We start from the raw sequence: 254,549 nt of genomic DNA, 5'->3' as shown, positions 1-254,549 counted from the left end.
AAATAGATGGCAATCCCACGATTAGTTGTTTTGCTTGTTTTTTTATGTCCTTTTCCCTTGGAATTCCCTAAGATTATCAATTGCCTTTAATTGCTATATTCAGGAGGGACAAATGTATGATTCCCTTTAGAACAGACAATTGTAAGTTCCTATGCGTCTTAACTTTCCCACGACAATCTCACAGTCAGATGTTTATCTCACAATAATTATTTCTTGTAATTCAGAAGCACCTGTCTTACCAAACCTGAATGGAAATCCCTTGATAGCAGAGCATTGACGTAAATATCATGTCCCCCAGCAGAGTATTAAGGAAAACTTGCATCAGGACTCTCCTGTATGTCAGCCTGTATCTCCTGGAAATAAGTTATTAGCAAGAACTATAAGTAATAAAAACAAACCAGCCGTCTCAAACCAAAACAAGTTCTATATTTTTCTATGCAGGTACTTCTACATGAAATGGGGAGGTTTTGCTTCCAATCCGTATCTGAGCAATCTGGGAATCTTCCGGAAGTATAATAATATACAGCACGATGTACATGGCAGCTTGATAGGTGGGAAACTGGCAAAATGTAAAATTAGCTGTGTAAAAAAAGGTACATTGATAAGTATATAATTTAAAGGTCAACAGATTTTTTTTTCCCATTGTGTAACATTTCATGCAATACAACTCAGGATTTGGTGGGTTTAGAGACAAGTTAAAAAGGAAACAACAGTGGACAATAAAATACAAATGGGGGAGCACAGGACAAGATAAGAGGGATCATTAACATCTACTGTATGTGCTTGAGGTCGCATGCAGTTTGTATATCTAACATTTCCTGAAATTTCTTGTGGAGTATTTTATAAAGGTATAATAATGGTATAATTCTATAATGGGGATTTTAAATGCTGTGATCATGACAGGCTGCAGCGCAATCACTGGTGCCTGTCATTATTGGTGAGGGACCGGCTGCTGATAGCAGCATTTCCTCAACGGCTATGAAGCAAGCTTAGCTCCTGAGCACTCTTCATACTGTATGTAGAACTCATGTTTAAAACTATAAACTTTACTGTATTCTTTAACTCCTAGATGACCTATGCTGTAGGGTATGGCATGGGCACCTGTAAACAGATGACCCATGTCGTACCTGTATGCCATGCTTTTGCTAAGGAACTACAGTACATGAGTAGATTAGTTTAATAATGTTTGTGATTCTATTAGTTGTATGTTGTGAATTATTCTGGGGGAGCACATCATAGAAACAAAGGTACAGGGAAGCAAAGCATAGGAAGAAATGAGAACCACAACACAAGGTTTGAGGGAGCACGTGAAAGAGGAGATGAGGAATAGAGTACAAGAAAAGAGGCTTAGGGAAGGGGAAGCAAAGTAGTTGAGGGGAGAGCAAAGTATAGTACCCTTCTACTAAGAGTAGTAGGGAGGCAACACAGTACATGAGAGGGATAAGGGGGAAAAAGCACATGAAAGAAAAGATAGAGGCGCACTGCACCTGAAGACTAAGTGCACATGAAGGAGGAGAAAGGGAAGCAGCAACCAGAAGGGGGAGTCATGCTACATTATAGACTTTACTATGAAGGCGAATGCACCACTAAGGATATTAAAAAAGAAAAATTATATCACCTTGTCAGCGCTGACAAAGAGAGATCCTGGTGGCACGGTCTATTTTTCAAATCGCCCGTTCGCCCCAGGTCCTCGACATGTACACTGGTTTCTTTATATGCAAATCAGGCCGCTCTATACACTGGACCCCCAGTATACGGATATTCCCTCCCCTCAGTGATGCAGCCAGACTTGATTCTAAAGGAAGCGCCTCACCGAAGGCACGGGATGACACATCTAGTACTAATTGATTTTGATACAATAATTATGAATCATAACGCCTTTAAAAAGTCATTTATCACCCACTAAGATTCTCACAAACATCTCCAGCAGAGCAAAAACCTGCAGAACACAACAGGATCAGAAAAGCAATGAAGAGTAGTAGGGCAGATGCATGTAGTAGGGTAAGCATGCATCATGAAGCATCATTACAGTAAGACAGTTTAAATGTAGGGTAATGATTAATAGTAACAATATAAATAACAAAACCTTACTTCAGAACATGTACAGCAAGCAGTCCTTTCAACAAACTGTGTATAAATAAAATGTATCTTTCTCTACTAGTCCTGCTCTTTCCTAGTCCACTTCTAAATTCATCATTCACTCTCGAAGTCAGCCTCAGTCTGTCCTGTCTTTATAAGACTCTATAAGACTAGCAGCCAACTGAGGGATCAAGTTACATGCTGTATATAGAAGTCTATGTACTGTAGTGGGGATAGAAGAAGAGACAGAACCAGACTGTGAGTATCAGATCTTTTTCTAATGTTTGATTCAAAGCTCAGACCACGCTGCAACCACTTAATAGGGTATGTATACAGACACAGAAGAGTATGATCCTCTTCTGTGTGTAATATATGAAGAAGAAGTAAGAGAGTACTCACCAACATATGGCAAACTTGCAATCTTTATTCCATCAGGCGATAAAATCCATAGGACAACAGGCTAAGATGCCAGGCACATGCTTCAAACAAAGTGATAGCTGTTTCAGGTAATCAAACCCTACACAGTGTTTGGGAGACAACATAGACATTAGGCTCTAATTAATAGCTCAGGAACAACTGAAAACTTGCAGAAATAGAAAATTATATAACATTATACAAGTTATATGATGTACATAAATAGTACTATTCCTGTACTACTGTAGCATAGCAGTTTAAAAAATACATGCAATTTCAGGTTTTTAAAATAATGTCCTCATCAGAAACTCCTGTACCCTGATTTAAAATCTGTAACAGGCACTCTACATGTGCAAGTTGCACATTTTTGTGCAAAATGGAGGCTAGTAAAAAAAAAAAAAAGTGTGACTTTTTGATTTCAGAAACTGGTGTAGATGTTGGCTAAATTCCCTCCACAGTGTCCAAATAAATAGCACCCAGAATGAATTCACTTATATCCATCAATGTCTTCAAAGAAGCATGCAGCATTTTCCTATCTCTATTCCTTAGGAAGTCTATTAACATATCTTAAAGCAATATAGAGTGCCCAGAAAATGCCCAAAGAAAATCACCGGATTTCAGTAGTGCAACTCCCCTTGGATGTCAACTCCTCTTGGACCTAAATAAACCTCAAGTTTGGAAGAAGGAAAAGACCGGGCACAGGTTCCAATAAATTAATTTAGGTGATCTTTCATTGTGAAGATAACTCTGTCTGATGAAGAAGGTGATCCACGTATGAAACGTGTCACAACATTAAGGTTTGCTTAAGATCATTTATTGGATCCTGTGCCCGTCATTTCCGCCTTCCAAACTTGAGGTCTATTAACAAGGTGTGCTCCAACGAGAGTTGCACCTCTGAAATTCGCTGATTTTCTTTTTTGCTGCCCTACTATATCTATTCAGGCCAATAATTAAACTTTATTTTGCATTAAAGGATGGCAAACCACAGTGCATGAGATGTAGGGTTTATGTAAATGATATTACTTCAGTATATTTAATATTCTGTTGCTAAATAGAGCATAGTCTCAACAACAGAATATTACATAAAAAGCAATCCACTGTGGAAGATAAATTTACAGAAAGAAAAGTAAATTGTGAAAATGAATAAGGTCCATCCCATCTTTCAGGTATGATAATTTTGCCTATGCACATAAAGATAGGTCACGTTGCCCAGCAGGAATTAGATGACAAGCAATACGACATCATTGAAGGTCAATGAAGCAGCAGTCAACGGTTAATCAATTTCCAGAGTTTAAGTATGAAGTTAAAGTTGCCAGCATTGTGTTTTCTTAGGGTAATCAACTCTCTACTGGTGTAGTGTAATAAAATTGACTTGTATTTATGTCTTGACTTGACTGATGTATAGTTATTGCATAGACCTTAGATGTCACAGGCTAAATACTTTCTTGAATGCCACCAAGAGGCAGGAATCTAATTAGTCTTTCTCTCAATGTAGCTTAATACAATAGAGTGCCATTTGACCATAACATTTTTTTCTCACAGCGGGATGTAGAAGCTGCATATTAGCCTGATTGGTTTGTGGAATTAGGAACATTGGCAGATTACATTTTCTCAAGCACTTATGTAAAACACTAAGCAGTTAAAGGGAAGTAACACTAAATACGGTAAATACAGAGCTACTTTGTATAAAACTACTATACTAGTGCATTTTGTGCATGCAGGTTAGCACAAGGTAAAAACACTCAAATTCTATACTGATGATCCTGGTGGCATGCAAGACTATAGGCGGCGGTAGTAAACCACCAAATCCATTGGTAGGCCTGGGTTCTATTGTATTAATTAGAAATAAGAACCCAAATGAGGACAAGGCCATGTCAAGCTAATTTAGAATCAATCATTTTACTACTGGAACAAAAATGAGTATATTCACAAAAAGCAATGACATGTGCAATAACAGAACACATTAGGATATAGTAAAAATGGAACCATTGTTATTAGAATTATTTGTCCTAGTGGTGCCAAGGTAGCTCAGTTCAACACTAGCAACACTGCTTGCCAATAAGCCGTCATCATGCCCACTAACTGAACTTTACATACCGTACTTTATTTACCTATTCAGGTGAAATGCTCTGTCTGATACAACTGATTTAAAAGGGACTGCCATCAGCTTAAAGTAGTTGTCTTAACTTGCAAATCACAGCAGTCAGGACCCGTGTCTTCCGTCTGAATGGATTGGGAGGGCTAGCATAACCACTCAAATTTGTTCTTTATAGGAGTTGCAGAGATAGCTGAATGCTGTATCTCCAGCAGCTCATATAAAGAATGAATGAAGGAGTGGTGCACATTCTTGTCCCACTGCTCTATTTTGATAGAAGGGTCAGGTCCCTTGTTTTAAGATTGTGTGGTGTCTCAGCAGTTGGACTCCCACCCACCCCTCCAGGTTAGCACACTGTGTGATTAGATCCTGTAATAAAACAAGATCTCTGAACAGCTTCAATTGTTTTCAACTGGAAGATAAATGGATAACAAACTGGGCAAGTGACATATAAACTACATAACTTTTCAGAGTTTACGTGATCACAAATGACAGTCCAATATATACGTATCGATCTCCGTTTAAATCACATCTTGAGGAGACTTGTCGACAAGCCATATCTGCAGCCTATTTTATCAGTACAGTCCACTGAACTCACGTGAAAAATATAAATGGTAGGGGAAAATGAATAATTTACCACCTACGTCTAGAAAGCTCTTTAGAAATTAAAGTTCTATGTAATTTGCACACAGGGTGTTCTTGGATGGAGAAAAGATGTCACTGCTTGAAATTCTGTTTAAAGAATTTTTTTTATCTTTTATCTAATATTCTAATTGACATCAGCTTCACAATGAATCTTAATTATCCAGATCTACTCAAGATGTTTCACTCCTGTGTACACATAGAACAAGAAGGCATGAAATTAACTTGGGAGAGGGATAAGGTACCCATGTGTACACGAGATGTTAAGTCATTAACACCAATGCTGAGTTGTAAATTTAAAATGCTTTGCTTTAAAAAAAATCTTAATTGGTCGTCATAAAAATTGGCAAACTTCACAGAGGAAAAGTAAGGAGACATGATTCTACCTGTACTGAGATTCTTGGAAGAAAAGATAGGGTTGTGTTAAAGGAAATGTATAATCAGTTGGCTTCCAGGAAAGAAACTGCAGTCAGTGGTAAGGGCTGGCTTTTCTCAGAACCACTCTTGTCATGTCAATGAGACTGGGCTGTAAAGACTGCAATACCAGACAAATCCCATGGATAACAGTGGCACTATTTAAGAAAGAGCCCTGGTCTTGGACAACCTAACCTAGCATGTGAATTCTACCTCTATAGACATTTTATTTAGATTATCTAGATTTGTATCTCTTTTATTTATTTAGATTTATCTAGATTACAATTGTAATGTATTGACATGTCTGGACTACCACGGCACATGTGGCCCCTGCCGCTAGCCACTCTGATCCCAATATCTCCATGGTCACCAGCCTCATTATTAGGAGAACTGGTTAGACAATCAATGCACTAGGACACCAATGCAATCAGATCTTTGGGTCGGCATTGAATGCATGTGAAAGGCAGTCTATTTAAATCAAGCTCTTGGCTTTGGCTTGTGCCTGTGAAACTGTTTATCCTGGCTTATAATCAGGGCTGGCGTCGGCATGCGGCCTACTCGGGCACCCGCTGCTCGCCAATGCCAGCATCTCTGACTGCCGGGGGTGTGTGCTGCCGACTATCAGTCCAGGGGGGGGGCAAAGGTACGCCACTCTCCATCGCTATGGCGTCCTGGGCTGGGCCTCCAGCCACAGCGCTGCGTGGATGTGGTCTCCCTAGCAGGCGCAGAGCGATGACATCATCACGCCTGCTAGAGGATCCCTCCCCGCGGCGCACATAAGGGAGAAGACAGGAGGGAGAGGAGGACCCGTCCCCTAGCCGGATTAGGTATGATTTTATTTTATTTTTTTGTATTGACGCAGAGCAGGGGGCATCTACTATGGGACAGGGCAGGGGGAATTACTATGGGACAGAGCAGGGGACATTAAAATGGGGGCAGGTGACATTACTATGGGGACAGAGCAGGGGACATTACTATGGGGACAGAGGGCATTTTTGCTATATGAAGGGCACAGCATGGGGTAATTATTACTATATGTGAGGCACAGCATGGGATCTTACATACGGGACCCATATACCTCCTTACTTTACTTTACTTACACTGTGATCAGCAGTGTATTATATACTTATTATCCCCCTCCTGTATCAGTGTGTGTATATATGTGCCCGAGAGATAGATATATACACACTTATACAGGAGGGGGTATAATAAGTATATAATACACTGCTGTTCCCCTACACAGAATCAAGAGCTAGAGACCCTCTAACAATGATGCCACATAATTTGCTATACAAAGGGGCCCACTGAGGCTCTCTCGACCAAGGGCCTACAAAAACCTGGAGCCGGCCCTGCTTATAATACTGTCTTCTACTTTGCATTTCAATCTTCTGGTTTTGAACCTTGTTGAAATGTGTACCAAGTCCCATTATTATGTGACCTCCGGGCTTAGACTTCTGGACTGTTAACCCAGTAACCCCTTGGTCATTGATTTCAACTAATTGACTAGCCCAGATTATTCTACAGCTTTCTTTTTCTGTTCTGACTAGCCCTCTTGGAACCAACCGAGCTAGAAGATCGCACTATATCCTCCTGGAGCTTCTATGACATTTTGTAGCTTGCTGTTCTGTGTCAATACTCCATCTCTTTGCTCTGGAGATGCAAGCTTGCGCCCTGGCAGCAAGTCTGTTCAACCCTGCAGGTTTTGTTGAAGTCATCCATAGTCAGGTGGAGTACTGGCTGTTGTTTCAAATAAGTTTGCTGTCATTTAGCATCATACCCCACCTGTCAGTGCAGTACCAGAGTTCCCTTTGCATCTGCCAGTGTTCCAGTATCTATGATTCTCCAAACTTACAGCATGCAGAACATCTTCAGGTTATTCTGAACTTTTCCAATGAACTTGGAGGATATCCTATGTGATCTACGTCACAGTCTAATGCAAAAAAAATTCTTTAGCTGTCTGAGTGTTGGTTTTATTTGTGTAGTTTCTTGGCTGATTGGTGATCTATGACTACAATTATATCATTGATCACTAACAATCAGTTTTCATTACCAAATTGTGACAGGTGCTGTAAACATCACTATGACAGCACTGATGAAGACTAATGCAAACCATAAACTATACAATAAAATGTTTTGTTTGTTAATCACAAGAACCAATGACCAACTTTCAGAGGAACTGCTATAGGTAAATTAGCAAGTTTCAGTCCAATGTTACTTATGTATGAATAAGGGCCTTACGGACAGAAATGTCTTAAATAGATGTTCACATTATGGACTTTTAGAATTTTTAAAATTTTTATAATGGAAGTTCTGGCCTTATTCCTCATTTTATTTCATGTTAATAGAATATTCATGTAGAATGTAGGACTTTTCAGTTGTCTTACCTGTTCAAAGTAACAACATCAAAAGTGATTCTTAGATCATTTTCATTGCAGTAATAATGGATAACAACAAGGAGAACCATAGGAACCTAAACGTAACATATGGACACTAACAATAATAATAATAGGCCCTTTAACCCTTTGGGGACCAGGCCCAAAATGACCCAGTGGACCACGCAAATTTTGATCTTTGCGCTTTCGTTTTTCCCTCCTCCCCTTCTAAGAGCTCTAGCACTTTCAGTTTTCTATCTACAAGGCCATGTAATGGCTTGTTTGTTACAGGAATAGTTGTTCTTTGTAACAGCGTCTTTCATTTTACCATTACACGTATGATGGAATTCCAAATATATTATTTATGAAGATATAAATAGGTGAAATCGTAAAAAAGAATGCAATATAGTAAAGTTTTGGGGGTACCTGTGTCTACGTAATGCACTATATGGTAAAAGCGACATGATACTATTACTCTATAGGTCAGTCCGAACACAACCATATGCAGGTTACACAGATTCTCTAATGTTATATATATTTTTTAATTAAATCATTTTTTTGGCAATTAAATATTAATAAAATGGGCCTATTGTGATGCTTATAACGGTTTAATTTTTTCACCTACGGGGCTGTATGGGGTGTCATTTTTTCCGCCATGATCTCTAGTTTTTAATAATACCATATTTGTAAAGATCGGACGTTTTGATCACTTTTTATTATTTTTCTATATATATATATAATGTAACATAAAATCGGTAATCCGTGCACTTTTTTCCCTCTTTTCGTATACGCCGTTCGCCGTTCGCAATGACGCTTGTTATAGTTTAATAGATTGGACAATTACGCACGCTACGGTATATTATATGTTTATTTATTTATTTATTTTTATATGTTTTATTTGTATAATGGGAAATGGGGGTGATTTACACTTTTATTGGGGGAGGGGTTTTGGGGTAGTGTGTTGGTGTTTTTAACTTTTTTTTTATACATTTTAAGTCCCTTTGGGGGACTTCTACATACAATACTTTTATTTTAGACACTGATGATTGCTATCCACAGGCATAGCTATCCACAGGCATAGCATTGATCAGTGTAATCGGCGATCTGCTCATTGAGCCTGCCTGTGCAGGCTTAGTGCAGCAGATCGCCGATCGGACCGCACGGAGGAAGGTGAGAGACCTCTGGCGGTCCGTTTTACCGATCGGCACCCCCGCAGTCACACTGCGGGGGTCCCGATCGGTAAGTGACAGGGGACTCCCCCTGTCACTCACACTTAAACGCCGTGGCATTTAAGGGGTTAATGACACGCGGCAGCGCGATCGCTGCAGCGTGTCATTACCGGTGAGGTCCCGGCTGCTGATTGCAGCCGGCCCCCACCGCTCCGGAGCACGCTTCATAGCTCAGGACGTACCGGTACGTCCAGGGTCGTCTGGGGACAGACTTCCAGGACGTACCGGTACGTCCTAGGTCGCCTAGGGGTTAAAAGGGTCATTTTGGCCTTTGTTTGGGTGATTTGTCTTTTTCTCCTGGATGGGATAGCTCAGACATCTATTCCATCTAATTGGACTACAGAACAAAAATATACACCAAGCAGTGTGTGTACTGTATATGTGTATCAATTACCAGGTCACAGTCTCAGGAAAACTAACCAACAGGAACTGGATACTCAAAAAGTCAGGAATGTAGCCAGGGATGTCACGTTAACAGACAGGATTCTGGATGAAGCTCCAAGATGAAACAAAATCATAACCAAGACATGTCAAGAGAGGAACCAAAAGAACCTAAAATAAATCTAAAGGATGAGACGTAATTCAAGAACTAAGATTGCTGAGATCGTGGTCACAATCAGAGTAATCAATCAATATAGAACGGGAACAATACCCAGACATAGTTTAATTTTCAGGATGTACACACGACCAAGGTTTCCTGAGTGAGGAAAGAGCAGAGAACTTGTGGCTGTGACAACCAAACATTCTAGCTGGGGCAAGAAGGAGGGCAACAGCCAGAGCCATGGCTAAAAGGATAAAAAGGCTACAATGATCAGAGAAAGGGCATATTGTTGCTAGTAACTAGATACAGGTGCCTGTTCTTGTTAGCAGTGGTGACCTGGCGAAAGAACAAGAAAACAGCATAGAACTGAAGTTCAGAAGCAAAGTAATTCTGAACACCAGCCTAATGACAGTCTCGGTACTAATTTTACATCTTCCTGAATAATGCAATGAATACTGTATTTGATTGGTGTCACTTAAAAAAAGTATATGAGGACAAATAAAGGTCCTTTAATGGCTAAAGCAATGTGGCTAATTGACAGCCAGCTGTGTCACAGTCAGATGTTAAAAAGATGTTATCGTACATCTACTGTCCGAAAGGGAAAATATGACTTATTGTACCCTGTGGACTATCTTTATTAAACTTTAAAGAACAACATCAAGGCTATCATGCATTTTGCTCGAGCTCTAATTTGATTTCCTTCCCTGGAATCACTGACTAGCAAGGTACATGCATCTGTCCTGTGTAAATTATTTATCAAGTGTTTCCCATTGAATTAACTGGGGCAATCACTTAGCATTAAAGTCTTGTTGTCATATCACATTCTATCTACATTCTGTCTATTAACTCTGACTGTTCTATGTGAACTTGACACACTTTACTAGTGAACAAAATCTTTCTTTCTTTAAAGAACTAATATAGCCATCAAGCAAAGCTACAACCTGCAGCCAACTCAAAAAAAAATAATAATAATTCACTGCCATTAGATAGCTTAGGGTGTCCTGATTACACAGTTTCTTCATATACTCTCTAATTTTCTAAATAAGTGGGTTTATAATCTTTCTGACAATTCAGTTAATAGAAGGGTGTGCACATAATTTTTTAATACAGTAATGGGAATAAATATTAGTTGATGGGTGTAAGATGCAAAAACATGTACAGTCAGGAAAAAACTAGAGATGAGTGAACTTTGTACAGGTTTGTGCAAACCTGAACGTTCAGCATTTGAATCCCAGTAGCCGGAAAAGTTGGATGCAGCCCTAGGGCTGCCTGGAAAATATGGATACAGCCATAGGCCTGTTGTACTTAAAATGAGTTATGCAACTACCTGACAATTATGCCTTAGATGGTGGCTGGTACAGTGGCTCTGGAACACTATATCACAACTACAATTTGTGTGCTTGCAGATCATCCCTTCAATTTCAATTTATCCCGTATGTGATAAAGACGGAAATGACCTATTGTTTAAAGTGAATCTTTGACCCCCTGACCGAGTAACAAGCTGTTAGCACTGCTGGATAGATATCAGTAAGGTCATTTAGAACATCTCCGTTGCCCATGTCCATGTTTTATTTTCATTAAAAAAAAAATTATGTAAATAGTGTCAGAGATGGAGCCTATTGTTCCTTGGACCCGATTACCACTATGCCCCAGTGTGATGCATGTACTGTGTATGTCCCTGAATATGCAAGGTATATGTCACAGTAAGGGTCAGTTCACATGGAGTAAAACTGGCGGAATTCTGTCAGCCTCCGTGTCATACAGGCAGTCTATGGGAGGGCTCATGCACCTCCTCTCTCTATGCCTCTCCACTCAGAAGAATTGACGTGTCAACTCTCCACCACGGAATTCCACCAGTTTTACTCTGTGTGAACTGGCCCTAAGGCATAGCAGTGTAAGGGCTCAGGGAATATTAGGCTCCACCTCTTTTACACAATTCACAGCCCATATAAAGGTATGTTCTGAATGCTTTCATTGATATCTATCCAGTGGTGCCACCAGGTGGGTAGGCAGTCAGGGGGTCACAGATTCACTTTAAAGACTATGTACAAACTACAACTTCATTGTTCTATAACAATTAATATTTTTTTTTCTAAAACTGCATACAGCAGTGCCATCTAAACATTTGTTTTATATTTCATGTTACCTTATAAGTTTAAATAAGCAAAAACAGCAGGTATCTTCAAGAAGAGAGAAGAAAGACATGTTGGTCAATCTTAAATAAGGGCCAATTAAAACTAATAAGCTTCAGACTTGATCACCCAATAACCAGAACATAAATGTTTATAATTGTTATAGAAAACATTAATCAATATCAATCTGTTCATTGACTTTGATGTTTTCTATAAAATTCTCACTGAGCTTGACAAAATAATGAAGCTTATGGGGTCACAAAAGGATGCAACATGTTATGTAAAATATAAAAATATGATTAAAGAGGACCTGTAGCCAACCCCAGAAGATGAGATGTTACTACATTAAATAGTATAGGGTGCCTTGATTACCCACTTATTTATAGTTTCTTAATATACTTTCTTGTTCCCAAGATATGTGGGTTTATAGCTTGTCTGACAATTCAGTTAGTGGTCAGATGGATGTAAACTTAAAGGGAACCAATCACCACTCTGATGGAGAGTGAGCCAGCCTCAGTCCCTTATACAGTAGCTGCCCAGCAGTCTCGCTTCGGGCGGCAATTTAAAAAAATCTATCTTTAATGCTCAGTCCCAGCTCCTAGTAACTAGCCATGAGGGTGGAGCTGCAGCTTATCTCACTGGTCAGTACCTTATAGCTGCCAGACACAGCTCTGTGATACTATGCTTGGCATTTTAAATATGACAATTAAAAAAAAATCCATCTTTGGTGCTCGGTCCAGGCTCCCGGTAACTAGGCAATGAGGTGGAGCCAAAGCAGCATGTAGTCGCACTGCCTCCACCCTCTTCACAGCAACTCAAGCTAAACTGGCAGTCTGAGCGCTGGGAAATTAATGCAAAGGCCTGGGCTCAGGTTGCCAATCAAGTGTGAACAGCTGGAAAAAGGACAGAGGTACCATGGCTACATACTGCTACAGTTCCACCCCATTGCGGAGCTACCGAAAGGCCTGAACCAAGCATTAACCCAAGACTACCAAGGACATAAGCTTACGTCCTGGTGCCGTAAGGGGTGTTAGGAGAGGGGTCATGCTGTGCCTGACTAATTAACAATTTAGCTGACAGCTGCATTGAAATCCTATTAAAATCCCATCCATGTTGGTCTAGTGGCCAGATCAACACCCGCCCATGAAATACAATTGTGGAGGGGCGACCTGTCCTTCTGGCCAGGTTGGCAGTAACCGCTGCAATGACTTTGATTCTGGCTCGGCAATTGATTACTATGGGCTTTAGCAGCTCCTTTTCTCATTTTATAAATAAGAATAAATAAAACAATTAACATACTTGCTATGGCTGCTTGCGGAATTGCCTAACTTATTAGATTATCAAATTTCTGATCTTGCATGGTAAACGGCATAAGTGTAAAAGTGCTGATTTTTTTTTTTTTTGCTACATCAAATCCAGATTGTAATAAAAACTGATCAAAAAGTTGCATATATGCAAGCTAACGACTGATAGAAAATACAGATAATCGGACAAAAAAAACAGCTCACACAGCCCCATAGACCAAAAAGCAAAAACGTAAAACAGCAATTTTAAACACATTAAGTTTTTTTTAGAAAAGGTTTTCATTTTTTAGAAGCAGCCAAATAAAATAAAAGTTATATAATTTGCCTATTGTAATCGTACTGAGGAATATAGATAACATAGACCTACCATAGGGTGAACGATGTGAACACGAACACAAACACTTTTTTTAAATTTCACCTTGCAAATAATCTTTTTCTGGTCTTGCAGTATATTTTATGGAAAATGAGGTCTGTCCTTTCAAAGTACAATTGGTGTTGCAAAAAATATGCAATTGTGTGGGTCTGCAGGTGAAAAAAATGCAAGCACATTAAAAAAAATACAAAAATGAAAATTGGCCTGGTTATCAGAGGGTTCAAAATTTTGTTTTTTAAATTGACTGAGACTGGCAAGTGCAGCGTGAGAGCTACAGATGTAGCCAGGCTTAAAGGGGTATTCCCCCCAAAATTATTTTTGCATTAATATGTTGCCCACCCGTAGCTTTACATCTTTCCAATATCAATTTATTATGGATTCTGCACAGTTTTGCTGTTATCTAGATGCATCCACCCCCACGGATTGCATAGAACCATCATATCTCAGTCTAACCCCCACACGCTCCCTGCTCCTGGCCCTCCGAGACGGCATCACGTGTCCTCCTCCTCTTCAATGGGCCGGGTTAACCCAGCCCACTGAAGAGAAGGATGATTGCTACAGTCTCTCTCAGCTTCGCTGTGACATCTCCCCCACACACACACATCCAACCATGCGCTCGCCCCTGTGCTGTGACATCTCCCCCCCACACATCCAACCATGCCCGCTCCTATAAAGCCCTGGCCTGCTCCCCCTCCCAAATCCAACCATGCCCACTCATGTGTTTCCCCAGCCCGCTCCCCCCCTCCCAGATCCAAAGATGCCCGCTCCTATGAAGCCCCGGCCCGCTACCCCCTCCCACATCCAACCATGCCTGCTCCTGTGCTGCGCCGTGACGCTTCTCCCTCCACACACACAGCCGGTATGACAGCACAGGTGCGGGCTGGGCGGCTGACAGGAGCGGGCAGCGTCGGCTGTGTGTGTGCAGGGAGAAGTGTCACGGCACACCCACGGCACACACACCAGCCGGGTGCGCTCAACTCTGCAATTCTGCTCACTCAACTCTGCTATGCCGCACACTCAACTCTGCTGTGCCGCACACTCAACTCTGCTATGCCGCACACTAAACTCTGCTATGCCGCACACTCAACTCTGCTATGAGCACACTCAACTCTGCATTGCCGCACACTCAACTCTGTTATGCCGCACACTCAACTCTGCTATGCCGCTCACTCAACTCTGCTATGCCGCACACTCAACTCTGCATTGTGGCACACTTAACTTTGTTATGCCGCACACTCAACTCTGCTATGCCGCTCACTCAACTCTGCTATGTCGCACACTCAACTCTGCATTGCCGCACACTCAACTCTGTTATGCCGCACACTCAACTCTGCTATGCCGCTCACTCAACTCTGCTATGCCGCACACTCAACTCTGCATTGTGGCACACTTAACTTTGTTATGCCGCACACTCAACTCTGCTATGCCGCTCACTCAACTCTGCTATGTCGCACCCTCAACTCTGCTATGCCGCACACTCAATTTTGCTATGCAGCTCACTCAATTCTGCTATATCTTGTGGATATCAGCTCTGCTACATCATTTACCAATTAAGCATAAGCATTGCATGATGGGAGATGTAGTTTTCTGGCTGGCGCCATGTTGGTTATAAACAGGCTTTTTTAAAAAAAAAAAACTTGTAACTATGGAATGGAAGCAGCTAGAAAGACGGGAGATGGCTCAAAATTCTCAGGGGGACTTGGTAAGACCAGCTACATTTGGTAGCATTTAAATTTTTTAGCTCTTGGGGGGAATACCCCTTTAACATACGTAGTAGCCAGGGTTAACCTGATCCCTGATGCATCAATTGTGTCAGGGAGCTATGTTAAGTCAATTAGAAAGTTGAGTTAAACGCGTTACTGTGATCAAGTTAACCCTGGCTACTACTCATTTTAAGCCTGGCTACATCTTGTATGCCTGGCAGATATAAGGCACTGGGGTCAGTGATATAACCCATGTGGACTAGTAAAGTTACAGGTGATGGCAGAAGAGTAAGGAAGATAAGCTTACTGTATGATATGATAACTTCTGCAAAAACTGCAAAACTATGTCTCATGAATACAAGGGTTGCACTTCACGACGGATATCTTACCACTATTAGAGAAGCATTATTCTAGATTACAAAATATTGACCTGTCATACCTATAAAATATGATATCTACCCGCACTCAATACATGTGGAATGAAATTTAATTGATCACTATTTTCAGTTTGCAAAAAAAAAAATTACCTTCAGATGTAACTTATATTAACTAGAATTCTGCTTGGCTGTCGCCATTCCACCTATAATAATTACCTGAAATGTCAAGGAGAACATAAAATATGCCCGTTCAAAAGCATGAAGCTATATATCAAATAGAATGACATGTTAGCAGCAGGTAGAGTCCTGTTAATGGTAAAGCAAACTGCTGTACATTAGATGTTAGAAATAAACATCGGTCAAATATTATTTTTATTTTAATATAGGGATATACTAAGCTGAAAGTAGTATCTATAGGCTGACAGTGATGGATGGTATTGACACTGAAGAGAAATGATGGATCAGTCCTATGCTTGAAAGACAAATAACTTTTCACATTTCAGGTTAATCATATACAGTACTGAGCCGAAATTCCAAAATACACGAGCTGTTGTGGACACAGCAGTTATACAGAAGCTGTCAACTTATTAAAGATTTCCCAAGGGTCTTCGTCCTCAAAAAAGCAAAATTCAACATGCCAGAATATCATGATAATCCAGCTGACATGCACCTGACTTCATCTATCATTGGCATTTTGTAGTCTTCAGTCTGAGATATGTCCAGTTGTAATATGGCCCTAAGAGTGGATTATAATAAGGCAATTTAGATGGCTGCCTGGGATGTCATGTAGCCCAAAATGCCCATCTACCACTCAGGCTAAACAAGGAGAACAGGGCCAAGGGCCTACCTTTGGAGACTCAAGTCATGTCACCTATCCCTAGGAACAAGTGGATGGAAGAATAGAATATAACTACAATCTATCACTTCTGCAACTACAGGCTTATCTGCCGTACTGTTATAATGCCGGGCAGACATTTATGGGCTGCCTGATGGTAACCACAGGTCTCTATAAAGGTTGTCTTCTCTCTTAGAGGAAAGGAAGTTCTTGTTATCTGAGTAACTAATGAGTAACTAATGTTATAGTTAGAACAAGTTCACCAACACTACCTAGTTAGTAGGCTTCCAGTACGGGTGCAGGACAGGACTATGTGGATCTGTGCAACGTGGAGGTGCTCCTCATATGAGACCACTTGGCAGTACATATGCATAGGAAAAAAAAAAGTTTACGGGCACTCACCACTTACCTTGCACAGTCTTTTATTCCACGTGTAGTTAACAACAAAATCGGCAAGTAAAATTCATGTCGAGTGCGGACAACAAACACTCATTAGTACTTGCAGTCACAGCTGTATCGCGCGCATGCACGCTTCAGGCGGCGTACCCCCTGCAGGTCATCAGTAAAATATCTTGTGTGAGGTACAAGAGGTAGGCGTAGAATTAGGGCCCATCTTAGGGGAGTGCGACCCGTGCGATCGCACAGGACGCATCACCCGTCTGTCAAAGGGGGCCCCAGGACCTGGTAAACCCGATCAAATGCTGGGGCTGCCGGGTGCTGCGCCACCCCCTTTTACTAGAAGCATGTCTATGATGACATGCTTGTAGTTAAATAGGAAGCCTGGATAGACAGCGCAAGAAGCGATTGGCTTCTCGCACTGTCAATCACCCTTGTGGCCGCAGGCGGCAATATGCCTGCGATCACAAGAGGCTGCTGTGTTTTCAGGGACGGCCTGGGTAAACTTTGAGTGCGGTGCGGTGCGTGCACACTCACTGAAGAAAACCGGGGTCCTGAAAGCTGCCAGTGCAGAGAGCCTCTGTGTATCAGGCGGCCTGCACCGGAAGATGTCATGCCTGGAACTCGCAGGAGAAGGGAAAAGGGCTACAGGGAGGGGGTAATAGGTGAGTATTTATTTATTTTACTCTAAACATGAGGGTACTATGATACAATACATTTGGGCAGCACACAGGGGGGATAATGTATTGGGGAAGCACATGGGGGGATAATGTATTGGGGCAGCACATAGGGGGCATAATGTATTGGGGCAGCACATAGGGGGGATAATATATTGGGGCAACACACAGGGGACTATAATCTATTGAGGCAGCCCACAGGGGACTATAATGTATTGGGGCAGCACACAGGGAACTATAATGTATTGGGGCAGCACACAGGGGGGATAATGTATTGGGGCAGCACACAGGGTGGATAATGTATTGGGGTAGCACACAGGGGAGATAATGCATTGGGGGAGCACACGGGGGAATAATGTATTGGGGCAGCACATAGAGGGGATAATGTATTGGGGCATCACACAGGGGACTATAATGTATTAGGGCAGCACACAGGGGGATAATGTATTGGGTTAGCACAAAGGGGGGATAATGTATTGGGGCAGCACACAAGGGACTATATGGTATTGGGGCAGCACACAGGGTGGATAATGTATTGGGGCAGCACACAGGGGGGATAATGTATTAGGGCAGCACACTTATACTATATGGGGACTGCACAGAGGGGCACATGACATAACTAACTATTATGTGAGGGCACAGTGGGCATTAAAACTATATGGGGGTACAGAGGCGGCCTAACTACCGTATGTGCTGGAACAAGGAGACTAAAATGTTTCTCTGGCAGATTCTGGAGAGAAGATACATGGCCAGGAGAAGATGGTCCAGGCAGAATGGAGAGAGAAAGAAAGACTGAATGGCCCAGATCAGAGAAGATGCCCCACGTGAGTCACTAGCTCTAACTGCATTCTCTTACAGGGTCTGTAGTGGTATTGATAGTGGTCACGGTGTTATTATTAGTAATAACTTTCTGTTTTGGTTTGTGTTGTTCAGTAGCAGTATTGCTTTAATATGTAATCACCGTATGGTAGTAATATTTATCGCCAGCAATAAATTTGATACTTAGTGGGGGCACTTTGAGTGCATAATACTGTGTGGGGAGACTAAGAGTGTGCCCTTCTGATCTCATATTCTGCTGATTATGCGCTGTGTCCAGGAAGGAAGGGGGGGGGAGAAGCTGAAAGGAAATTTTGCACAGGCTGCCCCTGCATAGCATATCCGTGTTTAAACAAACTACATACAGTAGATTAAAAACAAAAACAAGTTTAAAATTTTTTTGTACTGTTCATAAATGCATTTATAGGGACATATTTAGTTACATTTTATTGTTAAGGCCACTATTCCCTTGAGCTCCTGTTGTTAGAATTAGACGAGCTTCATATTGTACCAGTTTTTTTTTTTATTTGTCGTGTCCTGTTCAATTTCAAATATTTAGTGTCCCCATTATGTTGTGCTAACATGTGTTCTATCAACTTGTTGCACCTTTTTTATAGAGTCAACATGTTCATAAAACCTGCGGTTTAGTGGTCTTATAGTTTTTCCGATGTAAAACACCCCGCATGAATATGTAATGGCATATACTGTACTACGCCTTTTGTTTTGCAACAAATTTATTTATTTATATCACATCTTAATCCACCTACAGTTACTGTTTTTGTATTTTTTGCCTGTTCACACCATGCGCAATTGCAGCATTTGTGCATGCCTTTTGGATTTAACATGTTTAGGCATTGTGGACTATTTGTTTACTCTTTTTAAGGCTGAGTTCACACTACGTATATTTCAGTCAGTATTGCAACCAAAACCAGGAGTGGATTAAAAACACAGAAAGGATCTGTTCACACAATGTTGAAATTGAGTGGATGGCTGCCATTTAATGGCAAATACAGTATTTGCTGATATTTTAGAACAACGGCTGTTATATTCAATTTCTCAATTTCTATATTTCTATATACTCAATTTCAACATTGTGTGAACAGATCCTTTCTGTGTTTTTAATCCACTCCTGGTTTTGGTTGCAATACTGACTGAAATATAAGTAGTGTGAACCCAGCCTAAAGGTAACCTGTCACTGGGGACGCGGGCACAGAGCCCGCCCGACCCCTGGGTGCAGCACTTGAATACTTACCCTTTCCGACGAGTCCCGTTCCTGGAGGACGAAGATATCAGCGGCCGAAGCCGTGTGAACGCGCCGCTGAGATGAGTCCGATGCCTATAGAGAATGATGGCTCCAGTCATTCTCTAAGGGCGTCGGACTCATCTCAGCTTCGGGCGCTGATATCTTCGTCCCGGGACCAGCTCCAGGAACGGGACTCGTCGGAAAGGGTAAGTATCCGAGTGCTGCACCCGGGGGTCGGGCGGGCTCTGTGCCCGCGTCCCTGGTGACAGGTTCCCTTTAAATTCGCTATGCACTAGAACATCTTTTAAATTTTTTGCTACGTTTAAATGCTACTAAAGGTTTTTCTGCTACATATTTAGATAGTATAGGGTCTTTTAGTATTAGATACCAATTTTCTTTATTATTTCTTTTATGGTATCTGCCAGTGGACCACATTTAAATTGACTCTGTATCCACAATCTGACCTTCCCCCCCCCCCCAAACCACTTATACCTTTGGATAGCTACTTTTAATCCAAGATCTGTCCTTTGGTCCGTTCGGCAGGTAATGTAGTTATTATCCTAAAAAAATACTTTTAAACTTGAAGCCTGTGCCAAACGGGAGTATCTGTGCCCTAACTTTGCACCACCCCTCCGTCCCTCCTCCCCACCCTCTTCATTTTTAGGAATGCTCCAGGCAGATTGCCTCCTATTCCCCACCTGTGGCAGCCCGGCACATGAGCTGGATCGTTTAGAACCTGTGCCATGTTCAGCATGGAGAAAATGTTTCAGTGGCATTCCTAATGATGAAGAGGGTGGGGAGGAGGGACGGAGGGGTGGTGCAAAGTTAGGGCACAGATACTCCCGTTTGGCACGGGCTTCAAGTTTAAAAGTATTTTTTTAGGACAATAACTGCATCACCTGCCGAACCCACCACAGGACAGATCTTGGATTAAAAGCAGCTATCCGAAGGTACAAGTGGTTGGGGGGGGGTCAGATTGTGGGTACAGAGTCTCTTTAAATGCGATAGTGAATTTTTGTTTATCATCTGGCGCAGGGAACCTTTTTGATTTTTTTTATAGAGTAAATCCTTTCTTTTTTTCTTAAACGCTTTTTCTTCCGCTTTTTTCAGATCTTTTATTGTATAACCTCGTTGGATCAGTTAATTAGTAAGTTCTCTAGATTTTTCTGTATTGTTTATCCTTCTCAAATTTAAATATTGCCCATAAGGCACTGCTAATGTCAGTGTGATTGTCGCTTAATTAGCGATTAGCTTCTTAATAATATTTCTTGCTCATCAGTACCACGTTGCCCCCCTTGTCTGCTTTCTATATTTTTTTATTTTTTTAACCAATGAAGTGCCTTCACTTCGTTACTGTTTAGATTGTTAGATGGTTCAGGATAAAGCAAAGCTTTTATCTCTTCCATTACTTTAAAACAAAACAGATCTAAATTACTTCCAGGTGTGACCAGGGGGGCAAATGTGAGCTTTACATCTCCTTCAAAAACAGAAAAACATTTTTTCATTTTATCATTCACATTTGGAGACTCTGCTAGTTCTAAGAGAGTCTCTAAACAAATTCTCAGCGTCTGTAGTAACCCCTGCTAGACAAAAGCCTATATCTCCTAACTCTACTGGTATTTCCCCTTCTAGGCTCTGTTTAACAGTCCTAGGAGCTTGTGCAAATAATTTTTTCAAATTTAATTTGCGTACACCCATGTGCAAATCTATCTCAAAATCTACAATGTCAAAAGATTCTGGTAAACAATTGTTAAGTCCTTGTTTCAGCAGGCTGATGACACTGTCTTCTAACGGTATATCTGTAAAGTTCACAACTGTTGGAGAATCCTGTAAAGAATGGTCATCAGTTAGTGGATTTTCCACGTGACATTCTTCCTCCTTGTTCCTTCTTTTAATATTCCTATTTTTTCTTCTTCCTCTCCCTCTTCGCGTTTTTTTTCTAAAGGGAGAGGTTCCTCTGTTGTTCCATTTTTATACGTGGTTCATTTTCAAGAATTGTGTCTATTATCCAATTCAGCTGCGTTTTCTCTTTTTGTTGATATGTTTTTACTTTCTTCTCCCAATTGTTCATGTTTAATTTGTTTTGTTGGTCCATGTTGTCCTTCTTCTGTTGATGAAGTATCAGATTCTGTAGTCCAGAAATCTGAGGTCTTCTTGCGTTTGTATATGTCTTTTCCTTTTTTTGGTTTTATTTTTAGTTTTTGTGTTTTTTTATTTCTTTCATAAGATCCCTTACGTGTGAAAGCTTTTTCTGTGCACGGAAAGTGGTAAGTGCCCGTAATCTTTTTCTCTTCTCATTTAATTTTTGCATAATGTTATATTTACACAGAGAGATTTTTAAGCCAAGGCCAGGAATGGGTTTGAAAATAGGTGAAATCTCAGTCTTTACTTTATGACCTGTTCTCTGTTTATAGTCTGTTCCTGGCTTTGGCTTCAAAGATCTGTCAGATAACGTTTGTGTGTCAGTGATTTAGTAACTTTGTAAGGTGAGCTCTGGCTGTAGGATTATTGCAACGACACCTGAGGTTAATAGTAAAAGTCCAAACTACCTTCGATCGGGTAGGACAGTCCTGGATTTAAGGCTTTGTCCCATTAGGTCTGCCAAACGTTCCACTGCCATCCTCACACCTCTTATCAGCTTATTGATGTACTGGCAATGTGAGCATGTCACTCCACAAAGTATGCATAAACCTGCCACAGCATTGATTATATATGCAGAAATTGCTCATAGAAATAATGGCAATTGGTATGTGACATAGGTGCTTCTGACATGAAGACAAATAACCATGTTCTTTACCGTGGTAGAACATTGGTGAATATTATGGAAAATTTACACAGATTGATGGTCACATCATATAACACAACATTATTTGTAAGCTTTAGGCCTAATGGCTGCATAGCAGAGTTGAACATTCATGAGTTCTCTAGCCACACTGCTTATCTAAATGCTTTCTGTTTCCTACAGATGCAAAAATCTTACCAGTGTGCTCAGGGCCATAATAACAGCTGCTGCCGCTCTAGGCGCTAGTCCTAGAGACACCCCATCTTCACTTGAATCCCGTTATTCATGGTTTTTAACTGCTTAAAAGATAAACAAATTGCCACATTGAATCAATGATTAGAGCAGTCTGCATATTGTCTGAAGGAATTTTCACCACAGGATTGATAGATTGGTAGGTAATAGCTTCAGGCGTCACATTTAACACTGCAACACCAGACCTGACCAACACCGCCATACCAGACCTAACCAACACCACCCCCCCACACACACACACACCTTCGAAAAGACACCAGATTTACTGGCAAGTCTGGAAAGGAGGGTGGGAGAGAGAAAAAATAAAAACAGGAAAAAAATAAGTTGTTCCCCTGCTCCCTGGTGCTGTCCCCCTACAAAGTGCTACTCTAGGCATCGGACCACGGGTGCATAGTGGTAAATACGGCCCTGGGTGTGCTATATCTTTGTGGCACAAGGATTACATGTGCCTTCATCATTTCATAAAATCTTGTGTCATTTCTCTTTGGGCCAGTCAATGTGTTTCTTAACAAATTTATTTATAGAAAAAATATTATTTTGTTTAGGACGTCTTTTTTTTCAACAATGGAAATTGCAGGGATTTCTTGCTGGTAGCTTTGCTTAATTGTCTTCTTATTGTAGCAGTACTCACTGGTAACAGATCTTTCTGGTGGTGATCATTGGTTCAGCTTTTGCCATTTTGGCTATTCTTTGATCCATTCCCTGCTTTCTTCTGGTTTTTGTTGCCACTTTGAGATCTTTTGGGTTAAGCAGCATATAATTTGCTGCACATTTGCGTGTCGTATACTAGAAATTTTCATATGACCAATAAACTGCTAAAAGACACAAGAAATCTTGTACAGTACATTACTCGATAGAACATTCACACTTCAGTATTTTTCATCCATTTTTTCCCCCACAAAGATCGTAACTGAATTTAGGAGTGAGAAGTGGAAAAGTGTTTAATATATTTTTTCTGTGCTTAGGATCCACTTCTAGATTTGGATTAAAAATGGACGAAAAATTATAGTGCGGATGAGTTTGTGATAGCCTACTTGTTAGTTCGTGTATACCTTTGTCAATTTTATTGCATTGGACAAGAAGCTAAATGTATTCATATGTTAATGTAGGAAACACATTTAAATTATTCCTTTCATTTCACAGGATAATGATTGAATTACAAGAAAGAGATACAACTTCTTATTATTTAAAGTGATGTGAAAATGCTGGAAATCTGCATGATTCTGTATTACAGTCGATGTTAATAAAGAAAATATATTAAGACTGAGTACAATCACATTAAGAAAGCAATAAAGAAGGTTGAAATTCATTTATGTGTCATAACATTTAGTACAGAACAATACACTCAGCTCCCATAGAAACAGCACATTTATATCAGCCTTTATTACAATATGTATCCAACATGCTAGATCAATGATTTCTAAGGTGCAAACTGTACACTAAACTACATGAAATGTACTGAAAGACCAGGTATTTATCAGACTGCTATTGACTCCTTTAAAGGATTTTTTTTAATCTAAATGAGGGCTCTAATTTTCCGGTGCAAGCTGGGTGTAAGGGGGGCGGGGGAGGGCACAATTAAGAAGTAATAATTACCTATTCCACTATCCACACACACCCCCGCCCACCCAGTGCAGCGTCACAGCTTTCTGCATTGCCACATACCAGCAAGAAGTGCCTGCTCAGCCAAATAGTGACTGCTGCAGCGTCCCGCCCCAGTCACTTATTGGCTAAATGGGCATTTCTCAGCCAGGACATGAAGTGGCAAGAGCTGCAGGAGACTGACAGCTGTCAGAATGCTGGTAACGCTGCACTGTGGGGTGTGGGGACGGGTAAGACTTCTTTATTGTGTTCCCCCACACCCTGCCTGCACCAGATTTTGGCCAGAGTTCCCCTTTATGTTTATATTATTGTACCAATCCTTACACAGCTTGCACTGTGCCAAGTTGATCATTTACACAGTTTTTGTCAGATGCTTTGTGAGCAGATATGAAAGAAACAGCAGGGCAACAAGTAAACTGTTGCCCTAAGCACTGAACAGACAGGCACTGTGATGGGGAAAAGTTAGACCAGCAGTTTCCAACCGGGGTGGCATGGGATCCTGGTGGTAATTGTGACACTTTCACTTTACGCATCCCTAGAAGCTGTGGCCGCACAACTTCTAGGGATGCACCATTCACTTTGATGTTCTGCCTGCTCACTGTAATGCAGGGTAAGCGGGCTAAACATTAAAGTGAAGAGAATGTAGGAGCAGGAACTGTCAGCATTCTGCACCTACATTCAATCCTACATTCAGGCACTTCATGCCCACAGCTTATGGGATGCCGGGTTGTGATCTCTCCAGCAATATAGTCAAAGAAAGAAAGTGGTTGGCACAGCAGATAGTAATAATACAGAGGTCCAAACAGCTAGCCAACTATGACACTCTAAATAAACAGCAAGAAAAAGCGACCAAGCTATATAGAAGGCTGCACACTCAAAAATAAAGGCAAATCATAATCTTTATTAATGAAAACACATGAAAGCAAAGTTAAAAACATTTAAAATAAGGGCACTAGACAGCCACATTGCAAAGACATGTACTGCTATGATAATCAGAGTGACATGAAAAACACCAGGAGGGGCAACTCGTGTGCCCTGAAAAGTCTTGCTATAAAGATAACATAACGTAATTAAATAAATCTGGCACAAAAATGAGTGATGTAGAAAAATACATGAAAAAATAAATACTAGACATAAAACACAACCATGTGCAAATATGCTAAGTACCCTACACTGTAAACAATGAACTAAAATAGCAAGAGCAATCCTAGTGTAACATCACCTACACCCCACAGGTTCCGTTATGTCCCCATAACTTAATCAGGAGTTAGTATAAGTAGGCTATGATATATTACATATTTATATCCAAACATAATTACAAAATGATGTATATCTGTTGTGTATCCCAGGGACAATTGAAACCCACATCCAGATGGAACGCATTGAAACTGGAAGTGAGGTCACTCTGGTCACATGCCCACTGATTCTACGGAGGGTCAAAGGAGACATAAAAGTATACACATGCGCTACGAACCTACTGATAGACCTACCTACCTACCTACTTAAAGAGCCTATATAAAAGTCAAAAAGTCCAGAACGCCAAGCTAAGGGAGAACAAAAAGAGACAGACACAGGAGCATCCAAAGTCCATTGTGGCACATCTTTTGGGCAAAGACACCTATTTAGGGTGAAATCATTGGCATTGTCCGTTAAAGAGCCAACGTGGCAGGTGATGGACATCAAGACATCATAAGGTAGATTCATCATAGATTTCAGGTATTCCATGAATCACATAACGGAATAACAATGAGAGGCTCCAAACTCTAAAAATAAATAAATGTATATTGTATAAGGTGATTGGATTTGAGAGTATCAGTGAAAAAACTTAAACATAACAGGCATGTGAATGTGAATAGATCTGAAATGTGATAAGGTCACAAGGACTGTGAAAAAAAATATATATGTGACAAATAACCCAGTCTAAACAAGGTAATAAAAGTAAAGGACAATAAATAAGTAAATGAGAATAAGTAAAAGAAAATAAGAATGTGAAAAAAAAGAAATAATCCCGATCACTATAAATACAAAGCCTTAAATTCAAAACCATCACCATAAATACAAAACAAAATACAGTACACAAATGCGAAGACATTTGAACCCTACCAGACCTCAAAAGCCAACAAATCCAGAGAAGATTTGTTTAATCCATCAGGCGCTTCAGAACACAGTTGGTAAGTCCACCAGGATTCTTTCCTAAGGAGTAAACATTTGACATTACCATCCCTGATATGCATTTTAACACATTCTAGGGCCACCACTTGAAGGCCCAACACCTTACCCCCCATGATAAGCCAAAAAATGTGCTGCAACTGATGTGAGCTTCTTCCCTCGCAACTGATCCCGCCGGGCAAGGGAAATTGTTAAAACATGCTTCTGTATTCTCTTTCTGAGTTCCTGTGAGAGTTGTCCCACATAGACTTTGCAACAGGGGCATACCAGGGCGTAAATGACATTGCGTGTCTTACAATTAATATTTTCTTTGATACAATAATCAAGGCCATCCCAAGGGTTGGTAAACGTCCATGTGGGATGTATGTATGCCACATGAAAATGAGCCCGCAAAAGAGCTTTGGGTTATGCGGCTAGCACTCCTCATAAAATGACTTTGTCAGTTTATCACGTAGTTTTGGTGCCCTTCTCTTTATTTTAACATTTAACATAATGCGTTGTCACAGACATCTTGGGGAATGTCGCTGCTTAAGGGTATATTCACACGGGCAGGTCCTGTCAGTTCCCATAAACTACATACTTGCTGCGTTCTAAACGACCGCAGCGAGTATGTAATTATACCGCGCTTAACCCCTTCTACTCCCGCCCGCTGTAAGCAGCATACATTACCTGTCCTTGCTGCACGGGTCCGGCGTCCTGCTCTCCCGTCCGGCCAATTAGTGTGTTGCCCAGCCGCAGCCACTGATTGGCCGGACGGGAGAGCAGGACGCCGGACCCGTGCAGCAAGGACAGGTAATGTATGCTGCTTACAGCGGGGGAGCCGGCGGGAGTAGAAGGGGTTAAGCGCGGTATAATTACATACTCGCTGCGGTCGTTTAGACCGCAGCAAGTATGTAGTTTATGGGAACTGACAGGACCTGCCGGGCTCGCAGCGAGAATCTCGCTGCGAGCCCGCCCGTGTGAATATACCCTAAATCCTCAAATCAAAGTGAATGGGACCCAAGCATATATATGTAGCATAAAAATAAGTCTAAGAATGGTGGAATTCCACTATAAGGCCTTAACTGGGGTTCAATTACACTTACAAGGACTTTGTAGCACCGTCCTCGTATATTTTAATACCTTTTTCTCCTATAGAATAACCTTTGATCAGTTCTTTGTAAAGACTTTATGGCAATAATTTAGGATTACATTCTGTATATAGTGAGGTTTAACTTCATGTACTGTGAAATTCTGTCATTATTGTGTGTGACATCCTGGGTTACTGTTATTGCTGCTAAGGATGAGATGATCTTACATGGGTTTTGGCTTCTTTGCACTTTAAATAAATGATGACATTTTTAACAAATGTGTTATAGATTAAGTGTTATACTCAGTTTACATTAGCATCATGACTGCTGTTAATGGACCAATGACAACTAGGACAAATCAACAGATTTCAACATATCCTGATCCCTATTATAAATCAATACATCTATTGGGACCTGTTTGATTTTATTTTATTTTTTGAGAGCCTGATGTTTTTAAGCAAAGAGAGTGCTCCTTACTGCCCTTGCTTGATCTCAAATCCCCAAGGGAATTCTACAAATGGCAATGTGAAGAGAGCGATATGCTGCACACTACACCTAGGTTATTTTTTCTTTACTTTTTCCTTACTCACTCAGAGTATAGAATAGTCATTAGTGATAGGTGACTGCCGGGGTCTATGAAAGATATGCAATAGGTTATCTCATAGGAGCAAAGATACAAAAAAATAAAAAATACACAAGACAGCCAGAAGCCAGAAGGTGCATAAAAGGTAAGCAAGACAGTAAATCAAAGATATCAGTAGTTAATAAAATTCCTCTATGAATTTTGTCTGGTGTCTCAAATGTGTAGACGTGCTTTAAAGATGATCAAAGCCTCACCCATCACAGGGTTATATATGTTACATTGGTAGGTACAGTACATAAAATAACATGACATTTCTTCCACATGATGGTCTTGGAGAACAATAAATAAATGATAAGTTCACGCTAGAAGGAGAAGCCAACAATTTATTTATTGATTGAAATATGTAAGTGGTTTAAGATCATATGGATTAAGAGCCTTAGGGCAAATAATGAAGCTATGATAAGAATGTTAAAAATTCATTTTATACAGACTCACAATAATAGTTTAGTGAACAAAAGGCAGAGAACATAAAAACAAGTCAAGAAGAACATCATTAGAACATTGCTTGAGTACCGTAAACTCACATAATGTGAAACATAAATTTATCCTATTTATGTAGATACTGTAGAAATACAGAAAATAGAATTTAAACTTAGAGATGCACTCCCTTAAAAAAATTATTTTATCCCCCCCACCCCCGGCTGGTATGAACACGTTCCCATGGCACACTGTTATTCCGGAGCTCTGACACTGTTAAAATCACCCTGGTACCCATATGACTTCTTCTCTTTTAGAAGAGCTGTGATGTCAGGGTCAATGCCGTAGCACTGGAATAACAGCAGTCTTATACTTACTGGGATCATCTCAAATTTTAAAGAAATTGGGTAAGAGCCTAAACCGGCCTTTTCTAACAGTTGCTTCTCCACTGTTCCCTACCAGGCCAGCAGTGATGATATCATGTACATACAGCCCCAGCAGTGTTTCCAGGCATATAAGTAAACGCTGTGAGCATTACTTACTGTATAAATTCGGAACATGTAGTTTGTTATACTTACCTATGTAGGCATGTGAGCGGTACTCCACTCGTAATTAGTCACCGCTGACAGGAAATAACTTCAGCAATCATGCCTCCCTGACACCATTGGACTATTTATCATGGATTGAACACAGCAGTTCTAAGCTGAATCAGCTCGGCATCACTGTGTCTCCCGCTGAGCTCACTCAAGTCTCCAGGGCCAATCCAAGCCCTGAAGACGAGTGCATCACAACCCAACCACTGCAGAGAGTGGTAAGGAATCCTAAATATAAAACTTAATAATCTTAAGAATTTAATAATCTGCAAACTGTTTCACTTTTCAGAGCAACATTTTGTGTGTCCACTACAAATGGGGGCATTAAGATAGGCATAGGCATAGCATTGATCAGTGTTATCGGCACTCTGCTCATTGAGCCTGCCTGTGCAGGCTCAGTGACCAGATCTCCGATCGGACCGCACGGAGGCAGGTGAGAGACCTCCGGTGGTCCGTTTTAACGATCGGGACCCCCGCAGTCACACTGCGGGGGTCTCGATCGGTAAGTGACAGGGGCCTTCCTCTGTCACTTACACTTAAACACCACAGGCGTGCCACGATCGCGGCGTTTAAGGAGTTAATGTCACACTGCAGCGCGATCGCTGCAGTGTGTCATTAACGGTGAGGTGCCGGCTGCTGATTGCAGCCGGCCCACACCTGCTATGAAGCGCACTCCGCTCCGGAGCGCGCTTCATAGCTCAGGACGTTCCCCAAACTATGGTGCCTCTGTAGATCACCCCGCTGCTGCTGTCCGCCTCACCTACTGGCCTCCTGTAGCGCCCGGACGTGCTCCTCCTATCCAATCAGTGGAGACCGGGAGCATGGTGCGCTGCGGTGGGCCGTGATGCACGCATCCAATCAACGTGTGCGCTATGGCCCGCCGCAGCGCACCACGCTCCCGGTCTCCACTGATTGGAGGAGCACGTCCGGGCCCTACGGGCAGCCAGTAGGTGAGGTGGACAGCAGCGGCGACCATCTCGGAGGAGGTGAGGAGGAAGGGGGGGAGAGAAACCTGGGGATGGGGGAGAGAAACAGGAGAAAACAATGGGGGAGAGAAACCTGGGGATGGGGGAGAGAAGCATGGGGGAGAAACAAGGGGGGAGAGACAGGGAGAGAAGCATGGGGGAGAGAAACCTGGGGATGGGGGAGAGAAACATGGGGATGGGGGAGAAACAGGAGAGAGAAGCAGGGGGGAGAGAAAGATAGGGATGGGGGAGAGAAACAGCGGAGAAAAGCAGGGGGGAGAGAATTTTGGTGGAGAGAAGCAGGGGGGAGAGAAGTATGGTGGAGAGAAGCACAGGAGAGAAGCATGGGGGAGAGAAGCACAGGAGAGTAGCATGGGGAGAGAAGCACAGGAGAGAAGCAGGGGGAGAAGTATGGTGGAGAGAAGCACAGGAGAGAAGTAGGGGGGAGAAGTATGGTGGAGAGGAGCACAGGAGAGAAGCAGGGGGGAGAAATATGGTGGAGAGAAGCACAGGAGAGAAGTAGGGGGGAGAAGTATGGTGGAGAGAAGCACAGGGGGGAGAAGAAAACAGGCCCAGGTTTTACATTGAGTGAGTATAAATACATTTAGAATCTATATTATTAACTATATGTATAATATGTACTGTTTTAGTATAATTTTGTGCCATTTTGGTTGGTGGTGTGCCCCGGGATTTTTAAGTATAAAAAGTGTGCCGCGGCTCAAAAAAGGTTGAAAATCACTGGTCTAGGGGTTAAGCTCATTGATAATAATGCACTTAAATGAGCACTAGTGTCCACAGACAGCATCTGCAACTTATAGGGATTGTCTGGTCATAAAAGTTAATTAAACATGCTGCAGGGGATGCTGGAAAAATAAAAATCATGTAGCCCTAGCCCCATGTTTAAAGAGGTTGTCCAGGCAAAGCTATCCACACAATAGAGGACATGTAAGAAATTGAGAAGGGTCCGTACCCCCTGCCAATCTCCGCATCGGCCCCTGGCTCCTTTCTTATGAGTACAGCCGTGGCTCTCCTGTGGATAGGGGACAAGTTAGTTCTGCCTGGACAACTTCATTAATTAGCAGTTATGACCGTACAACCCCTTTAAGGTGGCCATACATTTTTAATAACTGTCAGGCAAACAGTTATCTCTCACACATATAAACATTCAGCATATCGAGCATTCATGTTTATTCTATGGGTAGAGTAAGAGTAAACTGCCACCAGACAGCTCTGGTGATGGCTTATCTCTCCCAGAACAAAGTCAGGTGTTAAAAATACAACATGCACACAGGTCTCTCCACCGACATCATCTGTCAGTGGAGAGTCAGGAAGCCACCATATACTTAATTTGTCCAAACCTGCCAATGTCACTGAGTTTTGCTGACTTTAGTCTATGTTGTATGGGTATCTTCACCTCTAATTGTGGGAAGCACCTGAGCAACTGGACGTGGTGTGTTTCAAGGTGCAAGCCCAGTTGAAGAGTACCAGGTGATAAATTGCAAGCACTCCCTGTGACCACTAATGTCCTATATTAGACACCCCTCAAATGCATAATTCTAGTTTTCTTTGGTTTGTTTTTTTTCTATTTGTTTCTTCATTAACACTGGCCAATTTTTGTTATTATTGCTCAAAAACAAATTATTTGCCACACAATTCAGCCAAAGGAAACAAACCATTGCTCTCAATTGGCACTGAGCCAAGAATATTTACACGAGAGTTCTCCTAGCTATTTTATTGGAAAAAGCAATAAGGCAGAAAACAGCTATAAAGATATGGTAAGACAAGCAATTTTTTAAAAAACATAAATAAACAATATAGCAGTCTTATAATACTCCAGAAACCTTATCTACAAGAAACTGTGAATAAACAACAAGGAATATAAATACTGGTGGGGTTAATACTTTTATAGCTAATTTAATGAGTCGATTGCAAAGCCAAAAATCATCAGCCTTATCTTTCTCCAGCAACACTAATTGTGAAATAGTTGGTATGTTAATCTAGCACTTACCCTTTTCCCCTTGCCTTTGTTCCACTTGTGAGAATGGTCAACTAAAGGAGCAAGTGCTGCTCATAACCTGTCAGCGTGTTTATGTGGAATTATAGTTTATATGAATTATCTGTCAATTAGCTGCAAGTATTTTCTGCACATCAAAAGATCCATTGTCCCCTAAGAATATCATCATTTCACTGATAAAGGGGCATTGATAGGGTCCTGCCGGAAACAACATGGTTGCTATGCAAATGGTAGTCACTTGGACATAGATTGTATGGCCATTCAAACTAAGAGGCCGAGGCATGAACTTCTGAATGACGGCAGACAGACACAAGACAATAGGTATCATCCTAGCAGAAAGGAACGCGTTTTTTACAATCTGTCAGGTTGAAAGGAGAAGAGAAACACATTGCATGCATTTCAATTGGCATGAAAAAAGGGTCCCCAGATAAATATAGAAAGGCCTGACCAGCCCTGGGTGGCCTGTTAAATAAATAGAGATTTATTGCCAGAGATCATACAAAACCATGGAGAAAACATGGATTTAACTCCTTCCTAATACTTCCAATTTTGGCAGCCATGCTTTCATTTTGTCATTTACCACATAGCTGTATGATGGCTTGTTTTTTGTAGGAAAATATGTATTCTTTAATTACATTTATTTTACAATGTAATGTGATGAGTAGAAATGAGCTAGTAGTGAAATATTTGACTTTCGAGTATTCAAATCAAATAGTCAACGAGATGCGACTATTCAAACGAATGTTCTATCCCAGTATAGTCTACGGTAAAAAAAATTCTCGGCACTTGGAAATCCAAATTAAACCACTTGGAGGTCCCCAAGTCCCCCATTAAACCACCCTAAACGATGCCAACACCTCCAGAGTGACACTGGGACATTAGGGGGAGCATGCCTGGGTGCACCCAACACAATCGCAGTATAATGCCACTCTCCGCAGTTGCAAAATATTTGCGAACGCCTTACGAACGTTTACGGCAATGTTCACACATTTCGTTCGTATTTCTTGCGCAGCATTACATACATAATTCCAATCTATGTCCGTAGAGGTTCATGTTATTCGCTCGTATCACGCATTTTGCTGTACGAACGCTAGATCAAAACTGAGCAGAGATTAGGAGAGGTAGAAAAATGTCCAGACGATCGTCCTCCTTTTGGCCATAAAGAGCTGAAGCTCATGGTGAACAATGTGTATCACATGCCTTTTACTGGGCTACTGGAACAGTATATATCAGGTGCCCTTAGTGGGCTACTGAAACAGTATATATCAGTTGCCCTTAGTGGGCTACTGGAACAGTATATATCAGGTGCCCTTACTGGGCTACTGGAACAGTATATATCAGGTGCCCTTAGTGGGCTACTAGAAAAGTATTTATGACACAGAGGTGTAGCTAGGCTCTCCTGCACCCGGGCAAAGATTCGATTTGGGCCCCCCCCCCCCCTTGTGTGCGCAGTAAGCACACGGGCCCCTTCACTGCTGGTATATATATTATACAAATTATTATATAAAAAATATATATTTATTTATTTTTTTATTTTTAAATAAAGTTTAGATAAGCGATTGTTCAGATGAGCGATTCACTCATCTCTACTGGCAGCACTAGTGTGGTGTTCACAATATGGGATACATAATGTCATATTTACTGCGTACCTGGAATTTTTTATGAAGAATGATTATCAGGCAGCTCTGGGCTAAATCAGAATTTTTTAAAGTACTTCCATTTTTTCCATTTTAAATTTGGTCCATAAGTACCTTAACGGAGACGCCGTTGTCTCCGCTCCCTGCTGTCTGTACCTGTGAATTAGGAGGCGAGGCTTCCTGATCTATCTCCAGTGTGACACCGAGTGTAATGTGATTCTATGGTGCAATCTCCTAATGCACAGGTACGCTCAGCAGTAGAGTTGATCGAACCTCGGGAAATCCTAGGTTCGATTGAACTCGAACATTCACAAACCTGCCGCATTTGATTGCTGATGCCTTACCGGTCCGTGGGGAAGGAGGAGACATCCTATTACCTATTATCTGGGCTGAATTCCAGAATTCCAGGTGGTACTCGGGCACTCTCCTCCTTCACCACGGACCAGGCAGGCATCAGCAATCTAATGCGGAAGGTTTGTGAATGTTCGAGTTCAATCGAACCTAGGATTTCCTGAGGTTCGATCAACTCCACTAAGCAGGGGAGACAACAGCAGCAGTACCTCCAGTAAGGTATTCCATCACCAAATTCTGGTTAAATCTTATTTATTGAACCAGGTATCAAAGACAAAATATTCAATACAAATGGCATTTACATAAAGGCACTTTCGGATGACAAGGAGCCAATAAAGTAACAGGAATACTTAGATCAGCATATAGAAATGTAGAATATAACAGTAGGCCATGGATCAGTATAAGGCTGACAGAATGATAAACATAAAAATGTCCAACAACAAAGTTACTGCAGTTCCAGGAAACATAAGGGAGTCCCAGGATAAGATAGCCTGAACTATCGGTGTCCTTGTCGCCACGACTTGGTGGGAAAACAATTAAAATTTGCCATAAACAACGAGTACATCTGGTTTAAATAACATAGATGTCCAAAAGAGAAAATATAAAGGTCAATGAACATAAAGAAAGAAGAAGGAAAAGCGAGAGAAAGAAAAAGAAAAAGAAAGAAAAAAGACTGGGAAGGAGAGAATGGAGGGTAAGGATAGGAAGGGAGGGCAAGGGGGAGAAGAGGAGAAGGGGTCGGGTGTAGGGGAAAAATGACCGCCTACGGAAGAGAACAGAAAGAGAGATTAGGTAATAATATCGAAACTACTGTTGAAGCCATGCCCTAAATGCCACTGTGTCCCTGTACATATCCCATTGCAGCCAGGTACGCTTGAATGGAACCTGTTTATTCCATCACCAAATTCAAAATAGAAATAAATTAGAAAAATTACTCTTGTATCATGGTCACTGTATATACAAATACAGGTGCTTTATAGATTGGCGTAGGGAACCTTGGCTCCCCAGCTGTTGCAAAACTACAACTCCCCATCATACATGTACAGTAAAAGCTAAAACTTTGGCTGTCCAGACATGATGGGAGTTGTAGTTCTGCAACAACTGGGGAGCCAAGGTTCCCTACCTCTGCAGATAGTAGGTGAGGTTTATATAAATGTGATACATATTTCTTCCTCCTCCATAGGCAGTGTACATACAGGACCTGCGGTGACATCATAGTCACATGTCAAGGTCCTTCACCATCTACACAGTAACTTTTCTGTACTATCTCCTGGCTGCTGTTTAGCCCTGATTTGCACAGAATCTCGGTAAAAACGCAGCGATTTTGCGCAAATTATAGCTAAACAGCAGCCAGGAGACAGTATGATCAAGTTTTGATCAAGTTAAAATTGTCTCCTGTCTCCCCACACTGACAGAGGGTAGGACGCTTCCAGGCTGCCTGATCCACTGTCATCCTTCTCTCTTTGCTCCTTGTGATGGGCTACTGGAACAGTATATATTAGGTGCCCTTAGTGGGCTACAGGAACAGTATATATTGAAAAAACAAAAAATACATCGCTACAACCAAAATATATGCCGTATATATGACTCAATGCATACCTGTCCTGGTAGTGTCCAAAACGGTATGTAGGGAGGTGCACCCGATGCCTAGGAGCTTGCTAGGCTGTACTCAGTCGATGGCCAAAAAAGTTGAACCGAGGCACTCAATCCCATGAAATATCATACCTTTATTGATACATACACAAGAATAAAAGTCCACGTAAAATTGTGTGTATGGCAACGCGTTTCGACGTAACCGTCTTTATGACAGCAAATACACTTATCAGAATAAAAACTAGCAATATATATGCAAAAAGGAAAATACCAAAGGAGCTTGCACTTACCCCCACCTCTGCCGGCGTCTATGAGAGTCTACTGAGCATGCGTCAATCAGGCATGCTAATTCGATACCTGCAGTAGTCACACCGTACAGAGGGAGTGGGTAAAACGCAAAGCTCCCAGTGGACATAATGTGAACAAAAGCAAACAAATGACATCCACAACATATAATCAATAAATATATAATAGGTCAGTCCTATAGTTTAACCGTTTTGGGAAGCGAGTGTCCATGTTAAGTATCCAGTAAGCTTCACGGTTGAACAGTTTCTGTGACCAGCTGCTCCCTCTTATATTTTTCTGAACTCTCTCTAGAGCGAAGAAGGAAAAATAGCGCAAATCACTGTCATGCACAAGAATAAAATGCTTAGCTGCCCCTGACACATTCTCCCCTTTCCGGTTAATATCATAGATATGTTCATTGTATAAGTGATCATGTGATATATGGCATATCTTGTTCCTTGTGTAATAAAACATACATCGGTTGCACAGCTAGAAAACTAAAAACTAGGATAGCTGAACATATCTATGATATTAACCGGAAAGGGGAGAATGTGTCAGGGGCAGCTAAGCATTTTATTCATGTGCATGACAGTGATTCGCGCTATTTTTCCTTCTTCGCTCTAGAGAGAGTTCAGAAAAATATAAGAGGGGGCAGCTGGTCAAAGAAACTGTTCAACCGTGAAGCTTACTGGATACTTAACATGGACACTCGCTTCCCAAAAGGGTTAAACTATAGGACTGACCTATTATATATTTATTGATTATATGTTGTGGATGTCATTTGTTTGCTTTTGTTTACATTATGTCCACTGGGAGCTTTGCGTTTTACCCACTCCCTCTGTACGGTGTGACTACTACAGGTATCGAATTATCATGCCTAATTGACGCATGCGCAGTAGACTCTCATGGACGCCAGCAGAGGTGGGGGTAAGTGCGAGCTCCTTTGGTATTTTCCTTTTTGCATATATATTGCTGGTTTTTATTCTGATTAGTGTATTTGCTGTCATAAAGACGGTTACGTCGAAACGCGTTGCCATACACACAATTTTACGTGGACTTTTATTCTTGTGTATGTATCAATAAAGGTATGATATTTTATGGGATTGAGTGCCTTGGTTCAACTTTTTTGGCCATAGAACAGTATATATATTAGGTGCCCTTAGTGGGCTACTGGAACAGTATATATCAGGTGCCCCTAGTGGCCTACTGGAAAAGTATGTATCATGTGCCTTTTACTGGGCTACTGGAACAATATGTATCACGTGCCTTTTACTGGTCTATTGGAACAGTATTATGATGTGCCTTTTTCTGCGCTACTGGAACAATATGTATCACGTGCCATTTACTGGGCTACTGGAACATTATTATGACGTGCCTTTTTCTGGGCTACTGGAAAAATATCTATCACGTGCCTTTTACTGGGCTTCTGGAACAGTATTATGATGTGCCTTTTTCTGGGCTACTGGAACAGTATGTATCACATGCCATTTACTGGGCTACTGGAACAGTATTATGACGTGCCTTTTTCTGGGCTACTGGAATAATATGTATCATGTGCCTTTTTCTGGGCTACTGTAACAATATGTTTCACGTGCCTTTTACTGGGCTACTAGAACAATAGGTATCACGTGCTTTTATTGGGCTACTGGAACAGTATATATTAGGTGCCCTTAGTGGGCTACTGGAACAGTATGTATAACATGCCCTTAGTGGGCTAAACTAGGGACACCATTAGTCACTTGTACACACAGGGAACTAGAATTAATACAATCGTATTCGATTATCTCTAGTGATTAATAGAATGGGTGAAATGGGGAAAAAATATATTTTGCCATTGTTTTTGGGTGTTTTGTTTTAAAGCCTTTCACTGTGCAGAAAATTTTTTATAACTTTATTGCGTCAGTATGAATACAAAAATGACAAATTTATATAGTTTCTGGGGGGGTTTTAATTACTTTTACCAAATAAAAACACTTTTAATTTTTTTTTTTATATGTGTGGCCATATTTGGAACAATATGGAGCATTGTTAGGCCCGTTCTTTTTAACTGTTTTGGTACCATTAAGGGATAGGCTTTTTTACAATATTTTATCCCAGGGACAGAAACAGCAATTCTCACATGATTAGTGATGCAATGCAAGTTTATGGGATGAATGAGAAGGTAGGGGAGTTGGAACTTTAACCCCTTAGTGACCGCCGATACGGCTTTTTACGGCGGTCACTAAGGGTCCTTATTCTGCTGCCATCAGCTTTTTACGGCGATGGCAGAGAATAAGATAGCGGGGCCGGGACGGCCCCCACCCCATCCCCCAGCGGAGGTAGCTGAGGGGTTAGGGCAGTGTGTGGGGTCTGTCCAGGCCCCCCCCCCCCCCCCCCGTAGCGACGATCGCCGCTCTTAACGTTATAGCGGCAGCCGTCGGTAACGGGGATTACCGATGCCGCCGCCAGACCTCAGATCAGCCCCCCCTAGTAGGGCGATCACTAACCCCCCGACGGCCATCCTTTTCAAGATGGCCGTCGCCATCGCTGTGAACAGACTAATGTCTGTTCACAGCGATGGAAAAGTTAAAATGAATGAAAGCCCCATGCTCTCCGCCACCGGAGGTAGCGGAGAGCATGGGACAGTGATCGGGGACCCCCCTGTGGGGTCCCGGTACAAGCGATCAGCGGTATATACTATATACCGCTGATCGCTTGTGCCACGTGCATCCCGACACTTTTTATCCCCTGTCACCATAAATGATTGGTGACAGGGGATAAAAAGTGATGTGTCCTGTCCCCCAAGTCGCCCCCCACCCCCCGTCCCCCAGTCGACCCCCGTCCCCATATACGTTGCCTGATCCTGGAGCTCCTTCCTCCTTGGCGTCCTGGCTGGTTATGAAGTGCGCATGCACTCCACAACCAGCCAACTCTGAAAATTTAAAGTGACAGAGACCAATTTGGTCTCTGTCACTTAACTATGATTACTGTGATAGAAAGTATGACAGTAATCATAGTAATACAGTGAAAATGAATGTATAAAGTACAAAAAGTGACAAACATACAAAAAAATAAAACACACACTTTTTATTATAGTAATAATTGCAGTTTACTCCCAAATTACCCCTAACCCCCCCAGATTACCCGTAACAACCGCACATTGCCCAAAACAACCGCACGTTGCCCGTAACCACCGCGCGTTGCCCGTAACCACCGCACATTGCCCGTAACCACCGCACATTGCCCGTAACCACCCCAAATTACATGTACCCACTGCAGATTACCTATAAGCACTTCATTTTATCAGTAACAATCCCAGATTTTCTGTAACCCTTCCAGGTTGCACATAACCCCCCTAGGTTGCCCGTAATCACACCAGATTACATGTAACCCCCCAAATTGCACGTAACCACCGCATGTTGCCTCTGACCACGCCACGATGCCTCTGACCACCCCAAATTGCCAATGACCCCCTCTAGATTGCGGTAACCATGCCAGATTACAGGTACCCACCCCCGATTGCCTATAAGGACTTCAGTTTATCCGTAACCACCCCACGTTGCCCGTAACCACCCCAGATTGTCTTTAAGCACTGCAGGTTGCCCGTAACCACCCCACGTTGCCCATATACACCCCAGATAGTCTGTAAGCCCTGCAGGTTGCCCGTAACCACCCCACGTTGCCCGTAACCACCCCACATTGTCTGTAAGCACAGCAGTTTGCCGGTAACCACCCCACGTTGCCTGTAACCACCCCAGGTTGCCGTAACCACAGCAGGTTGCCCGTGACCACTGCACGTTGCCTCTGACCACCGCATGTCGTCTCTGACCACGCCACGTCGCCTCTGGCCACGCCACGTCGCCTCTAACCACCGCAGGTTTCCTCTGACCACCGCAGGTTGCCTTTGACCACTGCACGTTGCCTCTGACCCCCTCCAGATTGAGGTAACCATGCCAGATTACAGGTACCCACCCGAGATTACCTATAAGCACTTCAGTTTATCCGTAACCACCCCACATTGCCCGTAACCACCCCACGTTGCCCGTAACCACCCCAGATTGTCTGTAAGCACTGCAGGTTGCCCATAACCACCACACGTTGCCCGTAACCACCCCACGTTGCCTGTAACCACCCCAGGTTGCCGTAACCACAGCAGGTTGCCCGTGACCACCCCATGTTGTCCGTAACCACCTCAGGTTGCCCATAACCACCCCAGACTGTCCGTAACCACCCCACATTACCTGTAACCTCATTTTTTTTATTTTATTTTAGTAACTGCGCTATTCTAATAACCATTACTAAATGCGGTTTTGCTCCAGTAAATTGGCACTCCTTCCCTTCTGAGCCCTGCTGTGTGCCCATACAGTGGTTTATGCCCACATATGAGGTACTGTTTTACTCAGAAGAACCTGCGTTACAGATTTAGGGGTACATTTTCTCTCCTGTTCCTCGTCAAATTTAGAAATTTCAAACTAAACCAACATATTATTGGAAAAATTCGAGTTTTTCATTTTTACTGGCCAATTTTGAATACTTTCCTCTAATACCTGTGGGGTGAAAATGGTCACCACACCCCAAGATGAATTCTTTGAGGGGTGCACTTTCCAAAATGGGGTGACTTTTGGGGGGAATCTATTCTGCTGACACTACAGGGGCACTGCAAACGCACCTGGCGCTCAGAAACTTCTTCAGAAAAATCTGCACTGAAAATGCTAATTGGCGCTCCTTCCCTTCTGAGCCCTGCTGTGTGCCCATACAGTGGTTTATGCCCACATATGGGGTACCGTTCTACTCAGGAGAACCTGTGTTACATATATTGGGGTGACATTTCTCTCCTGTTCCTCGTGAAATTGAGAAATTTCAAACTAAAGGAACATATTATTGGAAAAATTCGAGTTTTTCATTTTTACTGTCTACTTTTGAATACTTTCCTCTAATACTTGTGGGGTCAAAATGCTCACCACACCCCAAAATGAATTCTTTGAGGGGTGTACTTTCCAAAATGGAGTGACTTATTGGGAGATTTTACTCTGCTGGCACTACAGGGGCACTGCAAACGCACCTGGCACTCAGAAACTTCTTCAGCAAAATCTGCATTGAAAAAGCTAATTGGCGCTCCTTTCCTTCTGAGCCCTCCTGTGTGCCCATGCAGTGGTTTATGCCCACATATGAGGTTCCTTTTCACTCAGGAGAACCTGCTTTACAAATTTTGGGGTACTTTTGTTCTCTTGTTCTTCATTAAATTGAGAAATTTCAAACTAAAAGAACATAATATTGGAAAAATTTGAGTTTTTCATTTTTATTGTCTAATTTTGAATACTTTCCTCTAATACCTGTGGGGTCAAAATGCTTACCACACCACAAAATAAATTCTTTGAGGGGTGCACTTTCCAAAATGGGGTGACTTATGGCGAGATTTTACTCTGATGGCACTACAGGGGCACTGCAAACGCACCTGACGCTCGGAAACTTCTGCAGCAAAATCTGCATTGAAAAAGCTAATTGGCGCTCCTTTCCTTCTGAGCCCTCCTGTGTGCCCATACAGTGGTTTACGCCCACATATGGGGTACCGTTGTACTCAAGAGAACCTGCTTTTTCTCTCATATTCCTTTTGAAAATGAGAAACTTTAATCTAAACGTATATATTATTGAAAAATTTTAATTTTCCATTTTTTTACTGCCTAATTGTGAATACTTTCCTCCAGCCCCTGTAGGGTCAAAATGCTCATAATACCCCTAGATTAATTCTTTAAGGTGTGTAGTTTCCAAAATAAGGTCACTTATGGGGGTTTAAAGGATACCAGACTTCTAAATCCATTTAAAAAAAGAACTGGTCCCTAAAAAAAAAAAAAAGTTTTGGAAACTTTCACGAAAATGTGATAATTTGCTGATAAATTTCTAAGCCCCATAACACTCTAAAAAAGTAAAATATGTTTACCAAATTATGCCAGAATAAAGAAGACATATTGGTAATGTGAATTAGTAACTAATTTATGTGCTACAATGTTCTTTTTTTAGAACCAGAGAATTTCAAAGTTCATAAAATGCAAATTCTTTTAATTTTTCATGATATTTTGATGTTTTTCACAAAAAACACACAAAGTAGTGACCAAATTTTGCCTCTAACATAAAGTGCCATATGTGACGAAAAAACAATCTCAGAATCGCTAGCATACGTTAAAGCATCACTGAGCTAAAAGAGCATAAAGTGAGACAGGTCAGATTTTGAAAAATTAGCCTGGTCATTAAGGCCCAAACTAGCTGCAGCACGAAGGGGGTTAAGATTAGTTCTTTTGCAATGATAAGCATTTTGTTAAACTTTTTTTATATCTAATAGAAGTACTAAGATGGCAGATCTGAAGTCCTCATCAAACTCTGGTTGTCATAAATTCAAGGCACCTACTAATCCTATCTTGGCATGGGAACCGATGGAGTTGTCTCCTATACTAGCTATTTAAATGTCCATCCTCTTAGGCAGACTGTTCTACAGTGAGTAGGATGCCACTTTGCCATCAACCTGATCATAAATTCTACAATGGAAACATTTTGACACCTGCGTCCTACAGGTACCATCACATCTATCTACTATGATTCACTTTTAAACACTGCAGATTTTAAGAGAAATCATAGTTTAAGCATGATCTAGGAACCAAATATGCGACTGTGAGACTGCAAAAATCTACACCTTCTGTGAAGGTATACATTTTTGTGGAATTTTTGCGACAGGCGCAGGTCACACCAGAATTACTAAGCGGCATGCACCTCTTAGTAACTTTGTCAAGAAAAATGGGGGCGGGGCTTTATCTAAGACTGGCAGACGAGTATGCCAGTTTTGATAAATGTCTCCCTTTGTGTATACACGTAAAGACTTCTCAGTTGAACTTAGAAAGGCAGGGAGCAGCAGTGAAAAACAACCAACTCCACTACGCACCAAGTTCCTGGCCTCTTGCCCAAACTATTATTTTTCTAAATTGTTGCCACTTTTAAGAGTAAGGGTCCTATTACACAGAGCGATTTTTAACGATTAACGACTAGCGATAAGCAATCGCAAACAAGAATGTTTATTGTTAACCTAAAACCATATTACACAGAACGATGGTCGTTGGTTACAATCGTTACTACAATCGTTTACTCCTTCTGATCCCAGCAAAACAATGAAAAATGTGCAATTACACTGAACGATTAGTGAACAAATGCGAACTTGAGGGAACGAATATGGAATTACAGCGAACGATTAACAATAATTTTAGGTTCAGATCTATAATTCTGAGCAATAAAAAGGGGGCCTTCTATTTAAGATCCTCTTATCTTGTCTAGATTGAAAAAAGTGTGTTCTGCCTTGCATTAAACAGACAGCCCAGCGTTTTGAATGGGCGTTGTGTGTAGCAGCGCTGTAGGGAAATTCATTTATTGACGGTCTCTCTACAGAATATAGTGGATTATTGGGGGTCACAACAGGGTAAACCATTTTGATTTGCTTATTTTCATTAGGCAGAGAACCCCTTTGAAGTAGAAGATGCTGCAGAGGAAATAACACTCACTGTGAACGTTGGCTAAACCCTTCTTAAAGGGAATCTGTCATCACTTTCATGCTGCCTGAACGACAAGTCATCAATGAGGTCTCTGGCGGTTTTTCCTGCCCCACCTGCCTTGATTGACATATATCTCTGTGTTTGGGTATAGTGACAGATCTATCAATCAAGGAGCCACCAGGGAAAGCCCCAACCTATGGTTTAGGCAGCACGAAGGTGATGACAGGCGCCTTTTAAGTGCAAATGCATACAAATTTAACTATATTCATGGACAATTTTCTCATAACATGCAATACAAAATGAAATTAAATAAAATGATTGCACTCAGGACATCTCTTAAATTACAATAAAATCAATTCAGAAAGGTCTCTCTTTTAACCTAATCACAGCATTTTCTTTTAATCATCCTTCTATGTATGATAAAATATTCCTCTTGTTGGAGTCATAGATCAGATGTCTTCTAACAAGTGAGGACATTTTGAAGGTTACAATGTATTCTGCTCTCCAAATACTGACTCCTTTATAGATAATCCCCAAGGAAATAAATACAATGGTTGGAATAAGGTGCCGAGTCTCCGACATAATATTACTTATTGGATGTACTTTATAAGCCGTTCAATTACTTTAAAAGATTGCTTGCTGGCCTGGTGTTCTTTAAAGCAGAGAGGTTTTTCTTCTTAAGTTATTAGAATTTTGGATGTGAGCAAACAAAGATGACTGGTGCAATGGATTAGAATAAGATAGATTTAACCTAATTAAAGCATTAGAGAGGACAGGGAGAAGTCAGTGAGTGAGGATCCTACAACACTATTTATACAGCATGCCAATGGAAACAGGGAACTTCATAATGAGAAGATAATAAGCATCCTGTGTTAGGATTAACTATCTGAAACAAATAATTCTTGTTGTGAATAGGGACTGTAAGCGCAAAGCCTAGAACAAGAATGTACCCCCATATATTACTGAGTATCAATCAGTGGTGAATCACTGTAGATTTTGTAAGATAATAGGATAGAGCCAGATCAACACAAAGATACAAAGATACAGCTGAAATTGCTGCAGACATGCCTCTACTTAACACCAATGTGAAGGCAGTGAATATTTGTTTAAAATTTAATTACTTTGGGTTTAATTATTGAAATGGACAGAGATCCTCATAGACTTACTAATATAGTGACATTAAAAAGGTTATACAGTATAAGGAAAAACATTTCTTACAACTCACATATACACACATAAAAAATTTTTAAAAAAAGTCTTGCACATTAAGCAACTATTCTTTGGTCCTGTTCTTCCTGACAAGTGACATCATCAAAGGTCATGCAGGTGACTAGGACCTTTAACTCATACGCTGGTAATCTATGGTTTGGGGGCCTTTTCTTGTAGAACATGGCGACCATCTTCCTTGGAGGGAGAGTACTGTAAAACAATGAATTGCTGTTCTCTAAGAGACAGAGCAAACAGCACCACTCTTGTCCCCATTTTGTGTGTGGTATTGCAGTTCAGTTCCACTTAAGTGAATGAAGTCGAGTTGCAATACCACAGACAACCTGTTTAAGGGTAAAGTCTTACATATCAAAAGCCACATAGCCACATATCGGCTGCATTTTTATTGGAAACCATACAAACATAATGTTTGGTGCAATTTTCTAATTGACCTGTAATAGCCACACAGTGTTAAAAGTTTACTTGCAAAATGATTAGGTAATTAACCCCTTGCCACAATATGACGTTCCAGAACCGCCATGTAATGCAGGTAGTTCCTGCTAAATGATGTTCCCAATATTCTATCCCTGCCTCCACCGCTGTCCTTAGCAGTGATCAGGCAGCAGGAGGAGGCTCTGTCACACAGCCTCCTCCAGCTACCTCTCCCCAGAGGGGAGCCGCACTCCCCCTGGGCAGTTAACCCAATAGATGCTGCGTCTATGGAGAATCTGGAGTGAGATCCGCTCCCTCTGACCCCCCCTTCCACCCCCCGGAGCCGTGCGAGCGAGGGGGTAACCATAGCAATTCAGATGCTGCCCACTGCATCTGGGCTGCTATGGTATAACGTATAACAATATGGCCCCTGCACTGAGGCAGCGGTCTGATGGTTCGAATGAGCTTTCAGCTGTAATGCATTATATAAATGAAAAAGTAAAAAATGAGAAGTAAAAAAAAAAAAATACCACACACACATAAAATAAATAAAAAAGTAAAATAAATAAAATAATTAATTAAACAATTAAATAAATATATATAAATATACACATTCCCCATCCCCCTTTATAAATGATCACCTATAAATAAAATACACATATTTGGTATTGCTGCGTCCGTAATGACCCCGTCTATTAACCCATTACAGTAATTATCCCGCCCGATTAAAGGTGCAAAAAATAAATAAATGGAAAACTAACCAAAATATATATATCTTGTTAGCTCAGTGGGTAAACAAGTACATTACAAATGCACTCGACCTCTAGCTGCAACGTTATTTTACATTTTGAGAAGAAAGAGTAGCTGCCCTCTCATAAACCTTTCTCTGAGGTCTGAATGATGCCATTAAACTGACACTAAAAGATGGCCTCATTATGCTGAAATAGTCTAAAATCATTGAAAAAACTAAAAGTGGAGATAGTGCCTCTTATATAAGTGATTTGACTCACATGCCCGGTTTCTCATTTAGACATTTGATTCTGTATGACACTATTGAGCAATAGTGACCAAGGTTAAAAAAAAAAATTATGCATTCCTTGGGTTATTTTTGTCTAACAACTACTTACAAATATGCCCTTTTTTCCCCAAATTTTAATAGCTCATTTTAGACCATGATATACCTGAAATCTGACTCATTGCCAGTCTCAAAATTGCTTCAGCTTCCACCACTATTATGGAATTATATTTGACTTTAGAAGAGTTGTTATGCTGCATGAGTCATATTCTGTTAAGCATCAGCTCATGCATAGATATGGTGGTGACATTTATTCTGACATTCATCTATAGATTTCACTTGTACAAGCTAAAATCCAATATTTCCCGTGCTTGACACATAGTGGTTTGTTTTCACTAAATGTAACAGTTCTGAAAAGAGTTTATGGCTGTTCTATAGAAGAGAATACTGTGCCTCATGGAGTTACCATAGCATAGGATGTTATGGGTAGACTGTATTGGAATCTATAAACTACCATGTGCCTTATAATTCTGAAATTAAAGTAATATTATAGTGAGTGATATATGTAAAAAGCTAAAAACTAAATGACAATAAAGAAGATCTAAAGGACAATGGTTTATTATGAAATGGTGAATGTGACATATTGTACTATAGTATAATACCCTTCTAAATCCCCAGCAGATGTGATACGCTATGTTCACACAACGCCTTTCAGTAAAGAATGGACGCTAATTGCATGAAATCAGCGTCCGTTCTTTACTGCAGGGGCTGCATTGAAGTCAATGCAATGCCGCCCGTTGTGTTCACACAACATTATGTCTAAAGCGTTAACAGGCGTTAAAATAATGTACCTGGATATTATTTCCAGACACTGTTCAGTAAACAACGTCCGGAAATAATAGCTGTTCACACAATGTAAAGTGCGGCGGCCGCACATTACATTGAAGTAAAGGGTAGAGATGGACTTTTGGTCCGAAAGCAATTCGCTTTCTCATCATGCCTTTGATCCCAGCCGCATACTTGCGCTCACGGGAATATGCGGCCAGGATATTCCAGGGAATCCCTGTTGAATTCCCTGGAATATCCTGGCCGCATATTCGCGGGAGCGCAAGTATGCGGCCGGGATCAAAGGCATGATGAGAGAGCACCGATGCGCTCAACTTTTAGTAAAGGGCTAATTGATTTGAGGGCACACAAGTCTATTGTAAAAAAAATAAAAAATAAAAATCCTGCAGCTGATACAGAGGTATCGGCTGCAGGAACATCCTGAATGCAGCCCAGCCGGCAGTTTAAACAGTATGTACCACCCGGTACATCCTCTTTAACCTGAACCCACGGATCGATCGGCATCGGCATTGACAAATATCTTCTATGTTTAGTCTGAGAAGTATATACAAGTATATAAAAGTGAGTGTTTATAATACCAAGTGTAAGTGTACAAAAGGTATGGCATAGAAATAATTTTAAACTTGCGTGAGAATGAAAATGCTCCCGACCCTCACTGCGGGCTACACTATCACAGCATGCTGACACAGGTATATAAAACAAGTCAGAAAGACGGGCTCCTTTCTATTATCAGTATGTTATCTGCTCTTATAATATTACTGACAGGTAAAGCAGGAAGTTCTCCTAATCTATCAAAGTCTCCAGTTTATATTAAAGTTCATTTTGCCTCCTATCTCCACTCACCAGTAATAAGATGGCATTCAGCTGACATTTTAGTGAAAAGATTTCATATATCGATTTACTCCTGTGATTCGTTATTTGGGTGTTGGATTGTCAATTACATCTCAGTTTAGGTCAGTATAAGTTTTCTGTGGTCAATTTCAATATTGAATTTGGGAGAAAACAACGTTAACAATCATTTTAATGTTCAGTTAAAGAGTAGGAAAACACCCGAGGATTGTGCTATTGGCAGCCAGATTTATATATCTGCAACTATATCTGTACATTAATAACACAAAATTAATTAAATATGACAGATCTTCTTTGTAGCAAATAAAGAGGGCCAATATGACTTAAAAGCATGTTGAAGAATATACCGCAAAAAAAAACAAAAACATCACATGCCAGTTGTAGGTAAATTTCCACTGCCATTCCCCTTGGCATTAAATTAAAGTGAATGTACCACTTTACAGAATATATGAAGTGTTACATACCACCAGATCCGCTCCGCCGTGCTGAATTAGCTGCCGCGGTCCATTGTCAAATCAGTCATCCCATTTGCGTTATGTTTGTCTGTATTGTATTGTATTGTGCAAATCCAGCCAGTGGTGCACAGGAGATAAGCCCTGGAAAAGCAGTTCAAAGATATCACCTCCCCAACCCTGATGATGCACGCCTCCTCTTCTCCTCAGTCTCGCCTCCAGTATCCTCCCCGCCTGGCCTGTTACTGCAGTCGCATCTCAGAGAGTCACCATAGCCGTCACTAGAGTGGAGCCCTACTGCGCAGCCTTATACCTTGCTCTCTGCTCTGGTGTTGAAGAATATAGCCTATTACAGAAAAACTGCCTACCGCCCATATCGCCCCTGCCACTGGATTATAGGTAACACTCACACCACCAATGTACAGTATAACTATAAATAAACCTTGTTTAACCCCTTGTATCCTCAGCCTGTTTTGGCCTTAATGCCCAGGGCGTTTTTTTCAAATCTGAGATTTAAAGATTTCAAGTCTGAGATTGTTTTTTTCGTGACATATTCCTCTTTATGTTTGTGGTATACTTTGTAAAAAAAAAACACACATTTCTGCAAAAATTAGAAAAATTTACATTTCTTTATATTCAAAATTCTCTTTTTCTAAGAAAGATAGTCATGTCACATAAACTAATTATTACTGCAACATATACAACATGTCTACTTTATGGTGACGTCATTTGGTGAACGTCCTTTTACTTTTTAAGATGTTAGAGGGCTTTGAAATTTTGCAGCGACTTTCAAATTTCAGGAAAAATTCTGATTTTATTAGGGTCCAGTTAAGTTCTTAAGTGGATTTGTGGGGCCTGTATGTTAGTTACCCCCATAAATCTCTCCCCTGTAAAAACGGCACCTCTCAAAGTATTCAAATAACATTTCATAAGTTTATTAACCCTTTAGGTATTTCGCTGAAATTTAAGCAAGTTGAAGGAGAAATTTCAAATGTAAATTTTTTTGGCAGATATTCCATTTTAATAATTTTATTCCTTTAACACAGCAAATACTAACTGAGAAATGCAACTCACTATTTATTCCCCGTATTCCAATGTTTCTAGAAATCCCCCATATGTGGCCGCAGTGCGTCACCTGAGTCAACCACAGTCAATTTTGGGGCCTTTTTTTATTTGTTTTTTTTGCCATTATACCCTGTCACAGAGGCCTTGCGGTGGCAAAATATTTTAGCAAGTCAAGTTGACGTTTTCATCTGTACCATTAAGGGGGACATGTGACACCCTGATGTTTTTTTATTTAATTTTTTTATGAGGTGTATGAATAAAAAACACAATTTAGCAGCTGTTTTTTTAATCATTTTTTTGTACGCCGCTTAAAATACGTTACATATGACATGTTATCGTTATTTGTCCAGTCCGTGGGATTAAAGCGATATCCATTTTATATAGCTTTTATTATATTTTATGGCATTTATACAATAAAAACTGTGTCTTGCATATTGTAAGAGCAGTAATATTTTTATTTTTTCATAATGGAGTAATGAGAGGGCTTTTTTTTTGTGGCATAAGCTGTCGTTTTAGTGGTACACCTTTTGGGTACATGTGATGTTATGAAAGCTTTTTTCTATATTTTTAGGGAGCGTGATTCACAAAAAAATTGTCATTTTGGTTAGTTTTTTTTTTTTTTTTACGGCATTAATCAGGTGGGATATTTAATGTAATGGGTTAATAGATGGGGTCATTACGGACATGGCCATATCAAATATATGTATCTCATTTATAGGGGATCATTTATAAAGGGGGGATGGGAAATGTGTATATTTATTTATATTTATTTAACTTATTTATGTATTTGTGTGTATGTTTTTTAACTTTTGCAAGTACATCTATAGTACATTACTGCACTTGAGCTGTGCTGTAATGTATTATAGAGTGAATGAGCTGTCAGTACACTGACAGCTCATTCACACGATCAGACCCCTGCCTTAGTGCTATGGTTACTCCCCGAAGCCAGCCTGCTTATGATGCCCAATTGCCACTAGGGACAGCGGGGGGAGGCAGGCAAAGCATGACGTTCCAGGAACATTGTGTTGCAGGAACTACCTGCTTTACATGACGTTTCTGGAACGTCATTTTGGGGCAAGGGGTTAAAAAATAGAGAGAGTTTATTATTTTGTAGGGAAAGTGTATGAAATATATGCTAGGAAAGTACATGCATGGGTCACATGATATGTCTGCATGGGTGCATGAGCGAGCTGGGTGATTGAGGTGCTTGAGCAAGCTGAGTGATTGAGGTGCTTGAGAGAGCTGAGCAAGATGGGAACATGCGATCTTTGGCAAGATGACATGACGATAAGCATGGTTTATGGAATATATGTTGGATGAGAGTATGGGGGGATGGTTGTTTGTTCTGTGTGTATTAATTGATATGTGGATTAAGAGCTACATATCTCTGTTGAATTTGTATATTTTTTGTAGTTTAGTGTTGAACTTTTTTTTATGCTGACAATACACTTTTTCCAATAATAAAAAAGGAGTTGTGCTACACCAGTGTTATCCATTCAGAGATTTTCTTCTTCGTGTGAACCATTTAACTGCATGCGTAAGTAATATAAAAAGTTGTACAATAAGTGAAACAAATAAATGACTGACGGGTGAAAGGGTCTATTGATTGAACAATTTATTGTTGTTGATGGGTGCTTTCATTTTTATGTGATTCATGGTGGTATTAATTGGTGGATATATTCAGCCTCGGACTGGGCCACCGGGGAGCCGGGGAACCCCCCGGTGGGCCCCTTCCTCCCTATTGGTGGGCCCCTGAAGAAGAGGCTTCCGTTTACTTGCTCAAGTACAAGTGCCGTACATTTCTCCCTAATGGCTGATTAACATAAGCTGCAGAGTCCTGTCATCTGGTCACTGCCTCTCTGTATAGTGAGTTGTATGGACCGGGCAGTGAACATGGTGACAGGCAGCAGGGTGTAATGTGGAGCGCGGTGTCTCTCTCCTCTCCCGGCCCCTCCCCCACCACCTCCTCTCAGGCTGCTCTGTCGGGACACAGCTGGAGGGGAGAGGGGCTGCTGCAACTATGACAGGCGGCCTGTAACAGAAGGCCTCCTGTTGTGTAATGTATCTGCATATCAGATATCATCCCCCTCCCTTAGAGCAAAGAGGCCTCCAGTTCTAGCTTCCATCTCCCTGGTCGGGACAGAGAGGGAGGGCGGCAGGGAATGTCTGCAGACACTGTGCAGCTCTCTGATCTCTGCCACATACATCTCCTGCACACCTGCCCCTGCTCTTCATGAAGGGTGAGTGTGGTTGTGTGTGTAAGTGTGCAAATATGTGTGTTATGTGAACATAATGTAGGATGATATGTATATGTGTAAGGGTATATGTGTAGCTCCACTATCGCTATTACTATCCCCAATATACTATATTGCTATGTGTCAGCACTAGTATAGTATATTGGGGATAGTAGTTGTATGACTGATACATACCACTAGTATAGTATATTGGGGATAGTAGTTGTATGACTGGTATAGCACTAGTATAGTATATTGGGGATAGTAGTTATATGACTGATACATAGCACTAGTATAGTATATTGGGGATAGTAGTTGTATGACTGACATAACACTAGTATAGTATATTGGGGATAGTAGTTGTATAGCTATGTGTAAGCCATACTGCTACTATGCCCAATATACTATACTAGTGCTATGTGTCAGCCATACTACTACTATCCCCAATATACTATACTAGTGCTATGTATCAGTCATACTACTACTCTCCCCAATATACTATACTAGTGCTGTCAGCCATACTACTACTATCCCCAATATACTATACTAGTGCTATGTGTCAGCCATACTACTACTATCCCCAATATACTATACTAGTGCTATGTATCAGTCATACTACTACTCTCCCCAATATACTATACTAGTGCTGTCAGCCATACTACTACTATCCCCAATATACTATACTAGTGCTATGTGTCAGCCATACTACTACTATCCCCAATATACTATACTAGTGCTATGTGTCTGCCATACTACTACTATCCCCAATATACTATACTAGTGCTATGTATCAGTCATACTACTACTCTCCCCAATATACTATACTAGTGCTGTCAGCCATACTACTACTATCCCCAATATACTATACTAGTGCTATGTGTCAGCCATACTACTACTATCCCCAATATACTATACTAGTGCTATGTATCAGCCATACTACTACTATCCCTAATATACTATACTAGTGCTATGTATCAGCCATACTACTATCCCCAATATACTATACTAGTGCTATGTATCAGCCATACTACTACTATCCCCAATATACTATACTAGTGCTATGTATCAGCCATACAGCTACTATCCCCAATATTCTATGTTAGTGCTATGTCAGTCATACAACTACTATCCTCAATATACTTTGTTAGTGCTATGTGTCAGCCATACAACTACTACCCCCATCATACTATACTGTGTGTCAGCCATACTACAGCTACCCCCAACATACTATTCTGTCTGTCAGCCATACTACTACTACTACTACCCCAACATACTATACCGTGTGTCAGCCATACTACTACTATTACTACCCCCAACATACTATAGTGTGTGTCAGCCATAATACTACTACCCCCAACATACGATACTGTAAGTCAGCCCTACTACTACTATTACCCCAACATGCCATACTGTGTGTCAGCCATACTACTATTACCCCCAACATACTATACTGTAAGTCAGTCATAATACTACTACCCCCAATATACTATACTGTGTGTCAGCCATACTACTACTACCCCCAACATACTATACTGTAAGTCAGCCATAATACTACTACCCCCAACCTACTATACTGTGTGTCAGCCATACTTCTACTACCCCAGCATACTATAGTGTGTCAGCCATACTACTACTACTCCCAACATACTATGCTGTGTGCAGCCATACTACTACTGCCCCCAACATACTATCCTGTGTGTCTGCCATACTACTACATAGCTGGTATGCAAAGTCAATGTGAAAGGTTTGGCACTGATTATGTCTTTGTATCTAGGGTGGGCCCCTAGAATCATTTTCCCTGGTGGGCCCAAGGTACCCCAGTCCGACACTGGATATATTTGTTGACTATGGTGTACATAAATTCATTGTTATATGTGAAAAATGAGTAATTTTACCTAATTTTATTTACAATTGTATTTTTCTGAAAATGAAAAAAGGAAGAAATTTAACATCTCTGTTGTATACAGTGAAACCTCCATTGGTCCACTTCTTAGAAAAGACCAAGCCACTTCTAGACCGATTTTTTTGTGACCGATTTTTTTTTTTTACCATTGTTCCCTACGAACAATGCCTCTCTTTGAGAAGACCACCCCCTGATGCGACCAAAGACCACATTTTTGTGCAAATTTTGTGGCTGAAGAATCCCATGAAAAGACAGTAAGCAGGACAGTGCTGACAGGGTCATGATGAAGAAGGAGGGAGCACACGAGCTGGACAAGAAAGGATGGAGGGCAGAAGGAGAAGGCGTGGCTGAGTTGGGAGGAGGAAGAAGGAGCTATGGTGTCCAGGAAAAGCAACCACAGTGGCCTTGTTGTGCTGTGTGGGGAGCATCTCCAGAAACCACTGGGACCCCCAGAATGACCCTCCTCCCTCCCTGGGAATTAGGGTCCTCTGTATGACGCAGGTACACAGAAGCTGTGCCTGTGTCCTCCGTAATGGGTCTTAGCTTTCAGTGATAGATGGGGCCCATCGTAACTGTCAGCACTGGAGCCACACTCCAGTGCTGACAGTTAACTCTATAAATCACAGCATCTCTAGGGCTGCAGAGAATTCTCCTCGAACAGAGGGAGATTCTTCCTCTGTTCACCAATGGGGGAGTTCCGATGGTAGCCATGGACATCGGAGGCCTCTGGTGTCCTGGCTCCCTATGGAGGCCAGCGGGGAAAAGGAGAGAGGGAAGTCCGACAGGGAGTGATGTCCTGGTTGCTTACAGAAGCCACAGGAAGAGAGGGGAGGGGTGACTTGGCTGCTTATGAAAGCCACAGGGAGAGAGGGAAGGGTAGGGAGAGAGAGAAGGGTTTCCTGGCTGTTTATAGAGGCCAGGGAAAGAGAGGGAAGATGTGTCCTGGCTGCTTACAGAGGCCATGAGGAGAGAGGGGTGTCCTGGCCATTTACAAAGGCTGACAGGGAGAGAGGGGGGGCTAGTAGAGTGCACTGCCATGATTTTTGCCCCCTCCACCCTCTTTCCTGCCACTGGTAGCTGAGACCAGTGATGTACTGTAATAGAATGGTGTATAGATCTTGATATCAGTGATGTAATAGAATGGTGTATAAAGCTGATAGCAGTAATGTAATAGAATGGTGTAAAGATCCCAACACCAGTGATGTAATAGAATGGTGTATAGAGCTTTCTTCAGGGAGGAACAGAAAACTATGGCAGTTGAAATTTGCTAGACTTGTCTCGAATTAGCCATGATGTTTAACCAAGTAAAGCACCTGTCAAGTCAATAGGCATTGAAGAATCTTTGGTAACCAGAGAATATGGTCATAGTAGTTATGAACCTCAAGATGCCACTATAGAAGATACCAATTTTAGCACCAGTTTGTCTTCACTACAATGTCTTAAAATTGACGATCCACCTAAAGGATCAACGCTATCTAATGAGGATATTGTAAAGCATGGTCTCCAAACTGCGGCCCTCAAGCTGTTTCAATACTACATTTCCCATAATGCCTGGACAGCCAAATTCAAAGCTTTAGCTGTCCGAGCATGATGGGAATTGCTGTTTTGCAACAGTTGTAAAGGATAGAAATGCTGGACTGTTCAGTCTACTTGGCATGGTTATACTGTAATTTCAAAGATTTCTTACTACCGATACCAATCACAGCTTTTGTGCTCTGCGATTGGCCTGCCATGGCAACAAGAAAAAGAGAATGTAAAGTCATTACTGCTGCTGAAACCTTTTTGCATTGCTGGAGATGGCCAATGTAACAGCCATGGCCACAGTGCAAAATACTGCACGTATACTGTTATGGACACTGTGACTGACAAAATCATTGATTCTGAAGTTGTTCAACATTCTTAATTCTCTTCTTTCACTGCCATGGAGCAATTTGGATTTGGAGTTGTTATGGACAGACTTTTAGAGACAGGCTATAAAATTTTTTTTTTTTGCATCTAGAAAAAATTAGGATAGAATACTGCCCAATGAGTAATAAAAAAAAGTTAAAAAGCGAGCCATTTGAAATGAAGCCATGAAATAACTTCCTGGACTGAAAAACTAGTACTTCATTTTTGGTGGAGTATCCAAACGTGTGAATGTAGACATGAAAGGTGTCTCTCCCTTTTGGAACATATTTCAGGCAAACCCTAGTGGGAAGGAGAGCTTTACAGTGAGTGTAATCACGGTCCTTTGGATCACTGTGACATCTTGTGGTTAAGGGAATGTTCACACTTACCGGATCCACAGCGTATTTTCTGCTGCGGATCCGCAGCAGATTTCATTTAAATAACTGAACACAGCATCAAATCTGCACCATCAAATCTGCTGCGGATCTGCTGCGGATCCTGTAGGTGTGAACGCACCCTCAAAAGGTAAACACCACTTTTTCAACATCCTGAGAGAATCAATTTCAGTAAACAAACGTTGAATCAACTGCCTAATCTTGTCCATATCTGTTGTACTGGAGAGCTCGAAAACTTCCACAGTCTGGTTTTGAAATATCATACAAAACGAATTCATTTTGTTATTGATTCCATGGAAGCAAGAACAATATTAGCATCACTTACACACAACAGGGATGTTGGTAGACAACAAGCAGTAGTAAACGTTGAGAGAAAAAATTCTGTTCCTATCGGAACAAAACGCACAGTAATGGTGGCCCCAAAGGGAAGATAAAGATGGATTATTAGTAATGTATACGAGAATATCCTCCGCAAGTGGTGACTTTGGTATTGGTTTGGTATTGGTATTTTGGGAGTCACAAATACTATCGCAGCTACTTTTTCGGTACCCTTATTGTTGGGGGGCACACTGGATTGCATTAGATACTGTAAGAAGGCACTAACTGTACATAATTATTTTTGGCACACTATCTGTGACAGTTATTACGGTTGGTAATAGTAATTACTATTTATGCAGTGAACACAGTTTTTATGACAGCTTTTTTAGAACACTGGACAACAGATTGAAGATAAAAGATTGCGGCCTTCACCAGCTCCATTAAAGCATGGGACAAAAAAGGCTCTGAGGAGCCCAGTTCAGCAACAGCCTTTTCACTATTGATTCTATTTGCTCACACCTTCAACCAATGCAGACCTCAGGGTGTTAAGTATCTGCCCATTGCTGATGTCACACCAAAGAATAACTTCTTAAAGAAACAGACAAGACGAAAAGAAAATGCATATATGCAGATATATAGAATAAGTTACAGAAATGCATTGAGTTCATTGAGGTCATTTAGGACTAACTGTCCTGTAGCATTTAGCTTAGAAATCCATATGGCTTCCCTTGTAAGTAGTTTTCTTCTGTCAAAACCCAGATATACCCTCTCGATGCACTCAAGTCTAAAGAAAAACAGAGTCTGCATGTCCATCATAACCTGAATTGACAGAAGAGCCTTCACCTCTCCTGTTAGAGGCCACTTTGCCTGTCAATCATTCCTGCAGAGCACTCTGACAGGCAGAAAGCTGTGATTAGTCATGGCCCAGACACCACCCAGACAACTAGTCCTGGCTTTCCCCCTGTACCCCACAACGTATTAAACAATGTTTTACCAGGATATAAAGCTACTAAGGAAGGAACACCAGATATGGAAGGAGACCTGCTTACAACATCTATGCAGCGTTATTGGGAGCTTAAAGGGGAACTCCGGATAAGAAAAACTTGTTTTCTATTAAAAGTACATTAAAAGACACGATTACTTACGGGTAATCTTGTTTTCAGTAGCCCATGACAGCACCCCTGGAGAGCACCTCCCACCGCAGGACAGGAAACCTGAGGATATAAAAGTTTGACACCTCTCCACAGACCTCAGTTCGTTAACAAGTACTCCAGGGGAGATAAACATATAACACAACATAACACAAAAAATTTTTACGGCCACCTCTAGCTACATTTTAAGGGGCAGGGTATATTTGAGGGGTGCTGTCATGGGCTACTGAAAACAAGATTACCCGTAAGTAATCGTGTCTTTACCCTACCGCCCATGACAGCACCCTTGGAGATTTGTAATAGAAATTTATTAGGGGGGGGACTATGGCCGAAAGGACTTTTCGGCCAAAGGCAAGGTCAGAAACTGGTCTAAGCTGAACACGATAGTGTTTAAAAAATGTATGAACAGAACTCCAGGTGGCAGCTTTGCAAATTTGATCTAATGAAGCGTCTGCTCTCTCTGCCCAAGAAGTTGCTATTGACCTGGTTGAGTGGGCAGTGAAGAATGCAGGAGGCTCTTTCTTTTTACTAGTGTAGGCTAGAGAGATACACTGCTTAATACACCTACTAACCGAAGCCTTAGAGGCCGCTTTCCCCTTACTTGGGCCTGAAAACTGCAGTAATAGGTTTTCTGAGGACCTGAACTCACTAGTGACCTCTAGATATTTAAGCAGACACCTTCTAACGTCTAGCGTCTAGCGTCTTCAAAGATCTGAGTGTAAGGAGGATGAGCAGATAATGCTTGTAGTTCGCCTACCCTTCTTGCTGTAGTTATGGCGAGGAGAAAGGACATCTTAATGGTTAACATTTTTATCGAAAGATGCTGCAAAGGTTCAAAGGGGGGTGCCGTTAGAGCATCCAGAACTAAGTTTAAGTCCCACTGAGGTACTGTAACTCTCCCTGGAGGATTTAGCCGGGAGGCAGAAGTAATAAACCTTTTAACCAGGGAGTTGTCAGCCAACTTATAGTTTACAAATGAGCTTAATGCAGAGATTTGGACCTTCAAGGTACTTGTACTTAAGTTCATGTCCAGTCCCGCTTGGAGGAAACTAAGAACTAAGGGGATGTTAGGCTGATCTAACGGATCCTGGTTACCCTTCGAGAATCTAAGGAAGGCCCTCCAGACACGAAAGTAAATGTTTGAGGTGACGTCCTTCCTACTAGCAAGCGTCCGAGAAGCCTCTTCTTCTTAGGATGCCCCGCTCAGCATCCAAGCAGTCAAGTGGAGACTCCGGGATTGTGGGTGCACTACTAGGCCCTGCAACAGGAGATCTTCTATTTCCGGAAGAACCTATGGCTGACTTGTTGACATTTTTCTTAGGCAGGTGAACCACGGCCTTCTTGGCCAGAACGGAGCTACTAGCAAAATGATCGCTTTGTCCTCTCTGATTTTTTTGATGACTCTTGGGATCAGTTTGAAGGGGGGGAATGCATACCCTTTTTCTCTCCCCCAATTTAGGGAGAATGCGTCTACTGCCGTCGGATGTTCCAGAGGATTTAGAGAGCAGAACTTTTGGTTCTGTCTCGTGGCAAAGAGATCTATGGACGGGTTGCCGAACCTTTTTGCTATGAGAAGGAAGATCTCGTTGTTTAGGGACCATTCTGTTTGATTTAGCTGTACCCTGCTTAGGAAGTCCGCCACCCTGTTTTGTTTTCCTTTTAGATGCACTGCTGCCAGCAACATTAAAAATTAAAAAATTTGCGATGATAGATTCAAAAGAGTCTGTGATCTTGTGCCCCCCTGCCAGTTCACGTATGCAACTGCTGTTGTGTTGTACGTGTAGATCAGTATGTGATTGTGGCGAATCTGGGTTTTGAATGCTTGCAGGGCCATCTGGATAGCCAACAGTTCCTTGTAATTTGAGGATGAGTGCTTGACTTGAGGGGGCCACTGACCTTGTTTCATCTGGTAGTCCATATGAGCCCCCCAACCCCAAGGACTTGCGCCCTTTGTGATTCTCAGTAATGGATGTGGTGAACAATGAATGCCCACTGATAGGTTGATTGGATCTAACCACTACCGAAGTGACATTCTTGCTTCGGATGAGAGGGGGAAAGGCAGGTCTAGTGTCTCCTGTGCTCCATTCCAATTGGCCAGGATGTTCCGTTGTAAGGGTCTTGTTCTGAATTGGGCCCATCTTACTGTTGGGAATGTTGAGGTCAAAAGACCTAAGACAGACATTGCCTCTCGCAAGGATGGTCTGAAGGTTAAGAAAAGGTTGTGAACTTTCTCTCTGATTATTTGTCTCTTGATCTCCGGCAGGTATGACATTTGGACTGTAGAGTCCAGTAGGACTCCTAGGAAGATGCATTTGAGTGATGGAATCAAATTTGACTTTTTTGTGTTGATGTTCCAACCCAAAGACTTTATGATTTGTGAAGCTTGGTCCAGATGCCCCTGTATGGTCTTCAGCTGGTACTGGACTAGAGGTCCTGTAGGCTCTTTTGTCACTCCTTTCACTGCGTTCATGGCGTCCTCGTTCCCCTCCTGCAGGTTCCGACATGTCTCAGGAGGTGTACCAGCAAGATCCAGAAAAAGGCCGGCTGGCGAGGGTCTCGGTGCTCCGGACGCTGGAGACATCATACCCCGGACGGAGGCCCCAAGAGATTGATAAAGCCGCTGACGCCGGAAGTGACGCACCCGCCGACAACGTCATCACGCTGCCGGGCGTACTTCCCATACTGCCTCGCGCGCGCTCTGACGTCAGACGCCGGGCAATCCCGGAAGTACGCATACTTGGATGCCTCATTCCCTGGAAGCCGCAACCCCCAGCCGGGGATCACTGCCTCCAGTCGGAGCCCCGCCAGAGTCCGGAGAGACCCATCGCCGACTTCCAGGCTGCTCACCAGAAGAGCCTTACGCCTGCAGGGAGCCCCACTCTGCCCGACGCAAACGGAGGACCTGCGGCCCCGGAGGTATCAACTTCTGTTCTTCAATTCCGATGGAGCGTCCTCAGACCTCCCATCCGCAAGGACAGGAAACCTGAACTGAGGTCTGTGGAGAGGTGTCAAACTTTTATATCCTCAGGTTTCCTGTCCTGTGGTGGGAGGTGCTCTCCAGGGGTGCTGTCATGGGCGGTAGGGTAAAGTTAAATATATCTGTCTATACAATGTATTACCGTATCTGTATTGTTCTGTCACACTGGTAGCTGATAGAAATCCAGGAAGTGAAGAAAAATGGCATCTGTGCAAATCCACATTGTCTCCTGCTCCTTCTGCTCTCCCACCTTAGGAGACAAATCTTCCATGCCTCTGTCTCACATTGTGTGTGTTTGCTGAGATGAGGCTGATGATGCAGACAGGGGGCAGGGCGTGATGTCCCAGGAGGCTTGGCTGGATCCCCCAATCCCTGAGGGATTCACCATCTCTGACCGGCCAGAAGCAGGTGTTGCACTGATTTCTCTGATTGTTCAGAAGTGTGCAGTAAAATTGGGGCTGTGTTCCCACATGTTGGAGTGTCATTGCAGTACTGCAGCGTATTCACAAAAATGAGTAGTAACACAAGTAAATGATGCTAAACGGCAGAGAGGATCAGAGCCTTATTGTGGTGCTCAACTTCAAAGATAACAGATGCTTGATCATAATATGTGCGTGGAAATGAAAAGAAATTTTTTTTAAAAAAAGTTCTTTACCTTATTCCAATATCAGCGTTACAGGTAGAGAATACAGCGTGCTGTGTGGTGTTACAGGTAGAGAATACAGCATGCTGTGTGGTGTTACAGGTAGAGAATATAGCATGCTGTGTGGTGTTACAGGTAGAGAATACAGCTTGCTGTGTGGTGTTACAGGTAGAGAATACAGCATGCTGTGTGGTGTTACAGGTAGAGAATACAGCATGCTGTGTGGTGTTACAGATAGAGAATACAGCTTGCTGTGTGGTGTTACAGGTAGAGAATACAGTGTGGTGTTACAGGTAGAGAATACAGTGTGCTGTTACAGGTAGAGAATACAGTGTGCTAAGTGGTGTTACAGGTAGAGAATACAGTGTGCTGTGTGGTGTTACAGGTGGAGAATACAGTGTGCTATGTGGTGTTACAGGTAGAGAATACAGCGTGCTATGTGGTGTTAGAGGTAGAGAATACAGCGTGCTGTGTGGTGTTACAGGTAGAGAATACAGTGTGCTGAGCGGTGTTACAGGTAGAGAATACAGTGCGCTGTGTGGTGTTACAGGTAGAGAATACAGCGTGCTGTGTGGTGTTACAGATAGAGAATACAGCGTGCTGTGTGGTGTTACAGGTAGAGAATACAGTGTGCTGTGTGGGTGGGTGGGACCACAATGAAATCAAATTACTGCTGAGGAAAAGCATTGCATTCTGGAACCTGTAGTACTGTGTACAACTGATAAACCAGGAAGTGCAGAAACACAAAACAGAACAACCCCCCCCCCCAAAACAAATGGATTTTTGGTAGTTTCAAAACTGGAATAGATAGGTAAGTAATGCTTTATGCTTCTGCAGAAGTTACATTTTTTTTAACCTCTACCTGGAGTTCCCCTTTAATCGGCACAATTGTGCTTACTGGTTCCCTTTAAATAGGGTTCATGAACTCTAATGGCACATACTTCCCTACGATCTATTCTCATGAACCAAATCATGTAAATGGCTTATGGTAATATTATATAGACGTTATCGTATAGGAAAGAAGAAAGTTTTACTTGCAAATGTGTATTTTAAACTTCATATTTCAATTATTTAGCACCAGATGTTTTTGATATTAGATGTATGACAAAGAGTAATAAAGTCACAGAGAATTTGAAAGACACAAAACATCGAAAGGGCCAGCCAAGTGAATGTAAGATAAATATTAAATGAACCCAAAACTGAACAAAAGCATAAAAATATTTCTAGACTAATAAAAACACACCCTGGGGAGGGGTAAAAAAAAATGACTGTCATTTAAACAATAACCCTACACCATCTGTAAGGAGATAATAAGTGTAACCAATAATGATACAGATTGAGGTTTTTTTACAATCACTAATAGCAGTTCTCTGAACTGAAGCTAATTAAACCAACATCAAACTCTTAGTCAGCAACATAAGTTGAAATAAAAGAATATACTAAAACATAATGCAGGGGAACATATAGTCAACACATAACAATCCATAAACAAAATAGCTCTAACAAAACAGCAAGATTTCTCAGTCTGAGCACCTGCCGTGACAGAGAACAATTAAACTGTAGGGACACAGTACAATGGGAACATAAATTCATATCAATTGTCTGCGCTTATCCCATTATCCAGGTTTTGTTGATTACTTTTTTGGCAGGAGAAAACATCAGTCTCAACCACATTTTAATACTAAGTAGTTAGCTGCAAACATTTCCTGGGAAGATTGGGCTGCATTAATGTACACGGAAGAAAATTGGACAGTGGCTGATTTAATTTACAGCTTGAGATTACAATACATGTAACATAATATCTACAACAAAACAGTTAAGAAAATTCCCATTATGCATTCTAATGATTAAACACTGTCAGAGCCCTAAGGAACTTGACAGAATGCGAGACTGAGTGATCCAATCTCAGGACAAACCTGCAACTTGCCCAATTTACCTTCATGGACAAAGGACTACAACTAGAGATGAGCGAACCTGGAGCATGCTCGAGTCCATCCGAACCCGAACTTTCGGCATTTGATTAGCGGTGGCTGCTGAAGTTGGATAAAGCCCTAAGGCTATGTGGAAAACATGGATATAGTCATTGGCTGTATCCATGTTTTCCAGACAACCTTAGAGCTTTATCCAACTTCAGCAGCCACCGCTAATCAAATACCGAACGTTCGGGTTCGGATGGACTCGAACCCAAACCCGGTTCGCTGATCTCTAACTACAACCCATATAATTCCTATTACTATATGTACATCCAGGTCACACTTCTGAAACCAAGACTCGCATCTAATCCAAGGAAAGAAATGGGCCCCAGTGGTTCTTGGAAAGCAAAGAAACATAAAGGCCCAGATTTATTAATATGTGTGAAACAAAAACTGATGTTAGTTGTCATTCGCAGCCAATCACAGCTTTTATTTTACAAGCTCATATTAAAATATAAGAGTTGGACTGTAATTGGTTGCTTTGGGCAAATTATACCAGTTTTTGTTTCACACAGATTGATATTTCTGAGCCAAATGCTGCATGCTCTGGCTTAAAGTGACTCTGTACCCACAATTTGCTCACCCCAAACCGCTTGTACCTTTGAACAGCTGCTTTTAATTCAAGATCTGTTCTGGGGTCCGTTTGGCAGGTGATGCAGTTATTGTCTTGAAAAAAAACTTTTAAACTTGCAGCCCTGTGTCAAACTAGCGTGGCCTAGAGTGTCTATGCCTTAGGCTGGCACAACCTCTCTGTCCCTCCTCCCCGCCCTCTTCATCATTAGGAATGCCCCAGGCAGTTATTCTCCTATTAATCACCTGTGTGAGCACGGCACATGGGCTGGTTCATTAAGGCACCTGTGCACTGTTCAGACAAGTGAGGAATAGGAGAATACTTGGCTGGAGCATTCCTAATGATGAGTGCTGGTTGAAAAAAAACAGACTAAACACATGAAGTCCCGGCCAGTACAGAGTCACGGATCAATGTGTCCATCAATCACATGACTGCCTTCTCTGTGAGCGCCCAGATGACTGGAACTTTCTGTGTTCAGTCTCTTTTTTAATCAGCAAAAGACCAAAAAGTTGTCTTTAGGAGACTGGACCTGCATTTCAAGTATAGCTTTATTTTAAAGAATAACTAAAAAAAATAATGTGATTTTAAAATAATGACAGGTACAATTTAAATGCTTCTGTCAATTTTGATTTGTGCCATTAAAACAGTACAGGAGCGCATCATTGGTGGTGCAGCGGATGGATTGGTGGCTCAAGACATCTGCTAGGCCTCAGTCACTGCTGTGACTCGGCAATTGATATTACCTATCTATAGTAGGCTGTAGCAATCTACAATGTCAATTTAAAACATCATTGCAGTAAATATATACTGCATTCATCTCTATGAGCAATCGATTGCTCACCCAAGTTCCCCTAATTTAGATTAAAAAAAAAAAAAAAGTAAAAATATTACAGATTTCGAAAATAAGATAGAAAAAAAATCTAAATCCCTCCCTGAACAAAAATCACCTTGTTACACATATCGTCCCTTGTGGAATTTTCCCAACTAATAAATTACAGTATCTAATTCCAGATCCAGCATGGTTAATGGCATAAGTTAAAAAAAATACTAAAGTCCAAAATTGCAGCATTTTTTGCCACATAAAATCCAAGAAAAAAATGGTAGAAAAAGTTATCAAAAATTCACATGTAGACAAATAGTTATGGAATCAGCTACCAAAATAATCTCAATCAGTACTTTGTTCTACCTCCTTGGCTTTACTGGCAGCTTGGGTTCTTTAAGGGCACAGACTTCACTAATAATAAATAATATTCTACATCAAGACTGTTCCAACCTTCCTAAAGTTTCCTATATACCATATATAAATGTTATTTTATTCAGATGATTTCTTACAAACTGACTCCACTGTTAACTTATTTGCTATGTTGTCTTGCTGCTTTTAGTTTTTAGTTACCCTCCTACTGTCACTGGGACTGTGATGATGTCAGATGTATGGAGCATTGAGAGTTATTATGTACTGGTGAATTGTTTATCTCCATTTATACCCTGTTGTGAAACAGCCCAGCATGTGTTTATAAAAATCAATTTAGGCTTTACAGAGCTCCAAGGGCATGTACAGGCACACACAAAAGCCACACATTTGTGCACGTTAGAGTGTCATTTTTTGGCAAACAATGACCAAATCAAACCCCCCACCACTACCACCAAAAAAAACAACAACAAAAAAAAAAAAACATCACTGTTTCAGGCCACAAAGAAAACTTACAAAAATGTGTTGGACCTGTTTTTTTAGGCAAATTTTATATTGCCATTCACTATACACAGTATAATGCATGAAATGATATATAACATTTGGTGCCTTAGGAGATTCGAATTCAGGCTACTATTAGAGTTGTGGAGGCAGGGCTGAATATAACCACTCAGCACCTGAGATTTAGAAAGGTGACCCCCCCCCCCATTTGAGTGTGGCCTTAAAGTAACAGAAAAGTTTTAGTAGAGAAGTGAGGGTATGCATTACACATCACAACTGCACTGCACACTGTAAACACTCATCGAGTCCGACAGTGTATGGCTGTACCTATGTTTTTCAGGACTACCTAGGGCTCATCGAACTTCTCCAGCTACCTGCATTCAAAAATTTGACTTTCTCAGTTTCGCTCATTTCTAATCAGTAATTTAGTGAACATATATTCTAGAACAACTGAATTCTTCAGGTACATTGTTCTAAGATTTTGACATCAATAGATCGGCGCGGGGATGCTGGTGTCGTGGTCCTTTTTTTTTTTTAACTGTGGCCCGTTCCAGCACACAGCGCCAATGTGTCCCCTGGAACTGGCCCGGCCTAAAGCACTGGAGGCGGGCCCGCCCACCCCCAGTTTAACGTTCTGCCCTCTTGATACTCATGTGACCCACTGCAACCCCAAGATACAGCTAGGGAGAAGAGCACAGAGTGCATGGAGTCTATGGAGCCAACAAGTCAGATCTAGTGAGAAAGTGAGAAACAGCGTGATCAGTAACTTTGGACATGTCTGAGAATAATCTTCAAGCTTTATTGCATATCCAAGATTACATGCAATAAAGATTAAAGATGATTTTATCTATTGGATGCTGTTGGACTCTTTCCACTTTGATGTACTATTGTGTGAGCTGTTGGGATAGCTGACTACCTAGAATGCATCCATCTCTACTCTAACTAACTGGAATCTTATTCCACGGAGCTGTTGAACCCAGTTACTTTTGGTATGTCTGAGGACATGTTGAAAGTTACTTAAAATGACAGTACTACTTTAAAAGGGGTTGTCCCAAGATAGCCACCAATTATACAGAGGATGGAAGACAAGTAGCTGACCACTGGAGGTCCACTGCTGATACCCCCCCTGATCCTACAACCCTCAGGAATTAAGCAGTGGTCTATAGGGATGGATAGGGAATAACAAGCTCAGATGGAAATACAGCTTTTAACATTTCTACTGAACTGCGACATAACTAAGGTAACTAAATTTTATTTTAAAAATGTAATTTTTTTTTTCCTTGATATACAATAAAACAATTCCATCAAAAAATTGCCAGGAATTCATAAGTTCACAGCATTAGAACCAGTCCCAGGTGACCACTAAAGGTAATCTCTGATGAGCTTGAAAACCAGAGGAAATTTAGCTGGTCATATTTTATGCTGCGAAATAGAAAGTGATTAAATTTTAACATTGTTAACTAGTAGCTCCATCTTCTTGAGCTTGCGTTTATTCTTTGGCATAGGTTTCTTATACTGGCCATTTTTTAGCAGATGTTCCTTGCTGTGATGAATCTGAGCACCATGTTGTAGCTGGAAAGTGCAGAGTGCCTGCAGAGGGCGGAGGATGGTCTGCCAAAAAAATTAGAGGAGAAAGATATAAATCAATATGAAAATCACAGCCATGGTAAACCATAAAATTTACATACTGTCTACACACAGTCCATAAAGTATTTTTATGAATAGAAGAGTTAGATTTTTAGCTGATAAAACTTAAAAGTGTTTATCAAATCGGCTCCCATATTATAAATAGAAAAAAAAGTCTGGTGCTTATTTTAAGAGATGGACAGATTTGGTGCTAAACCATTAAGGGATATAGGCGAGATTTAAAAATTCTATCCAGACCTCTTTTTCACTCATTTAATCCATGTGCCATGCTACAATCCCTCCTAGAACATAGAAACATGCTTTTATTCTCCTGTGCAAAGTGTCAAAGAGGCTTTCCCAAGCCCCTGAATTACTGCAGACTGGAACACTACCAGCTCCCATCCCTGATCCTACTTAGGGCTCACATTCCTGTTGACTGTCAATCAAGCAGGGATAGGGAAGGGAAGGAGAGTGAGGAGGGATTTCAGCTTGCAGCAATCCACAGGCTCGGGAAAGCTTCTTTGATAAGATAGGGATCACAGGGGGTCCAACATCTGTGCCTCCCAGGGATTTCTCTATCAGCAACCCATGTATGAGGACAAGGCACTGGAACAAAGGCATTTCACCCTCTAAAGTTATATACAATATTAAATGCAGAAGAGAATTTAGAAGATCAACATAACTGGAATACACAGCGTTTAGATAGTATGCCTACCTGCTGAATTTCTGGATTCTTCTCCATTATAGAAAGTGCAATTGCAGCACATTCCAGGGTAGAAAGACACGTGTTAGTTGGCTGTGTTCGAATGACATATTGGCTTGAAATTGTGGTTTTTAACTGCACCTGCAAGAATTTAAACATTTAGCACAGGATATAATTTTGATCTTTCCTAAGTTTCCTTTCATTGTATTTGTCCCACATTGAATACAGTCACCTGTATGCCTGTCTCAGGAACTCTGTTTTTAAACTTTTATAAGAATAAGTCTTTAAACCCTAGACGACCTAGGACGTACCTGTACGCCCTGGCCGCCTGTCACCAGACGACTCTAGGTGTACAGGAGCGCACTTCATAGCAGGTGGGGGGCGGCTGCAATCAGTAGCCGGGCCCTCACCGTTAACAGGCTGCACCGATCACGCTGCAGCCTGTCACTAACCCCTTAAACGCCAGTGTAAGTGACAGGAGCAGCTCCTGTCACTTACCGATCGAGTTACACTGCGGTGGTTCCGATCACTGTGTCGGACCGCCAGAGGTCTCTTACCTTTCTCCATGCGGTCCGAACGGCGCTCTGCTCATTGCGTCTGCCGCAGGCAGGCTCAATCAGCAGAGCGCCTATTACACTGATCAAAGCTGATCAGTGTATGAAATCTATTGATTGCATGTAAAAGTCCCCCAAGGGGACTTAAAATGTGTGTATAAAAAAAAAAGTTAAAAAGTTTTACAAAATACCCCAAAGCCCCTCCCCCAATAAAGATTAAAATCACCCCCTCATCCCATAGTATCAATAAAATATATAAATAGAAATAAACATCTTATATACCGTAGTGTGCATAATTGTCCGATATATTAAAATCAATGGCCATCCCGCACGGCGTAAATGAAAAGAGGGGAAAAAACGCCAGGATTACAGATTTTTTGTTACATTATATATACAAAAAAATTAATAAAAAGGGATCAAACCGTCAGATGTACATAAATATGGTTATAAAAGAAAACTAGAGATCATGGCGCAAAAAATGATAACCCCAAACAACCCCATAGGTGAAAAACTAAAACCGTTAAGTCAAAACACGGCCATTTTATTAATAATTGTAAAAAAAAAAAAAAAAGATTTAATAAAAAAAAAAATAGCAAATCCGTGTAAACCTGCATATGGTTGTGTTTGGACTGACAGTATAATGTTACCGTATAACGCATTACATAAATACAGGACCCCCCCTCCCCCCAAAAAAAGAAAGTTATAATATTTCATTCTTTTTCCCAATTTCACCAATTTATATTTTTATAAATAGTATTTTTGGGGCTCTTAGAAGGGGAGGAGGAAAAAATGAAAATTGGCCCGATCCACTGGGTCATTTTGAGCTTGGTCCTCAAAAGGTTAAAATATTGGATGAAAATGTAACAAGTCAAAGTTATCAGTTCATCATACTGTTTAATGGCCAATTAAAAAACTGAAAAAGCTTTCTAAACTACCAAGGTCTCTTCATCAGGCATGGCTATGTTATGCCATGACTCACAAAGAAACCTAAAACGCCTGAAAGCTTACTATTTGTCATCAGTTTTTCAATTAGCCATTACCAGTTATTAACAATTGGGGACTAACATTTTTATCCTTTCTATATACTAGCTCACATGGCCTATTTTTTTTATTGGTAGAAAACGGAAACGGTTTCTGAAAAAGACAAAAGCTGACTATTGCCATAACTACTACTATAGCTCTAGGATGGTGACATACTTCTCTACAGTAATCTCATTTACCACAGGCTTTCATTCCAAAATTGCTTTATTATGCACAATGTCAACAAAGAGCTGATACATTTTTGTTTCTATGCTAATTTTTGTTCTCCCTTTAGTAAATTAAAAGCAGTGTAATGTAATATTTAATCTTAATCCCTGCTGAACTTGCTTCGAAGAGAATCCAAATTTCACTAACACTATAATACCATTAGACCATGGATTAACCTTAAATGATCTGTTCTTTAAAGATATCACAGAGCAGGAAAAAAAATTATATAAGCTTTAAAAGAGCAAAGAAACCTCATTTCGTACACATCTGCTTAATTATATTCCCAACATGGCAATAGCTCTCTTTGGAAACGTGCAATCATCCTATCTGTTTTTCGCACTTTAGAGAACAACATTTTGTTTCCCTAAAGAAACTAAAAACATGCAAAGACTACATCTATATAATAAATTCAATATAACGCTACTTTAATCCATTCAGGATTCAAATGCCGAACATTCGGTTTTGTGCAAACCTGAACTAACTGTAAATTTGCCCATCTGTACTTCTTATCTTTTCCCCAAACTAACCTCAGATTGTGTCCTATTGCTCTTGTGTTCTGTCTTCCCATCTGAACTTATTTAAAGTGAATGTACCACCGGTACATCGCTTTTCTGATTTCTGAGTTATAAGGATAGACTAATGCCGGTGTGGGGATGCCAGTCTATTCATGGGCACCAGCCGGGAGTGAAGCACTGGAGGTGGGCTGGCCCTCCCCCAGTGGGAGGAAACCTCCGCCCCTCTATGAAGCGGCTCCAGGAATAGACTGGCGCCGTATGTGGAAATTTGGCCACGGTTCGAAAAAGGACCGCAGCACAGAGGACCCGGCCTGCACAGAGCTCGCAAAAGTAATCTCACTGCTTAGGGAGAACGGAGGGCTCAGTCTCTGTAGTTCACTTGTGGTCAATGTAGAGTCTGGGATGAGGGTGAGTTAGCTGGTCTCTAGCTGCCCAGGGCTCCTTATCAGTGACATATATTTAGTGTAGTAAAAAAAGTCAGTAGATTTAACCCTTACAATGCCCTCCTGCTTATAATGGAGCAGTAAACTCTGAAGGAGGGCAGTGTCAGGTTTAACTCTACTGACGTTTTTACCACACAAAATATATGTCACTGATAAGGAGGCCTGGGCAGCTAGAGAAGGAAGAGCGTAGGGAAGGTACACTTTATGCAATGGCATCAGCCTTTATCAGTTTAATCACTTAAACATACCTCTTCTAGTATCTATAAACACTTCTGTGTTGCCCAAATGAGTTATACCAGTCCCCCCTCTAATGTATTCAACCTGTCCCCCCCCCCAGTTGCAAAAATTACAACTCCCATCTAGAACAGTCAGCACAACATGGGGGTTATAGCTCCTCCAGCTATATGACATGATGGGGGTTGTACTTCTGCTTGCTAAAACCCCTGTTGCAAAATTTTACCCACCATCATGAACTGTCAGCATGACATGATGGAAGCTGTAGTTCTGCAACCCAAAGAGCCACAGATTGCCCCTCTCCCTTCAGTATTTACATTCTTTACAGTGTGTAGTGTATCCAATGTATGCAAGCAGCTGCAATAAACAAGCCAGGGAGTTTAGAGCCATGCGGTTGTGTCTTTACAGAGCCGCAGAGATTCAGACTGTTTCACCGCTTCCGGCATGATATTGTTTCATCGTGCCACGCGGAGAAACAGTCCAGGACTTGCACGATTCACAGAGCGAACACAGTATGTGTAAATGCAGCCTAAAGGATCTAGGCCATGTATGTGAGTATTTCCGTCGGTCTTTTGGTCAGTATTTTTTCAACCAAAACCAGGAATAGGTTGAAAACAGAAACTGAAGATCTTACCAGTATAATTTTGTCCTCTCAGTTCCACTCCTGGTTTTGGCTACAAATACTAACCAAAATACAATGTGTAAAGATAGCCCTAGAGTGGGGCTTGGATCCACTATGTGGCTGTATTCACACAATGACTTTTCTTTGACATACAGTATTTTGTCTGACTTTTTGGACAACAGTCATTGAAGCAAAAAGTCAGGCGCAAAAAGGCCAGAAAATAGACATTGTGTGAACATAGCCTAAAACAGTGCTTGGGACACTGTCAGTGCAGTCGGCACAAGAAAAAATTGCTAGTTTTTGGTCAAATCATGTTAAGAAAAAAAGATTATTGTATATGCATCATATTAATAAAATTACATCTGTGCTAGTGTTAAATAGTGGCCTTCAGTCCAGCGTGCAGTTACAGCTGTCAACACCATGGAGTGTACAGTATGTATGGGGGTGCCATGTAAGGTAGTTTTTTTTTTGTTTGGGGGAGGGGGGGGGGGGCGCCAAACTAAGTCTTTGCCCCGGGTGCAGGAGAAGCTAGCTACACCTTTGCCTATGGGGTTAATAAATAGACAAAATAAATGTTTACGAACATCCCCAGCATGTCATCTACTGTAATATAGTGAAAACTATAGTTGTAAAATGTACTGCAAAACATTCAATAGCAAACAAATAAAAAGAATCTCTGCGTGTAGTTAGCTAGAAGTGAAGGAAGACCTTCTGACCATCTGATTGTGCTTTGAACTTAACATGATTCATCCAATTATGTATATTTTATTCTGTTTTTAAACCATTTCCTGAAATATTTCTTAATCCTTTCTTATTTCTGTGGGCAGCTCTATGACTTCCCTGTGGAGATACTGAGTACTTGGATTGTAGTGAGTCAGTGGGAAGCATAAAGGCAGTAGATTACGTTTCTGCCTATATTCATAGTTTGAATATGTATGAATAGGCTTAGTTTGATAGGTCTAGCAGTGTTACTGAAGTTGAATTACACATGCCAGAAGTTCAGACATATAATACAGAAAATACAGAAAACAGAAAATTTGGAATACAGTACTGTGACAGAGATACAGGAAAATATGGGTAAAAATACTAATACGTTGCAGAATATTCAGCACTGTATAAATGCAGCTATCATATTTTCACATTTAAATTTGGGCTCAGGCTGCCAACAACATTCAGTTGTGAATGTAGAAGTGAATAGTGTCACAGAAGTTACAAGCGAAACAAGAGTCAACAAAATTTTCTTTTACAGATTATTTTTGTAGAAAAAAAAAACTAAACAAAACAAAAAAAAATCATATTTACAACTGGATTTCATATTACATAAGGGCACTATATTAGCTGCAGCAATAAAAAATAAAATCAAGTGGTATGTATCAATATATGGCTCTCGAGAAGGACTACCGAATACTGTTGTGTTCAACAGACGTAATGACCTACCCCAATTCTGGCTAAATTATATTACTGCAGACATCCTTACAGGGGTATTCTGGCTATCTCTAAAAAAGAGCACAAAAAGCAAAATCCTGCACTTACCCACCCCCCCAACATGCTTTCCTTACTGCTCCAGCCTCCCGCCAGCTTCTCCCTGAGACGCTGGTCTTCATTAATGGCGCGCTGCTGGAAAACTACATCTCCCAGCATGCACTGCATCTGACGTCTGAGCGCTGTGTACTCACCCCCTCATTGATTACTCTATTCACTTCTGCCGTCAGCTGTGGGCCTGGTTTGCAAGTACACAGTAAAGCAAACCATGCCCACAGAGGAAATGGAGATCACATATTCTCCATCTCCGAGGAGAAGCACAAAGGACCGGGATGAAAAGGACCAGAAGCAGTTGCATTAACACAGCTTCAGAGGGTGAGTGCACTCCAGCAGTATGCAAACTACGCCATATTCCTAATAAAAGTACATTACAAAGTAGGATGCATTTTCAATGTGATCACGTTTAAGGGGTTAATGACAGGCTGCAGTGCAATGGTTGTTGTCTGTGATTAACGGTGAAGACCCTCACTGTCCTCACCTGCTATGAAGCGAGCTTAGCTCCTGAGCTGGCTTCATAGAGATGTAGTAAATAATGGCAAGCGGGTACGGCACAGATGATTTGGTCACAGACGCCCATGCCATACCCATATGGCATTGGTGGTCTAGGGGTTAAAGAGGTTATTCAGGATTAGAAAAACATAGCTTTTTTAATTCAATAACAGCACCACATGTGGACAAAGGTTGTATGTGGCACTGCAGATCACCACAAATGGGCAGGTGTGGCATTGTTTTATATATATCAACAGGGTCTATAATTAGAATCACGGTCGTACAACCCAAGGTCAGTTTTTAAAGTCATATTTAAAGGTTTTTTTTTACAGGATTAGAGAAAGCACAGACATTTATTTTTTTTTTTTTGCAAAAACAGAACCACATCTGTCCTTAGGTTGTATGTGGAGTTGTATTACAATTTAGGTCCATTCACTTAACCTGTCACTTGACCTGGGTCAATTTTTGTTTTTTTTTGTGTTTTCTAATTTTCCTTCTCGTGTTTGAAAGGCCAAAGCCCTTGTATTTTTTCACCTACAGACCCACACGAGCCCTTATTGTTTGCGCCACTAATTGTGCTTTGCAATGACAGACATAATTTATGCATAAACTATGCTGCAAAACCAGAAAAATAATTATATGCGCTGTAAAATTGAAAATAAAATGCTTTTTTTTATTTGGTGTGGTTCTTGTGTTTACACCATTCACCCAAAGATATGTTATCTATGTTGCATAAAATATTTTTAACATGGATTTAAAAAAATTAAAACCTTTTAAATAACTAAATGTTCCTTAAAATTGCTGTATTCCCATCCTTATAAGGCTTTTATCCTTTGGTCTATGGGGCCCTGTGAGGTGTCATTTTTGGTGCCATGATCTGTACTTTCCATTGGTACCTTACTTGCATAAGCGACTTTTTTAACACATTTTAACAATTTTTTCTGGATTTGAGGCAACCAAAAATGCAGACCATAGCAATTGATCACCGATGTGATGGATCGGTGCTGTGTTATACAGCTACACTGATCTCTATGAGAGAGATGTATAAGTAAAAAAAAAAAAGTGTCTACATTAATAAAAAAAAAAAACTCCCCTAATAAAAGTCTGAATCTCCCCCCCTTTCCCATTTTATAAATAAAAATAAATAAACATGTTTGGTATCGCCACGTGCATAATCGCGCTAACTATTAAATTATCACATTCCTGATCTCGCATGGTAAACGGCGTAAGCGCAAAGACCTGCCAAAGTGCAAAAATTGCACATTTTTGGTGGCATTAAATCCAGAAACATTCTAATGAAAAGCAATCAAAAATTCGCATATATGCAAGTAGAGATAAAAAAAAGTCTAGCCATGACGCTGTACAGTTGAATACAAAGCTATCAAAAACTGAAGTATCTAATTGCACAGGCAGTATGCTGAGCTGGTTTTATAGTATAAGCTATATGCATAGTATGCGCTATATGCAAAAAAACAAAACTGCTTGGTTTTAACGTTGATTCGTTAAATTGACATCTATCCAGTAAGATTTATTGCTCATTAGCTCCTCACAAATTTGTGGTAATGAAGAGGAAACACAAGGCCTCTAAATAACTCTGAGTTAAGGCGATCATATGGAGAATGATATCTATTTTTTTATAGAATTATTTTACCAAGAAGGACAATATTCTGAGAATTACCTAGTATTTATGTTAATAATGACAGAACACCTGTAACATAACAAGTTGCATTGGACTCTGCCTACTGACAAATGTGCCGTAATGAATGCAGAAATACCTAATCTAAACTGACTCCAATGAGAATGTCAGGTTGTGAGATATTGTGCTGGCATTTTATTATAAATGCAATGGTTATATTGACAAGTTTAAATTTCATTGAAAAGAGAAACCATCACCAGCTTGAATAACCTTGATTAGATGTCTAACTCAAATCACATTGGACTAATTATAAAGTCTCTGAACATTAAAGGAAGTACACTTTGTTTACATACGGCAAAATGCACGCAATGAATTAAAGATGGCTGATTTATTATTAAAATGTACACTTCAGAAACAAAATGTGTGTGACGTTAAATCTCACAGTGTAAAGCATGCTACTGAAATTTACATTATGATTATAAATAAATCATGGCCTTCCTGCAGCCTGCCTGTAATGTATAGTGACAGTTTAAGAGCTTGCGTGTTTTATAATGTGAGCATGGTGCTGTGAAATTCACACAATGCTATATATATATATATATATATATATAAAATTTTATGAATGAGGGGCATATCTTTTAGGCTATGTCCAGAACATGACCACCATGTTTAAAGCTGCCATACTGGATCAAAAACAAGTTTTCCAGAAAAGTTTTATAAATTGTTAGCCACAAACAGATCTTGAGGTTCAAAAGCTATCAGCACAGATTGCTTTGTGTTAAAGAGGATGTACCACCTGGTACATCCTCTTTAATCTGAATGCACAAATCAAATGGCTCCAGCACGGGGAAGCCAGTGCCGCGGTCCATTTTTCGGACCAAGGCCCGGTGCCCATGCACGGCGCTGTTCTATGCACCGGAAGCGGCCAGTGCTGAAGCACTGGAGGCCAGCCCTAATGGGAGAGAATTCCCTCCCCTGTATGACGCGGCTCCCTTAGAATGAATGGAGCCGCGTCATACAGGGGAGGGAATTCCCTCCCACTGGGAGCGGCCCGGCCAGCCTCCAGTGCTTCAGCACCAGCCAGTTCCGGTGCATAGAATGGCTCCGTGCACGGGAACCGGGCCTCGGTCCGAAAAATGGACCGCGGCACCGGCTTCCCCGTGCCGGCGCCGTTCGATTCGTGCATTCAGATTAAAGAGGATGTACCCGGTGGTACATCCTCTTTAAGCCCCATGGACAACACATTGAACAGTTCAAATAGGTGTGCATCACAGGGAATGTTCCCATCGTTGTTGTAAGTTTCTGTGATGATATTGTGTGTGTGTGTGTGTATTTTAAAGGATTTAAAGATTATTTTTAAGATATATTAAATAAATATTTTCTTTAACCAACAGCAATCTTTTTTTCTTTTTTTTTTAATTATTCTTTATTTCTTTTTTCCACACAATTAGAAAAACATACAACCACAGACGATGCTAGACACATTGCACAGTCACATGAATTACATATCCAGTTCTTTGGACCTTTGTCGGCCATGGTTACCAACAATACAATAAACATACAAATCGCCCTAATTAGGACTCCAAATAGGTGGTTCGACATACTGTAAGTCAAAACCAATAAAAAGAAAAAAAAAAAAAAAGAAAACAAAGGTTGTCTTCTTCTCTGCTGTTCCCTTATTCCTCTCTTTCGTTCTTGTCTATTTTTCAAAAACTGGCTACTCTATGCTTGTCTTTTCCCAGTTCTGCCATTTTCTTTTAAATTTGGTTAGCTGGTCAGCAATCTTATTACACTGTTCATCTTGCTTATGTTGGTACAGCCTACCTACATATTGAATATAACTAGCAGATCATGCAGTATCTCTTTGTGTGTCAGATTGTAAATGATACCATACCAAATTTTTTTTTAACTTCATCTGCATCTGATAGCATGATAATAACAGTTCTCAATTAAGTTTTAAAGTGTACTTGTGGCACCAATGAATCAAATGGAGCCGTGTCACAGAGGGGCGGGGGTTTCCTCCCAATGGTGGCGGGTCGTCTCTTTAGCCTGTGCCGGTGCCCAGCAATAGACCGGTGCAGCGCACAGGAACCGGGGGAGTTCAAAGAACTGCAGCACTGGCTTCCCTGTACCGACACAGTTCTATTGATATGTTTGATATTGATACATTTGCTTTAAGCATCTCAAAAAACTGTTAACAAGCTATGAAAAGATGGCTGCCCCCATAATCATGAAAATAAAACAGATAGAAAAAAAGAAAACATGAATAAGTGATTAAAAAACAAACAAAAAAACATGTATACATATATACTGTAAATCTGATTCTCTAAAAGGAAAAGAAAATGTTCCTCTAACTGAAATAACATATTGTTCCTCTCATTTCTCAGAATACCTATGTATATCAGCAATGCCAAAGACAATTTCTATAACAGCAATGGTTTCAAGGATCCTCATTTTATTTTGTACCTACCAGTATTCATTTGTTAATGGAACATGAAAAGCTCTGGCCTTATTCTGTATGTTTATTTTCTCTTATTTTATTTTATTTTCTTCTTCATAGACTCTATTCACTTATTGTTCTAGCAAATCCTTTGCCTTTGTTTTAGTAAAGAAGATTACTAGGGATTCATGTTCAAAGAAAGTCTGTACATTAGTAAATTAAACGCTCCCATTATTAAAAATCAACCACACTCCACAACAATTAAATTAGTCCTTATGTTTCCAATTTACTAGTTGAGCATTTTACTGTAGTCATATAGACTACAATGGAGATGAAGTCCAACTGTATATATTTCCCACTCACTTATTATATTTGTTGTGGGTTGCATGAAAAGACAAAGAGTAAAAAATTTATTCGTAAACTGGGGGGTTGGGGGGGGGGGACTTGCATATACACTTTCAGCTTTTTTGAAGCCAAAATAATGAATTTTCCTAATATATTTAATGGCAATAAACTGTTTCATTTGTCATCAACATAGAGCTAACCAAATGATTACATGTCTGCAACAAATTTCTAGATGCCCAGCATGCTTGTACAGCAGGGGTGGGGAACCACTGCTCTACAGGTTGTGATCCTTTGCTCTAGTATCTGCCAGCAACAGCAGATGTGACTGAAGCAGACGAGCTCCCTAGAGCCCGCATCCACACAGCACACAGGAGCACACATGTAACGTACATAGCACTCCACCATCCTGTGCAGATGCTGGTGCCAGGGTGTCCGTCTGCCAGTCCAAGCCTGTGTACCATGTCAGCATTACCCAGCTAGCCCATCCTTGTGCAGCACCACCTGTCAAAAAGTGAGCCAATGTCCAAACAATATATTAACCCCTTCCCTCCTGAGCCTCTTTTCATTTCTGCACGTTTGTTTTGTCCTCCTCATGTTTAAAAGGCCATAGCGCTTGCATTTTTTCACCTAAAGACCCATACGAGCCCTTATTTTTTGCAACAACAATGTACTTTGCAATAACAGACTTAATCTTTCCATAAAATGCAATAAAAAGCAATTTTTTTCTTCTTAGGGGCGTATCAAGTTTATACCGTTGCCCTATAGTAAAATTGACATGTAATCTATGTTCCTCAAGTCAGTAGGATTACAAAGATAGCTCAACGAAACACAACGAAACCTTTATTTTAAAAGTTCAGTTGATTCCACATGCAGCAATACCAAATATACACTGTTTTTTTTTTAATTGGTAAAGGGGGCTGTGATTTAAACTTTTAATAACGGATTATTTTTAATTATTATTATTAAAAAGAACTTTACAGGAAAAAAAAACTTATTAACTTATAGCCCCACTAGGGGGCACCAATATGCACTTTACTGATCTTTCATTGAGATCAATGCTGTACACATATACAGCATTGATCAATGAGCCCAGACCAATCTATCATGGAGCCGGATTCAGTGCCTTTGCGCCGCTGAAGCCCGGCCAGGTAAGAAGCAGAGGCGGGGGGGGGGGGGGTAGATGCTGGTAGGGGGAGTTGGGGGGTTTGGTAGGGGGAGTTGGGGGGATGCGATATAACCTCCACCATGCTGCATTTAATTTTATTGTATATTAAAGACTGTAATACATGTGAGGGCATCCAAAAGCTACATATGCAATAGGTGCCTGCTGTATATTACAGCCGACACACTCTGTCAATTATTGGGAACTTCATTCTTCCTGTTATGGGAGTGCAAAACATGGTCACTTTTAATGACATTTCTACACTGTAGACAAGAATATGTTCTGTCTCTCTGAATACCCAAATATCTTTGGGGTTCCTTATGCCCCTATTCCACGGGTCGTCAGAGGAGCAAACAAGCGCCCTCAGCGCTCGTTTGCTCCTCGTTTCCCGCTTGCTGCCGCCGCTATTCAACGCGACTGCAGCGAGCGGGTGAGTGTGGGAGGGGTGGCGGGGAGCTGCGGGGGGAGGGGGGCTGCTCGGAGGATCGCTGATTGTCCGGGCAGCCCATAGGATATAGCAGCGTCTGCTGCCGATGCTCCCAAGCAACGGAGCGGCGGCAGCAGATCGCTGCTATATCAGTCGCTTGTTTTTCAACATGTTGAAAAACAAGCGACTGCAACGATCAGCCGACATGAACGATGTCGGCTGGTCATTGCACTCTATTCTATGGGACGATTATCGTTCGTAGCGGGCGATATCGGCCGAATACGGACGATAATCGTTCCGTGCAATAGGGCCTTTACTCTCTGATCTTGTGTCATCCCATAGAGGTGGCTGAAGAAGTTGGATGCAGTCCTAGGGACTCCTGGAAAACATGGATAAAGCCTATGGCTGTATCCCTGTTTCCCAGGTAGGTCCAACTTCTTCAGTCACCGCTAATAAATGCCATAAGCTTGGATTCAGACAGAAACCGAGCATGCTCAAGTTGTGCTTATCTTAACACATTACACCTATGATCGAAAAAATGTCATCTATTCCATTAAGTGGCTATGTGGACTGCTATATTTAGGAGAGTCACAGCAGAGAAAAAAAAATTCATAAGCAAACACGAGTCCACTATTTGCTGGGAAAATTTATTTTAAACCTAACTCATCATTTTAATCACAAACAACATTCTGTTTCAGAAGCACAATTTCAGATTTTAGAACAAGTTAATGGGGTAGTTCAGCAAAAAAAAAAAAAAAAAATCTTTTAAATCCACTGGTGCCAGAAATTTGTAATTTACTTCCAGCACTTATCAGCTGTTGTATGTCCTGCAGCAAGTAGTGTATTCTTTCCAGTCTGGAGAGCAGGAGAGGTTTTCTATGGGGAATTCCTACTGCTCTAAACAGTTTCTGTCATGGTACACAGAGGTGACAGCAGAGAGCAATGTGTCAGACTGGAAAGAATACACAACTTCCTGCAGGACATACAGCAGCTGATAAGTACTGGAAGACTTGAGATTTTTTTTTAAATAGAAATAAATAGAACAATTTCTGGCACCAGTTTATTTAAAAGAAACATTTTGCTGAACTAATGCCTTTAAAATACCACAACAAGGTAATAAAAAATTATTGATGAGGAGAAAAGACTATTGGATAACTAATCTAACTACACTGGTATTAACCGTCATGCGGCTGTTAAGGGGGCTCAGAGAGGGCTCCCAGAGTGAGCCATCTCTGCAGCCCGCGGTCCCCGGTTGCTATGTGCAGCAAGGGACCGCAGGTCTTAGCCGCCGCGGCCAATCGTCGCGGCTGGCTAATTAACTATTCAAATGCAGATGTCAAAGCTGCATTTAAATGGTGACTGTCTCTGGTGTCTAGAGGGGGATCTTCCTCCCCCCCCCCCCCCGATGCGATTGCAGAGGGGAGATCCGTTGTAATGAGCTGTCCTGGGCAAATCCCGGCTCGGCAATCCATGTATGTGGTCTGCAGCAGACCATTATAATAGAGCACCGATCTGATGGATCATTGCTTTGTTATATACACAGCATTGATCTCAATGGGAGATCAGTGCTGTGTATATATATAGGGGGCTTCTAATTACTGTTAGTGAAAACAAAATAAAGTGTTTTTATTAATAAATAACCCCCTCCCCTAATAAAAGTCCAAATCACCCCCCTTTTCCCATTTTATAAATAAAATAAATAAACAAACATGTTTGGTATCGCCGTGTGCATAATTGACCGAAATATTAATTTATTTAGTTCATGATCCTTCACGGTAAACGGCGTAAGCGCCCAAAAATTTCAAAGTGCAAAATTGCGCACTTTTGGTCACATCAAATCCAGAAAAAAATGTAATAAAAAGCGATCAAAAAGTCGCATATGCGCAATCAAGGTACCGATAGAAAGTACAGATCATCGCGCAAAAAATTACACCTCACACAGCTCCATAGACCAAAGGATAAAAGCGCTATAAGCCTGGGAATAGAAAGTTTATTTTCTGTAAAAGGTAGGGCTGGGCGATAATGGCCTAAATCAATATCGCGGTTTATCATACATGTAGCCGCGGTAACGATAAATTGAACGATAATTATGACACGCCCCTTTTAAAAGCCACACCCGTTTTGAAAACCCTATTTTCCGATGGTAATACAAATGTGAATTTATTCCATATAACAATGCAGCAAACTTCACAAGTAATATACAACATTTTGGCGTCTCCTACACCATTTTCAAATGCCACTTGAAAATGGTGTAGGAGACGACGAAACATCGTATATTACTTGTGAAGTTTGCTGCATATTGTTATATGGAATAAATTCACATTTGTATTACCATCAGAGTGCTGCAGAGTATTTTTTACTAGCTGACTTGGTATTCGACTGCTGGCCTCCACAGTTTGTTTAGTGTGCTGCCTATATTGTTTGCTTTATCTATCTATGTATCTATCTATATATACAGTGTATATGTGTATTTATATATTAATATATATATATATATATATATATATATATATATATATATATATATATTAGTGTGTGTGTGTGTATGTATAGACAGATAGGAGACAGATAGTATAGGAAAATCCACAGCACTCCTAATGCAATTCAAGGTGCGATTTATTGAAAAAGCAAGTGCAGCATACAGACGCAACGTTTCAGCAGCTATTCGCCGCCATTTTCAAGCTTGAAAATGGCGGCGAATAGCTGCTTAAACGTTGCGTCTGTATGCTGCACTTGCTTTTTCAATCAATCGCACCTTGAATTGCATTAGGAGTGCTGTGGATTTTCCTATACTATTTAAATACGGTCTCAGGTCTTGACTTCTACCTCTCTTGAAGTGCTGCTACTATTTTCCCATGATTTAGATAGATAGATAGATAGATAGATAGATAGGAGAGAGATAGATAGGAGATAGATAGATAGATAGATAGATAGATAGATAGATAGATAGATAGATAGATAGATAGATAGATAGGAGATAGATGATAGATAGATAGGAGATAGATAGGAGATAGATAGATAGATAGATAGAGAGATAGATAGATAGATAGAAAGATAGATAGGAGATAGAGAGATAGATAGGAGATAGATAAGAGATAGATAGATAGGAGAGAGATAGATAGGAGATAGATAGATAGAAGATAGATAGATAGGAGATAGATGATCTTCTATCTCTCTCTCTCTCTCTATCTCTCTATCTCCTATCTATCCCCAGTCACTCAGTGGCTGCAGGGGTCAGGTATGGGGTGGACACCTCCTTCCTCCCCCGGGCACCGCTCTCTCTCCCGCACAGGAATCCTCGGCCCCTGTCACTCAGTGCTGTAGCACATATATCTGTGTCCCGGACTGAGCGTCACACATGGCTGCTTCCAGCACTGACAAAACATAACGGGGCTCCGAGGATTCCAGTGCGGGGACAGAGTGCGGTGGCCAGTGAAGCATGGAGGTGCCGACCCATACCTGACCCCAACTGTATGTGCGGGAGAGGGGGGCAGGGCTCACCGTGCAGCTTCCAGAGAAGCTAGGAGAAGTGAGACGCCTGGCAGCAGCAGCGCTGAGCTCACACTGGAGGGGACGCTGCCGCCTGTGCGCAGCCTGTCACATCTCCAGCCTTCCTCTCCAGCCCACACAGCAGGATCTTCCATCCCCTGCCCTGCAGCAGTATATGTGCGTCCTGGCTCGGGAGGTAAACCAGAGCATCAGCTGTCTCGCCTCCACCTCTCCACCCGGGACCCCTCTCTCTCCCTGCACCAGAGCATGCGGCCGCCGGGTGGGTGGGGGGAATACCGCAGATACCGTCCTGGCAGAGTTGAGGTCGGTTAACCGACGCCAGTGACGGTATCGGTATTTTTGCGGTATACCGCCCAGCCCTAGTAAAAGGTTTTATTTTTTTTACGAGCCATCAATTAATATAAAAGTTATACATGTTACATATCGTTTTAATCGTACCAACTTGAGGAATATATAAACATGTCAGTTTTTCCACAGGACACACGGCGTAAAAACGAAGCCCCCCCCCCCCCCAAAGAAAAAGAATTGCAGGGGGGGGTTTCAATTTCACTGCGCATAATGTTTTTTCTGGTTTCGCAGCATATTTAATGCTAAAATTCAGCCTGTCATTGCAAAGTACAATTAGTGACGCAAAGAAAAAAGGGCTCATGTGAGTCTGTAGGTGTAAAAATGCAAGTGCTATGGCCTTATATACACAAGGAGGAAAAAACGAAAAACGCAAAAATGAAAATTAGCCCCGTCCTTAAGGGGTTAAACTAAGCAAACTTGTAATAAAACCTATTTGATTTGTAAAGTGATAGAGAGAAGAGATTCTATAAGTATCCTTTATCATATTTACGTCTTTCATGTAAGTACACCCATGTTTTAGTTTGCCCAAATGATTTTGTGACGTCTCCAGTGTGCGACTGGAATGAATTTAAATTGTGTTGCTCTGTCATATATATCTATGACATGAGTTGGATGATGTTCGGGATAAACCCCCCTGCAATCGCCGAGTGCCTAGCTACCATTTACAAACTTTATGATATATCAAACATTTTTTCTATGACAGCGCCTAAATTATCCAAAATGAGGTAAAGCTGATGAAAGGGATGAATGCTGGCCTTGAGCAACTTTATAGCTGATGCTTACAGACCCTTTTTCTCTGCATGTAGTTAAAGACAAAAATACATGGCAGGACATGAGCCTCAACACCTTTTAAAAGCATCAAGTCAGCAATGTATAAATGTGTTAAAACAAGTAGATTTCTTTATGACTCAGTCATGCAACCCAGCAGCTTGTGGCGTCCAGTAAGAGACACTAGGTTTTGCAAGGGTATCTTTAAATGTTATACTCAGTTCAGTCTTGAAATGTAATTTTCCTTTTCGAATTGCCGACCAAAGAATTTTTTGATGAATGCCACCAATATAAAGGTAAATACAACCTACTGAACACTTACTCTTAGGCATTAATCACCCACATACAATCTCTTTAATCTAAACTCCTATTATAAAATGTAACGGTGCTGTGGCAAATGCTAGAGATATATCATATACAGCCACCGCACTCCTGTTACACCTTATCAAAGTGAGAGGTGACGCTTTCTCCAAACAATATGAACAGTGATAAAGACAAACACAGGTGCAATGCAGTTATTTTAATATATGAAGAAAATCAATTCTGTTAAGCAATGATTCAGGCATTGAAATGTGTGCAGCGAGAGCCAAATGATCATTTCTGCACCTGGTAGAGAGAGAAACATGCTAATTGTTCCCTTGCAGAATATTATGAGTCATAACAATTATGTTAATTATTGATAGTGTACGCTGTGGGTCTGATGGGCTGTGCGCTTTGTATCAATCCTTGCTGCTGAATACATCTCATTGGTATATAATAGAACACAGTCATGTAATTCTCGCTTCTTGTGCACTATATCCCCACACTGTCTCACACTATGAAAAAATATGACATATTCTAATTTTAAAACTGATTTAGAGAAAAATGCTGCTCCCTACTGACTGTGCGCTCCTAAGGATTGTCATCTAAAACTCAATGAATACAATGCTAAGCAGACCATTTACCAGACATTTTACTTGCTGCTGAATAGGAAATGACACTCAACTTTAAAGGGAATATGTTTTTCCCATTTCCCCTATGCAATATGGTAATGATCTGTTGTACCACTAGGCTATTTGTACAGAAAATACTGAGAGATAGATAACCGCAGAAACCAGAACAGAAAATGTTATTAAGGGGTAAGTAAATGAACCCAAGTCATTTTTAAAAAGAGAAAACAGTATCAAAGGTTGCTGTTTATTAACCCCTTCATGACCCAGCTCCCAAAATGGCCTAAATGACCAGGCCAATTTTCAGTTTTGTGTTTTCGTTTTTTCCTCCTCGCTATAGCACTTTTATTTCTCCGTCTTTTTTTTCAGGTACCAGTGTACTTTGTAATTGCGCCTTTTAATCTACCATAAAATGTATGCTGGAACCCCAAAAATATTACTTATTGGGTGAAACTAGAAAAAATGCAATTTCTTAACTTTTGGGGGCTCCTGTGTCTACATAATACACATTATAGTGTATACATTAGTCCAAATATGATAACCATGTCTACATAGCTTTTCTATTGTCTTACTTTTTTCTTTTTACAGTAAAACTTTTTTATAACCTATTCTGTGCCCTTTCCCTGTTTTTTTTTTTTTTCATACTTACCGGCTCTGTACTTCTTCTGGACTTCTGGAAATCATCTTCTCTGTGTCCTGTCTAACAACATGCTGCTCCCTCTTCCCACCTCCCCCTTCGTAGATGCAGTACACCTGATCTCCTTTCTGGGGTCCAGGTTAGCTGTCTATTGAGTGCGCACAGACCCCCACCCCAGTAAACAGATGGCTCCTTCCAGTGCTGTGGCTGCTGCCGTTCTGAAGATTTTCCGCACATGCACTCAGTGGGGAGAGATATGGCTGCAGTAATCCCTACAGATGGTGATGAAAAGTGCCCGGGAGCTGATCATTTCCTCCGCTCAGGTACGACTCACCAAGCCAGTCCCCGACAATGCTGCCTTGAAGGGGCCTTGAGAGAACCGGAAGACGCGATCATGCAGCTCCCGGTTATCAAAGGCTGAGCTCTCCAGAAAGACGCCTGTCTGTGGCAAGAAACCCACCATCCCCAGTCTCAAGGGAGCGCATTTTCGCCCTGGTAGAGGTGTTAAAGCAGTTGCTCCTCAGAGCTATCCCGCTGCCTTCCAGCGATGTAGAGCTGTGAGGACTGAGAACATAAGTGGAGTCCACACCAGACCCCCAAAGGATTTCTGACAGTCCAGAGCAGCACTGCCCAACTAGGTACCAAATCACACTGTTACCCAGGAGATGTCAGGGCTTCATAGGGGCATCGGCTGGAGATGCCACTGGTTCTCTTAAAATGACTGTATTGTGAGTCTTAATGGGGTTTTTCCCCACCTATGGGGCTGTATGGGATGTATTATTTTGCCCTGTGATCCCTCCTTGGGCCTGTGTAAAAGTGTCAGCGATCAGCAGTGGAACAGAAAAACGCTCCCCACTTAGCTGATGGCAGTAAGATTTATTGCTATCGGCCGCAAATTTCTCTGTGTAAACAATGGATGTGTGGCTGAAAGCAATACATTTAAATGGCTGCATGAACGATACAGTGATTTTTAGTGTGGTCCGGCTGTGCAATTAATTAGTCGATCTTGCATTGACCAATATTGGGATGTGTAAAAGAACCATTATTAAAGACAATCTGAACCTTTTGGATAGACAGACTATGGAATGGTTGTTAGGCTCACATTTAGTTCTCATCCATTTTAGTGTAAGGGAAAAGCATTTAGTGTGTGACAGATTCTGTTTATCTTGTTGTAATGTTATTGTACTTCTCTTGCTAGCCACTATCTATGTGTTTCTACCATACAGTACCAGTAAATTTGATACTTCTTTTGCTTGTGGCTGAGCCGGGCATACCCTATTTTGGGTAACTTCAATATGTGTTTCTATTCTGCTTGAATTTTTTTCATGCTAATACGTTTTGAGATTATGGCAAGTGTTACTCTGCATCACATACCTACCTATGCCGCATAGACCTAGCAATTGGGAATGGTATAATGTTACCAATAATAACCTATTGGACCCATTTGTTTCCGATCATACCCTCTTTGTGCAGATGTATAATTGTCTAATATTAGGCATTCCCGTGGACATATGGAAACCATATTACCTAGCCTCAGCAGGGTTTGGTTTCTCGGATGGCTTTTTCAATTCTTTTTTTTTCATGAGTTCTACAAAACTGTTCTCTTTACTAAATCAACAAAACACGGGGGACATTAATGTCTATCTGCAGTGGTGTTACAGAAGCTTATGGCAGATCCAAGGTTCTCTTGATAAACTTTTGACAGCAGAGGAGATGTAGAGGAAGCTCTGTCTACCTTTCAGATTAACCCCTTCAGGACGCAGCCAATTTTCATTTTTGCACTTTCCTTTTTATCTCATGTTTCATTTCATTTTTTTTCATCTACAGACCCATATCAGTTCTTGTTTTTTGTTTGACACCAATTGTACTTTGTAATGACATGCTTTATTTTCTATAAAATATGGTACTGAACCGGAAAAAAAATATTTTAGAGGTAAAAAAAAATTTTCAAATTTTGGGTAGGTTTCATAAACCGTTCTTTGTGTGGTAAATCTTATCTATATTCCTCAAGTCAGTATGATTACAACGATACCCAATTTATATAACTTATTTAATATTTCTATAACTCTTTTTTATGTTTCAGTCTGTAGGGCTATCAGAGGACTAATTTTCTCCACCACAATTTGTAGTTTTTATCGATACCATATATGCTTATACTTGCATATATGTGACTTTTTGATCACTTTTTATTCTACAGTATTTCTTTAGACAATAGGAAATTGCTGATGAAACTATCAATACAATAGTGAAACACTTTTTATGAAAGAAGTGGGGATTTAACTTCAAACGCCTTTCTCCTGGAAATCCACAAATATAAACATGGTATTATCAAACACTATATAGGCAATAACCACACAGCCGTGTAATAATTTTCTTATTTTTCAGCTGAAAGATCCAATATTTTGAATCCCAAGCTGCCTCAATACCTTGCTAATGGTTTATAGGAATCTATTTACTTTGGAAGCAAGTTAATTTGTGAGACATAGGCATCATATAAAAATGTGTATAATTTTTGCATATCCAGATGAATTCCCTTCTTAATCATTTTTGACATTTACATTTTTTGACTTGTGCTAGACTGAAAATGTTCACAAAATCATGTAATCACTAAAGCCTGATCTGTGACTACTTTACTTCTGAAAAGTCCATAACAAGCTGAAAACTCTATGAGGGATGTTTACTAACCATGCGACTGTGGCATACGTCAGGGAGAAGGTATAGATTCGCCCCTTCTCCCTGACATACGGCTGGTAGATCCCCTGCTCATCTGATGGGCAGGTGCAGCAAGGCGGAAAGGAGGTGTGGCCCCCTCCCACGCCAAATTTACCAAGATTTATGCCTGCTTGTAGGCAGAAATCATGTTCATGCAGATTTCTGCACCTGCCATATGGCAGGCACAGGCCAGGCTGGATTCACTAAGAGGCATGCACCTCTTAATGAATCTGGCAGTGCAAATGGGGAAGGGGACTAATTTAAGACACACATTCGAGCACTCTGGTCTTCATAAATGTCCCCCTATGTGTTAAAGGACATGTCTACTTTTTACACATTTTTACAAGTGCTTTATAAATAAAGGGAGGAAATACTTCAATTATCAGATACATTATAGTGTCTGTGTAAATATTTGGGTCTACTTATAATGTGATGATCCTCAGGACCTGTGCTGAAAGCCAGAGCTGCATTAACCTGAGGTAAGCCACATCTGTAGCTGAGATTATACAATGATGGCTCTCTCAGGAGGTAAGAGCCAACTATTCACCTGGACCATTGACAGTGCGACCATATCTGCAAGAAAATGCTAACTGCTGCTGCAAAACAACAACAAAACAGCTGTCACCATTGTGGTTAAGGTTATACCTCCAGTACAGATTTTGTTACAGAAATAATCATGAATTTACAAGTTTCCTACCAAACTGCACTACTTACAACCACTGAGAGGTAGCTTCACATCACTGACCTACTGTAGAGCTAACAACTGTTCTGTCACATTGAGCATCCCACCATAACTTATTTCTACTGCTGTATACCAAACCTAGGTGAGCCACCAATTATTGAACTGTTACATTCAATCAATACCTACAATACTCCCTTAGGAGTGCCTCTGGTATCTATCTCTTTTGTTCTATGTATCTTCACTAACAGTTTATGTATACTGAAAAATGATCAAATCATGAATGTAAACATAAAATTACACTAAACTACAGTCACAGTTCCATTAATTAATTTCATGTATGTGCTCCCTGCAGCTACTTGTATTCTGGAAAACATGCTTGACAACATGGCTACCTTCACAGCTTCAATGGAAATTGTCAATCAATGAATTATAAAGAACACTGAATAATCTGCTACATTTTCCTTTTGCAATCGTCTCTTTAAGTGTAACATTCACATGTTTACATTGAAAAAGACTCTTAATTTACTTAAAGTGACACTGTCACCCCCTTTGTGCATTCTGACATCTCTACACAGGTGTAAAGGGTAAATTTTGCGTTTTTCATACCTTATTTCATATCATACGTCATAGTGTTTGTTCAAGTAAAAAGTGTCCTTTTATCAACTGCAGATTGTATTAAGTGGGCGTGGCCTCGCGGCATTAGCACCGTTGGCCCCGCCCCTTGATGCCCATTGGTTGTCCAACGAAAAGGGGGTGGGGTCTAGACCTTTCGATCAGCCTATTCCAATGGCCGACGAGGGGGCGGGGCCAACTGTGGTGTTGTGGGTGGGGCTAAGTGGCGCTAAGTGGCCTAATGCAAGGCCCCGCCCACTTAACACAATCTGCAGTTAATAAAAGATGACTTTTTACTTGAACAAGCACCATGACGTATGATATAAAATAAGGTATGAAAACCGCTAAATTTACCCTTTACACCTGTGTAGAGATGTCAGAATGCAAAAAGGAGGTGACTGTCACTTTAACTAACCTATTTACAATCATTCTATTAGAAAACTGCAGCTAAAAATCCCCCATCCTAAAAATTTTCACACAGTAGCCCACCTGCGCTGTCCCTCCCCGCTTCCGATGCTGTGTATCCCCAAATAGTGATACAAGAGTCCCTAACCAATGAGATATATAGACAGCATTGGGTACGGCATCCAGTAAAGCCATTCAGGGATACACTGCAGAAGGAACAGTCATTTGCACAGTGCAGGCGTGGTGCTGCTACTGCCCATACTGCTGAATAAATAAAAAAATTTAAAATATATATTAGTATAAGCTGCCATTCCATTGTAGATGTATAGTAATTAATTTTTATGTATTCTTAGAGAATGATTGTAGATTGGTTTTAAAGGGGTTATCCAGCTTTACAAAAACATGGCCACTTTCCCCCCTCTCTTGTCTCCAGATTGGGTGTGGTATCAAACTCCACTCCAAGTTCCATTGAAGTAAATGGAGCTTAATTGCAAACCACACCTGAACTGGAGACAAGAGAGGGGGAAAAGTGGCCATTTTTTTGTAGCGCTGGATAACCCCTTTAAACTACATCATTGTACTGGAAAATATGACATGGAAAGAAAGGAGCGGCTGCACATCCCACCTATTGCTGACACTAATGCCACTAGGCCTATTTTAAAAACCAACGCCAGGATGTTAGTATATAATTTTATCAAACCATATTGCCCCGTTTACCACGTGCAAGTCCCCTGGTTCACATGGGTGCCTACGCTAACCCCACACTGTGTCAGTCAGTGGCCGCCAACTACGCAAAGCATGCAAATGCAGGGAAGGGAGGCCATGGAATGGCCCTGCAACCCATATGTCACAGGACCAAACCCAAAATACCCCATCAAAACCCAGCTGGCACCACCGGGGGGGGGGGGGGGGAAGGCTGCCCCCAAACAACACAACGAATATGGTATTGCACTCACCACTGCTGCTGCAGACAGAATGGGAAAGACATAAGGTACTGACATGTGAGCACAGGTATAACCTGCCAATTTGGGTCATGTGGGTCTTGAAGGGGAGTGCCAGCTGCTCAGAAAAGGGAGAACTATAAAATACGACATGGAGAGAAAGGAGCAGCTGCACATCCCACCTATGGATGACACTAATGCCGCTAGGCCTATTTTAAAAACAAACGCCAGGATGTTGGTATATATAATTGTACTGGATACTCCAGGAACATAAAACATTCCTGGGTTAATATGCTCAGAAGTAAAATCAAGATTTTGAAAACAGGTACTAAAATGCAATAAGTATTTGTAGTAGAAAGAAAGTGAAGATCTAAAAAACATCCCATAAAAGTACACTGCTCACACACAGAGTACATGGAAAATTTTCTGTTATTGCAAAAATTCACTATAATCAGTAAAAGAAAAGAAAAAGTTTTAGTTAAAGTTTAGAAGGTCAAATGTTTCTGACCATCTGTTCCTAATCCACCATGAATATCACTTCCCAAATACAGGCTGTGTTATCATAATTCCACACAATACTTACAATATATTATGCAGCAGTATTGGTACTTGGAGACTACTGATAAAATTCATCACTTTATGAACACGCAGTGACCACTAGGTCAATAGAGTATTGTTTCCCCAGAACTGCTTGTGCCAACAATGACAGCTGTTAAACAAAGTTTGGTAACCAAAGACCAGCGCTTGATGCCAAGGTTAATGAAGACATCTGTCATAGAGCCAGCAAACATACAATAGTATAAAAATAAAAGTCAGCTTTACCAAACTGCTCATTTATCCAAGCAGTAAATTAATTACTCACATAAATGTTGTCATATCAGGACCTGCCCAGCATAATCGTGCAGATGGGCCAAAGAAGGACTGAAAGCAAGGTAATTTACTAAAGTGCAAGCAAGGAATGTCTGAGAGAAACAGGTATAAGGAATTGACCAGACAACACCATCATCATGCATAGAAAAGTAAAGAACGCTCAGCACAAAAATGAGGGTCAAAAGAGCTCACAGTCCAAAAAGTAATTTAAACAGGTATTCCCAACATGATGGTAAATTGTTAGGATATGCCATCACCCGTATGACTGATAGGGGTCGGATCTCTGGCAGAATGAGGGAGGTGCAGAGCTGGTCTATTGCTACTTCCCCTTCATTGTTTTTCTATGCACAACAGTGTCCTGACATCACTCTATAAAATGGAAATGACCTTTTTAAGAGTCAAAATGAATAGTTCAAAAATTGCTATGCATATTTTTTTCTGCAAAGCACGGAAGAATTCCTCTGGAAAGGAATGTATTGCTAACTCAAATCATGGCTGGGACATAATGGATGTATTTGGCATTCTTTTCCCTTGAGCACTCAAAGACTTAATGTACAACCATGAAGCAGACATAAAGCTTGGAGTGGAAATGGCATGGATAAAAACATCAGTCTGATTTGTAAATTGCATCCTTGAAATTCTTTCAAAGTCACAACAGGACACTTCATTATAGTGCAACCTATAAGTTGTGGCACTTAGTAAGCAAATGTGTTTGTATACAAAGAAATGTCACAAATAATAACTTCTATAAGACAGGTGTATATTGAAATACAATGACACATTACATGTACTGCATTTACTTGCATTGCCCCACCTGTTGTTTTCGCATTCACGGCTGTTTTCTTTGAACTTTCCTTTTTACCAGTTAGCAATACCAAAGTTGACCTATGTTCGCAATTTATATGTTATTGCAGCATAAATTTTGATATTTTATGACAAATTGCACAATTCACAGCAAAATCGTGCTAATTAATGCTAACTTAACGTGCATTAAATGCTAAGTGTGAACATAGCCTCTGGCCACATACCCACATTTTGGTCATCGCATGCGGCTGATCAATGACAGCATCGCACAGCCACAGCATGTGGGAGTAAAGCCTTTGATTGTGTTCACAATGTAGTTTGTTTGTTTTCATATATATATATATATATATATATATATCAGGGCTCCAGATGGCGACCAAAATGGTCGCCAATGCGACTGACTTTTTGCAAATGGCGCCCAGATTTATTAATCTGGGCGCCATTTGCGACTGGCCCCGGCGGCGGCGCGCTGTCTCTTTAAGATGCGCGGCTGATGCGCAGCTGCCGGGGGTGTCCCGTCCTATCCCCGGCAGCGCGGCCCATCAGTGAGCTGCCTGGGGCCCTGACTTCCGGCACAGGAAGCGCACGTCAGAGACGCTTCCTGTGTCAGAAGTCACAGCCCCGGCGTACAGGAGCTCACTGACGCGCCGCGCTGCCGGGGATAGGATGGGACACCCCCGGCAGCTGCGCATTAGCCGGGGACAGCGCCTGAAGACCAAGAGGATCGCCGGGGGAGCGGGTTGTCAGGTGAGTTTGTGTGTTTGTTTTTTTTTAAATATTGCTTAGCATGGGGGGAAGAGAAGGGGGGGCATCTATAATGGGGGGAGAAGAGGGGCCATCTTCAAGGGGGGGAGAGGGGGCCATCTATAAGGGGGGGAGAAGAGGGGGCATCTATAATGGGGGGGGGGGGAGAGGGGCATCTATAAGGTGAGGGGGTATCTATAAGGGGGGGAGAAGAGGGGGCATCTATAATGGGGGGGAGAAGAGGGGGTATCTATAATGGGGGGAGAAGAGGGGGCATCTATAATGGGGGGAGAAGAGGGGGTATCTATAATGGGGGGAGAAGAGGGGGTATCTATAATGGGGGGGAGAAGAGAGGGTATCTATAATGGGGGGGAGAAGAGGGGGTATCTATAATGGGGGGAGAAGAGGGGGTATCTATAATGGGGGGGAGAAGAGGGGGTATCTATAATGGGGGGGAGGAGGGGGGCATCTATAATGGGGGGGAGGAGGGGGCATCTATAATGGGGGGGGGAGAGGGGGCAGCTATAATGGGGGGGGGAGAGAGGGCATCTATAAGGTGAGGGGGAATCTATAAGGGGGGGAGAAGAGGGGGCATCTATAATGGGGGGGGGGAAGAGGGGGTATCTATAATGGGGGGAGAAGAGGGGGCATCTATAAGGGGGGGAGAAGAGGGGGTATCTATAATGGGGGGGAGAAGAGGGGGTATCTATAATGGGGGGGAGAAGAGGGGGTATCTATAATGGGGGGGAGGAGGGGGCATCTATAATGGGGGGGAAGAGGGGGCATCTATAAGGGGGGTAGAGGGGGTCATCTATAAGGGGAGGGGGCCATCTATAAGGGGAGGGGGCCATCTATAAGGGGAGGGGGCCATCTATAAGTGTAGGGCAAACTGGCTGCAGACACTGGGAGATAGATATATGCACAATTATTATTATCAGGGCCCCTCAGGTGTCTGTATTGTAGGGGGTCACTTGCATTAGTCACTAGGTGAGAGATATATCTATCTATATACACATCTTGTGGGGGGTCACTATGGCTGCAGTCATAAGTCTAGCTCAGTATGTATAGACTGTTGCAAGCTTTTAAAGGGAACCTGTCACCCCCCGTGACGGGGTGACAGGCTCCCAACCCCCCGTTAGAGCCCCCTATACTCACCTCATCGCGCCGGGTCCCGCTTCTGAAGATGGTCGGGTCACGGAGATCTCAGCCGCTGCAGCCCGACGCGCACACTGAGAGATGAGTCCAACACCCATAGAGAATGACGGAGCGCTGGACTCTCCCGTCATTCTCTATGAGCGTTGGACTCATCTCTCAGTGTGCGCGCCGGGCTGCAGCGGCTGAGATCTCCGTGACCCGACCATCTTCAGAAGCGGGACCCGGCGCCATGAGGTGAATATAGGGGGCTCTAACGGGGGGTTGGGAGCCTGTCACCCCGGCACGGGGGTCGACAGGTTCCCTTTAAGTTCAAGTTCAGAAGAGTAAGCCTCATTAAAAGGCTAGCCAAGTGAGGCTGAAGTACTGAGTCAGACTGTATATGGTTGTCAAGTTGCAAGTTTCCATGTTGAACGTTTTCAAACTAAGAAAAGAAAGAATCTAAAGGAGGAGGAGGAGGATGCTGCTGCGGCCTCTGCACACAGTAAGTCCCATTTAACATAACATTAATTTTACATGGTTTAAAATGTTGGCGACCAAATATTCTATTTGGCGCCTAAATTTTTCAGGTTAGGAGCCAATGGCTCCTAGGTAAATTTTTTAGTCTGGAGCCCTGTATATATATATATATATATATATATATATATATATTTATATTGGGCAATAGTACATAGTTATTCAGGAAGGTTTTTATATACAGTACTTTTATAAGTATATGGAAAACAGTAAATAGGCTATGCTTAGCTCCCCCCGCTGTCCCTCTATGGGTCTCTGGTCCAGCGCTGAATGATCCTACCTCCCTGGCTTCAGTGCTGTCCCATCTCACTTAGTAATTGGCAGGGCAGATTATCACCGCTGAGACAGATATTTCTCAGAAAACATAGACTATGTTCCCACTATGTAAAAAAAAAAAAAAATAATAATAATACAAATAATACAAAGGTATTGCGAATATCAACAAAGGAGAAACTTTTGAAAGTAGCGCCAGAAACATTAGATTACCTATACTTTTGGACGCTTTAGAGGACCAAGGGAGCCAGCTAGATCTCCTTTACAGTACCACTTTTTCTGCTATGGAGTGCTGATCAAAATGTGTTATAATAAAGGTCTTCCATTTCTGGAAAAACTTTTTAGTAGATATGTCTTTGTGGCGTTCTTTTTTTAAAGCTTTCCCTAAAGTTCTGCACATATATACCAATGTACTGTATAAAGCCATATACTGAAGAAATAAACATTCAGCTATTTAAACCAGAAATATAAAAATGCATTAATTTTTCTCTCCATATTTATATATACTACACAGATATATGAAATATTTCCCTCAGCATGTGTCAGGAAACCATTTGGTTCTCTGAAGATAAAAGTTCTTTGACTGTTTGCAATTTCACACTGTCAACCTTGTAACTGCATTTGTTGATATTTTTACTTCAATCTAAAATGTTCCTTAGATGTTTTCAAATTGCTTAGTTGCTGAGATGAATCTTACTCTCTCCTGCCAGAGGTGGTTAATTTCCCAGCTACCGTCAACACTGCCTCTCTTTGACCAAGGGAAAGATGTCCCATATTTCAAAGCCGTAAAGCTACAATAATATAATAGCTTTTTCTTTCCCCAGCAGAAAGGATTTTTCATGTTCTTTTATGCCTGTGTCTGCTGTTGCCAAAACTTTTAACTTGTAGAATTCAGCATTTTCTGTACCTATGAACTTTAATTTGACTTCAAAGGTTCAGCATGTAACATTAAGTAGTTTTTGCCTGACAGACCACTGTATATTAGACTGGTAAGTCTCTAAAAAGTGAACGACTCTTTAATTCCATGCCATTTATGCTACACTAAACGTTAAAGAGTATAGTTTTAGGAATTAATATATACATCTTTCTACATTAAAAATGGCTTATCTGCCCAAAAATAAGGAGTTGGTGGAATGAGACAAGTAAATTAAAATTTTTTTTATATATAATAGACTGCTACCACAATATTCAATATTCAGCATACTATTCTTTACTTGAGCATGGTTTCATTATATACTTAGCATAAAAGATACACGTAAACTGGTAGACCCCAGTTATGGACAATCTTTAAAGGAGAAGTCTGGTAAAAATTTTATTAAAGTATTGTATTGCCCCTTAAAAGTTATACAAATATACACTTATTACGGGAAATGCTTATAAAGTGCTTTTTTCCCTGCATCAAGGCTTCACTTCCTGGATAAAATGGTGATGTCACGACCCGACCCCCAGAGATGCTGGAGAGGATGATGGCAGAGGGATGCTCAGTGTCCTTCCAGTGCCCTGTTTCCCTCAGTGCCATCATCCTCTCCAGCAGCCACAGACGAAGGTTACAAAACGCACATCGGGATGGTAGCGTACCGGAGAAACTTCACCCAGTATCTATTGTAAGTAACAGTGGGACTTTTTCCTAAACCTTAGTAAGCTAGAATAATGAAGTAGGACTACATTAGGTCCAACAGGGATTGGTATTATTACTGATTGTACTTTACATTTATATTCCCCATTTGGACCGGTTTGATAAGAAGCTAATAACTGTACATGCACTTTTTTACAATGTCCTAATACACAATATGGTGGGAATCTAGTCATGTAATACAATCATTGTTATATACATTCACCGGCCATTTTATTAGGTACACCTGTCCAACTGCACGTTACCACTTAATTTCTAATCAGCCAATCACATGGCGGCAACTCAGTGGATTTAGGCATGTAGACATGGTCAAGACAATCTCCTGCAGTTCAAACCGAGCATCAGTATGGGGAAGAAAGGTGATATGAGTGCCTTTGAATGTGGCATGGTTGTTGGTGCCAAAAGGGCTGGTCTGAGTATTTCAGAAACTGCTGATCTACTGGGAGATGACAACCATCTCTAGGGTTTACAGAGAATGGTCCGAAAAAACATCCAGTGAGCGGCAGTTCTGTGGGCGGAAATGCCTTGTTGATGCCAGAGGTCAGAGGAGAATGGGCAGACTGGTTCGAGCTGATAGAAAGGCAACAGTGACTCAAATAGCAAACCGTTACAACCAAGGCAGGCAGAAGAGCATCTCTGAACGCACAGTACGTCAAACTTTGAGACAGATGGGCTACAGCAGCAGAAGACCACACCGGGTGCCACTCCTTTCAGCTAAGAACAGGAAAATGAGGCTACAATTTGCACAAGCTCATCGAAATTGGACAGCAGAAGATTGGAAAAACGTTGCCTGGTCTGATGAGTCTCGATTTCTGCTGCGACATTCGGATGGTAGGGTCAGAATTTGGCGTCAACAACATGAAAGCATGGATCCATCCTGCCTTGTATCAACGGTTCAGGCTGGTGGTGGTGGTGTCATGGTGTGGGGAATATTATTCTATATTGTGCTATATTAAAGGAGAAGTCCGGCCAAAATTAATTTTTGATATGTTGTTACTTATGAAAAGTTATACAAATTTCTAATGTACATTAATTATGGGAAATGCACATATAGAGCTATTTCCCTTAATTTAGTAGATCAGGAAGTGTTAGAAATATCTCTGAAGAAGTGACGTCACGACCCAGGGTGTAATTCCTATGGAGTGTCCAGCAGGGGGCGCTCTCTATATAGAAGTCTATGGGACTTTATTGTTTCTATGGGTTTCTATGTAATGTAATGTAATGTAATGTAGTGTACAGTGCTTTATTGAATGAATACATCTATGGAATACTTTGGGGAGCAAGTGTCCTTGCTCCCCAAAGTATTGCATAAATGTATTCATTCAATACATTCAATACACAGTAAGCCCGCTGATCCGCCGCATTTCCGCCGAATTTCCGCCGCATTCCCGCCGATCCGCCACACGCTGATCCGCCGCATTCCCGCCGATCCGGACCATATACATTGAACTACAGCTCCCATCATCTGCTTCTAGTATGAACAGGTGATGGGAGCTGTAGTTGGGTAAGGGATATGACATGCCGCCGGGCGCAGGGGGGAGCCGCTCAGTACACAGGAGCGCTCCCCCCTCCTCCTTCCGTGATAACTTCCGCCTATACCAATGCTGACTCCCTGCCTGGCCGCCGCTCTCCGCTCTCCCCCCCATACATACCGGCTCCCGATGCATCCTGGTGTCCGCGCTGATGCCGGGAGCCGGTATATGTGAGCGGAGAGCGGCGGCCAGGCAGGGAGTCAGCATTGGTATAGGCGGAAGTTATCACGGAAGGAGGAGGGGGGAGCGCTCCTGTGTACTGAGCGGCTCCCCCCTGCGCCCGGCGGCATGTCATATCCCTTACCCAACTACAGCTCCCATCACCTGTTCATACTAGAAGCAGATGATGGGAGCTGTAGTTCAATGTATATGGTCCGGATCGGCGGGAATGCGGCGGATCAGCGTGTGGCGGATCGGCGGGAATGCGGCGGAAATTCAGCGGAAATGCGGCGGATCGGCGGGCTTACTGTGTATTGAATGTATTGAATGAATACATTTATGCAATACTTTGGGGAGCAAGGACACTTGCTCCCCAAAGTATTCCATAGATGTATTCATTCAATAAAGCACTGTACACTACATTACATTACATTACATTACATAGAAACCCATAGAAACAATAAAGTCCCATAGACTTCTATATAGAGAGCGCCCCCTGCTGGACACTCCATAGGAATTACACCCTGGGTCGTGACGTCACTTCTTCAGAGATATCTCTAACACTTCCTGATCTACTAAATTAAGGGAAATAGCTCTATATGTGCATTTCCCATAATTAATGTACATTAGAAATTTGTATAACTTTTCATAAGTAACAACATATCAAAAATTAATTTTGGCCGGACTTCTCCTTTAAATATATTTTTCACTATATTAAATGCATTTATTTAAGCTTTCGGCCACTTCTCTATGTAGACAGCGCTGACCGTGAGTACCTCAATTCCTTTTTATTTTATTCACTTATTCTCTCCACGGGCACCTTTATTTTGGGAGTATCCTGTGTTTTTGGTACAGTCAGCTTAGCAGTCCCTAGAGGTAGTAGGCCCCTATACAGTGGACTGTCACCAAACAAGACCCTGGATTTGAAGTTATACCCTGTTGAGGGGTGATATGCACAAAGCCCAAGTGGCATCCAGGTGAGCACCTTCTCACATAATCCTTATCCTTGGTGTATTGAGGTATCACACGAGGCGCCGGTGCCCGCTTTTTTCTTTTTCTCTCCACAGCCTACCTGAGTATTGTTGCTGACCATGTCCATCCCTTTATGACCACAATGTACCCAACATCTGATGGCTACTTTCAGCAGGATAATGTGCCATGTCATAAAGCTAGAATCATCTCAGACTGGTTTCTTGAACATGACAATGAGTTCACTGTACTCAAATGGCCTCCACAGTCACCAGATCTCAATCCAATAGAGCATCTTTGGGATGTGGTGGAACTGGAGATTCGCATCATGGATGTGCAGCCGACAAATTTGCGGCAACTGTGTGATGCCATCATGTCAATATGGACCAAAATCTCTGAGGAATGCTTCCAGCACCTTGTTGAATCTATGCCACAAAGAATTGAGGCAGTTCTGAAGGCAAAAGGGGGTCCAACCCGTTACTAGTATGGTGTACCTAATAAAGTGGCCCGTGAGTGTACATCCTCTGGGACTGCCACTGTCTTTTTAATGTATGGTTCTAATTCTTTATTGTTCTTTTTACAAATCATGTGCTTAATAAAGATGTTCTTTGCTATGTAAACTTAGCTTGTTGTTTCTTGTGTAGCAATACAAATTGAGCAGGGCCATGTGATCTATGACTTATACCACCAGTAAAATAGATGTTTCCTATGTACATAGGAAGTAACCTCGTGAACTACAGGATTAAGGCATCAATAATCAAATCTCTTGTGAAAGCTCCCAAAAAGCTGAATTCTTGCCATGATTTGCCCTATTTGCTTCTGTGTATGTGTTTCATGTATAGTGTGGTGCTGAAGACAAACTTTCTGCTTTAGCTAGAGCTATTGAATTGCCCCACAAATGTTTAGCCAGGTTGAGATCTTGAGAATTTGAAAGCCAAGTAAACACCTTAAAATCTTTGTCATTTCTAAAAATGGTTAGATACTGTAGGTGGTATGTGTCATCCACATTAATGCCAAAGCTCAAGGTTTTCCAACATAACATTGCTCACAGCATCCCACTGCTTGCACTTGCTTGCCTTCTTCCCATTCTGTGCTCTACTGCAATTGCTTCCTCAGGTAAGCTATGCATCTGGCATCCACGTGGTGTAAAAGAAAACATGATCACACCACACCACCTCATTCTATTTGTTTTGCAGTCTAATTGTAGTTGTAGTTCTAACACATGTACACTGTAGGTACTGTAGGTAGCCTTGGTGGCCATGACCATGGTGCTAGATCATTGGTTGTCCTTCCTTGTACCACTTTTAGAAGGTAACACCCACAAGACCTGACATATTTGTCTAACCATTAAAATTTGGCCACTGTCAAAGTGTTTCAGAAAGCCATTTACACCATTTTTCCTTCTAATGCATCATCTTCAGGAAATGACTATTCATTTGTTGTTCATATCTTTAATATATTTAATATTGGACTACATATTAAAAACATTCAGCTATACTCTGAGCATGTAGAGTACAGCAACAAGTCATAATGTTTGCTCCAACTGCTTTAGCAATGAGGTTCAATCATTTCATAGCATGTATTCTAGATGGATACATCTAACCATAATCCTTAGATTTTAATCAGCTATCATACAATTTTCATTATGTAGATTATTTTTAACAAATAAGAAATTGCTATGGTAAAATGTGCACATATGCAAATATCAAAACAGATGCAAACTAATATAGAAGAGCCATGTTCTATGTTAACTATGAAATATTATAAACATTTACTAAATATAGATGTTTGAAGATAATTGCAGTATTCACATATGAAAGACTTACTCATATTTCCAAATTTGGAATTTACATTTGCAAGTGAAGAAGATAAAACAAAAAACAATTAATCTCCTTTTTTGAATATTTTACTATCAACTACTGCATGTAAAACACTTTATGTAAATAAATATGCAAATAAAATCAAGAAGTAGAATGACATATACATATTCAACATAGGTAAAGAACTGAAGTGAAAATGACGTGCATATGTACTGCTGATCTCATGATTTTAAAGAATGTAGTCACGATCTGTATAATTTTTAGCCATTAGAAATTTCATCATTAGAGCATAATGATAAGAGTTTTCTGTAACTGGTTTTATATTACAATCTATGTATAGTGCCCCTTTTTTTTATAAAGGGGGCAAACAATGCAGCACTATGGACATACAGCAGTAAATTGACAGCTATTTACACATGGGACAGCTGCCCTGAGCTTTACTGGTGGTCAGAAATGGGAAGAAAGCCTTGATTTACCTTGGAGGAACAAAGTGGATTATCTTAAACTGGAAGAATGTCTCACAGATTTCAGCTACAACCCCCAGGTCAAAGGTTGCTCTATGGCAATGCCAGGGAGGAGGTCATAAGATGGCACCACTGGGCCTTCAATTTGGGAATTTATGGGAAGAAAGCCTTGATTTACCTTGGAGGAACAAGGTGGATTATCTTAAACTGGAAGAATGTCTCAAAGATTTCACCTACAACCCCCAGGTCAAAGGTAGCCCTATGGCAATGCCAGGGATGGATGTTATAAGATGGCACCACTGGGCTTTAAATTTGCCTCCAGAACAATCTATACAGTATAAAAGTCTGCAAGAGGATGTCTTGGGACAGTCTGGTTTGACTAGACAGTATTTGATGTTTTACAACTAATAAATGCAAGAAGCTGTAAGAATACAGATCAATACCAGGCTCCTAAATTCAAGCTAATGTTACTGTGCTGTATCGAATGTAAGTCTCTAATAACACAGCACAGTGGAAGCGAATACATAAAAAGTGCGACTTATTTAGATGCAGCTGGTTTCATCTTAATGAATGCTATGCAGAGATGGAAAGAGATAAACTAGCTGTGTATTCTGAAAGCTTAAATTCAACAAGGAGATATTACCTAAAAAGCAGAATATAGGATGAAGGCAGTGATCAGTTCACAGAACATCTTTAGAACCCATAATCTTCTGTGAGATTAACTGTAAGAAATGCTTTTTGCGAAAATGGCACATTGGAATTGCCTTCATTGCTGAAACATAGCATTAACATGAATGCAGTTTACACTTCAGAGACAAAGATTTACCAGAGATCAAACAGAGGCTGTTATTTATATTGCCGCCGCACTTCCAACAGCTTCAAAAAGTGTTGGTAAAATAAAAATGTTACATAGTAAAACATTTTTTTCTCTGCATTAATAGCACAATCGGACATTTTACACAATAGGATTAGCTACTTCTGCAAAAGATAGAGGCTTTGTGAGCACCTTGATGCAGGGGGAGAGCCAACAAAAGTTGTAGTAAATAGCAGGCATGTGTCCAGTATGAAACATCATAGGGTTGTCAATTTTAACAAGACTTGTCAGGGCTCCACTTTCCCCATGGTCACAATCACTACTTTTAAACTCTAAGGGAATTTTGTATCCCAGGGGAACACACTGCCTATCATCTAAAAGTATGATATCTCTGTGCTGGAGGAGTAAACTACCAAAAGAAAGGTAAGCATTATTTAGGGACAGACACCCTATAAAGCCATGGCCATATTTTATACAAAAAAGACGGGTCAGCTTTAAAAGTGTATCTGAGCAAAGTATTATCATATGTTGACCAGGCAGATCAGAGATAAAAAAAAAAAAAAATACTACTAATAATAATAAAAATAATAAATAAACAACAAAACAAAATATTTATCTACCTCACTGGGTTCACAAAGGTTCAGCCCCTGTTGCAGCAGGTTTCCAGGTTTGTTGTTAAGGGGGCATATGATGGGATGTGCCATCCCTAAACCCAAAACCCAGAAGCCTGCTTCAGCAGAGACCTGCATAAACCCAATTGCAGGCAGCCGCGCTTGGGAACTGTCTATTTTGTTTGGTATTTTAATTTCCCACCTCCATGGGCACCATATAATGAATACCTTTACCCAGATGTATAAAAAAGCTGCTTACCGCTGCTGTCTCCACACCCGTGCACAGGACCGCTGCAGGCAACACAGCCAGACCAAATGTGAAGAAAGCGAATGTTCAGCACCAAAGCAGGAGTTACCATGCAAATCGTCCTTTATTGTATAAAACATTTACACTCCACAGTCCACGACCAACATGTTTCGGGCTGCAGGCCCTTGGACATGGGTCTGCGACCCGAAACATGTTGGTCATGGACTATGTTCGTGTTTTAAACAATAAAGGATGATTTGCATAGGAACTCCTGTTCTGGTGCTAGACATTCATTTTCTTTACCTTTACCCAGACAACCCTTTAAGTTATTGTAGAGAACTTTATTCTAAACTGTGTAATATGGTTTCAGTTTCATGATGTCAGTCCAAAAGTGCTGATCTGACATGGTTAATACATAATCTTACAGTCTATTTAACTATTGATTACCAAATTCAGTAGATGTACCATAACCATTATAAGAAACTGGAAAACATAATGAAGATATGTAGCCACTAATAACTGAAATAAGAATATTAAAAGGGAAATGTAAAGATAAAAGAAAAGAGATTAGAAACACCCCTGGGAACTATACAAAAAAACATCTTCCTCTATCAAAAACAGAAGGGATATGGAACCTGCTTTAACTATTCATCAGCAGTCATGTTCTGCAAATTACACAGCCCAGGAAAGCAATGAAAACGCTTAAAGAAGAACAGTGTAAGGCATATACAATACCTTATTGTTTAGAATGGTTTTAACTATGCCTTTCCTTTTTGAAAATTACATATATTAATATACATTCTTCCCTATCAAAAAGCTTTTTGCACAATAACTGGATATAAATCTACATTAGGGAGTTAGAGGAAAAAGTAAATATCTGACTCTTATCTGTGCATGTACTCGGAAGGAAAGCAATTTCATTAACGATTCAGTGTCAGAAGCTGAGATATTGTACCTTTAGGAAGCAACATTAGACTGTAAATTCTGTCCCAAATCATAAATAAGCGCTAAGATATTGTCATGAGAAAGCTTCTACTTAGAATATAATAAAAATCAAAACCACAGTAATAACTATACAAATATATGGTGCCAAATGGGTTTTTTATGTAAAAGAACATTTTCATTTAGAAAGCTAATTGACCTTGTACTAAGGTAATTATTTAGCTGTAATGATATCAGACAGTAATGTTATCAATAGTATCAAGCCACAAACTTATAAAATAACCATTGCTTAGAGAGCTGCAGATAAAAAAAAAATTGACGTGTATCACAACATTAACAGAAATAACTTTTAGGATTTTAAGAAACTGGGGTAGTGAGTACTAAGGATTATCCAATGGCTCTAACTATTGCCTAATGTTTTATAAAGAACATATTTCGAAGAAGAAAACAGCTTTATATAGGCAAACACATTTTAAAGTCAATACCCCACGTAACAAATTGGTTCTCCCCTTACAGATGTATGAGAAAAGTTCCAAACTCTTACCACCACTAAACAGAACTATAAGGGTGCCTTTACACAGAGAGATTTATCTGACAGATTTTTGAAGCCAAAGCCAGGAATTAATTTGAGAAGAAGAGAAATATCAGTTTTTCCTTTATGACCTGTTCCCTGTTTATAGTCTGTTCCTGGCTTTGGCTTCAAAAATCTGTCAAATAAATTGCTCCCTGAAGACAGTACATACACCTAACTTTGTGAATTAGGTCTACCCTTTGCATCTTTCATATAAAGATAAAACAGATCTAAAATAACAACAAAATGTCTGTAATGTGCTATTAAAAGGTTTAGTGCCCTCTTCTATATTCGTAACCTTCTGCTGTTTTGAACTACTGCAAAAGTGATGCACAGCCACACACCAGCTTATGGCTGTGTTTCTAGGAATCATAGTCCATTCCTTATTGGCAATGGGCTCAATAACAGTCTTGCCTCTGCATGCAGCAACTCCTTACTGTCAAGTAGGGCGTCGGCAGGGCCGGATTAAGGTTGGTCGAGGCCCCGGGCGACAACCCCCCCCCCCCCCCCAAAAAAAAATAAAAAAACAACTATACCACGATCCATACAGATTGCTGCTTGCTGTAGGTGACTTAGCACCTACCCCTCCTGGCTGTATGGCTCAGCATCCTCCTGTTATGCACGTGGTCATTAGAGGCTGGGGTGCAGAGGAAGATGCAAGGCCCTAGAGACAGGAGCGGGGGGGGGGGGGGGAACTAAGTGTCAGAGTGTATTCCCACGTTGTGTTTGTGTTAATAACACAATGTGAGAACACAGCACTTTCTGTGCGCTGTTGCCCACTGTGTTAGGGCCCTATTACATGGCCTGATATCCTAGGTAAGCAGCACCGTTCTGCTAGTGTTTGGGCTGGTGGGGGCCCCCAAGTGGTGGAGGCCCCAGGGCAAATGCCCTGGGTGCCCTCCCTTTAATCCGGCCCTGGGCGTCGGTCCCGCTTAGCCAATTAGTGCACGGCCCGCCACAGTCACTGATTGGCTGAGCGAGACCGCCGGGAGCCTCATATGCAGCAGCGGCGCCGAGCAGGTAATTAGAGATGAGCGAAGGGGCAGAGTTTTGGGTTCATATGAACCTGAACTATCAGCTTCGCTGTCTGCCTGCTCTGTGGAGAGGGTGGATACAGCCTGAGGACCGCCTGGAAAACTGGGATACAGCCTATGGCTATGGCTGTATCCCAGTTTTCCAGGTGGTCCTCAGGCTGTATTCACCCTCTCCACGGAGCGGGCAGACAGCGGGAATCAGAAGCCGAGAGTTCAGGTTCATACGAACCCGAACCTCTGCCGCTTCGCTCATCTCTACAAGTAATGTATGCTCCGGGCAGCGGTGGGTTAAAGGGGCAGCGTCTACATACTCGCAGCGAAATGAAAATTCTACTGTGGGTATGTAACCCCATTGACAATCACAGTGAAAGGATTTGCAGCGGATTTCACTGCAAACTCCCAGCGGGGAATCTGCTGCAGATGCATTACTTGTAAACTACTATTAGAAAAGCTATAAAAACATGCATATCGATGTGTTCAGACTGACGTATAGAATAAAGATATCATGTAAGTTTTACCGGTAACTGCATTATGTAGACATGGGAATTCCCCAAAAGTCACAAAAATTGTTAATATTTTTTTGCCCAATTTTACCTCTTAAAGGCTATGTTCACACGCCATATTAATTTCTTTAACAACCGTTATCTTTTCACTCAAAAGAGTGAGTGTTGGTAGATTTGTATTGATTTCAATGCAACAATGGCCATAATACATACACTACAGCTGTTGTTAAACCTTCAGCCACAGAAAATAAAGAGCATTTAACGCCACAGTTCAGCGAATATCGGCCAATAGTTGTGCACACAATGAAAAGTACAGCTGTCAGACGTACTTTACATTGTGTGTAATGCTTAATTGGATTGCGGGCACACCCAAAGGTGCCCACAATCCAAATAGGAAGAAGATAACTTTTCTGTGGCCGCAGGAACATGATGTAATACAGTAAAACATTGTGTGAACATAGCCTAAATAATATTTTTGGGGTCCTGTCATATATTTTATGGTAGTTAAAAAGGCGCCATTACAAAGTACATTTGTTCCTGAAAAAAACAAGCCCTTAGTGGCCCTGTAGATGAAAAAAAAAAAACGCTATAGCTCTTAGAAGGTGAGGAGGAAAAAACAAAAATGCAAAAATAAAAATTTGCCTGGTCATTTAGGTCACTTTGGGCCAGGTCATGCAGGGGTTAAATATTTTTAAATTGCTATTATTTTTTTAATTTTATTTTAAGTTGTGCAATGTTATAAACCCAGCATAATTAAATAAATACTGCTCTAATTCTGAAGTATTTCAACAATAATTTCAACTGTAGAAACGTAAAACTCCTATCATCTGAATTGGGCAGTAAAAATATACTTAAAAAAAAAGTGCAACCTGATCATATAAAGTATCAGGGTTTCTATTACTGGCAGTGCTGGTGGATTTTATTTCTTTCTACTAAGCTTACATATTGGCTATAAACTATACATGTCACAGCAGATAAAATGTGCCAAAACATAAAACTGATAGGATGCAATCACACTTCAAGGCCGCAGTGGAATGGCACACCATTTTATCCCTGAGCCTGTACAATAAACTCCAGCTCTTGGGTCAGTATTAATGAGCAGATCCAGCAAGCTTGGTTTCTACTTTTCACTTTAAAAACAATATAGTTTTACACACACACTGTGCATACATATGTAACAGCTATACACCTGTCAATGGACTGTATTTGCTATTACAGCTCAGTTGAATGTAGCTGACAGGAGACGCTTTGTTCTTGGAAGAAGGTGACCATGCTTGCAAATCCTAGACAACCTAGTTATTATTCCTTCTCCCTAAATGCTGTGTTTAAACATAATTTATTAAGACTGGCATCATAAACAATAGTCTTAACTAGAGATGAGCAAAGCAGGATTCTTACGAAGCTAAACGATCAGCATTTGAATCCCGCAGTCTGTCAGCTTCGTAAAAAGGGTGGATCGCCTGGAAAACATGGATACAGCCAAAGGCTGTATCCGGCTCATCTCTGCTCTTGAAGCAATTATGTACCCATAATCTGACCCCCCCAAACCGCTTGTACCTTCGGATAGCTGCTTCTAATTCAAGATCTGTTCTGGGGTCTGTTCGGCTGGTGATGCAGTTATTGTGCTAAAAAACAACTTTTAAACTTGCAGCTCTGTGTCAAATTGGTGTGACCTAGAGTACCCGTGCCCTAGGATTGCGACACCTCTCCGTCCCTCTTCCCCACCCTCCTCTTCATTAGGAATGCCCCTGGAACATTTTCTCCTGTTCATTACCTGTATGAACACTGCACATGAACTGGATCATTAAGGCACTTGTGCAGTGTTCAGACAGGTGATAGGAAAATGGTGAAGAGGGTAGGGGAGGAGAGACGGATGGGTGTCGCAATCCTAGGGCATGGGTACTCTAGGTCATGCCAATTTGACACAGGGCTGCAAGTTTAAAAAAAAGTTATTTTTTAGGACAATAACTGCATCACCTGCCTAACAAACCCCAGGACAGATCTTGGATTAAAAGCAGCTATTCGACGGCACAAGCAGTTTGGGGGGGGGGGGGGTCAGATTGTGAGTACAGAGTCACTTTAACTAATCCTCTACAAATGCAGATGGAGCTGGTGTAGATTCCAGCTACAATTTTTACCTACAGTATATTGCCTTTCCAGCCCCCTTGGCGAGCATGACTTAAAACTTGCAAGTCACAAATTTTTGCTTAATTTTGAAGCTCTCTGAAAGATCTGTAGCAGGCAGAGTCTTTATCAATTCCCCCAATAAACTTTATAATATTCTTTTGAAGAAAAAAATATGTTTGCCCACTTATCTCACTATTTTTTCCACATAATTCTTGCTGTAACACTGTATCTAGGGTTATCCAGGTTTAGAAATACATGTCCACTTTCTTTCAGAAACAGCACCTCTCCTGTCCTCAGTTTGGGTGTGGTTTTGGAGCTCAGTTCCATTGACATAGATTGTGTAATACCACACACAACCTGAGGACAAGGGTGGTGCTCTTTTTGGTGCCAGCTTAGCCTGGATAACTCATTTGAGAAACTCTGCAATCACTGAAAAAGACTGCATCAACTATAAGGACATATTTACACATGACAGATTTCAGTAAGTAAAAATCCATTCCAAACATGTGAATCAGGATGTTTCTACAGTATGTGTATAGATTTTTACAAACTTAGATGAAATCTCTGCAACAAATGTGTGAACATAACCTTAGGCATGAAAACAGAATTATCTTTCAGTCTAAAGGATCATTGCAGGTGCTCAATTTTTTCAGTGTAAAATCTTTTCAATTTCTAAAACTCTCTGCTGCTGAGAAACAGGACAGGAGTGTCTATAGACAGTTATTATGTCCCATGAAGTACAAAACACCGTCTACACAGTCTTCAGTCGTCACCAGCAAATGATATTAGTGGAGAGACAGGTTGGGCGTGTTGGATTTTACTGCCTGACCCTACTATTCCAGGGAGATAGGTTGGTGCCTAACAATTTCAGAACAGAGAACTGTCAAACAAAAGTTCATCCAACAGTTATTGAAAGTGTTTTGCCACCTTAACCAATGTACTAGACAAAGGGTTGTCAAACTTGCGACCCTCCAGCTGTTGCACAACTACCCTGTACCTGGACAGCCAAAGCTTTGCTAGACGAATGCAGCAGGCATGGAATTAGGGGCTGAGCGACGAGTGGCAGCGCTTCTGAATGGGAGAACTTCATAGCAGGTAATGTCTACTCATCGTGCAGCAAAACTCATAAATTAAAATTAGAAATGTGCCTGCAAAGGTGGGAAACTGTGCAAGACAGGTAAGATTGTGGTTAGAAATACTGATATCACTAAGGTACTTTTTTCAGCTCAGAATTAACACCATGGAGGATACCTATCAAGTGTGCACCTGGCCTATATCAGAAAAAGGGGCAGATTTCAGTACAAAGCAAACGATTTTCCCGATGTACACCCTGCTCGCCTGAAGAGCTGGTGCAGATATCTGCAGCTGCTGTATGGCAGTTTCAGATTCCCTGGACTTAGTTAGTCGCGCATTCCTCCCAGTAAATTTGGCATGGGTCATGAGGGTAAGGCTTGTACTTGTACGCTGGTCTTTATAAATGTCCCCCATATCCATATTTCAGAGCAAAAATACACTCTACAGCAACTAAAAACACACTGTGCTGCCATAATTTCATGAATGTGCAACCATGCAACACATGGTCATGCCAGGAGCAGAAGCCACTGCTTTGGCTAACAGAAAGAGGATGAGGAGGATAATCCTAAAAGGGCATAGCATTAGAAAATGGTTTGGCACAACCTCTTCTTTGACTCCCATATATTTTTTACTCTATATTTATATGAGATAATTCATGCTGACAAGTTTCCATCATCAAAGCAATGACCCCAAAAAACTGAATGCTGAAAATGGCCAGCGACACACTAGAAATGTATCCATTGTGTAATGACAATGTGGACTAGTACACCACTGTTTGAAAAACTTAGTTTAGCTTGGCTACAACTGTCCTGCAAAATAACCAGCATTATTGAGAGACTTGTACACATTTACTCTGCAATAAAAATATCTCATAAGCACCTATTTTACAGTGCAATTCACAAACCCAGTTCTCTAACAGCTGGCCTCACAATAAGGGGTCCCTTAAGTAAATCTAAATAAAAAGAGATGAGAACTCAGGTCAGGTATAAGCCAACAGGGTTTTAAGAGCTCCTCATTAAAACTGCAGAATGCACCTGTGCTCCTAGTGGACAATTATAGTCCCAAATGTCATTCATCTTACCTCAGTGATGTGGCTTAGGTGGCACTGCTAGCATCTTTTATATTACAAAGTCATAGAAGTTTATACAATGCTGCAGGTGCAAGGGTCATGGATAACTAGAGCAACATATAGAGTATTCGCTGTCACCTTTAGTGCAGAATTTTAAGACAGTCTCTGTGGCAAGTAATGCAATTTTAATGGAGTGCACAGCATGATAATTTAAAGATAAAACTAAGATCTATACATACAACAAACAGTGAACACACAAAAACAAAGTAATAAAGATTACACGGAAAGAAGTGTCTAAAATGCCCATATTTACTGGAATAATATAGATGCTTTCAGTGGTTACAAACCATATTATGTAAAGCATAACTTAGGCTAATGGATATTCCAATATTACATACATTTATTCAAACAACTAGGCAAATTACTGACCCTCCAAATGTGCGTATTTGGGAAGTATAGTATTTACAGTGACTGTTCAAATCTATTGATACTTTCACACATTTTAATTCTGATTTTAATTCTGATTACCTGGGCTTACAGTGAAGCTCTTTTACTGGCAAATCTGCTTTACAGTGCATTCACATGTACAGGATCTGCAGCAGATTTGATGGTGCAGATTCAAAGCAAATCATCAGCTTCAAATCTGCTGCAGATCCTGTACGTGTGAACGCACCCTTATACATACACCTATACACCCTTACAGTCTGGCTAAAAGTATAAATCTTAAAGGGATTATCTGGCTAGGAAAAACATTATATATATGGTTGACAGTATATAGAAAACAATAACGCAACTGTGCTTACCTTTCCACACTCCTCTGGTGTTCCTCTACGGGTCTTTAGTGTCCCTCAGAGACAATCAATCTCAACACTACTTCCATGACAGACTCGTGGGTTAGAGCCTACTCAGCCAATCACTGTCCGCAGCAATGTACCATCTCAGTCAGTGAGATGGTACAGTGTCAATGCCTAGATGAGTCCGGAAGTCAGAGGTGGAGGTGGGATTGTCTCCGGGGGACACCAGAGAGGTAAGAGTAGCTTCTTTATTATTTTCTATATACTGTACTTTAGGTAGTACTGGGCGATTAATCAAATTAATTAGATTAATTTGCCCAGAATGTTAGAATCGATTAAAATTTTTGTGAAAATCGTGAATTCGATTAAAAAAAAAAATCATTGCGGGCAAGGCGGGTGGCGCGCTGACGTGCGGGGCGGGTGGTGCCGTACAGTGTCGGGCTGGCGGTCCAGAGAGAGGTGCAGGGCAGCCCGGTGAGGTTCCCGGGGGACAGGTAGTGCGGAGAGAGGTGCAGGGCGGCGTTGAACAGTGACGGGCGGGGGGTCCGGAGAGAAGTGTAAGGCGTGCGGGCGATCCGGAGAGATGCGGCGCCGGCGGCCTCCAGCCGCTTAACAGAGCCTGCCCCCGCCCCTTTGACATAGCGTCCTGTTCCCCTACGGGCCACACATGCAGGTCCCTGGTCTCTGGAGGAGGCCACAGGGACTGTAGAATAGGGTGAAAGTGTCGCTGCGGGTCCTGGAACTGTACAGCAGGATCGGGGTGTGCACGATCCTGCTGTACAGCTCCAGGACCCGTAGCGACGCTGTAACCTTATCCTGCAGTCCCTGCAGCCTCCTCCAGCGACCGGGACCTGCGTGTGTGGCAGGTAGGGGAACGTGTGCCAGGGTGAGAGGAGGAGGGCTATGTGCACTCTTGCCTTAGGTACTCCCAGCTTCCCCAGTCACCCCTCAGTCACTCCCAGCTGCCCCAGTCCCCCTTCAGTCACCCCCAGCTGCCCCAGTCCCCCTCAGTCACCCCCAGCTGCCCCAGTCATCTCCAGCTGCCACAGTCACCCCCAGCTGCCCCAGATTCCCCCAGTCACCCCCTCTATACCTGTACTACTACTACACCCCTCATCTATACCTGTACTACTATTATTACACCACTCATCTATACCTGTACTACTAATCCACTCATCTATACCTGTACTACTAATCCACTCATCTATACCTGTACTACTACACCCCTTATCCACTATACATCCACTACTACACCCTACCAAGATGGAGGCAGAAAGAAGATCTCCTTTACTATACAAAGGCACAGAGTGGCACATATTTGGGAAAACTACTTATGTGGGGCACAGAGGGGGCTTGTCTACTACATGGTGGAACAGGGGGAGCACTGTTACAAAGCAATACAGTAGTTGTCTAAAACGTCATTAAAATAGTATCTGACGCTGCAAGGAGAAAAATGTTCGTTTTATTTAGCAAAAAGAAATCAGCAAAAAAGTAATCAGTTTTTATGTTCAGGAAACCATCAGTAGTGTCTTCAGCAAAGTATCAGGAAAGCGTCAGGGTTTCCTGAGCTCCCATAGACTTCTATGGGGGCACCCGTTCAGGAAATCCTGATGAAAATAGGACAGGTTCTATAATTTCCTGACATGTTTTCCTGAATAAACACCTTTCAGGAAAAATCCTGAAGGCTGTCAGTGTTCAATGCAACCCTATGGGTCAGGAAATCCAGACAGAAATTCCTGATAAGAAAAACGGACAGATTTTCCTTATGTGTTAAGGGGACCTGAGACAATGCAATATTCTCTGCTGTCTCAGGAGGATTGACTGGATCTGGTCTTTAAGCTCCAGGTCTGCCGCAAATAATGTAACCACAGATCAGCCCGTAGCATACATCACCATCTACTTGTCATATACACATAAACATATATCTTTAATTGAGACACTTAGGAAAAAATGAGGTATACAACAAAATGCCCTGTGTTGAACAATGCCACGGGCAGATGAGCATGCAGGGGATGAATACAGCAGATGCAATGTTCTATTATGCAATGTTTCGCAGTAGCTGTAGGCAGAGAAGCGCAGGAAGGTTGTTGCAGTGAAAGAGGCAGGGTAAGAGAGCGGTTTTAAAGAGCTAAAGGAAAGCGGTGTATTTTGGCAAAAATAATAATATTGATCAACTACTTAACCAAGAAGTACTGAGAGGACAATATACCCACAAAACAAATGGATTTTTAGTGGTTTTAGACCTAGGGCATACAGGTAAGCAATGAGTCTGCATTTTACTGCTTTAACTGATCTCTCAAAATGCCTTTAATGCTTAGATTGCTAGGTTGCCTGGATCTATGGCTGGGTTCACACTGCATTTTTGCTGTCCACTTAACAGATCCGCTTAATGGAAAAAAAAAAATGCCACTGACTTCCATTATTAAAAAAAAAAAAACCAAAACGCAATAGTTTTTTAGCATATAAAAAACATGGTAGCCCACTTTTTTTGTACACTAAAAAAAGATGTGTTTTCATCTGTTTTTTTTATAATGGAAGATAATAGAAAAACTGATCAAAATGAATGCACAAAAAATAACCAATTTATTAATCAGTTTTTTTTCATTAAATGAATCTGTTAAACGGACATCAAAAATGCAGTGTGAACCGAACCTAACTTGAACCATAAGAACATGGCACCAAATGTGCTATTAGAGGGGCATTTGGTAGAAAGTAGGGATTAGTGAACATCTGGGCTGATGGGCTGTACTATAGTTCTGTCCAGCTGTCCAGTAGGGATCATGCTGGAAATAGGCCATACTATACTGCAAATCTGCAAAATGCACTTGTGAAGCTATGCAAAACGAAAGCAGCAAAAAGCAAGGTAGCATCCAATTACTTACTGTCAGGATGCTTATTTTTCCAGCCTACATAAATACTAAACCCAGCCATGCAGTTAATGCACATTAAAACTTTCAAATCTTTGTAAAATACATCTATATCTTACACTTTTCAGTCTCTAGGGGTACAAACACACACACCGTATACGCAGCGTATTTTCTGCTGCAATACGCAGCAGATACGCAGCAGATTAGATTTAAATAACTGAACACAGCATCAAATCTGCACCATCAAATCTGCTGCAGATCTGCTGCTTATCTGCTGCGTATACGGTGTGTGTGTTTGTACCCTAAAAATGAAAATGTTGTGGACATTCCATTTTACTGAGTATTTTTCTAATGTACAGTCGGCTCAGATTTTACATACTTTTTTATCAATATACCATGAAATGCATTCATTTGCTGAGTACACAGCATCTTGCTATTTCACCAGGGAACAAAAATCTTAACCAGAAAGAGTGCATTTGTATTGAATATACTTTCTTTTTTTATTACAGTAAAGAGAGACTGTTAATGGAAATGTGCTAAAAAATGCATGATCGAGACTTTAGCATCGTCTGGGATGATACACCATAGTGCAATTTCATTTTGAAGCGCAATAACAGAAAAGAAAAAAAAAGTGCTGTAAGCACATCAATATTTACACATATCCAAGCACTCAAAGTACAGTGAATAATAAAGAACCATAAACAATCCCTGAATCAGAAACACCAACTTTACAAGTAGGACCATATGAGTATGAAAGTCCCAGGGAGCACAACTTTCCCATTGCCTTTTAGAAAACATTGGGAGGTTTATCCAGCTGTGTTTTAGTTATTCTGTGCAGCTCCAAAGGCCCAATACAAACCACTATAAATGGCAGTCTATGTTCTGCTAATGGAGTCAAACTCAACAATCCAGAAGCCAAACACAGGTTCACATCATTTAAAGTTCCCTGCGCCCTTGTAAATTGTGCAGTGACTGACTAAGCAGACAAATCCCGGTGAGACAACACTCCACAAGAACCAGGATGTGGTGAATAGTGGCATCTGCAAGGTATCAGAATGGCAGTGGGGGGATCACGGTATGTGAGTATGATTTTTTTTTCCTGATGCTTTCTCAGCCATTTGTAAGAAATGTTATGTCCCTAGACAACCCTTTTAAGTACTGCAAGCCTTAGGTTAAAGTGAATGTGTCACTATGTTTACAATGCCCTATATGAGGGTAGAATAAAGTAGTGACAGATAATCTGATTTCAGCATTGTGTCTGCTATCTGGGAATATGCTGAAGTTTTATTAAACACATAGGGGGAGATTTATCAAACATGGTGTACAGTAGCGCTGGCTCAGTTGCCCCTAGCAACCAATCAGATTCCACTTTTCATTCCCCACAGACTCTTTGGAAAATGAAAGGTGGAATCTGATTGGTTGCTAGGGGCAACTGAGCCAGTTTCACTTTACACCATGTTTGAGGAATCTCCCTCATAGTGTAATGAACAGCGCTGTGAGGCAGGAGTTCAGCATATTCATGAGATATGGTTTTCACTTGCCCACCCACCGATTGACAGCTTTCTCCCTCTGCACAGTAACAGTGATAAAGCCATCTATCTGTGGCAGGAGTTGGCGTGCACAGCTCATGAATATGCTGGGCTCCAAGCTCACATCAAACACTAAACTCTTCACAGATAACAGAGAGACTGCTGAAATGAGCAGGTTTGTCCCAGCTAAATGCTACATTTTAATAGGGCTGCACAAACAAGGGGACAGATAACCCATAATGTTAATACAGGAGAAAGTGGGATACTGTCAGATCCCCCCAAACCCCAGGATAAATCGCAAGATGCAGCTTTAGTCTTGCTTTATTTTAGCAGGAATCTAAAGCATCTGTAGACTATTGCTTCAGGGACCTTGCTTGCTCAGCACAGCATTGAGATCCTACACCGGTGACAGATAGCAGTCTTCATCATTTTTGGATTATACTTTGTGTCTGAAAAGTGTCAGGTTCTCTACAATCACATACATATGTCTGCAATGTATGCAATTTTTTTAGACAGATAGAGAAGCCAGCAGAAAGAACTGATAGACTGTTTAACTGGTCTTGCAGTGAACGGCACACACGTGAGCCACAAAAACTTACCACAGCAGACATACTGTAATATAATTACCACCTTTGTATTCTCCCTATTTTGTGTTCTTAATATAGGGTTATAAGTTTTTATTAATTTCCTTTCTATATAACCTCTGTTGTACAGTTAAGGTATAAGCTCTGTTTTCTATGTACACTAGCACACAGCCTATGTAATTCACCCTTGTTGCCTTTTGTTTGCTTTCCTCCCTATCTAAAACTCAAATGAGCTGCCTCCCAGGGGTTTCTCTCTCTTCTGTCCATACTTTAAAGCGACTCTGTACCCACAATCTGACCAACCCAAACCACTTGTACCTTCGGATAGCTGCTTTTAATCCAAGATCTGTCCTGGGGTCCGTTTGGCAGGTGATGCAGTTATTGTCCTAAAAAACAACTTTTAAACTTGCAGCCCAGTGCCCAAGGGGAGTATCTGTGCCCTAACTTTGCACCACCCCTTCATCCCTCCTCCCCACCCTCTTCATCATTAGGAATGCCCCTAGAACATTTTCTCCTGTCTGAACATTGCACAGGTGCCTTAACGATCCAGCCAATGTTCAGTTTTCACACAGGTGGAGAATAGGAGACAATCTGCCTGGGGCATTCCTAATGATGAACAGGGCTGGGAGAAGGGACAGAGAGGGTGTGCCAGCCTCATGCATATACAATCTAAGCCCCGGCCGTTGGGCACAGGGCTGCCAGTTTAAAAGTAGTTTTTAAGGACAATAACTGCATCACCTGCCGAACGGACCCCAGTACAGATCTTGGATTAAAAGCAGCTATCCGAAGGTACAAGCGGTTTGGGGGGGTCATATTGTGGGTATAGAGTCACTTTAAGCTGGTATGTAACCCCCTACTCCTTCCTGAAACCATTCAGAAAGTTGCTTCACTTTACATTCAGGAGATAAACAGGGAAAAAACTGTGCTACGGTGTTTGCAGTCTTTGAGAATATGTTCACACGGCCTTTTTATTCAATTAATAACATCTGTTGTTGCAGATTGCAACACGGATGTTATTAATTGAATAAATACATTGCATTTACTTCTATTGAATCCCAGCTGGAGTGTATACACATAGTTTACACTCCGGCTAGGATTCCTTGACGCCACACCGAATCAGTTTTGTACGGCTGCTATTCATTGAACAATGCAGGCCGTTTTGTTACACGGCCGGGTCACAGAACGGTTGGTGTCATACATAGGGTGAGCCAGGACAAAATCTGTATTGAAGACAAGGAGGGGATGTTTTTACCAATATTCTCAATAGGAAGCCACATTGTACTTTGCAGTGTGATCTACAGCAAATCATTTTACAGGGATTTTAGGATGGGAAAACTGCGGACATTCTCTGCTAGTCTGGGCAGGCATTAATCCCAATGATTGGTGGCAATTTGCATACAAAAATGCAGCCAATTCTGCAACATGGAAAGTGGAATTCTATGTGTGATCATACCCTAACTCAAGTACCAAATTGTACATTTCATCTCTTCTGATTCCTGTGTATAGGAATTTAACAACATGAACTAGGTTTCACTGTGATGTCTTTCAGAAACTCAGTTTGTATATCATTACACTGTGATATTTTATTTACTAGTAACTAGTATTTCAGTTACAATGTGTCATTTAGGATACTATAGATAATGGTTGTTATTGTTATTTCCCTTGGTTTAATCCTACTGTGTGATTAACACATGCAGAACTTTTCAGTAGACACATCATCTGCATCCTTGGAATACATGCTTTGCCCCTGGCAATTTTCGTCTTAAAGACATGACAAAAAACAATACCTTAAACCTAGATCATAAAGATGCTAAGAATCGTACATTCCTTTTCTGCATGATGAGAAACTCTATTTGTAACCCCTGCAGACTTTCAGACATCTAGGCACAAACAAAATACAATGCAGTTATGTTTTAGCAGTTCTTACCCATTACATTCAAAAGTATTAAAGGAGAAGTCTGGCAAAAATTTTTATTAAAGTATTGTATTGCCCCCCAAAAGTTATACAGGTCACCAATATACACTTATTACGGGAAATGCTTTTAAACAGCTTTTTTCCCTGCACTTACTACTGCATCAAGGCTTCCCTTCCTGGATAAAATGGTGATGTCACGCCCCGACTCCCAGAGCTGTGCGGGCTGTGGCTGCTGGAGAGGATGATGGTAGAGGGATACTCAGTGTCCCTGCAGTGCCCTGTGTCCCTCAGTGTCCCCCTGCTATCATCCTACATATCATGACCTACATCTATTCTCCACAATCAATTTTATTATACATCACGATTTTGATATACATATTTCTCACAATCTAATAAATCGACCAATTATGTTTACATGAATATTCTCTTCTCCATTTTCTATGTAAAATTTGGTTTTGTATGTTTACGTGTGTTCTTTTTTCACATTTTCACCCCGCACTGCGCGCTTTAATTTTCACCTTTGTCACCTTTCGATATGTGGATTTTTAACACTTTTTAGACATGCAATTGTGTTTCTGTCAATTAGGAATGGAATTTTACTGAGGGGAGAATATATGTTCATATGGATTTATTTATTTATTTATTAAGAGTAAGGTATCATGGTAGTAAGGGGTTACTTTGTGATTGTATTGGTCCGGAGTCGAGCTCTATGTCTGTATTATGTGTAAGGTTTGTCTGTATATTCTCGTGAAAGTGTCACGCTACAGATATTGCGCAGGCGCCGATATTGCCATATACATCTTTTTTACCAAGGGCTTATACTGCGCAGACACCGATGTTTTATTCGGCACATGCGCTTGCCAAATCTATTTAAAGGCTTTAGATAGACTTACTCCCTGGTGGCTGACACAGTGCAGATGCGGATTTTCTATTCCGCGCATGCATACATCACTTCTTGTAGGCCATCTTGGTTGAGGCATCTGCATTGGATCAGAACGAAATGGCGTCATACGCCATGGACGTTGCGCCACAGTGACTCACCCAAGATGGCGCCGACGTCGGAACCACCAGTCCAATCCTGTGTTTGGTAATTGGCATTAGTTTCATGTCTTGCAACTGCCTGTAACTGTTCCCTATTGGATGACTATCCCATAAATACCACTCTCTCTTCCCATCATGCACCTCCTGACGAAGGACGTACCGAAACATGCGTTGGGGTGTCTCTGTGGGTAAGGGAGCTGCAAGGCTCTATGGCATGTTGTCTGCACTTTTAACCATGTACTGTGCTACCTTGAGCTACTAACTTAAGGCCCTATTCCACGGGTCGTTTAGAGGAGCAATATCGTTCGCATTCGGCCGATATCGACCGCTACGAACGATATTCGTCCCGTGGAATAGAGTGCAACGATCAGCCGACATCGTTCATGTCGGCTGATCGTTGCAGTCGCTTGTTTTTCAACATGTTGAAAAACAAGCGACTGATATAGCAGCGATCTGCTGCCGTCGCTCCGTTGAATAGGAGCATCGGCAGCAGGCGCTGCTGTATCCTATGGGCTGCCCGGACGATCAGCGATCCCCCGGGCAGCCCCCCCGCAGCTCCCCGCCGCCCCCTCCCGCACTCACCCGCTGGCTGCAGCCGCGTTGAATAGCGGCGGCAGCAAGCGGGGAACGAGGAGCAAACGAGCGCTAATAGCTCCTTCAAACGACTCGTGGAATAGGGGCATTACTGCTTACTCTATCTATACACTTTGTATTTTTACATGTTCTTCCTCTTGGTTTATTTATTCTGTGGTTAACTGCTAATGTTACAAGCACGCTTTGCCTACGCCTTTTTTATCATTGCATGATGCACATGGCACTTTGAAACATACAAAATTAGTTGGCCAAAGCATGCATTTTACTTTTTTGACACATGCATGATCCGTGTAGTCTCTCTTTCCCTATGTTGTGTTGTTTGTTCTGTGCTGTCCTCCTTGTATAATTTTAAGGATATATGCAATTAAATCATGTTTCTAAATGAATTGTTTCAAATAAACTTTACTAATTATTTCTAAAAACTGGGTTGTGGCTCGGATGTTTTGTTTGAAAAAACTTTGGAGGTGGTGAGGTTTGCAAAATTAGTACATCAACACATTGTCTGCTTTCACAATGCAAATTACTGTAAATTATAGCTAAAACTGTATGACTTTCTGAACTCGGTGAAATACACATGGTTTGGAAGGGACTACATATTACCTTTTCACAGACACCTGATTAAACACCAAAAGGTCAGGTCACCAGCAGGACACTTACATTTAGTCCAAATAACAGGCTATGTCTTGCCCTAAGCTTGGAGAAAGAGCTGCTAGGTGCTTGTGCTAATGCACTGAGCTCGCTGCTAGACATTCTAAGTAAGAGAAAAATGGGAAATTTCTCTGGGGCGGACAATTATTCACACTGTGCTATCAAAGCGCTTCAGAAGTTGTAACTTATGGAAGTGTCTACCTACTGGTGAATTTAATGTCTCAAGCACTGAAAATGCTACTAAGTATATAGGCTGAAGGTAAGGGAATTGTACATGGATAAATATGGCAACTCTTTCTTTCTCAGTAAACTTTGAGGGCGCTTTCACACATACCTATTTGTGGCAGTTTTTTATTCAGTCTTTTGAGACATAGTCATAGGTGGATTCCAAAGACATGGGATATATAAAAGAAAATTGTATATTTCTTCCTACTGCATCCACATCTGGCTTCAGCTCAGGAACTGCAGTGGCAGCTTTCCAAAAAAAAAAGTAGTGAGAAAAACCCTGCACCTCTAAAGTCTTTCTTGTGCTACAGAATGGCTTATGGTACGTTCACACTGGTTAGGTAGTGCCTCAAACAAGCGTCAAAAACAACCCCCAAATATGTGGTTTTCAGCTCCCATTGGTGTCTTTGGGGAATGCTCAAAACAGCTCATGTTGTTTAATAACCATGTGAACACACCTTAAAGGACCCTATAGAGGTTATAGGTCAGGAGACATTAAAGATGGGGAGAAGAAAGCCACTACACATTCTCATTTACATATGTGCTGTACCTTGTTCTGGTCCTTCCTGTGCACCCATCCCAAGAACAGAAGTTTTCCAATCAGTGATACGGAAAGGTTAAGGAAACAGTTGTACGTGAGCATAGCTATCTCCATTTTTACGGAAGTTACAAAAACAGCTGAGCAATATCCTGCATCCATCTTGTATTTCAGATTTATGTGCCGGGACCCCTCATCTGTCCCTATCATGCACAATTCATACAGCCCATGGATAAGCCATACCAGTCTCCAATATTGGATGAACACCAACTCTGTTCTCTTTCCTGCACAAATAGTATCCAGTTTAGAGAGGACAGACGAACACAGTAGCATGGGAAGCTGTCACAGTTATGATGAGCTGGTGGATTTAAGAGCCACATTTCAGATATGTATAATAAGACATTTACTGATAAATGTAGTTATTGGTGTGTCTATCTATCAGTTCACAGATGCGTATCACAAAATTAAAACATAACTTTTAATTACACTGAATTACACTACATTGGCTCCCTATTAAACACAGGATACAATACAAAGTCCTCCTGCTCACCAATAAAGCTCTCCACAGTGCTGCAGTCCTACCCGTGCCCTACGCTCCTATAATGACTTAAGACTAACATCCACCTTAATCCGCACCTCTCACTCCCGTCTCCAGGACATCACCCGAGCTGCACCAGTTCTATGGAATGCATTACCCAAGACTGTCAGACTCACCTCCAATACACAAAGCTTCAAACGTGCCCTCAAAACACATTTGTTCAAGCAGGCTTACCAGGTTCCCTAATTTTGACTGCTACCCTCAACCACGCCCCCCCCCCCCCCCACACACACACACAGACACACACACCTCCACTACGCGCACACACACACGCCAAGCATTTAAGCACTTAGACCTGTGCATGCAGGCATTGGCTGGTGACAGGTTCACCCCCCCTTACTTGCACTGCCTTATTTATGAAGATGGCTGGGCCATAAGAACAATGATGCACTTTGCCCCTCTGCCATTTTGTCTCAAACCCCCTCTTGATAGTATGTAAGCTCATGCATGCGAGCAGGGACCTCACTCCTCATATATGGATAATTATATGTATATATCTGTAATGTCTCTTTTTTGTAAAACATGGTTCATCAGGGGTTAAAAAATTACATATGCAGCAAGCAGTTTAGCTGTCTCCAGAAATCACATGCTCTACGACCCTATCAGTCAAAAGTTCATTCTATGGTGCCATATCCATAAGTAACCAGAAGTGAAATGCTCTGTGCTGCCCAATCAGCAGGGTTGGAGCTATCACACCTACATAATCACTATTAGGCTATGTTCACACTACATAAAAGTACGGCCCTTGTTGCCATCGGCAACAACGGCCGTACTTTTAGCAGGGTGGAACGATGCCTTAGTTTCAATGGGACCCCGGCTGGAGCGTATACACATCGTATACGCTCCGGCCGGGATCCCGTGCGGGCCGCAAATAACTGACATGTCATTTTTCTGCGGCCGAAATTCAATGAATTGCAGCCGTCGCAAACCCTGTCAGTTCACACAGTGAAGCGAGCGGCTCCGGCCAAACTATTAAATTATCATATGCTTCATCATGCACAGTAAACGAAATAAGCGCAAAAAAATTCCAAAGTGTAAAATTGTGCATTTTTAGTCGCATTAAATCCAGAAAAATTGCAATAAAAAGTGATCAAAAAGTTGCATATAGGCAAACAAGGTACCGATAGAAAGTACAGATGATGGCACCAAAAAATTACACCTCACATAGCCCAATAGACCAAAGGATAAAAGCATTATAAGGATGTTAATAGGGCAATTTAAAGGAACATTTAGTTTTTTTTAAAAGATTTACATTTTTTAAAAGCCATCAAATAAAAGTTACCTATCATTTCAATTGTACCGACTTGAGGAACGAATATAACATGTCAGTTTTACCATAGGATGAATGGTGCAAACACAAACACCCCACCCCCCAAATTAAAAAAAAAAAAAAGCATTTTACTTTCACAGTGCATATACATTTTTCCTGGGTTGGCAGTATATTTTATGTAAAAATTAAGTCTGTCCTTGCAAAGTAAAATTAGTGGCGCAAAAAATAAGCATGTGGATTTGTAGGTGAAAAAATACAAACGCTATGGCCTTTTAAACACAAGGAGGAAAAAACGAAAGCGCAAGAATGAAAACTGTCTCAGACCTTAAGGGGTTAAAGTAAACACATATAAAACAACCCAGTGAATATAATACTGTAACCTTTTGCAGGTGATCCCACAATTAAGTATAAACATAAAAGCATGTACTGTACATCACTGACACTTCTGAATGTTTATCGGCTTACGGCAAATGACTGTTCTATTATAACGCTAAAATTATCTATACAGTAGAAGACAAAGCACTCACATACAATAATGTGAGCAAAAGGTTACACTGTTAGATTGGAAGAAAATGACTCCAACTACTCAAGTCGACGCTACATCTGTGTTTTTATAGTTGACAGAAAGGGAACAATTGTCCCGAGAACGTAAAGTAAGCAACAACTGAGTGATTTTGTTCTCAGCAAATGCCATTTAAATGTGTCCTTAGGAAATGATAGATGACAGTTATACGCCTGAACGGCGACAACTGGGCATAGGTTCCCTCTTCCCCATGACCTCAACAAAACTATAATTTACCAAATATATCCGGTTTGACATCTGGTGTGTACAATTTATGTATTCTGTCTGATCAGAGTCTCTTTGAAAAATCGCTAGGGTGGATCTTTAATAAAACAAGCACTTTTAATTTCCCCCTTTGTTCGGTACGGTTCAGGAAAGGTTAAAATGATATAAAAATTACAGCAAAGCGCAGGTGTCAGCGCTCCCTTCTGCTATAACTTACCAGACAGCTTTTTCATCATATCATAAAAAATATTTCCAAAATCATCCCTGAAGGTGCAGAGTTATGACAACGTCAAATCTAGGTGTAAGCAAGCCGGAATACTGTCTGTCATTGTCTTGTTACTGTCCATGATTCATGAATAGCATTACTCTATAAATATACCTAAAATAAGAAATACCCGATCTATGGAACACACGTAGGCACTAATATTATTGTACGATGAGCCTGATTTACCTGCTTTGGCAGCCGGAAAAGGGAATTTTTGTAGAATATGTCTTTGGCCTGACTCCATGTGCCATCTATTATGATGAGGGAGTGTGGGTGATGATTGTCTTCTAGGGACAGCTCTTCCAAATTAGCTGCTTCAGCTCCAGGATAAAGGATAAAAGTACCAGGTTTCTTGCAAATGGCTGCTAGTTCTGGGTATCTAAAAGCAAAGGTGAGATACTGTGAATAAAAAAGGGCTTTCTATAGAAGCATAATATTTTCACACACAAAATTACCCAGTCTTAGGGTTGGCATGATGCCCAAATAATAGATTGATGGTCTCAATTATATTTGGCAATTATAGAAAATATCAGGTGCATTAAAATACACTAAACCCAACCAAGAAAACATAAGGTTAATAAATACAATAAAGAATGACCCTGCAACCCTGTGGTAAGTACAAAAGAATGCGTCATAAGATGCATTAAATGTATTCCCAGTAATCACTGGAGACAATGTTGTGCCCCGATAAAAGGTAATTAGGTGCATTAGGACTAAATGAGTGATTTTCTTGGAAAATTGAATCATAATTTTTATTTCATATAATGTATGTAGCCTCTATTAATGGATTCTAAAATGCTCTATAAAAATAAGAAAAGCAATCTCTTTATTATGGGGATAGATAATGAACTTAAAATTATATCATAATTTCTAATGTTAATAATGTATAATTTCATCTAAGTAGCTGAATATACTTAAAAGAGGATTTTTTTTACCGTGCAACTTGCCTTATTATTAAGAAGACAGCAGAACAAAAGCATTAAGTAGTTATTCACCATTTGAAAAAAAAAATTCATATGAAGTCCAAATGTCATAAAACAACCTAAAAACCTATACTCATTCTTCCAATTCTGTTGAAATCTAGCACAGAAGCTCTGCTGGTCATCCCAGTCTCTGTTGACTACTGGCCGACAACTGACCATTTATGACATCCTGTAAATCAACAAAAAGGCCTGCTAATGCTTGATTATATATGTCTTGTAAAACAGCCTTGTACATGACGGTCATGCCTACTGTAAATGCCTCATTGCTATCTACATTTTCTTATCATGCAGCTTTTATGATTTTTAAAGTAGAGCCACTAATGAGAATTACCAACAAAAATCTTATTGTTTCTAATGACCATTAAGCAACGTAGAATGGGCCGTTTATAATATTATGCCTTGCCTTTATTGAGCTTGAGTGGCTGTTAGGAGGACTATAGCCTAAAGGTGAGCTTACTGACGGCAGAAATAACAAGCCATTGCTTTTACCTTTGGATCCTCCTTGTACTTTCTCTGATCTCCATTGTCGAAATGGGACAGTAGCTGGTCATTACAGCCAATATGCAACTCCAGACTGTGCAGGCACAGTAGCAGTGCCAAAATAGTGTTAGGTAATGTTCTGTAAGTACTATTTTATTATGGAGGTAGTCAGAAATGGCAGCTGTTGGCAATATATATATATATATATTCTTGCTTTGTACTTGATTTTTTTTTATTCCCATATTCCCATAGGGCTTTGTTAAAACAAAGTTTGCCCAGTTTCTCTTCTACTGCATGTAGTGCTGGCTTCTGCCTCATCCACAGTGAAGTTCTATTAAAAAAAAAAACAGTCTTTCCAGCCATAATCTCTCCTCTCCTAAACAAACTAAAGCTGACCTCTGTGCTAGCTATAAATCAGCTTATAAGATTGTTTAGGAGCGGAAACATGGGGACTGGAAGTGGACTCCTTCAAGAGATACACTCACTGGCCACTTTATAAGGTACACCTGTCCAACTGCACGTTACCACTTAATTTCTAATCAGCCAATCACATGGCGGCAACTCAGTGCATTTAGGCATGTAGACATGGTCAAGACAATCTCCTGCAGTTCAAACCGAGCATCAGTATGGGGAAGAAAGGTGATTTGAGTGCCTTTAAACGTGGCATGGTTGTTGGTGCCAGAAGGGCTGGTCTGAGTATTTCAGAAACTGCTGATCTACTGGGATTTTCACGCACAACCATCTCTAGGGTTTACAGAGAATGGTCCGAAAAAGAAAAAACATTCAGTGAGGGGCAGTTCTGTGGGCGGAAATGCCATGTTGATGCCAGAGGTCAGAGGAGAATGGGCAGACTGGTTCGAGCTGATAGAAAGGCAACAGTGACTCAGATAGCCAACCGTTACAACCAAGGTAGGCAGAAGAGCATCTCTGAACGCACAGTACGTCGAACTTTGAGGCAGATGGGCTACAGCAGCAGAAGACAACACCGGGTGCCACTCCTTTCAGCTAAGAACAGGAAACTGAGGCTAAAATTTGCACAAGCTCATTGACATTGGATAGTAGAAGATTGGAAAAACGTTGCTTGGTCTGATGAGTCTCGATTTCTGCTTGAACATGACAATGAGTTCACTGTACTCAAATGGCCCCCACAGTCACCAGATCTCAATCCAATAGAGCATCTTTGGGATGTGGTGGAACGGGAGATTCGCATCATGGATGTGCAGCCGACAAATCTGCGGCAACTGTGTGATGCCATCATGTCAATATGGACCAAAATCTCTGAGGAATGCTTCCAGCACCTTGTTGAATCTATGCCACGAAAAATTGAGGCAGTTCTGAAGGCAAAAGGGGGTCCAACCCGTTACTAGCATGGTGTACCTAATAAAGTGGCCGGTGAGTGTATATGTGAACACAAGGTGGCAGTAGAAGAGAAACTAGGCACATTTTCTTTTTAATACAGATGTATGGAAATTATTTTGTGGCCATATTAATTTTCACCCCGTCTTTTCAGGGATGGATATTTCTAATTAAATAGGTAGCATTTTAGAAATTGCTCATAGCAAAATTTTAGTTCACAAACATGGCCAGATATATAATTGACACCAAAAACTTCTACCTTTACTCCAATAACATAAAATTAAGGGGGCATTCCCTGTAGCACAATCTTTCCTCCTTCCTTCAGTCCTCTGTTTTCCAGCACTAAACTTTTTCCCTTGATAAATGGCCTTTTATCTGTGTTTCAAGAGCAATATAGTACAAACACAGTCATGCCATATAAATCTCAGTTTGAAATAGCAGAATATTAGAGTATTAACTGACACTATTGCCATTTTACTACTGTGTAGAAACTGAAACTTTTATGGCTTTGTAATATATAAAAGAGCTGAAGAAAACATGAATTAAGCAGCATGAGTGGGGGAGAGTATGGTATCTCAGCAGCATTCACCTTGTAATGCCTTATTAAGACACAAACAAAATGACATTTTCAGGAGCGTACCATTAAACCAGAGAAAGTTTGCCCGAGGAATGGCATAGATATGGCATCCAATAGCGACGCATGTAGTTTCACAGTTTAATGTCTGCCTGCAATCACTTAAAGGGAAAAAAACATCAAATGTTCGCACATTAGCTGCCAAATTATTCCGTCTTAAAGGTCTGCTCCTTATGCAGTTTGGAAAGTAAATCTCAGACTTGCAGAAATAGAAATGACCAAGGGCAGATTACTTAGCAGACTGGAAACAAATCAAAAAGAAAGGGCAAAACCACTGTGTCTGTGGAGCGGATGATACATGTACACTGCAGTTAATTTAGGATATCAGCATACTGCACACCGTGACTAGTGTAAATATCTACACTACAAATCGTTTCTATCTGGAAGTTTTTCTACTATAACTCAACCCATGCTTAAGTATGCTAGGGCAACCAATCTCTTCTATCTGCATGTTCATGAGCTGAATACATTTTAGAAGTGGCGCCATGTAATATCTAAGGAATGCGAAAAAAGTAAAGTTCAGATCACAAAAAAATCACTGGGAATGTTACTAGAACCATTTACAATTTAAGGCTTCTAAAATTTACAGTACATACAGAAAAGTTGTGAGAAAACAATGCATTATGCATAGCTAATATTTCCTATCTTTAACATCAAGTGGCAAAAGGAAAGACTGTGGCTCTATTGTGATTATTATTCAAAGTGCTGGCATACAGAGAATGGAGAAGTTGGGCTCGGACTAATATGGAAGTTGAGGAGGGAGTGGGGATGTGGATTGTACTGAGGGGGAGGAGGGACAAGGTTATGACTATCATTATAGAGAACTCCTCCTCATGAGCGAACCTTGAGCATGCTTGAGTCGATCCGAACCCGAACTTTCAACATTTGATTAGCAGGGGCTGCTGAACTTGGATAAAGCCCTAAGGCTATGTGGAAAACATGGATATAGTCATTGGCTATATCCATGTTTTCCAGACAACCTTAGAGCTTTATCCAAGTTCAGCAGCCACCGCTAATCAAATGCCGAACGTTCGGGTTCGGATGGATTCGAACCCGGTTCGCTCATCTCTAGCTACAATATGACATCCACACAGATAGAATTACATATCTTATCCCCGGAAAAGTATAAGGTTTGTGGTATAATACCAGCGTCAAATCTCAAACCACAAACCGTGGCTGCAGATCATCTCTCTAAGCTAAATATGGTCAAAAGTGTACGGTCGTGGCAGAAGGAATTTGGATATTATCATTACCAGATCTATAAAATTTGGATAATAGACACACAGCATGAACAAAATGTTGGTTTGTGATTGTGATATTGCAGGAAGCCTAGTGACAAGGTGAGCTATGAATCGGCCTGTTCCTAACCATTACAAAGGGACCATTTGTTGGTGTCAGGCCTTTACAGGCCTCTCTTCTGTGAATAGATGTGTGGCACAACGTTAGGGACACAGATTCACACCACTGCAGCTCAAACACATTCCAGGGGCCCTAGGTATTGTGTAAGTTATAAGAGTTGAAACAAAATATAATATGAATTAAGCTGGAGTTTTCTTTGATATATTTGCAGTGTCCAAACCCTGTATTTATGATTGGGGAAAGTCACCTCTTACATACTGTATGTCAGAATCATGGTTATATCCCCATAGGAACCAGGTGATACTAGATATTGGCCGATAACATGGACCGAATGCAGTTGTGTTTGATATCAAATGGTTGCTTGCGATATGCCCAGATGGTTGATGGTCACTTCATATTTCTACAAGGTCCCTTATCCTGCAAATTGTGATTGTTGTGTGCCCTGCATTGTTGTGAGGAGTGCCCTGCATTACCATATGACCGGCCTACTCTCAGTAACATCACCAGCCAGAAATTGGAGGGGAAAAAAATTGTGTTTAAAATGCCTGAACAAGTAATAGACCTTTGTCAGTCATTGGGAAATCCATACTTTGCTTTTAGAGGCTGCCCATATTTCCCTGCTGAACCCCACAGCCAGGATATTACGTCTGTTCACCAGTAAGCTTTTATTCTGTTTATATATATATATATATGTATATATATATATACACACACACTGTGCACACTCTCTCTTTACTTACACGTATAATCCTCTGTGTATGGAGGAGACTGTCACAGTATATTCAGATTCTATATTGTCTCCTCCATGTACACTGTGCTGGTTATGGTCCTGTTTATACAGTCACTCTACTAACACAGTATATACAGCTACTGGCAGCTGGGGGGGATAATGCAGGGAAGAGTATGGATAGGTACAGATAGTGATAGATTTAGCAAAAAACAAAACAAAACATTGAGAATAAAATCGAGAATCGTCCGTAATGTTTAAAAAAAAAACAAGATTTTATTTTTTGCCATATCGCCTAGCCCTACCGTGAAGCATGGATGAAATCTAATATGCATGAGCTTCTGTAGATTCTCTGCAGTTTCTCAGTTTGCTTCTAACTCTGCAGCTACTAGCACCCGCACCCTCTTACCCCATTTCTACAGGCAGCATGTAACCTATTCCCTCAGTAAGCTGCTAGCCTATCTTGCCTCCCTCTCAGGACTGTTGAACTGATATCCAAAGTAAATTATGAGTATAGAAGGGGGAGCAGAAATTGAGCATGGGAAGAGGAGAAAAATACATTGCAAAGTTTCTTATATTTATTGGTATTACTGAAGTATGGAAAGTTTGTTGAAACACCAGGATCATTTGTTGTTGTTTTTCATCAGATGACCCATTTAAGTTCACTTGTTTTAAAACAAATATTTGCCATTTATTTATTTATTATAGTTGGAGGCCTTTTCTAATGAGGGTTTCTAGCATTCTATGCATTCCTCAAGCTTAAGGCAATGACTGACCCTCTCACTGTTAATTAGCAATTAAACAGCCGATAATTAACAATAGCTCTTGGGTCTGTTGTTTCTAGAACTCAAAATTTGCATTATTTATGGAAGCAACCTGCTTAACAATGCAATTCGGCATTTAAACCTTTACTAATATTCTTTTTAATTATAAGCCAAATCCATTGGCAGGTTTTGTGAAGCTTTAGTTTGTCCTCTGAGGTAACATGCCCCATATCTGGAAAGAAAAAGAGGTAATACAAATTATAGGGAAGAATCTATCTCTGTAAGTGTTTAACTGAAATACAGTGTTGTTTTTTTTTTGCTGATAGCTTTTCTTCTTTTACACTCTCTGTTTTAAATACTAATTTCTCTTTGAAAGGAGTTTAAAATGTACTCCAAAAATCCACTGAGCATACAACTGGCTATTTATCCATATGCAACTTAATTCACTATGCCCCTTACATATAAGCTCTCTACCACTGTACATATAATGTACAGTGGTAGAGAGAAAATAGAGCTTACACAGCAAAGTGTAAATGCTGTAGAAGAGAAATTAAGCTAAATATTTAATAGAGACCTATGTAAAAATGCTTTTGCACCACAGTGAATACAAAGCATTTTTAATGCATTTCAAAGTGGTCCATAGCATTTAAGCTTTCAGCCACACTATAATAGATTCCCTATAGGTTTTCTGTATACCTCCCAATGCTCCTAAGTCCAACAAGTGCCAGTAAGCCAAAGATAACTGGTACTCCCTTTTGACTAGAATCAGCAATCTTCAGAGCTTTAAATGTCCAACATGATTGATTCTACCAGATTTAATTTAAACTAATAGTTCACGCATTACTTTACTTTATACGTGACACTTATATACAATACCTCAAACCTAGATTACTCTGCTTTCATATCTAGGTTAAAGAGAGAGACAAATCCTTAGAAACTGTAAAGATAAGCTGAAATATGGATTTTAAATATTTAGGTCATATTCATTGACGTCTTTTTACCATCTTTCCTATGAACTGCTATAAAGTTGAATCTGGCTATGAAGTGCTTTAAATGCTTCCTTTATTCTAAATCCAGCTCCACTAATTCATGTCAGCTCTATTTGCTGCTAAGGGCTGAAGACATTGTTGGATAGCTGTTAGGGTATAAAAGCAATCTACCTCTCCTGGAGTTGGTCTTTCTTAGCTAAAGGTCAAGAAGGTGGAGCCAGAAGACTCAAGTGCAACAGCCAGGCACCTTGCTCGCCCTCACCTTCTAGCCCCTACTTTACTGATGTACAGAGCCTTATATGTTAATCAAGAAAGGGTTGGGAGCTGAGGGCAAGTGGCCAGGCTTTAGCACTTGAGCACCTTGGTTCATAGACACTTAGCATCCACCATCAGCTCCATGAATGGTACAGTTTTCTGTTATAGCCTAATAGCTATCAAACCATGTCTGCAGTTCCTAGGAGTCAAATCAAATGACAGATCCCCTATAAACCGTCCGAGCCGCCCCCAGTGGGAGGGAATTCCCTCCCCTCTATGATGCAGCTCCATTCATTCTAATGGAGCCACGTCATACAGGGGAGGGAATTCCCTCCCACTGGGGGCGGGACGGCCTACCTCCAGTGCTTGAACACCAGCCAGTTCCGATGCATAGAATGTCGCAGTGCACAGGAATCGGGCCACGGTCCGAAAAATGGACCGCGGCACCAACTTTCCTGTGACGGCGCCGTTCGATCTGTCGGTTCAGATTAAAGAGGATGTACCTGATGATACATCCTCTTTAATACAGTTATTCATGTAATTATAAAAAATTGCTATTCATTCAATATATACCGTATTTTCCGGCGTATAAGACGACCTCAAAGTTTTCCAGTTAAAACATAGAGTTTCTAATATAGTAGCCGTATAAGACTACACTTCTTCCAATGCACACCAAATAAAAATACTAGTACATATGGGTGAAAGAGGTGTGTTTTTCTGGGCACAGCTTCACTCTACCACATCTCCTTTTTCCATACCCTGGATGCCAGCTTTCTCTACCCTCCATATTGCCACCTCATGAAGTGGGGATGCAGCCGTGGGGAAGTTTTTAAGCACCCGCCCTATAAGACGACCCCTGACTTTAGAGAAGTTTTCCTGGGTTAAAAAGTAGTCTTATAGGCAGGAAAATACTGTGTGTGTGTGTATATATATATATATATATATATATATATATATATATATATATATATATATAAAAAATCAGGCCTGGACTGGTAATCTGGCAAGGCGGGCAAATGCCCGCTGGGCTGGCCAGATCCAATCCGATCCAATCAACGTGGGGCCGATGCGGCCGGTCGCAGTGGCCCCTCGTTGATTGGCGGAGCACGTCAGGAGCAGGGCAGCCGGGCCGAGGTGAGCGCTGATGGTGGGGTTCACATGTTTAAGGGAGTAGTCGGGGACATGGCTAAATGAAGCAGAATTTGCTGCACCTCGTATTTTACACCGCTATCCATGATATCAAGGGAAGGATATGGTATGTGGGCTGCTGGGGTTCGATTGCCAGGGCTGATTTTAAGTCCCAGTCCTGCCCTGATTTATTATATATATATATATATATATATATATATATATATATATATATATATATATATATATATATTTCATGTCAGTATGGATGAGGAATGGAATTTACCTTTCTTCTCCAAAACGCCGACCTATTAATATTTTACATTTGTCTTCAGGAAGACAAGCTGCCAACAGAGGGACTGTCCGAAGCACTCTGCTCTCCTATAAAAATGGAAAAGGGTAAACAATGAGAAACATGTCATCAACTCCCAAAAACAAGAATTAAGCATAAACAGTACAATGAGCGCTTATGTAATCTTGTTCACGTAAATGCTCCTTGAAGTCAAGTGTGGATTGCAGCTATAGAACAATGATAAATGTCATTGTGACTAGTATAATAAAGAAAAAGTGGTGTATCACAAGATTCTGTTCAGGGTACTATCCTTGTTATTATGTTTGTAAATTACAAACATTGTTAAATGTTTGGTAGGTAATGGTAGGTAGGTAATGTTGGTATGTAATGTTTGTGCCAGTAACACAAAAGAATGCAATAGGGGTTGATATTACCGGATGTGTCTGCAATATGAAAAATTATTTAACTTTACAAGAACATAACAATGAAACCTACATATGCAAAATAATGCAGGTCCAACAGGTCCAAAGACTACAAAAATGGTGGAAGGTTTGAAGCATAAAAATTAGGAAAGACTTGGGGACTAAATTTGTACAGAGTAAAGAAGAAAAAAGAAGAGAAAACGGGAAGCCTCAGCTGTATCCATGTTTTCCAGGAACCTTTAGGGCTGCATTCAACGTCTTTAGCTACACAGTTGCTATAAACATCAGTTGATTAATGGGGTATGACCTATACTGAGGATCACAATGTGGAATCACAAAACCCCTTAACTTGGCAGTCGGTACAAACTAAGATATTCCTTCTCTCATGTGTACTTTTATAGGAATGCATTTTATTATATTTTATAAGTATTGTTTTTAGTTATATAACAAATATGTTTTTTATTGGCTTCCTAACTAGATGTCAGGAGATTTGTCAACACTTTTTTATAATCTTGGAAAGAGCTTGCCAAAAAAACAGTTCACAGTATACTGGCATACAACACAGATCATAACTAAATACAGTTCTGGAACTGATACAGGAGGCAATAATCACTTTGTATAGAATGGATATTCCTGCTCACAAGATCCTAATCAGATTTAAAACATGTTGCTAGAATCTGTGCCTAAATGTCATGAAATATAACTTTTTAAAAAGCCTGCTTTACGCGTCCTCAGCATAACAGATAATGCTAACTGAATACTAAGCATCTGCTCATTATTTTGTTTTCGTACCCTGTACCAGTTTCCAGACAATGGATAACAGAACACTCATACATATTCCACCTTGCTTTGTAAACATTTTGTTCCTTACCTGCTTAGGTACGAGAGAGGAAAGGTTACAACAAAGAGACTTGGGGATATATGAGACACTACATATCTAAATCTAGCAGCTTCCCTGTCATGCTGAGGAATCAGAAACAAAATGAAGTATACACAATGTAATTCAACACAGAGGATATTTCTTTCTGCCCTTTATGGCTTTGGTAGCTATTTGATTTAACTCCAGTTTGTGGGACTAATCTGGTAAATGCTTTTTCTAATGAGAAATTAAATGTGAAAATCTAGGACTGAGACTAGGGCCACACTATGTTTTTGCAGTCCTTTTCAGATTTATGGAAAAAAACAGATGCAAAAACAGATGCAGTTGTACGGCCTCTGCCAGGGTCCGTTTTCCATTGGCTTACATTATACGACTGATTGTTTTTTAGCGCATACAAAAACGTGGTTGACCACATTTTTCTGTCTTATAAACGTTCAAAAATGGATACAGTGAAACGGATGAAAAAATGCAGTGTGAACCTAGTCTAAGGAGCTTCCGTGATTCATAGGAAGTTCGGGTCTAATAGGACAGCTGAGATCACATTGTTACCACTGGATGGAGGAGGGTTGTTTCACGGCGCTGAATTATAACTACACGTTAAGCTTACACATACACAGCCAAGGTCAAATCATGACTTTTTTTTTTTTAACAAAAACTTTTTTTTTTTTAACAAAAACTTTTTTTTTTTAAATAAAAATGTGCAGGAATCACTAGGTTGTTTGACTAAGTGTGACCCAAGTTATAGGTGGCAGCTATCGGAATTGGGACTACTGCACTCAGTCTACCAATCTGGTCTGCCCCTTCTCACGAAAATACATCCAAAAAGTTCATTACAAGCCTGCCATAAAACCGCTTACTAGTCTTATTTTCCTAAATAAAACAAAAAATAAAGCCAAGCTCTACAGCATCACTAGATTTAACATTTTATTTGGTAATGGTTTACATATGTGTTACCCAATAGTGTCATGCATGACACAGAAGGAATCCCGACTTAGGCCTGGATATAATGTATGGATTGAGGGTGGTTACCAGTCCCCCCAAATCTAGACAAAACCAACAGGCATGGATGCATTCGTGAGTGGCTGCATTTACTTTTACGAGCCATCTTCACCTTTAGTGACATTCCTTTCTCATAAAAGTCTGACTTTCTAATTGACTGAATTTCTAAGAACTATTAAAAATGAGTATGAAGCTGGATTTGTGCCAGATCCCAGAACAGTCATAATCGAGGGAAGAGAAATTCTCATTAAACAGGCAGAGCTATTAATTACGACATGTTAATTATGAAGCATCCTAATCACCAAGGGCTTGTTCATTTAGGAGGAAAATGGTAGAAAAGCTGACTAAAATTAAACACTTAACACAACTTAAATCTTCAATTTAAGGATACATTCCTGAAAATGTAGTTACCAGGGAAGCATAATTAAAGGATAAATCATTTCAGTGCTTGCAAAAACTATAAACCATAAGATTCAAGTTTCATTCAGATGCTGACAATTTCTGTAAGCTTGCAGGAGGGCAGCAATCAAAGTAACATGGTGGGATTCATTAAGGCCCCAGTCTCTGTAACTACGTCAGGAAGCCGCTAGAAGAGCCCAATGCTCAAAAAATATTTTTTTTCTTTTAATCATACAAGGCAATAAGAATTATAAATATAGAGAATGTTTGTCAGAAAGAACTATATATTGTGTAGCATATAAATATTACCGTACAAAATATAACTACAATGTACATAGATGTTTTGTAAAGATTGTGAAATAAGGCGAAAGAATACAAATTGCAGAGCAGAAATCTGCTAAACAATACCATACACAAAATAATACACGCAGCTTATTTTAAAATGTCACTTGAAACGACAGGTATGCTTCAAGGTGAACCAATCAGCAGGATTGTGCTGATTTGGCTCCCAGCTGCACAGTATAGCTCTACTGTGCAGCTCCCCGAGGCTACCAGCCGCATCTGCAGCGGTAGCTTTACATCGGGGAAAAAGGAGTTTTATTCTGGTGCGCAAGGCCGAGATTTCTCTCGGCCTGTCAGCGCTCTACGTGGAGGATTGACAGGCAGAGAGGCCACTCACCTCTCAATTATCCCTTCACTGTGCGCTGATAGGCAGAGAGCCGTGACTAGTCATGGTGGCTCCCCAGCTACATAACTAGTTGCCGTCCCTCTCCTGGCCTCACGGGGGGGAATAAAACTCATTTTTTTTCCTTGATGTAAAGCTACTACTGCAGGCGCGGCTGGTAGCCTTGGGGAGCTGCACAGTAATAATAATAATAATATTTATTTATATAGCCCCAACAGATTCCGCAGCGCTTTTTAAAAAAAATATATAAGTACAATACATGTTATATTTATATTAAATTATACAATAAATAAATTAAAATAAAATTACAGAATTAGAGACCTGCTCACGAGCGTACAGAATGAGATGACTGGGAGTGACACGAAAGGCAACAAATGCTTTATTTGTCAATGTTCCAGTTATTGTACATAAAATCTCAAAGTGCCTATAGGTGATTGTGCAAGCCAGTCACATGCAACACAGTAGATCTATATTGTGCAGCTGGGAGCCAAATCAGCATAATCGTGCTGACTGGTTCCCTTTGAGTGACAGTTTTTACACTGTCTAAGGAATCTTTCTGTTGTACATCCTTAAAGGGTTAATGTCAGAGACCTCTCAACATTTTTTTTTATCAGTCGGGGTCTTAGTGTTGATCACTGAAAATAGCTGGGAGAAGTGCACAGCTGTGCCGCTCGATCCAACTCAGTGCAGGAAACAGGCTCCATTATAAGTATGTGGTGCTAACCCCCTGCAAAAAGTTAGATCAAGTGCCAAGCCAGGGAGTGAATACTTTAACCCAAGCAAATTTGCAGGTTACAATGAGACAGGCCAGAGGAAAACGACAGGAGACAGAAGTGATATCCAGTAGCAAAGCAAATGACAGGGTCAAATAGCAATCAGGGACACAAAGAGTATGTCCCATAATCCGCAGGCACAGTGGTCCCTATAGATAGGCCGCCAAGAACAATCATCATAGAGTGCCCTTATCACAGCAAAGTGATGTTCCCAAAGGTTAAGAGAGCTGTGACTATTCGCAGGAGGCTTCTCTGGCAATGAAAGGTTATTTCGATTCAGAATCCCAGATGCATTTTTACATTATTCTGCAATAAACCTACAATTAGACAATATTTAGATTGAACATAGTAAAATATATCAAAAATGTCTACTAGGATCCAACCAATGAATGGGCCATAGAATGACGACTGTATTCAGTAATTGGACAAAAATTTGGTGAAGTCTGCTGAATCTTGCTGAAAACAGATATGTTGTTGCCAGAGCTACGTTACTCTGTATATTGTCATCACATCCATGTCTTGCACCCTCAGTGAAATTCTTTCCTTGGCAGATGGAAAATTAGGTGTCAACGCATCAAGAAATGTCTTTTCAAATAAAAAAATACATATTTATGCAATATACAATCACTGACAAAAAAATGCAATGCACCCACTGTAGATAAAATATTAGATTGCTGTAAAACTCAGCATACATTTAAAGTGAAAGTGACACACTGCTACAACTGCAGGTGTGATGTTCTGGAGAGAAGTATTGTATATAATCTGCAGAGAGCCATCATACATAAGAGTTGTTATCGCTAGTAGTGATACAAGGGACACTTACTGTCATACGTGCAGGACCTCCTGTGGTCTCCATGTGTAACTTCTCATGGTAGAGCTTCCAAATCGCATTTTTCAGCAGGATAATGCTTGCCTACACACAGCAATGGTGGCCAGATTTATAGCCAATCAATAATTTATGGCGAGCCATCTTACAAGTGTGCAGGTACTACAGGCTCAGATGCAACATCTGTGGGCAAATGAGCTACAAGATGCTAAATGGAACCTATCTGCCACATATCACCTTGTATCATCTTGTAAAGAAAGCCCAACAGGGTACTGGAGAGTCTGCCTAACTGTATAGTTTCACTCATTAAACGTATCCGTTTGCTCTAATATTGTAATTGCTTATATATCATCATTACGTTCACACATTCAAAGTTTCATTCGATTCCAACAACTCTATCAATGAAAGTATTTTGCGTTATCCATCTATAACAAATCTCTGTAATTAGTTGCCCTCTGTTATAACGCTATGTGTAAAACTAGTATACACAGCAGGAATGCTTCCTGTGGTCAATGCACAACTTATCCGAAAAGGCACAACCCTGCCAGTTCTATTAAATAGAATATATACACTCTAATAATATACATGCAAGTCGGAGATTAATATGAATACATTCAATACCTTCTTAAAATTAAAAAGCCTACTTGAAATCTGCTGCAGACTGGTACAAATGTTCTTTCTGATTTAAGTGGACGCTGAGTACTCGCTGGCTAACAGCAGGGCGCTCTATAGCTTTTAATATTGAATATTTTAATAAGTGTTTTTCGGCAAGTCACCATACTTACAAGTATTTATTTTTCTGTGTGTTAGCATATTCTACTTTTATAATGTACAAGCTCATTCCTTTGCAAACATTGTCGACACTAATAAAGAGATTGCTTATTCAATATTAATTAAAACGGCAACATTTAAATGTCAAGTGGAGAAACTAAGCGAAAACAGAGACCTGCGCAGTGAAAACAGGCAGGGGGTGACCCTTACTGATGTGGGGATTCTGCGCTGCACTGCAAAGCATCAAAACAGGCTAGGGAAAAAAACTGGTTCAGCATTCACTGGTTAATTTTTATTTCATGGTTGCTCCAATATATAGAGCGAAAACTGGAGAGAAAGAAACGGCTGCACATCCCATCTATGGCTGATACTAATGCCGCTTGGCCTATATTAAAAATCAACACCAGAGTGTCTGTATATGATTTGATTAAGCCATAATAGCCCCGTGTACCAACGTGCAGGTCCTCTGGTTCACACGGGTCCCTACGCTAACTCCACACCGTGTCGGTCAGTGACCACTGCCCCAACAAAGCGTGCACATGCAGGGAAGGGGAGCCATGGAATGGCCCTGCAACCCCCATTTCACAGGACCAGACCCAAAAAGCCCCACCAGAATCCGGTCAGCACCACTGGCGGGGGAGGCTGCCCCCAAACGACACAAGTATGGATATGGTATTACACTTACCACTGCTGTTCTCACAGAGTGGGGAAGACATAAGGTACTGATATGTGAGCACAGGCATATTCTGCTGATTTTGGTCATGTGGGTCTTAAGAACCTGCACGTTGGTACACGGGGCTATTATGGCTTGATCAAATCATATACAGACACTCTGGTGTTGATTTTTAATATAGGCCAAGCAGCATTAGTATCAGCCATAGATGGGATGTGCAGCCGTTCCTTTTTCTCCAGTTTCCGTGTTTTACAGTTCTCCCTCTCTGAACAGCTCGCACTCCTTTATAAGACCCACATGACCAAAATCACCAGGATATGCCTGTGCTCACATGTCAGTACATTATGTCTTCCCTACTCTGTGAGTGCAGCAGTGGTAAGTGTAATACTATATCCATACTTGTGTCGTTTGGGGGCAGCCTTCCCCGCCGGTGGTGCTGGCCGGGTTCTGGTGGGGCTTTTTGGGTCTGGTCCTGTGACATGGGGGTTGCAGGGCCGTTCCATGGCCCCCCTTCCCTGCACGTGCACGCTTTGCGGGGGTGGCGGTCACTGACCGACACAGTGTGGAGTTAGTGTAGGGACCCATGTGAACCAGAGGACCTGCACGTTGGTACACGGGGCTATTATGGCCTGATCAAATTATAAACAGACACTCTGGTGTTGATTTTTAATATAGGCCAAGCGGCATTAGTATCAGCCATAGATGGGATGTGCAGCCGTTCCTTTCTCTCCAGTTTCCCAATATATAGAGCGGTAACAAGAGAATGCGGAAGGGTTGTTTAAAATTTAAAAAATTTATTTGAATTTTTAATCTGCATCCTTCTGACCACTTATTTTGGGTAGATATCAATGAAAGAATTCATAATATACATTTGTTGCTTGTATTTTAATTTTCATAAAACAATGCCTATATCTGGGCCATAATAATAATAATAATAATAATAATAATAATGTCAAGGTCGGGGTCTGTGCCCTAGCACTGCTACACCTCACTGTGCTGTATGCATGCCTTTTTTCATCATCAGTGATAAGCAATAGGCGTACAGCACAATGGGGCGTAGTGGTGCTAGGGCAAAGGGAACCCTAGACTCCACCTCCTTGACACTATTCACAGTACAAATAAAGATGTTTTTATGAAAATAAAAACACAAACAGGCAATAAAGATATGTTCTGAATGCTTTTATTGATAAATATTTAGCAGTGCCGTCAGCTCAGTAGGCAGTCATGGGAGGACAGATTTACCTTCCACCCCCATAAATAAACAAATGTCAGCTGAACCCTTTTTTTTGTGGCTGGCTGATCCTCTAATGTGTATGAAGTTCCGTCAAAGAAAAAGGGAAGGGTACTATTAGGCTACAGTTACATATTTTGGCCATCACAAGGTTGCATATTTAATAACAGTAATATAAAATAATAATTTAAAGGGAATCTGTCAGCTGCAATTCACATTCCAAACTACTGACCTTGTAAGATAGCGGTCAGGTCAAGTAAATACCTGGATCTTTTCATATACAGTATCTGTCTGTGCTTTCAGGACATAGAAAAATGCTTTTATTCTATAGTGACAAGAGTCAAAGGGGCTGCCCCGAGCTCCTAAAGTGCAGCAAGCTGTAACACTAACTCCCTTCCCCCTACCATACTCTGATCCTGATTGACTCAGCTTTAAGGTGTCAGTCAACTAGGGAGGGAGGAGGGAAAAGGCATTCCAGCTTTCAGCATTTTAGTAGCTTTGAAAAGCTATTCTTGTACCAAACAATAAAAGCTTTTTTTACATTCTGGAAGAATGGACAGATATATGAAAGGCACCTTGTGTTTTCTTGAACAAACAGCTATCTAAGGCTTAGTTCCCACGTTTTTCTACATAAAAAATGTGCGTCTGTAGTAAAAGACAGACGTTTTTCACGTAAAAAAGATATGGGAACATAGTCTAACAGTGGCAACAGTAAGCAATTATCGCCCATAATGACCAATAATTGGCCAAATACGGCCCATAACTGCTTTGGGTAATAGGGCCTTAGGCAGGCAGCAAAGGCATTCATGCCAATGATTGGGATCAGTGGTGTCATGGCTGCTACTTTTACAGAATTCTCTTAACAGAGTGTAAAAGCAATTTAGATTGCTGTATGTGCTGTTGCTCCATTCTATTTATACATATACACATTATAGCCATGTGTAGGTTGACTGAACATAAGTGGTATTTACAGTAAATTAAACATCTACGTTAATATATCACATATGACAACCTTCAACCCCAATCTGTCATCAGGAATACACAAGCCAGAGTGGTCTTAAAAGGAAAAAAAAGTAAGACATATGACATATCTTCATTTTGATAAGGAGCAATTAACTTCACCTTCAAGCCTGCTCTAAGAGCCCAGAATGAAGTGTCAGGAGTGAGTATGGCTCTGCCAGGCTGTTGCATTTAATATCTCCTCTTAATCACACACCTATTTATCTTTTCACATACAATTTCTTGTCCTATACCGAAAAGCACGCTAGGCGGAGAACTTTGTGCTAGCTCATACCTATGGCCATAGGTCACATGTAAATGTTCACAACATTGCAAGTGCTTGCATTCCATACAAAAGTAACGGAGACATCCAGCATATGAACAAGCCAAACACTGCGTGGCACAAATGAGTAATGTTTACTCAGGCTATCTGTATCATATGAGCTATCTGTTGGCTCACATACTGAACATGCAGTTACTCATGATTTCTGTCACAATGCCCATATCCAGAACATATCTGGAAAACATAGGCCTGGCAATACTGTACAGTGGTACGTTGGTTTAAGATTAACTTGGATTGAGAGTGTTTTGAAAATTGTAGTTTGGTTTAAGAGCATTGTTTTGGTTTAAGAGCTCCCTGTACTGGGTGGGAGGGGGAGTGGGAAAGGGACATGGTCTACATAGCCTGGTCTACAGCACTGTACTCTGACCCAATAAGTTTCCATCACCTTCCAAATCATGGCAGATCCACTTCAGGCTGGGGCTTACATCAGGGGACAGGACTGTGGAGGTAATCTCTTCATAGCTGTAACCCCTCTCTCCTTGGACAGAGAGTGCTGCATGTATGTGCCCACATCTGTCCTGCTCATTCCTTCATGCTCCCTGCAGTCTCTGTCAGCCCTTGTGTTTCCTTTCCTCTCCATTCCTGCCACTCACATTCAGCTATACTCACTGCTGTATATAATGTTTCTGTCTCTGTCCTCCTGCACAGCTCTGTGATTCTCACTTCCTGATTGGTCCCTGCTGAACACACACCCTTCCCTATTATACACCACATGCTGATTGCTATACTATACAGTAACTTATAATATGACATTCAGCTGTTTCTCATTGATTGTGTCATCTGTTATGCATGTTATTTAGAATAAAAAAAAACATAATTTTTGGGGTGTTGAACCAATTGTCTGCATATCAGTGATTTCTTATGGATAAATTTGCTTTGGTTTAAGAGTGGATTTGGATTCCAAGCACGGTCCCGGAACCAATTGTGCTTGTTATCCAAGGTACCACTGTATTTGGAAAGTTATATAGAAAATACTAAACCAAATACAGGTCAGACACTATGATTTCACTTGTGGAAATAATAAGGAGACAGTTTAATAAACCTCCAGCAGTCTGTAATGAACATCTGTGCATAGAGAAAGATATAGAGTGACTGATCAGAAATGAGTGGAATGATAACGTTTTTGCTTGTTCAGTATTGAAATCCTTTTTGCATCATTTCTTTTTCTAATACAATTTTTCTGTTTTTTTTTTTTTTTTATCTTTAGGGTATGTTCACACTTACCGGATCCGCAGCTGATTTTCTGCTGCGAATCCGCAGCGGGATCGTAGCAGATTTCATTTAAATAACTGAACACAGCATCAAATCTGCACCATCAAATCTGCTGCGGATCTGCTGCAGATCTGCTGCGGATCCTGTAGGTGTGAACGCACCCTTAAGAAAAAAAACTGGAGTAATTTGCATGCTGCAACCAATCACAGCTCAGCTTGTTAAGATATTTAAGTTGAGCTGTGATTGGTTGCTGTGGGAAAATTACTACAGTCTTTGCTTCCCTCACACTGATAAATCTGGACCAAAAGGCTTCATTTTTTGGTAATTTTCATTTATAAATTTTTAATATAACGGCAAACAAAAAATAAAACAGAAATAAGTTTTGTTTTTGTTTTTTTATAGTACTGTGGTACCTTAGTTTTAGAGCGTTTTGGAAGAAGAGCTCACAGTTTTTCAAAAATTGTGACTTGGTTTACGTACATTGCTTTGGTTTGAGAGCTCACTGTACTAGGTGGAAGGGGGAGTGGGGTAGTGAGGGAGGGGCATGGTCTGCATAGCGGGATCTACAACAATCCAGGAATCCTCCCTCACCTTCCTTATCATAGCAGATCCACTTCAGGCTGAGGCTTGCATCAGGGGACAGGACTGTGTAGGTAATCTCTTCATAGCTGTAACCCCTCTCTCCCCAGACAAAGAGTGCTGCATGTATGTGCCCACATCTGTCCTGCTCATTCCTTCATGCTCCCTGCAGTCTCTGTCAGTCCTGATTGGTCCATGCTGAACACACACCCCTCATTATTTCTGGGGTGTGGAACCAATTTTCTGTATTTCAACGATTTCTAATAGGAAAATTTGCTTTGGTTTAAGAGTAGATTTGGATTACAAGCACATTCCCGGATAGCATTATGCTTGTAATCCAAGGCACCACTGTGTTTTTTAATATTAGAACAAAGTGTTGCAAAAACACTTTTTTTTAATAGAAAACTAACATTTTTAAAAAAAATCTCTTCAATCTGTTATCTGCTACAATGTTTTCATATGGCCAGGCCTGCTCAGGAAGAAGGTAGTATGCTTACTCTCATCTGCAGCACCATTTTAACCACTTCCTTTTTATTAATATATTAGACATTTTGTCCACTGGGGGCGCTACTACAGCCTTAGGTGCACCAATCGCCAACTCCCTCTTCATGAATATTGAGACAACATACAGTGACATCACTCCAGAGGTTCATCACCGCAAAATGCCTGATGAATATTCATAGATAGCGGTGGGTGGATTGCAGAGTTATTCGCTGATCATCTGTTTTTTTGCCATCCTAAAGAAAGCCCAGCCCCCACTTTCCCAGACTGATTTACTAGGTGCCACATGCCTCTTAGCAAAACTCTCAGACTGAGCAAAAAAGATACACCATCTGGGGAGCAAGGGGAAGATTTGTGCCATGAATTACGCCTGCACCCTGCCTCCTCCCGGCCTTGCCATGCCCCCTGCCCACCCATCAGGCAAGCAAGGGGTACAGCTGGTGTATGCCACCGAAAAGGGGCGAATCTGCACCTTTTCCATGGTGTATGTCTGGGGCGCATACGGCCTTTTTTAGCCGTATGTGTGTCTATAAAATATGTGTTCATCATAGAAAAGATATTATTATCATAGGATAGATATATGTTTATACCAGACATGTTAACATTCAGTTTTTGTTAATTACCTACCACGTCTGCTGGAAGTTTGTGCCAAGCTTATACTACTTTACTTTCAGTAAAGTAATATTTTCTTGTGTTGCTTCTGATCTTTACCCCAACTAACCTCAGATTGTGGCCCCTTATGTTGTTTCTTATTAAAAAGAAAACTTCCCACCGTTGACAGCCACTGGTATCCTGCAGCTCTCCTAGTTACAACGTGACATACCTAGTTGCAACGTGACATACCAAGGAGGCCCTGATGTTGCAGCTGGAAGAGCCGGGTACGTGACATACCTGGTTTGCAGCAGAAGATGAAAGCTGGCAGCAGCCATCAACGGGACCCAGGAGCGGCATAACAGAGGCACTAAGATGGGCTAGTTTGCTTGTTTATTATTTTCTCACATTTTTTTTTCTTTTAATATATTTAAAGGTCTTTAAGTCTTTTCTGATAAATTTTATGCTTCAGATCATCCACCATTTTTGTAGCCTTTCTTTAGAACCAGTCTATTTTATCAATGTCTTATGTAGGCGAGGTCTCCAAAACTGGACACAGTATTCCAGACGTGGTGTCACTAGAGCTCTATACAGCAGAATCATATTTTCCCTCTTCCTACTGGGTATACCTCTAGCTATACATATCTAGCTATACGCAGCAGATTAGGTCTAAATAACTGAACAAAGCATCAAATCTGCACCATCAAATCTGCTGCAGATCTGCTGCGTATCTGCTGCGTATACGGTGTGTGTGTTTGTACCCTAAGGGTGCGTTCACACCTACAGGATCTGCAGCAGATCTGCAGTAGATTTGATGCTGTGTTCAGTTATTTAAATGAAATCTGCTGCAGAAAATGAGCTGCAGATCCTGTAGGTGTGAACGCACCCCCGCCGCTCCGATCGCCACCCCCGCCGCCGCTCCGATCGCCCCCCCCCCCCCCCCCGCCGCCACTCCTATCGCCCCCACCGCCGCAGCCAAGAGCATACTTTACCTGCTCCGCGCAGCAGGTCTTCCGACATCCCCGGCTCCCCTTTTCAGCGCATTGATTGGCTGAAGAGATGAGCCGGGAATTTCAAACGGCTCCTCTTCAGCCAATCAGTGCTCCTCTTCAGCACTGATTGGTTGAAGGGGAGTCGTTAGAAATTCCCGGCTCCCCTCTTCAGCCAATCAATGCAAGGCAGCACTGATTGGATGAAGGGGAGCCGTTTGAAATTCCCGACTCCCCTCTTCAGCCAATCAGTGCTGCCGTGCATTGATTGGCTGAAGAGAGGAGCCGGGAATTTCAAACAGCTCCCCTTCAGCCAATCAGTGCTGAAGAGGAGCACTGATTGGCTGAAGAGGAGCCGTTTGAAATTCTCGGCTCATCTCTTCAGCCAATCAATGCGCTGAAGAGGGGAGCCGGGGATGTCGGAAGACCTGCTGCGCGGATCAGGTAACGTATGCTCTTGGCCGCGGCGGTGGGGGCGAGCGGAGTGGGGGGGCGATCGGAGCGGCGGCGGTGGGGGGGGGGCGATCGGAACGGCGGCGGGTGGGGGGGGCGATCGGAGCAGGGGGGCGATCGGAGCGGCGGGGGTGGCGATCGGAGCGGCGGCGGGGGTGGCGATCAGAGCGGCGACGGGGGTGGCGATCGAGCCGGCGCAGGGCCGGGCTGCGAGCGGGGGGCCGGGCGGCGGGCGGACGGACTATCGTGCGACGACTGTTTACACGGAACGATCGGCGAATTTTTCGCGATCGACTATTTACGAACATGTTAAAAGATCAAAATGAACGATTTTCCGATCATTCGCCGCGTTTACACGTATGATTATTGTTCGAATTCGTTCGCTATCGCGAAAATTCTCCCGATAATCGTTCCGTGTAAACCCAGCATAAGGGTGCGTTCACACGTACAGGATCTGCAGCAGATTTGATGGCGCATATTTTGCAACCAAAACCAGGAGTGGATTAAAAACATGGAAAGGCTATAGAAACACTGTTGAAATTGAGCGGATGGCAGTCATTTAATGGCAAATATTGACGGATGTTTTAAAATAGCAATAATTATTTAACTGGCAACCATCCACTCAATTTTGACAGTGTTTGAACATAGCCTTTCTGTGTTTTTAATCCACTACTGGTTTTGGTTTCAAAATACTGATAAAAATACTGAGCAAAAATACTGTGTGAACATAGCCTTAACAATGATACAATAATCATAGGTGAGTTACCCCTAGACCACAGCTCCTACACATTTGGTCACAGAGATTTAACTATATCTGACTGTTTCTTTCAGACATAAACTGTCTACAGAGGACTGATCTGCAATCAGAGACACTGGCTGACAGCTGAGCGAGCAGGGAGCCAGGCAACATCAAATATTAATGAAGAGGAGGGAGGAGGAAGAAGAGGTAAGGTGTGCCAGAGTGCGGCACAAACCACTCCTCTTTGACTCCTCATTACAGTAGGAGACCTGAGATTGGGTATAATTCACTGCACAGAAAATTACCAAAAGGCACCATGCTCACTAGGGGACTGCCAGCTACAGCACACTGTTAGCACCTTAGGTAGAGCCCGGCAGCTGACAGATTCCCTTTAAATATCAGATACCTATTAATATTTACTCCAGCAGTCTAGCTAATTCTTACATCAATACAAAAAAAAAAAAAAAAAAGATAATATATAAGACTATACAAAGGTGTGGATGGCATTATATGTCCCCTAAAATGATAAAGGAGATGTCTCCGGCGTCATTTCTCTGTAGTAAAAGATAAAGACTGTAGTATACATCTTTTTAGCCAGCACTATGAGAAATATAACAGAGAAGGCAAAGCATAATTCTTCCATCACAAAATAGAAAAAAAAAGAGACAACAAGCTACTTGCTAATAAAATATTCATCAGCCCTGGGATAAGAACTGCTGGGATTACACACAGCTAAACAGCCAACACATCTCCTATGAAGACCATATGCCTGAGAAACAAAAGTAGAAAAATGCACAACAGTTTCTAGATTCACTCAGAAAAAAAAATACACTTAATAAAAAATTATACATGCATAAAATGCATGAGTAAAAAAATAAATCAAAACACAAATAAATAAATGAAAAAGTTGGGGGTCGTCTTATATGTTGGAAAATACAATTTTATATATATATATATATATATATATATATATATATATATATATATATATATATACATACACTACCGTTCAAAAGTTTGGGGTCACATTGAAATGTCCTTATTTTTGAAGGAAAAGCACTGTACTTTTCAATGAAGATAACTTTAAACTAGTCCTAACTTTAAACAAATACACTCTATACATTGCTAATGTGGTAAATGACTATTCTAGCTGCAAATGTCCGGTTTTTGGTGCAATATCTACATAGGTGTATAGAGGCCCATTTCTAGCAACTATCACTCCAGTGTTCTACTGGTACAATGTGTTTGTTTATTGACTCAGAAGGCTAATTGATGATTAGAAAACCCTTGTGCAATCATGTTCACACATCTGAAAACAGCCTAGCTCGTTACAGAAGCTACAAAACTGACCTTCCTTTGGGGTATATTAACACGGGCGGGCTCGCAGCGAGATTCTCGCTGCGAGCCCGGCAGGTCCTGGCAGTTCCCATACACTACATCCGGCGTCCTGCTCTCCTGTCCGGCCAGTTCCCTGGCAGTTCCCATACACTACATCCGGCGTCCTGCTCTCCTGTCCGGCCAATTAGTGTGTTGCCCAGCCAAAGCCACTGATTGGCCGGACAGGAGAGCAGGACGCCGGACCCGTGCAGCAAGGACAGGTAAAGTATGCTTACAGCGGGGGAGCCGGGCGGGAGCAGAAGGGGTTAAGGGCGGTATAATTACATACTCGCTGCGGTCGTTTAGACCGCAGCAAGTATGTAGTGTATGGGTACTGCCAGGACCTGCCGGGCTTGCAGCGAGAATCTCGCTGCGAGCCCGCCCGTGTGAATATACCCTTGAGCAGATTGTGTTTCTGTTGCATCACATTTGTGGGGTCAATTAAACGCTCAAAATGGCCAGAAAAAGAGAACTTTCATCTGAAACTCGACAGTCTATTCTTGTTCTTAGAAATGAAGGCTATTCCATGCGAGAAATTGCTAAGAAATTGAAGATTTCCTACAACGGTGTGTACTACTCCCTTCAGAGGACAGCACAAACAGGCTCTAACCAGAGTAGAAAAAGAAGTGGGAGGCCGCGTTGCACAACTAAGCAAGAAAATAAGTACATTAGAGTCTCTAGTTTGAGAAACAGACGCCTCACAGGTCCCCAACTGGCATCTTCATTAAATAGTACCCGCAAAACACCAGTGTCAACATCTACAGTGAAGAGGCGGCTGCGGGATTTTGGGCTTCAGGGCAGAGTGGCAAAGAAAAAGCCATATCTGAGACTGGCCAATAAAAGAAAAAGATTAAGATGGGCAAAAGAACACAGACATTGGACAGAGGAAGACTGGAAAAAAGGGTTGTGGACGGATGAATCCAAGTTTGAGGTGTTTGGATCACAAAGAAGAACGTTTGTGAGACGCAGAACAAATGAAAAGATGCTGGAAGAATGCCTGACGCCATCTGTTAAGCATGGTGGAGGTAATGTGATGGTCTGGGGTTGCTTTGGTGCTGGTAAGGTGGGAGATTTGTACAGGGTAAAAGGGATTCTGAATAAGGAAGGCAATCACTCAATTTTGCAACGCCATGCCATACCCAGTGGACAGCGCTTGATTGGAGCCAATTTCATCCTACAACAGGACAATGACCCTAAACACACCTCCAAATTGTGCAAGAACTATTTACAGCAGAAGCAGGCAGCTGGTATTCTATCGGTAATGGAGTGGCCAGCGCAGTCACCAGATCTGAACCCCATTGAGCTGTTGTGGGAGCAGCTTGACCGTATGGTACGCCAGAAGTGCCCATCCAACCAATCCAACTTGTGGGAGCTGCTTCTAGAAACGTGGGGTGCAATGTCTCCAGCTTACCTCAACAGATTAACAGCTAGAATGCCAAAGGTGTGCAATGCTGGAATTGCTGCAAAAGGTGGATTCTTTGACGAAAGCAAAGTTTGATGTAAAAAGAATGTTATTTCAAATACAAATCATTATTTCTAACCTTGTAATGTCTTGACTCTATTTTCTATTCAATTCACAACGTATCGTGGTGAATAAGTGTGACTTTTCATGGAAAACACAAAATTGTTTGGGTGACCCATAACTTTTGAATGGTAGTGTATATATATATACACACACACACACACACAGTGGAGAAAATAGGAATTTGATACACTGCCGATTTTGCAAGTTTTTCTACCTGCAAAGCATATAGAGGGCTGGAATTTTTAAATGCAATAAAATCTACAAAAAAGACTGATTTATCGGTAATTATTTTGAATTTTATTACATAAAGTATTTTAAACAATAGGAAAAAACGTAATACCCTCCACACCCTCTCTCAGTAATTACAGGCACAAACTCCATTAATCCATCTGCCCTCTCGGTGGTCCTAGTCTTAATCCCCCCTCCCCCCCCAAAAAAAAAAAACATCATACCCATAACATCCCTCCAGGCTACCTAATCTCAGTAGTAAAAGCCACAATCTCCCCTCTGGACACCTCCCGTGAGCTATCAAATGTCCTCAAGTCCTACCGCACTCTCTCAGAGGTCACAAACACCAGCTCTTCCCGGTCCCATAAGGTTGCCTTTACACAGAGAGTTTTATCTGACAGATTTCTGAAGCTAAAGCCAGGAACAGACTATAAACAGGGAACAGGTCATAAAGGAAAGACTGAGATTTCTCCTCTTTTCTAATTCATTCCTGGCCTTAGCTTCAAAAAGTCACTCTAAGGCTGGGTTCACACTACGTTTTTGAAATCCGTTTTCTTCATCCGTTTTTTGCAAAACGGATTCTGAAAGCACAGATGGAGATTTTAACCCCTTAAGGACCAAGGCAAATTTTATGAATATGACCTGTGTCACTATTTATTAATAACTTTGGGATGCTTTTACCTATCCGGCTGATTCTGAGACTGTTTTCTCGTGACAATTTGTACTTCACATTTCTGGTAAAATGGAGTCGATACTTATAACGAATCTTATGAATATGAAAAAATTGTGCAAAATTGCATTTTTCCGCTTATACATAAAATGGTTATGCCACATAAATTATATATTAAATAGCATTAGCAACATGTCTACTTTATGTTGGCGGCATTTATTAAACTATCTTTCTTTTTTTTTTAGACAATAGGAAGCTTAAAACATTAGCATCAATTTTCCAAATTTTCCGTAAAATTTCTAAATCAGATTTTTTTAGGGACCTGTTCAGGTTTAAAGTGTATTTGAGGGGACTGTATGTTATAAAGCCCGACAAAGCACCCCATTTCAGAAACTGCACCCCCCAAACTCTTCAAAAGCACATCCAGAAAGTTTTTTAACCCTTTAGTGGAGTCACAGAAATAAAAGTGTGTAGAAAATTTTAATTTTCTGTGCAGAGATTTTATTTTAATCCAATATCTTTCCTAATTATAAACCTATTACCAGAGAAATGCACCCCAATATTGATTGACCCATTTCTGCAGTTTATAGAAATACCCCATATGTGGCCCTAATGCGTTGTTTGACACAACCACAAGCCTCAGATATAAAGGAGCGACTAGTGAATTTCAACGCCTCCGTTATATTTGGTCATTTTTGACTGTACCACTTCAGGTTGGCAGAGGCCTAAAGGGACACCATTTAGAAAACTACACCCCTCAAGGAATGTAACAAGGGGTGCGGTGAGCATCTGGACCCCAAAGGTGCTTCACAGATTTTCAGAACAATGTGGTGTGAAAAAAGAAAAATTTATTTTTTACACTATAACGTTGTTCTAGCCTTCAATTTTTCATTTTCACAAAGGGATAAAAGGAATAACAACCCAAAAAACGTGTAGCGTAGTTTCTCCCGAGTACGGAAATACCCCACATGTGGACATAAAGTGCCAATCGGGCGCAAAACGAGCCTCTGAAAGGGAAAGAGCGCCAATTGGCTTTTTGAAGCTGGATTTTACTGGAATGGATTTTAAGGGCCATGTCGCATTTACAGAGCCCTCGTGCTGCCAAGACACTGGAAAACCCCCACAAGTGACCCCATTCTGAAAACTACACCCCTCAAGGAATCTAACAAGGGGTGCAGTGAGCATATGGACCCCACTGGTGACGAGCACAAATATGGAACAACGTGATGTGAAAGTGAAAAATTTCATTTTTTCACTTTCACGGCACAAATGTACCCATCATCAAGCGGTCCATATCCTAACTGCACCCCTTGTTAGATTCATTGAGGGGTGTAGTTTCCAGAATGGGGTCACTTATGGGGGTTTTTTACTGTCTTGGCAGCACGAGGGCTCTGTAAATGCGACATGGCGTTAATCATCCATTCTAGCCAAATTCAGCCTCCAAAATCTAAATGGCGCTCCTTCCCTTCGGAGGCTTGTCCTGTGCCCACATGGCGCTTTATGTCCACATGTGGGGTATTTAAGGACAAACCATTTCATTTTCACGCCACATTGTTCCACATTTGTGACTGTCACCAGTGGGGTCCATATGCTCACTACAACCCTTCTTACATTCCTTGAGGGGTGAAGTTTCGAACATGGAGTCACTTGTGGGAGCATATGGACCCCACTGGTGACTGGCACATATGTAGAACATGTGGTGTGAAAATAAAAAACTACAATTTTTTTTCATTTTCACAGCACAAATGTGCCCGTCACCAGGGGGCCATATCCCCACTGCCCCCTTGTTAGATTTCTTATGGGGTGTAGTTTCCAGAATGGGGTCACTTGTGGGGGGTTTCTACTGTCCTGGCCGCACAGAGGCTTTGTAATTGCAACATGGCAAGCCTCTAATGGGAATGGCAGCCATGCCTCTTTAGCTGGGGAAAGGGGACAATTTTTTATTTATTTGGGGGTATTAGGCCAATTATTAGTTTATAAGGTTGAAAAGGACAAGTGTCAAATTCAACCTGTGTTGATCCAGAGGAAGGCAAAAAACCCTCATAAGGCAGGCGACAGTAGCCTCATCACAGGGAAAAAATTCCTTCCTGACTCCATAATGGCAATCAGAATAATACCTGGATCAACATGACCCCTAAAATAGGAATAAGGGAAATAATTTTGAAAATGTAGAACTCCAATGACGTGTGGTGCGCCTTGAAGCGATCCAGTATGCAGCGGCCGGGGTGATCAGGACAGGTGTCACACTGGAAAATGGTGTCCTTCCTGATCCCCCTGTTACGCCACACTCTGCGCTTCTTCTGGGGTCTCCTGTTTTCCAGTGGGGGAGACGTCACCTGGAAAATGTTGCCCTGGTGCGATACGGGGTCCTTCATATCCAGAAGCGCTGGGTCCGCTCCATGGCTGCTAAATATTAGGGCTCTATTACTGCTTCTGATGTTTTCGGATCGTGACGCAAGCTACAGTAGCTCGAGCAGCAAGGGACCGGAAGAGGGGGTGCTGATATAAAAGTTTTCCCCGTACAGGTGGTAACCTTTATCCAGCAGTGGGAAGATCAGTTCCCAAACGATCTGACCACTAACTCCAAGGATGGGGGGGGGGGAATCTGGGGGGCTGGATTCTGGTGTCCCTTCCTTCATCCACTCTAAGGGTACCTGCACACTGTGGAATGGCGAAGGATAACCCTTTGTGCATTCTGCAGCTGGCACCCACCGGTGGACTGATGCGGGCATGCGTCTCCGCTTGTGTTACACTCCATTCTATGGACGGATGACCGAATCCGCCTGTGCATAGAATGGAGTCTATGACACGGGTGGAGACGCATGCCCGCATCAGTCCACCGGTGGTTGCCAGCTGCAGAATGCACAAAGGGTTATCCTTTGCCATTCCGCAGTGTGCAGGTACCCTAAATCTGTAAGTGTACCCTAAGGTACTCTCACAGAGTTTGTAGAATTTCAAGCCATACCGTGATCTCTTATTGGGACAGTACTGGCGGAAAAGACGTGTCTGGGGGGCAGCGTACACTACGCTACTCCCAGACACGTCACTGGATGATGGCGATGAATGCCTCCATCGCCGAAAACACCCTGGGGGCCATTTTTATATGGGGATGGGTATATGGGGTATGTAAATGTGTAGTGGTGTAGTGTAGAACTTTATTTCGTGTAATAGTGTTTTTTACGTGTTTATTTAACATTGAGTATAAAAAAAAAACCTACGCCAAAAAAGGAGTTGCTGATAAATGCCGCCTATGTGCGGTACTTATCAGCAGACCGTGGCTGTAGGATATAGAAAAAAAACACTCTATGCGAATTCCGAAAAAAGCCGAAGGGAGCCGAAGATTACCGAAGCCGGGACCTATGGAAATACCCGAAGACACAGACGAAGAGGAGGACACGATCGGGACTCAGAAGATGAGATTGGGACGCCAGGATCAGGTGAGTATGTGCCAATACCTGCTCTGAACACCTCAGCTATCTAGCTGAGGTGCCCAGAGCAGGTATTTAACACTTTTTGGAGACTTATATCGCCGTGATCGGGCGGTCGGTCCCGGCCAATCACGGGGCGATCGGGACTTGGCACCGTGGCCACCATTACTTTTATCAGTAATGGCGGTCAGTGCCGTCCTCGGACAGTACCGACCGCCATTGCTTTCCGGGTCACCGATGACCCGGAAAGCTGCAAATCAACGCTATTGGCTGATCTTTATTAATCAGCCAATAGCGGCAATCGTCAGCACGAGGGGGGGGTGTTAACCACCCCCCCGTGCCGACAAGCTATGATGGCCTGCTATACATTATAGCAGGCCATCTTCCCCGATCGCTGTGTGTGTACACACGGCGATCGGGGAAACCGCGGGTGTAAATGTACGCCCGTTTGCGTCACGGACTTCGGGGGCACCCGCATTTACACCCGCAGTCGTTAAGGGGTTAAAAGGTAACATGTATCATCTTCTTGACCTAACAGCTATATAACGGCGACATCATTTTGGAGTCTGAATTGCAGCTGACAGATTTCCTTTAAAAGGTAAGATGTTGACAAATAGGTGACACTTCATCATATGGACGGAAATAATTATAATCTTTAGCAATCGCAAGTTCGCAACGTTTAAGGTAGTCAGTGACAGGACAAGCACCAGTCAGTAACTGAATGGGACCCCCGCAGCCATCATTTGTACTGATGGGCGGAAGTAAGTTACTTACCTCCATCCTGTCGAATTGGCGTTCTGTGTATAGAGTCTGCTCTCAGGCAGGCTCTATGCATAGGTCACAAATAACACTGATCTATGCTATGGAATAGATCAGTATATGCAATCTAATGATTGCATGTTTTACAGTAAAATAAAAGTGTAATAAAAAAAAGTATTTAAAAAAAAAAACCTTATAACCCCCCCAAATAAAAGTTTAAAATACCCCCTTGCCCATTATAAAAATAAATAAATAAACATATTATATATCGTAGCGTGCGGCATTGTCTGATCCATTATTGTTTCCACACAGTGAACGGCGTAAATGAAAAAAAAAAAAAAACACCAGGATTGCTGATATTTTTTTTAAATTATACATCAGGAAAAAAAATTATAAAGCGATCCAAATTTTTCTTTTACACCAATATGATATTAATAAAAACTAGAGTTCATGGCGCAAAAATGACTTCCCAACCAGCCCTGTAGGTGGAAAAATAAAAGCACTATGGCTCTTAAAAGGCGGGGGGGAACAGTGCATTAATTTGACTTGGACATCCACGCATCAATGATCTTGGTCATGAAAGGGTTAAAGACCATTTTAAAATACTTCGATATATGCAAATATCTAAATTATTTATCATGTAAACCAGGCTCTTCATTAGCTCTCCATAGGAGGCCACAAAACAGCAAAGGTTCAGGTTCAATTTTTTTTTATTTTTTTTTTAAAGATGTTCCTCTGTGTCAGGCATAAAGTGAACCCACACAGATATTCTCTTCCTTATTAATATCCTCTGATACACAGTAGTCATGACTTCTCAGAGATCACATATACAATAGCACATAAGTGTTCTTATGTAGAAAATGGGAACTATTCGCTAGTCTCTTGTCATAAGCAAACTTTGCATGCAGTAAGCTATCCCCACTGGTTACACAATTACAATGACAAATACTGTATATAATGTACTGCATTCTAAGGCAAGCTCTGACAGTGAGATGATAGCAGACGAAGAAAGCAGGAGGTTGTGCCAGGACAGTGGTTTCCAGTAACAAGTGCGTGACAAGGAAAGACACTCATGGGGTTGGAGTCTTCTATGACAATGATGGGAATGACAGTCGTGCATCCGGCAGCTAATTAAGCTTCTTGTAACAGTCCTTATACATCCACAGAAAAACTATTTACTGGGAACGTCTCTTAATAAGTGAAGAGGATAACTTGCAAAAAAAACCCCAAGGCAGCTATTAAATCTGTCCTAAAAATGAAAAGCATACTTTGCCTAAGTGCTTGTAGCACTGCGTACTGAACATGTAGATCATTCTTGAGAGCTTAACCTTACATAAACTAGCTTAAAAACCTTCAAAGAGATCATTAATGGGTATAAAGGCAGGTTCTTCAGCCTCTGATACAGCAATAGAGGGTCGCATGTACCTGCAGCAGCCCTAAGCTGTAGTCATAGACTTTTTCCTGACATTAGGGAGTTCTAGAGGTGGAACCTGACCCATAGGATATTTATAACATATATAGAATATACCTTTAATCTTAAAGGTGGATATGAACAGATAGTTGAGTTCTTAGTATGAGCAGCAGCTTACCAATGTACAAAAAAAGAACCCTGCAACGTCCCCATGTACATTTAGAATGCATGTGACAACCTACAAGGCAGACTATATAGCTGTCACTTTTGCTAAAACAATATGATACATTTGTAAGTATAGGCAAAAATGCTTTTTTACCTTATAATAGTATTTTTCAAAGTATTTTGCTATACATTTTCTACTGAAAGCTTCTTTTCAGCATTTTTAACACCTCCTTGTCCAAAGCTTACAATGAAAATAAATCAGGCCATGTTCCATAGAATGCTTTACACATGGAGTTCCTCTTCCATAGAAGAACTTTGTGCAGCAGCACACACAGGCAGTATGGCTATATATGTAGGAGTGGTACCTCCCTGACTTTAGGGTGTTCCCAATTCTCTACCAACAGTTGTCATCAGTGGAGGGAAGGGTTGGCTGTGGATTTTTACCACCTGACCCTATTGTTCTGGTAGAGATAAAACCCTGTTCTAGAGCTTTCTGGCTGTGGCATACCCCTCCTTACTCCATTGAGGAGCCAGGAATTTTTAGCCATGCTAAACATACATATATGTGAAGGGGGGTCAGGATAGACATCTGTCTTTAACTGAAAATACAGACCTAGAGGAAAAGGAGTGGCTGCACCTCACACCCATGGTTTAAATTAGTTTAAATTAAATTAAAATTAAATTAAATTTAAAAACCAACGGCAGAATGTTGGTACAGTATTTTCCTGCGTATAAGACTACTTTTTAACCCAGGAAAATCTTCTCAAAATTTAGGGGTTGTCTTATATGCCGGGTGTTGTCTTATAGGGCAGGTGCTGAAAAACTTTGGAACGGACTGGAGAATCTGCGGACCCCGCATAAGGCGGAGGGAGGTTAAAGACTGCTGCATCTTGCTGTATGCAGCGAACATATGAAGGGCGGAGCAAGCTGCAGGCGCCAGGGTATGGAAAAAAGAGATACAGTAGAGTGGTGCGGTGCCCAGAAAAACACACCTCTTTCACCCGTCTAGCCCGCCATTGTATCCTACCGGTAGTACTCTACCTTTTCTCTGCCTCTCAGATCTCACTGCTGTCCGATGTGTTTTATTAATTTGGTGTGTGTTTGAAGAGGGGTAGTCTTATACGGCTAGTATATCCTAAGCTCTGTATTTTAACTGGAATAGTTGGGGGTCGTCTTATACTCCTAGTCGTCTTATATACCGGAAAATACGGTATATAATTTGATCAAACCAACTCTAAAAAATCACTGTGCCGGTCAGCGATCTCCAACACCGCAAAGCAAGCCCCAACAGGGGAGGAGGGGCCACAAAATTGGCCCCGCAACCCCACTGTCACATGACTAAACCCCCTGCCCCCCCCCCACCCCGCAAGCGTTGCAGGTGGAGAAGGCTGCTGCCAAGCAACACAAGTGTGAACAAAGTTTTACTACTCACCAATGCAGCAGCAGGTAGAATGGGAGAAAGAGGGGGTACTTACCATATGTACATAGGTACTTCCTGCTGATTGGGGTCGCATGGGTCTTACAAGGGAGGAGTGCTAGCCACACAGAAAGGGGAGAACATTTAAAATACAGACCTAGTTACTAAAAGTGAATTGCCATCTTAATAGTTGACAGCTTTTCCTGTATCAGTGGATTTAGACAGAAAGCTGTCAATCACTATGTGTGGGCAAAGTAAGAAGAACTCTCACTTTCTCTCCTAGGATGCTTTTCTGAAATTTTTTCTACATTTTACTCTTAAGTCCTGCTTTAATTTATTTATACCTACAAAGGAAGATTCAAAAAGAATGGTGCAAAAGTAAAGGGTTCAAAGTAAATGTGTTCTGTGGAATGAGCAGGTGCAAAGCCAAAGGTCCTTTCTTTTTGCCAAGGATGATGTTTCTGTCCATACTAAAGGAATGGCTTATGCCGCAGACAGAGGAAGATCTGCCAAGCATAGTCTACCTGCAGGATGATGCTATCCATCTATGTATTGATGCAATGTTGATTCGGCCATGCTGGCCTGCCCCTCCTTATGAATACAGAGGTGGGGGCAGATAGGTGTGCTGAGGGCTGTAGTCTTGCCTCCAGTCCACCAAATCACCTCATTTTCATATCGAATAAGGTATACATTTGCTGAAAATGGCAATGAGGATGAAGGTAAGAAAATTACCTTGATGCTCAGAATCCTGTTAGTTTCCCTTTAAAATACATTGTATATCAAAGTGTCTACCAGAGTAAAAAAAACTTTTAAAATACAAGGCTTTTTAAGTCTTCTTTTTTTATTAAATTTTGTGAGATTAAGCCAAATGAATGACAATCATGACCAAGTGTATCACACTATTAGGCCATGTTCACACATACCCTCCTGAGGAAGCGAAACCAACGCGAAACGTCGTTGAGGGGTGCTTGGTGGCAGATACACAACAAACAAGAGATGGGTGAGTGTTCAGGACTACTTGATGTTAATGTATTTTGGGGTTAGTAAGCCGGTACTACTAGTCCCAATGTGGACGACGGTGACATTATACATACTATCCTATATATAAAGAGTTTTTAGAATAGTTAACACCACCCCAGATGTTATAATAATAAGAGTGTTTACCATTTACTCGTTTGTTTGTATACTGCCATCTGCTGGTCTATTCTATTATTGCAAGTATTTTTGTATGTTGTTATTTTACAATAAAGTATCTGTTTTTAAATTTGTAAACTAGCCTCAATATGGTTCTTTTTGTATAAAAAATGTTTAAGAGGTGTTGATGTTAAAAAAGGTGTACTGGATTTAACCTGTGTTCAAGACAGGAATAATTTGGTGTTTTCCTTGCTATCCAGGTGGAATTAGTGGTATAATCATGTTCACACAATGTATGTTTTGTATAAATCACGGCCATTGTTGCAATTTGCAACGACGGCCATGATTTATACAAAACACACTTTCTATTGTATGTTCTATGAATAGAATCCCAGCCAGAGCATCTACACATAGAAGACGCTCCGGCCAGGATTCCATCTGGCCACAAGAAAAACTGACATGTCAGTTTTCTGTGGCCTCTATTCATTGAATAGCAGCCGCACACAACATGTCAGTTCACACAATGGGGAGCACGGCTCCAGCCACACACTCCATTGTGTGCAGCGGTGAATTCAGATGCGGGCACACACGGGTGTGCCCGTATCCAAACTCAGCTGATATGAATATCATGCAGCCGATACTGCAGTAACACCGGCCGTTCTGTTATACGGCCAGGTCACAGAATGTCCGGTGTTATACGTCATGTAAACATGGACTAAGAAAGCAAGTATAAACAAGCACATACATCAGGGTAGGAATTAAAATGTAAGGGGAGAGGGAAGCAAATAAGAAGGAAAAGGGGAGGGAGAGGGTACCCAGAGGGAATGCTCATTGATAGTCATACATCAACTCACACTTTAAAAAAAAAAAAAAAAAACACAAAGGCTTTTAAAACAATGATAAAGTATATAGACTTCTATTGGTGGCCCAAGAATATATCCTTCCCTCAATCTTATTAAGTACAGTGGCACCTTGGTTTAAGAGTAACTTGGTTTAAGAGCGTTTTGGTTTAAGAGCTCACAGTTTTTCAAAATTGTGACTTGGTTTAAGAGCATTGCTTTGGTTTAAGAGCTCCCTGTACTGGGTGGGAGCGCGGGTGGAGGGGTTTGGTCTGCATAGCGGGGTCTACAGCACTGTACTCTGACCCAGGAAGTCTCCCTCACCTTCCAAATCATAGCAGATCCCCTTCAGGCTGGGGCTTGCATCAGGGGACAGGACTGTGGAGGTAATCTCTCCATAGCTGTATCCCCTCTCTCCCCGGACAGAGAGTGCTGCATGTATGTGCCCACATCTGTCCTGCTCATTCCTTCATGCTCCCAGGAGTCTCTGTCAGCCCTTGTGTTTCTCATCCTCTCCATTACTGTACAGTAACTTATAATATCACAGATTCTGCTGTTTCTGAATGTTTGTTTCATCCTTTTTACATGTTATTCAGAATAATAAATTATCATTTTTGGGGTGTGGAACCAATTGTCTGCATTTCTATAATGTCTTATGGGACAATTTGCTTTGGTTTAAGAGTGGATTTTGATTACAAGCACGGTCCCGGAACAAATTATGCTCGTAATCCAAGGCACCACTGTAATTGTATTACTTACTATATACTCACCCCAATAAATGAGTCGTATATATTACAGTTAATAGTTACAGTTTACATTTATTTAAAGTTTATTAATCTTTTAAATCTACAATGTAATTATTCAGCACATTTTATAGAGGAAAGGATTTGGAAACAGCCAGTAAGCTGTTTAAAAGGATAGCACTTAATATGTCAGCTTTGGGCAAAGCAGGAAATTGGAGGTGTTGGGAGACAATCTTCGATCCTTTCCCACAACTCCAGACTAGATAAGGTGATTGAACTTGAACTCTTCCCATATCTTTACTCACCTCAGCTGGATGCTGAACAATGTATAAACATGTGGAAACATCGAGGGGATGAGCCGGCAGGAAAGGACACAGACACACCTTCTCAGGACGGCTGGAAGGATAGGAAAAAAAGTTAATAGATACTAGAATAAAAATACCCTAGACAATGGCTATTATTGACAGATGATTCCTAACAGCAAAAAGGTTAACATTCCTTATAAATCACTAATATTTTACACAAATCAGCTATAACAATAACACTGTATAGTGATTAGCATGCATTTTCTTGTGACAAGGGATGGAATAATATCTAAAAAATGCTATCTGGATCCAGCACTGTGATACAATAGGATCTAGCGCAATACCTTACAACTTTAGCACAGGTGAAGATAGAAAATCCTGCCTGACACATTTAAAGTGCGCTCTTAATCCTAGTGCTATATTAATCCTATCCTTCATGTATTTGGTGAATTGGAAACATGTAATCCTCACCCAGAGTGTTGTTAGGTTAGTATAACACTACAGTTTACAGAGTGCAAGCGCTGGAAACAGGTCAGACAAAAAAGAAAGGTCTATACGCAAGGGTGTTTGTAAGCTACTGAAAGATAATAAAGTTGTTTGATCAAGGGTTATTAGAGGCTTTTGCTCATTGTGAGATACCTGCATAAGATGGGTGTGAACAAAAAACATTGCGTGCCACCCAAGCAGCGTCTTGCTGCCAAAAGTCTCTCTCAATTGGGTGAGTTCCACAAATTATGGTCTGTTTTCATATTTTTTTGGAGATGCCTCTGAAGGGCACAATGGAAGTGTGGAGAGGTAAGAATGGCTTCTTTATTTCTTGGTTATATAAGAGCAGCACAGTATCTGACGTTTAACAACACTATGGCACTCCATTCTCCCAGTGAAATGAAAATCAGCTGCGACAATGGAGTGCCATAAACTTTAATGGTAATCAAATTTGCAACAGATTTCAGTGCAAGAAACATGCAGCGTGAAATGTGAATGTACTCTAAATGGCTATTCTGAGTTGTATTTTTTTTTTTTCAAACTGTTTTTATTTAATTTTTCAAAAAATGTAATCACATCATGTCACAAGAAAAGGACAATTTTTACTTCTCATGTCCTTAGATATAAGGCATACAGAAAATAAGCAACCATGGTGTGAGAAATTGAGCTAGCACAGAATATCAGTCAATAGGTACAAAAGAAATTAACAACTGCCCTGTAAAAAACATTCCCCACCCCTTCTTCGTCCACCCACCTCCACAGATGCATGAGAACATACAAGTACTAAACAGCTTCATCAGGTCTTTAATTTTGTGATCCGAGAGAACGTTTTCCACAAAGAGTCTCCATTTGAGTTTGTCTCTTTGAGCCTCTTACATTCCACTCTATCTAAGAATAAATAATGTTTCATCTGAACTAATACTTCCGTTAAAGATGGTAAGGCTGGTTGCAGCCAGGTTCGTAATATGCACCGCTTATCTACCAGCAAGAAAGTATGTAAGGCTAAGGGAATCCGTAACGATTCTGGGACAGAATGGAAAAGGAGGAGCTGTGGAGATATAGAAAGTTTTAACCGCCACTTGGTATTTATGAAAGCTACCAATTGTGCCCAGAAATGTGTGTGTTGGCAAGACCAAATGCCATGAGTGAGGTAGCCTGAGTTGTATTTATCTTCTTCACTCCTGCTGTTCCCCTGGTTGCACTTGGTGTGTTTGGGGTTGGTGCATGCACTGAGCTGAGGCAAGACACTGCTGTGACCATTGATTGGCTGAGCTGGCAGAGCATGTGCTAATTCCAAACACAAGATGCGTGATGCAATTAGACTGTCTACAAGGGAATGGTTACAGGGGAACGAGAAAAGTAAGTACATGTTTTTTGCCACGCTGATAAAAATATAAATAAAATACAGTTATGAATACCTCTTTAAAAGGAGAGCAGGAGAGGTTTTTTATGTGAATTTGCTACTGCTCTGATCAGTTCCTGACATGGACGGATGTGTCAGCAGAGAGCACTGTGTTAGACTGGGAATAATACATCACTTCCTGCAGGACATACAGCAGCTGATAAGTACTAGAAGACTGGAGATTTTTTTTTTTTTTTATAGAAGTAGATTACAAATGTCGGGCACTTTGTGATACCAGTTGATTTAAAAGACAAAAAAATCAACGGAATACCCCTTTAAGGATGCAGCCAATTTTCATCTCAAAGACACAATAATTTTTTTTATTTTTGCATTGGGCTTTAATTTACTGTAAATAGTAATGGAAAAGCCTATTTTACATAATATTTTATTTTATTTTTTTTTATTCTAACAGGTGGCTTTTACTTAGTGGTTTTATAATGTATTATAGGAATACTAATGGCATGATGACTACGATATCTGCCATTAAAAATCTCCTCTGAACCTGATGGTAAAAGGTCACGCACAGCATTGTATTATCCATTAGGAGACATAACTAGTGTATGCAGTACTGACTAGATCAGCTAATACATTTATATATATAAGGTTTTATATTTTCAAAAAAGTATCTACAGTACTAAAACAACCTTTATACAATACATACATTTTTAAAAGCAGGGGCAACTTTCATTGTGATATTCATATTTCATATTAGGACCGGAAAAAAAGTGCAATTCAAGTATTAGGATTAATGGGAATAATGTGGAATATATGAATATCAGTCTATAAATCAGAGTAGCACTAGAATTATGTGTTATGTATTAGAGGAAGAGTTTAGAAAGTAGCACCAGTTGATGACTAGCCCAAAGATTTAATAGCAGTGTTAATGCCTTGCCCTAGACGTGATTATTAAGATTATATAGTAATGACACCACAACAGTTAATACATTGTTTCAATTGCCACAATAATTAGGTGATAGGAAACGGCAATGCAAACACTTGCTTTAATACACATTGCTCCAGCTAATCCATTACAGCCTGACAAAATCAGAAGCCTGCAATGTGCCGCGTGGACCTTTACCATGGTCTACAACACTCGCTCAAGTTTCAGGCATTTCATGAAGCCTACCGTGCATGGCTTGACCTGGAATAGATTTAGGAGGTGAGAGGTAAGCCAGGCAAATCAAGCTTCAGTCCAAAACAGAAGAGGTGAAGAGACATCAAAGAGGCTGTCCAGGCACAAATAATGTGTTCCGTCAGACTCAGCCCATGAAACACCACTAATAAGGGGCTAAGGAGGGCCCTTTATATCACTATACAAAGGAAAAAATGAAGGTACAAAATAAATTGGGCAAAAAAGGTTTTGATGTAGACAAAGTTGTATAGTATGGGGAAAAACATGGCTGCTATCTTTTAGAAAGAGCACCACATCTGTAAACAGGTTGAGCCTGGTATCAAAGGGGTTGTCCAGCGTTAGACAACTTATAATACACTGCTGCTGTTATATACTGTAGAAAACAAAAAAAGAGTCTATGCATACCTCTCCATGCTCCCCCTGTGTTCTGCTGTGAGTCTCTGGTGTCCCCCACAGATCTTAACCACCTCCACTTCCGAGACAAACCTGTCTCGGAAGTGACAGCTAGCTCAGCCAACACTGACTGAGACCAGACAGTGCAGTGGCAAGTGGGTGGCTGAGCAGCAGGGGACAGACCCGTAGGGTCTGTAGAGAGGTAAGCATAGACTTTTTTTTTTTTTTTTATAACAGCAGCAGTTAGAAGTTTTCTAACGCCAATCAACCATTTTTAATTTTATTGGAGCTGAGCAGCAGTACCAGAAACAACCAATAGACAGGTGTGGAACTGTTTTTGGAAGAAAGTAGCTACTTTTGTTTCTAATTTATGCAGTTGCTTTAAATGTTCTGTTGTGGCTCATTTTTATATGCTTATTGTTTCTGTTCCTCAGTCTCATTACCTGTAGCATATGCTGTTAGATTGAGAATTAGTGGACCTAGTAACTATTCATGGGTTTGTATTTCTGTGGGCTGTCAGCTACATCTTCTACTCAAATCCTTAATAGCTAATTCTAATGCTACGCTTACACGGAACGATTATCGGGCGAATTTTCGCGATAACGATTGAATTCGAACAATAATCGTACGTGTAAACGCGGCGAACGATCGATAAATCGTTCATTTTGATCTTTTAACATGTTCTTAAATCGTCGTTCGCAAAAAATTCGCGAATCGTTCCGTGTAAACAGTCGATCACTGATTTTACCTATGTGTGAGATAGGCTTAAGCGATCGCAAAACGAATTTTCTGTACAATATATCTCTGTTTATAGTCTGTTTCTGGCTTTGGCTTCAAATCTTTGGCAGATAATCTGTCAGATAATCTCTCTGTGTAAATGGTCCCTAAATTGCTCATTCTAACTAGAGCTTTAGGCTGGTTTGGTTGTCAGGCACTCCCTGACAGCATTCACTCTAAGCCGAGAGGAAGAGATATAAGGGTACTTTCACATGTCTGCAGCATCTGTCAGCATTTGTGGGCAGATTATACATTCATTTATTTCTATGGCCTCATTCACATGCCTGTAAGTGTTGGGGCTTTCATGCCATGGCCGTGATTCATGCAGCAAAAAAATGCTAATCAGTCATAGTCTGGACCATAATTGTGGTATGGATTACTAGTTACCTATGAATGGGTCAGTGAAATTGCGGACTGCTATGGATGGACATCCATAGTGGGGTCTGTAGCTGCAGGTCTATGGCCATGGACAGGACTACAGACATGTGAACCTAGAGAGTCATGTATGAAGAAATGTATATGTAACCAATAACTGGTGCTAAACTATTCAGTCTGCATCTAAAGGGGGGCATACAACATCCTCAGTGTGCCATGTATCATTCTTTTATAGGTATAGGTTAGACTAGTGCACAAGTGTAAATTCCCCCCATAAACTCACTGAGGGATAAGTATACATGCTGTCCATAGACATCTATAAAGTCAGTAGGTGGTGGGAGGCAGAAAGCATTAGCTGGAAGAAGAGAGACAACAGTGCTTGAGACACAGCTTAAAGCGACTCTGTACCCACGATCTGACCCCCTCAAACCACTTGTACCATCAGATAGCTGCTTTTAATCCAAGATCTGTCCTGGGGTCCGTTCGGCAGGTGATGCAGTTATTGTCCTAAAAAACAACTTTTAAACTTGCAGCCCGTGTCAAACGAGAGTATCTGTGCCCTAACTTTGCAACACTCCTCTGTCCCTCCTCCTCACCCTCCCCATCATTAGGAATGCTCAAGGCAGATTACCTACTATTCCCCACCTGTGTCAGCCCGGCACATGGGCTGGATCGTTAAGCACCTGTGCAATGTTCAGCATGGAGGAAATGTTCCAGTGGCATTCCTAATGATGAAAAGGGTGGGGAGGAGGGATGGAGGGGTGGTGAAAAGTTAGGGCACAGATACTCCCTTTTGGCACGGGCTACAAGTTTAAAAGTTGTTTTTTAGGACAATAACTGCATCATCTGCCAAACGGACCCCAGGACAGATTTTGGATTAAAAGCAGCTATCCGAAGGTACAAGTGGTTTGGGGGGGGTACAGAGTCGCTTTAACATAACTTTCCAAGACAGCACTCCTATGCTCTCATGAAAAAATAATGCTTGGAAAAGGTTATTACTGAAAAGTCGCATTGTGTAATAAAGACTTGTTATTTTTTTAACAACAACATTGGAGCGCTGTCTTGGAGAGATTTTTTTGGCTTATGTACAGACCTAGGACTGAGGCATGTACTTAAATATTAAAAAAAAAAACTGAGCTGTTACAGACTTTATATAATTACTGAGGCACAGCTTAAACTGCACATTACTGCTCTATAATGATTCCCATGCTGATGAGAATGTCTTCTGTGTGTGCAATGTATAGGAGACATCATAAAGCCTAGGGTCCAAGTACAAGTTACATAAATGGCCTAAAATATTGGTAATCCTCATGATACATGACATATCCAGAAAAGTTACCTAAAAATGATTGATATGTTTAATAGCCTTAAACTGTTACTGCCGAGACCAGCTCCTGATTTTTCCACCGTTCTATAGAGGTAACAGCTTAGTAATGTTGACTATTTCAGGTCATGATTTCACCTTCAAAGATAGTAAATCCATATTTATTTATTTTTTGCTGCTGGCGTTTAAAGTGCAAGTAATTATGGATGTAGAGAGGGATTTTACTGTTTAATTTAATAAAAAAACATCTGTCAAAAACTAATTATATCTTAAATTAAAAGCATCTTTATTTTCATGAAGTCCTTTCTCTGGGTTTCTGTTAAGCTTTTTTTAATGGTAATTACCCAAAGAAATATAAAAAGGAAAACTACAGAGGCAGGCAATTTATAGGGATACATAGGGATGTACTACAGGGTACTTTCATGCTAACGTGCATAGTGAAAGCTCATTATTTAGATCCTTGGAGACCAACATGAGGTCCTAAACACGTACAGGATCTACAGATTTGCTTTGATTCTGCATCATCAAATCTGCTGCAGATCCTGTATGTGTGAACATACCCTTAAAGGCAATGTAGTAAACTATATGACACATAAGGGGATATTTATCAAACATGGTGTAAATTAGCAACCAATCAGATTCCACCTTTCATTTTCCAATGAATGGTGGGATCTGATTGGTTGCTAGGAGCTATTTGTTTTTATTTTATTTTTTTTTACATTATATTTCCTGTACATGGTTTGTGTATTTAAAGATGTGATTTACAGCAGTCACATGGATCATAAGAACAGGTAGCCTGGAACTGACCCACTAACTTATCTGAGAGAATGCTGTACATTGTTCTACAACCTGTGCAGAGGTCAGGGAGGGGGAGGTGATCTGTGACCATCACCTATTGTCAATATATATAAAGTGGTGTCAACTAGCACTGTAATCCTGCCTGTGATGATGATGATGATGATGATGATGATAATGTGGAAAAGTGAAATGTTGTTTATATATGAGCATCATAATGATTGTACTTTTGGCACTACCTGTCTTCTCCATGTTGTGACATTTGTCACATTGAAAAAAAAATCGCAATACAAATTTAGTTAGGAAAAAAATATGAAGTGTTATAACTATTATAGGCATAGTTGCCAGACTGAAAATTGCAAAAAAAAAAAATAAAAAAATAAAAGTAATGTGGAAAATCTATAAAATCATCCAAAAAGCTTGATTTAAGGATATGTATACTTCAGCTATTTTTTTTTACTCTCGCTCCAATGTACCTAAAATAAAAATGAAAATAAATAAATAAGAGTAAATAGTAAGAATATTTCTGGCTAACTTCAGCATACAGAATACTTTTAAGTGTAGCTGTGGCTTGTAAAGCAATCACCTATAGCCATAGGCTGAAGGTACAAGTGGTTTGGGGTGGGCAGATTGTGGGTACAGAGTCACTTTAAGTTGCATTGCCTAAGATCAGCTTTATATGTGCTCTGTAGTATCCCAATGGAAGGATGGAAGTGTGAAGGCAGCTTAGAAAAGTTTTATCATGTAACATACTGATCAATCTGTCCCACTGTGCGTCAAACAGAGATAAGCTTTAAAGAAGTGAATATGCCAGGCTCAGTGGAGACTGTGTAAGCCATATGGATGTATGCAAAATTAATAAGGTTTTCTAATTTTGGAATGCTAATACTATAATGACTATTTCTGCCATATTTCCAAAATTTCCTCATAATAGATAGGAAATGAGTACAAAAAATATGCATACAGCTCATATCATTAAAAAAAAAAAAAAAAGTTAGGTTTGTTGAAGCTGGAGATTAGACTTCTAAGTAACTGGAGATTCTAGCATAACCCTTGCTTTTTGCAAGCAGTAAAACTGGACAGGACAAGCAGGTAAAACAGAAAGGCAAAACCAACAACAGTCCTATTCTTTCCAAAAAGACCAACAATAACACTCCATGCAAAAAAAGCCAAGACACCCTGAACAATGTTTGAGGAACTGCGTGGACCTAAAAATATTTCACCTCCTGATGAAACTGGAAACAAATGTAGCTACAAGCTTATATGTAACCAAATAAGGGGGAAGAAAATGTAGGATATGTGTATGAGTTCATGCAGGGTGAGGGGTTGTTTTGTGGCCATGTTAACAAAAGTGTATTTACTGGCAGGGGCAAGTGAAAATAGAATTGGGGTAGCCATTTTGAAATTTTGGTTGCCTATCAGAGTGAGGGCAGAGAATAGGCAACAGTCCAAATTTTGTGCCACAATCTCCCTGTGGATATTAGGAGGGGGTGTCTTTAACCCCGTCAAGACCGAGCCAATTGATGCCTGGATGTCTAGGTCAAATTAATGCACTGTTCATCCCCATCTTCTAAGAGCCATAGTGCTTTTATTTTTAGACTTAAAGGGCTGGTTGGGGTGTCATTTTTTGCGCCATGATCTCTAGTTTTTATTAATATCATATTGGAGTAACAGAAAAATTTTGAACACTTTTTATAAATTTTTTTTTCAGATTTTTTTTTAATCAGCAATCCTAGTGTTTTTTTTTCCTATTTACGTTGGAAACGTGCAGGAACAAAAATGTTATATTTTAATAGATTGGACAAATCTGCAGGCTACGATATATAATATGTTTATTAATTTCTTTAATTATTTTTATTTTTATAATCGGCAAGGAGGTATATTAAACTTTTCTTGGGGGGGGTATAAGTTTTTTTTTATACTTTTAAAACCTTTTTTTTTTTTATTACACTTTTTTTCACTTTAAAACTTGCAATCATTAGATTGCATATACTGATCTGTGCTATGCCATATCATAGCATACATCAGTGTTGTCGGCGATCTATGCATAGAGCCTGCCTGAGAGCAGACTCTATACATAGAACGCCAATCCGACAGGACAGAGGTAAGAGACTTGCCCCCGCCCGTCGGTACAAGCTATGGCTGCGGGGGTCCCGATCTCTTAGTGACACTGAGTACTTCAAATGTCACGATCGCTATAGATTGTGGCGTTTAAGGAGTTAATGACAGGTAGTTGTGGGATCGCAACTGCCTGTCATTATGCTGGGATCCCTGGACATTGATATGTGCGGGACTGCTCTCACTGCAGCGGGACTGCTCTCACTGCAGCGGTTCTGCACACATCTACAGTCAGGAACGTAGATATAAATTCCTACTGCACAGGGTATGTGCAGCTGGAACATATATCTACGTATTGCTGACGTGAAGGGGTTAAGGTAATGAAAGGCTGGAGGCCTCATGTTGATCTAAAGTTCTATCTGTATGGATCTTGCTATGTCGGAGCCAATCGTGTAGAATGCAAAGCTGTACAGAAAGGTTTCAGAAGCATATGTCTGTGAAATTAAGGCCACTGTAGAGATTAGTTTGTTGCAGAATTGTGTGGGAGATTTTGGATTTCCTTTAGTCCCAAATAAAGGTCCTGTATAAGTAATTAAGTATTTGGTCATATTTTGGGTGTACGTAAATAGGGGGTGTCTGTAGTAAATCTAAACGTTTAAGAACTTTGGTAATTTTTAGTAAGCTCCTTCAGCTCAGTTTGTTGCATTTGGCCAATATTTTTAACCACTGTTAACATGCACATCATTTCCAACAAACTACAATTCAAAAGGATGCTGATGTTGTAAGAAGCTATGACCCATTGATAAATCTGACCTGATGAACTTATTACAACACAACTCAACACGGGGAAAAGTTTCAATCTTCTTGTACAAACTCAGGAAACAATAATGCAATGTCCATGACCTGTGCGAATTCTATGTGCTTGTTTATTGAAGCTATGCATACCTTATACATTTGGGTTAAGAAAATAAATCATTGCTAATTGTAAGTGTTTACCAAGGGAGTGGAGAGAAAATATGACTTAACATGCTGGGTTCAAAAGGTTATGCATACAAACATAAAATACAAAGTACCATGCTACTGAGCTTTAGAGCACAAAAACCCAATGCATTTGGTAAAGTAAGCAATTATAGAGTTTTTAGAGTTTGCAGTAATTGCTGCCCAAAAAAAATAAAATAACATTTCACTAAATCAATGCTTGACAAAAACAAATCGCTACATTAAAATCATGTCCTTTCAATGCTATTAGAAATTAAAGAAAAGTACAACTCTGCTAGTGGTCGAAAACCAAAACAGCCTGTTGTGAAAAGCAATCATTGCAGCGTATTGATTGAATGTGAACCTCTGTGTCATACGGCTACAATTAGTGTGCAATTTACAGGTCTCAAAGAGAGCCGTGACGATTACTTCTCTAGGTTTATATCGGGATTAACACATTCATTTAACAACACAAAATCATGACTATTTATGAAATACATATATTTTTTATGAATAATAATTGGGAGCCTAACACCATGGCATTAGAAAAAATGCCAGTGCTCGCTTAAAGGGGTACTCCAGCGTGGGGGCAGTTTTTCGCTGGGACCAGGGAGGAGGTGGCCGAGGAAAAAGACGTCCACTCACCTCCCCGGCTCCAGCGGCGGGTCCCGCATCCCGGCGCTCTGGTGCCCGGTTCCCGGCCGCTTCCGGGTGTCTGACGCAGGCCCGAGACGTGACGTCCGCTCAGCCACTCAGTGAAGGAGGCGGGATCTGATCGGACTTGAATCGAAGGCTGATATTGACATCTGCAGTTCGCAGGAGTTGACTGAGGAGGAGTCAAAAGTTCAATATATACAGAGGATTTTCATGCGAGGTTGCATAACAAAAAGTCAAGGATTGGGATTTACCAAGGGGCAATAAAAAGCACAAACAAAAAACCTTCATAGAAAGTATTCTAGCATGTGAATGTATAAAGATTCTGCATCTATAGCCTCCAAAGTGTAGGGCTGATCACAGGTGGCCCAGCACTCCTGAGTTACATCTGGCATGCAATGTAAACGAGCAGCTAACATCTCATAGCTGCCATTTATCTACATTGTTATCCTGTGTTTCCTTACCGGTTTGCCTGCTCTTTTGACTATGTCCATATATATATATATATATATATATATATATATATATATATATATATATATATACACACACACACACACACCCACATACACACACCAACCGAGTTCTAGCGCCAGTTTTAGGAGTGTCCTGTGCACAGCATACTTAAACTTCCATAGCTCCCAAAGTCATCTAGTACAGTTCTTGGTGGTCCAGTGCATTTTATTTTGAAAAGTGGCCTAACTTTAACGATAAAAAAAATAAAGTTCTCCTGCTGTGATTCCCTGTCACTGCTGTTCCAACAATACCACTTACTGATCTAGGTATAAAAACAAGGAGGTGACCATTCAGTCAACCACTAGCCCAATAAACAGCTAAATGGCCACTTGCTTGTGTCAAGGAGACCAAGAAGTGGTGAGCAACAGGGACCATCAAAATGGCAGCAGCAGGGGATGGTGGCTGGTCATTAGATGTGTTTGTTTGTTTTTAGCCCAGTCTGGTATAAAAAAAATAAATTAAATAAAATAAAAATAAAAAAACACTTTGCCTTCTTATCCCTTCAATGCAGTATAAAAAAAATCACATCAATTCCATTCTGCACTGTTTTCCAGTCAGCAGTTTTTTTTTTGGAACATGTAAACATGGTTATTGGGACTGTGTTTCTATTCTATGTGTTTCTATTTAATATGCTTTCATTGATAGAAACAAGATTCATATTACAAAGCGACATGTTCTTATTTTATGACTACACCGCTTTATTTGTGTAAAGGTTTATAATCCCTTTAACTAAATCTTCATATAGATTAAAAGCCTTCACTGCACTTCTACAATCTGTATTCCAAAGAGATGAAGTGTGTACAATGAAATGTGAATTGCATCTTGGACTTTTGATAGGTGACATCTAACCTTCACAGCTGTTTGCATATGAATTCCTGCAGACATCTGACCTTTCATATATAACATTAATAAGGCCAAAGACATTTCTATAAACTTGATCAACTAACTCCCTAGACACTATGATGGATACAGCTAAACTGTTATTTGTTAACCTACTATATGTGTAATTGAAATAAAAGGAGTGACGGACATCATCAGTGACAGACAACTTATTTGTGACCTAAGAAAGAAAACAATGGCAGCCCATTAGAAGGTAACATTTCCTTTAGATTATAATGCCCTTGTTAAAGGAGAAGTCCGGCCAAAACTATTTTTTAATATGTTATTACGTACGGAAAGTTAGACAAATTTCTAAAGTACATTAATTATGGGAAATGCACATATACTGCTATTTCCCTTAATTTAGTAGATCAGGGAGACTTCAGATTCTCTAAAAAAAAGATGACATCACGAACCGGGGGTGTAATTACAATGGATCGCCTGCAGTTGTGCACTATATATAGAAGTCAATGAGTACCATTGACTTCTATATATAGTGCGCCCCTGCTGGACACTCCATTGAAATTACAATGGATGTGTATGTACATGTAATATACAGTGTTTTTGATTGAATACACTTATGGAATACTTTGGGGAGCAAGTGTCCTTGCTCCCCAAAGTATTCCATAAATGTAATCAATCAGTACATAACAGTAAGCCCGCCGCCGCCACCGAACGCCCACCGAACCGCCGCTCTGGACTACACTAAACTACTACTCTCATCAGAGAGAGTAGTAGCTGTTTTCTATCGCTGCCGCCGCTGATGCTGCTGCTGCTGATTGGTGCAGGGGGAGCCGCTCATCACTCTGCAGCAGCTATCATCCCCCTCCGCTGCCCCCCCCTCCTCCGGCCAAACTTTACATGTGATCGCTGACTCCCCGCCCGCCACCACCGAACGCCCCCCCAACCGCCGCTCTGGACTACACTCAACTACTACTCTCATCAGAGAGAGTAGTAGCTGTGTTCTATCGCCGCCGCTGATGGGCGCAGGGGAAGCCGCTCATCACTCTGCAGCAGCTATCATCCCCCTCCGCTCCCCCGGCCAAACTTTACATGTGATCACTAACTCCCCGCCCGGCGCCGCTCTCCGATCACACGTGCTGGCTCCCGATGCTTCCTGGTGTCCCCGGCCGGCACTTGTGATCGGAGAGCGGCGCTGGGCGGGGAGTCAGAGATCACATGTAAAGTTTAGCCAGGGGAGAGGAGGGGGATGATAGCTGCTGCAGAGTGATGAGCGGCTCCCCCTGCACCAATCAGCAGCATCAGCGGCGGCGGCGATAGAACACAGCTACTACTCTCTTTGATGAGAGTAGTAGTTGAGTGTAGTCCAGAGCGGCGGTTCGGCGGGCAATCGGTAGCGGTGGGCTTTCGGTGGCGGCGGGCTTACTGTTATGTACTGATTGATTACATTTATGGAATACTTTAGGGAGCAAGGACACTTGCTCCCCAAAGTATTCCATAAATGTATTCAATCAAAAACACTGTATATTACATGTACATACACATCCATTGTAATTTCAATGGAGTGTCCAGCAGGGGCGCACTATATATAGAAGTCAATGGTACTCATTGACTTCTATATATAGTGCGACCCTGCTGGCGATCCATTGTAATTACACCCCCGATGCGTGACGTCATCTTTTTTTAGAGAATCTGAAGTCTCCCTGATCTACTAAATTAAGGGAAATAGCCCTATATGTGCATTTGCCATAATTAATGTACATTAGAAATTTGTCTAACTTTCCGTAAGTAATAACATATTAAAAAATAGTTTTGGCCGGAGTTGTCCTTTAAAGTTAAGTTTTTATAATTCCTTCTTGTTTTCATGTGTTATGGCTGAGGATGATTGTGTCACATGACATATCTTAGCATTTTTATAGGAACACTACAGGTAAGACAAAAGCTAGGCATGCTTAGAAGGTTGCTGGCAGAAAAAAGACCACTTCGCCCATCTAGTCTGTCCTTTAAGTATTTCCCTTCTTCTTATCCTAGGATAGACATGTGTCAGCTGAAATTAATGATTTCAACAGAATCAGCTTGGCTGTCTAATGTGTATGGAGCCCTCTTGAATCTCCTCTGACAGCAGATGTTGGCTGAGAGATCAGGCATGTTGGATTCTGCCTGCTCGATCCTTTTGTTCTTATGGAGATAAGCCAACATTCAAAAGCACCTATCAGTGGCTCACACACAATACAAACACATGAACCATGCCAAGCATTTATGTGTATGAGAAGAATGAAGAGTAGGCTGTCAGCTGAACAACCATTACAACGGGCAACTATGTTATGTGTACAGCCAGCTTTATACACTGTTTTATGCCTATGGTGGGCGGTCCGAGGGGCATGTTCATGTAATGCATAAAAGTTATTACAGGAGACAGGTATATGGGACAGGTCTGAACAGTGTGTCAGTAAAAGGGCCATCTTATGGGATCGGCATCAATATGAGCACAAATCTTGTACTTCAGCATAATAAAAAATCTTCCAGAATAAATAGCATACAACAAAGGAAGCAAAGTACTTTAGAGCCCATTTATAATATAACAGAATTTACACTATTTTGCAGCATATAAATTCTTCAGTAGTTTTATCCCTAAACCGCCATAGTAGCTGACAACCTTCTTATTCATAACCCGCATGATTTGCTGTTAATGCATTTATACTCTGATCTCTTCTTCCGGTGACCTCCTGACTTGTTTTGTGGAACGTAGCTCAGTTCTCTTCATAGAATCCTTGCCTGGAAGGGGCTTTGACCTTAGTCCTCCTTGTTTCTACAAATAATAAAGTGCCTGACCCAAGGCCTATTCATGAAAACAGCTTTTGCCAATCCTTATCTGTATAAAATCTACAATCTCCACGTGATGATGTCCTGGGGAGTTATATGACATTCCTGCACCATAGCTGATATCCGTTTCAGCATTTATTGGTTGCCCATAAAAAAAGACAAAAAAAAAGGTGCTCTCCAAGGGTAGTTTAATAATATTTCGGCGACACTTTGCTGGGATATGTCTTCAGCCGCGCATCACTACAGAGCACTGGATAAATATACATGAAGAGTGGTAAGCAGATTGGTGCACCAAGGGCTGTTGTACCGCCCCCAGTGCACCAAACTGCCTAATTAACAAATCAATAAAATGAAGACTAGAAAACTCTAGAAGACTAGAGATCTCCTTCATCAGTGTCTCCTGCTCTATGGGCATGTAACAGCAGGTTCAATTCTCCTAAACTACTGTTAGTATGCTATTACTAGATCAGCGCTTGTTTACTGGGCCTATTACACGACCCGATCGTTTAGCAAGGGCTGCACTGACATCATTAGTGATGTCTGTGCAGCCTTTGCCTAAACATTTGACATTACCTGTGCACATTTCCGGTCTCCTCCTGAGCTCTGCATGCTTCCTCCTTGGTCCTGTGCGCTGCAGCTTCAGAGAGGCTCATCAGAGCTGACAGGCCTCTCAGCCAATGAATGGCCGGGACTGCGGCTGCCAGTGATTGAGCGGACTGTCAGCTGAGACAGACAGCTCTGAAGCTGCAGCACGCAGAATCGGGGAGGAAGCACGCAGAGCACAGGAGGAGACTAAGAACGTGGACATGTAATGTAAAAACTGTTTGTTGAATTGTCAGCTGACAACTGCGCATGGCTTTTACGTAGCGATGCTCGTTCCGTGCCTGATGATTTTAGGTCAGGGCCTATTGTCACTCAATGTAAAAGGGCCCTTAGTCTCCCTTTAAGTGGTCCTACATTAGCACTCTACGCACAAACAATTTTGTTTAAGGCATTTCATTATTACTGATAAGTTGTATACAGATGTTACAACTCTAAGGCCATTAAAATGGAAACCTAAGCAATCTTTTGGAGTGTGGAGGGAAATTAGGGTACCTAACAAAGGCTACAACAATATAGGACAGACATTAAGTTGCTTCCCAGCCATGGTGCAAGTGTAAAGCAGCAGTGCTAAGTACATGCCATCCAATAGAAAAATTTGACCCGATGGATTATGCTAGATAAAAAAAAAAAGTGCTGTATCACTCTGGCAATGAAAAACGACATTGTCTGTGACTCTGGCAGTACTTGTAGCTGATGTAAGTGCCGCAGATGAGGTTCTTGAACCATTTGACGACTCTTACTTCTCCCATAAATTTGTCTAAATAGATATAACTGCAGAGAACAATGGTTATTTCTATAAAGGCCAAGGTGCTGAAAAAAACCCAATATCCTGTATTACTATAATATAAATTCAGACAGACATTGAGAAAGAATGTGCATTTCTATAGTAATGATCCAGGCGAGGATTTCAAGTGCCTCTAAGTTGTATCCGCAACTCACATTTTCATTGTACAAGCAGCTTCTTGAATGAAGATGATATGATGAGAATGACAAGAAAAAGCCCAAACTGAGTGTTAAGAGTACGTGAACTGGAACGGCACAATGGAGATAAATTATGCAACACAAAGAAAAAGCCAAAATGCTTTCATCTCTGCCTTATAGCATGGCGAATACCCACCGAGCGGCTACGTTATCTCGTCTAATGTATGCTTTCCTGTCAGTGCACATCTTCTTCACTCGGCTCCTAAGACACCTTATTTACATTTGTAAAGTGGAGCCACTTGTTTTCCTGCTATTTTCTTTTTTCAGCTGTGTCACGTACATTGCATTTTCCCTTCTCTATTAATTGTGCTTTCTGATGAATTGCTAAGTACCAAACAATTTCTGACAGGGTTTGATGGGGCACAACATACAATTTACAAACAAAAGCCTAACTTTGAGGCCTGCCAGCCGTCAGACTTTTTAGCAGACCTCATCTCGGGAAAACAAACAAAACTACTTTAAACCTTTTTATAAGTCAGTCTTGTTTGTATTTTTACATCATATAATTATAAATATTATTATAGGTTAACTAAGCAAAGAAATAATATAAAAAAGAGGCCCAACATGGAGTCTGTAAAATGAGATACACAAAAGCAGATCTGTAGCATTTGTTAGCAGCATAACCTCTCCGTCCTATTTTTTTTTTTACATGTATCCCTAAAGATATCAATAAACAAGCCAGAAATAGAAGTATGTGAAAACGGTCATCATAGTTTATACAAGTGGCACACAGGAGTTTGAGGAGCGCTTACATGGCTGCTGATGCTAGGAAGCTCAATTTTTGTTACTGATGGATGTGTTGCCAAGTGGAATGAGGCCTTACTCAGTTCCACAGTACATAAAAACAACAAGCAGTTAAGCAACGTTCACAAACTTGGCTTTCTATTACGTTCTATACTATAGCACTGTGCTCGAGCCAAATGACAACTGATGGAGCACATTGACTAAGTGTCAAGCTTCCTTTGAGTTTTCTGTCATTTTGGTGGCAAGTATGCTGCTGTATGCTTTGCTATTCTTGCCATTAAGAGTGACATAATAATAGATGAAACCTCACAAAAGCAATGTAGTAATCAGTAACTTTTTATTAGATTACCTTGAAAATAGATATAAGCAGAATTTGTAAGGCTGAAAAAAGATATGTCCATTTAGCCAATAACTCAGCAACAGTTATCCAGAGGAAGGCAGAAATGAGATATTACTATTATTATATAGTGGAGGGTGTCCTGATTACACAGGATTATACAGTTTCTTGATACACCCTTCCATTCCTGAGATATGTGGATTTATATTTAGCTTGGCACTGCTGCGTCCCGTCCTCAGCCACTGTGGCCAAGGGATTAAGGATAGTGATTCTAAGCAGAATCAGCTCTGCATCGCTGTGTCTCCCACTGAGATAGCAGATGGCCCCAGAGACAATCCAAGCCCTATAGATGTCTGTGATCTGAGTAGAAGAAATAAAAGGGATTAAAGTATACTTACCAGCTCCCGAGAATCAGCAGATCTGGTCAGCAGACAAGCCAAAATTCAGACCTTTCCTGTTTTGGACAGTTCCTGACATGGACAAAGGGGGCAGCAGAGAGCAGCTGATGAGTACCTGGAGGCTTGATATTTTTTAAACTGATGTAATTTACAAATATGTAAACTAAAATAATATTTTTCTCCAGAGTACCCCTTTAAGTTCACACACATTTGACTATTAACAAAATTATCAGACAAATTATAAACCCACATATCTCAGGAATGGAAACTATATCAAGAAACTGTGAAAAGGTTTGTGATCAGAGCAACTTTAGCTTTTTCTTGATAGTAATAAAGACAAAATTGTCCTTGTTAAGGGAAAAGTCAGGGTCCCCACCAACAACAAGTTGAGATGGGTAAACCCCTTTAATCCAAATAATCAACCTTTGTCTGTAAGGTCTATTAAAGTGTCACTGTCGTTTAACATTTTTTTGCAGAAATAAATAGTACAGGCAATTTTAAGAAACTTTGTAATAGAGTTTATTAGTCGAAAATGGCATTTTTATCATAAAAAAAGCAGTTTAAAGCTCTCCCCCTGTCTTCATGGTTCTTCTATGGAAAGGGGAGGGGTGGAGAGATATGAGGGACCAAAACAGGACAACAAAGAGGTAATTTACAGCTAAATAACCTGGTTATCTACTCTTAAGTCAGTACTGACCTCTCTGACCTCTGAATAGCAGTTTCACACAACTCCCCGCTGTGTAATCCTTTGTTCCCAGCTTTCTGCGACTAATCTCCCTCCTTCCTCCTCCTTTTACCATAGCACAGACAGGACCCAAATGATGTAAAACAGTCGAGATTTCCTGATAATGAGCAGTGGATGAGAGAGAGGGGGGGGGGACCTGGAAAAAGTCTTTTTGATTGCAGATAATGGTATATATGCCTAATAAACCCAATTACAAAATTTCTTAAAATCGCCTGCAAAAAAAATGAAACGACAGTGACACTTTAACCCCTTAAGAACGGAGCCAATTTTCGTTTTTGCGGTTTTGTTTTTTCCTCCTTGTGTTTAAAAGGCCATAGCACTTGCATTTTTCCACCTAGAAACCCACATGAGCCCTTATTTTTTGCGCCACTAATTGTACTTTGCAATGACAGGCTGAATTTTTGCATAAAGTACACTGCGAAACCAGAAAAAAATTCAGTGTGTGGTTTTTTTTTGATTTAGGGTTTTTTGGATTTTACGCCATTCGCCCTGGGGTAAAAGTGACTTGTTACGCATGTTCCTCAAGTCGTTACGATTACAACGATATATAACATGTATAACTTATATTGTATCTGATGGCCTGTAAAAAATTCAAACCATTGTTAACAAATATATGTTCCTTAAAATCGCTCTATTCCCAGGCTTATAACGCTTTATCCTTTGGTCTATGGGTCTGTGCGAGGTGTCATTTTTTGCGCCATGATGCATTCTTTCGATTGGTACCTTGATTGCGCATATACGACTTTTTGATCGCTTTTTATTAAATTTTTTTCTGGATTTGATGCGACCAAAAATGCGCAATTTTGCACTTTGGGATTTTTTTGCGCTTATGCCGTTTACCGTGCGAGATCAGCAATGTGATTAATTAATAGTTCGGGCGATTACGCACGCTGCGATAGCAAACATGTTTATTTATTCATTTATTTACTTTTATTTAAAACATGGGAAAAGGGGGGGGTGATTCAGACTTTTATTAGGGGAGGGGGCTTTTTACTATTAACACTTTTTTTTTTTTTTTTTTTACACTTAGGGCTCGTTCCCACTGAGGAAAGGTAGCGGAATTCCGCGACGGAATTGTCCGCAGCGGAATGCCGTTAGCCTCCCGCTCATAATGGGAGTCTATGGGAGGCGCGCGCTCCTGCCCTGTCCGCGCTGAAGAATGAACATGTTCATTCTTCAGCGCGGACAGGGCAGGAGCGCGCGCCTCCCATAGACTCCCATTATGAGCGGGAGGCTAACGGCATTCCGCGGCGGACAATTCCGTCGCGGAATTCCGCTACCTTTCCTCAGTGGGAACGAGCCCTTATACTAGAAGCCCCCCTGGGGGACTTCTAGTATAAGTGCATTGATCTCTCATTGAGATCTTTGCTGTATAGTAATACAGCAAAGATCAATGAGATGGGCCCCTCGGATGCTTTCGGCTGCTGCAGCCAAAAGCATCCGAGTGCCGAGCCGGGATCAGCGCCATTTTGGAGCTGACACCTGGCTGGCACAGACATGTGGATCCACCCCACTAGACCCCAGGGAAGTGCTGCATCCGGTAATCGGATGCACCTGTCATCTTTGAAAATGTACCCGGCGCTGCCCGGGTATAATGTGTCAGTGTGTTAATTAGATTTGTTCTAAGGTGCCCAGGAGGCCAAGCTAAAGGTATTGTTTCATCTGAGTTAATCAGTGGAATTAGTGTATACCTGTAGTGCATAGTTGGAGGGGTTCTGTATACCCACAATGTATAGTTTTTAGGGGTCTCGCATATCTGTAGTGCATAGTTGGGGGGCGCTGTATACCTATAGTGTATATTTGGGGGGGGGGTCCTGTATACCTTTAGTGTGTAGTTGGGGGGGCTGTATACCTGTAGTGTATAGTTGAGGGAGGTCCTGTATACCTGCAGTGTACAGTTGGTGAAGGTCCTGTATACCTATACTGTATAGTTCAGGGGTCCTGTATACCTGTAGTATATAGTTGGTGCTGTATACCTGTAATGTATAGTTGGTGAAGGTCTTGTATACCCTTAGTGTATAGTTTTGGGGTCCTGTATACCTGTAGTGTATAGTTTGGGGTCCTGTATACCTGTAGTATATAGTCGGTGGAGGTCCTGTATACCTGAAGTATATAGTTGGTGGAGGTCCTGTATACCTGTAGTGTATAATTTTGGGGTCCTTTATACCTGTAGTGTAAAGTTTGGGGTCCTGTATACCTGTAGTATATAGTTTTGTGGAGGTCCCGTGCACTTGTAGTGTATAGTTTTGGGGTCCTGTATACCTGTAGTGTCCTGTATACCTGCAGGGTTGTATTTACCCGTATGGCAGTGTTATTCAGTCACAGTGTGTCGGTATTGGTCATGTCTGGTATGGCGGTGTTATCCAGTCACAGTATGGCGGTATTGGTCAGGTCTAGTGTGGCGGTGTTATCCAGTCACGGTATGGTGGTATTGGTCAAGTCTGGTATAGCGGTGTTATCCAGTCACAGTATGGCAGTATTGGTCAGGTCTGATATGATGGTGTTATCCAGTCACAGTATGGCGGTATTGGTCAGGTCTGGTGTGGCGGTGTTACCCAGTCACAGTTTGCCGGTATTGGTCAGGTCTGGTATGGCAGTGTTATCCAGGCACAGTATGGCGGTATTGGTCAGATCTGGTATGACAGTGTGATCCAGCACAGTATGGCGGTATTGGTCAGGTCTGGTATGGCAGTGTTATCCAGTCACAGTATGGCGGTATTGGTCAGGTCTGGTATGACAGTGTTATCCAGCACAGTATAGCAGTATTGGTTAGGTCTGGTGTGGCAGTGTTATCCATTCACAGTATGGCGGTATTGGTCAGGTCTGATATGAGAGTGTTATCCAGTCACAGTATGGCGGTATTGGTCAGGTCTGGTATGACAGTGTTATCCAGTCACAGTATGGCGGTATTGGTCAGGTCTGGTGTGGCGGTGTTACCCAGTCACAGTTTGCCGGTATTGGTCAGGTCTGGTATGGCAGTGTTATCCAGTCACAGTATGGCGGTATTGGTCAGATCTGGTATGACAGTGTTATCTAGCACAGTATAGCAGTATTGGTTAGGTCTGGTGTGGCGGTGTTATCCATTCACAGTATGGCGGTATTGGTCAGGTCTGATATGACAGTGTTATCCAATCACAGTATGGCGGTATTGGTCAGGTCTGGTATGACAGTGTTATCCAGTCACAGTATGGCGGTATTGGTCAGGTCTGGTATGAGTGTTATCCAGTCACAGTATGGCGGTATTGGTCAGGTCTGGTATGACAGTGTTATCCAGTCACAGTATGGTGGTATTGGTCAGGTCTGGTGTGGCAATGTTACCCAGTTACAGTTTGGAATACTTGTAGTATATATGGAATATATGTACTGTATAGATGGAGTAGTGGGTCCTGTATATACATGTACTGTATAGATGGAGTAGGGGGTCTACCAGTTATTACTGTGGATGTTGTGAGGCAGCTTCCCTAGCAACCATTGCTCCCTGTGAAAATGAAAGCAGTAATCCTATTGGTTGCTAAGGCTCCAACTGCCGTGTCTGCTGCAGCTAATTATATCACCTGTGTTTGCAGTGAGGAGATTTTCCCATTCATCTCTATGGGGCACCGCTCTTTAACCTCCCCCTCCCCGCCTGTACATCTGGCGGGGACGGGACCTTCGCAATAACCTTCCCGGGCACCCAATGTATCTGTGTGCCAAATTTGGGGTCAAACGGTTCAGGCGTTTGGAAATCTATAGAGGACAAACAGACAGAAGGACAGACAGACAGACAGACTTTGATTTTTATGATATAGATATATATATATATATATATATATATATATATATATATATACACTCACCGGCCACTTTATTAGGTACACCATGCTAGTAACGGGTTGGACCCCCTTTTGCCTTCAGAACTGCCTCAATTCTTCGTGGCATAGATACAACAAGGTGCTGGAAGCATTCCTCAGAGATTTTGGTCCATATTGACATGATGGCATCACACAGTTGCCGCAGATTTGTCGGCTGCACATCCATGATGCCAATCTCCCGTTCCACCACATCCCAAAGATGCTCTATTGGATTGAGATCTGGTGACTGTGGGGGCCATTTGAGTACAGTGAACTCATTGTCATGTTCAAGAAACCAGTCTGAGATGATTCTAGCTTTATGACATGGCGCATTATCCTGCTGAAAGTAGCCATCAGATGTTGGGTACATTGTGGTCATAAAGGGATGGACATGGTCAGCAACGATGCTCAATTGGTACCAAGGGGCCCAAAGAGTGCCAAGAAAATATTCCCCCCACCATGACACCACCACCACCAGCCTGAACCGTTGATACAAGGCAGGATGGATCCATGCTTTCATGTTGTTGAGGCCAAATTCTGACCCTACCATCCAAATGTCGCAGCAGAAATCGAGACTCATCAGACCAGGCAACGTTTTTCCAATCTTCTACTGTCCAATTTCGATGAGCTTGTGCAAATTGTAGCCTCAGTTTCCTGTTCTTAGCTGAAAGGAGTGGCACCCGGTGTGGTCTTCTACTGCTGTAGCCCATCTGCCTCAAAGTTCGCCGTACTGTGTGTTCAGAGATGCTCTTCTGCCTACCTTGGTTGTAACGGTTGGCTATTTGAGTCACTGTTGCCTTTCTATCAGCTCGAACCAGTCTGCCCATTCTCCTCTGACCTCTGGCATCATCAAGGCATTTCCGCCCACAGAACTGCCGCTCACTGGATGTTTTTTCTTTTTCGGACCATTCTCTGTAAACCCTAGAGATGGTTGTGTGTGAAAATCCCAGTAGATCAGCAGTTTCTGAAATACTCAGACCAGCCCTTCTGGCACCAACAACCATGCCACGTTCAAAGGCACTCAAATCACCTTTCTTCCCCATACTGATGCTCGGTTTGAACTGCAGGAGATTGTCTTGACCATGTCTACATGCCTAAATGCACTGAGTTGCCGCCATGTGATTGGCTGATTAGAAATTAAGTGGTAACGTGCAGTTGGACAGGTGTACCTAATAAAGTGGCCGGTGAGTGTATATATACCAAGGTACAAGGTAGGCAGAAGAGCATCTCTGAACGCACAGTACGGCCAACTTTGAGGCAGATGGGCTACAGCAGCAGAAGACCACACCGGGTGCCACTCCTTTCAGCTAAGAACAGGAAACTGAGGCTACAATTTGCACAAGCTCATCGAAATTGGGCAGTAGAAGATTGGAAAAACGTTGCCTTGTCTGATGAGTCTCGATTTCTGCTGCGACATTCGGATGGTAGGGTCAGAATTTGGCCTCAACAACATGAAAGCATGGATCCATCCTGCCTTGTATCAACGGTTCAGGCTGGTGGTGGTGGTGTCATGGTGTGAGGAATATTTTCTTGGCACTCTTTGGGCCCCTTGGTACCAATTGAGCATCGTTGCAACGCCACAGCCTACCTGAGTATTGTTGCTGACCATGTCCATCCCTTTATGACCACAATGTACCCAACATCTGATGGCTACTTTCAGCAGGATAATGCGCCATGTCATAAAGCTAGAATCATCTCAGACTGGTTTCTTGAACATGACAATGAGTTCACTGTACTCCAATGGCCTCCACAGTCACCAGATCTCAATCCAATAGAGCATCTTTGGGATGTGGTGAAACGGGAGATTGGCATCATGGAAGTGCAGCCGACAAATCTGCGGCAACTGTGTGATGCCATCATGTCAATATGGACCAAAATCTCTGAGGAATGCTTCCAGCACCTTGTTGTATCTATGCCACGAAGAATTGAGGCAGTTCTGAAGGCAAAAGGGGGTCCAACCCGTTACTAGCATGGTGTACCTAATAAAGTGGCCGGTGAGTGTATATATATAAGTCAATGAGTACCTTTAACTTCTATATATAGTGCGCCCCTGCTGGACACTTTATTGGAATTACAATGGATGTGTATGTAAATGTAATATACAGTATGTTTTTTTTATTGAATACATTTATGGAATACTTTGGGGAGCAAGTGTCCTTGCTCCCCAGAGTAATCCTTAAATGTATTTAATCAGCACATTTGGAGGGCACCAAGCAGGGAGGCAGAGATGTGCCTATGCATCTGCCTCCCCCCTCCCTCCCTGCTCGGTGCTGCTGCTGCCACATATACACAGTACTACTCCTCCCATTATCTGCTCATAGTATGAGCAGATAATGGGGGAGTAGTACCTGTGCTATCCCCATAACGCCGCCACCGCACAGCTGCTCCTTACAAGGGCTTCAGTATGCCCCCTCCGCCGCTCCCCCTCCTAGCTAACAATTTCTAATTATCCCGCCGCTCACCGCCTCTCTTCGCTGCCGCTCTCTGCTCCAACATACAGCCTCCCGGCACCCCCACCCCACAGGGAGCACAGCGCTCCCGGTGCTTCCTGTCCCCGGTCGGCATGCAGTGCGGCCCGGGAGGCTGTATGTGGGAGCAGAGAGTGGCGGCCGGCGGTGAGCAGCGGAGAGCGGTGGCGGAGAGAGGCAGGATAGTTAGAAATTGTTAGCTAGGAGGGTGAGCGGCGGAGGGGGCATGCTGAAGCCCTTGTGAGGAGCAGATGTGCGGCGGCGGCGTTATGGGGATAGCACAGGTACTACTCCCTCATTATCTGCTTATACTATGAGCAGATAATGGGAGGAGTAGTACTGTGTATATGTGGCAGCAGCACCGAGCAGGGAGGGAGGGGGAGGTAGATGCATAGGCACATCTCTGCCTCCCTGCTCGGTGCCCTCCAAATGTACTGGTTAAATACATTTATGGATTACTCTGGGGAGCAAGGACACTTGCTCCCCAAAGTATTCCATAAATGTATTCAATCAAAAACATACTGTATATTACATTTACATACACATCCATTGTAATTCCAATGGAGTGTCCAGCAGGGGCGCACTATATATAGAAGCCAATGGTACTCATTGACTTCTATATATAGTGCGCCCCCTGCTGGACACTCCATTGTAATTACACCCCCGGTTTGTGACGTCACAGTATTTTAGAGAATCTGAAGTTTTCCTGATCTACTAAATTAAGGGAAATAGCCCTATATGTGCATTTCCCATAATTAATGTACATTAGAAATTTGTCTAACTTTCCATAAGTAATAACATATTAAAAATTGTTTTGGCCGGACTTCTCCTTTAAGGAAAAATGAACATCAAAGGAGGCATCCATTACTTAGGGGCCCCCTCACTCAAACAAGAGTGAAAGGCTACAGCAAAAAACAGCTCCAGTTGGGGCAGGCTTGGCAAAAATATGTACAGTATTTTATACATGCTTATAATGCTTGGTCGTCTGCTATAGTTTGTTCTTGTCTTTTGCTTTTCCTGATTCCTCTTCTGATGACAGTTGTGTCATCCAGCATATATGGCTTTGGCTCACTCATCATTCATATGCTAATTTGCCTACCTACTGCAATCATCCTGTTCTTTAATACAAGATTATGTTTATTTCTTGCACTATTACTGGTGGGTATTCCTGTCCTGGCTAAGGGTGCCCTCACACACAGGTTTTTGTGGCTTTTTCTACGCGCCAAAAAACACCAATGTGATGTATGACCTCTTTTCTGGCGTTTTTGCCTTTGTGTGTGAAAGTTTCAAAGGGCATTTTTCGGGTCAGTGTTTTTCCCCCTACATTGCCTTCAATGCTAAAGTCCATGTTTGGGTCAAAATGCTAACCAAATGCACCCGCTCCAGAAAGGAAGGGGTTAAGTATCCCCTTCTTTGCTTGAGCAGGTGGCAGGCATGGCACAAAGAGTTTTCTGTATGCCATGTCCCAGGGGGAAAGGGGAGATGCAGAACGGCACAGTCTGGTCCACAGGGGGTTAAATGAATTGAGTGATTTAGCAGCTCCATCTTTTAAAAGGCAGAGGCTGGCACACTTGTATCTCAGTGTGCCAGGCTCTGCTGAAGATCGAAGACATCAGGGTGAGTATCAATAGGACTCCCCTTCTCCCTCCAGCACAGCATTGCCAGGATGGGTACAGCTGCAGCACGGTGGCCCAGTGGTCAGCACCGTAGCCTTGCAGCGCTGGGGTCCTGGGTTCAAATCTCACCAACATCTGCAAAGAGTTTGTATGTTCTCTCCATGTTTGTGTGGGTTTCCTCCGGGTTCTTCCTCCAACACTTAAAAACATACAGATAGGTGAAGCGCTGCGGAATCTGTGTGCGCCATGCAAATAAACAATTATATATTATATTATTGTGACATCAATGTGCCCCCCCCCATGGGGTTCAGTGAGGGTGGCATGCATCCTCACTTAACCCCTGGGGGCCACATTGTTCAGTCTGGCACACAAAGGTTTAACTGTGGATGCCATGCATCCTCACTTAACCCCTTGTGTGCCATACTATAAGCAGCAACTGCTAAGATGCTGTCTACCCTAAGATGCAGAACACCTGTCACAATAATGGGTGTTTTGCTCCTTGTCTTTGTTTTGTGTTATTTTTCTCACTTCTAGTTCTTCAGATATCGCTATCCTGTGGATTACATCAAACTCATTGGGCTATATCCATGTCGAGTGTTGTTATTATTTAAACAAAATGGCCAATGAGTGTGGGGTTCTTTTTTTTAAATAAAATACTTTTCTCTATTGTGTTGTGTTTTATGTTTATTTACTTTTTGGTCTTAGTAGTAAAACCTATCTGATACGGCATCCATTACTAAGTCGGGGCCTAGGGTTAGCCGATATAACATGGCTTACACTAAACACCCCCCCCCCCCCCCAATATTTCCCCAGTACCAACCGCAGGCGTACTGGGAAGAGCTGGGTACCAGTAGTCAAGGAGTGTCAAATTTGGCGATCCTGGACTGGGCGCTAGCAGGCTAGTATTATTAGGCTGGGGAGGGCCAAAAAATGGCCCTTCCCACCCTGGTACTACTAGGCTGCTGCTGTTTGGTTTTTAAAGAGGATGTACCACCTGGTACATCCTCTTTAACCTGAACCCACCGATCGATCGGCGCCGGCACGGGGAAGCCGGTGCCGCGGTCCTTTTTTCGGCCAGCGCCGCGGTACCGGCTGGTGCTGAAGCACTGGAGGCCGGCCGGGCCGCCCCCAGTGGGAGGGAATTCACTCCCCTGTATGACGCGGCTCGCTTAGAATGAATGAAGCCGCGTCATACAGGGGAGAGAATTCCCTTCAGCATCGGCTGGTACCGATGGATCGAACGGGCTTCCCCGTGCCAGCGCCGATCGATCCGTGGGTTCAAGTTCAAGAGGATGTACCAGGTGGTACATCCTCTTTAAACCTGGCTAGTTATGGTAATAAGGGGAACCCTATAAGTTTTTTTTAGGAATAAATAATTTAGAAAAAAATGTATAGGGTTACCCCTAGGGCCATTTTTTTTTTGCCCCCCCCCCTCCCTCCCCCCAGCCTAATATTAACAGCCTGCTGTCGACCAGTCCAGCCAGAAGCGCCAAATTTGACACTCTGGGAATACTGGTACCTGGCTCTTCCCAGTACCCCTGGTGCGGTGGGTGCCGAAGTAAAAATGGGGGGTTAGTGTTAGCCATTTCATACCAGATTACACTAGCCCCCAACTTAGTAATAGATGCTGTCTACCAGACAGCTTTTACTACTAAGTCTGAAAGTAAAAACACAACACAATAGAGAAAGGTATTTTATTTAACAAAGAACACCCCGACACCCCTCAATGACCATATTATTTTAATAAATGCTGGTCATCGTTGTCGTCCAACAAATCCGACGTAATCCATAGGATAACGATATCTGAAAAACACACAAAACGAGGACCAGGAGAAAAACACCAATCACTGTGACAGGTGTTCTGCACCTTACAGTAGGCAGCATCTTAGCAGATGCTTTTAACAGTCTGCCACACAAGGGGTTAAAGGGGTTATCCAGAGCTACACAAACATGGCCACTTTCTTCCAGAGACAGCCTTACTCTTGTCTCCAGCTGGCCTGAACCTGAACTGGAGACAACAGTCATGTTGTCTCTGAAAGAAAGTGGCCATGTTTTTGTAGCACTGGATAACTCACATCCACACCTAAACCTTTGTGTGCCAGACTGAACAATGTTGCCCCCAGTGGGTTAAGTGAGGATGGTTGCCATCCTCACTTAACCCCATGGGGGCCACATTGATTTCACAATGAACCTATCCTGGCAAGGAGGGGGGTTAATTGCCCCCCTTCCTTGCTGGGATGGATGCAGTGCTGGGGAGAAGGGGGGGGGGAGGCAATTGATACTCACCTCGACATATTCGATCTTCAGCAGAGCCTGGAACACGGAGTCAGCGGCTGCAGCCGCTGATTGGCTGAGCTGATTATGCTGCAACATCAGTTTATCCAATCAGCGGCTAAAGCAGTGTCCCTGCTCAGCCACTGATCAAAAGAAGACCGGAGGGTAAGTTAACCCACCACACACACACAGTTTGTCCCACAGGGGGTTCATTTAATCCCCTGTGGACCAGACTGTCACCCCCCTGAACCACAGTCTGGCTCCCAGAGGGTTAAGTTAACCCCCTGGAGACCAGACAGTGTTTTTTTCTGCCTGAAAAGCGTCACTAAAACACTGCCATATGCATAGGCTATGGCCTTTTTTTGTGGAGCTGAAGACTTCCATTGAATTCTACAGGAGAAAAACGCCACAGTTTGCCAAAAAAAAGACAAACCCTCAGCCTGCTGAATTTTGTAAAAACTGGCACGGAGCGGCAAAAAGCCAAGTAGTTGGGAAAAAACGCTAATTAAAAAAAACACCACTTTTGCAAGGCAGATCATAAACTTCCACTGACTTCCAGCTAACATGTAGTATAAACCGTCTTCACATTAAATATGCTAAGTTTCTGCTAATGTTAGCTGCACGTGAATGATTTAGTCCATGACCTGAAACCTGTTAAACATTCATCAAAATCTAAGCAAACAGCTGAATAACAACAAGTGAACAGACGGCAGAAGAAAACTCACAAAAATATATTTACAGGGATTTTATTATGTTAGGCTAAAACCCCTATTAAATAAATGGCTGACCAGCATCCACAGATTCATTTGTGTGGAAGGAGCATTTGCTATCTATTCCTCCATATAACCATACATTGCCTACATAATTTGTAGACACAGTTTTATTCTGTATAAAAGCCAAGGTTCTCCTTTTCATCTGTACATAAATTTTCTTGGATGAAACCACTATAACCCTCTATGATTTGTGGACATATTCAAAGTACTTCGATGTGATTTTCAGTGTATATATTCACAGTATCGTACATTCCTTGACTCCAGAGTCTGCATAATTTCTCTCTCTGTAAGAAAACAAAATAATTCTTACAGTCTCTGGTCTAGGTTTTCAAGACCAAATTTACTGATGATCTATCCACGAGACAAGTCATCAATATCAGATCGATGGAGTACCAACACCCAGCAGGGCAGCTGTTTTCTAAAGCTATGGTGCCACCATACACTGTGAAATAGCAGGAAGCAGTTTCCTCCATGCTTTTTGTAGTAGCCATTATGGGTTACTGCAGCTGAGCTCTCATTCACTTCAATAGGATCTTAGCAGCAGTAATGTGGCTTGGTCACTATAAAATGAACAGGGCGGTCTGCTTCCTACCCTTTTTTTTTTTGCTATCATGGAGAACACGGCACTTCATATTTTCTGACAGGAAAACAGTCAGAAAACAGGAAGTCCTGTCTATCCTGGGCCCTCTGGGCGCTCACAGAGAGAAGGCAGTCATGTGGCTGATGGACACATTAAGCTGTGACTCTCTGTAGTGGCCGGAATTCCTGAGTTTCTGGTAAGTTCAGCTTTGTTTTACAGCATGATAACAACAAAAGAAATAATGAATGTATATTGTAAACTTTAGATTTTGAAAGTTATACTGATAGTGACCGCCTAAAACATTTCTTAAACCATGTTAGGTCCCATTTCCACCAGGACTCCATTAGGAACCTCTGTCGGAGAGTCTGTTAAGTGCCAAGAATGGAGCTGGACGGTCTGTTTAATAATGGACATTAGCTGATGCAAATGGATGCCTGAAAGACCCAGCAGACTTTAATGGGATCCACCGCTTTTTGACCTGGTGTCTGTTTATTTTGCAGAATTTCAGGGGACAGTTTGCTCAGATCCTAAAAAATAACTATAACCTTTGACAGAGCACCCCCAATGGAGCTCCTGCCTAAGTGTGAAACTGGCCTTTTTATGACTGTTAAAACCTTACATGATCCAGCACCTCTGCTCTGCCTCACTGGCTTTGCTAATACAGCTAGAGTGTTCATGTGCCCATATACCCACGCCATTGCTGCAACCAATTACTGACATCAGTGGTCTCGTGCCAACTACAGGGAGGACACAGGAGAGCCAATGCACAGTTAGTGTGTATTCACAATATCTTGAGAAAACTACACTCAACAATAACTTTTATACAGGCAGATTATCTGGTAAATGATCTTTCATAGGAACGCTTATTCCATGTGTAAAACAACCAGCGATCGTATAATGCTTTGTGTAAATGAGTGATGTGTAACCAACATTATGAAATTAAAGTGCAGCAAAAACCATCAAGTGAATGCTTGTAAAATCTGGTCAAACTGGCTAATGCAAAGCCTGAATAAATGATCACCAATCACTGAGATCAGCACTTGTTACTGTGCCCCCACAGGCCTGTGCAAAAGGGTATTACGGAATGTATTCCAAACATGGTGGAAACCATTCCTCTATAAAAGCCGCACAATGTCACCGGATTATTGTCAACATTGCACGGCTATTGGTGGACAAACGCGTTTGCAGTTTCTACCACGTTCAAAACACATTGTGACCACATTTGTGGAAACCTAGCCATAAACCGGCACTTCCTGTTCTGGAAACATGTTGCACGTATTTTTGAAAACAGACCAATAAGAACAATATTTTGTTAATTTAGGCTGGGTTCACACTACGTTTTTGCAATATGTTTTGGAAAATCCGGATGGAAAAACTGATGCATTTCTGTGCATTCGTTTGTCTATTGTTCTCTTTGATGTACACAAAAACATAGCTGGCCACATTTTTGTGTAAGTTAAAAAAAACTGATGTGTTTTAACTAGAGATGAGCGAACCGGGTTCGGGTTTGAGTCGATCCGAACCCGAACGATCGGCATTTGATTAGCTGGGGCTGCTGAACTTGGATAAAGCTCTAAGGTTGTCTGGAAAACATGGATACAGCCAATGACTATATCCATGATTTCCACATAGCCTTAGGGCTTTATCCAACTTCAGCAGCCACCGCTAATGAAATGCCGAAAGTTCGGGTTCGGATCGACTCGAGCATGCTCGAGGTTCGCTCATCTCTACTTTTAACCTGTTCTTGTTATAATGAAAGTAAATGAAAAAACGGACGCACACAAATGAAAAACGTAGTGTGAGACCAGTCTTACTTTTATCTTTAAACAATCATCACTCATTATAATCTATGGCATTACATTTAATAATTCCTTGGGCAGCTTTTTGTCACAGGACAGTCATGTTAGGCCTTGTGCACACATAGTACCCGATCAGTAATTTTCATCAGACAACATCAGAGTAGATTTATCTGTACAAATGTTTCCATTAGCTATTCTCTCTTGAGAATATGTTTCACTGTATTCTGGTTTGGGCTTTAAAAAAATTGTTGTGAGTAGGAGCTTTTACATGTACACTAGTGTTCTGCCATTTGCCGACTGTGCTGTTAGGATGAGATTTCTGGCAAAGTAATCAAAACAGCAGAACTGACTAATAAAGTTGACATCCAGGTGGAAGTATAGTGGGAGGGCGAAGCAGCCTGATTTATTATCCATCCTCTAACACACAAGTGTGCCATTCATACCTCGCCGAGTGAGGCCCAATCACTCTGATATACTGCACAACAATGATATCCCATTTGTTTGTTAATTCGTCTGTCTCATCCCCAGAACTCCCAGCTGTCATCGACCCTGAAAACAGAGTATCATTTAGAGTCATTATGAGAACCAATCCCAGCAATCATCAGACTCCTTGCTGACATTTTTCTATTTTTGATCATTTTTAGAAAGTAAAACAAATTCAAAAAAATTCTCTTTTCTCGTCATTCTGAAAATAATATGTCAGTATTCTCCAAGTTTACCTCACTGTATAATTAACGAAGCAGCATTCTACTGGTTCTGAATATACTAAAACAAAGAAAAATCTAAATGACGCCCCTCACAGGGTGAGGACATCGGTTACACTTCTTTCATATCATATGTATTGTCTGGTCTTCTCCCGCTGCATACTATTTGCCAGAAGGCAATCATATTTCTTTCCAGACATCATTCACTCCATGTAATATGAATATTGTATAAATTCCAATAAATATATTGTAATAATTCTCTGGTATTAAATAAAAAACAAGCTATGGTCACATTAAACCATTCTGTGTTACACATGGAGTTATTTATTCATACTGTACAGCAATGTGATGGGATCTCCATATTTCAAGTTTTGCTGTTAAAGAGGTAAGTATATATAAAAGTGAATAAAAATACACAATGATTTTATAAAAGAAGCTGTGGTAAAATGCATTATTCCTGTATAAACATGCCATTGTGGCTTGTAATGGGATGCTATGAGGCCTGTTTGCTTTTACAGGGACATTAAAATGCTACAAGAGAAAAGACTACAAGAAATCTGGCTGCATAAGGAAACAAAAACTGGGAAGGGCTTAAGGAGATTTTATGTAGAAAATGATAATAAAGAGGTTGTTCAGGGACATAAAATTTTGTACATATAGCTGGGACATGTTAAAAATAAAAAAATAAGTCATACTCACCTTTTTTTTTTTATCCCCCGTAGCGGCTCTCTGACACCTCCCGGTCTCTACAGGCTACTGTGACAAGCAAATTGCAGTAGGAACAGCCTGCTCAGCCAATCACTGACTTTTGGACATGAATATGAACGATGAAGAAGGATTAGATTAAAACATAGCTTTTATTAATACCGATAAAATAGATATCCAAACAATAAACTCAAAAATCCAATCAATAAAATGACAATATTTCCATAAAAGGATGCTGCCACAATAAGTATCCCACCAGTATGATGATGGGAAATACTGACCTCAGAAACTAGGTAACACTATTGGCAATGTTGTCAGCGTAAGTCTCCGTCTGTCAAGTAAACATTGTGTGCAGTCATATCACGAACATGTGGCAGATTTGGTATCCAAATGCCCAACAGTACCACTCTGGCCAAAAGCCCTACTAGAAGTATAGGTACTGGCAAATCTTAATTGTACCAATCTCCACCAATTCGGACAAGAACGTCAAAAGCAAATGCCAATGAATGTGTCTCTGTCGCCTGGCTGTCCGTAACTCACACGTCCCATATGCATATACAAACACCTAGCCCAAGTTTCTGAGTTTGGACATTGAAGTGATGATCGGTGACTGTGAGATGTCAAAACAGCAGAAGCATCTGGGTAGGCGAGCTAGATAACCTCTTAGGCTATTGTTCACACAGTGTTTGCCTCAGTCTTTTTTCAACCAAAATCAGGAGTGGGTTGAAAACGCAGAAGTGCAAATCCTTCCATTATAATTTTGCCCTGTCAGTTCCACTGCTGGTTTTGGTTAAAGAAATACTGACCAAAAGATTGAGGCTAGGTTCACACTGATGAAAACAGATGCACACGAATGCATTCATTTTTACAACAACGTAATGTGAACCCAGCCTGACAGAAATACTATCTGTGAACATAGTCTAAGGATGTATTCTAATATAATACAAAATATATATTTTATTTTTACATTTTTTTCATAAAGGTATACAACTTTGTAATATAACTTTATCAAAATAAAATGTAATTTGACCGCTATCTCCGCTCACCCTGCCATGGATGCAGCTCTTTTCACACAGACAGCTTCCTAGTAGTGCATAGCTGCGTTTGGTGGTCATGCGCAGTGGAGCTGCGTGCTATCCCCTCTGTACTGCACATGTCCAAAATAGCCTCAGAATCAGCAGAATGAGCCTGAGGCTATTTTGGACATGAGGCATGATAACAGCGAAACCCAGGCAGCCAGGTTATTGTGATTGGTTCCACAAATGGAGCTGAATTGTGATACCACACACAACCTGAAGACAGGAGGGGCGCTGTTTCTGCAAGAAAGTAGCTGTGCTTTTTCCTAATCCTGGATAATCACTTTAATAAACAGTTCATTTCAAAACAACAACGTTGTGGATAAAGGTAATAAACATATGTCCTTATGCAGTGTCCCTTGTCCTATAGAAGAATAACAAGAGGTTACAGTCTTCTACCCTGCTGATAGCTTCCCTGTAAGTTGATACTAAGCAATGGTTAAATGCAGTCTTGGTTTGGAAATACATAATAATCACATAATCCCTTTGATATGAAATATTAAAGAATGTCATCAGACATATATATACAGAACAATGTAACATCTCTACTTCTCTGAACTAAATGCTACAAACTAATAGAAAGATGGGAAAAACATAATTCATGAATGTGTCGTGATCCTGAAAAGAAGCAGATTTGCTGAGCAAAATACCATATGGACAATCAAGTAAAGCGATTTAAATCAATACGGGTGCTCGCTCACATTGCCGTCAACTCTGGATGACCTTAACCAGTAATGAATGAGTCTCAGATTGTGGCCTGCTTTAACATGCTAAGTGTAGATGTACCAGAGCAGTGAACTGTGAACATATCTGCAGCTTGGAAGGGCTTTGATATCGCTACTTACTATGCAAATTTCATAATACCTTTTGCTTATCTTTTTCCATAGTTGGGAAACCTTATGAAAGTAACTAGTGTATATTATGGGGAAGGATAAGACCACCTTCACACACAATTTTCAGCCTTATGGAGGACAATGGTGTGCTGCGCCTGGCTACCACTCACATGTCATCATTGGCTGGCTCTGAATGCAGCAGCTCACATAGCTTTCCTCACTAAGTAAAGGTGGCGATATTAGCCAGATGCACTCTACAGCAAAGAATAATCCCCTCAACAGTTTAATATCCCTGGGGTCTGTGCTTTTCACTTATCTCAGTAACACACTGTAAAAAAAGGTTAAAGTCTATTTTCAGTACAAAGAAGATGTTTGTTACAGCTCAGTGCAGAGTATGTGATCATTGGTGGACAGCCACTGTGACTAAGAACCCCATCAGCCGCAAGAGATGGATGCCACTGGTTACAAGAGAGTCAAAGAAATGGCTTTTCACTTTGGTGCTGGAACCCTCCTCAACTTTCTAGATTTTTCAGTACTTTGGAGAGATCCTTTAAAGGAGAAGTCCAGCGAAAATTTTTATTCAAGTATTCAATTCCCCCCAAAAAGTTATATTAATCACCAAAATAACCCTTAGTATGGAAAATGCTTATAAAGTGTTTTTTCCCTGCAATTACTACTGCATCAAGGCTTCACTTCCTGGATAACATGGTGATGTCACGACCCGACTCCCAGAGCTGTGCGGGCTGTAGCTGCTGGAGAGGATGATGGCAGAGGGATTCTCAGTATCCCTCCAGTGCCCTGTGTCCCTCAGTGTCCCCCTGCCATCATCCTCTCCAGCAGCCACAGCCCGCACAGCTCTGGGAGTCGGGTCGTGACATACCGATTTTATCCAGGAAGTGAAGCCTTGATGCAGTAGTAAGTGCAGGGAAAAAACACTTTATAAGCATTTCCCATAATAAGTGTATATTGGTGATTTGTATAATTTTTGGGGGGCAATACAATACTTTAATAAAAATTTTCACCGGACTTCTCCTTTAAGGAAGAGTTTGACTTTAAAATATAATCTAACAAGCCATAGACATGTATAACAATGACACTGGTGAGGGTCTACGATCTGGTGCCCCTAATATCATGTCTGCTGCTCATAAACACAGTGCTGTGCCCACTGCTACCCCAAAAAACTGTGCATATTGGTGCTGTGGGTATCCTTAATAGTCTGCCTGCTGCCTCCAAAGCCACATCCATACGTTCCAAGAAGAGACTTGAGCAGCCAATCAGAGGTCACTTACTCCAAGAGCCACCCCCAGGGCAGTGCTGCTAGTGACCCAGTCTGCTGCCTGGCCGTAGATTTAAAAAGAAGGGCATTCTCTTGTGCTACCTGCATAGATCTGCCCGCAATGGAGCCCATGCTTTTCTTTTAGGTGAAAGGAACAGGGGCTATCAACGCCCATACTTTTCATCAAATTAAAACCATAGATGCCTGCTGGTGAGAGAAAGAGAAGGGAGGCAGGCTTACATACCACACGTCATGATGTATGTGTCTGTGGAAAGGAGGGCTTGAAGCCATTTCTGTGTTCTGTAAAGGCAGCAGATTTATGTGCAGCAAAGATTTATGGGCCCTCTCTGATACCCCACCGATTGCCTGCCACCCTTTTCTTCCACAGACTCCCTGCCACAAGGTACCTGCCCGACAACTGTCTTCCACTTACCTACAAATAGCCCCCTACTAATCTTCTGTCTCACAATAGTCCAGGCGATTTTAAGAAACTTTGTCATTGGGTTTATTAGCCTAAAGCTAAGAGCTAAATAAAACACCAAAACAGGACAACAAAAAGTTAATCTACAAAAACATCACCCTCTCCCTCCTCTGACAGTCACCAGTGACCTCATTGAGCTCTGGTTACAGCATTCGCTCTTGCCTCTGATCCTTTGTTCTCTGCTTTCTGCTGCCGTCTAACTCCCTCCTCCCCCCTCCCCTCTCCCTATTTGGCTAATAAACCCAATTACAAAGTAAAAAAAAAGCTATTAAAGGGGTCTTAAACCATCTGTAACACAGTCTATGGCTATGTTCACATAGTGTTTAACAGTGTCTGTTACATAGCAACGGATGCTGTTAAACTGCCGGCCGCTGAGCTGTATTTAGGACGTTCCTGCAGCCGATACCTCTAAACCAGCTGCAGGAATGTTCTTTCTTTAACATTGAATTGCGGGCACCGTCGGGTGTGCCCGCAAATCAATTAGCCATTCACTTCAATGTAACGTGCAGCCGACACTGCCGCACATTACATTGTGTGAACAGCTATTATTTCCAGACGCTATTCGGTGGAGAGCGTCTGTAAATAATAGACAGGTACACTATTTTACCGCCCGTTCTAAAGAACGGGCATTAAAATAACGCTGTGTGATCACAGCGTGCGGCATTGCATTGACTTCAATGAAATGTTGCCCCTGCAGTAAAGAACGGACGCTAATAGCCTTAGCCCGGGGCTACGCTAATATTTCCTGTTGCACTGCTGGGTGGTGCAACCTGTTCACTCATACAAGTGGGTCCAGCAATCGGTGTGTAGCCCCCAAACTAATCAGAATCAGTCTCTATATACACAATCTTGTAACAGAGATGTAACCTAGTACCACTAGAACGAAAGCTGTGCTTCACAAGGAAAAGTTTCGATTTACAGCATACGTGATTATAAGAAAAGACCTGTCAGTAACAGTTTGCTGACTACAGGGGTTTTAACCTGAATCAGGATAACTCTTATTTCAATCTGTCCCTCCAGTGCAGAGATATAAGCTTATGAGGAGATGGCTATGTGGTATTTCCCTGGGCTGCAAAAGCCCAGCTACGTTCATTCCCATTTCTCCTAATGTCCACAGGTAGATGTCTACTCTGTTTGGATTAGCAGGCAAAACATTGCCAGGGAACCCCCTGTGGGCTTTTTCTCCTAATCTGCATAACGCATCTGAAGCTTATATCTCATCGCTGGAGCAACAGATTGAAATAAGAGTTATTGTACTGTACACTGCCAGTAACAAAACTGCCAACAGGTCCTCTTAAAATGGATTTAAAAACATCTTATAATATCCTTACAATTCAATTCCTATTGATGTCAAGGATGAAAAATTTATCAAGTGATAGATCCTGTAAAACAAGTGGTCATGACAGAACTAATGAACACAGATGCCAAATCAGCTCTATTCCCCCCTAAAAATGAACAGAACTGGTGTAATCCATGTAAACTTAAGTAAAAAAAAATCAGTGAATCAGTGATTTAGTCAAAAGCAAACTGAGCTCCGTGCTTTACCAAGCTACTGTTACTGCACACAATAGGCTGTCAATGCTTCATACACTACATTTTCTATAAATATGGTTTTAATTGTACAGTTGTTCTTAAAAATACCACAAAAGTATTAAGTCAAGTAGCATTAAGCAGTATTTAATTGTATATACACAGACACTAAAGCTATTCAGTATACAAAAAGAGGTATGGAGGAAAGAAAAGCATCCTTGTATAAAATGTAGTTTCCTATACAGTATAAAAGTACCTGAAGCAGAGAGGTGTGTGACAGCTAATGCAATGCTGCCACCTAGTGTGACCTATATTAACTACACCTAAAGACTTCATTGTACCACATGGTATCTGGCTGGATATATCATTCAGAGGCAAAAAAGCATTGATTCATTGTTTCCAATTTTCACTGCTTTGACTGCTTTGAATCCGCTCTTAATTTCCACCCATAAAATATGAACAGAGCAATGTCCCACTGTGCGGTTCACACAGCAGAATTTTCTGCCGCAATTGTTTGGGCAGATTCCACTAGAGAAATCTTATAGAAGTCAATGGGGCTTGAATTCAGCTTGAATTCCGCTCAAATTCTGCCAGAGCTAAATAGGTGACGAATTTCAAGCAGAAAACTTTCCTCTTCAGTTCCTCGCCTATTCCTCAGTGTGCCCATACCCTAACAGGTGTAGCACCCAGATATCATGGTTAAACCATGTGTGTGCATTATTGACTGCACCACAAAACCCACTATGTGTGCAGACACCCTTAGGCTATGTTCACACATTGTTTTTCCTCTCAGTTTTAGAAAAGAAAAAATTACGTTCGTCATTTTGCTGTTTGGACGCCTGTCATTACTATGACTGCAGTTGGTAAATTATTCTAGGTCAGGTGGACTAATTGGCCTGTGGTTGTGTCTTTAATTGAAAAGTCCATTGAATTTAATAGTGAAAATGGTGGAAAGACGGTAAAAAAAAGAAAAACTGTGTGTGAACTAAAAAATAACATCAGGTGTTTGCAATAGACGTCCGAAAATAATTGTCATTGATCATTATTTTGACATCTGTACAGACAACGCCCATTATTTTACACACTGTGTGCATTGGACGCCTGTCATTGCACTTAAGTCAATTACAACGCGGCAATAACGGGCATCTGCCTTTTCTCTTTTTTTGACATTGTGTTAACATAGCCTTATGGTGACAAAGAAATACTGAATGCAAAATAAATGGTGGAATTGGGAATCTGCTTCAGGAACATCTGGTCTGAATGGGGGGGCTTCTCAAAGAAGTGGTCTTTGGGAAGGTTTCAAGGTAATAAGAAAAAAAAAAACTGCCAATACTGCTATCTAGGGTTATTTCTGCTTTTTGGGCATGACTGTTACTAGGTGGCACTCAGCTGTACAGAAAGTCTATTCATACAATTGTAATATCCAAGGAGAGAAGGCGGAAAACCATCAAAGGGTCCTTTTTCATACCCTTTATTACTGATTTGGAGTGGATTTTGTATTGCATCTACAGCATTCCCACAGCAAAAAAACACAGCATTTAAGAAAAAAGCCCAAAGAGCTCTAAGCTCTCGAAGCACTCAGCTTACAACGTTTCTATAGATGTGACCTCTTTTATCACTTTTTTTATTAATTCTTTTTCTGGGATGTGATGTGACCAAAAATCAGCAAATTTGGAATTATACTGAAGTCCTGTGCCATACAGGGTTCTCTTCATACTGCAATGTGGTTTCCAGTTATAGGACAACAACAATGTATTACCAAATTCTATGCACATAAATACCACCACAGCCCAGAGTACCCCACTGACAATGGGGGCCATTGAGTCTTACCATGGTTTTCATTGATTTGATGGGAAAGATAGCAATGCATGCGTCGCTGGTTTTTCCGTTCAATCTGCAGTGACTGACCATAACTGAAATTGCTGGATTCAAAAAAGATGGAATTCCACTTACCTTGCGAGACCTGAATTGAGATAATTTAATAGTTTGGGCAATCTCTTCACTATGTTATATCTAACCTACTGATATTCCTCTAATGCACATGAGGCCATTCCCATGCAGTTAGTAGTTTAATTTATGGCCTGGAGCACCGTTAGGAGCACTGCCCCATCCCCATCGTGCCGAGTTAGCCCGCACCTTCTAATGATAATCAATGGAGTGGGTGGGCTGAATAAGCGCAATGAGGGCAAGGCAGTGCTCCTAATGGTGCACGGGAGCAGCACTGAGGAGGAAGCTAAGAAACATACCTCCCTCCTCGGCTCCCCGTGCACATTCTAACCTACTCATTGTTTTCCTTTAACATAAAGTATAGACTACGAGGGAATTTTGGTGTTGAAACAATATTTTGCCCCAAGAATCAAAAGTAGACTCGAATTTTCAAAGCATCATGAATTACTAGGTGGGGTGCCACCACCCATCTCCTGTGCAATCAGCTGTTCACTTCAATAGGAGCGGAGGCTGCACTGCTGATACAAAGGGAACAGAGCCAACTGCTTCCACCTCTGTTCTCACTGAAGTGTGGGTGCCAGGTGTGGTTGCTTTCTCTTGGAAAATCTCTTATAATAACCTTCAACAAGAAAAATAATAGGTAAATAAATGTGAACTGTACGTTGTCCTGCAGGCTCATCTATACAATACTGCTGATTGGTACACAACATTATCACCATGTAACACCCTCTTTAAAGCACCATGAAATGTAAAACAAGAGCACCTAAACACAGCATATCCCCAGGAGACACATGCGATGGGCTTTGTTTAGCAACATTATAATATAAACCAACAGTATTTGTATTAAAAAAAAAGTCACTGTACACACTGGATAGAAAAACCCATAAGGAGAAGATTGAAATGTAATGCTGTGAAAGCAATTTATCTGTATGATAAGAAATTCTCACTGAAGGAGAAAAAAAAAGATCCAATTCTTACTCTGCATATCAGCAGAAGCTATAGTGCCAGAGTGTGGACGCTACAGGAAAGTCCACAGGGGTAGTAGACAAGCCTGGAGCCCCACATGGTGGTCAATAGGGCTTTAGAATACATGCATGCGTTTTCAGACAGGATCATGCTGTGGTCTATAAAGTAATATCAGGAGCTTGAAAATGGGAAATCCTGCTGCAGACCACCCACTGACCTGCTGTATAAGACACCCGATACTCTGTAAAACTAGTTACAATATGTGGTACACCAAACACCATAGCGTATTTCAAGGTAAACATAAATGTGTGTACAGTACTATTCTAAATATTCACTAGATTCAATTTCCAGAAACACGACTACTCACAGACCACATTCATGTAAAAAACATATTGAAAAACTATAACATGCTAGCATTAATAATAGAGACTAGACATTTAGGGGGGGATTTGTCAAACTGGTGTAAAGTAGAATTGGCTCAGTTGCCCCTAGCAACCAATCAGATCCACCTTTCATTTTTCAAAGAATCTGTGAGGAATGAAAAGTGGAATCTGATTGGTTGCTAGGAGCAACTGAGCCAATTCTACTTTACACCAGTTTGATGAATCTCCCCCTGAGATTAAACCTACATTGTGACACAAGGAAACATTTCACTCATCACACCCGGCAGTAAAGTGCAACCAATACAGAATTGACCTGAGTAGTGATAAGGTGATTTTAGGGCTTTCACTGCTGTTACTGAGCATGGGCATTGCAGATCCTCTGGAGATTGGGCACAGATTGCTAGGTTTTTGCTGCCTTAAATGAAAACAGCATAAACTAGTGACAGAAATTCTGAACAGATCGGTGTATTACTTACACCATTCTGTTCAGTCGTTCACCTAATATGCAGGAGAATGAGCTTTAGGCCATGCCACTCACCCCTGCTGATTGACAGCTGTCTACCTATACACAGTATAGACAACTGCCAGAGTGTGCTGGTGCTCATGAATATCCAGGACTACTGAGCACATGCACATAATGGAAAGGACTAGTTATTAGTTTGATAATTCTCCCGCTATATGTCCAGTGTAGTCTCTGATCACTTCTATAAGCCAAACAGTGTATCCTTAGACCAAGTATTTTTAAGATGTGCCACATTTATCATGGAGGCTCATGATATTTTATGTATTGGGCTTAACCTGATCTGATGGTTGGCATACCTTATGCCAAGATTTTGGTGCAATCTCGCCCATTCCAGCCAAACCACCCCCATTTGCTGCTAAGAAAACACACAATAAATGTGTTGCACAATATGATTGGCACTATTTGAGCCCCAATTGTGATGCCTTTGAAATAGTAAATCTTAGCTAATACTTACTTTTCTCCATTTTGGCTAATAGGAGAGCCCTTATATTAGCAGCATAGTCTGATGACAGATCACTTTAATAGACAATGTCTTCTAGGCACATAAAAAGCCAATGAGTTCCCAATAAACAATTCCAGTTTGTTCCCTTTCATCATAACTTTATGGTTCTGCTCTGTTCTGAAATAAAATGATGCAGAACCTGTGTTTGTTGTGCTTTACAATGGCTGTCAATGCGATTTTCCAGCTAACAGGTTTGTAACAATTGCCATCACAACACATTAGATAGCTTTGCTCACTCAGTTATGATCTCCTAATGAACTTTTAACAGACAATACAAGGTCACGCTCTGTACAATAACTGAAGCTGAGAATATTAGACAACAAATATTTTGCAGGGCATAAGCTTATTTCTAAAAGTGCATGAAAATACTGCCCTGGTATAGGAGATGTAGGCCTCATAAATGGCCCTGTTTATTTCCAGCCAGCTGTAAGGCCGTATTACATGGTCCAACCCTGCTTGATCGGCGCTTGCTTATAGATCCTATTACATGGCTTGATAATCATGCAGGCCTTGCTTCAACCAGCCACCGGCTGCACATCACCTATTACACAGAAAGATGTGCAGCAGTGCTGTAACAAGGCACGACTAATCACAGAAAAACATACCAGCCACACAAAAGATCAAATCAAGCTGATGAACAGACATTTGCTTGCTTGTTGGCAGATTGCTGGCCCTTTTACACGGCCAATAATCGGGTGAATAAGCGTTCCTTAAAGGAGTGGTGTCACGAAGCAAACAAGGTCTAATCAGATCAAAACAAATGTGCCGTTTTTAGTAAAGAAACTTACATTACTGCATCGTTTTTCTTCTCTATGCATCTGATCACTTCCTGGTTTTATCTCTAAGGCCCTGTTCCCACTGAGCAAAACTAGCGGAATTCCATGTTCATTCTTTAGCGCGGACAGGGCAGGAGCGCGCACCTCCCATAGACTCCCATTATGAGTGGGAGGCTAACGGCATTCCGCGGCGGACAATTCCGCTAGTTTTGCTCAGTGGGAACGGGGCCTAAACTGTGACACAATCCCCCTGCTTACATGTGAAGTGAAAACAAACTGTCAGTACTAGTGGGACAGATCATGTGACTGAGCGGAGCATGAGTGACAAGAAAGTGTATGCCTGGCAGGCCTTAACCAGGGACAATCAAGCGATACTGTTTAAGAAATGCTTGCAGATTTGACATATGTAACATTTAACATCAATGCATCACTATAGACTTAGTTTTCTTCAGGACACTACTCCTTTAAAGGCCCTATTACACCAACCCTTTATTGCGAAAAAAGGCCAACAGTGCCCAGTTTACGCGTCTTAGTGATAAGCCAGCAAGCAAACTAGTTAAGCAGGTTTAAAAAAGATTGTTTGTCATTCATATTCCCGTTAGGTTGTGCGTACCACAATGGCGAAAGTACCGGATCACAAGAATGCACCTGCTTGCTTGGTAAGTGAGCCATCTAACAGACTCCTTTAAAGGGGTTATCCAGTGCTACAAAAACATGGCCACTTTCTTTCAGAGACAACACGACTCTTGTCTCCAGTTCAGGTGCGGTTTGCATTTAAAGGGCTTATCCAGCGCTACAAAAACATGGCCACTTTTCCCCCTACTGTTGTCTCCAGTTCAGGTGCGGTTTACAATTAAGCCCCATGTACTTCAATGGAATTGAGTTTCAAAACCCCACCCAAACTGGAGATAATAGTAGGGGGAAAATGGCCATGATTTTGTAGCACTGGATAACCCCTTTAAGCTCCATTCACTTCAATGGAACTGAGCAGCAAAACCCCACCCAAGCTGGAGACAAGAGTGGGGCTGTCTCTGAAAAGAAAGTGGCCATGTTTTTGTAGCGCTGGATGACCCCTTTAAATGAACAACGGTCTAGTCTATCTGTGCTCCTGTGCTCACATTGGGCACAGGTCTGCATGTCTAACACTATCCTAAGGCTTGTGGCATAAAGACCTGTAGTGGCTGTAGGACTGAGCCAACTACAGCGATCCCTACATTCTACACACATTAATGGTATATTCTAAATGAAGACATGTGCATACAGGTTATTTTTTTTGACATTTAGTGTAAAGTCAATTCTCAGATAAACAAATATTCTCAGGAATAACAAATGTGAAAACAACAGGCAGTTTGTTTAGTGGGTACATGAATTTTCCATTCTTATGAATATACTATTCCCTGGTTAGTCTGCAAAGCTAATAAATATATGTTTTATGGGAAGCAACCTTTAAAAATGATAGAAAGCGCTGCTATTAGCTTTCCAGGCCTGGGCTTTTATGTTTCTGTGCACAACTGTCCTGTTTAATTGAGATTTTCATAACAACAGATAGACAGACAAATCCAATAGGGAACAAACATCTGTCCCATTTGTTTTTATAGGAAGTATAGAAGGCTGCGTCTTGTTAAACACATCATTACCCTGTTTTATTTTCACTTCAGCGGAGGCACCACTGGCCATAATCAGGTTTACACAAAGTTCCATTCCTGACGCTGCGGCTTGAGCATCTTTTATGGGGTGTACAGTGAAGACAGGCTGGATAAATACACCAGAACACCAGGGAAAATCATACAAACAAAGCCCTCACATAAATGAAACCCAAGAGATAGCGTCAGCCGCCTACTTATGTCTCCTCATAAAGAAGGGAACTGTGTGTACATGTGTCTGAAAAACATCACATAAAAAGTGACCAAGTCATTCCGAGATAACATCCATAAGTCATTCTTCAAAGGGGCTGCCAAGGTGATATATTGAGCATTGGGGTATAGGGATCTGTACATTTTCACCATCCGCAGATGGATTTTAAGAAAACCAAACTTATTCCTGTGAAGTGGCATTCTCTTAGATGTGTCAAGTGACAATGACATATTACAAAGCTTGTAAATCCCCTGTGTTCTATTCTATACACTTTATTGACAGTGTGATGTCTCCAGTTGATAACAGAGGAAAAGCTTCACTGAGAACAATGTACTTTATATTGGGAACAATGTTCTTTATATTGAAGTAAGATGACCGAAGGAAAATAACATTCTCTCTTATTGCATCAGGTAATAAGAACTGGTGCAATAGTAAAAGGGCAAACTAGATAGACCAGGTGGACTTTTTCTGCTGACAATTTTCTGTTTCCAGAACATCAGCAGAATTTACAGCAGTCTGTATTCTGTTTAAAAGATGTGTCTACAGACAGAGTTGCTTTATTATCAAATTATACTACATAGGGAGAGGGGTGCAGATGGAGCTTTCGCACCTGAGCCGGGGTATCTGAGGTGGCCTAAATGTTGTTATGCAACAGAAGAAAGCAGGCTCGGACTGGCCTACAGGGGAACAGGGGAATCCCCCGGTGGGCCTCGATGTCTGACTCTTTCTATCAGAGAATAAAAACAATTTCTATGCTATAGAAGCACAGACAAATATATGTAAGGTACCATGTGTCTTCTTGACCTAACAACATCTAACAGTGTCAGCAGTTTGGAACGCGAATTACAGCTGACAGAAGTCTCGTAACAAATAATAGTCAGGCAGTGGAGTGTGGGAAGATAATAAAAAACTATACTTACCAGTCCCTGTGCCTCTGGACCGCGCTCTCTCCCACAGCTGCTAAAAGCTTTTCAGTCCTTTTCGAACAGATTCTGTGTATGTCACGGCCCCAGCTCAATGTCACATACTCGCCTGATGGATTGCCTGCTCAGCCAGACAGTAACTGCAGCGGTGTCCATCCCCAGTCAGTGATTGGCTGAGCGGGCACATTAAGGAAGAGCTTCAGGGGCACAGGGATGGGTAAGTATACTTTCTTTATTATGTTACTGCACCCCCCTGCCTACCTGAGATTTGTTAGTTTCATGGGACTTCACCTTTCAAGAAATTAAGTGGCAGGTTATGCTGTTCGCATAGAGTGACTGAAGAGTTACTAGTAGTGAGCCATCATCGCTGGTCACATACACAGCTTTGTACAAGGTCACTATAGTAATGTGAAAGGTTATATCTGGTGTAAGGTATGGTGAGCCCCAAGAATCAAATTCCCAGGTGGGCCCAAGGTGGTGCTCCCCCTAAAATCCATAGGATAGGGGATTTCAATCTAAGAAAAAAAATCTTTCAAATCAACTGGTGTGACAAAGTTATATAGATTTTTAATTTATTTCTACTAAAACCCCTCAAGCCTTCCAGTACTTATCAGCTGTTGTATGTCCTGCAGGAAGTGGTGTATTCTTTTCAGTCTGACACATTGCTCTCTGCTTCCACCTTTGTCCATGCCAGGAACTTACTTTGGACAGTTACTTACTTTGGCAGCAGATATTAATGTGTCAGACTGGAAAGAATAGCCACTTCCTGCTGAACATACAGCAGCTAATAAGTGCTGGAAGACTGGAAATTTTTTTGATAGAAGTAAAGTACAAATTTCTGGCACCAGTTTATTTGAAATAATTTTTTTGCTGGCTTACCCCGTTAATACTGTGGACTATTTTACTTTTAAACAACTTGACAGCCCCTTTTGTACAGTCAGTGCAGTTTCTCCATTGATCAACTAATCTGGTGATCACCGATTTCCTATGACAGCCTGGGATATGTAGTAATACTCTTTGGCTGCCCTTTCCACATACAACAAAATCAGATTGTCAGCTGTCTCATTCATGTTAACAAATCCGCCGTATATAACTCTATAACAGTGGTTTTCTAAACTGTGTATAGAAATGTCTGTGAACCACAAGTGTCCCTCCAAAAAGTTGGGAGGTATGGAGGAAGGGCTGACTGCAAAGCATTATGGGGAAGCTCGATGTCATGTGTTTTCAGTCATCATCATCATCATAAGATTTTACAGCAATGGAGCACCTTTATCAACCTGCCAGAGACAAAACACAATCTGATTCGCCTGAGCTGTGATTGGTTGCTATGGGCCACATCAACCCATATTATTTAGTGTTCTTAGTGTGGCCTAACCATAAGCTGTTTGCTTGGTCACAAGTGTGTTTAGTGACATCTGCAGTAAAGCGCATCACCAGTCATTAATGGGTTAATGCTTCAGATGTGTTTACCTGCAGTAACCATGGCAACCGTGCACTGTGATGACAAGCGCTTACGTCATAAAGAAGGTTCCATAAAGCAATGCACCGCGCCCTGATCAGTGCCATCTTGGATGCGCCAGAGGACTTTGAGCTTGGCTAATTTACTGCCCCCTACCCTTGATGAAATTTGGAGGTTCTAGCAGGGGACCTGGATCTGTGAAGGAGAAGAGATATAGCCGCCTAGCCATCAATAAGGTGACAGATATTGCAGCCTCATCTCTCTCACATCCAGTTTATTATACTTATAGTATGGTATTACCCTCTAAGCCCAGGGGAGGGGCAGCTCTCCAGCCATGGCTCCCTTGAGGTTTCCCCCACAGGGGTTTTTTCCTCGCCTGAGTGCTGGAGGGCGACTCTTCGTGAGTCGGGGGTCTGCCATTTTCAGTGTCATGTAATTTTAAATAAAATTGGGACCCTTTGACACCTGATTACAATGTGTTGTGTCTTTATTTTGCGTTCTTTGGTTTAACTTGGAGTTGGGGGTCCATAACATATTGCAGAGTCATAAAGCTGGACATCTGACTGCTACACAAATCTATCACCTGCACAATGCGCAAAAGTAGTATGGAGCGGTGGCTGGTGGAACTCCTGCTTGTATATGTATATCTCTGGATTAAAGGAACACTCACATCTTGAAGAAAAAACATGCATCACAAGGTTTATACCTACATCTACAAGGCTTGGCAAAAGGTTTTATCAAGTGACAGGGTCACACCAATCATAGCAACAAGGACACCACCATAAATATACATCATATATACATAACCCAGTGGCTCTTGTGTGTGTGGGCAGGATCAGGGGCAAGGCAGAGTATTGTGCCCCCACTCCCATACATGCAGGTGTGGGCTAGGTAGCTCCCCCCCCCTGCAAAATCCACAGGATAGGGGATATCAAGCTGATTGGTTGGGGTACCAGTGGTAATGAGAATGTGGGAAACATATCCCCCTCAAATAAACAGTGGGGACAGTGCTCCATTAATTCTCTTTAGGTCTTGTTATCCCTTATCCTGTGAATAACTAGGAGAGGGATATGTTGTCATGTACTATATGGCTGGACTCAGACTAGGCGTTTTTCAAAAATATGTCATATGGCATTTTTGGGGTTCAAAAACGCAGAGACCAGATGTTAGTTGGGGAAAATCGAAACACAACACCCATAGGACATTTTTCTGCTATGGTGGTTTTTTTGTGTTTTGCCACAAGCTTCTATAGGGGGGAATATTGTCATGTCTATATGGAAATTAGTGTTTTTTCCCCAGTTCTAAAATGAGAACTAAAGTTTACACTAAAATGAGAACATGGCTGAAAAAGTGCCAGAAAAAACACCAAAAAGCAGGAAGATGTGCAACAGTCTTAGTCTTGGTTCCCATTTGTAGTGAATTCGGTAGAATTAAATTGGTACTTTTTTTCTTTCAAATCAACTGGTGTATAAAGATTTGTATTTAACTTTTATAAAAAAAAAAAAACAGTACTTATCAGTACATACATTTGCTTAGGTATGCAATAGGAAACCCCTCACCCCCTGCTTCGGCCACTGGGGTCCTGCCACCCCTGGTATATGCCGTATACTGTATGTTATGTAGAGTCTACAAAGTGTTATAAAGTATGATAAGTAACATATTAACTACTATACTATGATACATACAGTGCAGAATTTTAATATAATATGCCACATATAGCACAGTATACCATAAAGAGTACATATTGTTATATATATCGCAGTGATCGACAGCACCATCATGTCCTGTTGGCAGCTCATGATGGGAGTTTTTCTGCTGGAGAGTCAAAGATTGGGAAAAATATGACACAGTACAGTACATTAATTATAAGGGGCAGTGGCACGGTACATTGAGGGGGATAATTCATAAGGACACACATAGGGGGTGTCACCTTAAGAGTAATTGGATATGATTTGGATATGGTTTTTTTTGGCCTCTGACTGCGCCTGCTTGGGTGGGATGGGGGGCCCAAGGTAAGATCTGGCACCAGGGCCCATCAGCCTTTAGCTACGCCCCTGGCGTAAGTGCAAATACATACGAGGGCACGGGTACAGGTTAGTATACTTTCGTTATTATGTTCTTGCCTGCCTGAGATTTGTCAATTTAAAGGGGAACTCCGGATAAGAAAAACTTGTTTTCTATTAAAAATACATTAAAAGTTAAATATATGTGTCTACATAATGTATTACTGTATCTGTATGGTTCTGCCACACTGGTAGCTGATAAAAATCCAGGAAGTGAAAAAAAAATGGCCCCCGTGCAAATCCACATTATCCCCTGCTCCTTCTGCTATCCTCCCTTAGGAGACAAATCTTCCAGGCCTCTGTCTCACATTGTGTGGGTTTGCTGAGATCAGGCTGATGATGCAGACAGGGGGCAGGGCGTGATGTCCCAGGAGGCTTGGCTGGACCCCCAATCCCCTGAGTGATTCACCATCTCTGACTGGCCAGAAGCAGGTGTTGCACTGATTTCTCTGATTGTGCAGAAGTGTGCAGTGATATTTGGGCTGTGTTCACACATGTTGGACTGTCACTGCAGTAAGGCAGCGTATTCACAAAAATGATACAGTAACACATGTAAATGATGCTAAAAGGCAGAGAGGATAAGAGCCTTATTGTGGGGCTCAACTTCAAAGATAACAGATGCTTGATCATAATATGTGCATGGAAATTAAAAGAAAAAAAAAATTCTAAAATTTCTTTACTTTATTCTAATATCAGCGTTACAGGTAGAGAATACAATGTGCTGTGTGGTGTTACAGGTAGAGAATACAGCGTGCTGTGTGGTGTTACAGGCAGAGAATACAGCGTGCTGTGTGGTGTTACAGGCAGAGAATACAGCGTGCTGTGTGATGTTACAGGCAGAGAATACAGCGTGCTGTGTGATGTTACAGGTAGAGAATACAATGTGCTGTGTGGTGTTACAGGTAGAGAATACAGTGTGCTGTGTGGTGTTACAGGTAGAGAATACAGTGTGCTGTGTGGTGTTACAGGTAAAGAATACAGTGTGCTGTGTGGTGCTACAGGTAGAGAATACAGCGTGCTGTGTGGTGTTACAGGTAGAGAATACAGTGTGCTGTGTGGTACTACAGGTAGAGAATACAGTGTGCTGTGTGGTGTTACAGGTAGAGAATACAGTGTGGTGTTACAGGTAGAGAATACAGCGTGCTGTGTGGTGTTACAGGTAGAAAATACAGTGTGCTGTGTGGTGCTACAGGTAGAGAATACAGTGTGCTGTGTGGTGTTACAGGTAGAGAATACAGCGTGATGTGTGGTGTTGCAGGTAGAGAATACAGTGTGCTGTGTGGTGTTACAGGTAGAGAATACAGCGTGCTGTGTGATGTTACAGGTAGAGAATACAATGTGCTGTGTGGTGTTACAGATAGAGAATACAGAGTGCTGTGTGGTGTTACAGGTAGAGAATACAGCGTGCTGTGTGGTGTTACAGGTAGAGAATACAGCGTGCTGTGTGGTGTTACAGGTAGAGAATACAGTGTGCTGTGTGGTGTTACAGGTAGAGAATACAGTGTGCTGTGTGGTGTTACAGGTAGAGAATACAGTGTGCTGTGTGGTGTTACAGGTAAAGAATACAGTGTGCTGTGTGGTGCTACAGGTAGAGAATACAGCGTGCTGTGTGGTGTTACAGGTAGAGAATACAGTGTGCTGTGTGGTGCTACAGGTAGAGAATACAGTGTGCTGTGTGGTGTTACAGGTAGAGAATACAGTGTGGTGTTACAGGTAGAGAATACAGCGTGCTGTGTGGTGTTACAGGTAGAAAATACAGTGTGCTGTGTGGTGCTACAGGTAGAGAATACAGTGTGCTGTTTGGTGTTATAGGTAGAGAATACAGTGTGGTGTTACAGGTAGAGAATACAGCGTGCTGTGTGGTGTTGCAGGTAGAGAATACAGTGTGCTGTGTGGTGTTACAGGTAGAGAATACAGGATGCTGTGTGGAAAGCCTTGCATTCTGGAACCTGTAGTACTGTGTACAATTGACAAACCAGGAAGTGCAGAAACCCAAAGCAGAACAAAACCCCCCAAAACAAATGGATTTTTGGTAGTTTCAAAAATGGAAAAGATAGGTAAGTAATGCTTTACTTTAAAAATGATCGAAAACCTGATGAGAGCGGATGCCTTTTTGGCATCAGTTGTTACATCAGTTGTAGTCAGGTTCCTACAAAAAAACTGAAACGGATGCAACTTATATATGTAAACTAGGCTTAATAGCCAAGTGGGAGGGTCTTGTAACATACTTTACATTTGAACAAAGGGGATTCAAGATATGCACCAATCTGTGGTAAGCTGACTAAAAGGCATATGTATAACCTGAATTTGTGTGGCTTCATATTAGCTACCTTTTTCGTCTGATTAATAATGTGCTTTTTTAATATTATTATTTCTGCACGGAAAACCCTAACACTGTTTCTAAGATCAAAAATTGTGCAAGAATTATAAAGGAACTTGCATTTAATAAAAATTTTTGTGCAACATTCATAACATTTTGCGCAGCCCATAAACGTACCACCTGCTAAGAAAAAGGGCCTGACATGTCCTCCTAAATGTGTGTATATATGTGAGTGTACAGAACTCGTAACACATAGCATCCCATGTGTTCACAGATGATGACTGTACATGTCAATGGAAGGCCTATTACACTAGCTCCATGTGTAAGCACACTATAGTAATGTGTATGTGATGTGTTTACAGACAATGGCTGTGCATGTCAGTGGAAGGCCTATATATTAAAATAGCTCCATGTGTAAGCACACTATAGTACTGCATAGTATGTGATGTGTTTACAGATGACTGTTCACGTCAATGGAAGGTCTATATATTACACTAGCTCCATGTGTAAGCACACTATAGTAATGTGTATGTGATGTGTTTACAGACAATGGCTGTGCATGTCAATACCAGTCCTAGATATCACACTGTATTACAAAGCACATGCATTATTAAATGTGTTAATGCAGGCTACCTCTCTCTGTCCAGCAATAAATGCTTCCTCTCAGTTGTGAAGAATGGATCAATAAATCCATTTTCTATTTTATGGCACACAGTGATTACATCTGAAATGTGTGACATTATTATCTGTGTTTTTTTTTTTTTTTTAATCTTCAGATATCCCCTTACTCGGCTACTCATAACCTCAACTCATTTCCACACCTGGCCCAATCCTCAATATTTATTTTCCCACAAAATAAAAAATCTTTTATTCATGCATTCTTCCAACACAGGTCCATCTATCTCCCTTGGTGCCATATTTTATCCAACATGCTTCCTTATTTTCTAATTACATCCCAAACTATCCTTTGACTGCTTCCATATGCAGAGGTAGCTTTTGCAGCTAGTGGTACATTAATGACATTTGCATCTTGGACCTGAAGTTTTGGGCCCCCTTTTTATAGTCAGAAAACACTGATTAGGAAGGCTTCAGGAAACCATCAACGTAAAAACAGAGGAGAAAAAAAATAAAACAATGATCACCTGCTGTAGGGTCTAGCGATGTTCCTGTCAGGCTTCTACCTGTGTCTTCTGGCTTTGCGATCACATGAGCGCTGTCACTTGTGTGCTGCAATGCTGGAGAGGAGAGATTGGCCTCTTTTGGCCGGAGACATAATGCTGTCTCCTACCTGAAGAGTGAGGGTCTAACATAGCGCTACACATAACTGTACAGAGCTGGCAGCACTTAAGAGGTTAAATAAGCTATTAAAGCTTTCTTCAAGAAACAGCACCTCTCTTGTCCTCAGTCTGGATGTCCATTTGCAGCTTAGTTCTATTGAAGTGAAAGAAGCTGCATTGTAATACCACACACAACCTGAGGACAGATGTGGTGCTGTTATTGCAATAAAGTAGTTGTGTTTTTTATAAACCACTTAAACTTTCTGTTCAACATGGGTCTAACTGACTAAGCCTTCTTTATAGCTTAAACTGGCACTATATGCCCCAGAAGCTGTTTACCTTATAAGTCGATCGCTGGTAATAATTTTTTTTTTCCTTTCCGCATTGTGTTTTTATTCCCTTATTGGCCATAAGCTAATCCGTGGCTTAGGAGCATTTGGGGGTGGCTCCCGTCCACCAGAGCAACCCCTTGGCCCAGCCCGGCAAGCCCACTATGTATATTCATATATGCACAGTGAGGCCTCTATTTTCCGTGCATGTGCAGGGAAGATGTCCCATCTGAGAGCAAACTTGCAGCATCAACGTTTTCAGTGACCTCTGGGATGATGAAAACATTGATGCTGCAGGATTGTTCTCAGCGAGTTATAATACTATTCCACGGGTCGTCAGAGGCTGTCAGCGCTCGTTTGCTCCTTGTTCCCTGCTCGCTGCTATTCGACGTGGCTGCAGCGAGCGGGTGAGTGCGGGAGGGGGCGGCGGGGAGCAGCGGGGGGGGGCTGCCTGGGGGATCGCTAGATCGTCCGGGCAGCCCATAGGATATAGCAGCGACGGCAGCAGATCGCTGCTATATCAGTCGCTTGTTTTTCAACATGTTGAAAAACAAGCGACTGCAACGATCAGCCGACATGAACGATGTCGGCTGATCGTTGCACTCTATTCCACGGGACGATTATCGTTCGTAGCGGCCGATATCGGCCTAATACGGACAATAATCGTTCCGTGGAATAGGGCCTTTAGTCAATAGGCCAGACTGAATCGTGCATGTATGGGAAGGAGCTGTCTCCGATGGGACATCTTCCCTGCACATGCGAGGAAAATAGAGGCCTCACTGTGCATATATGAATATGCCTTGTTGGTAGGCCAGGGGGGTGCTCAGGAGCACGAGAGATGCCCCAAATGCTCCTAAGCTCCAGATTAGCATATGGCCAATTAGGGTATAAAAACACAATGCGGAAAGGAAGAAAGAAATTATTGCCAGCAATCGATTTATAAGGTAAATTGGGAAGAACCTGCTGATTATGCCGCTTCCCACGTACCGGATTCGCAGCGGATTTCACACTGCGAGTTTGCAGCGAAATCCGCTGTGAATGCATGTAGTGTTAAAGTCTATGGGGTTACATATCCGGAGAAGTATTTTCATTCCACTGCGGATATGTGACCTGGCCCCTTTAACCTCCGCCACCCGCAGCCCCCGGCCCGGAGCATACATTACCTGCTTGGAGCCGCGGCTGCAGTGAGGCTCTCGACTCCTGTCGGTCCCCAACAGCCAATCAGTGCTGCCGTGCACTCATAGCTCCGAGCCAGGGGCTGAGGGCTGTTAAAGGGGCTGGGTTACATATCCCTAAAGGCAGGGCCGTATTAACAGCTGCTGCTGCCCTAGGCACTATACCTGAAGACGCCCCATCTTGGGGAGCGACAGGGAGAGTGATTTCGACCACATGCATTTCTCTACATGTAGAAATATTGTCTGAATTGCATTTTCATAGTTTTTAACTGCTTAAAACATAAATTTCCACATTAAATGAATAATTAGAATAGTCTGCATATTGTATAAAGGAATTCTCACCACAGGATTGGTAGATTGATACGTAATAGCTCCAGGCGCCACTGCCACACCAGACCTGATCATACCTCCCCCCTCAAAAAGTCACCAGATTTACTGGCAAGTCTGACCAGGAGGTGGGAGACTAAAAAAAATAAAAAACAAAAAAAAGTTATTTTCTTCCCCCTGCTCCCTGGTGCTGCCCAAGGCACCGGACCACGGGTGCCTAGTGGTAAATACGGCCCTGCCTAAAGGGCTGGAGTACCCCTTTATAACACTTATCTACTATCCAATCATTGAGACCTGTCCTCTTTGCCTGTAAATCACCCCCACAGGGCACAATCACAGACAGAGAGCCGCAGTGTCTGCCTTGATTTGCTTACCCCATGCGGAAGATTAAAAATCCTTTTTTTACTGCATCTACTGTTCTCACTTCCCAGAACTATTAGATATGGTAGGAAACATAATAACAAATCTACTGTGCACTGCTAGAGGTTTTATAACCTCCATGCTGGTGACTGATTCCCTTTAAGACAAAATAAGATCAAAGAGAAGGAGAAGATTATGTCAGAAGTAGCTGGAATCTTTTACTGTACAAGCATTTTCTGTTTAATATTCCTTTAAAAAAAAAAAAAATATATATATATATATATACACACACACACACACACACACACACACACACACACACACACACACACATATAGGTAAGATAGGGAAATGTTCACAATTCTATAGGCTTTCAAAATTGTCTCAATGTATATAATGGGCAACACATTCAATAGGACCAACACATTATTCCCCCATCAATGAATTATAGAATGTTAACCTCATGTTTTGTATAGAAGCAGGTGCAGGTGTTCAATAATACATGTGAACAGTGTGAGAGAGCGCTCCACTATAAAACATCAAGTGCTGTAATCGGAAAACTGCAACAAGACAAATTCATAGATGACTTAACGACTGTTGCAATCACCATTATAGAGAAAATCTCATTGACCGTCTGTAGCAGCTGTATTGGGTTTCAGTTATACAGATGCCATTCCTATAAATAATATATTAAAGAATATAATTCTCAGTAGGTGATAACACCCACTCATGAAGTGAACAGATTCAAAGTTGATTTGCCCAGTTTAATCATATGCTATAATTCTTCATTCTCTAGTAACCACTATAATATGAAAAAGATCAAACACCAGGCGGTTCCAAAGAAAATAAAATCTATTTTTTTAAGAGCATAAGAAGAACTGGTTATGGGTGACCATTTGATTTGATAATGAACAGTTCCTCAAAGTGACTCTGAGGCTCCACAAAAAAAACCAGACCTCTAACAGACCCTTTGAAGTAAAGGGGTTATCTGGCAAGTAGCGCTCTCCTTCCTCCCTCTGAGGCATATCTTCCAAAACAAGAGGGGGCAGGTGTACGTTGTGAGTAGAGATTAGCGAATCGCTCATCCAAACAAAGCAAAGCACTTCTTTTTATTTGATCAGGCCACCAGCCTTTAAATGCTGCTCCTTGAGTGTCGGGGAGAATCTGGATCCAATCCTGGGAAACTGGGTGGAGTTTCCCAGAATTGGATCCAGCTTTTCCCCAGCATCCTGGGGAGAGCAGCAGGGAGCGGAGCAGAGCTGAAAGGCCAGTGGCATGATGAGCGGAGCACTGATCAAATGAAGGGCTTTGCTTTGTTTAGATGAGAGATTCGCTCATCTCTAGTTGTGAGCATCACTTGTAGGTAAAACTACACTCACATGTAATGTCCAATAGCTGCCTGATGTGGCTACAACCCCTCTCTATTAGGAAGGTATACCTTCTCAGACAGTCTAAACATGTATGAATAAACCTAAACTTACTGTAGTTTCACTCATGTCTATGTTTCAGCTAGCAGGTATGTGACTTCTGGGGTGTATGAAGGACTCTTACCTGCAGCGTGCACACAGGGCTCTCCCGACAACACGGTTCTCCACAGGAAGGGAACACAAACCTCTAAAACCTCCTTCATCGTCTGATAACGTCTCATCAACATTGTACAAATCACCAAATACATTTTCCATTGTCAAACTAGAAATTTCTGTTTCATTAAGTTCCGATGACTGTTCCTGAGATGCAATGTCCTGGCTGGAGTCATGGAGGAGGGGGCTACCAAGTGCACTAGTACAAGACTGATGACAATGAGACGAGACAGGGGCTCTGACAAGGTTCTCATGGGCCCAATCTTCACTGCTATACACAGCATCAGCATCCATTATATCATTTAGATACTGTTCCCTGGAAAGAAAGAAAGAAAGAAACCATAAATATATCACAGAATGGATTTATTTCATTAAACAGTACATCATAAAAATGGGCTGTACCACAGCACCCAGTCTCTACCGCACAGCTGGTGTCACAGATGTGTCACTGTAAGGCTCCTAGTTTATCTAATTTCCTAAAATTATTTTGGATTGTTAAAATCAGTTGCCAAATTCAGTCAACATGGAACATGTTTTGATTGCCTTAAAAAGTCATGTATGACACTCGTCTGTCTCCCAGATTTCAGTTCTTTTATCATTACATTATGCAGGGTAGGGTCCCCAACAGCAAGAGTACAGTATGGAACATGAATTGACACGTCAATTCTTTCGGCAGATAGCGAAATCAGCCGGCCCATAGAATGGTGTCTATGGAGCCGGCGGAAGGGTGCGTGTCCGTGCGCGCGTACAGGCAACAAAATTCCGCAGAATTTATCCGTGAGAATTCCTCAGTGTGAACCCACCCTGACAGAGCAGGCAGTGATGTGATTGATGGACACATTGAGCTGTGACTCTCTGTACAGACCGGGATTTCCTGCGCTTAGTCTCTGTTTCTCAACCAGCTAAAGACTAAAAAGCTGCCTTCAGGAGACCGGACCTGGATGGCAGATAAGTATAGCTTTGTTTAAAAAAAAAAAATGTTTGTAAATTGTAAAATTCATATCCTATCTACTGTTTAGATTTTAATTTAAAAGTTATAATTACAGTGACCTTTTAATTGGTCAGTATCCACTGAGGAACCCCACTGATCACTAGATATAGCCAGTAGAGGCGTGATGCCACTCCATAAATCATTGCAGGATATGGGCTTTATAGATGTAAAGTACAGCCCAGGCCCTCATACCTGAAGTCAGATTAAAGGGAACCTGTCACCCCCCGTGCCGGGGTGACAGGCTCCAGGCTCCCGACCCCCGTTAGAGCTCCCTATACTCACCTAATCCCGCCAGGTCCCGCTTCTGGAGGTGGTCGGGTGATGAAGATCTCAGCCGCTGCAGCCCGGAGCACGCGCTGAGAGATGAATCCAACACCCATAGAGAATGACAGGAGAGTCCAGCGCTCCGTCATTCTCTATGAGCGTTGGACTCATCTCTCAGCGCGCGCGGGGGGTCGGGAGCCTGTCACCCCGGCACGGGGGGTGACAGGTTCCCTTTAAGCAGCCAATCGGGCAGTGAAGGGCATAGCAGCAGATCTGGAGATCAGTGTGTGATATGTAAAAAAAATATATATATATATATTTCTGTACCTGTCATTTGTAAAAACTTGTGATATGACATAGAGACACGTAAAAAATTCAGATCGGTCCGGGTCTGAGTATTCAGACCTGTACTGATGAGATGGAGCAGGAGAGGACCGTATTGCAGCCCGTCCGCTCCCTGTTCTGTTAGAAAAAGAAAAAAAAAAGACTTGGGCTCATAATGGAGGCAGACTCTATTTCCTTACACAGAGTAGGAAAAGGACGAGCGGCAGTGTGCCTTCTCCTGGCTCGTTTTCCCGCTCGGTCTGAACACTTAGACCCGGACCGATCAGAACTTTTGACAGGTCTTTATGACATATCAAAATTTTTTTACAAACGACAGGTACAAGTGACAGGAGAAGCGATAAGGCATTAAAGTGTCACTGCCAACACAAAAAACTTTGGACGTGTCAGAAAGACAAGTCAGAAGCTTTGATTGGTCCAGGTCCATGTTTTCAGACTCTGACTTATTGTAAGAGGAGAGGTCTGCGCTCAGTACGGTCCAGTGATAAGACAGCCTCATACTGTAAGTCTATGGGACATGTATTTAGTGAGTGACAGAGCGGGGAGCGGACGGTGCTGCACCTCATTCTGTTGATCAGGGTGTGAACACTCAGGTTTTGTAATGACAGGTGCTCTTTAACAGCCACACCTCTCTCTCTCTCTATGCTAAAACAAGAAAAAACTGATACAGGAGGAAAAAAGTGTACAGAACCCATGTGTGAGTCTGCCCCCTGTCTGCTAACATGGCAACTGCAGGGAACTGGTGACAGTCACTCTTTATTAGCAGCCTCTCAGGGAATTGCTCTACAAGACAGGAGTGCACTATCCCTGCATGCTCGGTCCCTTCCACACCGCAGGCTGCAGCTGTATAGATGCCGCTCACAGCAGCAGTACAGCCGCGGACCACGTGGTGGGAGACCCCTTCTATGCGATGACTGTTATCGGATATAAGCGCTGCTCTCCTATAGGATAGCGGTAAAGGGAGTACAGCTGAGCCCAGCATACACTCACACGGGCTCGGCAATGCTCACAGCGCTGCACTCATCTGTCTCCTGTCTCTCGCCGTACCCTTAATTTCCTGCGTTCCAGCGCTCCCTGAGCACGTGACTTCTTACTGCCTCCAAACTACAGGAACCCTATTAGGACAAACCTAAAAGGCATTGCTTGTCATAGCTGCGAGCCCCTGCATCATTACATCTGAGTGCAGCAGTTTTCTGCTTATCACACCATGTTCATGTTTATAATACCTGGTGGAAATGTCTCTGTATTACACGAATTACTTGCTGATATTGCACTTATATGTGGACATAAACTTAACAATTGCAGGTTATGTATTTAGAAAACGTGATTTTATTTATCTGCCAAGAAACATACATAATATATGTGTGCATGTATATTATAGTACACTGTGTACAGCTAGATGCATATAATATATATGTGTGTGTGTGTGTGTATATATGCATAGCCACCCTTAGCTATGTGTAACCAGCCTGCTTATAGGGACTACATTGGGCTGGATGAGTTATAGAGCAACTCACACATCCATGTTGGTAATGGCAGTGCCTATGTCAGCACCGGAGTGCTTGGAAGCCAGATGAGTATGGGTGCTTCTTAAAAAAAAACTATATATATTACACAAAAGGGGGGTGCTTGGGTGGATTAGCATGGGTGTGCTATTTACTGGTGGGGCCTTACCACTAGGGCCCAGGGGGCTAACTACTGGGGGAGGGCACTGCATATAGGGAGATACCATTTAATATCATAGGGCTAACTACTGGGGGAGGGCACTGCATATAGGGAGATACCATTTAATGGGAGACTACCTGCAGGAGGATTCCTACATGGAGATGCTATCTACTGGAGGCCTACATACTTGTATAGATGCACAGGGAACCCCACTACCATGCGGGGGCACAGAGGGACCATTCACTATATTGGGACAAGGGGGGGGGGGGGGTTACTACTGTATAGATGCTGTTAAAGCGATTCTGTACCCACAATCTGCCCCCCCCCCCCCCCCAAACTGCTTGTACCTTCGGATAGCTGCTTTTAATCCAAGATCTGTCCTGGGGTCTGTTCGGCAGGTGATGCAGCTATTGTCCTAAGAAACAACTTTTAAACTGGCAGCTCCGTGCCCAACAGGCGTGGCTTAGATTGTGTATGCATTAGTCTGGCACAACCTCTCTGTCCCTCCTCCCCACCCTCCTCATCATTAGGAATGCTCCAGGCAGATTGCCCACTATTCGTTAGCTGTGTAAGCACGGCACATGGGCTGGATTGTTAAGGCACCTGGGCAATGTTCAGACAGGAGAAACTGTTCCAGGGGCATTCCTAATGATGAAGAGGGTGGGGAGGAGGGATGGAGGGGTGGTGTAAAGTTAGGGCACAGATACTCCCGTTGGACACGGGGCTGCAAGTTTTAAAGTTGTTTTTTAGGGCAATAACTGCATCACCTGACGAACGGACCCCAGGACAGATCTTGGATTAAAAGCAGCTATCCGAAGGTACAAGCGGTTTGGGGAGGGTCAGATTGTGGGTACAGAGGCGCTTTAAGAATTAGTGGTATCACTCGGTCAGGGAAGACACAAATTGTGGACCTTGCACTTGTCCCCGCCCACTGTTGTTATCTACTTGCCACTATTAGTCTTAGGCGGCTGCAGACAGATGGGCGGTCGTCCCTAACTTAGGATATGTGCAAACAGACAGAACGCAGGCAGAATAGACAAACAAGTAGGGATAGTCAAACGGGCCAAAGTCACAACTATCAAGCAGTAAAGGTCCAAAAATGAGAGCCAGAGAATAGTCAGTTACAAATTCAAAAGGTCAGGACAGGTAGGAAATCGGGATAGTCAGGGTACAGGTGGAGGGGAAAGATAAGCCAAAGGAAACACATAAGAAAATCGCAGTAGGAGCTGAGCTTGCTAGGGGGGAGATAGACTCAATAGCCAACAAGGTATAGGCAGACACTGATACCATTTATAGGAGACCAGGAACCCAGTCCAGAAGGTGATTGGACCACTCATGGAACAGAAGTAGTAAGGGTGAATGGAGAAACCAGCTGTCAATCACTAAAGCAAAACAAAGTTAACCGTAAAGTGGCCAAAAAGAACTCAGCAGGAAAAAGACGGGTGGGGCAGAGAAAACAATTAACAGAGCAGGAAGAATAGGCTGAGCTCAGAAACAAAACACAGAACAAGAGCAAATTCACTGTGAAAAGCATGAGCTCGGTTGTATCTTATGAACCAAGGACCGCACCAAAGTCCAAACAGGTTCAGTCATAACAGATGCACAGAAGGGGCCTTAATACTGTATTGTGGCACAAAGGAGACCTAATTACCCTGGTGCCACAGAGGGGACCTGACTACTATACAGGGGCACAGAGGAGCCTAACTACTAAATGGGGCCCTGGGAGGACCTAAATTATATGGGGGCACAGAGAAGGCTTAATACTATATGTCCTGAACCAAGGAACCTAATATGTTTTTTCTGGCAGATTCTGCAGAATTGTGTCCCAGGCAAGATAGGAAAGAAAATGAAAAGTGAAAGATTGTGATCAGAGAAGACATCACCTGTAAGTCACTGGATGTAAGTTCACTGTCCTCATTTATATGGCCTTCAGAGCCTCTGCAGAGTTGCTATATACCAATATATATTCACTTTATAGTGAGATAGTGGTCTTAGTATAGTATAGGATTTTATTCAGTAACAGTATGGTGGTAATCGCAGTTGTCATGGTGTAGCAGTATTGGAAATACTGGAATTGCCAGCCAAACCACACAAGGTGATATGCACTGCAGGATTTTCCTCAGAATGCTAACTATTCTTGCAGGATTTACCAGCTCCTTTTAATTTTTGCAATGCAAAGGTGCTCAGCGATTACAGTGTCCGCTGCGCTATTCACACGGCTGCTCTGCCAACACTAAAGGGCCGTTCTGCCCCTTTGTGTAGCAGACGTGCAGCACGTCTGTTACAGCCCACTCCTGCCGGCTGATGTCACTTTCTGGATGCGCCACAGAGGAACCAGGACGGCAGAGCAGAAGACGCCACTGGGAGCAGGAAAAGGAAGAAGACGCTGCTGCGGGGGATCGATGAGACAGGTAATTATGTTTTCTTTTCAACAAAGGTGCTGCACATTGTATGTTGTTGAATCTTTATGGGGATGTTCAATGGGGGGGGGAGGAGGGGCTATTCTATATGGGCATATAACAAAGGGGGGTTATTCTATATGGGCATATAACAAAGGGGGGTTATTCTATATGGGCATATAACAAAGGGGGGTTATTCTATATCGGCATATAACAAAGGGGGGCTATTCTATATGGGCATATAACAAAGGGGGGTTATTCTATATGAGCATATAACAAAGGGGGGTTATTCTATATGGGCATATAACAAAGGGGGGCTATTCTATATGGGCATTTTTTTTGTCTTGATGGGCGTTCACATATTTAAATAGTGAGGAACATGGTCAATTGAAGAAGAATTCACTACAGAATGTCTAGTACACTGCTATCTTAAATATATCGGGGAGAATATGTTATATGTGGGCTGCTGAGGTTTGAGTACCAGGGCTGATTTCATGTCCCAGTCCGGCCCTGCTCACAGTTACAGAGATGATATAGGATGTGTGCAGGTTGTGTTATGGTAGTGTAGCAAATCCCTCTTTGGTGTCCAAAAAGTTGGGAGGTATGTGCTGGTTACAGGGCCAGTATATCATATCTACAACTACCTAGGTAATCTTTAGTGTTCTGCTGCTTGCTTGGTCACAAGTGTGTTCAATAACCTTTGCAGTGAAGCTTGTCATCAGTCATTAAAGAGTTAATATGTCAGCTCACTGTGGGTACCTTTAGTCACCATAGCAACTGTGAACTGTGAGGACAATCACTTATGTCATAAAGAAAGTTCCATAAAAGAAAGGCACGCTGCCTAGAGCAGTGCCATCTTGGCTGTGCAAGAGGACCTTGACTTGACTACTTTACTCTCTTCTACCCCATAGTTGCCAACAGTCACGGTTTTGCTGGGACTGTCCCTATTTTGAGGACACAATTCTGGCAAAACCATGTCCTTGGAAGCCCCGCCCTCTCCCCCCACCTTTATCTATAAGCACTTATCACTGCTTATAGCTAACAGTGAACTGACACCGCAGGGAACCATAAGCTCCTGCTGTGCTCCTGTGACAGTATCTCTTGTGGTTGCTGTCTGTATCTGCCTCCAGCCACAAGGGGCCGCTCTCCTCCCAGCAGCCGACATGAGTAACATCACTCATGCAGAGCAAGGAGAGGAGTCGCTGGGGCACTAGAGAAACCATACAGATGAGTATAGCTTTTTTGTTTTAATTACAGATAAAGGGGGTGGAGGTATGTTGATGAAGGGGCAGGAGGATGATGAAGGGGGTAATTGTATGATGATGGAGGTGTAGGAGGATGAAGGGGGTAGTAGTGTGAGGATAAAGGGGTAGTAGTATGATGATGAAGGGGTGGTAATATAATGGAGGGGCAGGAGGATGAAGGGGTAGTAGTATGATTGTGGAGGTGAAGGAGGATGAAGGGGTAGTAGTATGATGATGGAGGAGCAGGAGGATGAAGGGGTAGTAGTATGATGATAGAGGAGAAGGAGGATGAAGGGGTAGTAGTATAATGTAGGGTCAGGAGGATGATGAAGGGGTAGTAGTATGATTGTGGAGGTGAAGAAGGATGAAGGGGTTAGTAGTATGATGATGGAGGAGCAGGAGGATGAAAGGGTAGCAGTATGATGATAGAGGAGAAGGACGATGAAGGGGTAGTAGTATAATGTAGGGTCAGGAGGATGATGAAGGGGTAGTAGTATGATCATGATGAAGGGTCAGAAGAATGACGGGGTAGTAGCTTGAAGATGGAGGGGCAGGAGGATGAAGGGGTAGTAGTATGATGATGGAGGAGCAGGGGGATGAAAGGGGTAGTAGTATGATTTAGGGGCAGGAGGATGATAAATGGGTAGTAGTATGATGATGAAGGGGTAGTAGCATGAAGATGATTGGGGCAGGAGGATGGAGGGGGAAGTAGTATGATGATAGAGGGGCAGCAGGATGAAGGGGTAGTAGTATAATGATGGTGGGGCAGAAGGATGAAGGGGTGGTAGTGTGATGATGGATAGGCAGGAGAATGAAGGGGGTGCACCTACCTCCCCGGCTCCAGCGTTGGGGTCTGCTGGACACGTCACAACCCAGGCCCCCACTCCCCAGCCCGGAACCAGAGCAGAGGACAGCGGACCCCAGCTCTGGAGCCAGTCGAGTAGGTGCATGTTGTTCAGCCAACCTTCCCCCCTTCTCTTTTGCGAAAAAAAAAAAAAAAAAGTATGAGCCCGCACTTCCCCTTTAATAAGGTGACAGATATCATAGCCAGATCTCTCTCCCATCCTGTGTAGTAAATTTATAGTCTATTTTTGGTATGTTGTTTTTGGTATATCAGGTAACTTGTACGAATTTTTAAACTATGCTATACAGCATTAGTATAACTCTCTAAGCCCAGGGGAGGGGCAACTCTCTAGCCATGGCTCTCTCAAGGTTTCCTCCACAGGGTGATTTTCCTGAGGGACGCCTCTTTGTCGGGGGTCTGCTGTTTTATATCTGTGTCATGTGATTTTAAATAAATTTTTGACAATTCGACATCTGATTATCATGTGTTGTGTCTTTACTTTATGTTCTTCCAATGTTCCTAAATGTTGCATTCATTTTGTGTGGGAGATGGGAGTCTTAACGCATATTGTCATAAAGCTGGACATCTGCCAGCCAAAGAAATACCTCCTTTGTTCGGTCTCTGGCAGGGGACCGGCTGATGTCTCTCACTATCAAAACTTGTGTGCGCCTTATAATGGTGCAACTTTGTTAGTTTCCACTCATTATGGTGTGCAGTGCAGGCCTACAGATAGTGTAACCCTACTTTCCCAGGTCCCTGAATGTCAGTATTGCCTGGGAAAACATAATGGATTTCAAGTCTTGTGAAACAATACACACTCTCTGTAAGATGGTGGTAGTGACCAGCTTTCCTTGGTTCCTGAAAGGCAAATTTGCAAGCAAGGAGTATTTATCTAGATATACAGTTGTTTCTATCGAAAAGGATTTGTTACCCAGCTTTCCCAGGACCCTTACCTATCTTTTCCTAGCTCGTTGATAAATCTTTTTCTATGATATGAGAATTGGGGACCTAGGCAGATAATAGAAAAAATAAATAAATAAATATAAATATAAATATATATATATATATATATATATATATAGTGGTGCCTTGGATTACGAGCATAATTTGTTCCGGGACCGTGCTTGTAATCCAAATCCACTCTTAAACCAAAGCATATTTTCTCATAAGAAATCATAGAAATGCAGACAATTGGTTCCAAACCCCAAAAATAACAGGTAAAACAAATGAAACAAACAATAAGAAACAGCTGAATATTTGATATTATAAGTTACTGTACGGTATAACAATCAGCATGTGGTATATAATGTATAGTAAGGGCATAAACCTGAAAAAAACAGCAGCAGTTTGTACATACAGGATGGAGCTGCAGATCCCCATAATGCAGTAGCATAGTGCAACAGGTTAGAATTACCTTCACAGTCCTGTCCCCTGATGTAAGCCCCAGCCTGAAGTGGATCTGCTATGATTTGGAAGGTGAGGGAGACAGAGTACAGTGCTGTAGACCACAGATTATCATGAAAATTTATTAGGACCCAGAAACTCCTATTCATTGATTAAAATCTAGGCAAGCATCAATGTTTACTGCAGCAATAACATACATTGAACAGCAGAGGGCGCACTTTACCAAAAAAAAAAAAAAGAGTATCTGATGGTAAGATTACTGACAATACAGCTCCCAACTTCCCCCCATGGAATGGTGACTCTGCATCAAGTTTCTGTCTTGTGATTACAGTATTCCTGACCATAGACTATTAAAAGAGAGAAGTATCTGCAATTGTCTGTCATTATGTGTCATACGTCATTCTGTGTTGCTAAGCTAACACACGGAAAAAATAAATAAGGAGATGGGAATTTAAAAACATTTTTTTTCTTACTTCAATATAAGGCTGGACTCACACGCACTATTTGGTCAGTGGAACAAACACAGAAAGTATTATATATTATGTACTAGAAAATGTACCCGGCGCTGCCCGGGTATAAAGTGTCAGTGTCCTGTATACCTGCAGGGTCATATTTACCATTAGGCACCCATGGTCTGGTGCGTAGGGTAGCACCTTGCAGGTATACCTGTAGTGCCCTGTATATACATGTACTGTATAGTTGGAGTAGGGGGTCCTGTATATACATGTACTGTATAGATGGAGTAGGGGGCCCTGTATATACATGTACTGTATAGATGGAGTAGGGGGTCCTGTATATACATGTACTGTACAGATGGAGTAGGGGGTCCTGTATATACATGTACTGTATAGTTGGAGTAGGGGGTCCTGTATATACATGTACTGTATAGATGGAGTAGGGGGTCCTGTATACATGTACTGTATAGATGGAGTAGGGGGTCCTGTATATACATGTACTGTATAGATGGAGTAGGGGGTCTACCAGTTATTTCTGTGGATGTTGTGAGGCAGCTTCCCTAGCAACCATTGCTCCCTGTGAAAATGAAAGCAGTAATCCTATTGGTTGCTAAGGCTCCAACTGCCGTGTCTGCTGCAGCTAATTATATCACCTGTGTGTGCAGTGAGGAGATTTTTCCATTCATCTCTATGGGGCGCCGCTCTTCCCCCTTCCCCTCCCCTCCTGTACATCTGGCGGGGACGGGACCTTCACTAAAACCTTCCCGCTCTCTCTACGGGCGACGCTCTCCAGTGTTACCCTTTCCGTTATTCGGCTATTCTGATTGGATGCCACCTTACATACCCCCGGCCCGTCATTGGCCAACGAGTAACACATGACCTAACATTTCAGCGAACTGCATTGCGTCCTGCCGGCTATCCCGTACCACTACCGCGGCGATCATCTGTCATGTTCATGGACTCTTTGAGAAATATATATATATTTACATTATTCCAATTCATATGTACTACTATACCTATAAAGCTTATGCTATTTATATTTATTCTATTGTTTGCATTGTTATGTCCATAAAGATGGGGAAGGAAAAAAAAAAAAAATATGCTAATTAGGGGCGGGATTGGCGCCCTTTTTCGTGCATTTAAAACGATTCCTGTACCTTTACTGTTATGCACTTTATTTTTGAGAAAGGAGACCTAATAGTCTCCGAAACGCGTCATAGTTGTGCTTTTAAGAATAAACCTATTGTCTTACTACATCCGGCTATCTTTGGATAATTTTGGCAGCGCTGGTAATACCCCTGCGTTTTTATTTTTATCTCTTACCTATACTTGTCCTCACGGGCCCCTCCACTTGGGAGTAACCCGTTTTTGGGTATCATCAGCTTCAGCAGCCATTATCCTAGCCACCACATACCTCGGACCTTTCACAGGACCCCCAGTACCCCCACGGACAGTGAGGGGTGATACGCACAAAGCCCAAGGGGCAACAAGGTGAGCAACCTTCTATCTCTCAATCATCCTATATATTTGTCAGTATTACACGAGGCGCCGGGCCTTTTTTCCTTTTCTTTTATACCTGTAGTATATAGCTTTGGGGTCATGTATACCTGTAGTGTAGAGTTTTGGGTCCTGTATACCTGTAGTATATAGTTGGTGGAGTTCCTGTATACCTGTAGTATATAGCTATGGGGTCCTGTATACCTGTAGTAAAAAGTTGGTGAAGGTGCTGTATACCTGTAGTTTAGAGTTGGTGTAGGTCCTGTATACCTGTAGTGTATAGTTTTGAGGTCCTGTATACCTGTAGTGTATAGTTTGGGGTCCTATATACCTGTAGTATATAGTTGGTGGAGTTCCTGTATACCTGTAGTGTATAGTTTTGGGATCCTGTATACCTGTAGTGTATAGTTTGGGGTCCTGTATACCTGTAGTATATAGTTGGTGGAGGTCCTGTATACCTGAAGTATATAGTTGGTGGAGGTCCTGTATACCTGTAGTGTATAGTTTTGGGGTCCTGTATACCTGTAGTGTAAAGTTTGGGGTCCTGTATACCTGTAGTATATAGTTGGTGGAGGTCCAGTGCACTTGTAGTGTATAGTTTTGGGGTCCTGTATACCTGTAGCGTCCTGTATACCTGCAGGGCCGTATTTACCATTAGGCACCCATGGTCTTGTGCGTAGGGTAGCACCTTGCAGAGAGGCAGTACCCTCCCGTTCAGACTTGCCAGAAAATCTTTGGTCAGGTCTTGTATAGCGGTGTTATCCAGTCACAGTATGGCGGTATTGGTCAGGTCTGGTATGGCAGTTTTATTCAGTCACAGTGTGTCGGTATTGGTCATGTCTGGTATGGCAGTGTTATCCAGTCACAGTATGGCGGTATTGGTCAGGTGTGGTATGACAGTGTTATCCAGTTACAGTATGGCGGTATTGGTCAGGTCTGGTATAGCAGTTTTTTCCAGTCATAGTATGGTGGTATTGGTCAGGCCTGGTATAGCTGTTTTTTTCAGTCATAGTATGGTGGTATTGGTCAGGTGTGTTATGACAGTGTTATCCTGTCACAGTATGGTGGTATTGGTCAGGTCTGGTATAGCGGTGTTATCCAGTCACAGTATGGCGGTATTGGTCAGGTCTGGTATGGCAGTGTTATCCAGTCACAGTATGGTGGTATTGGTCAGGGCAGGTGTGGCAGTGTTATCCAGTCACAGTATAGCGGTATTGGTCAGGTGTGGTATGGCAGTGTTATCCAGTCACAGTATGGCGGTATTGGTCAGGTCTGGTGTGGCAGTGTCATCCAGTCACAGTATGGTGGTATTGGTCAGGTCTGGTATGAAAGTGTTATTCAGCACAGTATGGCGGTATTGGTCAGGTCTGGTGTGGCAGTGTTACCCAGTCACAGTTTGGTATACCTGTAGTGCCCTGTATATACATGTAATGTATAGATGGAGTAGGGGGTCCTGTATACATGTACAGTATAGATGGAGTATGGGGCCCTGTATACCTGGACTGTATAGATGGAGTAGGGGGTCCTGTATAGATGGAGTAGGGGGCCCTGTATATACATGTACTGTATAGATGGAGTAGGGGGTCCTGTATACATGTACTGTATAGATGGAGTAGGGGGCCCTGTATATACATGTACTATATAGATGGAGTAGGGGGTCCTGTATACATGTACTGTATAGATGGAGTAGGGGGTCTACCAGCTATTAGAGCGGGTTCACACTACAGGAATTCTCGCGGACAATGTCCGCGGAATTCCGTCAGCTGTCCGCCCGCACATCTGGGCGCCTTTCCGCCGGCCCCATAGACACCATTCTATGGGCCGGCGTATTCCGCTATACGCTGAAAGAAGTGTCATGTCACTTCTTTTAGCGGATCGCGGTATACGCCGGCCCATAGAATGGTGTCTATGGAGCCGGCGGAAAAGCGCGTGCCCGTGCGCGCGGACAGCTGACGGAATTCCGCTGACATTGTCCGCGAGAATTCCTTAGTGTGAACCCGCCCTTACTGTGGATGTTGTGAGGCAGCTTCCCTAGCAACCATTGCTCCCTGTGAAAATGAAAGCAGTAATTCTATTGGTTGCTAAGACTCCAACTGCCGTGTCATTTGCAGCTAATTATATCACCTGTGTTTGCAGTGAAGACATTTTCCCATTCATCTCTATGGGGCGCCGCTCTTCCCCCTCCCCCTCCCCTCCTGTACATCTGGCGGGGACGGGACCTTCACTAAAACCTTCCCGGGCATCCTATGTATCTGTGTGCCAAATTTGGGGTCAAACGGTTCAGGCGTTTGGAAGTCTATTTGGGACAGACAGACAGAAGGACAGACAGACAGACAGACTTTGATTTTTATTATATAGACTAGAAAATGTACCCGGCACTGCCCGGGTATAAAGTGTCAGTGTGTTAATTAGATTTGTTCTAAGGTGCCCAGGAGGCCAAGCTAAAGGTATTGTTTCATCTGAGTTAATCAGTGGAATTAGTGTATACCTGTAGTGCATAGTTGAAGGGGTTCTGTATACCCACAATGTATAGTTTTTAGGGGTCTCGCATATCTGTAGTGCATAGTTGGGGGGGGGCTGTATACCTATAGTGTATAGTTGGGGGGGTCCTGTAAACCTGTAGTGTGTATTTGGGGGGGGCTGTATACCTGTAGTGTATAGTTGAGGGAGGTCCTGTATACCTGCAGTGTACAGTTGGTGAAGGTCCTCTATACCTGTACTGTATAGTTCGGGGGGCCTGTATACCTGTAGTATATAGTTGGTGCTGTATACCTGTAATGTATAGTTGGTGGAGGTCTTGTATACCTGTAGTTTATAGTTTAAGGGTTCTGGATACCTGTAGTGTATAATTGGTGGAGGTCTTGTATACCTGTAGTATATAGTTCGGGGGTCCTGTATACCTGTAGTCAATAGTTTGAGGGTCCTGTATAACTATAGTATAGAGTTGGTGGAGGTCCTGTATACCTGTAGTGTATAGTTTGGGGTCCTATATACCTGTAGTATATAGCTGGTAGAGTTCCTGTATACCTGTAGTATATTTGGGGTCCTGTATACTTTTAGTATAGAGTTGGTGAAGGTGCTGTATACCTGTATTATAGAGTTGGTGTAGGTCCTGTATACCTGTAGTGTATAGTTTTGGGGTCCTGTATACCTGTAGTGTATAGTTTGAGGTCCTGTATACCTGTAGTATACAGTTGGTGGAGGTCCTGTATACCTGTAGTATATAGTTTTGGGGTCCTGTATACCTGTAGTGTAAAGTTTGGGGTCCTGTATACCTGTAGTATATAGTTTTGTGGAGGTCCCGTGCACCTGTAGTGTATAGTTTTGGGGTCCTGTATACCTGTAGTTTCCTGTATACCTGCAGGGTTGTATTTACCCGTATGGCAGTGTTATTCAGTCACAGTGTGTCGGTATTGGTCATGTCTGGTATGGCGGTGTTATCCAGTCACAGTATGGCGGTATTGGTCAGGTCTGGTGTGGCGGTGTTATCCAGTCACGGTATGGTGGTATTGGTCAGGTCTGGTATAGCGGTGTTATCCAGTCACAGTATGGCGGTATTGGTCAGGTCTGGTGTGGCGGTGTTACCCAGTCACAGTTTGCCGGTATTGGTCAGGTCTGGTATGGCAGTGTTATCCAGTCACAGTATGGCGGTATTGGTCAGGTCTGGTGTGGCAGTGTTATCCAGTCACAGTATGGCGGTATTGGTCAGGTCTGGTGTGGCAGTGTTACCCAGTCACAGTTTGGTGGTATTGGTCAGGTCTGGTGTGGCAGTGTTATCCAGTCACAGTATGGCGGTATTGGTCAGGTCTGGTGTGGCGGTGTTACCCAGTCACAGTATGGCGGTATTGGTCAGGTCTGGTATGGAGGTGTTATCCAGTCACAGTATGGCGGTATTGGTCAGGTCTGGTGTGGCAGTGTTACCCAGTCACGGTATGGTGGTATTGGTCAGGTCTGGTATAGCAGTGTTATCCAGTCACAGTATGGCAGTATTGGTCAGGTCTGGCGGTGTTATCCAGTCACGGTATGGTGGTATTGGTCAGGTCTGGTATATCGGTGTTATCCAGTCACAGTATGGCGGTATTGGTCAGGTCTGGTGTGGCGGTGTTACCCAGTCACAGTTTGCCGGTATTGGTCAGGTCTGGTATGGCAGTGTTATCCAGTCACAGTATGGTGGTATTGGTCAGGTCTGGTATGGCAGTGTTATCCAGTCACAGTATGGCGGTATTGGTCAGGTCTTATATGACAGTGTTATCCAGTCACAGTATGGCGGTATTGGTCAGGTCTGGTATGGCAGTGTTATCCAGTCACAGTATGGCGGTATTGGTCAGGTCTGGTGTGGCAGTGTTATCCAGTCACAGTATGGCGGTATTGGTCAGGTCTAGTGTGGCAGTTTTATCCAGTCACAGTATGGCGGTATTGGTCAGGTCTGGTGTGGCAGTGTTACCCAGTCACAGTTTGGCGGTATTGGTCAGGTCTGGTGTGGCAGTGTTATCCAGTCACAGTATGGCGGTATTGGTCAGGTCTGGTGTGGCGGTGTTACCCAGTCACAGTATGGCGGTATTGGTCAGGTCTGGTATGGAGGTGTTATCCAGTCACAGTATGGCGGTATTGGTCAGGTCTGGTGTGGCGGTGTTACCCAGTCACAGTTTTGTATACCTGTAGTGTCCTTTATATACATGTACTGTATGGATGGAGTAGGGGCTCCTGTATATACATGCACTGTATAGATGGAGTAGGGGGTCCTGTATATACATGTACTGTATGGATGGAGTAGGGGGTCCTGTATACATGTACTGTATAGATGGAGTAGGGTGCCCTGTATATACATGTACTGTATAGATGGAGTAGGGGGTCCTGTATATACATGTACTGTATAGATGGAGTAGGGGGTCCTGTATATACATGTACTGTATAGATGGAGTAGGGGGTCCTGTATATACATGTACTGTATAGATGGAGTAGGGGGTCTACCAGTTATTACTGTGGATGTTGTGAGGCAGCTTCCCTAGCAACCATTGCTCCCTGTGTAAGGGCTCGTTCCCACTGAGGAAAGGTAGCGGAATTCCGCGACGGAATTGTCCGCCGCGGAATGCCGTTAGCCTCCCGCTCATAATGGGAGTCTATGGGAGGCGCGCGCTCCTGCCCTGTCCGCGCTGAAGAATGAACATGTTCATTCTTCAGCGCGGACAGTGCAGTAGCGCGCGACTCCCATAGACTCCCATTATGAGCGGGAGGCTAACGGCATTCCGCGGCGGACAATTCCGTCGCGGAATTCCGCTACCTTTCCTCAGTGGGAACGAGCCCAAAATGAAAGCAGTAATCCTATTGGTTGCTAAGGCTCCAACTGCCGTGTCTGCTGCAGCTAATTATATCACCTGTGTGTGCAGTGAGGAGATTTTCCCATTCATCTCTATGGGGCGCCGCTCTTCCCCCTCCCCCTCCCCTCCTGTACATCTGGCGGGGACGGGACCTTCGCTATAACGTTCCCGGGCACCCAATGTATCTGTGTGCCAAATTTGGGGTCAAACGGTTCAGGCGTTTGGAAGTCTATAGAGGACAGACAGACAGACAGAAGGACAGACAGACAGACAGACTTTGATTTTTATGATATACAGTAGATAATAATAGTAATTATTACATAATATAGATATACTATAAAGTAAACAAGTGCATTGTTTTCTGTTTTGGACCCATTCCTGGTTTTGCCTAAAATACTGAACAAAATGATGACCAAATACCAAATAGCTTGTAGTTTGAAACAGTAATTTATAACACAAATTGCTCAAAATCAGATTGTAGTGTAACCAAAATGACAACAGATTAAAGGGGGTTATCCAGCACTTCCAACATGACCACTTTCTTCCAGAGAAAGCCCCACTCTTATCTCTAGTTTGGTTGCAGGTTTTGTAATTCAGTTCAAGTGAATGGAGTGAGCTAAATTGCAAACCACACTTGAACTGGAGACAAGAGTGGTGTTGTCACTGGAAGAAAGTGGCCATGTTTTTGTAGCACTGGATAACCCCTTTAAGGCTTGATGCACATAACAATGTGCACCCATAACTGTCTGCATTAGCACTAACCCTTTCATTTAGAATAGGTGATTCGTGCCACCATTTCGGGCCTCACAATGGCTTGCCCATTTTTTTTTTTAGCACAAATTATTGTCCCAACACAGATCCTTACAAGTAAAGATGTGTGTGTATGGGGCCATAAAAATAAATGGGTCCGCAAATTTGTGGACAGAATAAACAGATGTGCAAAGGGGGCCTAACTAAAATAACAATGACCCCCCTCTTCTTTGGAGACAGGGACTGATACAGAGTTACAGCTATCTATAAATACAGGTTTACCCAGTTGATCTAGTATATGTTGGCATCCTGGTAGAACAACATACACAGGCAGCGGGTCTATTTGGAGCAATTCCTGCACATAAATGTTTATTTAGCAGAATACAAAAGCACAGCAGTCCACTCAATAAATATGTATGTGTTCAGGAAGAAGCCTGTATATAGTCACGAGTTGATTACATTTGGGCTATGTTCACATGACGGGATTTTGCATCCGCCGTCCGTCAAAGACTCTTTTATTTGCCAATGGCGGCATCCTCCTTACAGGTCACCATGGGTAAGACTAGACTCTTTTTAATATAATATTGCACAGTGGGTTAATTGTACTGACACATGAGAAAATATCACCGGAGACTGCAGAACTGCTTATATATTGTTTACAACTGTGATCTTAGCGACAATTGTTTACATGTATAAGGGCGTTGTGAAATTGTTACTGTTTACTGATCCATATATCTGTTTGTGATGGTTTTATGTTAGTATTGGGTCTTTTTTTGTGCACATTAAAAAAACTAATTTAACATTTTAAAATCCCATTAAGGGTACAAACACACTGGGCGGATCTGCACTCTATGGGCAGACAAACTCGCAGCAGGATGGACATCCCGCTGCAAGTTTATCAGCAGCCCAACCCGCTAACCCCCCCGGCTGGAGCGTATATATCACCTGCTCCCCCGCCGTCTTGCTTCGGGGCTCCCGGCGTCTTCACGTCCCGCTCAGCCAATCAGTGCGCTGCGGCGGGGCTTCGCAGCGAGGAATCTGCTGCGGATCCGCCCAGTGTGTTTGTACCCTAATAAACAGGAATTTTTTTATGGAAGTATACACCTATTTTTTGTGGTGTACTATGTTATAGTGGGTTAGGACTGACTGATATATCTGTGACAGAATACCAGGTTGAGTATTTGGACTAGGATAGGAGTTAATGAGAAGTGGTAGTGTCACAAAGATCTTTGGTGTATAATCCTTTTTCCCCTGGTTATTCTAGCAAAGCTACTGTATGGCTAGCTGGACTACGCATGAAGATTTCTTATAGCTACAATCTTTCTGCCTAGGTACAAACATATTGTGCACTGTTTGTGTTTTCTGTCCACTATGATCATATTTGTTTGTAAACTTGGGGCTGTTGTCTTTCTTGTGTTTGTTGTGAATAGTGGAGAGATTACATTTATCTTCTATATTGTAAACTAGTATTGTTTTTATTTTAAGACTAAGCTTCTGAACAAGTACAGCGAATATGCATAAAAACATAGGATACAACTATGATTTAGAATTGGGTTCTGTTTTATTCTGGTGATGGGTCACCTAGGCACTGGTAATGGTTATTTGCTTTATACTCATTTTCACCATAGTCAAGCAAACAGGTCATTTTCCTAATGTAATTAGGAGGAGTTATTGCCCAACTTTCCTAGGCCCCTGAAAATCTGTACAATACAGTAAATCTTCCTTGACACTATTTTTTGTTTTCTTTTAAGCATATGTAAAAAAAAAATCCAATGCACCCTTAAAGGAGAAGCCCTGCGAAAAGTATTGTATTGCCCCCAAAAGTTATACAAATCACCAATATACACGTATTACGGGAAATGCTTATAAAGTGCTTTTTTCCCTGCACTTACTACTGCATCAAGGCTTCCCTTCCTGGATAAAATGGTGATGTCACAACCCAACTCCCAGAGCTGTGTGGGCTGTGGCTGCTTTAGAGGACGATGGCAGAGGGATGCTCAGTGTCCCTCCTGTGCCCTGTGTCCCTCAGTGTCCCCCTGACACTTATTATGGGAAAACCTGGCACTGAGGGACACAGGGCACTGGAGGGACACCGAGCATCCCTCTGCCATCATCCTCTCCAGCAGCCACAGCCCACACAGCTATGGGAGTCGGGTCATGACATCACCATTTTATCCAGGAAGTGAACCCTTGATGAAGTAGTAAGTGCGGGGGGGAAAAAGCACTTTATAAGCATTTCCCATAATAAGTGTATATTAGGGATTTGTATAACTTTTGGGGGGCAATACAATACTTAAATAAAAATTTTCGCCGGACGTCTCCTTTAAGCATTCTTATGGCTTTGTTTCAAATACACCATATTCAGGCATCCACAATTTTTCCAGCACGGATGACACAGGTGGGCTTTTGCATAAAAGCAGTGTATAACCTTTCTCTTCTAGTTAATCCCCCCACATATTTATACTGAAGTTATGCATTATAGCTAGGTATGCAACATAGGACCATATTACTAGGAACGATAATTGGCTGTATCAGCCCTATCCGGCCGATTATCGCTCCTTGTAATAGAGACAACGATCAGCCGATGACAATGATCATCGGCTAATCGTTGATATAGGTTTGGAGCTATAATCGTCGGGCATTAACCGCGCATCACTATGCGTAATATCCATGGTCTAGGTCTCCTCTTGCGGTCTGCTTCTTCCCGTGTTCTGCGCGCTGCAGCTTTAGCGCTCAGACAGGCCGCTTAGCAAATCACTGGCCAGGACCACCACAGCCAGTGATTGGCGGAGTGGCCTGTCAGCTGAGACAGGCCGCTCTGAAGCTGCAGTGCGCTAGATCAGGGAGGAAGCAGACCGCAAGAGAAGCCCCAGAGCATGGACAGGTGATGTATACAGTTTAAGCCAGGGCTGCAAGGACATCGGTGTTAAATGATTATCGTGCCGTGTGATAGGCCCAGTAAACGCGCACCGATCTAGCAGATCGGCACTCGTTTACAGTTATGATCGGGCCCCCATTGGCCCATGTAATAGGACCCATACTGTAAATCTGGTTCCAATCTTTATTTAATGCCTTACTGTCTTTTAAATTGACTTTTGACATGTCACATAGATTGCCCTAAACTGTTATACATTACCTCTCCCCGTTCCTGCCCTCTGCTTGCCTCCAGGCGGCCGCAGCTTCAGAGCGGCCTGTCTGAACTGACAAACGCTCAGCCAATCACTGGCTGGGACTGCCAGTGATTGGTTAAGCGGCCTAATACAATAGTGTAAGTAGGGAGGGCACCACTAAATGACTAATATCAGGGTGCTGCTGTGCAAGAATTACAACACATAATGAGAGAGAAAAAAGAAAAGCACAAATATGCAGCACACCTAATAAATGAAATAAATATAATGAACAGTCTTTATTTTAGCACAGAAAAACAGGATAAAAACAATTAAAACGTGAAGAGGTAATGTATAATAGTGTATTCAATCGTTAGTCTTGGGCCTTCCGTTGGCGGTTGATGATTTTAGGTCCAGACCTAAAGACATGATCAGCCGATGATTGTTTCATCGGCTGATTGTGGTTTCTAGTACAGAGAGGGATAATTCGGCTGATTATTGCTCCGTGTAATAGGGGGTGCCTCCCAGTGGGGATCACCAAACCACCCTGATACGTAGCCCCTTAAGTCCCACTCGGTTGCGAGTATTGAAACATAAATAGGGAAATACCAGGGTGGCCCCTTATACGTCAAAGTCTAACTCTGTGGCGAGTATTGCAACATGACAAGGGTTTACCAAGGCAGGCATCCAGAGTAGGATTCTGGCTAACAGGGGCAATGAAAAATAGACCAACAAAACACATCAATCGCTGAACTCAGGGAGACCAGCGACAAAAAAAAAATCAGATGGAGTACTCACTAAAGAGTCTCCACTGATGCATTGCCCCCTATAAATTTAAATATGCAAAAGAAGGGTCCGTGGAGTCTCAGTTACGAGTCTCAAAACACGGGAATAGCCAGATATCCCTCCAGGGGAGGGAAGCCTATTGCCAAGGGGGTGCCTCCCAGTGGGGAGATCACCAAACCACCCTGATACGTAGCCCCTTAAGTCCCACTCGGTTGCGAGTATTGGAACATAAATAGGGAAATACCAGGGTGGCCCCTTATACGTCAAAGTCAAACTCTGTGGTGAGTATTGCGACATGACAAGGGTTTACCAAGGCAGGCATCCATCCACAGACGATCTTTTCGGGGTAGTTGCCCCTCGTCAGTGTGGAGTAGGATTCTGGCTAACAGGGGCAATGAAAAATAGACCAACAAAACACAGCAATCGCTGAACTCAGGGAGACCAGCGACAAAAAAAAAAAATCAGATGGAGTACTCACTAAAGAGTCTCCACTGACGCATTGCCCCCTATAAATTTAAATAAGCAAAAGAAGGGTCTGTGGAGTCTCAGTTACGAGTCTCAAAACACGGGAATAGCCAGATATCCCTCCAGGGGAGGGAAGCCTATTGCCAAGGGGGTGCCTCCCAGTGGGGAGATCACCAAACCACCCTGATACGTAGCCCCTTAAGTCCCACTCGGTTGTGAGTATTGGAACATAAGTAGGGAAATACCAGGGTGGCCCCTTATACGTCAAAGTCTAACTCTGTGGCGAGTATTGCGACATGACAAGGGTTTACCAAGGCAGGCATCCATCCACAGCCGATCATTTCGGGGTAGTTGCCCCTCGTCAGTGTGGAGTAGAATTCTGGCTAACAGGGGCAATGAAAAATAGACCAACAAAACACAGCAATCGCTGAACTCAGGGAGACCAGCGACAAAAAAAAAATCAGATGGAGTACTCACTGGGAGGCACCCCCTTGGCAATAGGCTTCCCTCCCCTGGAGGGATATCTGGCTATTCCCGTGTTTTGAGACTCGTAACTGAGACTCCACGGACCCTTCTTTTGCATATTTAAATTTATAGGGGGCAATGCATCAGTGGAGACTCTTTAGTGAGTACTCCATCTGATTTTTTTTTTTTTTTTGGCGCTGGTCTCCCTGAGTTCAGCGATTGCTTTGTTTTGTTGGTCTATTTTTCATTGCCCCTGTTAGCCAGAATCCTACTCCACACTGATGAGGGGTAACTACCCTGAAATGATCGCCTGTGGATGGATGCCTGCCTTGGTAAACCCTTGTCATGTTGCAATACTCGCCACAGAGTTAGACTTTGATGTATAAGGGACCACCCTGGTATTTCCGTATTTATGTTCCAATACTCGCAACCGAGTGGGACTTAAGGGGCTACGTATCAGGGTGGTTTGGTGATCTCCCCACTGGGAGGCACCCCCTTGGCAATAGGCTTCCCTCCCCTGGAGGGATATCTGGCTATTCCCGTGTTTTGAGACTCGTAACTGAGACTCCACGGACCCTTCTTTTGCATATCCATGTAATAGGGCCCTTAGTGTGTACTTCCCAGCTGGCCGCCTGACCCAGCTGTAGGCTGGCTCCATTACAAGTCTATGGAGCCTGTCTCCTGAAATAGGTAAGCATGCAGGCAGTCGGGAAGTGAAGTACACTGCCATGTGCTACTGCCATTTATCTATTGGAGGGGGTTTTAGCACTGAGACTCCTCCTTAGCCCCTTAGCGACCCATGACGTATCTGATACGGTGCTGATCCCGGCTGACACGTGCAGCCGGGCAGTGCCTCTATTAGCCGGCGCGGGTCCCGTTGCCGCGCCGGCTAATTAAGCACTTCAATGCAGCTGTCAAACCTGACAGCTGCATTGAAGTGCTTTATGCACACTATCCCTGGTGTCTAGTGGGTCGGATCTCCCCCCCGCGATGCGATCGCGGGGGGGGAGATCCGTTCTTCTGCCCGTGCCAGGCCTCAGCGTCAGAATGACGCTGATCCCGGCTCGGCAATAGATTGCTATGGCCTGCAGCAGGCCATAGTAATCTATGACCGATCTGATGGATCTTTGCTGTGTATATACACAGCATTGATCTCTATGAGAGATCAGTGCTATGTATATACAAGCCCCCCAGGGTGGCTTCTAGTCCATGTAAAACAAAAAGTAAAAAAGTGTTTTTATTAATAAAAAATCCCCTCCCCTAATAAAAGTCCAAATCACCCCCCTTTTCCCATTTTATAAATATAAATTAATAAATAAATAAACATATTTAGTATCGCCGCGCGCGTAATCGCCCGAACTATTAATTAATCACATTCCTGATCTCGCACGGTAAACGGCGTCAGCGCAAAAAAATTACAAAGTGCAAAATTGCGCATTTTTGGTCGCATCAAATCCAGAAAAAATGTAATAAAAAACGATCAAAAAGTTGTATATGCGCAATCAAGGTACCGATAGAAAGTAAACATCATGGCGCAAAAACTGACACCTCACACAGCCCCATAGACCAAAGGATAAAAGCGCTATAAGCCTGGGAATGGAGCGATTTTAAGGAACGTATATTTGTTAACAATGGTTTGAATTTTTTACAGGCCATCAGATACAATATAAGTTATACATGTTATATATCATAGTAATCGTAACGACTTGAGGAACATGCATAACAAGTCAGTTTTACCATAGGACGGACGGCGTAAATGCAAAACTCCCCGAAATCAAAACAAATTCGTTTTTTTTTCAATTTGACAGCGCAAATGATTTTTTTCCGGTTTCGCAGCATATGTTATGGAAAAATAATGCCGGTCATTGCAAAGTACAATTGGTTTCGCAAAAAATAAGCGCTCATATACGTCTCTAGGTGAAAAAATGCAAGCGCTATGGACTTTTAAACTTAAAATGGAATAAGCAAAAGCGCAAAAACGAAAATAGGCTTTGACCTTAAGGGGTTAATATGTCTGCGACACTTGTCAAAAGTTAATTTAAATGACAATAACGCTTTAAAGAAATCCTCCAGACTAAACATACACACTGTATTAATTAATTAGGCATCATTTGCATTACAGTATTTGATCAGTATTTTACAGCCTTTAAAAGCTGGAAGTGAATGATACATTCCAAGACATGAAAAATCAACTTGGTAGGCGCTGCTGTGTGGACTGTATAACAAGATTTATAACACAACAACTTGCTGCTGGGGTAAGAAGACTTCATCCTCAGGTATGTGCAACCGGTCTTCTCGATCCAGAAATGGGCTATAAATCTTGTTTTATAGTCCATGAAGCAGCGCCTGCCAAGTTGATCTTTCATGTTTTGGAATCGATTGCCTGCACTGTCCATCGGTTGGTGAGGAACGCAGGCCACGACCGATTTCACACTGTTTAAGATCTGCAAGGATCCATAAGATCCGGAATGAGCTAGAAGGTGTTGTGCCCTTGGTACAACACTAGTAGGTGAGCAAATATCTAGTCGTGATTCAGCAATTTAGATCTCCTGTCTGCACAAAAGCGCTCCATATTCTTTTCCCTAGGAGTGAATAATGGAATCATCAATGCTTGATTTTCTTCAATCCACCCCTAATCTCTGCTTTAAAAAAAAGGAAACAAAAAGAAAAAGATCAAAAATACTGAGATCGAGAGAATGTAGCACAAAACCAGTATATCTTGAAGCTGCAGACGCCTTCACATGCAGAGGAGCTTACATGTAGAATGAGCCAGATATGTGTTTGCTTACAGAAACATGCAAGTAAATCAGGCCTGTAGAATGAGTCAGTAGACTTTTAAAAGACTCTTAGAGGTGGACCTTCACCTTTTATGCACAGCAAATTTACAGTAAGGTTGGGTTCATGAAACTCCAAACGCTCCTGGTGGCTGGAAAAGATGAATGCAGCCCTAGGGTTGCCTGGAAAACATAGATACAGCAACTGGGAGTCAAATGCAAAGCATTCATGGGTCTGAGAAACTGAACTTACTGAAAACGTGTTCATCTCTAATAATAATGTTTAAAGTGAGAAAACCTCTTTAAGACTTGACTATAAATTAAGATTCATTTAGCGCTCTTCCTAGTACTGGCCCACCCTGTTCTCAAACATACATATGAACAGATGGCAACTAAACACTTTATATTCAAGGTCAATATTCCATTGTTGTATTCTATTTGATGCTTAACACAATAAAGCTAGACTTGACCTAGGACCAACAGCTTCCATGAGCTTTCTATGAGAGTGGGCGGTGGGTGCATAGCTATATAATTGGAGAAGAGGTTGCGTGCGTCACAGCTGTAACTCATGAGTCAGGCCTGATATTTTCATGAATGAGGATTGAAAAAACAACTCAATGTGCAGCTCTGAAGCTTAGCAAACAATTGTGTAAAGAAACAGTGTGCATGCATGGTGCTGCTCTCTGCCTAATAGAGGGGGTCTTTTGGAGGTTAAACTGTATTTTAACGCTATGTGTAACAATAATGGAAATGTAAGAAATTTGTCTTTCTAGTTATTGTCTCAAGTCAGTTCACCCTCAACCACAGCCTTCATAGTGTTCTCTTGTGAAGTGCCCAAAAAGCAATCCCACTGGCTGTGGGTAAATATAGAAAAGAAAGAGAAGTCATATGGGCAAAATAGATGCCTGTTGCTTTAATTCAAGTTATTGACCCACTGTTGCCCATTCGTGCTGCAGCAGGGGGGCTGATGCATCTTTCCTGCTCATGTGACAATCAGAGCCGCCATCAGGAATTTCGGGGCCCCATACAACCAAAGTGTCTGGGCCCCCCACATTAATAATAAAAAAAAAAATTGTGTGTTCGACCCACGCCTTGCTGGGAGGTATAATTTGGTTCAGATCAATTCTAGAGAACTGGCTCATATACCCCATTTTCCCCAGTGGCTTAAAATGTAACCTCTGTTATACAATTATAAAATTGTAGAAACTAAATGTGAACAAGGTGCAATTCAAATAGACACTTACTTGTATAGCTGCCTCTTGTGCTCTGTATGCAGTGCATTATATTCACCCTTGCAACGTACAATTAATAGCGTGTCTACAAGCCCAGCGGGGCTCATTATGATGGAGACTAAAACTTATACAAGAGTGGGGTAGGGGTTCCCCTGTATTCAGAATGCTGTTGAGTGCTAGGCAATGCCCCGTTTGGGGTTATTGAATTTCGAGGGTCTGGGGGGCTGTTTGATTTGTATATGTTCACCAATATCCCCCCCCCCCCCCCCGGTATGCTCACTAACATAGAATATGTTGATAAGGCTAATATAATGAGGCTGTTCCATGTTAGTGAGCATATACAAATCACCCCCCCCCCCAGGCAGACTAGTTTAGCTCACCCAAGACAGTGATAGCGAATACATGGCGGTGAGAACGCTTTCTAGGAGATCCTGTTTGTGCAGCAGAGGTGTCTTTATCCTGCTCTGCATAGACCCTCAAAATTCAATAATCCCAGACGGGGCATTGCCTAGCACTCAACAACATTCTGAATACAGGGGAACCCCTACCCCACTCTTGTATAAGTTTTAGTCTCCATCATAATGAGCCCCGCTGGGCTTGTAGACACGCTATAAATTGTACGTTGCAAGGGTGAATATAATGCACTGCATACAGAGCACAAGAGTCAGCTATACAAGTAAGTGTCTATTTGAATTGCACCTTGTTCACATTTAGGTTCTACAATTTTATAACTGTATAACAGAGGTTACATTTTAAGCCACTGGGGAAAATGGGATATATGAGCCAGTTCTCTAGAATTGATCTCACACACAGACACCAGCACACATGTATACAGACACCAGCACACATGTATACAGACACCAGCACACATGTATACAGACATACAGACACCAGCACACATGTATACAGACATACAGACACCAGCACACATGTATACAGACACCAGCACACATGTATACAGACATACAGACACCAGCACACATGTATACAGACATACAGACACCAGCACACATGTATACAGACATACAGACACCAGCACACCAGGGCACGATGAAGTTTGAACTTCTGCAACCTGGAGAAATCACCTGATATCACCTGCAGTCCTATGTAACACCACATAACACAGTGGTATCTCTGAGTACAGATAATGTAGTAGATTTCACCTGCAGTCCTATGCAACAGCACAGATAACACAGTGATATCTCAGAGTATAGATCATGTAGTAGATGTCACCTGCAGTCCTATGTAACAGCACAGATAACACAGTGATATCCCTCTGAGTACAGATAATGTAGATGTCACCTGCAGTCCTATGTAACACCACAGATTACACAGTGATATCTCTGAGTACAGATAATGTAGTAGCTGTCACCTGCAGTCCTATGTAACATCACAGATAACACAGTGATATCTCTGAGTACAGATAATGTAGTAGCTGTCACCTCGGGGCACCCCTACTAAATGATGTTCTACAAAATAAGAAAAGTGTCATACAGGGACTCACTGGTGACGTCTTCTTTGATCTGAGACGTCACTTTCCCTTTTCCTCTCCATCCGGCCGAGACCTCCATGATGAGTCCTTCCAGATACGTTTCATCCCCTTAGAACAGGCATGTCCAAAGTCCGGCCGGAGGGCCATTTGCGGCCCGCGTTCCGAACTTTTACGGCCCCCCAGGTATCCAGCTTGCTATTATCTGCCTGTGTTATAAAGCATATAGCATGTAGCATGTAAAATGGTCGGCCCTCGCACATGTTCACTTCATCAAATTTGGCACTCTTCGAAAAAAGTTTGGACATGCCTGCCTTAGAACCTGCAAGACAAACAATTTAGGCTCCACACATTTCTAGCAACTTCCTTTCCTTTCTCCCCCCTGTAGGCTCCCATAGTAACTGCGCTGTGTGGGATGCCCCCTGTATGTAGGATCCCCTGCTGTGCCCCCTGTATGCAGGATTCCCTGCTGTGCCCCCATGAGCTAATAATGCCCCTAGAGGTGGCCCCCATAAACTAATAATGCCCCCAGAGGTACCCCCATGCACTAATAATGCCCCCAGAGATGCCCCCATGAGCTAATAATGCCCCCAGAGGTGCCCCCATGAACTAATAATGCCCCCAGAGGTGCCCCCATATACTAATAATGCCCCCAGAGGTGCCCCCATGAGCTAATAATGCCCCCAGAGGTGCCCCCATATACTAATAATGCCCCCAGAGGTGCCCCATGAGCTAATAATGCCCCCAGAGGTGCCCCCATATACTAATAATGCCCCCAGAGGTGCCCCCATATACTAATAATGCCCCCAGAGGTGCCCCCATACACTAATAATGCCCCCAGAGGTGCCCCCATACACTAATAATGCCCTCGGAGGTACCCCCATGAACTAATAATGCCCCCGGAGGTGCCCCCATATACTAATAATGCCCCCAGAGGTACCCCATGAACTAATAATGCCCCCAGAGGTGCCCCCCATATACTAATAATGCCCCCAGAGGTGCCCCCATACACTAATAATGCCCCCAGAGGTGCCCCCATATACTAATAATGCCCCCAGAGGTGCCCCCATATACTAATAATTCCCCCAGAGGTGCCCCCATACACTAATAATGCCCCCAGAGGTGCCCCCATATACTAATAATGCCCCCAGAGGTGCCCCCATACACTAATAATGCCCCCAGAGGTGCCCCCATACACTAATAATGCCCCCAGAGGTGCCCCCATATACTAATAATGCCCCCAGAGGTGCCCCCATATACTAATAATGCCCCCAGAGGTGCCCCCATACACTAATAATGCCCCCAGAGGTGCCCCCATACACTAATAATGCCCCCAGAGGTGCCCCCATATACTAATAATGCCCCCAGAGGTGCCCCCATATACTAATAATGCCCCCAGAGGTGCCCCCATATACTAATAATGCCCCCAGAGGTGCCCCCATATACTAATAATGCCCCCAGAGGTGCCCCCATATACTAATAATGCCCCCAGAGGTGCCCCCATACACTAATAATGCCCCCAGAGGTGCCCCCATAAACTAATAATGCCCCCATGAACTAATAATGCCCCTAGAGGTGCCCCCATATACTAATAATGCCCCCGGAGGTGCCCCCATGAACTAATAATGCCCCCGGAGGTGCCCCCATGAACTAATAATGCCCCCAGAGGTGCCCCCATACACTAATAATGCCCCCAGAGGTGCCCCCCATACACTAATAATGCCCCCAGAGGTGCCCCCATATACTAATAATGCCCCCAGAGGTGCCCCCATACACTAAATATGCCCCCAGAGGTGCCCCCATATACTACTAATGCCCCCAGAGGTGCCCCCATATACTAATAATGCCCCCAGAGGTGCCCCCCATGAGCTAATAATGCCCCCAGAGGTGCCCCTAAAAAAACAAACATCATACTCACCTAATCCGCGCTGTTGCTGCAGGCAGCAGCTCTTCCTCCTCCTCTTCGGGCTCCATCTTGCGAGCCGCAGGGATGGGACTTCCGGCAGACGTGATGACGTCACATCATCACGTCTGCCGGAGAGGTCACGGCCCGGCCTCCCATAGGCTGCTGGTATGAAGTGCCGGCAGCCTATGGGAGAGAATACAGGAGGAGGACGCTGACAGGTCCTTCTCCTGTATTCTGATCGCTTTAATATTCAGCCCGCTCACTGTGCGGGCGGAACATCAAAGCGATCAGTGCATCCCGAGAAGCTGCGCGGCCGCAGCTTCTCGGGATGCTCAAGAACAGGTGGCAAGGGGGGCCGTGCGGGCCCCCCTAGCGTAGCGGTCGGGGGGGCGGCGGACGGCGGGCCCGCCGGGCCCCCCCGTGTCTCTTAGGGTCCGGGCCCCATACGGCAGTACCAGTTGTACGGCCCTATCGCCGGCCCTGGTGACAATCACAGGGGTGAACATGATCAGGACACATATTTTGAGACAGGAAGTAGACAAACAAAGGTTCTTAGTGAATGAAGCAGGAACCTTGACTACTGTGCAGAATTGATAAAGAATACATGATGGAAAATTGTACAACTTTGCATGATACAAAAAAATACTATGCTAAATGCACTTAAAGTATTTAATGCTGCATTTTGTCTGGATTGTCCATCAGAAGAAATAACATTAGTAATAAACAGATACATAGCAAAAGCAATAAATCTTCTTAGCACAGAGTATGTCCTCACTTCATCAGGGAACGCCCCTGACTCTTCTTAGGTGACAACTTGGTTGCTTGCACTTTATCTGTGCATGTTTACGTGTGTGTATTTTTCAGAGGTAATGCTTTTACATAAGTCCCACTACTTTCTAACTTCTTTGGAACTGTTATTGAGTGGTGACTGTCCAGTCACAGTAAGCATAGGTTTATCTGCATCAGAGGCTCCATTGGGGACAGCATGCAATATTTTTTTGGTCTGGTGAAAAAAAAACACTGGGTCAATGGGTCCCTGCTGGTGTCCTCTGTACAGGTGATCCAGTTGCTCTGTTTTTTTGTTTTTGTTCTTCTGCTCCCAGTTGGAACAGATGAATGGGAAAAAAGATGCAGCTTGAATAAAAATATAGATGTGGGCCTAGCATAAGCCACTGTTCACAAAACGTTTTTAGAGATGAATATACGGCCGTAATACAGGCGTAAATAAAGAGAACGTAATTATCAAAATATGGCCATATTTTCAACTCAACTTCAACAAAACATTGTTTGAACATGGCCTTGAACTTCACATAACTTTAGTGGGTTCACAGTCCGCAACTCCACATATCTGGAGTGTCATTTGTGCACTGTCTGCAATATGAGACCAACAGAAGTCTATGAAGCCCAGACCGCAGGCTATAGAGCCCATATAAGTGCAGGTCCACTTTTTTTGTGGTCTGGGCAAATACATGGACTGTGGAATCCACATTCATGGTCATTGATCCATAGATTGTAAAATGTCCACTGTCCACAATTGCACATTGTATTTCACGTTCATGTGAAGCAGTTCTTAGGTTCCATTCTGGCCTGATCATCTCGGCCGCTACGTAAGTATCGGCCGGATGATCTTTCTGGTCGCAGAGCTCTGATGCGGGCCAGAGCCGCTCGCTTCACTGTGTGAACTGAAAGGGCTTTCTGCGGCTGGAATCTCTGAATCCCGGCCGCAGAAAACTGACATGTCAGTTATTTGCGGCCCCGTATGGGATCCCGGCCGGAGCATATACGATGTGTATACGCTCCGGCCGGGATCCCATTGAAAGTATGGCATCGTTCCACCGCGCCAAAAGTACGGCCATTGTTGCCATCGGCAACAACGGACGTACTTTTACGTAGTGTGAACATAGCCTTATGCTCTAAATTTCCTTAACAATGTGGCATATGATCAAAGTGTTACTGCCATTTGTTCTAACATTTGACTTGTCAGCAGAGTTGCTGCGCCCAACCGGGGCATTGCTAGGGTCCTAAAACATCCTTCTCTTGCTCAATAAAAGGGTTCAATACAATGTCTAAGTAACACATTTTAATGTCACTTAAAAGATATTACAAGTCTGAAAGGCCTAAAGGGAACGAATCAGCACATTTGTGCCTATTACGCTCCTAGGGACGTTGCAGTCACATTGTTAGCAGGTCTCCTACCATGTCTGGGGTTGCTCCCTGCTTAGCTTCATTTCCTTTCAAAACAATGTTTAATCCGGTGCGCAATTTAGGGGGAGAGCAGTGACTAGTCATTATTTCTGTTGCGCTAAGGCAGGAGAGGGGTGGTAACTAGTCAGTTGGGTGGGGAGCCGCCTGTGACTAGTCACAGCTATCTGCCTGCCTACTCAGAAAAGGACTGGAAATTGGACGGCGATTAACCTTATAACCAAGAGCTACAAAGTAGCCCTATATTCCCATTTAACCTATGGAATAATGGGATGACTTTAATGAAACTATCAATACAAAAGCACAAATGAAGAAAACACACAAAAACACATGGGTACTGCCATATAACAAATGTATAGTAGTGTCAAAGTGGCCAGTCATACCCAGCTGTAGGCTGGTTATATAGTTTTCAGGCCAGTATCCATGCTATTTAAAATCAGAGCTCATGCCCCCCTAAACATGTTTCAGCACACTAAGGTGCTTTTGTCAAGAGGTGGCGGGCAATGTTGAGCTCGGACCACCGTTTGGTCTTAAGTAACCTTTGATGAGGGTGTCATCAGAGTGATCCTCCAATGGGAGTGCAAGTAATAGAAAACCAATCAATAAGCTCATAAAGTTAGTAAACCTGCTGCCATCAAACATTAGAGATGATCAACGTGGGCAGAGATCACTGAGATCGCTATGATAGGTCCGCAATGCGACCTCCAATTTGAAACTACTCTACGTTTGTTATATGGCAGTACCCATGTGTTTTTAATTGTGTGTTTTCACAATTTAAGTTTTTGTATTGTTGGTTTTATTAAAGTTATCTTATTATTCTGTAGGCTAATTGGGAAAATAAGGCTATTGCAGGCTACTTTGTAGCTCTTGGTTATGAAGCTCTCTGCCTGTCAGCGCACAGTGCGGGAATAAATGACAGGCAGACTAACCAGCCTCTCTGCCTGTCGATTAATTGTGCTGATTGGTTCCCATTAAACATATATTATTATCAGACCTTCACCACCACCATTACCACCCCCATGCCTGGGAGCTATTTCAAACTTGCGCCAGCAGCAAAGAGAGGGTGAAGGCTGTGTTGGTAGCGGTATTAGCGGTTTGTTGTTTCCCTGCAGGGCCTCCTAGCTGACAAGGGTCGGCACCTTCTCGGGGTACTGCACATACTAAGCGGCAGCAGAGTGACTCCCTGTAGGATAGAGCTAAAGCTCAGGGCCCAGACCAACTCAGTACTGGAATGTGTGCGTCACCTAATGGCAACTCGAGGCCGCCAGTAACCGCACTACTCAGGCTCTGAGCCCCACTGCTCCTCTTGCAGGGGGAGCACACATTTTTTTTAACTGAATTTACAATTTTCAAAGAAAATAAAATTGACTTTCAAATTAAGGGTGAATATATCAAATTAATTTGATTACTCACCCAGCCCTACTTTTAGTATATCATACAATATAGGTGTCCTGTGTCTACTGTGCAGCACCCCGAGGCTACCAGCTGCGTCTGTGGTGGTAGCTTTACATCTGGAAAAAAGTAGTTTTATTTTAACGTGCAAGCCCAGGAGAGGGGCGGCAACTCATCTGGGCAGAGAACAGTCTTTGACTAGTCACAGCTCTCTGCTTGTCGGTGCACTCTGCAGGGATGATTGACAGGAAGAGAGACCCATTGGTTGCGCAGGAAAGAGTACAGCACTTCCTACAGGACATACAGCATCCGATAAGTTAAACCTCAACACAATGGCCGCACCCGGGAAGAAGCAGACCGCAACAGGACTTCTGGAGCATGGACAGGTAATGCATACAGTTTAAGCCAGGGCTGCAAGGACATCGGTAACGATGTCCGTGCAGCCCTTGTTTAATGATTATCGGGCCATGTAATAGGCCCAGTAAATGAGCGCCAATCGAGTAAATCGGTGCTCGTTTACAGTTGTGATCGGGCCTCCATCGGCTCTTGTAATAGTACCCTTACTGTACAATTGCCTCTTTTAGGCTAATATTAAGACTCAGTGGCAGCAGCCATGGTGTGGCTGCAGAGGGGCCCAGGAGGGGAGAGAAGCCCTGCGCCCGCTCAATTGGCCCCCTTTCAGCATCCCTAGAAGCTGCTGCAGCTCAGCTTCTGTGGATGCACTGCCGCAGTAATGTTCAGCATGCTCACTGCAGGGTGAGAGAGCTGAACATCAATAACAGAATAGAGCAGCAGGACCTGTCAGTGTTCTGCTCCTCTATTCACTGTCATAGTCCCTGCAGCCTATGAGCAGCCAGGACATGAAATGACCTCATTGTGCCGGCTGGAGGCTTGACAAAGAGAGCGTTCGCTCTTGAAACGTTGCATGTTTATCATGGACTTGATGTGATTCAACTCCTCTCCAAGAACAGCGTCCGAAGTGCTATGAGCTGAATCAGGACGTGTCTAAAGACATCAAAAGACGGTAAAAGTATCTATTTTGGGCATGTATATGTGTTCTGAAATTGAAAAAGAAACTTTAAGCAGACTAAAAGGATATGTTGTGCTGTGTGTTTCTTCTTGTATATTTAGCCTGATCAAAAGTTCACATACCCTAGTGATTTTGGCCTCATATGATGCACAGAAGTTGACACAAATTGACAAAACTTTCCGCGACAACTGCAAGGAAATTTGTTCGGGTTGCAAAGGAAAACCCACAAAAAAACATCAGCTGAAATATAGAATTCTCTGAAAACTCACGGTGTGGCTGTTTGAAGATGCACAATAAGGCAGGGTTCACACTATGTATATTTGAGGCTGTATTTGGTCCTCATGTCAGGTCCTCATAGCAACCAAAACCAGGAGTGGATTGAAAACACAGAAAGGCTCTGTCCACACAATGTTGAAATTGAGTGGATGGCCGCCATATAACAGTAAATAACTTCAATTATTTCAATACAACAGCCGTTGTTTTAAAATAACAGCACATATTTGCCATTAAATGATGGCCATCCACTCAATTACAACATTATGTGAACAGATCCTTTCTGTGTTTTCAATCCACTCCTTGTTTCGGTTGCTATACAGCCTCAAATATATGTATTGTGAACATAGCCTCAGGAGGCACTTGAAGAAAGATGAGATGCATGGTCGAGTTGCCAGAAGAAAGTCATTACTGGGCAAATGCCACAAAGTATGTCACATACAATATGCCAAACAGCACAGAGACAAGCCTCAAAACTTCTGGAACCTTGTTTGGAGTGTTTGTCATTTGGAGTGATGAGACCAAACTTTTTGGCCACAACCATAAACATTACATTTGGAGAGGTGTGAACAAGGCATATAATGAGAGAAACACCATTCCCACTGTAAAGCACAGAGGTGGGTCGCTAATGTTTTGGGGTTGTGTGAGCTACAAAGGCACAGGAATCGTGGTCACAGTTGAAGGAAAAATGAATGCAGCACGTTATCGGCAAATACTGAAGGCAAATCAGCTGCTTGGATGTTTCCAACATAACGATCCAAAACACAAGGCCAAGTTGACCTGTCATTGGCTACAGCTGAACAAAGTAAAGGTTCAAGAGTGGCCATTTTAGCCTCCTGACCTCAATATCATTGAGCCACTCGGGAAATCTCAAGTGCGCAGTTCATGCAAGACAGCCCAGGAATTTACAGGAACTGGAGGCTTTTTGCCAAGAAGAATGGGCAGATTTACCATCTGAGAAAATAAAGAGCCTCATCCACAACTACCACAAAATACTTCAAGCTGTTATTGATGTAAGAGGGGGCAATGCACAGGGTCATTTAGATGTTTATGGTTGTCACTATGATTTAAAAAGAGAAAACACAGTAGTTTGGCAATAAATGGCTTCACCCAACCACTAACCATGAGTGAAAAAAATATTTGTGTTATATACCTGGGGTAGGTGGCACAGTGTGGGGGGGGACATTAATATTATATAGGGACATAGTGGGAGGCATTACTGTATGGGAGGCACAGCAGGAAGCATTATAACTATATGGGGGCACAGCAGGAGGCATTATTACTAGATGGGGCACAGCAGGAGGCATTATTACTGTATGGGTGGCACAGCAGGAGGCATTATTACTGTATGGGTGGCACAGCTGGAGACATTATTACTGTATGGGTGGCACAGCAGGAGGCATTATTACTATATAGGAGCACAGCAGAAGAAATTATTACTATATGGGGGGCACAGCAGAGGGCATTATTACTATATGGGCGCACAGCAGGGGGCATTACTACTATATGGGGGCACAGCAGGGGGCATTACTACCATATGGGGGCATAGCAGGAGGCATTATTACTATATGAGGGCACAGCAGGGGACATTATTGCTGTATTTGGGCACAGCAGGAGGCATTATTACTATATGGGGGCACATCGGGGGCACTATTACTGAATGGGGCCACAAGAGACATTATTACTATATAGGGGCACACCAGGGGACATTATTACTATATAGGGGCACACCAGGGGACATTATTACTATATAGGGGCACAGCAGGGGGCATTATTACTATATGGAGCACGGCAGGAAGCATTATTACTATATCGGGGGAGGGGTGATATAAGGGGATCTTAGTGCCCCAATCCTACATACAGGGGCAACCCACATACCTACTAACTTTAGTGCGCATGACACCAG

General features: G+C 42.0%; 1 protein-coding gene across 7 annotated transcripts; it reads right to left on the bottom strand.

Annotated features, from left to right (window-relative positions):
• Window positions 1-66,414: 66,414 nt before the first annotated feature.
• DTWD2 (DTW domain containing 2) lies at window positions 66,415-243,284 on the bottom strand. Of its 7 annotated transcripts, none has more exons than XM_069964574.1 (8): window positions 243,210-243,284; window positions 227,052-227,106; window positions 218,321-218,665; window positions 161,280-161,370; window positions 133,208-133,302; window positions 124,433-124,625; window positions 67,475-67,603; window positions 66,415-66,744 (listed from the first exon to the last, which is right to left on the bottom strand). In XM_069964574.1, exons 3-8 carry the CDS (start codon window positions 218,641-218,643, stop codon window positions 66,574-66,576), a joined length of 1,002 nt encoding a protein of 333 aa, XP_069820675.1. In that variant the 5' UTR covers window positions 218,644-218,665; window positions 227,052-227,106; window positions 243,210-243,284; the 3' UTR covers window positions 66,415-66,573. The 7 variants fall into 7 exon arrangements, with proteins under 7 accessions (XP_069820675.1, XP_069820670.1, XP_069820674.1 ...); XM_069964569.1 differs by lacking the exon at window positions 243,210-243,284 and adding an exon at window positions 228,611-228,709; XM_069964573.1 differs by lacking the exon at window positions 243,210-243,284 and adding an exon at window positions 227,513-227,547.
• Window positions 243,285-254,549: the final 11,265 nt, after the last annotated feature.

Source organism: Dendropsophus ebraccatus, chromosome 3 (assembly GCF_027789765.1).
Source record: "Dendropsophus ebraccatus isolate aDenEbr1 chromosome 3, aDenEbr1.pat, whole genome shotgun sequence".
NCBI lineage: Eukaryota > Metazoa > Chordata > Amphibia > Anura > Hylidae > Dendropsophus > Dendropsophus ebraccatus.
This window is presented reverse-complemented; position numbering and strand designations above follow the sequence as displayed.

Coding starts and splice junctions, on each gene's coding strand:
- DTWD2 (XM_069964569.1), bottom strand. CDS start 228,689: ATGTACAGGAGGGGAGGGGAAGGGGGAAGAGCGGCGCCCCATAGAGAT. Junction 161,371..218,320: donor GCCCTGTGTGCACGCTGCAG/GTAAGAGTCCTT, acceptor CTATCCTTCCAG/CCGTCCTGAGAAGGTGTGTC. Junction 124,626..133,207: donor CGGCGTTTTGGAGAAGAAAG/GTAAATTCCATT, acceptor CTTTGCTTTTAG/ATACCCAGAACTAGCAGCCA.